The sequence below is a fragment of the Aythya ferina genome, assembly GCF_964211825.1.
Source record: "Aythya ferina genome assembly, chromosome: 20".
NCBI lineage: Eukaryota > Metazoa > Chordata > Aves > Anseriformes > Anatidae > Aythya > Aythya ferina.
The window spans coordinates 2,441,173-2,721,457 of NC_140318.1; the positions used below are offsets into that span (position 1 = coordinate 2,441,173).

Genomic DNA, 280,285 nt, shown 5'->3' on the forward strand with positions numbered 1-280,285 from the left:
AACGATTCAAAACCAGACCCTTTAAAGCAAATCTGTATTGCCTCTTAGCTCATCTGACAAATGATGACAGTTTTATATAAAATGCATGTGAGAGTAAATCACTGAAATTTGAGTTTCAGATGAAAAAATACGATCTTGGTTAGATAACGGCTTCTAATCTTCTTTGTTGCGAATAAGAAATAACAATAATTATATTCCAAAACTGTTTTTCATTCTGTTCAGGATTAAAGTATGTTCTCCACAACCCGGTCCTCAGATTAAAGTGATTTGGAGAGTTGTTGCCTTAATCCTGAAGACATGCCTGTGGCACTGGAGAGGAGTAGTGCTTGCACTGTTAGTCACAGAGGAGGTGCAATGCCCTCCTGCTTTAGGCAAGCAGTTCTGAACCGGGTGATGGTGTTGCTCAGCCCTACAGGAAAGCCCAGGGCACTCTGTGGTAACTTCATGCACTTTTGATGTCTGCAGAGTGAAAAGGGCCAGGACTGCTTGGAGTTTTCACCGGAAAAGAAGATAGAAGGCAAGGCAGCTCCTCGTACCCTTTGCAGGCTGTGAAAGCTGTCATCCTTCCCAGGGCATCACCGATAACACTACATGTCATGACTTGCATCTCGTGAAAACATGAAAGCCAACACTGTTCAACTAACTACCAAGATGAAACGTTAAATAAAAACTGTGGATTTTTGTGTGGTATTTTAAACAGTCATAATTTTAAAACCTGTTAAGGAAATGTTATTGTCTGTGTTAATAATATTGGGGAAAATGCCAAACGCTTAAAGGAATTTACTTTTTTTTTTTTTTTAACAGAAAAACAGGCTGTAACTGGGTCAAAACCATCAGATCATTTTCCGTTTAAAGACTCCCTCTTGTGGAAATCATTCTTACTGACCCATTTTGACCTATTTTTCTAGTAAAAGTCACTCCATGTAAGGTACTGCAAACCTTTAAAATGGCTCTGTTGCACGGTGCTGCCTATTTAAAAGTTAAGACCTTGATACTAACAGCTGTGAAAAAAAAGTTAACTGTCAGTAGTCATACAATAGTCATATACTGCCAGCAGATTTTATATGTTTCTATTGAGATCTTTTTTAGTATCATTATTCATAGTTGTTTTTTTTTTTTTTCTTGTACATATAATGGAAAAAAAAAAAAACTAGTTGTTTTTCGTGCATGTTTTTTACCCTGGTAAGAGCCTTCTGCCCAGATGATGTGGAACTGAGAATCCCGTGCCTCCCCAGTAGGAGCTGAGTAATGTGTCAGGGAAGGGGTGATTCATAGAAAGCAGTCACTTCACAAAACAGGGAATTCCCTCTACGTTGCTATGTTGAGAAAATGGGATTAGTAAAGGAGATGGAAAATACCCATTCTGGAAAGATATTTCCATGGGAAAGTTGATAGCAGCAGCACGCTGCTTTATGTGAAGGTGCAATTTGAATCTTGGACACGGAGACACAGCAGAGGTTGATGTTTTCCATAATGTGAGACTGAAATCAAACCCTTATTATCCTCTAGTCATCTGTTAGGGGAGGAGATTACATTATTTAGATTCAGTGTCAAATATGTATGTGGGCAAGAAACACTATTAGCTCTCTTCAGTCACACTTAAGCCTTAATTAACTTTCAGTTCTAAAGTTAGTAGAATCCCTCTGCTCGCTGTAATTGCATCTGCTTGCTTTTGTGCCCTGAAGCTGAGGAGGCATCCTGCTCTGCCTCAGCGCGGCCAGTGCTGCGTGGCTGCCCGCTAGCAGCCCCTGCAGGAATTTCTCTGCAGAGCTGTAACTGCCTTTGGCAGGTTTAGTAGGCCCTAAGGCTTTCCAAAGACAATCTTGTAGGAGTTTCAATTAAATGCTATGTAGAGAAAAAGTGAGAATCTGAAAATCAGTCTGGAACGTTATTCGGCTTAATTTCAAACATCTGAATTCATTTAACATTAGTTGTTTCTACAATTTCTGTGTTTGTGCGCTGAAAGTCTGTGAACTGAGCTGAGCATCTGGGTAAGTTTATGGAATTGGAGATTCACAGAGCCCTTTGTAATGATACTTTTACTGCATTTCTTCATCTCCTGAGACACAGCACTTTTAATCCCACAAGCTGCGAGATTTGCACAGCATCTTATATTTTTAGTTCTTTAGCATTGCCTGCACTGAGTGCTTAAAGAGCACATTTAAAAATGCAAAGCTAAAATTAACAAGCTGGTTAAAGTGTTCCAGGGGATGTTATAGAAGAAATGAGACAGGATATGGATTTTACAGGAATGGGAAACCAGAAAAAGTGCTTTCTCAGTTCCTGCACTATTCTGTGTTTCGGTGCCTGGGTGCTGTGTGTCCCTGTATCTCTGCAGCTGCCGCTGCCCAGCTCGTCCTGACCAACACCGGGGCTGTGGGGACCTCACCAGCGGGGCCGGTGTGTGGGAACTGTGACCGGACAGGAGACGTGGGCTTTGCAGCTAACGTGTGACCTACCTCGGGGTCTTTTTCTTTACAATTCATTGATTTTGGGTCTCGGAGACGTTATCTAAGGACAGAAATTGGAAAATAACCGTGAGGTGTGCTGTCAGCCCGTGAGCGCTGAGGCGGGCACGCTCCCGGCCCGCAGCCTGCCGCCATTTTCTGCCTGCCGGGGGCTGCCCGGGACCGCGTCTTTTCCCCTCAAAAACCCCACAAATTCCCCTCATTCCTTGTGCGGGCTTCACACACGACCCCAACCGAGCAAGACGCTGCCCTGCCGGCGAGCCCCGCGTCCCTCTCATTAATTTTTCCCCTCATTAACTCGCCGCACCCGGGGGGCTCCCGGCCCCTCCCCCTCTCCTCACCTGAGGCGGCGGCGGCGCAGCCTGAGGCGAGGCCCCGCCCCCCGCCCCGCCCGGCCCCGCCCCTCGGCGCGCTCCCGGCGCAGGGCAGGGACTGAGGCGCAGGCGCGGGCACGGGCGCGCGGCCGCCTCGCGCCTTTCCCGCCCCGCCCCCGGCGCGCTCCGCCATTGGCTGGGCCGCGGCCTCTCGCGCCCCGCTTTGTGCAGCCCGTCGAGAGTGGGAGGGGAAACCCCGTGCGCGCCGCGCCGCCATCTTGGGCCCGGGCGGGGATGGGGGCGCAGCGGAGCCGCCGGAGCTGAGCCTGAGGCAGCGGCGGCCGCAGGCGGGGACCCGCGGGGAGCCACAGCCGCACGGAGCCGCGCCGAGCAGGGCCGAGCCGGGCCGCCCGCCGCCCCACAGCCCGAAGCCGAGCGCCTCAGCGCCCAGCGGGAGGGGGGCTCCGCGGCCAGGTACTGAGGGGTCGGGGGGGGGCCGCGCCGCCGCCGCCCGTGCGAGGCTCCGTGAGGTGGCGGCGAGGCCCTGAAGGCCGCGAAGGGGCGGCGGCGCCTCCTGCTCCTCCTCCTCCTCCTCCTCCTTCTCCCTCTCCTCACGCACCGGGGTAGGCCCCGAGAGGCCGTCAGGGCCCCGCGGGGTGAGGCCGGCCCGGCAGGAGCAGGCCGCTGCTGGGCACCGCCTGCGGGCCTCGGCCGTGAGGGGCCCCGGCCCTGGGGTTTGGTGGAAAAACAGCGGCGGGGGGGTGGGAGCCGCGCTGCTGCCTTCCGAGGGGTGACAGGAGCGTTCCCTGCTCGGCCTCCGTTTCCTTTTGTCAGCGCTGCTCCTGCCCAGGCAAGTTACTTTGTCACCTGGGTGCCCGGTGCCCGCTTGCACCGCATCCTTGAGGGTTCAGTGACATCTCCGCACGGTTTTGGCTTGAATTAAAATTATTCTGTGTTCTCCTTGCAGTAAAGCCAGGGAAAATGAAGTGTTTGCTTTGGGGATTTTTCAGGCCACGGCTGTATTGCTTTGGGGGAGGTTACATGGTGTGAGCTCTCTAGGCCTTTGAAGCATTGTGGCTCTTGGTTTTCAAATATAAAACCGTGCCTTGGTGCATAATGTAGGTGCTTTGTATCCCACATCACTTCAAACCCCACGAAGGAAGTCTTAGCTCCTAGAGTTACTGGATGTTGTGATATGGGATGTGTGCTGTGGGGTCTTTCTGTTGTGGTTTGGATCGAGGGCCTCTTGTGCTGGGGCATTGCTCGGGAATGGGAAGAAGATCCCCGCCCTGGGGGACTTATTAAGCCCCATGGTGTTTAGGTACTATGATTTAACGAGGAATTTAGTGGTTTTCTGTAGGGATTTAAACAAGTCATAAATCTGAGCTGAAGGAAGAATTTCCTGTTTTTACTTTTTTTTTTTTTTAAAGAAAAAGTTACTGTAAAGAACAGTAGTCTGAAAGCAAACCTGTTCTACTGGAGGTACCAGGATTCAAAATGTAAATTGGACCTTTAAAGTCACTTGCTCACCTTATGCATCCAATGGAACCTAATTATGATTCTTTCTCATTTTTTTGCTGTATCTTACTGGAACAAAGGAGGTACACCTTAATTTTGTTCTAAAACCTTATTTTATTTTTCCCCCTAAGGTGATGACTCCAAACAGTTGCATGTTGTTCTGATTTCTGAGACTGAGAACAGAACTCTTCTGGTTTTTGTGTATACAGTCCCTAAGCTTATCTGATATCTCTGGAACTTCGTTCCTCTGCTGCCAGGACAGACACGTGGTACAGGTTAGACTCTTATAGGAAGAGGAAACTAGGATAAATGAAGACATACAAATGGATAAACAACCATGGCTAAGAGAATGGACATCGGAGAAAGTGCTCTTACTGATGAGGACAGGTATGCAATATTTAATTTAGCTGCAGTGCTAGGGTGTGGTTAGCAAGAAATGATGTGTGCGCATGTGAATGCAGGAAGCGTAGGAAATAAAATGGCAGAACTTGATAGGGTGTGAAACCATTTAGAGGATAACCAACACGGTCTGTGTGCAGCCGGACAGCTGCTGAGCAATGAGTGAAGATGGCGTGAAAACTTGACTTTATTGTAAATCAAGGCTGAGGCTCTCTAAAAAGGAAGAATGTAAAACCTGTGAATTCTTTAGAAGTACTCGCTAGACCTCAGGCTGAGTTAGCGTGTTTAACATGATGAAAGAATATAGCAAATACATTTATTCCAAAAACAGCTTGAAAGAAGGCTCTGCATAGCAGCAAGCTCATTAGTCTGAGCCCCGAACATGCAGGCCTTGTGCACTTTCAAAAAGAACTGGACATGGAAGTAATAAGGAAGTACAAAGTGATTTTCAAAAGCAGTTCATAAGACGCTTGCTGGGCTGCTTTCACTGGAGATCAGTTCAGCCAGATTTACTTGTGCTTGGCTTTATCAGATGCTTGCTGAAGTCCAATCAGGGTAACTAGAGAGGATGACTCTGGAAGAACTGAAGAACGAGTAAGAAACTGGCCAGCAGGAAGTAATCCTGTGAAAGAGAAAGTGTTGGGCTGCTAACAGCCTGCTCACAGGACTCCTTGGGCATCAGTCTCAGAAGAAGGTGGGCTTTTCAGTAACAAGCATACTAAAACCCCAGTAGAGGAGGGGGTGGAAAACAACAGAGTTGCTGGGGGGGCATTCTCTTAAAGTGGGCTGAGATGTTTATATGTTTAGGAAGACCTAAATCTCCTTGGTGCATGGAGGTCATAGAACTGCAATGAAATGTTAACAGTACCTTGGAGCTTGCTATGGACTCACGAGGAATTCACCAATTGGGTGTATTTGATAACAAAACTGTTATTACTTTGCAGTGTGGTGTGTCGTTACAGGAGATGACAATTGATGCTATTATAGACTGTATTTCCAGCAGCCCTCTAAAGGTACCAGTTAGACTGCGTTGTTTGGTGTATTTGACAAAAGTCTTTATCGGGAACAGTAAAATAATGAGTTGAAACAATTCTGCCTCTCACTAGATTTCCCTCGCTCCCCTCTGCCCACTTGTATCGATCTCTTCTCAGTGTTCATTGTGAATTAATGTCAGAGTAAACATGCAGGGAAAAGAAGGGAGATTATGCACTGGGGAAGCTCATGACTACCTGTTAGTTTTGTGTAGAGATCTAGAATCTGTTGTAAATGATAGTGGTTGTACACAGTTCCCCTTATGACTAATATTTTTTCCAAATGTAAAAAGATGATAGCTTTTTTTTTTTAAGTCGTTTCTGTTTTTGGATATGATACAGTGGCATCCTCTTTTATAGAGGGAAACTGGACTGCCCTCTGAGTTTCTCTTCTGTCGTGTATCCCTGAGGAATGACCAAAAGAACACCTGGATGGCCAGATGATATTAAAAAACCCCACAAAACTTCAGACTAACTAAACTGTGGTCATCTGGCTGCAGGGCGGTATGTTCTGAAGGAGAACCTGTAATACTCAGACTGTCCTGAGCTGGAAGCTGACACCTCTGCAGACAGCTATCGCTTCTGTGTGGGTTGACCAGCTAATGGATTCAGCACATGCAGCGTCTAATAAAACCTGTGATTACAGGTTCTCGTCTCTTCTAATAACACACTGTTTCTTGCTCAGCATAATGCTATGAAAATTCTCCATGCAAATGACATCCAGTGAAGACTTGAAATGGGCTATGTCCTTGAGCTAAGCTCTGAGGAACCGCATGGCTCTCATGGAAGCTGCTGTGGCTGTAATTAGCAGCAGCTGGGTGCATCTGAGATTGGTGGTAGTGCACCTAGAAGTACCTTGTTTCAGTTTGTATGGGTGGGTGCTTGTACTTAGAGTAAGGCATTAGTGAGATGGCAAAATGCTGGTGTAGTGCTTGGTTAGAGGAAGAAATACAAATGTTGCTAGCATCTTAGTAAGGTCACCTTCCCTTGTTTTTAAACAAAAAAAGATACAGAAAATGGATTGTGGTGACACTGTTTTAAAAAATAAATCTATTCCTAACTGCAATGCAGAAATTAATTGGAGAGGTTTTGAAGCTAGCAAAACTGTGTGTAGAGTAAAACGTGATCCTCTGGCTTGTTGCTGTTCTGGAATAATGCTCTGAGCTCTGGGGAAGCTTCACCTCTGAAAAGCAGCCAGGGCTTGGTCTGAGTTGGCAGACTTTCTTGGAAGAAAGATGGTAGGCAGACCAACCCTCCAGCCCCAACCTCTGCTTTCTGGTACAAGTAAGCCTGGGGTTGGTTAACCCTGGTACCGTGCTGTGTAACAGCAGCAGTGGCTGCAGGTAAGTTGGGTGCCAGTCCCGTGGCTCTTCCTACCAGCACGGCCGCTCCCTGCTCCCACCCCTCAGAGGACAGCTCCAAACCCCTGTATTGGGAACGGAGAGATTGCGAGCGTCTGGAGGGCTGTGAAGTGGGAGTGGAGCACCAGTTCCTACAGATGGCTGAAGCAATCAACAATATTAATTAACCCTTAGTATTAATATGTAGCTAATGTTCTGTAGTTACAGAATTCTGTTGTGCACCAACCTTGTCTGGGCTTCCTTCTCCATCTGTGGGAAATGCTGAGCTTGTAAACTTTAAGGCTGAATTTTTCATGCGTCTTCTGTGTGTTGTCACACTTCAGCCCCTTCATCAGAGAACATTTCAGGTCCACCTTCATTTTTAGACCTTGAATATGTTACAGCAGGGGTTGTTGCGCGTGTCTACCTAGTGAAGTAACGGGGTGATGTAAAATCGTGAAAAGCTTGAAATGTGTTACTACTAGCAAGGTTCTGTCCCGTTAAGGAGATTAAAATGCTGTTAGCTGCAAGGTGGAATAGTTTAATCCCAGATGATTTACTTAATGTCTATAACTCTCGCTTAATATTTTCATTTCTGCTGCATGATTCATCTTTAAACAGAGGGGAAAAAAGGGATGTCAATTTTATTCCATGATTTCAGTGTAGTTTGGATTCCAGCTTATCCTCATTGGAATTTGAATGTTAAAAGCCTTTTTAAAGAGGCCATCTGTTCCTCGGGAAAGATTCCTGACCTTAGTATTAATTTGGAGCATTTCAGCATCTTTTCTGTAGCATGACCCTTGGAATAGATTTACCAAAGCATTGCTTTATTGCTCAGTTTAACTCCAGAAACTGTTTAAACTTCGTATCCATCTCTGCAAGCTTTCAATACATCTGTCATACACAGCAACTTCTCCCTGAACTATGGGGGACTTGAGAGAACCTCCAGGCTCATGGCTTCAGTGCATCTCAGTATTGCTGCTGATCTCTTTAAGCTGCGGAAACAGCAGGTTAGCTCAGCACCCAGTGGGGTCTGTGGTGCATCTCCCCTCCACAAGGAGCCTAACATCACTCTAAGAAGGAGGATAAAGTTCTTGCAGTGAATGTGGCTTGAAGTCAGCTAGGAAATGGGTGGGAAGGGGTAACTGACTTTGTTGCCAAGCACAGAATTCGGTTTTCTAGCTTTCACTTTGAAGTGGGAACTGATTTTGATGCATATGTTGCAAAGCAGTGACAGTTTCTTTTATACAGAAATAGCTTAGTTACAGAATTCGTTACTTAAAGACCGTAACAAAAACTGACACACCTCAGCAAGCAAAGAGTCCAGTAAACAGAAGTGTTGTGATATAGCTTGCACAGGGGTCCTGGTTTGTCCACTCTTTTTTTTTTTTTTTTAAAAAAAAAGTCTTCCCCCACCTTGCAGCAGTGCCTTTTGAAAGCTTGGGTAGTGAGACGTGTGCCCTTCACTTGCTACGTACTGCCTTATTGTGAAGTCAGGTGTTTAAAAACATTAACCTTGGAGTATTCCTGAGTACTTAGCATTCCTTAGCCAACTGGGATTGTGAGGGAAGAGGGGGCAATGGTGTTTCTGCAGGACAAGTTTAATCCCTGCATGAGCAGCTCTCTACCTTGAAACGCGCAGCACTGCACTACTGAAGCCCTGTAAGTCAGCAGATGCTACCACCTGTACGCCTCCCGTAGCTACTGCCCAGAACAACACCGCCCTTCCGATGGGATGTGTGTTAGTGCTTCTGAGCTCTTCAGCTTTCTTGCTGTGCTGTGGCTGCAGCACCTGCTTGCTTTGAAAAACAGTGTAGTTCACACTGTCCTCCTGAAGGGCTTGCACATATGAATTGGTCTATTTAAGCTTTTTTGTACTTCACGGACATACCTCCTAGTTCAGCTCTCTGCCTAAGAAATGGATCAAGACGTGAACTGAGCCCTGCCAGCTGTACTTAGAAAGCAGGCGGCCAGTTAAAAGGACCTGCAGGAACGAGTGCACTGGATCAGAAGCTGCTTGTGGGCTGAAGGCTGTTGCTGCTGGGACATCTTGGAGAAGAGGAGGAACACGTGGAGATGGACTCAGAAATCTTGAAGTACAGTTTGTTTCAGCAGTGTCACAGTAACTTGGATTCTAACCAGCAGTTACTTGTCAGCATTTGCCAGAGTTGGAAATAACCGGTGCCTCTGCTGAAGCTCTTACTGTAACTCTGGATCTTTCACTTCCAGGAGATATAGCACTGCAGTTTCTGCCTTGCTCCAGAGCGGACAAAGGGCAGCACGTTGTCAGTTGTGGGTGTGAATCCTTACCCAGGAGAGCAGTAAAAGCGCTCTGAGCAGCTGCTGCTCAGATTGAGACCCGGGGGTGGTGGCTGTGTGGGCCGGCTGCACGCGGCTTCCCCTTGCTGCCGTGGAGGAACTTCCTCTGAAACTCGCTCGATGGAAACGACCGGTCTTGAAACCAGTGCGGCGCTTCCTCTGGAATTGTTTTTGCCAACATGGACAAGAATTACCCCCCAAAACAGTCTTGTGTTTGCTATTAGGCTTGGTTTAATAGGATAGAGTGTGCGTGCGTTGAGGGCTGAGTGTCAATGCTTTGGTTATGGCTTGGGAGAGAAGGCCTTGAATTCCCAGATCTTGAGCAAAGCACGGAGGAAAGGTGCAGATAGTACAAACCCTTCCTACCTACCTGCTGCAGCCGTCCCTCCTCCAAGGTCTCGATAGGAGTGTTTGCTTTAAACCTCAGCCGGGCGACGCAGCGGCTGTTGGCTGTGTGCTGCAAATGAGATTTCTTGTCAGTCACCTTTCTTGTGGCTGCAGGTCGGTGCTGGGGGTTAATCTTGGCTGAGGAAACACCAGTTTGCTTTTGAAAAAGGTACAGGCTCGTAAGCTTTCCTGTGTTTTCAATTCTTTGCAATACTGCTTCAATTTGTCATGTGGATGATACATGGCTGAATAGAAACCTTCCTAGGCTGAAGCCATGTTCTGTATTACAAGTACTGCTGTGCTGCTGGCCGGCTGCCATGCAGGAACAGGAAAGGAAATGGTGAATTCCTAGCAGAAATCTTCGTTTGCTGAACTGATCACCCCTATAACTCTTAACTTAAAACCTGGGACAAAAGCGGGTGTTTCTCTGCAAAATGACAAAGGTGAATCTGGGCAGTACAGACTCGCAGTTGTGCTAGCTGATGTTAGCTGGCGAGTCCGTTCATGTGGCTGCAGCCAGTTCCAGTTCCTTCTACACAGGAAAATTCTGGAATATTGAAAGTACGTAACCCAAGTCTAACGTCAGTGCTGTCATATCCACTGTGGAACATAGACTACTGAGTAAATCTTACAGGACTGGTAAGCTATACTATTAAAAAAAAAAAAAAAAAGCTGCTAAGCCTTGCTGTAATGCAGTGCTGCTGTGCTAACCAAGCCGCAGCTGTGTGACTAACTTCCTGAACATCTGACTTGTGGCTTCTGCTGCTTTTCGGACCTGGGCATGTAGAAGTCCAGCGAAGGCTGCTGCAGCATTCCTGTGCTGTCTTAATTAGTGATTCTTACCTGTTGGAGGCAAACTGCACTGTTTCCTTTGCTTCTGCTACAAGTCTCAAGTGTGGTACTAGTTCCAAATTGCTGGTTTTGTTAATCCTCTGCAGGCTTTTCTTTTGGAGTCGGACTTTATTTTCAGTTCCCATCAGCTATTTGGTTGGTGAGTGCTGGTTTACTCAGTGACTGTGTGCAAATCAAGAAGCTCCTGGAGCTTTTCAACAGCTTGAAGTTTTTCCTGATAAAGCTGAATGAGTACTAAGAGCGTGTTTCTGTTGAGAGTTCTGGCTGATAGAGGTTCAGAGCAAATGATACGGGAGTCTGGCTGGAATGGCTCTGGCACTGACTCAGTGATTGGGGAAGTACAACAACACTTGAATGTGAAAGATAGTTGGGGGAGGGAGAGGAAGGGTGTTTTTCTTTGCTTGTATAAGCTAAATCGGGTGATTTGGGCTGAGTTTAGTGAATAAGTAGCAGTTCTGATCTTTTTTTTTTTTTTTTTTTTTTTTTTAGTGCCACAATGGCAACTGCACCTTACAACTATTCCTACATCTTTAAGTACATCATTATTGGTAAGTATGAAGTGGACACATGCCTGTCGGTGCTTGTATCTGTGATCCTGCCTACAAACCCTGTGCCTGACTGTTGTTGACTTCTGTTGCATGTTATCTGCTGTAGCATTAATTCTTCCAGTCCAACTTGTCCAACCTCAGTCCCTCACAGATTGCCATGCTTGCCCTGAAACTGCAGCCACTGACAACGTAAAGGCAAATATTTTGTGTGCTGGTACAACTGGTGCCAAGCAGACTGGGGCAGGTACCAAAGAATACTCTGTAGAGTTCACTTTATTGCTGAGGTCCTCAGCAAATCGCTGCTCTTCTTGACATATTTCAGTGTTCTTGAACATCTTCCCTGCTAGGGCTGTGGCACTTAGCCCCTTGCACAGCACTAGAGGAAAAAAGGGTTCTAAAAACTTGTGCGTGTTGTCCCTGAATCAGGCTTACATTTAGGAGAATCTATAAATGCCCTGGAAATGGGAAGAGCTTCTGTGATGGCTTCTCAGATACGTGGGTTCAGGTTCGCTATAGCACTGTTACTGCCTCAAAGGTCTTAAATATTTTTGGAGACAACCCAAGTGCCAACTAAAATCCCTTGCTTTAGGCTTATAAGCTCTGTTAGGCTATATTTGTGTGTTGGAAAGGTGGCTTTCACCTGCAGCTTCCTTGGTATTTAGAGCCAGCAACTTGATTGCGTTTATTACTCTGCTGGAAGAACTGGTATTGCTGTTAATTGTTTAATTCTTAATGATCTTGCGTATGTGGCAGTGATGTGCAATCTTGTAAAGGTGTGTGAGTCGGGGTGCTGTGACAGCGTCAGCCAGTGGAAAAGTGGTACTAAAGATCTTGCTGTCTCTCACTGTGGGTGTTGTGTAAGGGGATCAGTGGAAGTGAGGCAATTTCTTGGTGTGTTCTGGTTGCCTGTCAGCATTTTCGATGTGCTTACCAGCAGCTGGAGGTGACAGGAGGAGGGCAAGCACTTGAAATGTGTGTTGCACTTCTACTTCTTGCAGGTCAGCTTGCAACCTGCTGAAACAGTTGTGAAGTCAGTAATGCAGGCGGTCTCTGTGTGCTTCTGTTCCGCCCTCGCTTGCAAACCTGCACCTGTAACCAAAATTGCAGTGTGAAAGTTGATAACTTTTAAGGGCTGTAGCCAGGCATAGGATGCTGCGTACCAGAGCTGAGGGAGGACTGGCTGCCTGTGTCTGTGCTCTTGTTGTGTGCAGTGAACAAAATGGACTTCTTGTGACAAAGATGTGGTGTCAGCCTTAACTGTTCTTTCTGTAACAGGGGACATGGGTGTAGGAAAGTCCTGTTTGCTTCACCAGTTCACAGAAAAGAAATGTGAGTATAAATTCACAATATTTATTCAAACTGGTGTACTTTGTCCCTCTTTCCTGCCTTTCTGCTTCTGTCATGCATGAGCTTGATGCATTATCTTTCTGAACCTAGGTTCGTTTCTAACCATATGATTGTATGCTACTTGCTCAGATTTGTTTGTTTCTGACTCCTGCAAATATGGAACAAAATGCTGATGTAGTAATAGCAAGAGCACTGCTTCAGTCCTAACTGAGTGGTGGGAAGACCGCGTCCATTTTCATAGCTCTTCCAGGGAACTGTGATATGAAACAAAGTGAGATTTATTGTCTGAAATGTGCCTGCATTTAATATTGGTATAGCTTGAACACGGAGTTGTCGTTTTTAAACATGAATGAATTAAAGGGGGGGGACAGTTTATTTTTCTTTGTTTGCAGGCTTAAGTAGCATTATTCTCTGTAGTTGCTGTGACTCATGACACTGGGACTGCCCTGCGTGATGGTGATTAAGGCTTACTGCGTTCCATCTCCACTGTAATGTTTCCTCATGTATGATATCACAGCAAATTAACAATTATCTTCAATTCTTCTCACCACTGTGCATTGCATCAGAGTGTGCAGTAGCTCTTGAACTCTTGACTTTCCTGTAGCTCACACTCAGTGGATAAGTCTGTAGTTATCTGTTAATACAACGTTGGTCTTTATCCTGCACCACTCCAGATGTGGCAATGTGTGTACAAGCTGTGCTTTAAATATTCTTATTTTCCAGTAGAAAGTGGGCTCTTTTAATTAAAATTCCAGATGACCCAGTTGTTTAGATGCTACTTTGCATATAGTTAAATTTATGAACGGGTGGTTCCGTGTTTTTTTAATTCTTGAAAAATATCAGCATTGAGTAGAACTTGTACAACCAAACTAACGTGTCAAACACCTGTACTGCAGGACTCACTCTAGACAGCTTGAATGTGTGTTTGTCCTTTCTCAACTTTCTTGATCTCTTTAAAGAATTGAGGATTAATTTTTCTTTAAAAAATAAAAAGTGAAATTCTAATTAGAAGCCACTTTTTTTGGTTTTGATTTACCACATGATAGCTACTTGTGAAACTGGCTTTTTCCTGTGGACAGTCGTGCTGTTACTCTATCTGAAACAACTTTGTTTTTCAAGTGTTACAGGCTTTTAACTGTATCTGGGTAGTTCTTTAAAGCTATCTTTTCCTACTGGATTAAAATAGCTAACCGTTTCTGTGAGGATGGGACAGAGAATCAACTGGTTAGGTATCTTCCCATGTATACAGCTAAATGGTATCAGCAATAAGATCAATTAGAGAATACTTCTTTTTTAACTTCTAAAAGCTAAGAACAATTCAGGAAATCACTTTATTCCTGGTTAAGCAATACGGTTTAGTTACTGTAGCTGTGAAAAGTCTCTCAGAGACTGAAAGTGTAGTCAGCATAACCAAACTGATGGCAGTAAGATCTCTGCAACAAGGAGACCTCATGCTGGAAGGATCTGATCTTCCCTCTTACTTTTCATGACAGTTATGGCGGACTGCCCCCACACAATTGGTGTTGAATTTGGCACAAGAATAATTGAAGTTAGTGGCCAAAAAATTAAACTACAGATCTGGGATACAGCAGGACAAGAGCGATTCAGGGCTGTCACACGAAGCTACTACAGAGGAGCAGCTGGAGCTCTCATGGTCTATGACATTACCAGGTAAGATGCTGCTGACACTTGTATCTGTGTGCTTCAGAAGCTATTTGGGTGTTGCAGCCTTCTACTTACTGTCTTCTCTGACCTCTTGACTTCATTTAAAGGACTCTGGGATGTCGTGCATGAAGCTTATTACATTTCTTATATGAATACTTTTTAAGCATTTAAAAAGCTGAAAATGAAACATAGGGAACGAAGTGAACTGCTTTTCTTGGAAAACTTCACTGCCGACAAGACCTAAGGGTCTTGCAATTTCAGGTCTTGGCTGCTTGTGTTGAAGTTGGCTAAAGAACTGGCTTTCCCCTTGGAATTACCCCTCAGTGTATGGATTTTTATCTTTCTGGTGATGGAGGGAGGCAGAGGATTCCTGCTGCTTGCCTGGCAGGAGTGTTCTTAGAGTAGGCATAGGACAGAATATATTACTTCTACTGCAGTGGGCTGTGTAAACATGCTCAGTGTTCTCTCAGTACATAGGAATTGGAGGACGAGCCTGCGGAGAGGCCCCGGAGTCAGACTTCAATAAAAGGAGACCATATAGAAACTATCCCATTCTCCTTTCACAAATGACAATGAAAGATACTACTAAAAGAATAATTAGATGTGCAACATGAAGTACTTCTGCCTTCGCATCTCCCATCTTCCTTTGAGGCTGTTCTTGATATTCTGCAAGCACCTCTTGTTTTCACGTATAGGTGTATCGCCTGTTTGCTTAAATCTCAAGTAAAAAGCAAATTACCTCATGTACTGTCTGTTACCAGAGCTCCCTACTACTCTACAGGGCTCTGAAAGAGTATCTGACAGGAAATCCTTTAGTGTTTTATACAACAGTGTGAGTGGTGTCCTTGTGAAGAGCGTAGTACTGCTATGTACTGGAAGTGGGAATTGGCCTGTCTGTCTGTCTGCTGTTTGTGTTGCAAGAGTTGTTCTGTAGCTTGTTGAAATCTTGGTGCAAGTCCAAACAAGATGCTGCTGTTTCTTTGTTCTTGAGGTGGGGAGAGGATTAGGTATGATGTGTTAGTGTGGGTAATGGATGCTAACTGTACTGTTGACTCTGAAGTATTTTAAAAATTCTGTAGCTAAAACCTGTGCTCACTTGATTCTTTGCAGAAGAAGTACGTATAATCACTTAAGCAGCTGGCTGACAGATGCAAGGAATCTCACCAATCCAAATACTGTAAGTTGGACTCTACTTAGCTTGAAATCAAGGTTGATTATCTCAAAACGAGAGTTAGAAGGCTTGTGCCAAAGCATCTGGAGTGGTCACGGTGTTCTTTAGAAGAAGCTGCCTGTGCTTCTCAGCTACTTAGTTCCGAGTTACCCTCATGTCCCCACCCTGCAATACACTGGTAACTCTTCCCTTACTGTAATCGCTACAAAAGCGTGGGCTCCTGTGTAGGAAAATGATGATGGTTTCTTCCAAGAATCTTGCTCTGCTTTACTTGCTTTTTGGGGCCTATTTTCAGCAGTTGGAGACCAAAATTATGGTCACTTCTGAACAATCCTTAACTTCTCTTACTATTTCACCTTGCCTTGGTGGTGGTAATGAAGTGAATTCACACTTGTCTTAGACTGGAATGTAAATTAAACCTCAAAAAAAGCTGTCCAGGTTTCTGGAGGGGTGGGGAGGGAAGAAGGTTCTTCTGTGTCTGTTTGACTAAACAATGAAGTTGTCCTTCAGTCTTTTGTGAATAACTCTGAAATACTTTATAACCAAGCTCATGGGAAGACTCTTACTGTGGTGAAAGAACTGCTAAAGATTCTGGCTAGACTAGCAGGTGACTAAACAAAAGCAAGAGGCGTGGTTTGGAGTACAACTTTTCATGCATAAAGAGTAGGAGTACTGCTTTTTCTTATGACTACCTCATGAGAACAGATTAAAGAATTTGAAAGTGGCAGCAGGGCACTAAGCCTGACTGCATAGAAGGGGGCACTGCTAGAACAGTGTCTTCCTGAAGATGCACGGGTATTGTAGCAGCACTTTTCTGAACACTTCATTTTTCTTCTTTTCATCTTGTAATAAAGGGGTTACTGGGGAAAAAGATAATAAGCCTTTTCTCAGACTAATTTTCTCTCTTCTGAACTAGGTGATAATCCTCATAGGAAATAAAGCAGATCTGGAAGCACAGAGAGATGTTACGTATGAAGAAGCCAAACAATTTGCTGAAGAAAATGGTGTGTCTCTTTTCTCTTGATGTTACATTTCCTACAAGATAGCGATGTTAAAGTGAATCCTCACCCTTGATAGATGCAAGCTTTCACTTCCAAAGTAACGTAGTTATATGTACAAACTTCTACTGTGCCTACTTCTACTGTGCCTCAAATAGCCTAGATTAATTCTAACTGTGCTTGGTTTTAGAAATCAGCTTGTGTATTGATGCCTTAACTTAGTACTAAATGATCTTTTATGACTAAAGTAGTCCCTTGCATGCAATCTGAAAGTCATAGAAGGTGACTGACTGGAGGCTATTTGAAGTGTATTATGCATTGACAGTTAAACTTCTGTTTCTGAACAGGTTTATTGTTCCTTGAAGCAAGTGCAAAAACGTAAGTTACTTCTGTCTAGAGTATCAGATGTGATCTGTTTAGTTATAACCTCTATATTCCTCTTAAATATAGCCGTAAGGTTTTACAAGTGGAAGCACTTTTAAATTGTCTTAGTGTAAGGTAAGGGTAGCCTGACAGAACACAAGGAATAGCATCTCCAGACGTGCTAATAAATATGGTTCTGAGTGGCACGTGTTTTAATGGAACCTTTTAAACAAAAAGGTTTGACTAATTGACTAACAATCACTCCACTGTGTTGTACCCTCTTTGAAACTCGTTGTGTACATGTGGCTCAGTGCCTTAGCTTATTTTTGATATCCTATGTTTTGGGATGGAGTGGTGTTCAGGGCTACTCCAAGCAGATTTACAGGCTAGGGAATGAATTACCATATCAGAAATTGTCCTGCAGATGAACCATTAAACTTCACGCATGTGCTTTAAGTACCATAAGCTTTTCTTTCTTGAGAAAAGAGGAGCAGGGTAGCAACAGCTTTCACTTGGTGACCTGTCAAATCCCAGCAAGGGTGTCTAGCCAGCTGCCTCCATAGCCTGCTTTGCTGTGCTGAAGTGTAACCTAAATAACTCCCGCTGCTCTCTTCGTAGTGGAGAGAATGTTGAAGATGCATTCCTGGAGGCTGCCAAGAAAATCTACCAGAATATCCAAGATGGAAGCCTGGATCTGAATGCTGCAGAATCGGGTGTACAGCACAAACCATCGGCTCCGCAGGGGGGGCGACTAACCAGTGAACCCCAGCCCCAGAGAGAAGGCTGTGGCTGCTAGTGACCTCTGTTTCATGGCTTCATTTCTGACCTTTCACCTGTCTGTTGGGAGCAGTGCTTTTGATTGCTTCCCTGTCTTCTGTACATCTTATTGGGTTTAATTAAAACTGAAACAAGTTTAACACAATACTAAACTGCTAAACAACTTTAGATGTAATCAGGTTATCAAAGGCAAGTAGAGTAATAAAACCTCTCCTGCATGGTAAATCTAGAAGTTTTTTTTCCTTGATTGTCCTTGTGATAGTGTCACAGATACGTAATTTAAACTGAGCACTGATGCTGGACTCATGATTTTACACTTTCGCAGGGCTTTGTCTTGTACGGTTTAATTTTATGGTTCTTCAGCCTTTCTTCCCCACCTCTAACTGTGTAGAGCTGTCCATAGTAAAGGATAAGTTTTTTGCTGTGAAATGACTTCTGATGGTAGAAAGGGGCTCTGTAACGATGTGCTTGTTGAAAGAATTCCCTGTGGTGTGCATGTGGGGGGCAGGGGTGGGCTGGCACAGGAGTGTACAACTTGCACAGGGAAACAAACCATTCATTCTTGTGCTCATAGCTTTACATCATTTTTTGCCACTTTTATCCTTTACATTTGTTAACAGAACGTAAATATGTATAAAATTTGAAGGAACTGAGCTAACAGTTAAATACATCCTGTGTATATGATTTTAATGAAGAAAATGATTACTGGCATTAGAACAGTATATAAGAAAGTATCAGTTTGTACAGTATGACCTATATGTGGCCACATGCCCCCTCCGTACAGATATAGGTGTAACTGCAGTTCACTAACATAGGCTTAACTCCTCGGTGTTGACAGTGGACATTGTGCTGGGGGAACTCTAATCCCAATGCAGAAATTAACACTAGTGGAATCTGTCGTTCATCTTTGCACTGTGGTATATCTATGCCATTTTATTAATCCTGTTCTGTGCAATCAGCAGTGTGCTAACCTGCTTTCTTCTTCTGTAAGCATTTTGCATTATTGGGCTTCATTACCTGCCTTGCAATGTATACAAAGGCTGGTTCTCTTGCACACCTTATGCTTTTATACCTTTAACTTTTTCAATGGTCAGATACTGAACTGGACAGTCAAAACAACGTGCTCTCCAGGGATTTTTAGCTACTGTTGTATTTTAACAGTACCAAGTGAGGGTTCCTTTTAAGACTTGGGCTTCTTCAGAAAGAGAGTACATGCTTAACAGGGTGATACAACCCATATTTATAAAGGGGAGACGTCAAGTGGTGACCATGCACATGTGGATTTTGTAGAACTGCATGTGGGGTTTACTATGTTGTCAGAATTAAATGTGTTGCTCTCTATGCAGTACTGTATTTTACATGCAGCTTCACTTGGAAAACATCAAATATGACTTCAAAATGGAAGGGGGTAAGTGTTTAACTGATCAAATGTCCGACCTCTAGTCTTACTGCAGTGTTTAAAATACAAAGTAGTCCTAAAATCTCTCTCTAGACACTAAAACTATACAATGTTCAGACTTGTAAGTCAACAGTGGTACCAGAGTATTGTACAGTCAATGTTAAATAAAAAGCCAAAACTGGAATGTGCAAACCATAGGATTTGGGTAACTTGTGCACTGTCCCTTTGTTTTGTCTGGTAGTCTTTTTTTTCTTAAACTAATATTCTTAAATAGATGGCTATGTTCAAATCTACAGCTAAAGTGTCCTGCTTAAACCAAGGTTGCACCACAAAGGGTTTGCCCAGGGACCATGACCTGCTGCTGATAAGAAGTTTGGAAGTAAATGTTCTAATGACTACAGCTTGTTGAGGTGCAATACCTGTATTCCCAGAATAAGTTACAGTAGGTCTTATTGTTTCTGTCACAGAAAGGATTTGTTTGGACTGCTGTACTCCTCATTTGATGTAACAATGCTATTAATCTAAATATTTGTAAATAAAGTACCTGTATCTAGATAAACCAGAGTGGTTTGTGTTACTTGCTCTGGCTCTCTCTGCTTCTGAGTGCTAATGTTCCTTGGGAGCTGGTTAATAGGAATTTAATAGGAAAGGAGCCCCACAGCAGTCCCTCTAGCACTGCAGCTGGCTTGCTGAAGCTGGTACCAGGCAGCTCTGCTCATGTGCAGTCAGGTCTTTGCTTTTTGAGAAGTCCCTTACTGAATTGTTGGAAGGGGGCAATTATGCAAGGTGCCCTTGCAGTGATGGCAATTGTGCTTTAATTGGTTTGTGTTAACTTAGGAGAGGCCTTCATGGTAAGAACTCTACAGGTTTAGTTTTCTGGTAGTATAAGACTGGCAAAAAAAAAACAGGCCAGTGCTGAGTGTGTCACAGGGTACATTCCTAGTTGAAATGTGACACTTGCTGCATTAAAAAAAGGTTACATATCAATAATGCAGATAAGAGGGCAAGTCTGAGAACAACTTCAAAGCCCCTCTCAATCAAAAAGAGGGCAGTAGCTCTGGAAGGTCCTTTATACAACTGTTTCCTCAGGCTGTGTGAATGTGACAGGCCTGCTTTGCACAGAGGTGGATGTGGCTTGCTCACCTGGAGGAAGTTTGCCTGCATCTCCTAGTGCCTTGTTGCTACTGTGCTAAGGCTGTCTTCATTTACAAGGTTTTTTAGTTATGGTCATATTGCTTGCAAATTTGTGCAGAATTAAAAACCATATCCCCATGGTTCAGAAAAGCAATACGCATCACTGTTCAGAGAAGAAAGTGCAGTAATATTCATAAAGTGTAGCCAGTAACTTCCTACCTCAATATCCCTGTTCAACAAGGTTGGCTGCCTGCAACTAGGAGAGAGGAGCTCAGGGCTTGTTTCTGCTATCCTCATCCAAGATTGAGGAACTACCACTGCTACAGCATACATACTAAGAAACAGTATTTAGGAGAGAAAAGGATGAAGGCAAGCACTAGACACAAATTTAAGAAAGTACTCAAAAATAGCTTTATTTGCAATATTCATGCATTTGACAACATGTAAATAACAACTGTCCTTGTTAAAAAAATTTCTTTGAAATGTAAACTGACATACCTACACTTAAATAAATGTTTTGGATATCCTTAAACCCATCTTTAAAGTTTTTTTTAAAAAACATATATACAGAAAGCTCCCTTAGTCATACAAAAACTTCACAGTACAGAGGAAGGCCTGCAGTCAGCTGTTACTGCTGGCAAATGCATTTCCTACAAAGGCTCGCAAAATAGTGAGGTAGAAGTCTTCAGGAGTGGTACAGTTCCAAGGAGCACAGCTGTGTATCTAGAATGCAAGTGACAGGAGGGGGTTTGCACATCAGTAATAAGAGGTGGCGGTGTATGACCAGCTCTGGCTGCGGCACAACACTGGCTTGGACAGCACAGGCCCTGGCTACAGGTGCACAGATGCTTTGCATGTCTTGAGACTTAACTCCTGCTGTGCGGCAGGATACTAGAAGTAGCTGTAGGTGTGCTTAAAGCTTTTCTTCTCTCTACTGAGCACTGATGTATGGCAGCTCTTGAATTATTTTTTATTTAAATCATTACCACAGAATCATTAGAAGCAGAATAGGAATGCTTTTGTTTAGCTAAAGACAACATGGTCTGTGAGCAGTACTGTGCCTCCCCCTTCCTTGATCACCTCATAAGCCCCAAAATTCAAGACACAAACAAGTATTAAGTGCAAACTAAGCTGAAGCAATCTCTCTTACCTCTGGACTTCACTGAGAAATTTCTCATGAGCAGGAATGCCATGGGTGAGACGCCACTGGAACACCTTCTGGCCTGCCAGGGACTTGTGCAAGTCTTGTCAGAGCACCCTAGAGAAAGCAGAAGTATGAGCAATAAATTAATCTCTTTACTACTTAAAGACTATTTTTTTTAAATAAAAAAATGATTAAAAAATAAAAGGAAATGAAGCAAGTAAGTATAAAACCGCTCTTTGAAGAAGGTAGGCTTTCTCTAACAAGTTAGCTACTGGTGAAGCAACCAAGCATACAGTGTGGTTGCCCCACCTACAGAAAACCCCTGCAGTGCCTCCAGATGGTAAGCATATGGGTGTAACACTACCAGAGAGAGAAACATTTTAAAAGAATCAGAATTCTTGTACGCACTAGAGCATTACCTGTGTTTTTGTTAAACTCAGAGCATCATGGAGAGATGCTAGACTTGAGCTTTGGGCTAGAAACAGCGAGTCTGAAGAAGTGCTGCTGACCAAGTCATCCAGGGCATCAACCTGTCGCTTCAGGCTGTGAAGGGTGCCTTCGGTTTGTTGTTTCCCTCTGATCAGTACTTCTACTTGCTTGGACATGCACTGCCGGAGCTGAGCCTAAATAAATCATTAGTCCTAATTATATGCGGTTAGTATAATTAGGAAGACTGTACTTAAATAGTCTGATGACCTGAAGTCAAACCACTGAGGATATGATGTTAAGAGTCTCTTGAATCACAAGCAGCTGGCAATAGCTTTGCAAATAAAGAGGTAAACTATTTAAAAATAAGTTTAAGTCAGAAATAAGCTGTATTCATCTGACATTTATCATTAGCTGCTTGAAGGGGCAACTCTAAATGAAATTGGCCATCACATCTGCCTAAAATGGTCACGGGTGCCCCTGAACTGTAGATTTTCATGTTGCTAACATACCACAGTATAATGTAAGTGACAGAAACATTTTGGAATATTCAAAAATCCAACTACAATTAACTTATTGAATATTATTCATCTTGATATAACACAGTTGCTAGGCCTTGTTTTACTATTCGCACCTAACAAAAGACACCCAAAGGTATTTTGCATAAGCTGGAGAAGGATCTCCCATGCTCCTGTTGTTTAAATTACTTTTGGAAGGGACCTAACAGATGTATTAGTGCGATGGGGAAGAGATGCACCACCTTCAACCGATCTTCATGATGCTGCAGTTTCTCTCGGAGAGCCTCTCCACGCCATTGTTCATCCTTTTGGAAACAAAAGCACATTCAGCAACTGAGCACTACAGCTAGAAGGACCAACACAGACATGCTCAGCTGTAACATGAGTAAGGGCTACTCCCTGAAAGCATTTTACCATTAGGAGGACTTTTGAAAAATCCAACTTTTCTTCCAATGAGAACAGTCTTTTGTCGGCAGCAGCAAATGGAAGAGTCTCCTCTAAGTTACCAAGTTCACAATGCAGACTTTTTATTGCAGAAGATGCTCCCAGATCTTCCAATGGTTCTGAGGATAGGCTTGAAGATTTAAACCCTATCTTAATTTCATCTTCAACCTCCAATTTAAGCAGTGCTACTGTATTCTGTATTTCCCTCTGTCTCTCTTCCAGGTCTTCTCGAGTCTTAACCTACAACATAAAACAGTCTTGCTATGTTGCTGGCACATTACAAGTGCATCAATCCAGAGTGATTTCCTGTGCAACTGAGCAAGTCTCATCTCTGAAGTGTTTATGCTTTGACTATTAAAATCAGAAGTCATAAAATCTCTGAGCAGATACAGCCTTAATTCTGAAATTCAAGTTAATTGCTTACGAAGCCCCTCTGACTGGAGAGGGAAGTAAAGTTACCAAGACACAAGCCATTAATTTAAACCTATTCGTACTCTGATCTAGCACAGCCTTCCTCAAATGCTTTGTAGTCACTAAAAACATTCTTCTCTAAAGAATCAGATTTATAAAGGACTTACAAACAATTTATAAACAGCTTAAAGGTGAGACAATGTGGAATCAACTTTTAAATTTAAGCAAGTAATTGAAGAAGAAAATGCCGGTCCAGGCTGGCACTACCAAGTTAAGTCTCCAGTGAGTAGCTTTGAACTGTGATAACATTTAGTGATTTACATAAATTATGACTTCAGTTATGCCAGCTTCCTATGACCAAACCATAATGCAAACAAGAGCCACAGTCCTGGTTCTTGATTGAGACATTACATAAATTAAGCTGAGAGCAAATGAAACAGTACAGTTACCACTTACCTTTGTAACATCCAAATTCAATTATTCTAAGGAATACTAGGACTCCCCACCACCTTCCTCAGCTCATCCCCAAACAACATGGTCTCTGTTTCAGGCACCACTTCAGTGGGCGAGAGGAACCAACCCATTTGAAGTAGCCTAATCAGAGCCTGTAATTCTCTACTGTGTGATGCGAAGGTAACCCATAGCTGTGCCACTCTGCCTCAACCCCCAAGATCTGAAGAATTGCTTTAGAGCTTGGCAGCCTTAGACTGAAAAGTCAGCACCCGACTGACTGGCTGGAGTTGGTCTGTTTGTTTTTAAACCAGGATTACTGAGCTGTCCTACTGAGTGTTAACAAAGCGTTACTTTTCAGATTTGAAGAAAAATAAATAAATAAATAAATGCATAGCAGTTTTAAGAAGGTCTATGTCTGTTAGCATCAGTCTGCTTCACAGGAGGAGATTCAAAACCAATACAATATCACCCTGTCTAGAAGGCACAGCTTTCCCTCCGACCTGCCTGGACTTGCCTATGCAGTTATACCTGGTTCTGGAGATCCGTATAGTCCTGCTGGATCTGGCCAAGCTCTTTAATAAGACGCTTGGCTTGTTCCCGGTTATGGTGCGCTACTTGTTCCACAGTTGCTATATCACTCTGCAAACACTTATTTTCATGCTTTTGTTCCTAGGAAAATGCAGAAAGATTGCCTTTACCATGAGCACTCACTTCAGAAAAAATGGATAAAGAGAACCCACACATGACAATTTCTTCAAGTTAAAAGGTAAAAACAGCATGAAGTAAGTGACTAGAGAGGTATGCTGCAGCACAGTCTAGAAATACCAGAAATTGTTTGCCTCAACTTCTGTCTAGTCACGAAGTTATAATGCATGACTTCTGTTCTTCCTGCAATAAAAGGGTTTTTTTTTTAAATCATTTTGCCAAAAATCACCAAAAATTTCCAGTATTCCCCCCATCCAATCAGGGCTTACACGCAGTTCTCTTTCAAGCTGTGTCTTCTGCCTTTTCATGGCTTCTTTCAGACTCAAGATTTGTTTTTCTGTTTTTTTCCTCTCTGATGCCAGCTGACCTTGGAGGTGGTTTAGCTCAGACCTGGAGAGTTCCAGTTCTTTTTGAAGAGACTGAATTTCTTTATTTTTTTGTTGTAATTGCAGTTCTTTCTCTGAGATCTGATGTTCTGTAATCAACATTTAAAATAAACACTGATTAGCAAAAGTGTAAATACCGTAATATATTTCAAACACATTAGTTATTTTCAAACATTTTTCTGCTGAACAGTTTGAAAAAACACTGGTACAAGGTGGGAGGGAACAGAAAGTCAGTTGGTTTTAAAAATTCAGTTCTTTCAACAAATCAATTTAACGATCAAGAGTCAATCCAGGCTCTGAATTAAAATCCAAGCAACTTATTTGTACAATAGGTCTTACTGTATTTTCTGATAGTTTCTTCAAGTGCTGCAAATCGGGATGCTTCATTTTCCAGCTTCCTGTTGTTTTCTTCTGTCAGCCTTATTTTTGCTATTGCCTGCTCCAGTTTCTTTTGCTGATCTGTTAGTTCCTTTTCCAATAGTAGTTTCTGGTCTTTCAGTTTAGCAGTACTTTCTTCCAGTTTTTTTCCTTCACACTCTGAATTTTGCTTGAGCTGATGAAGAATCTGGCAAAAACAAACAAACAAGAGATCCCATCAATTCAAACTTTAACTGGCAGCAACTAAGAAAGAGCAAATACCATCACCAAAAGACATCAGTTAAATCATCAGAAATCTGGAAGAATAAATGTAGTATAGTACTTAATCCAAACATAATTCACCTTTTTTCCTCTTTTTCTTTTCCAGGACATTTTCAGTTTTTATTTTGGCTAACGCTTTGTTGAAGCTTTTCAGCCAACATACGTTAATTTTACTACAGGAATATACAATTAAGCCCTAGTTTTCATTAAGGGCTGATGGCTTTGCATAGAAATACAGCAGAACAGAAGAACAAAAACCAGCTACAAACATTAATCCACTCAAAATCAAACTTCTGGAATAGAGGACCCTGAACCTTTTGATGCTTAGTTTTTGAATTCTAGAAAAAAGACAGACTTAAGTTTTGATTAGTTTCACTTGAAATACATTTTTAGCAGCTGACAAAACAGAAAGTATAGAGAATTATCTGTAGTAGTCCATTTCCTCACCCATACCAGTAACACAACAGCAGCCCACATACAGCATTGTACAGTGCCTGCCACTACACTAGCCCTTCATGCACTCAGCGGTCATTGCTGATTTTATTGGTTGTTATCAGTTCAGTATACAATGACCTTGCCAAGAAGGAACAGTCCTTAGTGAAAGCTACTGCGTCCCAACAAAGACATAGCTGAATTTTGAAGCTTTGTGTTCATTGCTATTCCTTTAGAAATGAGGCTTCCTGTTTCTTGCACTGAAAGCTTTTCTTTCTCCATTATTTTTAGAGGCCAGGCAAAAGTTAGACACATTATCAGGCTCATTACCGCTTCTTGTTTGGCTAGTTCTGTTTCTCTCTCTTTGATCTCTTTCTGGAGCTTCTGCAAATGGTTCTCCCTCCTCTTCTGTCTCTCTTGGCAATTGTTACATTTCTTTAAACTTTCTAGGATATCTTCTTTCAAGGTCGCCTGCTCTCTAAGCAGCTCTTCCTGATGCCTTTTATTATTTTTCAAATCCTGTAATATAAACAGAAAAACAAGTGACATATCTAGCTGGTAAAAGTAACACGTATCTGGCTAAATTTGGCTTGCATTTGAAAGAAAGTAACTGATCACCCCTAAACACATTGGAAGACTACCTTCTTTTTAAACCAGGCACTGAGTGAATAAATGCAACAAGAACCACAGATGCCTAAGTTTCAAGATGCCAGAGTAAAGGCTGTACTGCATTTTAAAACAAAACAAACAAATTGTCTTTGCTAAAGATGAAAACAAAACAAAAACCAACATAACACACAAAACCAAATGGTAAAACAGGTTGATTTTGCCTCCATACCTGAATTGTTTTCAAGAAAGATCAATGTAAACAACAACAAAACCCACCAAACTGCCACCACCACGCCCACACACTCCCGTTAGGTACATTTGGTAATAACAGCCTGACTGGGAGCCTCACCATAGTTGCCACTTCCCTTCATGTTTAAAAATGGAAAGCAAAATAGAAATCATCTGGTTAGGTACTTATAGTCCAAATCACTCCAAACTCAGCAAGACCAAAGAAACTAGACATTGTTTATTAGCTCTGCAAAGCGTCTGATTTCAAGATAATGTGCTTACACGAAGAAACAGGCAATGGACTATCAATGGTGATAAAAAAAAATGTCCCTTGTTTCTGTGCAACCTACTCACTATGTAAGAACAAGCATAAATTTGACCAAGACTAACCTGTTCCACCAGATGAAGACGCTGCCTGGAGTCATTGAGTTCTTCTTTCAGCATTTCTAGTTCTTCCTTTTTTTCTAGGAAAACATTTGATGAAAGACAATTTCAATCAGCAATCCACAAAGTAACCAGACATATAAAATTTCTCTTCTTGTAAATGAATAAAAAAAGTTTCCATCTTTTTAAGATATTAAATACTTTCTGCCTGTAGATATTTGAGCATAACAGATCATTTATCATACAGTACAGTTACACATACTGTGCCTTTTAATGCCATTCTTTTAAACTACACTACAGCTTAAAAACAAAATTTGATCTTTACCTTGAAGATCTTTTTGTACAACAGTTATGTCTCCATTCAGTGACTTTTTTTGTTTGTTCAGTAGATCTATCTCCTGCTGCAGGCTTTTAACATCCAATTCCATTTTTTCTATGTTGGACAATGCAGTTCTGCTGCTATCTTCAGTAGCTGTCAAGTCTCTGTAAAATGCGAATGTATGTTCTTGGTTTGTTGCAAGTACATGGTGAGGACTCTAAAAGCAGTTGCATTTCAGTAGTTTTTTCGGCTCAAGGGCATGCTATTCAGTAGTCATAAGAACAAGACAGAAGTCTCGTTTTAAGACTTAACCTTTTGCTTTTCCTAACATCCTCATTGCATTGCCAGGATGTAACAAATGCTGCTGCATTCAGCAGCTATAATTGCTGCTTATCTTCTGTATGTCTGCTACAGACATTCTACAGACGTATTTAAAATAAAGCCTCCACAGGGTGTAAAAAATGACATTCTATAGGATTCTATAAAATGGATGCCCATGTTCTGTAGGGAACCTCAGACTTCCTGCAATGTTTTTAACCAGGATAAATTGACATTCAAGACACTTCCCATCACTTCCGATCTTCGCAGACATATCCCCCCCTCACACCTTCTGGTTTGTGACAACTTCTTTTCCAAACTCTGACAGTCTTCTTCAAGCTTTTGCTTTTCTTTATTCAAAGACTCGATGTTACTTTGCAGAGTGCGCATTTGAGAAACCAGATGTTCATTTTCCTTACGGTCTTTCTCAAGTAGTTGTTCCTGCCAATCTACTTCCCCTTGCTGACACTGAAATAATCTCTGAATATTCTCCAATTTCAACTTCTCCTAAGAAAGAAAATATTGTGAACAACACATATGGTGAAAAAGAACACGTTAACATCTTTATCTGCAGCAGTTTAAAAACCTTTCATTCACAGATCACGTGCAGGCAGATACAGTACTCTCTAACTACTGCATTAGAAGAGGGAGGAACTGCTTAAAGTGCCAGATTGATTTGAGTGTGTTTATGATAAAGGTTAGCGTGAATATTAGGATGACAACTGGAAGATGGGGGTGCAAGTCTTCATTCCTTCATAGCTTAATCACTATTGCTTTCTCCCAGCCATAAGATGAGTAGCAAATCCCTTCATCACAGGGATTTTGAGAGAATGACCACTTTAAGAGCTAGAGTTGACACATCTAAGTAAAGAAGTATTATCCTGGGCTCTGACCTAACAATCCTGTAGCTACTGCAAGGCTGCCAAATGGATGCCACTGATCTTCCTGCAAGCTTGTGGCAAAGTTGAATGTCGGTCTGCATTCATCAAAATAGGAAGAGACTAGCTGAGCTGAAATACCTTTACAATTACAGAAAGCACCATCCAGCTGAGTTAGTACGCGGTCTTCCATACAACTTTGCGAGTGAAGGCATAGGTAGAATTTGGATAAAAGAATCTGGAAAGTAATGCTAAGAAAATTGTATTCATCATTCTGCAGATAACAGAAGAGATTTCTTTTAGCCTTTTTCACCTTCCTTCCCTTATATGCACCAAAAAATTCCCATCAGTTTAAAGTGCTCAAGCAAGCTTTCCTATGATAAGCTGAAATCAGACTAGTGACTCAGATTTAAAAGCACACGGACTCTGTCACCCAGATCTTAATAGAACCACAGAACATGCAGGTCTCTTCTTCCAGTTACCGTACTAGCTATAAAAGAAATACTCACTTCTAGAACTGCAACTTGAGTCTTTTCTAGTTCGTTGATCTTTTGGTCATGTTGTAGTTTCAAACCTTGAAGTTCATTATTTTCAATCTCCAGCATTTCCAGGACATGTTTCAGTTCTAATAAGATGAAAAAAATAAAAGGTTATTGACACACACATTAAATTAATTCTATTACTTAAAAAGACAACAAGAAAAAAAAAAAAAAAAAAAAAGGACAATGCTGATATCAGCCCTGTAAAAACTACATGTTAATTTGCTGTGGCAGACACAGCAAGTGTTCTATCTGATGCTGTTCCACTGGAATGTCACAGGTCCTTCAGTCTCCTGTTTTTCCCATTTTCTGGGGAGTTATTCTGGGACAAGTACCTGACAGACAATGAAGTAATTTTTTTTTCAGAAAGTACAAGATTTGCAAGCTAATGCTGATTGTATTTCCCACAATCTGACAGGATGTAACTGTCTGGAAGGGTAATCCTCCATTTCCCTTTTCACCCAGATGTTTAATTCTTCTGTCAGCGTGTCACAAGTGGCTGGTACCTCCCAAGTATGTAACACTAGAATGCAAACTTATCCAGTTGGTCCTGATGGTAGATTTATTTACATTTCTCACTGGAACGAAGAACTCCAGTCCCAAAACCAAAGCAGCACTAAGCACAGCCTCAACTTAAGCATAGAGAAACGGTCAGCTCTGTACTGTGTACTGGAGATTCAGTCTCCAACTACAACAATTACACAGAACTCCTTCTGTCTAGGACAATATTTAAAAAGAGTGAAGAAAATATGACTGCACAGATGTACGACTAGCAGCTTAGAGTAAATTTCTATTAAAAATGTAGAGATTAATACCTACCTATCTTATGTTTAGTAATTTGCCCAAGTATTCCTTGAAGATTTTCTTCCTCTTCTCCAATATCCTTCTTTATGAATGAAAGCTGTGTTCTTCTCTCATTTATTTGGACATCCAGTTCTTGCCTCTCAACAGTAAGCTCCTTCAGAAGCAGCTTTATTTCCTGTGGAAATGTATCAGTGTTAAAATGACTGTCAATATTTGCCATTTGATTTTTTTTATTTAAATAATTAGTAAATATTTAAGAATATATTTTAAATGTCTACTGTCAACTATAATCTGGACAGTTTAATTGCAGAATTTATAGTTACAATTAATTAATATAACTATAGTTATAGTTGACTATTTAAAGCATTAGTCTTGTGAAGATTTTTACCTAGAAATCTCACCATTAACAGCATAATTCAAGTGAACACTAGGTAGGCCTTAAAACTGGAAACCAGAAAAAACATCCCCCCCTAAAAAAAAGGTAATTTTGATCCTTTGTTTTTATTTCAGTGCTAAGAGTACGAATCTAGTAAAGTCTTTCTTCCACAAGAAAGTACAGATGCCCTTCTGAGCAAGCAAATGGGAAGGAAGGAGACAGACAGCTGACTTATGCCAGCTTTGTTAAATTTTATGCACACTAATCAGATTGATTTGCTTTAGCTGATTGCCTCAGCAACAGTAAGTCATTTAGAGACTTCTATTCAATATAGTTTCATTCTCAAGGGACCAATCTGTAAGTATTAACAAAATTAGAAGAGTTCTAATTCTTATCTGTGCACCTGGTCTTAAGCACACAAAACTGTAAACTTGCTTGTCCTATTTTTTCAGTGGGTTTGGGGAGGATATAGAAAGCAGAGCTAGTTTTGTGGAAGTTCTGTGATGTTTTTGATACTTTATTCTTTCACTCTTCTTCAAAGATACAATAAATTGAAAATTCAGAGTTACTCTTATTTGGCGTTGTTTTTCATTTGCCTCAGTCTCCCCATCTCGAAGAGCTTCTTTGAGGTCACCTTTCTTTTGACAAATACAGTCTTGAAGGACATGGAGCTGCTCTTTTCTTTGACTTAACTGTTGCTCCAGAAACAACAACTCTTGTCGCTGAGCAGTAACCTATAATGTGGAAATTCAGAAGTTTAACAGAACAAGCATCTGAAGGCTTTTGAAGCTACACAAATATACAAAACTAAATGCAATGCACTGTTCCAAGACAGATTTATTTGAATTCCATAGCACATAAGGATTCCATCAGAGTAGTGAGCCAGACCCATGTTACAAGGCCAATGCCAGAGACTAAGTTCTGATCCACACAAGCACAGTCCTGTATCTCAGGTGTTCTTAAGTACAATAAGAACATAGAGAACTCTGCAAAAATATTTACTATGCAGAAATACCACCAAGACTGGGGTCATGCTTATCACAAGTCAAAAAAAAAAATAAATTACCAATAGTAACACAAAATTATAAATTGAATTCTTCAGACAAGGTAGTCTGGAACATAAGATTCCCCCCAGTTACATTAAAAACAGTAAAACTGATGGTCCACAGTTAACCAGATACGCGTTACCTGATCTTTCAGTCTTTCCAGTTCAGTTTTCTTGCCCTGAAGAATGTTTTCTGCTTCTCTAAGGATTTGGAGGTGATGTTCTTCATTGCCTTCTGCAACTTGAATATCTCCTTGAAGCTTCTGAAGACTGATTGTGAGAATAAAAGTATGGTTCCGAACAAACAAGAATATAATTAGGCAGTAACTTATCGGAAAAGGTCGTCATTAGTGTATCTAATATTGTTTAAGGTAAATTTAAGATTAACTCACCTTTCAGTCAGCATTTCTATCTTCTGGTTTAAGGACTGGAACTCAGAGTCTCTTGCAGACACCATTTTGTTGATTTCCTTCAAAATACCTTCTTGTTCCATCTTATGCTGTTCTAAATCCCTTGTATCTGCCTGTAATAATCTGAAGAAGCATTTATGCCTTTTCATATTAACATTTTAACAGCTCTCCCTCTCCAAAAGCATTATCTTGATATTTGAATCTTGTTCTTCTCCACATTTAATACAAATTCATAAGAACAGCATACCTTAATTGTTGATCTGCTTTCACAAGTTTAATGGCCATTTCCTGAGCCCTTCGCTCCAGCTCCTCTGCCTCAGTTTCAGTACGGGACAAGTGCTGTTTGGCATGATTGTACTTTTGAATAGTGTCTTTAGTCTAGAGCAAAAATTGAAGATTGAGACAACACAATCCCATCTTACCCTTTGCACACCTATAATCTGCAGGTTAGCTGTCCAAAAACGACCTCCTCCTGGTTTGAATATTCTACTGTACCCTCTCCTTCTGTATACCATGAAGTGGAAACTTTTCTCTCCCCTTCCCCCAGAAAAAAGAAGAAAGCATCCTCTTTTTGGCAAGGACCAAAATATTTTTCTTTCAGCACACGTTATCCAAGGGCTTATTTTAAAACAGAAGCATTTTTAAAAGGCTGCATGTTATCCAAGTAAAAATAAATGGCTTAGACAAAAAGCAGACATTCTCCACCTAAAACAATCTTAACACACAAATTCTTCTGCCCTTAGTTATGGGTTTACATACCTTTCCCCGTGTGCTCTCAAGTTCCACTTCAGCTTCTGAAAGTAGCCTATCTGCCTCTCTAAGCTCTGCTCGTCGTTTCAGAAGCGTCCTCTCTATACATTCAATTTCATCTGCGATATCTTCCTGACGCTTAAGAGATTTTTCTAAATGTAATTCTGCCATTAGGTTTTCAGTATACCCTTCAATGAAGTCCCTAAATACCAGGAAGAAAAACATTGCATTAAAATACAAAGATGTCAGAGGCCCGGAAGCCTCTTGTAGTTACTCCATTTTATGTACCCTACAGACAAGCACATTAACTGTAAAGATGTCAAAATTGAGTTTTAGGTATTTCCACAGGCTGACTTTATACATCTTCTAGTGCAATATTCTTACTTGCGTTTGTTATATCTTTGAGCTGCTCTTCGCAGCTCTGCTACTTCACATTCCAGCTCTTCTTTTTCGTGCAGAAGATCGTCTATGTTTTGATGTAATTTTTCCATCTCATTCTTGCATTTATGTTCAGCTGTCCCTGACCGTTTATCTCTGGATTTCCAAGACTTTAAATGATGCACAGTATCTTCTAACCTTGAGACTTCGTTCTCCTACACAGGAAAAACAGGAAAATAAGTCTTAATTTTCCTATTTCAGCCCTCCAAAGCAAGGTTTTGAGACACAGGAACACCTACAGATAACAGACACCAGACTACATACAGAAGACAGAGCATTCTTATTAGCAAGCTCTCTCAGATCCAGGATCTTGCTAAAAAAGATTTTTAAAACTGAACTTTTAAATTGGTAGAAGCCAGATACTATTTTTTTCCCTCATTTAAGAGGGCATATTGTAAAGATGCTCTTAATCCATTCACAAGTCAATTGCCTACAGCTAAACCTGCAGCCTACAGCTCTGTATCTTACCAAATCATGATGTTCAGGCACATTGCAGTGAAGTACTCCAACAGGAATGAGTGGGACAGTAAAGTTTGGAGGAAGAGGGCCATAAACAACATGGGCCCCCACAGGAGGAGGGCCGTAGATAACAGATCCAGGAGCAATTGAGCCTCCATTTGCAGCTGCAGGAGGAGGGCCATACACCACAGTTCCTTGAGGTACAGGGACTCCATTTGGAAGGGCTGTGTAAATAACTGTACCAGGTGGTGGTACAAAGGCTGGGTCTTCATGAACACGAGCTTCCTCATTTCCTTTGTTATCTTCTTTTATTTTTCTAGCTTTATGTACAGAAAAAAAGTTTCTTAATCACTTTTTAAATGAAACACATTTTTCAAATGTACACTTCAAAGTAATGCACAGTATATATACAGAAATAATAAACACTGTTTAAACTAAATAATGAGTTCAGCAGTGAATTTGTAATTCACTCACGCATATCAAAAGCATTCATTATAAACTCTAAGCAAATCCATGCTTAGTATGCTCCTGAACATTTTGAGGCCATGAGACTGACTTACCTTTATCAGGATTCATTTTGTACGACCTACTTCTGACTGGTGAATACATCCAACATCCCCCTGGATTCGGGGAGTCTTCCTTTCTGATTTGACCACACCTTCTCCTGGGTGGGGATGTGCCAGGACACAGTAAACCAACTCCAGAATCTTTTGTGCTGTGGGAAGCAGGAGTTGAGGCCTAAAGAAAAAAAAGTGTGTTAATATGAGATACCCCACATTCTAGATAATAAAGGTAAAACAATTTATTAGCTGTAGACAGTCTAAAACATTTTTTTTTTTCAAGAACATGCTATACATAATTGTCTTTCCTTATCTCCAAACATTTTGCTGCTTTAAAGAGATGAAATATATTTTCCTGTATCATCAAGCAAGTGATATACTTAGTAATGTTTTTATAAAAATTGTCCTGTGCTACAGGGGGAAAAAAAAGTCTGAGAACTCTCACTATACACGGCTGTCCTCAACCTATTACCAATATAACAATAGAAAGTGACCAAAGGAAAAATGAATAAATGAAAATCCAGATTTGTATATCTACAGCTTTGCTGGAAACCAACAACAAATATACGTACTGCTTCCCTTTTAAACCTTTACGTAAATGAGTTTACAGTACTGCATTAAGGGTGGCCTCCAAATCACGTGTTTAGATTTCTATCCCTAAATAGCTCTGCAAAGACTTTGCCAGCAGACCTGTTTGTTTACATGTTGTTTCTGTATTTCTTGTCCATGTCTGTCAATGTTTTTCTTAAGCTCTCCCTAGACCTGGAAAGATTATAATGGACTTTCCCCATATCATATTAATCACCACATAATAGGATTTGAATTTCTGACCTGTGATGATGGCACGTAATACCAATATCCCCTTCTTTTCAGTGGATCTGCAATACTGGCGATGTAATCGTTCTGGTATGAAAGCACGTTTCTGAGTGCTGCAATTTCATCTTGTAAATTGTCAATTTCATCCTTGTTACCTGTAAATTAATCACATGGTTTTAAAAGCACGTAAGGCTAATAATAAAGCCAGAAATATTCAGAATTTAATTAAATTTACCAGAGGTCACAGAGCACGTAAACTGACAAAACTAGAAACCAAGAAGTGCTAGGACTGTGGCTGATCCTTAGCTATCCATTTCTTCCATTCTAGATATTCAAAGAAGCAAAGACCCATGCACTTTACATAGCCGTACTTTGTACATCTCAAATGCACTGTAAAATACTGTATGTTGGAAATGTTAGGTCTTAATGTTCTTTTCATATACGCAGATACAGAGAATCCATTGAAGCAGAGTGATTTAGCAACTGAATGTATGTGACAGTGTATGAACTGTACAGAAACATATCCTGAACAGTTTCTTCTACAATAAAATTACAGAATTCTGAACTGCTTCCCACAAACAGTAAGAAATACGGAGAAGAAAATCAGTTCTTCTGCATCTGTGCTTAACTGAAAGAAATGGAGATAAGCAAGATTACCTGCCCCACTGTTATCCAACAACCATCTCAAATGGTCAATTTCTGCTTTCTGTTGCTCCACGGTGTCATTTAGTTGATCTATTTCAAACTTTTGAGAGCTTGATGCAACATTCTTCTCACCAACTTTCTCCATTTCATGCTGTAACTATTTTAAATGAGTTAAAATCAAAGCAAAGCACTTCAGTTTAAAGTAGACTACACTAAAGCTTTCAAATAGGCTTACATTTTCCTACAGAAATGGCCATTGGGCACAATGCACATACTACTTTGATACAACAAAATTGTTCTTCCCATCCTCTTACGATTGAGGCTTAAATATCTTTATGTGGCTGTGCATGTTAAGTAAACTTGTCACCTGTTCGCTAAGTCAGATAACCTACTCAGCAAGGTTTTCACTTTGTTCTTTGGCAGGTGTAAAGGGAGGGAAGAACACTGTGACCTGGAGAAACTTGAAGAAAAAGGCTATGGCAGACAACTGAATACGGCAGTTTCAGAAAGTTGCTGAACCACTTTTACCCTCCTCATATAATATAGAGGAAATATAGCTCCAACTTACTTGTTCTTCCTTCTGTTTTAGAAGTTGTTGTAACAATTCTATTTCTGCTTCCGCTCGGGCAAGATCCCGAGCTGCACGAGCTGCTTCAACACAGAACTCTTCAGCTTCCTCAAATTCCTAAAATTAAAGTTTTATTTTAGCTTTAGTTTGAAAGAATGCTTCACAAATTTGCAGACATATGAAAATTTGTGAAATGCAAAATAATGAGAAACATCATCACTTATCTGTTCCAGATGAACACTTAAGTTTATGTAAAATATTTTCTCCTTTAACTTCAGTGTTTCTACAAAGTAGATGTTCATACGTAGCCAAAATTAATTTCCAGTTTTAAAAGCCTGACTTCTAAGAACTAAATTCCGTATTTGCTTCTCTTTTCTTTGTCTTATGTAACAATGTACTATTTATCATTTGATTTTCAATTGCTAGAAGATCAAACTTGCCTCTCCCTCACATTCCACCATGCAGGAACATAGCCCGTCCAAACCCAAGTTTTCTCAGACATTCATCTATTTTATTTCAAGATGAGACTGCCCAAAGCAACATGTGGCAGGCCAATTCAAAATAAAGATTTGAACTTGAATTTAAAAGCAACACCAGGACTGCTACCATTACTGTGGCATTAGAAAGCACTGCTTAATTATAACTAGCAATTAATTATCAACTTACCTCAGCTCGTTCCTGATTAATTCTGAGAACAGTTCCATGAAGAGCCTTCAGCTGATTTTTAGCAATGGACAGTTCAGCAGCTGCCAGTTTGTCTGAAGTGATGATTGCTCTCTTTAATTCCTTCAGTTCTTTATCTAGACTGGCAAATTGCATTTGTGCCCTGGCATCTTCTAACTTTTTCTGAAACCAAGAAAATAGGATTTGTGATAATTTTCAAATAGAAAGCAGCATGGAAGAAAAGACTTCCCCACACATCCTATTTTGTATTGTATGTAGAGAAGTATCAGAAAAATACAAAAATAAGAGTGACCAATAAAATTTAAGGAAAAGAGAAAGGTTAAATGTAACTGCCACGTTTCTTCCTGCATTCAATCTATGTCTTAAAATGCAAAATACAAAAGTTTTTTTAATTTTATTTTCCTGGGACATCAAATGCAGTGCATGGATGTGTCCATACTCATTCTTACCCTTTTCTCTAAATCTTCCAGTTGAGCAAGAATAGTCTCTTTTTCTTCATCTGCCTCTTGGAGCTGTTGATCAGCAAGGCCCTGAATTTCTTCCATGCTCTTTATTTTTTCAAGTAAATGTCGAATTTCATTCTCTAACTGACGGACCTTATTCTTATTCTGCTTGTTTTCAGATTTAACCTGTAAGGGAAACAAATTAGAATAAGTAGAATAACTTTTGAGAAGGTTACTAGCTATATTTTTCTCCCTGTAGTTAAACTCTCTATTGCTTGAGAGACATAACATTCAGTCCAAATTTTAACTCACCAAAAAAAATGAGACAAAACTCGTGAGCCTATTAATGACTCCATTGTTACATGAACACCAAAAAGCAGGTCTCTCCTCATTATCTTACAGGTCAAATTAGAGATTGCTTGTGGAAGTTTAAAGGCATGTCAAATCCTTCTCTTCCAAGCAAGATTTTTTCAAGCTTTATAAAACATAAACTAACAAAAAATTGCACAGGAGCACGTCATATCTATCAAATATCTGATTTAAAGCAGTCTAAAGTATAAGCATACTTTTCGTATTGGTGGGGGTTTTTTTGGTGCCTTAAAAATACTTTCAGCTTTATTGCTGTCTTCACAGGGTTCTTATGAAAACAATGTGAGAACAGACACTGTATTTCTCTACTTTAAACAGAACTTTATGATATACACTGCATGGAAGTGGTCAATTATTTGTTCTCCTCCTTCTTCAGAAGTTCTTGCCTGCTTATACCGTTTTTTAAATAGCAGGAATTATGACTGGACATACACTCGTGTACACAAGGAAAAAAAAACACAACTCTAGTAATGGTTGGTATTCCTGTGGGAATCATGGGTAACAGGTGTCCTGCTCTGATGGGAGCTGCTGAATTTGCTTCTGACAAGCACCTGTGTTCAATTTACCTACTCTTAGTGGAAATTATACTTCTCTGAAAGATGGAGGGAAACAAAGATACACCCACAGTGAAGCTCAATTCTTCAGCTGCAAGTTACGTATTTTAAAAAAGCTGAAGTTTTCTTACTCTTGCTTTTGTAGTTTTGATACATGCCTGTCTATATTTTTCCTGTACATCATCCAGTTTTTCCTGCTGGGATGCAATTTCTTCCTGCAATTGTCTCTGTCTAATCCATGCTTTCTCTTTTTCCCTCTGCGCATCAGCAAGGATGTTATTAAATTCTTTCTGCAGATTTGCAAGGCTTTTCCCCAAAACATCATCTGAATTCCAACATCTGAAAGACAAATAAGCCAGACAGAAAACAGTGACTTTAAATTGCAATACCAGATATTGAAACAGTGAAACCTAGTATAATAGTACAAGTTGAAGACATCCAATGTAAATGAATTCAGGTGTAGTACTGAACAGGTTACACTGCATAAGACAGACCTCCATCCCCAGCTCTGATTATTCTGTTCTGTCTTTGTTTATTCCCATTCTCTGTTGCTAGGGGAAAAGGGGGAAAAAAAAAAAAAAGAGAAAAAAATTTGTTCTACCTCTCACAGTGAAACCCAAGAGGAATGCGTATTTCCCTCAGTAGTACAATTATTGAGCTCAGGTGATGCTATCTTAATTAACCACAGGGTGCTAAATCACGTTTGAACTGCCCACATTGTACTCAGCAGGATGCAGCAGACACACCTTGTTGCTCTCATGTACTTACCAATTTAATGTGCACAAATCTAACACTGTTTGTACTTTTATTGTACTCACTTTATCTCTCCTGCTCCTGTCCGAAGCTTTTCCTTGAGTTCATTTATACGAGCTAGGACTTCCTCGGGATGAATCAAGTTGCCAACTGCATGGCTTAGCTGATTCTGAAGATCTTTAAGCTGTTGTTTCAGAAGATTATTGTCTCCCTTAAAAAAACAAAAAACATCCACACAAACATAACAAAAGAAATACATAAATTATTAATGCTTATTATTATTATAAAATTTGAATACCTAACTCTGTTTCTTTCTAAACAAGGAATCCAACATATTTTTTTTTTCCAATGTGAGCTGAACCAATATCAACAAAATGAGAACAAGCAGAAGTTACAATCCTCACCAGATATTAGCACTGTTTATAAACTGGTGTTCACTGTATCCTCTGAGGAGCATGTGAGATGGGAAAATGGGATCAGCTGGATACAAAGAAGAACTGAACCCAGACTTCCCACAATGAAGAAAACTGCTCTAATTGCACAGCTTTTTTTTTTTTTCCTTAATATTAAAAATTAAGCAGGCTCCTTTGCCAGATATATTTTGATAATCTTGAACTCAGTGTTCTACTCTTGCTTAAGAAAATCCTGTTGACTGAGCCTTTCAGCAGCTTCAGGGAGAAGCACGCTTAGTTTCTAATCCCAGTTAAGATGAGGCACTGATCTGTGACACTCCTTTACAGAGGTGTTTCTGAACATCAGTGAATTCATGAAGTGCCTAGAAATTCAACAATCACAAGCTGCGTTGCCTATTGTACTTGGATGCCATTACTGTTTTGTGGCAACTGAATAAGCCTCCTCAGGATCACAGCTTTAAACAGATGAAATAAGTTCTGCTTTAAGTATTGGAACAGTTTTTCTACTGCACACAAAAAGTTACTGATGCATACTGAATGAGGCTTATGGGAAATAAAGATATATTTAAACAATTTATCAATTCCCTTGCAATATAATAGAGCAGCTCTGAAATAATTTCAGAAGTCCACAAAAGATAAAAGACTATGGTGTAGGGTCTCCAGACAAGAAAATTAAAGGCAGGAAGAGTCATAAGTACTACCGAACTTCAAAACAAAATTTATAAGGAACCCCATAATTATTATTATTTTTTTAATCACTTTCCCGTAGTGGCAGTGGAAAAGTAGACTGCATATCAGGTAATCTGTTAAGGCAAAGTACCTTACCTGCAATTGTTTGAACTGAGAGAGCAGCTTGTAATTTTCTTGTTCCTTCTCTTCTACTAGTTGTGCTTTGGTCAGAGCATTCTCTAATGCTTGCCTTTCTTTTTCAAGTTCAGCTTGCAGAGCTGACAGTTCCATCTACAAACACAGAAAACCTTCAGATTAACAGCCCCACTCCCAGCCTGTCACACAAATATGTAACAGCTGCATTTCTAAAAGAATAACAGTCTGACAACAGCCCCTAAGAAAACAACCATCCCAAATTAAACCATTGCCATTTAACAGCTAGTATTTCTTAAAACATCATCATCGTGAATAGTAGAGCAAATTCTAATATAGACCTAATATGAGCATATCACGCCCATTAGGAAACTGACAGAATTATATTTGGCAGGGTTCTACAGACAGCTTCCAAGTGAAACATCAAAACTAAAAGACTTGGAGGGGTTGGAGACAGAAGCGCTTTGTGTTGCATTTTCATGTCCTCCTGTCATCTGTAACCTGCAGGTGGAATAAATCTTTCAAGAAGGTAAGAAGCCACCACCACAAAAAAAAGTAAATTTCTGATGAATGGAAACTGAACCAAGATGGTAGTCATCATCCATCACTGTGTGAATGCAAGTGAGGATCCCCAAACAGGAAGATAAAACAGAAATGTACAAATTAAAGCATATACTGGTTCTCCCTACAGAAAGATATTACTTTATGTTTAAAAAAAAAAAGCTATAAAACTCAATTTCTACTAGAAAAAGCAACAGTGGCCTATTTCTCCTGCTACATTTCACAGTACTGCTTCAGTATTATTTCTCTGACATGTGTGTATCTCTTTCCAAAAAGATACTGATAATTATTTTCCTTTGAATATCGTGAATTAAGTCTACTGAGGCTGCAAATACTTTGTACCTCGCTTCAAGGCAAGGTTACAAATCCTGGTGAACTGGTGATAACTTCCATTTCAGGACACATCTAAACCAACAATTCCTTGCAAAGGAATCAAAGTTGGAGACAAGGTAAGGAGGAAAGGTTCCCCCCACACCACCAGCCCAGCCGATTATCACCTTGGCAGCAGCAGAGCTCTGTTCTTACCTGGCTAAGTTGTTTCAGTCTTTCCAATTCTGCCTTTTGCTGATTGGCTTCAATGTCTCTGTCTCTTAGCTGGGCTTCCAGTTCAGCCTCATAGGCACTGACATCCCCTTGTGCATCTCTAAGTGATTCATTTATTTCTCGCTGCTCTTGAAGTGCACCTTCTAGCATTGCTATTTCCTGGAATTTTACATTAATTTCAGAAATAGATACTCAGGAGAGACAAGACTTCTTCAGAGTACATCACCTCTCTTCCTCAGGAACTCAAAATTAAAGTAGCTGCTGTAAAGTCAAAGTAGAGCCACCAACTCTAATCACCATTTAAAATTTAATCATAAGTAGCACTGCTCTATATCAAGGTCAGGTCAATGATGCTGCTGTGACAGACTTTGCATGAAGTCTACACACAAGTTGAAAAGGTGTAGCCTAAAGTGAAACGTGCCTCTGGTATTAAGGTTTACATAACACTTACCAGGATACAAAGACAGATCTTTAAGTAGCTGGATGATAAGACTGATGTAAGGTACTAATGCACAGATCTGCTGGGCTAGTGTCCAGTTTTCACTAATGCAATTCACTGTGACAGTGACTGCAAATACATTTTCAGTAATGTTTGAAAGGCAGAGCCTGCATTTCTAGGAGATCTTCTAAAAAGTACGGATTTACTGTCTGCCTCTTGCTACTGGCTTTAAAGGTTCTGTTCTTAATGTGCACAGGCACATCTGACTGAAGTTACGCTACCAGAATGTAAATTTGTCCAGAGAAGTATGTTTTGACATTTCTTATTTGATTGTTTGCTTAGTTTTAAGTTTACTCTTAGTAATCTGAACTTGGGGAGAAACATAGTACCGAGCCTTACTTTTTTCATATTTTCTGCATCCATGGCAACTACTTCCAGGTTATTTCTTTCCTCCTGTAGGTCTGTCAGTCTTTGCAGCAAAGATTCTTTATCTTTCTGCAACTCCTTACATTCATCATTGGCCTGTTTTGCTTGGCATTTAACACTTTCCAGGTATTCCTGTAATCCAATGATAATGCTTTCTAAATCCCTTTTCAGTGCTTCATTTGTTGCTATTTGACCTGCAGAAATGCAAAATGAATTCAAAATAGCAAAGTCGTCATGCTTACTTACAAAATACACATAACTGTCTTTCCTAAACTTAAACTGTTCACATACTGGAATACGAGATAAGAAGCAGTTAGAAATCAAGCAGAAAATGCCTGCATTGTGTTTTAAAGGCTGAGAGTTCCACTATTACTGTACTAACCTGGCCATTGGAAGAGCTGAAAAGAACCTACATCCCACCCCAGCTTCCTTCTAAAATGGCATTTTTTACCTTTCTAAAAGATTTTTTTTTTTTACTCTTATTCTTTTCAGGGACATTTACTTTCACATAGATTATTATGTACACAGAATTGCACATGAGGAGGATATATTTAGTAATCAACAAACCACTCAGCTCAGACTTGATCAAGGGCCTTCCTGCCTCAACATTTTGATCCTGAACCCCTGAGCAACAAAGCACTCAGTCAATCAAAGCAGATGTTTGCCCCTCCCACCTTCCAAGGGAAAAAAAAAAAAAAAAAAGAAAGAAAAACAAACACAAACACATTACCTAGATCAGCTTGGAATAGTTTTTAAACCTCTTCCAACAAACTCTGTATTTCTTTGAAGCAAAGAAAGGCAGAACTGATTCCTCAATTCAATTACCATCTTAGCCTAAATACAAGAAATGCTATAAGATAAGGGAAAAATTACCATCGGTGAGCTGCTGCTCCAAGTCCTTGATTTCCTCAGTTTCCTTAGCAATCCTAGAAAGCATGTCATCCAGGCGACTCTCAAGCTGTTTGTAATGTTTGTTCATCACATCCAGCTGCTGTTCTTTACTTGCTTTTTGAGCTTTCATGTGAGCCTGTAAATGAATTGGAAAGGTCAAGTGGGTCAATGTCAGCATCAATTCAAGAAGTCAACTCTCTATGTTACTCAGTTCTGCAGTGTCTCACTACCATTAGTGAAAGTCACAAGCACAATGTATCTTCTGGAGTTCGGTTTTATTTGCTTGTGTTCCTCTTTACTTCCTTACAAAGAATCCCGAATAGGCAAGTAATGTGTGACAAACTGCATGATTAGGTACAGTGTCCCCTCTTGCCCAGGCATGATGAATCAGACATGCATTTACAAGTCAGTATTCATAGCTGCTAGCGCTATACTATTTCCTGTTTCATTCAAAAACTGACATGACTTTCCCCAAAAGCTTTCTCCTGTCATCCTGCACTGCCTTTGTGGTAGTCATGCGTCAGAACATGTCAGGTCACCACCTGAAGGAAAACACTGAACAACCAGCAAGTCATGCCAACTTTGTAGCTAAGGTTTACATAAAGCAAAATTGCTTTTGTTTTTCTGGGAAATACACCAATTCCACATATCACACAGACTTTGATCAGGAATTCACATATTTAGGATAAGCTTAACTGATTATTTCAGTTGTATACAAAGATAGACTATTGACATGATATAGTGCTATATGTTTCTCACTAAATTAAGTTACCAACAACTTAAATAACAAAAAACTTGGAAAAGCATGTAATTTATGCTGTCATGGTAGCCAGCACCTTTCCTCTTACTACTCAAAAAGAAATAGAGCTCACAGTAGGAATTTTAAAAAGATACTCTTGGACAAATCACTTCTGGAAGTAACTTTATAACAAAGCACTTGGTAAAAATATGCAGTTTTCCGAATTTTAACGTACTAAAATATGAACATTAGACGCAGCTTATCGAATTAATACAGCTCAACCTACCACCTGTTAAAAACAAACTAACGTTCAGCTTTCAAAAAGCGAGATTTCAGCGAGTAAAACGGGCGGCGAGGCGCCGCTGCTGAGTCACTTGGCCGCAGCCACAGCCCGCCCCGCGAGCCCCGTTTAAAAAACAACAAGCACAACAGGCACTTACAGCTCGCCCTTTGTCTGCTGCCTCCGCGGCCGGAACACGACGGCGCACCCCGGGCCGGGCGGCTCCGAACGGCCCCGAGCACGGCGGGGCTGAGCCCGCAGCGCCCTCAGCGCGGGGCGGCCCGGGGGGGGCCGGGCGAGCCCCGCCGCCGCGGAGCCGATTGGGCGGCCGCGGCCCCCGCGCCCCGGCTGGAAGCGGGCGGCGGCCACGGGGACCGGGCGGTTCCCGGGGAGGGCCGGGCCGAGGGGCCCGCAGCACGGGGCCGCCCCCCTCCCGTTAGCTTCCCGTTAGGGTTTTTGAAAGCTGGAGACGGGAGCCGAGCCTCGGAGGTTTTTTTTGCATGCTTAAAAACCTCAAGCTGGCTGGGAAAGGCTCTCACTTTAAAAGAGAAGCGCTTTTCAAAAAACTCTATTAAAATTAATTTGAATTTAGTAGTTTCGTGTTTACTGTGTCAGAACACAGTAAATGGCTCAGAAATCCAGAGTTGTGCTTCCATAGAAATGGAAAAAGAAGCTAGAGCTCTAGGCACCCCCGTGTGACCTTGAGACCTTGTTGAATCCATCAGTAACAACAAGCACCTACAGCAGCTGAGGAACTGCTAAAAAAAAAAAAAAAAAAAAAAAAGCTAAATAGCAAAATAACGTCTATTTCATGAATCATATAACTGAATGGTAATCAGTTAAAATAGTGTTTACTACATTTCTCAGTACATGAATATATGTAGTAGATAAAAATTAAAGATTTTGATTTTACTCACGTGTCTTGGATCTTTATGATTTACAGAAGCAAGAGAACTCTGCAAGTCTTCAAGCTCTTTCTGCTTTTTCCCTATTTCTCGTTTCTGTTTCTCCATTTGTTTTTCCAGTTCTAAAGCTTCATTGCGTAGCTGATGCAGGATTTGTATCTTTTTACTCAACTGCTGCTCCAGATCTTCCTTGTTGGCCTGTGAGATCTGGAAACAGCGTTAGGAGGTTGGGTAAAACAAACTGGAAATATGACTTCTTAAAATGTTGTCAATTAGTTAAATCAGACTGGTAGTTTAGCTTAACAGGTTGTCTAAATATAACCTACTCATTATTTTGAATCCTCACTGTACACTCATACATGCCCCATTTGAGAAAGAATGGCGAGAAAAACACTGCTGTCTATATAAACACAGTTTCAAACACTTTCAAATGCTAATCACTTAGCAAGTCCTTTGTGTACCTTTTTCTGAGCCAGAGCATCCTCCAATTGTCTCAGTTCCCCTGTTACTTTCAGAACTTGTTGCTCTGCATTTCCTATTGCACCTTGCAGTTCTTCTAATCTTTTCTGTGCTGTAACCCAAAAAAAAGTATTACTATTCCATACAACAGTGATACACATTTTCTATTAACATGTTAATCAGGAAAAAAATCCTTAAAACAGGGATAAAGCTGATATACTATAATTTCTCAAAGAAAAAAAAAGTCTGACAAGTTTTTAACGTGACTGATAAAATTAAATTGATGCAACAGATATGAGATGTGTCCAACATTCTCTTTTCTATAATAATTAATTATGAAAAGATTAAATTTTATCTTAAAATAATAGCAAAAAATTGTTACGATTTTGACCCAAAAGACAAAGGACATGGCTGAGAGGTTACAGCAATTACAGCCTTTGACACTGTTATTATTCTCATGTCAAATCTGTGCCAAAAGTTTCATCAGTGTAATAAACCTTGCTATATGTATTTTATTTTTATTTCATAAAAAATAAAGCTTTTACCTGAATTAATCTTCTTCTCTTTATCCTCCAATTGTTCATCTAGAGTTTGAAACTGCAGTTTCTGCTGAGATTTCTTACACAAATCATCTTCGTCTAGTTGCATTTTTCCACACTCTATCTGCTGAGCTTTGTTAGCAATATAGCCTTCTCTTATGAACATATTTCTTTTATATCTGGCCTTACCAATGTATGGGCTTTCACCAGGTACATTATCAAGTTCAATATCCTGAAACATATAGATTAGTTACATGTAAATGTTACGTCATTTATACACCTATCTCAGAAACATCTCAGACTCCCCTCATTCAGGCATCTTTACAAAGATCATTTTAATTTTGCAAGTGACTAATAATATTCAACACATTAAATAACACAGTTTAGATCAAATCACATAACATGATTTTAAAATATTTTTTATATTTTACAACTAATAACTCTTTACAGAGCAGAATATATTAGAATTATAGAAAAGCTATAAAGTTTGATATCTTCCGAACAATTGAAAAACAAGAGAAAAAGGAATGAAGAAACCCATTATTTTAAATTATTACCTCTGATGGAAAGTAACTTAATGGCTCAAATTTTGCATCAATCTTATAAAATGCCAGTTCCTGCTCCAATTCATACTGCTTCTGGCAAGCTCGGGTTAGCTCCATTGTTTTCTGCTTTAGCTAATAAATCAGTGAGCAAAGTAAGTTGATTTCAATCAAGTGTCATCATTATCACGTACATTTCAATTCAGAATAGAGGATGGCAAAGACATCAACTTCAAAACAAAGCTCACATTAGAGAAAGCTAAGATGGTATATTTAGGGTCAAGAATATCATAAAGTGTAACTTCATTACAAAATACAACATGACGACTAAGATTAGACGAGAATCCCACAACAAAGCACAAATGATCACATGAAAGGCCTCTTAAGTTTACATGTACAGGTTTGAAAGTAAATTTTTCACTAACTTTGGAAAAAAATTTGGGTACAATTCTTTTGTAAAAATCTATGCCACATACTGAATATATTTACTGCTACAAATGAGCAATGAGAACTCATTCCTAGCATCCTTCGTAAGAGGAAAAAGACCAAATAGCTATCTCAATTGTCAAGTGTACAAACTCCATTCTTAAACTTGTGTTAGTTGGGTGTTTTTTGGTTTTTGTTTGTTTTTAAAAAAGGTCCATCATGTGATTCCTTTTTAAATCAACTTCTGGTGCTGAATACCTGAGGGAGAACATGCAGCAAGGCTCCAATACACAGTGGAAAGCAAAACTAATGGAGGAAAAGAAATAGAATAGACTGGAATAAAGGAAAGGGTTAAAGAGAGATTTTTAAAAAAACAATATATGTCATGCAAAAAATAACTGCTTAAGAAGAAAAATACTGTATCCAAAAACAGTGAATGCAGTGTCACTGGAGCATTTTATGTGATGTTCCAACTTTATTAACATGCAATAAGTTCTAGAAATGAAAATAACCATGCAACTCAGGAGCACAGAGGGCTACCTTCAGTGAGGAATAAAGGCTCTGCGGAAAGGGAACTGTGACAAACCAATACACCAGCTAAAGGAAGAAAGAAGTGAGCAAAGTTTGTCATCCAGAGGGTAAGAGTGGGTTAAGCTGCAAACTATCTGCTGCTAAATCTCACTATACGGAAAACTACATTTTGGAAGTAGGCTGCTGGTTAGTGTGTTCACAAAAGAAACAGCTCAATAAATATTAGCAATAAAGAATCTGAAGGAGAAAATTGTAGAGGCTAAGTTTAACAAGTAAGATTAAAAACCAAATACTAGGTTCCCAGGAAGTCATTCACAACTGAGCACACTTAAATCAACAGGACTTTTTCCAGGGCCACTGTACGAGCCTTGCATTTTATACCTACCAATGAAAGACATTTATTATACTTAAGATTTTGGGATGATGTAAAGAAAGTACAAGCAAACTAATGGGCATTACCTGAAATAATAATCATCAAGTGGTTATTACTGGCATGCAATGTATATGCCTGATACCTTGTTCTTATAAAAGTATTTTATCTTTTTCCCTTATTACAGCAGCATTTTGAAGTCTGAACAACACAGGCGATTTAGTACATTGACAATTTAGCAGCTGGAGGATGCTTAACCTTTCATCAATTGAAAAAAAAAAAAAAAAAAAAAAAGACTACAGGCAAAAAAAAAGTTACTGTCAACTATAAATTATGAGACTGATACTGCTTGTTCAATATACTTACTTTTTCCACAAAAACAATATCGAAGACATTCTATAAAAAGTTGAAGGGTCATAATTTTTGTCCTCCAAAATACTAACTTCTCTTGATCTTTAACATAAATCTACAGTCATTTGAACTTTCCCACTGACATCTATTTCTGACAACAAAACTATTCCAAATATATACTTAGTGCAGGTGATTTACCTTACCAGTTCATTTTTGGTGTCCACATCCCTTTGTAGATCTTCATAGCTTCGCTTCTGCTGCAAAGTTTTTTCTTTCAATGATTTGTTGACTTCATCTTGATGGTGAAGTTGTTCAAGAACTTTGGACTGGTTAAGCTTAAGGTTCTCCATCTCCTTTACTGTGTTTTCCAACTCTCTTTCTAATTTTTCTATCTCTTCTGAAAAACAGAGCAAAAAAAATTACAATAGAAAACTTCTCCAGCTAAACTTGTTTCGTGTCATTAAATACACTTCTAACATATCATTATTACCTAAATTAAACCTCGTTAAAGCTTCCTGCCTGTCATTATTTGTCACTGTCTGTCCATCCAACTTTTCCAGCGCTCTCAAGTGGAATATGGTGTACAAGCGGTAGTGAGGCAGACTTGCAACTGGATTATCAGCAAGGCATAGAGAAGTCAGATCTTGTAGAGGCTTTAGTTTAGCTATATCATGAAGCTAAATCAAAGACAAATGGTACAATGATTAGACATCCTTCCAAGAACAATTAAACTGAATTAACTGAATTTCTGATTGTATTATATGTTATATGTTAGATCCATATAATCCATTTTGATGTTTATGATAAACTGGAAACTCTAAAAACCTACCAAAATACATAGTATTATGACTAAAGCAAGTTCCTAAAAATCAAATTTCTTCCTCCATGAAAAAAAAAAAAAAAATCACTGCAAAGAGAACAAATGTCATCAAGTTTGACCTTGGAATGTCAAAGATCACAGGGTCTGTGGATATACCCAACCTTCCATTCTCCCAGACTAGTTCATGAGGCAAGTTAACTTCTATCGTGTGGAATACTCAAAGCTGGTTTCTTTCTCCTCCTAAATACCATGACTCCTTTAGAAACTGTATTATTAAGTACATTCATTTCAGATACCCTCTTGTAGACGCAAAACATGGAAACTAAGTCACTTACTGATGATACTTTATTCTGTTTCAAATTAAGGATGCGCAGGGATCTCAGTTTCTTTCCTAACCATACAGGAATATGTTCAATTTCATTCCCTTCAAGGTTCATCTTTTGTAGATTATGCAGATGTTCTATGCCTTCAATCTTACTGAAAATAAGAAGAAAAACATAACTCATCATGAAGCATACCAAATTTACAGTGCAATTGAGGCATTACAGACAAACTACTGCAAAAGCTTTCTCAATTAATTACCTTCAAAGAATAGTAAAAAACAGTTGTTTGCTGCAATGGTCTGACAAATTAAATGAAATTACACCAGCTTACTTTCAAGTGAAAGGCAAAAAAAAAAAAAAATAAAAGGCAAGAATTTGTTGGTGGCAAAACCTTAATTTTTATACCTCTTCATTACAACATTAAAAACATTAAAATGGTACTGTCCCACATTTAATATACAAGCCTTGCTCTTTTTCTCCGGAGAATGCTACTGCACACTTATGCAACACAGCTGAACCAAAATAAAAGTTTTTTTTTTTTTTTTTTCCTCCAGGCAAAAGTAAGGATCAACTGTAAAGGTACAGTGTACAGAACTACATTTTTTAGTGTTTTCATTAAAACACTTAACCACTAACAAGGAAAATATTCTGAGTTTTTATTTCCTTGGGTGTTGATCTAAAGATAAATATCATAACAAATTAGGGTTGAACATGCTCTTGTTGCTCTATTAGTTTTTGAGTAGAAACCAATTGTACGTAATTAAAATCTCAAAACATACAGTGGTAGCTAAAAGCTGTCATGACCTTTTTAATTCCTGTTAAGTGAGGAAGTTGTGTGAATGCAGTGCGTAGAAACCCTAGTGTCTTGCTTATTTAATATTGTTAACTTCTCTACTGAAATTGCAACTTCTCTACTGCAAAATCAGACATGTAAAGATCATAATTCACTAATAAAAAAAAAATACAGGAAACAAAGATGTTTGCTATTGCTTGAACCATGACTTCTGTGGTTTTTTTTATGCTATTCAGAAAAGATACTAGACTCTTGAAACAATGAAAAGTGAAAAAACAATTTAGTGAGTTTACAGCATGCCTGATCAGGTCCATTCAGCTTCCTCTTCTAAAGAGAAATTTCCTATACTATGGGTAACAATTTGCAGTACAAGTTTAATTAAGTTGGGATATTGTATGCTCTTCATTATGGTACCTGAAAGCTTGTATTTCTTGCTTGGTTTCCCAGGAAAACATTTTTAACTGAAGCCTTGGTAAATCAACAGCACTTCCCAGAACTATTTCTTCTTCAAATACCTTTCTGAGGATTTTTCACAGAAACTTGTGATTTTTAGTAAGAGCTCAAAGCATTATGGTCTTGCCTTCCAACTGATGGGAAATTCAGTTTAACTTTTCACACTTCAGAGATCTCATTTAAACAGTAAGAGAATGACAGCTTTAATAGTTTTGGTAAGATATGTTAAGATGAAATAAGTGTTTCTGCTTACCTGATTTTGTTGCAAGACAAATTGAGTTCACGCAACTTCAACAGTTTATCCAACTTTTCAATCTTCTCTATTTGGTTGTTACTAAGATTTAGTGTCTCTAGCTTAGAGCACTTTTCCAAATTTTCTATGTACTAAAGAATAGAAGATGTGTGACATAGCATTGCACTTTATTTCTTTAAATGAGAAAGGCAGATTTCCAGTTTTAACAAATACATTCATAAAAAAATGCAAAGTATTTCCAACATATTATTAATCACTTTCATTGTTGCATTCATTGTTGCACCCTCTTTCCCTCTTTTAACTAACAGCCTTCTATAGTGCTGGAGGAGTAAAACTAGATTCTAAGTTTTCAGTGGGTCAATCTACACGAAAGGGAATTTGCTATAAAGAACCCTGACTAAAATAACAGCACAATCCAAAAAATAAGAAGTTTACACAGTGTTCTCAACTTTATTCAAATTGATCCATGGTTTCTTCTTTTCAACAAGTCTCCACTGACATTCTCTCTCTATATATATATATATTTTTTTTTTTTCCAGAAGCTTCTACAGAACTAGGCTAAAATAATTAGAATATAAAGGTCTTTTTTTTTTTTTAAAGTGGATATAAAGTTATTTTATATATTTTTTTATATATACACACACATATATATGAAAATGTACTTTGGTTTTATTAACAGTTATTTTCAATAACTTACCTTAAATTTCTTGTCCCCATCCTTTGGGGATGAAAGATTGAGTGAGCTTATACATGCCAAATTTTCCTGTTTTGACAGGACTTTTATGAGGGATTCTGTAATGTACTTAACTCCTGGACTAACACCATTTTCATCTGAAATTAAACAAAGAAACTACCTTCAGTGGTGAAACAATTGGTGACCTTTACATTCATCATCTACTTCACTCTGTATACAGGGAAGGCATTGAAAATTATTCTCCCCCATATGGGATGAGAAGAAACAGCACACCAGATGCATTTACAGGAAATGATGTGTTAGCATAAACGGGTATATTCTTTCAAAAAAAAGCACAGTATGTTCCTCCCTTTTTTAGTATTCTCTGCCGGTGCGTTATTCTATACAGCTTTCACTGCTGTCATTTACACATTTGAGAACCAAGAGTTGAAAGCAAATTTCTCATATTTCTTTCCAGCAGATCATAGATCTTTAATCATAGAGTTGACAGAACATTGGCCTTCTGTGGTTTTAGCGTGTACTTTTATACCAGCAGTTTTTTTACACGTTACCTTCATGAAACTTATATTCAAGAGGAGCTTCTACATTTTTTGCTGTAATATCAAGTTGCTGATTCCTCTGTTCCCTGCTTTTGTGAGCAGATGGAGACGTCTGTTGGCTACGAGGAGATGGTGATCTGGTGCTTGAACCAACAGAAGACATTGGACTAGGTGTCCGAGAAGATGGCATCCGTGTTTTTCCACATAATGCTTTTTTTATGTAGCTTTTCTTCATTGCCGAAAATACAGAATATCATATGACCAATATCTGTAAGGAAAAAAAAATAAACCTAATTCTCTATATAAGCCCACACTCTTGATTGTTTGCTTTCCAAGAAAGTTGCTAAAAAAGTACGTTGTTGAAGGACTTTAGCTGCTTGTTGTCTAAGTATCTGTGCCTAATGGCACCAGTTATTGCTTTAGATGATACACAGTTTGAGACATCATAGAGGTGATAGCTGAAAAATTGTCTTTTTAGTTTAAGAAATATTTCCAGCAATAATAGGGTGCCAAAAATATATTTAAACCAATTCTCCAGCGGGTGACAGCTTCCATTTTTCATGGGCCAATGCATATCTGGAGGAATGCTATAGCTGTACACTTCTACACTGTACACTGTGCCATTCTAAAGCACAACGCCAGGAACTGTGCTGAACTGCTTTCTGTTTTGCAGCTCGTCTTGGTAACTGTCCTGTGATTTATGGCTCACGCCAAGTCTGGAGACACAACTCAGACTAACATAGTTGGCAGAGGACAGAAAGATAGGACGAGGATCCCAAGTGCTTTCACCAAGGCTAGAAATCATCCACTTCATACCTCAAAGAGCAGTTAGAAGCAAAAGGGAAGAAAAAAAAAAAAAAGGAAAAAAAAAAAAGGAAGTAAAAATAAATAAATAAGTATCTGTCTAACCCTGGCAGTGTCCCCTTTCTGCAACAAATTATTCTGTGACTGAGTGGGAAGTTCCAGAGAATTGTTAATGGCAGCTTCCACTGATGACGAATGTGGTTTCCCTAAGGGTAAGCGCAGACAGAGCCATGCTCATTGTGTGTGTGGAAGCCCTCGTAGTAAACATCTCCAGGGGATGGAGTTTTACCAAAACTGAGACCCTGTAAGCAGAAACACATTCTAAGATGTTCTTTAAGATAAAAGCATGTGCTTTTAGGGGAACTTAGACACAATGCAATCACTCATATAGCTTAACGTTGAGAAAGCTTTTTTTCATTACGATGCAATTTTCAATGAATCTTTAAAGACAAAAAAAAAGAATGGAAGTAAAAGCCACTCTCTTGTAAGCCGGCATGAAGAGACACAACTCATTCAGGGCCGGGAAAGTGAGCTCTGAAGGGGCAGAAGAGCCGTAAGACGGCGGTGAGCAAGTGAAAAGCTACCACGGAAAGCATCATCATTTTAAAGAAAAGCAATTACCTTAACGCTTAGATTTTATAGAAACAAACAAACAAAAAAATAGTGTTCTGGCAACGAAAACCCCAACAAACCTCCCGTGCTCAAAAGGGCGGGAGGGGGGGAGCACCGAGCGGTGCCCCCTGAGGCGAACCTGAGGGGAGCCTGAGGGGAACCCGAGGGGCCCGGGTGCCGCCAGCCGGCCTCACGATGGGCGCTGACAGGACGCCCAGCCCGCAGCGAGGCGGCCGGGAGCGCGGAGCCCGCCGAGAGGGACGCGGAGCCCGCTGAGGGCGATCCCCTCGGGCCGCCGCTGTGCTTACCTGCGTTGACATGGTAACGCCGCTTCGCCGTTCGCCGGGGCGGGCAGGGTGGCCTCCCACAGCCTCCCGCAGCACCCAGCGTGAGGGAGAAGATCCCCAGCGCCCCCCCCGCCCGCCACCTGCCTTCCTCCGCCGCGCGGTCCTCGCCCGCCTCAGCCGCCACGCCCGCGGGTACGCGGCTCCTTTAAGGACCCGGCGCCAGCGGCCGGCCCGCCGCCATTTTGTTTGGTCGCTGGGCGCCGACGGGCGAGCGGGCTGGGAGGCGGGGCCTCCTGGAGCCACGCCCCTCCGCGCCCCTGTCCCCGCCCGCCGCTTTCCCTCCCGCGGTGTGCCCTCAGGCGCGTGCGCTGCCCCGTTCCCGCCGCGGGGCCAACGGGCGCCTCGCCTCAGGCTGTGCCCGCTGCTGAGGGGATTTGTCCTGTGGGGTTTTGTCCTGACTGAAGCGCCAGTGACCCTATAAAGTGACCCTATATAAAAGCCTATTCCCTTGTGATGCTATTGGGGATTTAAGCTCATGCTTTATATGTCTGTGTCCATGAAGTTTGAGCCTACACACGTAAGCTTATCCTTAGATGGGTTTTACTCCTGAACTCAGTGGAGTAGGCCTAAATATAACTGTTTTCACAGCAATATTTAAATAAAGCCTTTTTAACAGTTTGGTGTTGTGTTTTTGGAGCCTACCCGCTTTCGAGGTGTGAAATGTGCGGCAAGTAGAAAAAATAGTAAACCAAATCTGACAAAGAATGTAAGGAAGACGTAACTATTAAGAGTTTATAACCAATATAAGCTGAAAAGCATCCAAAATGTTGTTAGACCTTTAAAGTGTTTTCCAACATTCTTTACTGGTTACACATTTTTATTTACATATCACCCACAGGAACATTCTTGTGGTTTTATATTGATAGTTATTTGGACGTGTTTTTTTTTTTTTTTTAATAACAATCATTACATTTTGTATTAATATTTTATATTTTATTGTTTTTTTATTCTAATATTAATATATTATTTTATACTTTGTTGCTTCCCTTGTAGTTTGTAACTTCAGTTTCTGAAGGCCCTATTGGTCTTATTGAATTTTAATTTTACATTGATCAGAAATAGTTTTGTAAATAGTTTTCCCGTAAAGGCTGACTCCAATGTTTATTTAAGCTTGAGAAGTCTTACACAACTTTAGTTTAACTTTCTATAATCCTGTCTGCTTAGGTCCTTTGCTTAAATACTAAGTATGCAGAATTTTTATTAGTTTCTTTTTGCAAATGCTATTTACAGTAGTACATGTGCTGAGTGTATTGTGCCCTAATATTTTCATATTCTAATGTAGGTACTCAGAAAGCTGGCATAATCAGGAATACAAACAGCTAAAAAAAAAAGTTGCAAGCAAAGAGTTAGTTCAAAACAAAACAAAACAAAAATAAAAAGGAAACCTGATCTAAAAATATCAGGACAATTTGGTCAATATAATTGAAATGCTTTTTTCTTCAGAAGCAAATTTAAAATCATATCATGGATTTAAATAAAAAATATTTTCTGAAGGGCTAGCTGAATCTGATTTTTCGTGGTTTTGTTTTGCTTTATTTTTTTTTTGTGGCTGTCAAACAGGGAGAATGTTAGGTTTGACAGAATTGTTCCACATATTAAAAAAAAAAAAAGAAAGAAAAAGAAATCCTAAGTTTAGCTGTTTCGGATTCTTTGTGAGTTAAAGAATTTGGAAGGGGCAATAACATTTTAGTAAAACAAGATCTGCAATTAATTATTAACTGTGGGTGATACGTATTGGTGGTATTTCTGTTCATCTACAGCAGAAGCCAGATAGGGTTGAATCCAGATTTGTTAGCATTGTTGGTGTGTTTTTTGTGATGCTATGGCTATTTTAATATTTTGTTTTCTTTTGTTATTTTCTGGAACAGCTTTTAGTCAAGATAAAACGTAAGTAAAACAAATATAATATTTACTGGAAATGATGCTTTATAATTGACCGCTATTTTAAGTGAATAGATACAGGATTTCAGTAGAGCTGGTGCAGAAGACACTACTCAAACTGATGTGTCTTCACAAGCAAAATTCTTACTAATGGATGTGGACTAACCTTAGAAAAAGGACTGCCGCTCCTGGAATTACTCAATTTGCTGCCAAAGAAAGAGGTAGAATCAGTCCGTTATGTTCCATAAATTCTGGACATAACGAAAAGATAAATATGCAAAAAAGTTAAGTAAAGTTTGGCGCTTGATACTGTTTCTATAGTGCCTGAAGACATACTATGCTATGGGTTTCATAAAAGCTCTTATTTATAGCAATTGATCTAAGTGCTATTACCATTTCAGAAAAAGGTGCACGTATATTGAATGTGCAGCAGCACTTCACATATATGTATTTACATTAGGTATATTATGTGTTCAGGTATTAAAGCCTGGTTTGTGGTTTTGTGGAATAATGCATACTTCATTTTATACAGCAATGAGGAAATTAGGGTAATCCTGCAAAAATTTACTCACATTTGTCTTTATTGTAAGTTGCCCGTTCATTTCAATAAGAACATTGCTGCTGGGAAAACTATACAAATATGCTACTTGAAGTATCACCATTTCAGGTGTTCATTTGGCAAAACAAGTAATCATTTTTACATAAATACCCTGTCATAGTAGGCACGCTTTTCTGTGTCTGCAGAATCGAATCCATAAATATTGCCTAAGCTGTTATTTGGTTACATTACATTACAGTTTTCATCAAAATGATTCTAACTGGGGCTATGCTGTTTTTAACTACTGTATGAGAATAACTTCACCTGATCTTTAGCTCATTTGCTTTATCAGTGTCTATGTAAATGAGTTAGAAACGGAAGTAAGAAATATGAAAGTATAGTTCCAATACCCTTTGATTATTTCATGTTTCGTATACAGCTATGTCCTTACAGCATCAAAGGTTTTCCGAGTTGGGACATCTGAGAAAGTTGTGGTTCAAGCTTTTGGTTATGAGAAGGAATTTGCAGTCAACGTTGCCTTAAGAAGCTTTCCAGATAAGCTTGTTTCTTACTCGTCTGGCCGCATTTCTTTAACTCCAGACAACAAATTCCAAGATGCTGTAACTTTAACTGTAAGGAATTTGGACTTTTATTGTCATGTTTTTATTGTTGCATTTAGTCGTTAGTGTTAGAAAAACAAGATTGTGGTAAGCTTACATTTGCTTAAACTGGGAGGAAAAGCCTCGGGCCCTGACTTGTCAGTTTGCTGGGTGTAGTTTATGTCATTTTAGTATGTCTGAAATTGAAAATATATTGGATAAAATGAGTGTAAAGGAGTGATGTCAAAGCTAAACATAAGATCATATTATTTTAGAAACATTATCTTGTTTGCATAACATTCCAAAAAGAAAAAGGAAGGGATGGAGAAGCGTTCAGCGTGGACAAGATACCTCAAATGAGTATTCAGAGTAAGCCAAAATGGCAACTGAAACTGAAACTCAAGCTATTTCACCAAACTATCAACCACAACAGCAACGTTGGTGTGGCTGAGATTCGCTATGTATATAAATGGAAGTCTGGTAAATTATAATGTCATAACTTCGTAACTTGTGTTTTATCTTTGCTATTTCAGTTCTTGAAATAAATACAAAATTGAAAATACTTCTTTGTAGTTTAATATTTCAGACTGTTATCAATGATGTAAGCAAGAATAACCCCTTTCCGTGGGTGTTGATGTTTTTGTTTCATAATAATTAACAACAGAATATTAATTGCTATTCAGAACTTATTCTCAACAAGAAATGCTGTAGAAAAAATACTTGAAAAATACTCTAATATTCTTTAACAATATCTCATCTCCCCCAGCTTCAACCAGCAGATTTAGCAAGGACAGAGGATTCAGTCAAGTATGTGTATTTGGAAGCTGTTTCCCCACATTTTACCAGATTGAAAAAAATTCCTGTTTCCTATGAGAATGGCTTTCTTTTTATTCACACAGACAAACCAGTTTATACTCCCGATCAGTCAGGTAAATAATGTTTATTTCTCTTAGTTTTCACTTAGTTTTTACAAGCTGATGATATTGACAGGGAACAAGGATTTAAATGTACTTTAAGCTCTTGTTCATAGTGAGTTATCATCAGTCACTATTTATTTTCTTAATCATCAAAAGAATATTTTGAAATATTTGATCATCCTGTAGAAATTAATCATTTCTCCCGGTATCCTCTCCTCTGAGTCCCTGCCCTCTACACCTTACATGATTAATCTGTGGCACAAACAGTGGAGAAATTGTACAGGGAATATGTATTAAAAAAATTGTCAAGAAATAGTGATGACTGAATCATTGGTTTTGTGTAGGTTGAGCTGATTTACTACAGAAGTGATATATTGCTATTTTGATGGTAAAAAATAGTCTCGCATTGTGATTTGAGTGCAAAATAAAAGATAAAAAAGTGTTGGTGCTGGATCTGTTGTTGCTAGCATGAATACTGTTTGGATAGCATACTGACAAAAGCTCAAAGTCATTCTATAAGTACTAAAGAAATTAGTAGAGAAAAAGGTTGTTTTTGTTTTTTAATATTGATAACAGTATGACTTTGAGATCTATTGTAATGTTTCTTACAGTGAAAGTCAGAGTTTATTCTCTCAATGAAGATCTGCAGCCAGCTCGGCGAGAAACTGTCCTAACTTTTGTGGTATGTTGTTACTGAATTTAATTTTAATATTTTGTGGGTCACAAAAGCAATAAACCTCGTTACACAGTAAATCAGCATTGCAATGGATATATAATAACATTGTCAGATAAATATTTTTGTAATAATAAAACTGTTAGATAAATATTTTTGCAGGTAGCCAGACATCTTTTAAAAGATCTAAAACAGACTGCACACTTAGATCTTTTTTTAACTAGGGAAAGGATTTTTTTTATCTAGGGAAAGGATTTGTGAGAAAATTTTGATAATATATTGTTTTCGTATTGTTCTTTATTTAAGATAGAAAAAAAATCAGTAGCTCCTGTGCTATGTGTTTTTTAGCCATAACTATAGTTCTTGTTATTACAGTAACCTAGCAATATTAAGTATTGTGAAGTAACAACTTTTAATTGTTGGAAACTCAGTAAAATGTTTTATCAGAATTTCAGAACCTGAATTTCTTTTAAAAACATTTGCATTTTGGTGCTATGAAATTGGCAAAACTCTTAGAAGCGTACATTGTGGGCAGGGTCCCACTAAAATCCCCAAATGAAGATTTTTCTTTCAGTAAGACTGATCTAACTGCTGTTTTTTACTGTTATTTTTCAAAGGATCCCGATGGAGTAAAAGTGGATATCATAGAAGAAAAAGACTTTACTGGAATAGTTTCTTTTCCTGACTTCAAAATTCCTCCTAATCCTAAGTAGGTATAATTAATGCTCGTTGAGAATTATTAGCATAACACTGCCTTTTCTTTTTTCAAAAGACTATCAGAGTGTCTGATACACAGAGTGCCCCGATTTAAAACTTGGAGATTAGTATCATTTCACGTAATCTGTAACAATGGTATAGATGAAGAACTTGTGACAAAGTGTTCTTCTTTTTAGCTAACTTCCAAATGAACTTTTGCCTCCTAAAGCAAAATGGGAAGCTTACTGCCTGTATTTCCAAATATATGGAATATCCTCACTGTAATGAGAGAAAGTGAGGACATGCAATAAGTGAAAATACTGGTGATAAAACTGAGATAAGAGAGCAGTTGGTGGTGGGTTCGTCATGCTCAATTTAAAAATAAAATAAAATTAAATTTTCTATTGTAGAAATAGAAACACTGTCAAAAACATATAGATTTCAATAAAGGGAAGTGTATTTCATACATATATTCATAGAAACCACCATCATTTTTCCAGTAACACCAACATACAGTAGATGTGCCTCTACAGTTCTCCCTTTAGTCTTGAGAGGGTGCTGAAGATACACTGAGTTGGCAGAAGGATGCTTAGCAGGCACTTGAAAAAATGTTTTCTGTCAAATTTACTGCACCTTAGTGGAGGGCTACAAAGATTATCAGAGAGCTGGAGCACCCCTCCTATGGAGAAAGGCTGAGAGAGGTTTGTTTGTTATAGCCTAGAGAAGGGAGGACTCGGGAGCCTTCTAATACATAAAACTGGCCTACAAGAAAGATGGGAAGAGGCTCTTTACCAGCACATAGTGATAGGATAGGAAGTAACAGTTTTAAACTGAAAGGGAGTAGATTTAGGTTAGAAGAAATTCTTTATTGTAAGGTGGGTTAGATACTGGAATAGGTTGCCCAGAGAAGTTGTGGATGCCCTGGAAGCATTCATGGTCAAGCTGAATGGGACCTTAAGCAACCTGCTCTAGTAAAGGTGTTCCCTGCCCATGGCAGGGGGGTTGGAACAAATGATGTTAAAAAGTCCCTTCCAACTCGAGCCATCATATGATTCTATGAAATTTCTTTGAATAGTAAAACAGGAAGACAAATGCAGTTAAATACGATCTGCACCTAGACATTTTGTGGGCTTAAGGAAAGCAACTTGAAATGAAACAAATGCCTTTTGAGTGCTTCTAGTTGCAGGAAAAAATCATCCAGGTTATGGTAAATCAGATAGGTGATGCACAGTAATCCTGCTGACTACACTGAAACAGAGCTGGAGAGCCACAAACAGGCAGTTGTCTAATCTAAGGAGTGATAATTGGCAAGTGGAAGATGGCAGCAAATAGTGCTTTAATGACTCCAGTTACATTTGCAGTCTTCCAAATATGTCTCTGCTTTTTGTAACTGTATGACAAAAAATTCTGACAGTAGTCAGAACATAAATAATGGTATATTCTTTTCAAATATGTATCAATCCTTCAAAATAAGTTTCAAGTAATTTTATTCAAAATATCAGAGTAGCCGAATCTTCTCAAAGAGGTATCATACACGTGCAAAAAACTCAGTGCCTGACTTTTCTAATTATTAATATTTTCACTTTTAACAATAATTTTCATTTTAAAAAATAACGATTGTTGTTATTGTAGGTATGGAATTTGGAAGATTGAAGCCAAGTACAAAAAGGATTTCATAACCTCTGCTGTTGCAAAATTTGAAGTTAAGGAATATGGTAAGGTGTTCATGTACACGTGAATCTTCATTTTACATGCCTCTTTTGCATGAAATTCATGTAGGGCAGCTATACAACACAGAGGAACAAAACACAGAAATGCTTGAAGTAACATTGGCCTGCTTAATACAGCAATGGGATGCAGTATAGTGCCAAGTGGCAATATCAGTTCAAGCTAATGTCTCATATCAGTATAAGATATATGATGACATATTTCTAAGTATCTGTGGTTTGATGTTTAAAAACGCATCAAAGTGGCTTCATTTTCTACTCATTTTTTTCAGCGCTGCCAAGCTTTTCCATCGTCATACAGCCAGAACGTAACTTTATTAGTTCTGATAAATTTGAGAACTTCAGGATTGCTGTGAAAGCTAGGTAAGGAAATTAGGCTTTGATTTCTAGATGTGTGCCGCATCTTTACCTTAAGAATGATTGTCCTGTGTTGAGAAGCTTCCTCTTTCTCAAGGAGCCCTATCATCACAATCATTTCTGCTACGTGAGAGAGCTAGGTGAACCTTTTTAAAATTCTCACAGAGTGATTATTTTTCAACAGAAGTGTTTGTAAAGCTACATAGGCATTTGTTTTCTATTTCTTGCTTAGGAAATGACTCTCCTCAAAAATGAATGCTTTGTTGCAGCCATTACAATCTTAAAAACATTTCTATCATTGTTTTATTCTCAGCTATTTTTATAATAAAAGGCTTCCAAGTGCTGATGTTTTTCTTCGTTTTGGAATAATTGAAGGAACTGGAAAAAGAATGATGCCTCGTGCAATGCATGTAACTAGGGTAAGAAAAAACAAGCCTAAATTGCTTAGTTCAGGACTGATCTAATTCCATTTAAGTTGGAGAGAATATCTTCCAACTCCATTTGCATCGACAGCTATTGAGTGTCAACTTTACCTTTGTAATCCTGTCACCGGGGGCATAGAAAATTACTTTATAATGAAACTCAGAGGCAGCATCTCAGACAGAATGGAACTTCAGTCTCATTCAGTTGCTTCCTTGAGTAAACTGCATTTGAAGTTTCTGTGAAACAACATTTTTGTTATCTATTTATAGAATAAACAAAAAGAAATCAAACATAGGATCAATGTAATAATACCAAATCAGGATTGGAGACAGACAAATCAAAATTCTATCAATGTATTATGGGGAGACTGTTCTCCACCAGTTCCCCTTCCCTTACCTAGTCAGGTCTTTTTGTTTTATTCATTGCAGAATGATAAAAGACATTATTTTCCCTGAATGAGCAGGGATATATCTGTGTTATTCGTAGAATCATAGAATGGTTTGGGTTGGAAGGGACCTTAAAGATCATCTAGGAATCACCTACCTCTTGTTTGGTCTGCATGCAGACTTCATAGCATGTACTATGGGTTGATTAATTGCTAATAATTATATAGGTAAAAAAGAATTCTTAATCATGAAATTCTACATTAAAATGTCTCCATCTTTGATTTCCCCTAAAACAGACAGAGCAGAAATGTGCTGAAAAGAATTTACTCATAGTTTACCATATATTATTTCTAAGTTATTGACTGTAAAGGAATACTTTTTATTCAATTTCCAGCTTGAAAATGGTGTTGCTGAAATCAGTTTTAACAGTAAGAAAGAAGTGAGTTATTTAGGATTTCAAAGTCTAGAAGAATTGGATGGGTCATATTTATATATTGCAGCATCAGTGATGGAATCTACGGGTAAGTTGCTTTCAAGTGATTTCTTCAAACACATCTGCAAATGTAAACAGAACAAAAAAAAATTATACGGCTAACTTTGTTAGTATCAGACTTTCTTTGGTACTCAGGAATCCTTCAGCCAGAAGCTTATAAAGAACAGCCTGTCCATCAGTGTAAAAATGGGGTTAAACTTTTTTTTTTATTGCTATTTGTTTTCACAGTGCTAAGTGTTTAATTTTTAGGTGAAAGGACTTCACCATCAGAGACAGATTGTGCTGCCCTTTGAAGGCATGTGCCCTAGGATGTGCTTATTAAAAGCGGCATATTTTTTAGGTGGCCTCAGTGGTGAAGTAGAATATACTGGTGTCAGATACGTTGTATCTCCTTACAAATTGAACTTGATTGCCACTCCTCTCTTTGTAAAGCCTGGACTTCCATTCTTCGTAAAGGTTAGTTAAAAGAAGTATTGTTGCACATTACAACGTAAAATCCATAATGCAGAAGCCTTACTGTTTTGTTAATATCTGTAGGTCTTAACACACTTGTCATTTCCTTTGACTGTTTAATTTTTTTCTCTTTTTTTTTCATTTGCTACTGTAGAAGGTTAGCAGCTTGTTTTCTGCTTGAAAAATGTTGTTCATATAAGAAATGTTACCTCTTCTAATGAATAGGTGCAGGTGAAAGATACAGTAGATCACTTTGTTGGAAACATCCCTGTAACTCTCACTGCAAAATCATTCACTGAACAAATGGATGAGACTGAGTTGATATCAGAGGGTTCAGAATCTGGGAGAAGACAAACAAGCATCAATGATGGAACTGCTTTATTTGTTATTAATATCCCATCTGATAGCACGCTACTGGAGTTTCAAGTGAGTTAAATTCTCCCATTAACTTATTTCTTAGAAGATTTAATTCTGTACTTTTGCCAGTGTACAGCACCTGTGGTAAGACTTTGCTCTTAAAAGTTAGTAGTTTATAAACTTCGAGATTGTTCCCAACAATCAGTTATGAAACATAAGTGCTATAATGAAACATTACTTCTATATTAAATTGTATTTGCATTTATTCTGAAACAAAATATCCCAATTTGTCATATATTTATTTAATAATAGTTGTTAAATAAAACATCTGAATGAATTACGGGAGAACAAATCTCTGAGAGTGATTCTCTTGTTAGATAGGAAGACGGATTATTGACCTTTTCTGATCTACTTTTTTATGGACATGCTTCTATACCGCCATTTTAATTTGATTTGGTATTTATATTTTTTTTTATTAAAGAAAACAGGGAAGTCTTGAGTTGGCTTATTTTATTACCGTGATTGTTTATTTTCTGAAGTGTAACTTCATACTTAAACTGTTCAGAAGTCAGGACATGCAGCTTTTGTTTCCTCCTTTGCTACAAAAATTTTTGGACATGTTATTATCTTTACAGATAAAAACTGTTGATCCACATCTTTCAGATGAAAACCAAGCAACCAAAACCTATGAGGCAAGAGCTTATTCATCATTAAGTCGGAGTTATCTATACATTGACTGGGCTTCAAACCACAAAATACTTCAAGTAGGGGATTTCATCAATATTAATGTATATCCACATAGTCGGTATATTCATAAAATACATCACTACAGCTATTTGGTAAGTAACTGATGTTTCCACATGAAATCTTGAATTGAGATATGATCCTTAATGAAGAACATCAGCAGTCAGGATCTGTCACCAACACAGAATGCGTGCTGCTCAGAAAACTGTTCGGAACATGTACTCTGCCTTTGCCTATAAAATGTGTCCGTTCTATAGTTATAATTTGTTACCAGTCGCATGTTTAAATCATATATTAAGGCTGTATTGTTTTGAATTCTCACCCAATGTAGACTGGAGTTAAAAAGTAGTGCCAATCTGAGAGGTGTTTCAGGAGCTGAATCATCTAAGGAAGACAAAGATGCACAGAGACAGCAGTTCTTTTTACAGGGAGGGAGCTACCCTCCCTCGAACTAGACACGCCAGTCTCAAATGCATTTCTGTGTGTGGTGGATTATATCTAAATGCAAAATAACTTTCACATGTGTGAGACATGTAATTTAAAATTTGACTTCTTTATTCTCCATCATCTGTCTACTATAGATCATGTCAAAAGGGAAGATAGTAAGCTTTGGAACTCAGAAAAGAATTAAAGATTTGGAATATGAACACCTAAGTTTTCAGATAACCCAAGAAATGGTTCCTTCAGCACGTCTTATTGTTTACTACATCGTCATGGGAGAAGAAACTGCTGAGTTAGTAGCTGATTCAGTGTGGCTGAACGTGGAACAGAAGTGTGGGAATAGTCTTGATGTGAGTAGTAAAATAGTCACTGAAATTTGTGGGTGTGCGTTCATTTTATGGTCAGGTTTTAACTTGGTATTACACAAGTTCTTTAACAGTTCCTTAACATAATAAAGTGTCTGCCTCCAGATGCATTTATTTTGGATCAATGTACTTTAAAAACAACTAACATTTGTTTTTGATTTGTAGATTAAGGTGCTACCAAGCAAAAAGACACACAGACCAGCAGAAGTCTTATCGCTTTACATGAAAACACAGTTCAGTTCCTTTGTTGCTTTGTCATCTATTGACAAGGCAGTATATGGAGTTATTGGAAGAGGAAGGAGAGCAATGGAAAAAGTTAAGTCGTAGCCAAAAAAGAAAAATAAGTTGCTGTTTGTTTCAGATTCATACTCAGATTGCTGTTACGGTTTTTGCCTTCAATAAACTTGAAAGTACACAGAAGAGCTTCAACACAAAATAAAATGCGTGGGTTCTAAATTATAAAAATAATTCATTTATTATGTTTTGATTTCCAGTAAAAGTAAATGGTGGTTTTAAAGCCCAATCTGAAGTGTCTCAACAGAAATCTTCAGACTTGGACAAAAATAGGCTGCAATGTGAGAGAGCTCTGTGGTCCGAGAAGCATAGAGACTACATTCTCCCTTATTCTTCCTAAAATCTTTTTAGGTTCTGTTTTTTTAGGGCATACTGTTAGAATAATATGGCAGATGCTATTATGTTCGTTGGATTATAGAGGTTTTCAATCCTTGTAGAATTCTAGATATGTGTGTATGTAAGTAAACATGCGTGTCATCACTGAGATAATTCCATTCCTGTGATAAAACATGGCAGTTCTTTAATACCTCAGAACAGTTAGATACAAGATAGGTAGAAGATGAACAGGAGAATACTTTTGCACCAACCTTGAATTATTTGATCTGTTTTCTAGTACTGTTGAATGCTGGGTAAAAATACTTGATTTGGTTTTCAACAAGCTAGATGGAGTATCAGAACTGTTACAAATGTTAGTGAAGCGTTCTGCCTCTGTTCTGAGTAACTTGTTAGCTCAGACGTGCTACAAGAGCATGATTGTGTTGGTTCTGGTGCTTGAATTAGTTCAAATATCGTGAAATTGTACTCTTCGGTGTATTGTGAAGACATCTTCTAGACTAAAGTGGCCTTTCTGCATGTATAATTCTCTTATCTGTCATATGATATATATGATATTCCCCACCTTTTAGTTAGCTGATGATATGCTTATTCCTCAGGTAATGCAAGATTTGGAAAAGAGTGACCTTGGATGTGGTGCTGGAGGAGGACGGAATAACGTTGATGTATTCCGAATGGCTGGGCTTACATTTTTAACTAATGCAAATGCTGATGATTCAAATGAAGCAGGTATATTTCTTAGTTTTAAACGTGAAACTGTGGACTTTCTCTTTTGAAGTTTTCTATTGTGACTCACAGTTATTATATTGGAACCTAATAAAATTAGTAGGGCATGCATATACTAAGAAATACAGTTTTGAGGGAGGAAAGCATTGTAGTTTGTGTGTCATTTTCTGTAATTTAAATTATAGATTTTTTTTATTTTTTTTTATTTTTTATTTTTTGTAATTCATATAATAGATATTATATCTCTACCAAATCTGGAATGTAATTTTTTGGATTGAAGTGGGCTGTGTTATGACCAAGAAACTCCTGTCTTTCATAGTTTTTGTGTTTGTTTTTATTTTTAACAGATGAAACTTGCAATGAAATTGTAAGAACCAAACGGTCTGACTTTGAGGAACGAATACACAAGGAAGGTGATAAAAAAAATATTTTAAAATATATAAGTATGGAAAAGGTCATGTCTATTAGAAATCGAGAATCTGAGGGTTTGCATAGTACTTTTGATTGTTGTTATCCACTTCATGTAGTAGAGAGATGCACAAATATGGAATATGATAATTTAGAGGACCCCATTTATAAAGCTCCTCATCCATATGCTCAGTTTGAAATCTATAAGATTAAGTATCCACTGAAAATACAGCGTATCTGTAAGATTTCTTTTTCCTACTCGGAAAGGACATATTCTGAAAACTCACAGTACTACCATATGGTAGTCTTTCCAAGTGACCACCTGTCAGTGACCAAGCCTGACAGAAGACCTTCTGTCCGTTAGATCTTAGTGTAATAAAACGCCTCTAATTTATATTTTAAATTCAGTATTGTAGTATAAAGTGTGTGTCTCTAACATTTAAACATTTACATGTTTATGCTCAATCTTGAATCTATACCTTCATTGAAATTTTGCAAGTTTTAAAAACACATTTAGTATACAAGTTAAAATGCGTTTGAAAATAAAAACATCATCTCAAGGAAGGGATTTTTGTTGTTGTTATTATTTCAGCATCCAAATATAAACATCCAGCAATTAAAAACTGCTGTATGGCTGGTGTAAAAGCATATCCAGTCAGTGAGACTTGCAGTGATAGAGCTCGGCGAATTCGGAGTAATGAAAAGTGCATTTCAGCGTTCAGGGATTGCTGTGAATTTGCCAACAGACTGCGGGAAGAAGAGCCTAATAAGCTGCTAATATTGGCAAGAATGCGTAAGTACAAGAACTTTGACTGTTGTGTGGATATTTTTAATAGATTATGGATAAATACAGAGGTGATAGCTTTGTTAATCTGGTAACTCTCTCCAATTACCTGAGAGGGTTATTCGAGCAGATACTGTAGTCTCCATATACCTTGGTTGTATACCCCTGAAGAGGGGTAGGAGAGCGATTCTTTATTCTGTTAGGACTGTGCTGGAGAGCTGTGTTCTATTCATCCATGTTTAGAACAGGCAGCCATGCAAAATGGGAGTATTGTTGCCTGTGAAGGTAATGCTAAACTTGAATGCTCAACTGGAATCATTTGCCCAGGCCTAAAACAGCCAATGGGTAACACGTCAGCACAGATCAGTGGGAGTGTGAAATCTTCTGTCTCCCATTCTCTCCTTATAATCTCTATTTAACAGGTTTGTTTGTTTGAATGTTGGACAGGTATCCACATTTATAAATAGTTTATTATAAGTAAATAAACTTTTGATGAGGTTATTCAGGTATCATTTTTTCTTGTATCAGAACTAACTTGGGGCAAATAGAGTTACAGTAACACAAAAGGAAAATACAATGATTTTCAGGCCTTTGGTGGAAGGCTGCTGGCAAGGGTTTTCTTTGTTTGTTTGTTTGTTTACTTGATTTATGCATCTTCTACAGATTTTGAGGCTATCTTGGAACTGGATGAGGCAGAAGTTCGTAGCTATTTTCCTGAAAGCTGGTTATGGGAAGTTCACCAAGTTTCCTCTAGGTACTACTTTTCTCAAAGAAATTACTAACGTTTGACTTAATCATCAGTTTAATAGAAATTAATGCTAAAATTTTGACATAACCTGAGTAACTAGTCATACCCTAGATGTGTACTAAAATGCAGTTTTATATGAACACATTTCTCCTGTCATGTTGTTCTAAATGCAGGATATACTGTCTGGTGCCCACATTGTTGAATCACTTTTCCTTTCACTTTCAACTTTGTTAAACACCAGCTTCTTTCAAGTCAGATAAAAACAAGCTTATTCAAACAAAACTCCTCTGTTCCCTAAGTATGTTCCCATTTCTTGTCCTGTCTGAGTCTGTCTTAGATACAGGAATTGCTCTGGGCAGATAGTTTTTATGTTGATTAGCTGTTGTTAACAAATGGCTAATAATAATGTATGAATGTGTTAAATGTAAAAGAATAACACTTCTAATTGCAGATCAAAGTCTCTTTCTATCACTCTGCCTGATTCACTGACTACCTGGGAAGTGCAAGGTGTTGGCATTTCTGATAAAGGTAGGTACTGCAACCTAACTAGGTTTTAGCCAAACAATTACGTAGCGTTTCTGTTTGGATTTTGTAGAGACTCTCATTTTAGTTGCCACATATGTTCTTTAATGTTCATTTTCTGGTTGTTAAAGAGGAAAACATCAAAATTAAAAAAAAAAAAGTTTAAAGTTTAAAAAAGTTTAAGGAACAATAATCATTGCCTTTCTTGCTGTGAACATAAAAATGCCAGGGCAAGACAAAAGTCTGTGTAACATAGTATCTTGTATTTGACAGTGGCCCATGATAAATGACGAAGGAAGAATAACATCACAAATAGTCAGTGACTCTTCCTTGGCACAACTGTAGCATCCAGCTATCAATAGCTTAGGGACTTGAGGAAAGGGAGAAACAGATTTTCCGATAGATACAATAGTCCATACAGAAGGTTTGCTTCTAGCTTTGGGAAGGGGTTGGAGCCCAAAGGACTGCTGTGTCAGCAAGTATGCAAAAGAAATGTATGTGAAAGTGAGTTTGTAAATGAAAACATACATGAGAAGAACAGGAAGCAAGAGCCGGTCATTTTTGAAAAAGCTGGACAAATTCAAAGTACATTTTGAAAAATGGTAAGATATCGATAAAGGTGGCAAGGATGTGGTTTATCAGAAGGGTGTTTTTGTGTTTGATTTTCTTAGGTATATGTGTTACTGCACCATTGGAAGTGCAAGTTGTAAAAGACATCTTCCTTAATGTTTATGTTCCTTATTCTGTGGTGCGAGGAGAACAAATTGAGTTAAAAGGATCAGTTTATAACCACAGACCTTCTTCAATTAAGGTAATTTGTGGCCTTCATGAGTTCTGTTGAAATAGTGACAAAATAAACTGAATAAGCATTTCCTCTGCTAGTATCTAATATAAACACATCGCGGTATCAGATTTCTCCAACCCTTCAAGAGGTGTTATATATGCTCTGCATAACTATGTAATGATAAAATCCAGTCATTACTCATTTAATTTCCAGCCATTCTGATTACAGTGTTGTCATGCTCTTACATAGCAAATTGCCTCACAGAAGTTCAAATCCATTTTTCTATTCCAAATGTTAGGATAAAACGTCAAGTAACTAATGGGATTTTTAGAATAACTTGCTCCAGAGATGACAGATTACTTTGTCTAGAGTTTTTACATAAATGGACTATTTTTAATGAAATGCATTTAAACAGAAATGCAGAATTATTGAAAAGTATGCAAAGGTATTTTTGGTTCCAGGATGTTGAAAAGGAACATCTGTTAGTGTGTCTCTAATGCAAATAGTAGTAATTCCACAGTTAGTAACACTAATAGCACTTGTTCATGGTAAACAGAAAGCAAGTATTATGGTTTAAAAAAAAAAAAAAGTTCAGTATAGTATTTCAATTGCTTTAATATTTCTCTGGTGCTGTACCTGTCATGGAGGTGAACATTAAAAATCTTTCCACTTTTCAGTTCTGTGTTAAAATAGCAGTTGGAGATGGAATCTGTTCTTTCGGAGGTTCTGCAACTACTGGAGCAAGGATACAAGGTTGTAATCTTAAGTATCTAGGTGGCAGTTCTTCATCGCCATTTATGTTCAGAATACTGCCTTTGGAATTAGGTCTTCACACTATCAACTTTACACTGCTGACAGACGGAAACAGTGAAACTGTAGTTAAAACATTACGCGTAATGGTAAGAAAAAAAATTAAAATGTTTAGAGTGTTTTTGAATTTCGTATCGATTCAGTCTCAAGAAGTACAAAATATATGAAATCAATATATAAATATTGATTTATTTTAATGTTATCATACTCACAGATATCATGTAGTATCATTGAATTCACTGTATGCACTGCAAAAATACATGACCAAGTATTTGCATATGTACATTTTTAAACTTTGCATATAAAAATTGTCAGGACGATGCATACAGATTTAACATAATAAGCAAGAAGGATATTGTATTCTAAGTCACTTTGTTCAGATTTTCAAGTGCTTAAGCATACTACATTGACAGATACTTTTTTCGGTAATTTTTTACTTTCCAAAGCTTTTATTTAAACCTTTTGTTAAATTTTCTCAAAAATTTTGGGAGATAGACTACTAGCTTAGGTATAGAATAGATGCAGAACAACAATGTTTTTGGTTTACAAAAGTAAAACTCAGCTACACAGAAGGGTGTAGACGGCAAAGATACTAAGGTTTTAAACTGTTGCTTCAGCTAATGTATGTGATTAAACAAAAATATTTTCATTTTCTACTTTTTTCCTCGTAATGATTACAGCCAGAAGGCATTAAAAAAGAACTTCATGCAGGTTTCACTTTGGATCCACAGGGTGTTTATGGTATGAGAATATATGCCTTCATCTTCTTTCTTTATTTTTTCATTTTCTTAATTCACATAGTTATGATGATCAGTTTTTCCATAATGTGAAAAGTTGGTGCTTTTCCTTCTTGACATATTCTTCATATGACACTTTCAAGGATTTCTTGTTCTTTCATTGACAAATCCATCTCAGAATAGCTAGTCTTTCAAAAAAAAAAAAGTGTTTTTTTTTCTTAAAGTAACATTTTTATCTTTTAAAATAATATAATACTAAGCTTTTCTCAGTGTGCTTGAAAATTGATTAGCATTTGCTTTAGTAATGAAAGTAGCATATTTTCTCCTTTAACCAGAGGTGACTCTGAAAAAAGAAAAATTAGGTCAAGATTAGATCTTCTCTTAACACTAATGTCAAAAGAAAGATTAATGTGTTTGCATCTGTAATTTTTCAACAGTCAATATTGTTTGTATGTACATTTGGGGATAGTTGTAGTTTTCATGTTGTTTCTTTTGTTGTTGTTGCTGACTTCTCAATAGTTGAAATCTTTAAATGTCTATTACATCTAAATCCTCTATTGAATTAGATTTTGCAGTATATTATATATTCAATATTGAACCTTTTCAATTATAGGTGCAGTCAAGAGACGCCAAGAATTTCGTTATAAAATACCACTAAATCTGGTCCCTAAAACAAAAATTGATAGAAGTGTCAGTGTAAAAGGTAAATTGAACTAAAGATTTTAGTCTATTACTCTTAGTACATATGTAGTGTCTCTATATATGTTCTGTGTATTTTTGTTCTGTGTTACGTCCTTTGTTTACATTTGCCTGAGTTTATTCCTAGCTTCTTCTTTTCAGTAAAGTCTTTGTAGATCACCTTTTTATGTAAAATTTTAAATACCTCATATAGAATAATTGCTTACATGTATAAGTATCAGATTCTGCCCTTGGATTCACTTCCATTATCATTCTTTTAATTTTCTATTTTTTTTTAATTTCCACAGGACATCTTATGGGTGAAGTGATTGCCACAGTCCTTAATCCTAGTGGTCTTAGTATTCTTACTAGTCTTCCAAAGGGCAGCGCAGAGGCAGAGCTCATGAGTATTGCCCCTCTTTTTTATGTGTTTCACTACTTGGAAGCATCAGATAACTGGCAAATACTGGGTTCCAAAACCTTAACTTCCAGAACTGAAATGAGGAGGAAGATGAAAGAAGGTAGAAAAATAAAGCTGTTTCTCTTGCTTCAGAGCTGTAGAAGTGCATAAATTTTGCTGAATAAGAAAGATTGTGTATCTGAGTAAGCAAACACAATTTTAATATAAATCTCTTCTCATAACTTTCTTTCTCCCTAATATTCCCTTAGGAATTGTAAGTGTTTTGTCATTCAGAAATGCTGACTTCTCATATAGCATGTGGAAGAATGGGCAAGCTAGCACATGGTAAGTTAAAAAAATCTTTTGATTAGTATGAACGGGAAAAGCTTCATTCAGCTTTTTGCTTTCATATAGGACAAGTGAGCTTAATGGTAGATTTAAATGATGCTTATAGCTCTGAATACTATCTTTTCATTTCTTGTTTTCTTGTGATATATATTTTTTGTGTGTCCATAGTTCACACCATTACAAGCAAGTTGGACCTTGGGGTCCATACATACCTGACATACCTGAGATAGTTTCTAACTCTTCTTTGGGCTTGGAATTTTACCAGAAGACTATGTAGAGCTTGGTTTCCTGCTCAAGCAAAGGTTGCACTCCAAGTTTGAAGAAGGAAAGCTAGGTACAGGGAGGGGCAAAGGAAAAAAGGTGATACCCCTTGTTCACAGAAATATGATACTTAAAAGATATCAAACAAAAGGGGGTAATACTGTCTATGGAAAATAGAGTCTACCATTGCGAATTAGGCAAAATACATAGTCACTGTCTTTCCTTTCATGACGGCAAATGCAACTGGCTTATAGAAAGAAAGAAGTAAGATGCTTCAGAAGCATCTTCCTTAAGTTCTGATGAAAGAAAAAAATGTTTTGGACATGTATAGAGTAATGAGTTTATATTCTGAACCATGGGATTTGGTCCTAGTTATAAAATTATTTATGGCTAATTATTGCCTGTTTGTTAAAAATTAAAATTCATTTGCTATATTCTTTGAACTGTGTGAGTGGATAGCATATCTAAAACATAAATAATGCAGATTTTTCTAATCTCTAACAATGTGATAGTATCTAATAATCAAACAAATATAATCTGTTTGGTTTCTTTGGCAGGTTGACAGCTTTTGCTTTAAGAATTCTTGGACAAGTTAATCAATATATAGATCTTGATCAAATTTCTGTTTGTAATTCACTTCTGTGGTTGATTGATAACTGTCAAATGCCAGATGGGTCATTCACTGAATTTTCAGATTATCAACCAGTGAAACTACAGGTATGAAAACCAAACATTTTGTGTGTGTACGTACAATAAAAGATAAAGATGCAGGAGGTGCAAGATATTTACGGCTGCATTTCAACCAGAAAATCTAGTCAAAACAATTTTGCTAAATTTGCCTCTTTCTGAACTCATTTAAAGAAAGCACAGTATTAAAACTTTTCTGTCTTGCCAGTAAAAGTAGCTGTGTGACACTCCTTAATATTTAGAAAGAAAAAAAGTGTAGGTTGATTTTTACAATTTAATAGCCCAGCTTTGTAGTAACTTTTTATATTTTGGTCTTTTTTTTTTTTTTCTTTTTTTTTTCAATAACCTATTGCATTCAAAAGAGTTGATGTATATTCAGGTAAGACCAAATTATTATTTCTTACCAGAATTTCTACTTGTTTCCTCGCATAAACTGTAAAAAGTTATATTTATCTAAATTAACTCTTATTTCCGTTTATTTATGTGATTATATTTGATTTTATAGGGTACATTACCTAGAGAAGCTAAAGAAAAATCTTTGTATCTCACAGCATTTTCTATTATCGGAATTGAAAAGTCAATGAAGATATGTCCTACTCAGGTAAATACTGTTTTTATTTCTGCCAGCAGTCGTATGCTGGGATTCTCATTTCTTGCATCTTCTTTAACATTTGTTCAAAGAAATCAACACTTTTTTTTTTTTTTTTAGATTTAGTTGCTTTCAAAATCAGTAAAAGAACAACAAAATTATGGATCAGTTTGTTTTAAGATATATTGTAGAAAATACTATATATCTCTATATTATCTTTTTTGTGTTTCTTTAAAAATACGTCTATTACTAAGCTGTAGTCTGTTCATCTTTTCAGAAAATCCATGATGCTAAAAATAAGGCAGGAGATTATTTAATGAAAAATGCAGAGTCTGCACAAAGCCCCTTTACTATGGCAATAATTTCATATGCGTTAGCTCTTGTGGATTTGAACCATCAGTCTGCACGATTGTTGTTCTCTGCGCTGAAGAAGGAGGCATCTGTCATAGGTATTGCTTATTAAGTTCTCTCAAAGTATGTATTGTAGTTGTTTCTCAGGTGGATTGTTCTTTCCTTTTTAAAAAAAGTCTCTAATGGGCTTCTACTTGGATCATGATTTTCAATGGTGCTTGCTCTGGCATATATGAATTTTTGGTCTTGTGTTACCTAGTATTTTTGCAAGGTTTTATCCTGCTTTTGGCTTTTCAGCAGTGCAATTTCATAAGCAGTGTGCAAGTTGTTTAGACATTTGTCATTCCTCAGCATATCACAATGTTTGTTCTGTCTGCTTTCTTTTTTATGCAAGTGTCCATAGGGGGTTACTTTTGTCTGCCTGCTCATCCTTGTGATGTGACTACATTCTTCTTTACCTCAGACTGGAGTTTCTCACAGTATCTGCCAGCACCCTCACTTTTGCTTTTGAGGGGGTTTCCTCTTAATTTCTCACTGGCTGATGAGGGACTTTGTAATCTCTCACAAATGCTGTTTATTTTTAGTGCTTTTTGTTAAAGGCAAGAGACTCAGTCTGTTCTCCTAGAATAGAAAAGTTTTGCCCTGCATGTAGAAATTGACATGAAAAAAAAAAGAAAAAAGTCAGTATTCTATTTATCTGGCCACTCTGTCACTGTTCAGGACCAGTAATTATTTGGATGTGATTCAGATGCTTTGCATCAGGTCTGTTTATCATCAGTTTCTAGAATAAATGTCAGATTTATAAACATAAAAGCATATCTTCATCTCCTGTTAAATGTAGAGAGAATTCCTCCTTTTCTCTTTGACCTGAGTAGGCAACCTGAAACCTGGCTTTTGTATTTTTGTAGGCGAGCCTCCTATTTATCGTTTTTGGAAAGATAGTTTAAAAATATCAGACCACCCCGCTCCCAATTCTGTTACCGCACAAATGGTTGAAACTACAGCATATGCATTGCTTACTGCACTGCTAAGAGGGGACAAGAACTATGCTAATCCAATCATCAAATGGTTGTCTGAAGAGCAAAGGTATGGTGGAGGATTTTATTCAACTCAGGTGAGCTTTAAAATACTTTGTTCCCATTCCTCAAATACCAAAATCTAAGAAGCCTTATGAGGGTAATATCATTAGATGACACCTTTGACAATTTCAGCATCCTTTCTGTGGTACTAGTATCAAATTGCTCTGATACTATGATTTTCTTTCTTTCTGGGAATTATGACTTCTTTTTCAGAAATGCATAATAAATAGAAATTTGCAAGCTGGTAAATATCTTACAAGTGTGTTAAGTGTATTGCTGAGATGCTGCTAAGCTGTTTATCTGGTAATGGTTACTGTTATGTGTCATCCCATTTAGGTAGCAGAAAATGAATTACTTTGTAAAAAATGTTTACTTTTTAATTTTAGAAAGTAAATCTTTATAATTGATTTCTGACAGGACACTATTAATGCTCTTGAGGCCTTGACTGAATATTCCCTTCTTGTCAAACGGCTTAATTTGGACATGAGTGTTAAGGTAGCATACAAAAATTATGGAGATCTTCATCTATTTAAACTGACAGAAGAAAATTTTGTGGGAAGAACTTTGACAGTGAGTGAATGGCTTCTCTTTTGAAAAGTTAAAGCAAAATTCCCAGTAACCTGTTAAATAGTTCTTTAACTTTTGAAATCTGTACTAAACTAGCTTTTTCTTTTAATAAAATGGTATTAAAATGACATAGCAAATGTTTAAGAAATTTGCTTATCTGCTACATTTAATCATTTTTTAATATGTAATTCATTTAAATTTAGCATTTCTGCTTGTTTCTATGATTTTTTTGTAGAAGCTGTTTGTAGCCTTAATTGTATTTAAGACGTAGGAAAGACAAGTAGATCAGATCTGAATTACGTTCTTGTTAGCATAGTCATTATTATTTTTCTTATTACCTTATAACTATTTATATTTAACATCAATCCTTTAGGTACCTTTGGAAGACGACATATATGTAAGCACTGGCAGCAGCACTGGCATAGCTACAGTAAATGTAAGTATGGAACCTTTTTTTTTTTTTTAGTAGTGTCTCTGGTTTGTTAATGTGAACATTGAAAAAGAAAGTGATTTTTTCATAAGGTATTCCAAAAATGTATAGGTATACACAGGTATTCTAAAATGTAAATATTCTAATGTAGTAGCGTCTATGTTCATAAAAATAATCAGGATAATTTTTAGTCTTTGAAATACAATCAGCAAGAGTGGTGTAGTTTTGCTCAAGAATTTTATGTCTCATCAAAACTAAGCATGCTAAGCATGCTGTTTGTTTTTACTTGTATTGTATTCCTCTAACTCCAAATTCTGAATTTTCACTTTTTTTTTTTTTTTGCCATATTTGAGGATTGTTTACTGTTTTTATTTTGTCTAATTTATTTGTATGTTTGTAGGTGAGGACAGTATACAACCTAATCGGTACTTCTGAAGAGTCATGTAACTTTGAATTGAAGATTGTTCCAAAGCGAGATGATGGTAAAGGGTTAATCCGGTTTTAAATATTAGTACCCGGATCACTGCAGGAGAAAAAAAAAAAAAAAGGGAAGCTTATTTAACAATGTGCTTTTTATTAAGAATTAAACTAAAAAAATCTTACATTTTTTCAGTGGAATGCAAAACTGGAAAAGAAATTGCTAGAAGCCTTCTTAGCCCTTCTTGAAACTATTGTCTTTTTGTGAATAGAATTAATCTTTAATGTATTTCTGTTAGTTGCATTTTTACTCATTTATGGAAGTGTTATTACAATTGGGGCAGTGAGGAATACAAAATTCTAGCAGAAGAAAGAAATATAGTAGGACTAGGAGGGTGGTTTGGGGTTCTACAAGGTAAGAAAAAGTTCTTAGAAGGTAAGTTCTACAAAGTACTGAAAGTTGTAGTCCAGTTACAGCAGGGTGTACAAACGCATTTTGAGCTTTTGCCATGAAGTAGTTTTAATAACATAAGTGTGTGATAAATAATACTAAGCATTAGAGCTGACATTTTACCTGAATTATAAAAGACTTTAGTGTTGTTTGTAGCTACATGTACATAATGAGTTCCTAGGAAAAATTGCTACCAAAATTATTTAAAAAATTCTCTTTCAATTATGAAAACACTTTACAAGAATTTTGGGGTTGCTGTTCCTGAGGAGTTTTAAGATCACTTATTTGACTCTACTTGATATGAAAAGGTTACAGAATAGAAGATGGTGGGCCACTTGGGCGCATAGAGGCTTGTGCAAAGTAAGTACAGCTGGTGGGGTTTTACTTGGGTAGTTTGTCTCAATTACTGTGGAAATAATAACAAGCTTTTACTTTTAAAGGTTTCATTTAAACTTAATGCTGGTTCTAAATGTCCTCAGTTTCCTAAGTTTCAACACTCCTACTTACAAAGGTGGAATTCCCAGCTGATGTATTAAGGAATTGGAGCACTGCAAATGAAATGCACTGTGGCTCTACGGATGCATAATGACAGTACTCTAAGAATGTTACAAAGACTTTTTGGTCTTACATTTTTTCTTAGTTATTGTTTTAATATTACATTAGCTGACATTAGCATTATATTCACATATACATTATCATTATATTCAATTTCTTTTATTTTTTTAAGAGATTGAAATGTTTTTATTTGCTAGTCCTCCCTTATTAATAATTGCATCTGGTCTTCTGATCTTGTTTTCTTCATTTTTCTTCCCTTTTATGCATGTGTGTAAACAGAATTGGAGATTAAGATCGTTACTTTTTTGGGAGAGTATTTTTTGTTGATTTATATCTGGGTTCTTCGAGAACATAAGTATTAAGAAAAGTTCATATCCATGATATTGACAAAAATCTGAAATGATTCATCTGGAATATTTTGCTTCATTATGATGTTCTAAATGTTGGTAGAATTTTCCTCATGATTTTCTGGGATTACACATTGAAGTTTACTTTCTGTTTCAGTTATGTTTAACTAATTTTATTTTTAATCTGTTTTAGGTACAAGCCCAGCAAGAGAGAGCCACAGTCAGGGTCTGCTCATGCTGTGATGGACATAGGTTTGGTTAGTGGATTGGAAGCAAATATAGAAGACTTAAATACTGTAAGAATTAGAAAAACTTTATTTCTTTTACTGAAGTGTTGCTCTTTTTTGACAGAACTATGATATTTACTGTTCAATTGTAATTGTTGTTCAACATGTCAATATCAGTTTAAGGCAACCCGAGTTATACTTATACTTACAGGATTTAAATAGGATACTAAATGTGGACTCAAGTATCCCTTTAAGGATAATTAGCTTTGCAATTCTTTGTTATTTTCATGCAATGAAGATAAAAAGGATAATTTCCTTAAAAAATAAAAATAGTTTAAACATTATAAGAAGCAACACTGAAATAAGTTTTTTGAATCTCAGAATTATGTAAAAGCTAGTGATAAGTAAACCTTCATGATCATCCAAAAACCTTTAACTGTTGCATAATTTTTTTCTCTGTTTTTTTTTTTCCCTACAGCTTGCAAGTGGAGTGGATCAATTGATAGCTGATTATGAGATAATAGATGGGCATGTTGTTATTCAGATAGACTCTGTATGTTACCCCTTTCATAACTTTAAGAACAACTTTAACTCTTTGGAATCACTGTTTCCTTTATAGAACTCCTTAATTCATGTGTCTTTCCAATAGGTTCCAGCTGATAGTTTCCTCTGTGTTGGGTTCCGAATAAGTGAGCTTTTCCATGTTGGAATGCGAAATCCTGCTACATTCACTGTATATGAGTATCATGCACCAGGTATGTATTCCATGTCTTCAAATTCATGTGTGTTCTTTTCAAATGTTTATTCCTTCTTGAAGACTACATTTTTCCTTCTGCCACAGCTTTATAATCCTTGTTACTTTAAGCTCAGGTAACTTCTGACTCACAAAGTTTCAGTGCTGACTTGAATTTTCTATATTTATTTATTACAATTTTTTGTATCTTCTAGATAAAAGATGCACTATATTTTATAACCCATATGGAGATGAAAAACTTGTGAGGTTGTGTGAAGGAAATGAATGCAAGTGCATGGAAGGTAAATTTTTTTTTAAGATATTTTGCCATTTCATTTGGTGGGAAAATGCAGTTTAATGCTTTGGACAAAAACATATTAACACAAGGAAAAATCCTTGTAAGAACACAGCTGTTGTCCTCTAAAATTGTACATTAAAAAAAATAAATAAATGTGTGCACTATAATCATGGTTGTCCAACTGGATTAAGTTCAGGCAAGTAAGGATACTTTTTCCTTTTTCAGCATTCATTATTCCACCATGCACTCCCATAATTACACTGTTTTTCAGTTACAGCAGATTATTCGAGCAGGTAGAGATCCATCGTGTTTTATCTGAAGACATGCAATGACATTGTCCTAACGCTGTTTTTTTTTTGTTTTTTTTTTTTCTCCTCTCAATGTAGCTGAGTGTAGTAGAATACAAGAAAGACTGGATCAGTCAATAACTGCTGATATCAGGAGAGAAGCTGCATGCCAGAATGATATTGCATATGGTAGTATTTGAATTGTCTTTACCTATTTCTCATGCTCTTACTCAGTCACTTCTTTACTACTGCTGCAGAACATTTTGTTCCAATTAGATCTTTAATGATCAAAATTCAGCAGGCATACACTGTTTGAAGGTAACATGTCAGAGCAGAGACAAGTAAGTTCTGCCCATACCCTTTGCTGAACAAAACTCATGTAACAAGGCTTATTGCCCCAGGAAACCTGGTCTGATGAATTCTGCTGTTTTTTCTCTTGGTGTCATTCTAACATGATCATGTAGATTGATGGGCCAAGTCCAGATGCATGACATTAAAAAAAGCTAAGTTCTGGATTCCTGCTCTTGGAGCAAAACAACCTGGTGCAGTGGCATAGGTTTGGGGAAGAGTGGCTGGAAAGTTGCCCAGCAGAAAAGGACCTGGGGGTGCTAGTCAACAACCAACTGAATGTAAGCCAACAGAAATAGTGTGGCCAGCAGGATTAGGGAAGCTCTTGTCCCCTTTTGCGTAGCACCAGTGAGACTGCATCTTGAATACCGTGTTCAGTTTTGGGCCCCTCTCTAGGAGAAGGATATTGAATTGGTCAAACTTGTGCAGAGAAGAGCAACAAGGCTGTTGCAGCAAGAAGGATGTCAGTTTCTTTTCTCAGGTAACAAGTCATAGTACACGAGGAAGCAGTCTCCTATTGCACCAGGGGAGGTTTAGATTGGATATTAGGAAGAATTTATTCACAGAGAGGGTGGTCAAGCACTGGAATGGACTGCCTATGGAAGTGGTAGAGTCCCCGTCCCTGGAAGTATTGAAGAGACATGGATTTGACACTAAGGAACATGGTTTAGTAATGGAACTTGTTAGGTCTGGCTGACAGTTGGACTTAATGGTCTTGAAGGTTTTTTCCCATCTATATGATTCTATGATTCTGTGTAGCTTTGAGGTCAGGGGAAGTTGCAGGCCATCAGATGAGAACCATACAGTGTATAGCTGTAGCCATGATTTTCCCAGAAGTTAAGGGACATTATATTCTCTACCTGAGCATCAGTAAGGCATTTAGAATATATTGCAGGAAAAAAAAAAAAAAAAAAAAAAAAAAAAGGAATAACAAAAACTTTGTTATGTGTTGTTTTGCAGTTTATAAAGTGAACATCTTGTCTCGTCGTGAAGAAGGTCATTTTGTAAAGTATTCTGCAACTATTCTAGATCTCTATAAAAGAGGTGTGTGTCCTATTTTTAATCCATTTAACTATTTCACTTAGAGCAATATCTGTCTTGTTGAGACCAATGAAGCAGTTGACAAAAAACAAGAATCAAATCTAGTCATTTCATGAAAGTAGAAAACCTTACTCTCAAATACAGCCTTTGAGCATTCTTTTATGCCCTAAGAAAGGCACTGTATAATGTTTTTAAACAGCTTTTCTCTATTATAGCTGTTGTTAACAAACCTAAACTGTAATCAGTTAAACATCTCTTGTGTGACAAAACAAGTTGAACATATTCCACAATCAATTAATACAGTTGTGAGTTGTTTAGATATATTTAACATTCCATTTAATTTAAAAAATCTTCTGCAGGAAACATGTTTTATATTATCAAATTTTCTTGTTTTATAACAAGTGTCAAATGGCTCACTTGAGTATACTGTGCTGTAGAACATGTTAGTGTTTTCTGTTTCATGCACATGTAACTAAAAATTCTCTTTGTGAAATTTTCTAATTCTTGACATATTCAGGGCATGCTTTCGCTGAAAAAAATAATGAAATTACCTTTGTTAAAAAGAAGACCTGTACTGATGTTGAACTGAGCCCAGGAGAGCAGTATTTGATCATGGGCAAAGAAGCCCTAAAGATAAGCATTGGTTACAGTTTCAGGTAAGTAATTTAACATCAGAATGTGCTAATCTTAAAGTATGTTGTCAAGTGGCAAGTGTTTGTATGTAATAATTCTCATGTAATATATAATTTATTTTTAAAGTATCAGTTGACCAATGGTAACCCAGTGTGTTTTCAGATGTGTAAATTTAAAACAGGATTATGAACACAAACCAATCTATTTCATATTGTAATGCTTTTCCTGTTAGGCAATTCCCTCTCCAAATCTTAGGAGCAAATGTGCATTTTCTGTTGTCTTTTTAGATTCCAGTACCCTTTGGACTCCAGCACTTGGATTGAGTGGTGGCCTTCAAACACAGCATGTACATTTTGTCAGGAGTTTTTAAACAGAATGGAAGATTTTGTTGAAGATCTCATCATCAGTGGCTGTTGATTTATGTGGATAATTTTTTAATTAAAAATACAGATTAAAAAAAAATCACAAAAAAAAATCCTCAGCTGTTCAGTAATTATTTTCAGAACTTAACATTCGTGACTAGTTCATCTTGGAAAACACTCTTAGCTTGTATTTCAAAGCCACTTTCTTATAACCTGGTAATTTTCAAAGTATGTTTTTTAAGCTTGGATGGAAGAATAAAGCAGAATACTGCAAAGACATTTGAAGTGAGATGAAGTGAAATGGAATGACCGTAAATATGGAAAATGCTGTCTTTTGCCAGAATAACCCTCAGAAGCACTGAAATCCAATGTCTTATTAAAACATAACCCTTACTTCAGAAAAAAAAATTAAAAAATAAAAAAGAATTGTTTTATCAAATAATTTTGTTCCAACTTTAATTGGAAAAAAAAGACATAGCCTGGCACAATTGTATCCAAGTAGTTAGGACAAAAGCCTTCCTGAAGCCCTTGTTACTTTATAGTACCTATTTTAAATGTTAATTTTCCAACCACAGGAAAGTACTGTAGCGTAAGAATAGTACAAGACAAATCCTAAAGCTATTTCGTTTACACTACGAGTGTAAAGCCAGATACTGCTGTATTGGTGACCCTTTTTTGCTTCTTTAGTTTTCTCATCCTCATTGTTTTGTACCTTAGACCTGCAGATGACAGATTCTTGCTTTTTTTATTTTTAACCTAAGCTGGTATCCAGGTGTTTACATAAACATTTTTCATTCAACTTGTGGTTGGAGCAACAAATTTTTAAACTAAATGATCCTGAAGATTTACTAAGTTAAGAAATTTTAGTTTCTTCATGTTTGAAATGCAAAAATTTATTTTAACAGTGCATTGAAATACTGCAGTGCAACTCAAACAACTCCCACTCCCTGCAATGGAAAGAAAACATACTGGAAACATGCAGTTCATATTCAGTTACAGGCAACTCTTCACTTTTTATAACTAAACAAACTGAAAAATCTTCACCATACCTGGCAGCATTTCATTTTTGAAGTGATACTTACATTCATTGAAGATTCTGTCATTTGTAAAGCATTTTGGCATGTAAAATTCTCTGAATAAGCAAAACATTTAATTAGAAGCTTTTTAAAATCTCATTTGTATATGAAAGGGAGAACTTCCAAGTCTGTTGAATCTGCACAGCAGTTATGATTAATTTGTGAAGTGTCAGTGGTGTATTCAGAGGAATTAATAGTTTTCTAAGGATTTTTTTTTAGAAGAGCCGTTGGAGTGATTTGAACATGCCACGATGGTTTGTCTGATGAGAAAAAAACATTTTTCTTAAGTGCTGTGTAGGTGTGCTGCAAGAACAAACTTTTTTTATAAAACCCTTAATATTTCTGAGTAATAAGCTCACAGAGGACCTTTAAAATAAGGCAAACATTGTTAGTCTCATGATTATAAGACAGCAGTGTTAAATCAAGATGAAAAAGAAAATAGTCATGTTACTACAATGAAAAACCAAGCATATGATACAGGGGAACCCCACTCTGAGAGAGATCAAATCTAGTGTTTCCCCTTGCTGATGGTGTTGAATCGTGCATAAAAGCTTATTTTCCAGATAGATAGTGCAGTTTGTACTTGATTTTTTCACTATGCTTCTTTATTTTTGAAAATATTTTGCCAGAAGAAATTGCTCCCCTTTATAATTTAGGCATCATGTCTTATACAAAGGAATATACACAGCTTTTGAAACACTCCCAGGTTGCCACTCTGACAGAAACAGTAGAGGGAGCGCAAGAACACAGTTTTCATGTAGGTCCTATAAACATTAGTATGTTACTCCCTCATGTCCTAAAAAGAACTTCTGAAAGACATTTTTCAAATGTTCAATTACTGAAAATGCCTAGTGAATGAAAAAAAAAAGAAGTGCCTTACTGTATAGTGCCACAATGTTGATTTCCTGACTGCTAGCAGAAAAAAAATAATCTCACCCAAACTCTTAGTGAAGTTCACCTGCAAGACAGGAGCCACCCCATAATCTCTCAGATTCTTGGCCAAATTTTAGATTTGATGGAGATGGTTTTGTATTCAGGACTGTGTGATAAAGAGGGTGCAAAGTATCCTCTGACCAGCACAGAGTTGTGAGCATGAGTGTCTGCAAGCAGCGATACAGCCAGTTGGTCAGGATGCTGCACGCATTTTAAGGATAGCAAAATTACTCCCCATGGAGAAATGCAGTATGTGAGAACTGAGAATAGGAAATGTACTTCAGTGCTGCTTCCTGCCTTTTAGAGAGATAATCAAATAAATGCAGTTTAAAACCACAAAAATAAGGAAATTCAGAATTCAGCCTGAGAAAGTCCTCCTTTCCCCGAACTAACTTGGGCATTGTCTAGCAAGTGCATGTACATGGTAGCATGTACTGAGTGAAACTTAAGCTACAAATTAAAACATTTGTATCAAGCAGGAGATTTCTTCATATTAGAATTTCCTAGATTCTGTGATTTTAGCATATACACTTTGTGATATTTCAACAGACTAGGCTACACTGCGGTTTAATTTTATAAGGTCACCTCACTTCAAAAGGTTCTTACCACTGGGTATATTGTACTGATAATGGCACTGTGAATTTCTCAGAATTGTTAGCCTTCCACTAAAAGAAATTGATGTAAAAGTACAAGTAGGGATGCCTAAAGTAATTCTTTTGCATGAAGAAATCTTGCAATGCTAAAAAATACTGGAAGCAAATATGTGCGGTAGCAGACCAGGGAAGCAGCATGTAAACTAATATAACCTGTATGAAGTAGATATGGGGAACAAAAATTAGGGAAATGAAAAATAATAAAACAAAAAGCCATAAAAGGGCAGCCTGTTTCTAAACCAGTAGGAGTTCAGCATATCAAGTCTTTGTAATGCTTTCATTTTACTCTTACCCTCCATCAGCCTGTCTCTTCAGTCTTGAAATCTCTAATTCTGCTGTAAACCTGGAGCACTGGAGGATTTACATGAACAAGATTCTGAGGCAGCTCCCCTGAGACTGTATTTTTGGGGGAAACCCAAAGTTTTCTGTTTATCTTCATAAGAGAACATGCTACAACACCTCTGTGTTTGGAAGATCTGGTGCGTAAGTGCCTAAGGATTAGTGCCATGGAAAATTAGTGCCAGTTTCCATTAGCCATGGAAAAGGATAGGAATAATGCTTCTTCTAACATATACATTTATCCTCTGTGCAAAATGTTTCTGCAGAATCCAGCACAGGTACCATGTGGGCACAGTTACTGTCTGTTCCGTGTCATCTTGTTATTAAGGTAACTCTGTATTCATAGGGTACACATCAGCCACTGCAAACAAAACTGCACTGACTTTAGATGGGATGTTTACACAATATTTGCAAAACCTGCACTGTTCAAATGGCTCTATCCTTGCAGCTAGTGGCTATTGCACACTGCAGTGGTCGCCTTCTTCTCTGTCCCAGCGGACAAGTCAGAGGTTGCATATGTGTGGAGAATGTCTTGCTCTTCTGCTGTGGATAATCTTTGTCTGCTGTTATGAAATTATGTTTGTATGACTTTGCAAATAAAAGCAGCCAGTTCATCTATTGTCTGTGCAGAAAAAAAAAAAAAAAAAAAAAAAGTTTTATTCCTTAGGTTTTCCTTTTTTACACTTTTCTCTGGAATACCTCTTTGTGGGTGTTCCATTGTCTTTTCCTGCTGTTAACTAGTGTTATATTTATACTCTCTATGTTCTTGTCCAAAATAATAAAAAAAAAGTTCCCAAATAATATTTGTGCCATTCATTTGTATTTTAAAACATAGCAGACTGAACCAATGTCTACTGCAACATAGGTAGATTGGTAGATTTACAACAAATGCTATTTTGGCACTTGATGACTGAATTGGACAGTTAAAAAGCCTGCCTTGTCTCCAGGAAAGTGGCAGATGAAGGGCCAAATTACATTACATTCTCACAGCTGCTGGCACAAATCAGCTTAGTTCCCAGTAAAACTGAGAAAATAATTTGATACAAAGTACAGTTGCACATATTTGTATTTTTATTGACTAGTTGCCCAAAAGCAGCATGGCCAAGAACTTCAAAATCACAGTTTTTCCTCTCTCTTAGGAATATCTTCAGTCCAGAGTGATTAATATGTGGAAAGAAGAAGGTCACAGATGCACTTTTTAATTTTGGCTCTGTGAGTACTTTTTTAATCTTCTAAACTTTTCTAAGAAGCATAAGATAACACTATCCAAAAATATCTGGATATAAACTGAAACTGCAGAGTGAAGTACACTTAAATGCTCAGTGAGGTTGTCTAGGCAGTCCACCTGTAAGCATTTCTACTTCTGAACTGTACTTTACATAAAAGCTTTACACGACAAGGAGCATGTCTTGTTTTCAGACGTGACTTGTGAAATTTCAGTTCTATTGATTATTTCAGTGAGACAGACCCCAAAGAGTTTGTATTGCTCCTGAAGATCTAGCAAACTAATTTTAAAATACTGTATAAAAATGCTACACTTATTTTTTTTTAAACTGACTTGATAATTATCTTTAGTCTTATTTGTTGTTGCTGCTTCTATCCAGTATTATCTATCCATTAGATGGAGATCATTACAAGATTGACAAAATATTTTAAATGTGTATTTTATGTGTGTGTATATTTAGACATTTAACCATGTGCAGTATGGAGGTTTGTGTACATATGTACATACTGATGTTGAAAGATTTATCTTTCTCATGTGGCATTGCCTTGCTTTCATACGAAAACCATGGGGGAAAGGTACATCTATTTCTTCATCTATTTGACACGGGAAAATTCCATTGGATCTAATCAGTAAGACAGGAAAAAATGGAAGTAGCACGGGATTGATTTCAGAATCTACTGCCATGCTAATCTTAGTGATTTGCAGTCAGAGAGCCCTGAGGTACGCAGCAACTCACAGGATTAATCTCAGAAAAAAAATAGAAATTCCTGGAAAAATCACTGCTTAGATGACTCATCTGTATTATGAAATGGAAATTATTTCAAAACACATTCTGTACTTACTGGGGATTCTGGACATCAGAAAGGCCCTTTTATATCTGAATTGTACACAGTGTTTTTCTATTCCTTGGTTGTTTATATACATGGTGTGCAAGTCTCCAAATGTTCCAGGCTTTGAGTCATAGGCTAATAGCTTTAGTGGTTCTAGAGAAACATGCGTTTGGCTACTATACTTTTGTATTCTATCCCGAGTCCAGTGTCCCTATGTGAGCTTACTGGTCTGCCTCCATATTAATGCACTTGTCCAGAGAGCTATGTACTCCATCCAAATTTATTCTCACTTTTCTTAGAACAGTGATGGCTAACCTGGAGTCTGTCAATTCTGGCAAGATGCCAAGGGCCGTGTGTAAACAGGCTTTTTCTAAAATTCATTTATTGGCATAATAGTATGTTACAGTTGAAGTAGTCTCCAGAACGAACTTCAGAGTTGCTTCTAGTGATGTGCACAGATAATCTCTAAAAGCAGGGCCCACTGAAGTCAGTGAAATGAGTTTGGTCATTATACTTTTGTTCCTTTTTAATACATTTCCCAGATCAGTCTCTGAATAAGAAAATTCACCAGATGGCATTCTAACGTGATTCTCCTTGAATACTCTTGGCAGATATGTAAGACATGAATTAGATGAATTCCAGAGATAACAACTGTAAGGGTTATTACTAAATAAGCCTTTTAGTTATTTATTTAAGTATTTTTCCATAAGTTTCCATTTCTATTTCATTGATTTTTCTAGATAGATGAGTGCAACAAAATGATTTCCCTCTTCATTGCAACCAGAAATTTGTCTAATTGATCCAAGCTAATAAATGATTGAACAGACCAATTCCACCCTATTATGCACAGTGACACGTGAAACATTCACTTTTTAGGTCTGGTCATGAAAGCTGCTGTGCTGCATCTAACTACTGTGACTAATTTAGGAAGAGAGCCAAATGGTGCCATTCTCTGGCTGTTGCTTTACTAGCAGTGCAGAAATGATCTGTGAATACAACTTTCTGGGTATATCAGAAAGCCTAAGTAGCCTGAGCCAGATCAGTGCTCTGTCAGAACTCTTTTGAGTTAAGAATACCCTACAGTTTTAGGAGAGGAATGCTAAGTCCCTGTATAAAGCTGTCACTTTTTATATTTAAGTGATTGTCATCATTCTTTCTTGGCTGACTTTAAAACATATCATGTTAAATACCAGGTGAAAAACAGAATTGCTTATGTGAGCCAGTAAGATTCAAGTCCAAGTTATCACATCATTTTTATTTTGTTATGACAATACACACAATCTGAAATCATCTGGAAGAGGAGAAATATTCATTTCATCGTGCTGAGGTGTTTCCTCAGTGTATTTGGGCAAAGTAAAGCCAGGATATTGCACTGAAATTAATTTATCTCTCTTTATAGCAATAAAAGTGTTCAATATAGGCACAGCCTCTTTTCAGAGTCTGTAGGTGGGATCCTGCACTGGATGGAGAAATAAAAAACCCTGGGATCTAATCCTTAGTAAGACTTCAAGTTCAAAAATCTCTTTCCATAAGTAATCTCAAACTTTCCACAAACATCCCTGTCAGTAGATTCATTTATAGTATGGGTGTAGAAATGAACAGAAGAGATGAGTGAACACATACTAGGGAAATCATTTTTTTCATTTGAGTGAATATTATTTTGTAATTTAAAAAATCATTCTCTTTCTGAGGGCTGCCAACTTGGTGTTCATCCATTGCGAGTTCTCATTTGACCCTACCTACAGAGCCTTATTTACAGTCTATGTAAATGTTAGTGTTTACGCATGTCTCCTAGCAAAATGTGTTCTTAATCTCCCGCTGAATTCTTACACGAGAACACACTGAAATTTGGCATGGCCATCAGTTATTTTCCAGTAAAAAAACCACCTTATAGGAGCTACATATGCTTTCAATTTTTAAGATATTTAATAATGTTTTCACCTCTAATTAGGAGAAATATCTGGGTTTGGCTCTTTCATTCTCCTGGGAACCAAGAGTTTGGTTTTGCCAATTGCTGGGTCATTACAAAATTCCATTGCTCGTGTTAAATTTTGCTTTTCAAATTCTGAATGAACTTGGAATTTGGATACGTGTTTAAGCAGCAACTGATTTCCTGGAAAACGCTGTACGGAATTAAACCCCACAACTTTCATAAAAAGAACATTCAAGTTTAGAAAACAATAGCAGAGAAATCTTGATTAAAGGTTTCTGTATTCAGCCCTTTCTTTTCTATCCCAGGAAGTATCTGTTACACACAGGTGGTTATTCATAAAATAGTTGTATGTACCCGTGCTAGAAGCCATGAAATGCAGATTATCCCTCAGGTGCTGTGGTTCAGACTATGCTTCCTTTATGTGCTACTTGATAACTAAGCTGTCAATTTCTATCTTAAGGAAAGCAATCAAAATTTATATTTGATGCACTTTAAAAACAGCTGAGACAACGACAAAAATTGGGGTTTACAATGGAAAATCAGTTTTCTCTTAATGACAGCAGCCCCGCTGGCGCCGGTAAAAAGTTCTCCAAAAGAAACAGAGAGAGGCTTAGAGTTTGGATGTAGTACACTGCAAGCTGGTTTCAAGGAGCCCTGTCATGGACTTGTATTGTCTAATTTGGCTTTACAAGAGTAACCTCAACAGCGCATTCTTTCCACTGGCTATTATATGTTCTCTGCAATTTATACTGTGAGGCTATAGAGCACATCCTTGGCTAACGCAAATCAGTGTTACAATTATTTTGGAGAAGCTATACTTTTTATACTTGATATCCAGTTCTGTAGATGTAGTATTTCTTTTACCAATTCACAAAAAAAAAAAAAAAATCAAAGAGAAAATATTCTATAAACATCTCACCCCCACACACATAGAGATTCACATTTCTCTATGCCAGTTTATACCTGCTGAAAGGTGATTTACAATGTATAGACATAAATGTTAGTTCTGCTGACAGACTGGGCATAAACTGCAGCTGTAACTGAAGAGTTGCACTTACTACGTGCCTGTATTGTCTGTCTCTGCCAGAGTCTGATTAGCCAGTTTTCCTTCATTATTTATAAAAAGCAATATGCCATAAAAATGTCATTTTCACTGCCCAAATCATAAAATTTTCCACAAAAGCTTACTGCTGCAGGGTCCTAGCAAATATTCAGACACATGCGCTGACAGCTAGGTAGGAATAGGTATTCGTTTCCACCATTCCTGTAATTCCCAAAGTTTGGAGCCACCAGTCTTTGTGATATTGAAAGGTATTTTGTTTCTAGCTCCAGTTAGTTTTGTTATATTAGAACAGTACATACTGAGGAATTGTTTTAAGTAGCATTTGTAGTTTCTTTCAGTGCAAATGTGGGTTGACCTCTAGATAAATACTTATGAAAGGGAACTGAAAGTCAGGAGGTCCATTTTGGTCCTGAATTTCACTAAACTTTCACCAAACATGCATCACGCCATGTGCAGCAACAGTTTTAGAGTAATATCTGAGGTAATAATTACTCTAGACTTTAGACTCTCTGAAGAATTGACTCTGTGGACCCACTTTTCACAGGTGTTGAACATCTACACTTCTACTTCAATTTAGGGTACAAATTCTCAGCCCTCGTGAACACCAAGTTGTGCATGCCTTTAACTGAGCACCCGAGCCTGTACACCGAGTACGAGAAGTTATTTTGAAGCCTGTGGACTTTCAGCCTTCTTCTGTGTCTCCTTTTTCTGTGCTACATGGAAACATACCTTGGCAGGGGTACCATTTGTTAATATTTGCAAAGTGCTTTGGGATCTTTGGGTGGAAGTCAGCTAGTGAAAGTGCTGCTCTTGCTCACAGCAGGGGCAGGAGGGGCAGGGAAGGACGTACTGACCGCTGCCACCTTGGGAGGGCTCATTTTGAGCTGCCCAGGGTGCTCAGGCTCTTGTACAAGCATTTACTCCCATTGACAAGAGAAATCTGGAGATATATTTGTGGCAAAGATTTCAGCTCCTGGGATGAACCTCTTTGTGTACATAGTGACTGAAAAGGCAGTGCCTGTTTTCCTCTGCACCAAGTACATGCAGACAGAGATATATTTTCAATGTTTTCAATATTTTCAGTATTTCAAACTTCGGTGTCCATGAACCTCACCGAGCTTGTGGTTATGTAAAACTGTTCAACCCAGGCTGATGGGGGAATCTTCTTTATGTCCCTAGTGTCACTTGTGGCTTCCTATCAAAGCTAATAACTTCAGCATTTCACAGTGTCTGTATGGCACTGAAGAAGCCTGGCAGGATCAGCCAAGCTTCTGTTTTGGTCAGGAATCTCAAAACTGAGCTAGGATCAAAAACTTCCCATGGAAACTTGAGGGGTCAAATTAATCTCTGATGCAATTTAAAGGAGTAAAATGGATTAATACCAGAAACTTGGGAAGGTTCCTAAACCCATGTGAATTTAAAGCAAGTTCTTAGAAACCTATGCTACTGTGCACCACTTCATTGTGTCTGTTGGCCATTTGCCCCGGGTAAGCAATGCCCCAGCTGATTTTGGTGTCCAGTTCTGAACAGAACTGCTCTGGGGCAAGGCAGAGGGCAGTCCAGCTCATGGCTCTGCCGGCCAGGCCTGGGCTTTGAAGCAAAAAAAAAAAAAAAAAAAAAATCATGGTAAGGGAAAATTTTAGATGTGATTTTAGATAACCAGATTAAAAAATGCTGAATTTCCATCCTGTATGTATCTTGTCACAAAGAAAATTCAACTTCAGCTTGTGAAAACTTTCACAATTCTGAACCACTGCACTATGAAACCAATCTGCAATTTCTTCCAGGATGACCCATTGTTACTGAGCGTGAACAGATGGGAGCATTCATTTCCTAATCACTTTGTGCCCCATTCACTTGCTGTGGGGTTTCAACATCCAATTTGTGATGCATATATTCAACAGAGAGTTTCAAGGTTTGTTTTCTTGGCTGAATTCCAAGGACGCTGCTGGGAACTTGTATGTGATGATGTGATTTTGGAGTCCCATCTCTGGCAAAGCTGCCAAGATACTTGGCTTCATGAGAGGACTCTTTCTATTCCAGAATTTAAGCGCTAAGCCTGCTTGCCTCTGTCTGTTCAGAATATAGACCTGTCTTTCTCTTAGCCGGCTTTCTCCCACTTCCAACTTTACTCTTTCATTCAGGCGTCTCCTCTGTTTACAATATAATTTTCTTTCTCTTTTAGATTTCTCTTTAAAGACATTTTGTTTTGTGAACGCTCAGGAGTTTTCTTTCTGCAGCAGTGTTTTGATGGGAGGTTTGCTTCTCTGCAGAATACCATTTTCCTAGTGTGAAACCTTGGATAAAGCTTGGAAATTCTGTGTTCCCCAGGTTTCTTGCCTATAAAATACAGGCACAAATAGACATTGTAAGTGGTGGTATAGAAATTATTCAGGTTTATGAACCATGCTGAAAAATGCTATTGCAAAAATAAGCCTTGTGCTGTTAGTCACTTTCCAACAGCAAAGTTAATTATGGTCTCAGTGGAAGAGAAATGCAAATTAGTGGACAGTAAGTCTCTTTCTGCTTCTATCACGTGTATAAAGATAATCTTCTATACATCTTTTAGGATGAAGGTGCTCTTATTAACAAAATGAGTAACTTTTGGCAGGGTTACGGAAGATTTACCGTAGTCTCCAATATTCCCTCTATTCCTCTCATTAATGCAAATTAATGAAGACATTATTAAAGAAATCTCTTCTTTAACAAGAAAGAAAAAAAAAAAAACACGTTTTTTTTTCCACTAATTAGTCCCACTCGAATATACCACATTTTCTGATAATTATATAGTTTCTGTAACACACTGTACAAGTGAACTGAGCTATCAATAGCGTATCCACATTTTGCCAGCTGCTTTATAGTCAAAAGATGTTGAATCTTAGCTTGTTTTTTCATGTTACATCCAGAGCATTGGAAGAGTGTTTTGGCAGGCTTCCCGCTGGGCACAGCTCCCATTCCCAGAGTTCTCTCCAAAGCAGTAAGAATGGAAATAAGCAGCTAAGAATTTTCCAGTTTAGATCAGACTCTGTGTATGTTAAGAGAAACAGAAGCAAAACCACAAGTACCAGCATAAGCCCTTGATGTAGACAGGCTGCAACAGAAAGCAGAGCTTAATCTAATGAAACTGTCATAAACTGTTCCATGTCAGCTTCACACATCTATACCCGCTGTCTGTCCCGCTGCAGAAACGTAGTGACTGAGACAGGTATACCACCATGAAGCTTCGTAATGTAAAAGAGGCCTGCATAATTAGGTTGCCTAATATCAGGCTCAGTAATCTTTTCATGATGTTTTTATGCTGAAGTAGTATTGCTTACAGGAAACTATCAAGGACACGAAGAGAAACATTTTTTTTCTATCCTTTTCTGTTCAATGGGATTCCTTGGCTTGTATAATGCCCAATTTTATGGGTGGTTCTTTTTTTTTTCTTTTTTTTTCTTTTTTTTTTTTCTGACAAATGCTGAAGAGTTATTCCAGAACATCTATTGTTTGGAGAGAGGAAAAAAAAAAGTACTAGAACTACTAGGAAGCCGATGATAATACTATGCTATAAAGAATATGATCTGGAAAAATTTTGAGGCAGAGTGGGGATAAAGGAAAAAAAAAAAAAAAAAGATTCCCAATGTCTCTTTGAGGATTACAGTCCAGCTTTTATGGAATTTAATGGGAAACTTTCCATCCATGTAATATGAGTTGGACTAGGTCCTCAGGATATCACCATAATGAAGCAGAGCTTAAACTGGTAGTGGGCTCAGGCAGATACAAGAAAAACATTTAAAATCTTTTATTGTAGACAAGACTGAATTGTGGCAAAGCTGTCAAGTTTGCTGAGAATAACAATAAATCAAATTTCACGATTCTTCATGGTTTTTTTTTGAAAGTATTGAAGATAAATTGATGAAATTTTACAACTTTGTTGTACTCCTACTGCATGGGTTGCTAAAGTCTGGAAAGAATTAATAGCATAGAAGATAAAGAACAAACTAGTATCAGTGTTATGGACAGCCAGGGATCTTGACTTGGAGCACTCAGCTCCAGTTCCTGGAAGTACTGCATCTCACGGGGGCTGGATCTTCTTTATTAACAAGTTTTCACTCCCGTGCTTTACCAGTTTTTCAGGGTTCCTAGAATACATACACATTTCCAGATCATTTATACTAACTGAAAATTGTGTTTTCACCGAGTGAGACATCCCTATCTCCAGCATTTTTTTTTCTGTCTGAAATGAGATTCTCAGCCCTGAAAATACTGCTTGCACTTCAACTACAGCCCGTAAATCAGATAGCATCTGAGCCTAAATTCCATTTGTAAATACACTAATAACTGTTTAATTAAAAAGTTCAAGCTCAGGGATGTCTTCAAAAGGAAAATACTGAAATCAAATATAGTCCCTCATGATCTTTTTTTGTTTTCTGGGATGTGTAAGTGATCATTCACCTTAAATAGTAACACAGTGCTCTGCAATGCTAGCATTGGTGAAATGGCTCTACAATGAAGTTAAGCTTCAAATTTTGGTCTCTCTCAGAGCCACATCCTGTTTTTGGTTAACTGATCTCATATGGGGGAAATTTACCAGAGGAAATATCTCTAGTTTGGAAAGTACCAAAAACTTATCTTTAGTTTCTTTCTGTAATTCAGCACCTTTTAAGATAGAGGTGTAATACTTTTGAGAACTCTCAAGGCTGAAGTGAAGGAGTGAGCTAACTGCACAGAAAGGAGGCCTTGTAGGTTAGTGGCACATGGTGCCCCTTCATCCCGAAACAGAAACTGTCCCATGGGTGTAACATCAGTCTTTCTGAAATGATTAACTTGCACCTCTCTGTATTCTGAAAGCTTAAAAATGCCACATCCAGAGCTATTTTTAAAACTTCTTGAAAGATTAGCTCACATCCTGGTAGAAACTGTCTGTGCCAGATTAACTTGCCATGACTTTTAGCAGCCCTAATTATAAAGCAATGAAAGCAAATATTTCAAGCCCTACAAACTAAGCCAGATCACACTTTCCACACAGACTCGTTAGTTAATACAGGCCCTTGATGACTCTGCATTCAGAGCATCTACAAATACATTTGCAGCATAGAGAAGTAAAGAGAAGGAAGTGGAAATGAAAAGACATTACATGTGATTCTGAAAGTATTAATAGGGCAAGTCTTCCTACTCACATAAGTGGATCTTGATATTTAAATTGGAAGTCTTAAAAATAACTTTAATAGAACTGACATCATGTTCCTCTTCCACAATCTTATTGCCAAATCTTATTAACATCCTAGCTGTTAAAGAGGTTACACGTGCAGGTACCATGGCGGATACACAAGTAATTGTACACTCACACTGCTAAACGAGCCATTTTCTTGTGCTGTGACAGCATTACTAAACTGCACGTGATGCTTTTCATCTGGTGAGATCTAAGTGGTTTACAAAAGGAAACAAATGTTGCTCCCTCTTTGCAGATTGGAAGGTGGAAGCATTCACTTGGCTAGTGGTTTATCCAACGACACTTCAGTAATGTGTGGCAATAAGCCAGAAGGATACTCTAAAACAAACTCATGGCAATTGGCTCCATCAGACCTATGTTTTCTTCTCTCTAATGACAATTTCCTTTGCATCATCATATTTAAACCATTAAAACCTTAAACAATAACAATAATTAAAAAGTCACTTTTTTGACAAAGTGAAGGATCAGATTATTTTCTTGGAAACAGTCTTGCATCCTGATTCCAGTGAGGCTACAGGGTGGAACTGAAAATAGTATTTGGCCCACAAATGATTTTTTTAAATAAAACAGGGTGAAAGAAATCGTGAACATAAACATAGGAAACTTCTTAGATAATGCTTCCAAGAATGGGACTTCTATTATTAAAAATGCTAGGCATCAGAAGATGGTCGTTCTCTGTCTCCAAGTCCCATGAATGTGCTAGTATACAGCTGTGAAAAGATTCTGCCCGTGCAGCAAATGAGCTGAAGTATGCTGTGTTACAGACAGCAGAGCCTGAAATGGTAAAGAAAACTGAGCAGCTATCTGCCCTTCATAGGGATGCCGTGTACATCTCTTGTGCTCTGAGTATATCTTTAATACTTCCTGTTATTTTCAATTAACCACAAAGATGATTGAAAATAAAATTTGCTATCTCAATCATTTTGTACTTTTTTTTTTTTTTTTTCTTGGTAACAGGTTTTGTTAGCCTCTGTTCTGCAAATAGTGACAGGCTTGGTGCTTATAGTATCCTCACAGTACTGCATAGTTATAAGATTATTTTTTTCCTGTGTGCATATACATATCTGGTATATCAGCCCTATAAAGGATAAATATATATCCTAGCCCTGGACCTGGCCATCTTTTTAGAGTAATTTTCTTGGACGTATATATTTTTTAAAATTAAGTTGCCATTCTGAAGTCTCAAAAAATGCTTTGTTTATTCCTCTTTTGCTTGACATTGTCCTTTTGAGACAAAAATGTAGAAGTTTAATGGAATTCTTTGCTGGGAAATCTTCACTAAACCCAGCATGCGCGCAGTAACGGAACACATGGAAATGAATACATGTTGCTATATCAGCCAGGCAAACAAGCTGAGTCACACACAGCTGTGTGAGCAGAGCTGATGAATATTCCTTTTTTCTTTGTGAAAACACATGAATATTGTTATGAATATGTATTCATAACAATGTGAGGAGAAAAAAAAAAAAAAAAAGTTCGGGAATTAATTCCAATGTTTCTTCTAGCAGTGCAACAAAGCACTACAGCGTTCACTTACATAATGAGGGCTCTCCCTGGTTCCCAGAATATCCCCACTTTCCAAGCTATTATTTAATACAGCTCTGGTTAGTTTTGTATTTGGTAATCTGCAATTATGTGGGGGAGACAATCACCCAGGGCAGCTATTCCACATGTGGCACTAACGGAGGTATCAGAGCTCAGTTGGACACTCACTGATAAATAAACTTGCAGGCTGGCATAAGCTACCTGGATGCAAGCGCTGCTCTAAGTGCTGCAGCGCAGCAAACCAAGCGAAGCATCTAGAGCACCAGCTCCTCTTTTTGCGTTTAGTTGTCAGCTAGGAGTCCCCCCCAGTGGTATTTCCCAAATTTCTTTCGCAGGGAAGAACTAAGAGATTTGCATCTGAAAGTCTCTTCTGACTGAATCATAGTCCATGTGGTTGCAGCATGTGATTTCGGTGTAAACTTGCCTTATCCTGATAGTGAAACTTCCTTTTGTAGAAATCTTCCCTGCGCTATGAGCATCTGAGAAGGATTTGCATACCTTGGTTAACTGGCTTTGCGTTAGCTTGTTACGAATATCAACTGCATTTGAGAATAGCTGGAGGGCAGAGGCACGGGGAGGATCCCCAGGAGGAAATTCAGGCACCCAGCTTTACTCTGAGCACTCGGATTTCCCCCGAGCAGAGCAGACGGAGGTGCTCGGGGTGCAGCTTTCACTCCAGCCCTGCACTCTCTGAGTTACAGGGCAGGTCGCGGTGTCACCCAGCCACAACAGCACCGCTTTCAGGACCCACCACCACCACCACACCTAACGCACTCCATCTTTTAGCTGTCCTGAGGGGACTTTGATCCCTTGGGGCCTTTCCACGCTCACTCCCTCAGCTCCTCGCTGGGGACAGGCCCGGAGCTGCCCCCCCACACACTCCGGGGCTCCCCGGGCCGCCTCCACGCCCGCTTCAGCCGCCCCCGGCGGGCAGGGCCCGGCCTCGCCACCGCCCCCACCGGGGCGGCCCGAGGCGCCTCACGCCGCTCCCCGCCCGGCCCCGCGGCTCTCCCCGCTGCGTGCCGAGGGGCCCGGCCCCGGCCCCGGCCCCGCGGGCTCAGGTAAGGGGAGCGGGAGGGAACGAAGGAAGAAGGGAGGGCCCCGGCCCCGCCTCAGGCCGCCCCGGCCCCGCTGAGGGGACGCCCGCTGCCCCTCGGCATCCTCGGGCCTGGCGGGTGGAGTGGTGAGGAGGAGGAGGAGGAGGAGGAGGAGGAAGGAGGAGGAGACCGGCCCTGCAAAGCCTGTGGGTGGTTGGCAGCGTCCTCCTCTGTGCCTGCTGTCACCGGGTGCCCATCAGTTACGCCTGTAACAGAGCTTCATTAGCTAGCGGTGCGGTTTCTGTCACATTTAGCATTGCAGGCTTTCATTTTTTGGGTTCTTGAGAGGTTTGGCAGTGCTGTGTTTGTTGCTCGCCTCCCTTCTGAGTGCCTAGAGAGGCCAAGTGAATTGCCTGAACCAGAAAAAAAAATGCTGTTCAAGGAAGTATTTAAAATCCTGGGGATGCCCTGTGTGCTGGGTGTCACAGTCACACCGCTGTCTCTGTGCCTTGCCTGGCCCAAAGGTCTGGCTGTTCGTCCCCACAGAGCAAACAGCTTACACGGGAGGTGTGGAAAGTGCCCGCATTGCTGCAGCGGTGAAGGGAAGGTGGGAGATGTCAGTCTGAGTCTCCAGACACAGGGGACGGAGCTGAATTTGGGTCTCCCATCGTTACGGTTTTCTCTACCAGGTGGCAGCTGCACTCACTTCCATCCCAGCCTCTCGCTGTGTGCTGACGCAGTGCAGGGGGCTGCAGGGTGCCCCAGAACCACAGTGTGGACATGTAGGCAAGGCAAGTCTGCTTAGGGAAACCTGGCACCCACAGAGCACAAACCTCAAGTCCAGTCAACTTAAATATTGATTCCATTGCTTTCACACTTGGTAGTGTTACTTTTAATAAAGTCAAAGTTGGTACTAAGATACTAAGATAAGTTATTTTGTGTCAGTACTGTCAAGGGAAAAAAAAAATAAAGTCTTCAATAGATTCATGTTCCAAATGTGCCAGGCCCCTGGGTAAAAACCTGTCTTGAACTTTCCAAGCAACTGTGGAGACCACCAGAATCACTTCTGGTTGCATATCCAAAAGTATTCAACTGCACACCTCTTGTTAACCAAAACCCGTGCTGAACATGCTTTATACCTTTTCATGTGTGGCTTTAGGTGTTTCTGGTTAGAGCACAGGTGTTAAACTTTTTGTGGACTTGAGATTTCCTTTTTTATTTTGCCACTAGTGTAAGGACTTAAGAAAAGTCATTAAAGACATATCAGTTGCTCAATTTCTGCATCTATACAGTATAATCTCAAATTTTGGCTGCTGGAAATTGAATGTTGTTGGGGATTTACTCTACAGGAAATTCTTTTGTGTGTCATGGACAGATGGGATCAAGATGATGGGACTGTTTACTTCATCTTTCTACAAACTGAAAAACTGTGGGAAGAAAACCCTGGACTTCTGTTTAATGTATTGTCCATTTTCATATTGTGTTTCAGGGAAATTTTAAATCTGTACAGTAATTTCCTGCTGGTACCTCGTCAAACCCCGCTGTGACATTTAGTCACGCATGTCAGCTACAGAGTCAATTAAACAGATCACTAGACTACTACACAGATTTGGAGCTGCTTTGAGGACTTTGATGCCTGATGTGTTCTCTCACATCAAAGTGAGCGTGTGTCTCCTCGTTTCAGCACCTTTTATTTTTTCCTCATCTTTGACAGTAGTTTACTTCAAATGGCTGAGAAATCAAGCAGAGGCCCGCAGGATGTCCCCAGCTCTTCTCCTGATGAAAATGAATTTCCTTTTGGATATCCCACTAACATCTGTGAAGATGCACCTGATCAGAAGTACCTGTGCAGCAACTGCAATAATATTCTGAAGAAAGCCCTGCAAACGCTCTGTGGGCATAGATACTGCTCAGCCTGCCTGTCGTGGATTGTACGGTAGGTCCTTGCTACAAAGGGTCACACTGCTGTGACCCGTTCTGTGGCTGCAAGTACCCTGTGCAGTGCCACTGTGCTCAGTAGGTGAGAGTCTGTGGCTGCCTGGCCCACAGGTCTGAAGACACTGTACAGTCTGGAAGTACTTACCTCCAGGGAACACGGGGTGGTCTCTGCCTCCTTCCTTGTTTCCAGTGTGGATGTCTATGGGGTGGGAAAGGCTGGATTACAGAGTTTGAAAGGTGTCAGTTTTCCTGTGTGTAATTGCAACATAACAGTACTGGTTTAACTTTGAACAATTAGTGCAAGGCTGACTTAATACTATCATAGGAGTTTACAGTCCTTTGGTAAGTGATGGGATGGGATTTTAATAAACATTATCTTAGAGTTTGAAATGTAATAACTCAGCTAGATCACTACATATTAAGGTGCTGTTGCCATTAATGACAAACAATGACAGCCATTATCCTGAAACCAGGAGCTAGGTGGGTATTTGTTATGATTAAATACGTGCTTCTGTCCTCCCTTTTCTTTCAAGAATTACACCTTGATTCAGAGCCTTTGGAAAAGTTCTTGTCTGCCCTACAGGTGGGAGGTGAAATTGCAGTACATGTCTGTGTATATGAGCTGACTTGAGCTTTGATGTTTTGGAAAACAGAAGCAGTCAAGATACGGTGACAGGGTTGCAGTCCTGGCTAAATAGGTTCCCAGCTTTATTGTTTTTCATGATCCAAGCTGCTGCTGCTTTGGTGAAATACAGATAAAATGTACGGGCCTGGTTCTGATCTCGAGGAATGGAATAGCAGGGGTTTTGTTTGTTTGTTTACCTCAGTGTGTTTAAAAATCGGCCCTTTAATGAACAAAGGTTATGGATTCTGAGTAGAAATTACTTCCACATTTTAATTTATTTCAGTGTGTATACAAAGACATCCTAAACTACAGTTAACTAATTGATTGTTTATTCTTTTTGCCAGAAACAATAAAAATCCAATTTGCCAGAAATGTAAAGAGGAGGATCCCAGTACTTTAAGTGAAGGAAGCCTATTGGCAGAAGAAAGGGTAAGTCGTAGTTACCAGTTCATTAATTTATCATTAATCACTGCCTGTAGTCAACATTAATCACTTCCTCTGTAGTCAACATTAAAATATAATTTAGGAGAGAATGTTAACTTGTGCTTCAGTCATTTGAGTTTCCCAAAGTTTTTGTTTTTAAAAGGTGTAATGGCATCCTTAGGACTTTTCAATTCTGTTCAGTTCTGCAGTGTAAAATTCCCCACTGTTCTGTATAATTAACCTTTATTGCCTTCCGTTAACCTGGGCTTTCCTACTTGTAATAATGTCTTAGCTGTTACTTACTATCCTTAATAAGTATCGTAGTGGCTTTCCCACTTGGGGGTGGCAAGTTTCTCTGCACCCTTCAGACATGTTACCGAACTTTCAGGTTAGAGCTGTCTCTCAGAGAAGAAGCTGGAGTATAGGCTAGCCAGCTGAATTGCCTGGAGAGTGCTTTGACAGCCGGGATATCTGGAGAAAAGAGTGGAAAACTTAGAGCTGAACATAATCATTGATAAAAATTATGCACTGGCTTGCATAATTTTCATCTGTAATGTAATGCTGCAGATCTCTTCTGCTGTTATGTGATTTTCCAGGCATGTCACTGCGCTATCCTTTATCCTGAATACAAACACAGGGCTCAGTACCAGCTCATCTTCTTCCTTCCTTTCCAATTCCAGGCAGGAATACCAAGAGATACACATTCTGTCTGAATTTGTTAGGAAAGAATGAAACCCAAGAGTCAGCTGGCAGTGAAGTAAAAGGCAAAATATAGTAACTGACTGCAGCAAAATAATGAATCTGCAGTTAACACTGAAGTCAGTAAAATCTCAGAAAAAATCCTCAATTCTGCAGTAAATTTCCCGGTAACAGAATTTCATGCACCATAGAACCACAGATAGATAGAGCTAAACCCTTATGAAATTCTTATTCTATGTCGACTGTTAATTTTTTATAACTTTCAGATTTCTCTTGTGCAGGATTCTCCCTAAGTCTTTCGGGACTTTCTGCAAAATCTGTGGGTGGGTTACAGTAAACAGGGCCCCACTCTTGCAAACTGATCTGTCTGGGCAGATTCTTATGCCTGTTGAGAGTCCACATGAAGTCAGTCACCACAAAAGCACGAGGATCTGCCTGTACAGATCAATTTACAACAAATGATCCACGGTTTGTGAACAACATGAGTAATAAAGACTGTATAGCAGGTTTGTTCTTTGCTCCATATCTTATCCTGGTTAATCTCTGCTTTACCTTTACTGTGGTTTTGCTTAATGTTTATTCCCTATGCTATCTGTTTATATGTTTATATTTTAAATAAGATACTTACACAAGAGGAAATAAAAGGGCCTATCAAGAGGTGTATCTGCTTTATCTTATCCCATGATCTTCCATACCTTCCCTATCATATTCTTAATTTATGAACTGTTGGCATACTACATGTACTTCAAGCCTTGCCCTGGTGCTCTTCAGGATCAGTTGGTGTGCATCTGCCACTGAAGTCAGTCAGAGGAGTGGGGGGCATCCGCCTACAACTCTGCTCACACCCTATCTGCTGTCATTCATGAAGCTCGCTTAGGGGGCAATTCTCTACTCTGCACTGAGCTCAAACCCCTTTGTGGCTCTCCCTTCCTCGCTGTGTTAGAGCAGTGGAAGATCCTGGTTCAGCTGCAGCGAGCTCTGGGACAGACAGAACCAGGCGTCTGTGGTGTCCCACAACAGCCACTGGCAGCACCTGCACCAACATCTTCCTTTGAAATGGCTAAAACGAGAGGGAGACGTCCAACTGCAATATAGCAAATCAGAGAGAAATAGTTTCTGTTTCCTTTTGTTTGACCCAGAACACTTTACTGTCAGTGAGAGTCATCTCATTTACAGTACGAGGGTCTGACTCAGGCCCCTAACAAAGTTCCGTGCAAGCTTATGTTCCCAGATAGGAGGGCAAGAAGTTCTGCGGGTATTTCAAAGCAGTGACCTGTGCGGATAAAAGAAGAGAGGAGGATTTTCTGCCTTGTTTTTTAACAGATCTGTGTCCAGAGTGATTTACCAACTCCAAATGTGAAACAAAAAGCACAGGGAATGCACACAGCAGTAAGAAACCCTGGCACTGCTGGGACTGTCCCTGTAGTTAAATATATTTTAAAAGATCTATTTAGTAATGTCAGGAAATTCCTTGAGCTTTTTTCTTATGACATGGGGAAAAAAGCCACCATGTGCTTGATAACTTGAATTTCATTGATTTGTTCATGAATTAGACCAGAATATTTTAGAGGCTGGGGCTGGTATGCTTTCACTAATTGCTGGCTTACTACATAATATCTTCCATACATGCAGATGGAGCCACACGTGTTTGTACAGCCTATTAGTTTTTTTTTTTTGTGTGTGTGTGTGTGGTTTTTTTTTTGTGTTTTTTTAATTTCTTATTTGTGGAGTTGTTTGTGATCTGTGTGCAGAAATTCTTCAGAGGTAGACTTTGTTTACAGGTTGAGAAGAGGAAAGGAGTTTCTATTAGACTCTGCATATATAAATTTATTTCCTTGTTACCATTCATAGAGCTGGTAGTGCTTCTTTTACATGATTTAATAGGACGAATGTAGATGACTACAAACATTTGTGTCTAGATTAAAAGACAAACAGCAATGTTGATTCTGATAATTTTATTTGCTAACTTTTCTAACTCATTGTGTAGAATTTCAGTAACCTCACTGAAGTGTAGACATCATTTATAAATGTTTTTTCCCCCTTTATATGTAGAGACCCCCTCCCCGGCCCCCAATTCCTGACTTGCTCTTCGTTAGGTTACATAGGAAATCTGTTGTCCTCTTACTGTGCACTTACCACTGTCTTGTTCTTGTGTCACTGTACCTATTTTGATTGTGCAAGAGGTAATATTAAAAATGTGAAGTATTTTATCATTTGCTGAATAATTTCACAATTCTTCACAGCGTAAGAAAAAAAAAAAAACAGCTAAGTAGTAATAAATAAATAAATAATAAAAAATCTCACATGTGGTTTACATTTCTTTAGTACACAGTGCCATACTAAATGGAAACAGCCTGGTCTGAGAAATGTAGTCTCACTGCAGAACAGACTCAAGTCCTCTCTACAGCACTTTAGGAGGTGTTAATGACCCCAATAATGAAATGCATTCATTAGAGTCGCACATGGCAGCACCCTATAGTTAGGATCACATCAGCACATTCATTGCACGTGATGTATTTCAGGCTTCTGTGAAAAGGAACTTGAAATAAAAGCTATAGTTGGCCATGCATTTTTCAATAAATTTATAATGCATCAAATAATTTATTTTAGAATCATAACAAAGAAATTATAATTATTTGCCTCTACTAACATCAGAATACTTGCTAAATAGGAAAGTGTTATGGTAGTAGAGTAAATAAAACAAAAAAAAAGAAGGGATTTATCAAGATCTGAAGTCTCGATAATTCCTACCACAAAAATGCATGCTGGAGTACTTTCTGCCCAGTGATTTTTCCTTACTGTGTTTACTTTCCAGGCTTTTGGTGATGCTGCCATTAATAAAGAGATTTCTGAACTCAAAGTACACTGTGTGACCCCTGGATGCAGTTGGTCTGGTATCATGAAAAATTTTGAAGTACGTTTAAAGGCAATTTCTTTAAATTAAAATGTGTTTTTACTTGAATGTGGACAGAAGAAGAATGAAACTAGTTTCTCAGCAAACACAGATTAGTGCAAATTCACAAGAATCAACAAAGATATCGTGATTCATACCAACAGAGTATCTCAAAACATCTCATTACTTTAACAGAGCTTTGATCAAATCCAGAACATCCTGAATGATTGTGAAATTAACGTTGCTCAAATGTGTCAGCTATGGTTTTTTATTATATTTATTTTCTGTAGAGTTTACTTATTATTTAAATTCAAAGATGCTACAAGCAGTAGCATGAAAATACTTCAATTTCCAGGACATTGTTATGAGCAATATCTTCAGTATTTTTTTAAATAGAAATAATTTCATCCTGTGCATATGATTCCAATTGATTGAATGCATTCATCATTCTTTTCAGGCAGATGTGAAATGCCCCAGATAAAAAATTTAGATGGACAGGGTTTGTGAATCCGACATGCAAAACAGAATCATGAAAAAATGCAGATAAATCTCATGATGCTAAAGCAGCTTTATTTTGGACCACTGCTGTAGGAACAGGGTGCCTTTCTGTATTTATAACAGGGAGTCTGCCATGTACCATGGATGCCTGTGAATGCGATAAGCATCTGAGGTGCTGCTGCCTTTTCTTGTCTTCACTAATTTTGCACGAGTTTTCTATTTGAGTGCATTCCTCTTTAAGGAAAAAAAGTCTGCCCAGTTTTCTCAGCTTCATAGTTTTGAAAACTGGAGCCCCTCTCAGCACGAATACATGGCAAAATGAATTTGAAAGTTGAGCGTGTGATTGAAATTGGCATGTCTGAGCCAGTTCTGTAGGGGACAGCCATCTCCCTCTAAAGACAAAATCAGTTGTGACACAGTGCCAAATATTCAGTAGAAGAGGCCAGAATAAATATTTTATGTTGGAATACTGTGTTTTTAAGAATGAAAGTGAACCTGTTGGATGTAGTCATGAAAGAAGATGCTGACGGTTTTCTTGTTGAGATGAGAAGATGCAAATAATGAAAAGTTTTAGAAGTTATTTAAAATATAGATGAGAGTTGTATCCTAACTGTTGCATAGGTGTCAGATGACCATTCTTTTATGCTACATAGAAATGTCAGCAGGCTAACCACATTCATCCTGTCAGTCAGAGCAGTTCCAGAGAGAGCTCATGTTTGAATCTATCAAAAGTTTTTTTTTAAATATATTATTATGATTATTATGATTATTATATATTTTTTTAAGTTACAAATTATCAAAAAAGCCCCAGTAAAGATGGTGGATTTTTCAACACTAATCTTGGTAATGCTATAGAGTGGGACTTTACCCGAGCTTAGAAGAAATGTAAAGCAAAGCTGGCAGAATGCAAGCTATTTATGTTTCTCCACAGTTAACATTTTGGTTTGCAACTTTTAACTTCCAGGAGCATCAGAGTTTATGTGAATATGCTTTAATCCCTTGTCACACTGGCTGTGGACACATGGTAATGAGAAAGAATCTTGCAGATCATTTGGAAGACGGATGTGTCAATAATGTGACAGTGTGTCAGAAGTGCAAGCGGAGCCTATCCAGTAGTGAATACCAAGTGAGAACATTTATTTGTTTCAAATAATGGTTTTATATTAATGGCTTTAATAATCTATCATGACATTTTTCATCCTGATTTCATGAATGCTGCTGCATGTAGAGAAAATTTAATTCTTCTGAGTTTGCTATTTTTTCCATGTATGTATTCAAGTGAAAAATGATGTGTATTTGATAGTCTGCTTGTGATGTTACAGCAGGGAGGGGGAAATACCTGTGTGCTCAGCCAGGGCTCGGGTAGTCCCCATTTTAGCTCCAGTGTCAAAGTGTCTCTTCCAGTATGAGGTAGATATGATAAAGAACCACAGACAGTTACAGGGAAGAGATCTTGAAAAGAGTCTTGTTTTTTTATTCAAATTAAAATTGCCTTTTTCTTTTTTTTCCTTTCATCAGATAGTATTTCTATTAGGTATTATGAAAGCAGGGCAGCAACCTGCATTGGTACTTGCAGATTTTAAGTGACTTCGTGTGCTCATTTTAACATTTTTAAAGATGCTCTTCATTTTTCCCCAGTTTTTGAAGGTGCAAAGCGGTACAAGTTCTGGGGGTGGTCTGAGGGCATCAAAGGAGCTAACAGAAACTGCTCTGTATTGCTGAAGAAGGAAATGGTATGGTGGGGCAGGTGAAAAATGTTAGAAAATTAGCTGCTATACGAGATTGCCAAAGATACAGCATCAGTTGCACGTTTCTCAGCCTCATGGTGGAAGTGCAGCACCTTCTGTTTAGGGCATTTTGTGCTTTAAAAACTCCTGGGACAAAGCAATAGCAGGTTGAACAAGAGAGACCCACCCTTGCTAACACCACTACATGCGTTTCAATTTGAAACCTCTGAAAGCTTTCTCATCCCAGCCCCACCTAGCTCGTGACCCTGTGGGTTCTCGTCTGGGAAGGTGTTGCTGGGACAGCACACTTCTGGGGTAGAGCAGGATGAATGCTGAGCCCTCCAGATAATGCAGAGAGAATAGTTGCCAGTCCTGGAGTTTTGTCCTGGAGTGGGGGCATAGTGATGTTAAGACCTACATAGCAGGAGCGTTGTGAGTATCTCAGAAGTGTAGCCTGATGAGAATAGCAGTGGCTGGCTTTATATGCCATTACTGTCACAGATGTAAGCCTTTCCAAATACTGGGCCATGAGATACACCCAACATATGGGGGTAGCAGTCCTTCATGGAGTATGAAGAAGGCACTCGTTCTAAAACAAGCTTAAGAAGCTTTTGCATGCGCTCTTCATATCTCAGCAACTCTTGTGGAGAGAGAAGAGTATCTGGACCCAGGCACATTTTACCAGTGGTAAATCCAGTGTCTGTTTCAGAGAGACTGCAGATACCAGGAGGTGGCAACACTTAATCCCTTGCAACCTTCTGAAAGTGCAGCAGGCAAGCAGGAAAGTGAAACTTGAGCTGTGAGTCTGTTCCTTGAGCACCTTTCTTTTTCCTGAGCTCTGTGGCACTGCAGATCTACCTCAGCAAGCTTCATTTTCCTGCAGTGACAAACTGTTTTCCTCCCCCTCGTTCTGGTTAGCTGTCATCTTACTAATTTTTAGTTAAGAAGCTTGGCAGGGGATTTGCCTTGAAATGTTGATCTTCCACTGCCTGCCTTAGCTAACATTCATAAAACTGGAATTCCACTGGTTACGTGATCTGCCTTATTAAATTTATAATTATGTGGCATATGAATTTTGCTTGTTTGTGTGTATATCCCCAGTACTCTGGGAGCACGGGAAGTTTGGGGCACTGCTCTCACTCTCTCCATCTTAGCTAATCAGTTGTTGGTCTCATGACTTTTGCAGTCCCATATTTAAAACAAACTTCCCACCAGCCTCTCTCCCCTTCAGGAAGTCGGGGATCTGAAGGAGTGAAAGAGCAGCAAGTAAGGAGTAAAGACACACGCTGTGCAATACCTAAGATACAGAGTATGCAAAAATAAATTAAAGAGTGGAAAAAAGACCTGTCTATTTCTGGGGATCAAAAGAGAAACCTCCGGACTCTTTGCAGAGGAAGGACTTGAGGGCTGCCGAAATGGCTTTATCAACAAAAAATTCCAGACTATAGGAAATGTACTGGCATGCAAAGGCATTTATAAAGATTAAAGGTAACCCCCTTGTGTAGTTTGGGTTGAAAGCTGACAGTTGCTGTGTTAAATACACAAGTTACAGTTGTAGTTTGAACCAATGGCAGGAGGATTACTTTCCCCTCCTTGAAGCCAGGAAAGGCAGGAAGTCTCATGTTAGCACTAATGCATTTTGCATTACTACATCATGATGGAAAATTTGGATCCCTGCCTTCAAAATGTTAATAAGCAGAACCTGAGAAGGGTCTGCACACTGAGCGAACTATGTGAAGCCAATGGAAGTTGAGTTTATATTTGGTTTTCCCATGTATTTGCTTTCTGTTCCATAATCCACCTGCATGCCACTGGGTGTACATATGTGTGAACATACACATGCGTGTGTGATTGTACATGCTATGGTTTGAACTGGGCAAGACTTGTACGTTGCCAACCTTGTATCAGATTTCCCAGGATGACCTTGGAAGGCATCTGTAAGTAATTTCTGAGAACTCAGGGCCTCATAAGTAACAGATCACACGTTGTGCTTTCATTTAATGGGTGTTGCATCTGGAGATGTGTCACTGAACATACCTGCTGAGCTGAGCTGCCTGATCAGATGAGAAGCTGAGCTTAAGAAACCACTGAATCCGTCCCCTGTGCAACCAACTCCTTGCAGAGGGGACAACAGCACCCACTTTTAACAGATGTGCTTTAGTCCCACGTTTCTGAAGGTTATTCTGCCTGAAAAGAAGCCTGAAAACACTGCAGTCTATTGAGCAGTGAGGTCAAGAGTGGTCACTGTCTGAACAGGGGTACAGGGTTTTGTACCATGTGTTGCAGAGCTCATAGTGCTCCTATGGAAGTTTTTCTCCTTTCTTTTTCTCTTCTTTAAATCCACACCTTCCAGGAAGGAAGCAAGAAACTTCTTGCAAACTCTTCCATAGCACAGAATTTCTTGTAGAAAAGCCCCTCTGACCTTCATTTTCTGTGAAATGGGAGTAGCATTCCCAAACAGAAGCAACGTTTCAAAGACTCCTAAGTAAAGATGCTCAGCGATTTTAATAATGTGCTCAATTCCTTTCTTCTTGTTTTAATGACAGAAACATTCCTGTGAAGGCAGTTTATGTAGGGAACAGAAACGTGTGCAAACAGAAACATCATCAAAGGAAAAGGTAGGTAAAAGATGAGTGAAAACAGTACAACTTTATTTCAATTCATGGAAGTATCACTTGTTCATGTAGATTAATTGATCATCTGAGAACATCTTCAGACATGGCAGTTATATCTGGATGCTTTTTACATCCCAGCATAGCTCTCATGTATAGCTTCTCTTTTCTGCCCCCACAGTTACCTCACTAAATTAATCTGCCAAAGCCAGGGAAGTGTTTGTTTCCTTTCAAGTATTCAGGAAGACCCATTTGACTGAAAGAAGCATATGCTGTATAACAGTGTATTTAAAGACAGGTGCTTTTGGTTGTGAAAGGAACTAAATTCTTGTGCCAGCCAGAGCATTTGGTCCAATAGATCTGTTCATTCCCAGGGCCTGCTGCAAGATGCAGCTCTTCTGTGCTTTCTCTAAGAGCAGGAAGAGTGTTAAAGTGGCTGTGTGCACGGCTGTGGTGGGACACTTTGCTTATTGCCATATTATTTATGGGAAGTTGTTACTAGGGGATCACTGTGGCTTGCTAAACTCTGTTACATCAGTATGTTAGAAAGGCACTTAACTGCCAGATTGCCTCCAAGAAACTTCCAATCCACCACACTCTTGGTTGATTTATCAATGAGTTTTCAGAACTGGTCAGACAGACACTGTAAGCTGTGGCAATGCCTTGACTTGAATTAACCTGATTTATACATGTAGCTGCCGAGGATGGGGCTGAGGTGTTTGTAGGTAGATAAAAGAATTGAAATTGGTATTTGATTATTTTCTTGCTTTTTTTTTTTTTCAACAGAACCACTCTACAGTCTTGATCAACAAGGATGGATGTCGATTTTCTGAAGTTGGCTGCTCATTTAGGGTAAGTAAAACTGCTGCCTTCAGGAAGGTTTGTTCTCTGGCCTGTACAGTGCACTGACTTCAGATAAAAATGGATGTTTATTACAATTCTGCTGGGTTATCAGATGTGCCGTCCCACTCTGTTTTGGATGTTAAGAGGTAACACCTCTTAAATCAGTAATAGGTCTTCTCTGAATTTTAGTTTGCAGCTGCTGCCTTGCCTGATCTTCTGTGGACGGTGTATGTATTAAATACTGGCTTATTTGAGAATCTTGCCAGTAATCTGCCTGGTATCCCATTTAATACATAAATCGTAGACAACTGTTTTCTTTTTATGTAACACAAACACACATATGAACACGTACCCTAAACTGATCATTAGGAGGCTTGTTGGTTTTCCACTCTCCATGTCTCTGAAGAGAGTCTGCTTCTGTAGCTGGGCCTGTATCTTGCAGTCCTCCCATCCCTGTCTCTCCCGAGAAGCTAGAGGGAACATGGCTTGATTTGGCCAGTTACAGTAGCTGTGTAGAGAGTATTAATCATGTCTTCTTACAGGGAAGCAAAGAGAAGATGAAGGAGCATGAAAAAACTGCAGTTGGGGCCCACATGCTGCTTCTGCTGCAGCACATAAAGCAACTGAAGGCAAGCTTGTGCACTGTTTCCAAAGCTGCAAATGGTTTCATCCCACCATCACAGCTGAACATGAATGTTACAGAAAAAAGCATCCCTGATCTGCAGATCCCAGGCAGTCTGGAAATCAATGGGGATCTGGAAATAGACTGTTTTCCTGGATCTTCTGTTCCTGAAGATGATTCCATTCTGCAACACCTTGTGAGGGAGAAAGTGATTTCTGAGCTAGAAAATAAGCTACATGTGTTTGAGAATATTGTGTCAGTGCTCAATAAGGAAGTGGAAACCTCTAACTTGGAAATCACAGCCTTTCGGAGACAGAGTGAACTTGATCAAAATATAATACGGGGCCTTGAACTGAAGGTAAATATTTATGATAAACATTGCCTGTGTGCTTGCTGTGTAGATGACATACTTAACACATGTCAGAGGGAGATGATGTAGAGACGGGGATAGAAATGAGCACAGGAATTGAAGCTGTGAAGTGTTAAGTTCTAGACACATCTACAAGATCCTTTTCTTGTTTTGGATAAATTTTCAAATGGGGATCTCTAATATTTTTTTTATCTAAATTTGTGTTTAGGCAGTTCTTTCTCTGGCTATTCCTGAGAGTTGTGAATGTTAACAATTTGCCAAAAGAACTCAGAGGAGACCCTTCAGAAAATGAGGACATTTGCACAATTCTGCTGCTATTGCAGCACATCAGCCTGGGCAGTGGGGTTAATTGAGAACTGTGTGTTTTTTTTCTAGATTGCAGAGTTGCACCGGTGCCTGACCCAGAAGGACGCAGGCCTCAGCAATCTTCATAAGAGTCTTCTGTTCTCTGAGCAAGCATCCTACGACGGGGTCTTTCTGTGGAAAATAACAGACGTTGGCCGGAAGTTACAGGACTCTGTGACGGGAAGAACAGTCAGTTTGTACTCACCAGGTAAAACATGACCTATACGTGTGTTAACAAAGCTTGGTCCTGTAGAAAACCCACTGATTTCTCTAGAACGACGCTCCTTTCTCCTCAGGGGCAGGAAGTGCTTTAAAATAACTCCAGGGAGCTATTAAGGAGAGCTCCTAAGATGCTGTTTGTGTGAAGACCTCATGCTCTCCTGCTTGGTATTCAGGGCGGCTGTGATGTACTCTGCCACAGAGCTGTGTTCTGTTCTGGGCTTTCATTTTGCAATTTGCCCTCCGCTGCAGCTACTTGCAGTGACATCTGCTGGATCTCTGTTGTCTAATCCACAGCCTTGGTGCCTGATGGTACTGAATGGTCTTCTGCTGCAGTTACCTCCCGTGTGAGAAGTAATTTGGTTAGGTAATTTATCCTTCTGTGGCTAATACCAGAGAATTTTCACCAAGGTATGGGTCATTTAAAGGATTCCAGCCACTGGATTTTCATTGCTTATTAGCTGTACTGATTTGTATGTTTTCCTCATCTCTATAATACCAAAACATGACACAAATCTTTTTCCATATGCTAAAACAGTCATTTTGTCTTATTTTCAGAGGAGGTTTTTACTAATGAAGAGTTCTTTTTTTCAGCTTTCTACACTGCAAAGTATGGCTACAAGGTTTGTCTGCGGATTTATCTGAATGGGGATGGGACAGGAAAAGGAACCCATGTGTCGCTGTTCTTTGTTGTTATGAAAGGAGACTATGATGCTCTGCTCCCTTGGCCTTTCAGACACAAGGTAAGAAGGGCAACTTTTTCATATCTGATCCTAGCATAAACCCACTACTTCCCCCAGTGAACTCAGGAGAACTTTCTCTCTTGACTTTAGTGGAAGTTGGAGTGTTTTCCCATTTTCTTCTCTGATGGCTTATAAGCCGCACTTTAATTTTGAGTGGTAATTTGGCACTGAATGGAGCGATTTGCGCTCAAGGAAAGCTGCTCCTACTGAGATTCAATACTTGCCTTGAAGGATTTTCAAACACCAGAATACTGAAATAACTGCACTTTCAAGGCTATTGTATCCCAACCTGTGTCCACCTGGGATAAACCAGGAGACACAATGTTTCCTGGCTCTTGCTATACATATATAATATCAATTTATAAGAAAATTGTCATTTGCTGCTGAAACACAGGTGTTACAAATGTGAGGTTAGAGTTACACTTATAAATGTGCTGTAGATGTCTTACCTTAGCCTGATCTTTTCTTTCTTTTGTTTTCTTTTTTTTTTTCCTTCTCATTTTCTCAGTGGAATCTGATAAGGGCAACAATGGTTAGAGAGACAGTGGAAATATGCACAGGGTTCTGATCTCTTCTAGCATTTGCCTTTGTATGGTAATAATTCTGGAAGCCTTTCATATAAATAGCCTTCCTACCATCTAGCAGTTAAAAAAATAGAAATCAAAGTTCTCAATCCTCATTGTATTAAAAAAGTATTATATGTATTTTACATTTCCAACTAAAGAACAGTGAATTAATAAAAGTGGTAATTAAATGTTGAGAGCCTATACTAATATTTAGGTTGTCTTCTACATATTTGCATACAAACAACAGAGCTGTTTCTTTTGATTCCAAACAACAGCACTGGAATTAATGTAATGACTGGAACCAAACCTGGGGTTGTTTAAATTGTCAGGAGAGAGAGAGAAAAAAAGTATTTGCATTGTAGAATTCTCTACCAGGAAATAATTACTTACTTTATTTCATTTTATTTTATGGATGGCAAAGTTTTAAATATTTAATTTGGGAACTGTTACAATCTCCCTTGTTCCCATTAATTGGCCTTGTAGCTTGTGAAACATTCATTATAGTTTGCACTTAATTATCAATAGAACATCCAGCTGTTTTTGCAGCATGCTTGTGTGTTTGTCTCTGATATTTTCTGGTTCGTTTTTCAGTTCAATAACTCATCATTGCTGCATTCTGTTTTTCAGGTTACATTTATGCTGCTTGACCAAAATAATAGGGAACATATTATTGATGCATTTCGCCCAGACTTGACTTCTGCTTCATTTCAGAGACCAGTGAATGATATGAATGTTGCAAGTGGCTGTCCCATGTTCCTCCCTTTGACCAAATTGCAGTCACCTAAGTATGCCTATGTGAAAGAAGACACACTTTTCCTTAAATGCATTATAGAAACAAATTCCTAAATCTTGAAATATGGGTGTCTGGTAAATTGACCACTGAAATTCATTAGTTTACGAGAAAAAAACAAACAAACATCAGCTTGAGACATAGTGTTAGTTTTCATGTGCACTCAAAATCCAGAGTCTGAGCCTGTGCTGCATTGAGTTAATTCAGATCAACTGGATCTGCCCGCTAGCGACAGTTACTGCTGAGCATGCTGAGTGCTTTGCCCAGTGCCACATGGAGTGTGCTATTGCAAATGAGAACTGTGATTATTTCACAAAACAGCTGATACTCCTGCCTTAGATGTAGATTGCAGTCGCACCCCTGCAGATTCACATGTAGACAGAGGGGCTGCTCCTTCCCACGCCTGCCCAGGTGCGGGTGTCACTCTGGCAGAGAGCGCAGCCCAAGCTCCCATCTGGCAGCCTTGGCTTGAGAGGTTGCAGGGTTGCAAGAGATGAGGCTGAGCTTTCCACATCCTCCAGTAGCACCGAGGCATGCGGCTCCCTTTTCCAGGAGCTTCCATGCACCTCTCAGCTGCCCTGGCTGCAGCTCTGGGGTGGAATTTCGGCTGTTCCCTGCCAGGGACAAGGGCTGATTCCTTCCCCTGAGGCTCCGTATGGGTGTCTTTGTGCTTTTTGGTAACCCTGAAAGCAGTGAGTTGTGGATAGCATTTGTAGCTTGAAATCCTTCTACTGGACAATTTCTTTCTTGCTATTTATTTTAGTCCTATATTTATGTGCTCTGTAAAAAAAATGCACTGTTGCATCAGCAATGTGACCAGATGACACTGTGCCTGGGGGAAATCACCTCTACTGTTTCTGAAAGGAGTAGTTTGACTTTTCACTTCAAATGTGGAGCTCTGAGGGTTAACCCCAGGGGAGTCCAGAGCTGCTGAGTCAAGCAGTGGTAAGGACCCTTCAGTAGCTTTGTTTTAAAGTGTTCAGTCCCTTCTGAAACTGCAAGGCAAGTGACTTATTAGGAAGCACTGATCTTTTTCCTGCTTATTTATTTTTCCGTGTATCTACTAGAAATGTTTTTATCCTTTTTTTTTTTTTTTTTTTTTTCAAATAGAGGCAAGGAACGAATAGAGACTATTTTTACAATCAAGTCAAGCTTGCAAATGTATGAAGTTCAAATGCTAAACCTTATCCTCCAAAACAGCAAGCGTCATGCTCTTTATTCCCTGCTTAACAACTGATTGGCAGGATCACTGGAGTCAGGTTTTGGTGCAGCAGTTTCTGAACTCCCAGCAGACTCATGCCAGCAGCACAGCTTGCTCGTCCAGGACTGCAAGGCATTCTCCAGGGCTGGTGGGACTGTAGTGCACAAACCCAAGGCCTGATCTTGCAGACAGAGGCAAGTGTGTATTTATGAGTGAAGGGCTTTTATGCAACCATATTCATTTTTCCTCTGCAGTATTCCCCAGGTCTCACTTGAGAACTCAAAACTGAGAGACAATATTGTGCCCACTGCATGAGAAGGGAAAGGAGAAACTGTTTGCCCACTGCTATTTTGCAAACCATGGAAACAGCAGCTGTCTGGTAGAGCTGGTGAAATGTCATGTGCTGTAACTAACCTCCAGCCTGACTGCTGACTTACCAACAGATTTTTCAATCTCTCATTTCTATCTCGGGAGCATCCTTTTAAATAATTAGTTGTGATGAAGTATCAGATTTCAGAAAACAAAAAAAAAATCATAAACAAATGTCTGTCAAAGGTTGTTTGGGAAGGAACTGGACGTTCTTTGCCCCCCCTGTAGTTTTTTTTCTCTTCCATGTTTGAAATGTTCTTTCAGGCACAGAAAGATATTTTTCCAGTTATGTGCCAGACCCTCTAACCACACTGGAGTAATATGCCTAAAAATATTACGCTTTTCATAGCTGTGCAATTTTGACAAGTGCTGTATTTATTACAATCATTCATATTTTCTTAACATTTTATTTATTTCCTAAATAAAGCTCGCTAACGTAAAAAAGGCTTGTGTATTATTTTAGCTGTGAAATTGGGAATTGGCTCCGAAAACCCGGAGGTATGATGACAGCAGCTTGCTGCAGGAACAGCTGAGCCACGCTGCAAACCTCCCTCAGTCCTGCAGTAGCACCAGGCAGGTTTATTTGCACAGCACGGGGCCAGCTGTGTTGCCGCTGCCCGGTGACCCGGTGACAACCAGCCCTGCTCTGCAGACCCCAGGATGCCAACAGACCACTGAGAGGCACGGCGATGAAGTGGCTCGCCTGCAGTCCTGTAGGGAATCTGTGGAAACTTTGGGAACAAACCCTAAAGTCTCTGCTCTGGAAGTTGGTGTGTTTGTATGGAAGGAGTGGCACCCAGCAGATGGGCTTCTGACTTGCTGGAAAATTGAACAAAGGGTTGTGAGGACCTCCAGGAGGGAGCTGTGTCTTCAGCGTTGACCCATTTAAATGCTACTCCTCCCCAGGAAAGGAGATGGCTCAGACAAATCCCCAGCATCGCCCCAGCCATGCAGAGAGGGGCCGGGAGGCTGCTGCCCCCCTCCTGCCTGTCCAGCCCTTGCCCAGCACGGCTCAAGGCCTCCAGCCTCCAGCATCGCCCCCATCCCCGGCTGGAGCAGGGCCCTGAGCAGAGCTGGATCTGTCACGGGGAGGTGCACGAGTGGCACCATCAGCCCCGCTGCTCTCAGAGCCTCTGCACCCAGAGCAGAGCAGAGGGAGGAGGCCGCTGATCTCCAGATCGCTGCAGATTAAGATAGTGGCCGCTCTGCCTCGTTGCCAGGAGAGTGGGAGCTGTTCCATACCTGGGGGAGCTTTCCTCAGCCCTCGCTGCCTCTCCCGTGGGGATTCACTTGGCGGGGGGACGGCTGCCTCTGTGCTCCGCTCCCACTGGTTTTGTGAAAAGCTTCCCCACAGAGCGGTTTTCACCCGAAAGTAGTCAGGAGGGTTTTCCTCGGGTGTGACAGACAGAGGGGGGAAACGGTGAAACCGTAGGTGGCTGAGAGCTGGGGAAAGAGAAAGTGCGTGGGAGAGGAGACAGCACGTGTGTGCGGGACAGAAGGCAGCACGTGTGTGCAGGAGAGGAGCTGTGCTTGCAGGGAGGAATTAAAAATGTGCGTGCACGTGCAGGTGGAGGGCTGCAGCCTCCCGAGGGACCCAAAGCCTCCATGCCTTTGCCTAGCTTGATCCTACCATTAACAGCTCCACCGATTTTGTTCAAATCCTGCAAGCAGCCAGTATTTCACTGACTGTGGGGCCCCCGGTGCCACTCCAGCCAGGAGATCAGAGCCAACGGGAGCAGTGCAGGAAGGCAGAGGCCTCCCAGCTGGCCGGACAAATACCCTGGGGAAAGGGCAGGATGCTCCAGGGCCCGTCCCAGCGCAGCACGGCCCGGAGCCAGCTCTGGGGATGGTGCAGGCCTGGGTGGCAAAGGCCTGTAAAGGCAGGGAGCCAGTGCCTGGTGCCACTTGGTGCTGTGCAGCGTCCTGCGGACACGACACAGACGAAGCTTTGCTCGTTTGCAGCAGGTAGGAGCCAGCCTTGCAGGAGGCAGAGGCAAGCTGAGCTGTGAGAGCGGCACGTTTATTGCTCTGTGTGCACACAGCCACCAGTACACCCAGGTCTTCACTCCTTTTCATGTTGTCCCTGGAATAAAATGGGCTTTTGTCTCTCTTTTTTTTTTTTTTTTTTTCTTTTTTTGGGGGGTGGGAGTGGTATTTTCTGAGCTGAGTTCAGGAACTGCAGACGTGTACATAACGTATCTGTGTCAAAATTACATAACGGCTCCATTAATATAAACCTTGCACAGCTGTAAGAACACTTACAAGCCCTTCACGTCTTATGCAATTGCATGGAAGCACGCAAAGAAAGTTAAGCCGAAAAAAAAGGATACGGATTAAATTCATGCTAAATAAACAATAAAAAGACATGAAACCCGACGCCTAAATGCTCTTCCTTTTAAAGGCACAGCTGGCATAAAGCAGCTGAACGTCGGATTTAGCTACCCTCCTTCTAATTACAACCATACCTTTGTTTCAGCGTGCCCTTTGGTAGATCGCTTTGCTCGGAGAGGGCTCGAGCGAGCACCGACTCCCCCTGCGCCGCAGCGCGCGAAGCACGGCCGAGCATTACCGTGTCCGTGTGGAATGCGCCGAGCTGCGGCGCCTTCCAAGCACGGGGCTCCGCGGCAGGCTCTGGCGTTCCTGGAACAGCCTCCGGTCCTCAGCTCCAGGAACAGCCTCCAGTCCTCAGCTCCGAGGCCGTCAGCCACGCGGCCTTCTCGATAAGGAAGCGGATTCCCTGTTCTGGGACAGCAACTGGAATGGGAGAAATATCAGGAGTTTGCTAGTCCAACGGATCGCTCCTGCTGGGCAAATTGTCAGCTGATTTTTTTGGTCCTCAAATGATGAAACAAACAAACAAACAAAAGAGTTCTAATAAGCTAAATTAGCATGGTTTGCTCCATGTTTAATGGTAAGGCTGGCAAAGAGTAGTAGTGCTTGCATAGCTGTGAGGGTCTAAAATAATCAAGGACAAGGTTTGTAGGGAAAGATAGTATTTTTTGAATCAACTAATACCAAAAAATATAATAATTAAAAAGACCCACTTTAGCCCTTCTTCAGGACAGAAGCAGAACTTGCAACCTCACACATGGCTGCTTCAAGCTTACTTAGCTTGATTGTGTTGGCCAAGGAGATATTTTGGAGCAAAGGCAGCGGAGACCTGGGGAGTAGAGGAAAGTGTTGGCCAAGGCTAATTAAGTCAATAGCCTCAAATTATGTTTTTTGTGGCTACTTCTATTTAGCATGAATGTGCAGTATTTTATCAGCTGAACCTCCAGATGGAAACGGCACCTGGGAATTGTTTTGGGGAGCGAACGAGAGCCAGGCTGGGTCTTGAGGTCTCCATGTGCTGCAGCCCCGCGCTGCTCGGCTGCAGGAGGCTCCTGGGCAGCTGCAGGCAGCGCACGTCGTTTCTGCAGATCCTATCTCAAAATCAGGCCCGGAGTTCATAGGCAGCTTCGTGTTTGGGTTTCCATTCAATATTCCTCGGCTTCGGTTTCCAAGACTACAAGCCAACATACAACCCCTCCTCCCACTCCTGTTTTCAAAGAAAGAAAAACACTGTGAAAAGAAGCCACCCGATTTCTGGGCAGTTTTCAAAGCGCCCTTGGAAGAAAGGCAGAGCTGGGAGCTGGGAGCTGGGAGCTGCTCGCCCCACGCTGCCCCTGTAAACTCCCAGCCGGGACGTGGCTGCAGGAGCCCCTCGGCCCCGGGGGTTTCACCCAAGCGCCTTCCCTGCCTTTGGAAGCACGGGGTACGATGAAAGGGTTCTGGGGACAAAACGAGGGGGGGGGGGGAGTAATTAACCACCAAGGCTTAATTCAAACCACTCTGCAAATGCTGTTTTTGTTTGGAGATCCAATGGCAGGGAAGGAGCCGCAGCGACCTGCCATGGCGTGAGCCCGGCTCGTCTGAGGGAGGCGGAGGGCTGCTGGGGCTCTGCGTGAGCCCGGGCTGTGCTCCCACCTCGGGGCCTCCATTTCTGCAATTTTGCTCCCAGAATGGCCCCGGCCCGCTGCTGCTGCTGCTGCTTTGCCTTAACCAGTGCCTTCCTCACCTGCACAGCAGCTCAGCATCCGCTGGGGTTGGCGTGCCCCGGTGCTGAGGGCTCTGCAGCTGGGCTGTGAGGGTGGCACAGAAATGTGTCAGGTCCCTCTGCAGTGGAGTGGGTCCAGCATCGTCCCACCAAGGTCCCCACAGCCCCAACGGTGCAAAAGCGGCCTCTCAGCTGTGTCCAAGCCCTGAATTGGGCTCAATGGGGGCAGCACAGAAGAGGCCCCCATGGACAAACCAGGAGAGATGCTCACATGTGGCTGGATTGGTGTTTGGAAATAGAGCATCCACCTCAGGTTCCTCTTTCATTCCTGTTCTTTGGGACTTTTGTTCCCAGGCAATGTTAACGTGCTCTTTCCACTGGCAAGCCCTGGGCTTGGGGTGCCCTCTCCCAGGATGAAGGGAGCTGCTGCATGCTGGAGGGGGCTCGGTGACATTGTCCCCACTTATTAACGGGGTGAGTGTGACCCAGGGCTTGATGCAGCTGTCACACCGCCCGCATTTCCAGGACACTGTGAGCATAAACCACGATGGTTGAGGAGCTCATGAGAGGATCCCTGCCCGAGCACCACCAGGAGAGCAGCTGGCAGCACGGCACTGCCCCCCTGTCCCACACCAGCCAATTTTGATCCAAACCAGCCCCAGGCACTGCCAGGAGGTGAGCAGCGGTGTTTGTCCGTGAGCAGGGTTATGGTGCAGGAGTTATTTTAATCCTGCTGTGACTCACGGCGAGCACACCATGACTCACCGCGGAGTTTGGTCGTTGGGCTGTTCTGAAGATGCGTCAGGTTCCCTGTGAAGGCACAGGATGGTGTTTCATGCAGGGAGAATGAGCTGCCAGTTTTTTTGGCTGCCTAAAGCTCTGCAAACATGGGCCCAGCCTTGGGCAATTGGGAGTAGGCACGGCATGGCACGGCACAGCACGGCCGGCACGGCACAGCACATGGTGCCGCGTGGTTCCTGGCCCCCAGGAGGACAATCCAGGACTATTCGGACTATTTCTGCATTTCTTGGGAAACCCTGACCAGGGTCCCAGGTGCACTGCAGAAGTCGTGTTAGCCACTGCACCCATGTCCAGGAGCTTTAAAACGAACGTGGGCTTCATCTTGCCCCGCGCTCTGACATTGCTCACCGCCTGGGCACTTGGGGGCCTGCAGCACTGCAGGCAGGATATTTACTTGGGAGCCAACACGGGTTTACTGCTCAAACTTTGGAAATCAGCCACCAGCACTCCTGCAGTGCCCCACATGTGGCGGAACCCCTCAGGTTCGCACAGGCGGTGCTGCCTGCCTGCTGGGCCAGGTGCTCGCAGCGCGATGCCGGTGGTTTGTGGGGAAGTTTGAGCTGCAGAAAACCAGCTCTAAGATGACAGAATTGTGCAGAGACCTTCAGGAGGCATCTTAGCACCGTGTGTGACGCGTAGGGGAGCAGCTCATGTGCAGGGGGAGCTTTTGGCAGGTGTGCAATGAGCCCCGGCGTGGGGAAGCCGCCCTGCGGCACTGCGCGGAGCTCATTGATTACAGCAATAAAATTCGGATCCACTCCGCTCGCGCTTGGCTCCGACCCTAAATCGGGAATCAGCTTCTCTGCTGTCTGAGCAGGCCTGAAAACATTTCTGTTTTGGCAGCGCTCTCCGGCAAATAGCAAATCCTTCAGCCTCCTTCTTGGCACCGGCCGAAGCATTTTTGCAGTGATGGATTTTCTCTGCTGAGATTCAGAGAAAAGCGACCCCCGGTTCCGGGAATCCCGGCAGCACGGGTCGTTCCCTGGCGCGGGCAGAGCAGTGCGGGGGGCACCCCTGGCCACCCCTTGCCCGGGGGGCTCTGGGGGTGCCCCAGGGCCCCCCAGGCGGGTGGGTGCCAGCAAGAGGGGCCCCGGTTAGGGGCAGGGGGAGTGGGGACACGATAGGGGTGGCACCTGCGTGGGGCAGCTGCAGGCACCCCACGGGCTGTGCGTGCACTGGGGGGGCTGCCTGCAGCGGGGGGGGGCGCCGTGCCATGCTATAGTGTGCCGTGCTATAGTGTGCCGTGCTATATAGTGTGCCGTGCCATGCTGTGCCGTGCCATGCTGTGCAATGCCATAGTGTGCCGTGCTATAGTGTGCTGTGCCATGGTGTGCTGAGCCGTGCCATGCTGTGCAATGCCAGTGTGCCGTGCTATAGCGTGCTGTGCCGTGCTGTGCTGAGCCGTGCCATGCTGTGCCGTGCTATAGTGTGCCGTGCCGTGCCGTGCCACGCTGTGCCGTGCTATGGCGTGCCGTGCCGACCCTCCCGTGCTGAACCGTGCCAGCCCGAGCCGTGCCGTGCCACGCTGCGCTGTGCCATAGCGTGCCGGGCTACGATGCCCAGTGCCACCCCGCGCCGTGCCGAGCCGTGCCAGGCCGAGCCGAGCCCTGGGAGGCGGTGGCGGCGGAGGCGGCCCCGCGCTAATTGCATAATTGGGACGTCAATGCCCGCGGGAAGCGCGGGAAGATGGCGCCCCGCGCCCTGCCCCCGCCGCACGCCGCCGCTCCCCGTTGCGGCCCCGGCGGCCCCCGGGCGGGCGGGCGCTGACCCGGCCCGGCCCGGCCCGACGGCAGAGGGGCGGCGCGGCACCGAGCGGTAAGGGCACGGCTCGGCACGGCTGCGGAATAAAGTGGGGAGGGTGGGGGAGAGAGAGCAGCCCACGGCGGGGAGGGAAGGCGACGGGGCGGTGGGAGCGGGAGGGATCCGGGGGGAGCGGGAGGGATGCGACGGGACGGGAGCGGGAGGGACGGGACGGGGCTGGGAGGGACGGGACGGGGCTGGACGGGACGCGACGGCGCCGCAGCGCCTTTGAATGAGCCAATGGCGGCTCCTCGCCGCCGCCCGCCGCTCCCCGCCGCCGCCCGGCAGGTGCCGCCGGGGCTGGGGGAGCCCGACGGGGAGAGGGGGGGGGGGGGGACCGGACGGGGCGGCCCCGAAAACGGCCCCGCGTTGGGTTGGAGCTGGGGCTGGGGGCGCAGCTCGGGACCCCCCCGGTTGGGCGCTGACACGCGGCGGCGGCGGCGGGCGGGCGGGGGCAGCTCCGGCCCCCGGGGGGGTCCCCGCGGCTCGGCCGCTGCCGGCGCTGAACGGGTGGCACCGGGACCGCACCCCCGGGGAAGGGAGGGAGGGAAAGGGGGGGGGGAAGAGGCTTGGGGCTGGTTTAGGGGTGGCTCAGAGCGGTGCGAGGGGAGCTGCAGGGAGGCGCTGCCGCCGGGCGCAGCCTCTTTGCCTCTTTTTTTTTTTTTTTGCTCCAAATCTTTGCGGGGAGCGAAGCCCGGCCGCTGGGTTTCACTCGCAGGTTGGGGCTCCCGGCTCCCCCCCCTCCTCCGGCTTGGGGAGCTTGTAAAACTGCAAGGCGACCGTCAAGTAAAAATTCACGTTAAGTTTAAAGCTGCAGATCCCCCAAAGGCACCCTCTGCAGGACGGGCTGCGCTCACGGAGCAGCTCGGGGCTGAGGGCGGTCGGGGTCCCTTTACCCCTGCTGGGCAGTGGCGAGGACTGAGGCTGCTCCGGCTGATTTCACAGAAATTACCCGTGGCTGAGCCCAGCTCATCCCCGTTGGCTCTGTGGGCTCCGAGCACTCACTGCAGGGGCTGAGCTATCCACAGGCTCGGTGCCCACGGGCAGAGCCCCCCGTGGGGCCGAGCACCTTGCCCAGCCGGTGGGTTTCTCGCATGACGGCGCGGTGACGAGCGGCTGCGTCCCCCCCCCCCCAGGCTCTGCTCATGGAGAACAGCAAGCTGAACCCCATCATCCGCGATGTCTACGCGGCCGCTGGCCGTGTCCAGCAAGCGCCGGCCGCCACCTCCGCGCGGAGGGGGGGCAGCTGCAGGGAGCTCATGGTCAAGCTGACGGAGGGGCAGTACGTGCTGTGCCGCTGGACCGATGGGCTCTACTACCTCGGAAAGATCAAAAGGGTAAAAGGGGGTCATCAGAAGGGGAAAGCGGGTGCCCAGGAGGGAAAGTGGGCATCCAAAGAGTAGCTGGTGCAAGCGCCGTGCCCTGGGGTGGCTTGCATGGGTGCTGGCCTGTGCTGCACTGTGTCTTTGGTCATTGGGGATTTTTGGGTTGACGTCCCCTGGGTATCACCACCAAAACCTGCCTTCCTGCAGCTCTCAGTCAGGGCAGTCAGTGGGAAAAACAGGAAAGTGCTGGAAATGGGAGTGGAGGCTCACCGATTCTCCCCACTCTGTTCCCACAGGTGAGCGGCTCCAAGCAGAGCTGCCTCGTGACGTTTGAGGACAACTCCAAGTACTGGGTCCTCTGGAAGGACATCCAGCATGGTGAGTGCCGCCCCGTCCTCCCCTGCTGCCGGCATCCCCTTCCCTGCACCCCCAGCCAGTTTTGGAGCAATGTGGGGCGCAGGAGCCTGAGTGCCACGGGCAGTTGTGCAGGGATGTGGCTGTGCCCTGCATCTCTCTGACGCTGCCATCCTTATTCCACAGCCGGCGTCCCCGGGGAGGAGCCCAAGTGCAACGTCTGCCTGGGGAAGACTTCAGGGCCTAGGAACGAAATCCTCATCTGCGGGAAGTGCGGGCTGGGTGAGTGCGGGCACATCACCCTGCTTCTGCTGCATCCCATGCACCGTTGGTCCGGCCAGCCCGGCGGTGCTGATGCTGAGCCCTCCCGTAGGTTATCACCAGCAGTGCCACGTCCCGGTGGCGAGCGGCGGCGAGGGCCCGCTGGGGACGCCGTGGTTCTGTCGCCGCTGTATATTTGCCCTGGCCGTGCGGGTGAGTGGGGCTGCCGGGGGTGCCGGCTGCATGTGCTGCCCGCTCTCAGTGTGGCAATGCAGGATGCAGCCCCCCCGAGTGGCCGTGCTGACCCCCATCCCGCTCGGTCCTGCAGAAGGGGGGTGCCCTGAAGAAGGGAGCCATCGCCAAGACGCTGCAAGCCGTCAAGATGGTGCTGTCCTACAACCCCGACCTGCTGGAGTGGGACTCCCCGCACCGGACCAACCAGCAGCAGTGCTACTGCTACTGCGGGGGCCCCGGCGAGTAAGCACCCTGCCTGCCGGGAGGGCTGTCCCACAAAGTTTAATGTGCAGAAACATTTGCGACACCCAGATGGGGTCAGGGTGGGGATTTTTCCTCTGAGAGAGAAGTCCCCAGCTGGGGGACCATTCCCTGAGGCTGCCCACCCTGTGTCTGTGATCAGGAGGCACCGTTTGCCTCCACTGCTCTGGCTGCAGACAATGCCAGCCAGGGCCAGACTTCATCTCCCTGGCTGGGGACGCCGGGGTGGTGGCTGCCACTTGTGCTGCCCTCGCTGTCACCCGGCTCCTCTCCCTCCCCAGGTGGTACCTGAAGATGCTGCAGTGCTACCGCTGCCGGCAGTGGTTCCACGAAGCCTGCACCCAGTGCCTCAGCGACCCCATGATGTTCGGAGACCGGTACGTCCTGGGGTCCCGGGGTCCCATCTGCATCTCCCCCAGACGGTTGCGGCACTAAGGCGGGTGCTGCTGCAGCCCCATGCTGGGGCGGGGGGAGAAGGGGTGGCCCCAGCCCTCAAGTCCTGTTCCTCCTGGTCACAGTCACCCTCAGCACCCAGCACCACCCATCCCTAGGCCCCCATCCGTGCGGGGACGATGCCACCGCTCCTTACGTGCTCCATCCCTGCTGTTTTCCAGGTTCTATGTGTTTTTCTGCTCGGTGTGCAACCAGGGACCTGAATACATCAAGCGCCTGCCCTTGAGATGGTAAAGAACAGCCCCGGCTTCTTTGTGATGCTCTGAGGTCCCTTCTATGGGGTGGCTGTGGGGCACAGGGCTCACTGGTGCCCTATGCTGCCAAACCCTCACCTTGGGGCCAGCCCCAATGCCGGGTTTCAGCAGTGCGAGGTCATGGAGCATCTCCCACACAGCGTGCTCCAAACCTGCTGTGTTGTCTGGGAGCCAAAGCACACGTTTGCCAGAAGATAATTGCAAAAAGCAATTAGGGGACGCGTCATCAAATTTTGTGATTAAATACCAAGCTCATATGGTACCTTATGGTGCACCTTGGTGGTCCAAAAGCGCTTTATAAAAAGTACTGATGGTGCCAGCAGCCCAGCTTTTCCTTGCGGATGTGTTGGTGGTGTGAACGGGCTGTGGGGATGCTGCAGGGAGCGATGCAGGGGAGCAGGCTAGGTGAGGGATAAGGGAAATCCTCCAGGATATATTGCTTGGCTTTCATTTTTGGAGACGCAAGTGTAAAGTCCCACAGGGGAGGCGGTTTTGTAAACAGTCTGTCTTCATGTGAGTGAGAGCCATCCTGCTCCTGTACTTAACGGCAGCAAGAGTGCGTGGCTGGAGCTTATTAAAACACCAAAAATTTGGGTGTTTGTCCTGGGAGCAGCACGTCCTTGAGCTCCTGGCCTCAGGGAACGTGCTTGGGAATGTCCTCATCCCTGAGGCACAGGGGTACTGTGCTCTGGGCCATCACGCTTCCCACAACTGTGGTCCCGTAACATCGGGAGTGGGCTGCTGACCCCTGGCCTCGGTTGCTCCCGCAGGGTGGATGTCGTCCATCTCGCCCTCTACAACCTGGGTGTGCAAAGCAAGAAGAAGTACTTCGACTTTGAGGAGATCCTGGCCTTCGTGAACCACCACTGGGACCCTCTGCAGCTCGGAAAGGTAAATGCCCGTGCTTGGGCCGGGCTGGGGGGCAGCAACACAAGGGAGAGCCGCTGATGGGGCGGAAAGTCAGGGCTGGCTGTCCCCAAAGTCATGGTCAGGGGAACGGGGCCTTCCCTGTGGTGGCTGGGCTCGTGAGGCTGAGGCATGTTGGCTGGCAGGTGACGGGTGACCAAGGGATGGAAAAGGACATGTCCATGTGTCAGTGAGGCCGTGGTGCTGGCGGTCCTGCCCTGATAAGCGTGGGCATCTCTGCAAAAACCTGTCTCATGGCACGGACCTGAAGGAGCCCGCAGCCCTGCTCATCCCCACAGCACTCGGTGTGGGGAGCTCATGCTCCAAGCTCACTTAATCGACTTTGCGATGGGATTTTCCTGTTTGTGATGTACCTGACAAGCTTCCCAGTCAGGGCTGGAGCTGGGAGCTGTGATAAAAGCGAGGCATGTTGGACTCTGTTACGCCGCCGGCGTGGGTTTGCTTCCCTCGCTTTCTGCAGAGGCAGCCGGCGTGCGGGTTCCCCCGTCTGTTCGTTTTTTGCATAACGGCTGCAAAAACGCTGAGCCCGGCCTCTCCTCTGCCCCCACAGCTCACCGGCACCCCCGTGTCCGAGCGAGGCCCCCACCTTCTCAACGCCCTCAACAGCTACAAGAGCAGGTGAGCCCTGGGCATGGCCTGGGGGGAACAGGGCCCGGGGGGGATGCAGGATGCTCCTCTGCACCCTGTCGCAGCCCCCACTCGGGCTGAGGGCTGTCTCCTCCCCAGGTTTCTCTGCGGGAAAGAAATCAAAAAGAAGAAATGCATCTTTCGCCTGCGAATCCGTGTCCCGCCGAACCCCCCCAGCAAGGTGCTGCCGGAGAAAGCCCCGGGCGCGAGCGAGAGCGGCTCCTGCGAGCTGAAGAAGAAAGGAAAGGGCAAATACGTCCACAAAGAGAGGTGAGCGATGAAAGGCGCCCGGGACCCCCAGCGTCACGGTCCCACAGCCTCACCCCCCTCTTGCCTTGCAGCCTGCTGCCGCGGCAGCTCCAGCAGCAGAAGCGGCGAGCGGCGCGGCGGAAGCGGGCCAAGTTCCTGCTGGAGGACGCCATCCCCAGCGTGAGTCCTGCGATGCCTGTCCCTGGGTGGGGAGAGCCCCTGTCCCTCATCCTGGGGCTGTGTGAAGCCCACCGGGTGCTGTAGGGCTGTGGGAGGGGATGTGCTAGAGGCTGGGCAGAGGGTGCTGAGCCTGGGTCCTAGGCCATATCGAGGGTGCTTGTTTTCACGGTACAGAGTGACTTCACCTCTGCCTGGAGCACGAACCATCACCTGGCCAGCATCTTTGACTTCACACTGGATGAAATTCAGAGCCTGAAGAGGTGAGTGCTGCCGAGCCAGGCTTGAAGCCCGGGCATGGAGACCCCAGCTGGGTCCCCTGCAGGAGCCTTCCCCTCTGTGGGGTCGGTGCTGGGGCCGACGCTGCCTCCCCTCCCCAGCGCCAGCTCGGGACAGACCTTCCTTTCGGATGTGGACTCCACGGATGCCGCCAGCACCTCAGGCTCTGCCACCACCAGCCTCTCCTACGAGTCCAGGTGAGGGCTGTGCCCGCTTCACCCCCTTTCCAGAAGAGTCCCAGTGGCACAGCTAGGGAGAGAGGGGAGTGAGGGGCTGTTATCTCTCCCCTGAAGCACCCTGACACCCTCATCCCCTGCCCTGTGCCCCTCTCTTGCAGCCGGAGGACAGTGGGCAGCCGCAAACGCAAGCTGGCCGTGCCAGCCTACGCCTCGGCGGGGGCGAAGCGTCGAGGAGGGGAAGCAGGCGGGCGCCCAACCGGGGGCACCCCCGAGGGCAGCGAGGCGGCCTGCGGCCCCGAGCGGCCAGACGACGGCATCGACAGCCACACCTTCGAGAGCATCAGCGAGGACGACTCCTCGCTCTCGCACCTCAAGTCGTCCATCAGCAGCTACTTTGGGGCGGCGGGCCGGCTGGTCTGCGGCGAGAAGTACCAGGTGCTGGCGCGGCGGGTGACGCTGGAGGGCAAGGTCCAGTACCTGGTGGAATGGGAAGGCACGACCCCCTACTGAGCCCCCCGGCCCCGATTCCACTCCCGGAGTGAACATTGGATGTTTGGGGCATGGTGAAACCCCTGGTGCACTGCAGAGGAGGCGGCACTGGCACCACCATGGCCGGGGTGGGCTCAGAGCCCCCCGTGTTTGGGGTCCCGGCTGCCTGGAGCCATGAGGGGTGCAGGCAGCGTCCAAACCTGCCCCCATGCTGTGGGGTGAAACCTGCAGCCTTATTATTGTATTTCACTGACAATTTTTACTTTATTGGCCGTTTATACGCGAAGAGAGACGCTTTCCTGCTTCAGCCTCTGGCCAAGCCAGAGGCACCGCTGCAGCGGCGGGGGAGCGGTGAGCAGCTCTGGTCTTTCCTGGCACAGGGGTGCTGCCCTGGGGCTGTCTGTCATGCAGGCAGGCTTCTTGGGCCTCCCAGTGCATCCCAGTGTTGCCACATCCATGCCTTAAACAGCAGCTTTGAGGGGGTCTGGGTGCCAAGCACCAACCACCTCCACTGTCATGCTGAGGAGCCCGACGGCCTGTCTCTGCGCCCCCGGGAAATGGTGGGCGACTCTCGTGGCAGCTGTTGCTTGGGGTTTTCCTTCTCATCGTGAATCCATTCGTTTGAGGAATGCGGTTTGTTCTAAGCGAGGGGAAGGTGCCTTGTGTCTGCAGACATGCGTGGCGGCCCTCATTCTGCGGCTTGCACCCTGCATGGCACTGCGGCTGCTGCGTTTCCCTGGCCTGACAATCACGTCTTGGAACTGATCAGCCAAAACACATGCACTTGCCTTAAACCACAGCGGGCACTGCCCGGACTGGAGCCTGAGGCCTTTATTGCTGCAGGAAACCCTGTCCTGCAGGTGCCAAACCAGCAGCCAAACCAAAAAGGCAGAAGAGAAGAGGAGGGGAGGCAGCACCGGGGCACTCCCCCCACACACTGTTACTGGTGTGGGGTCGGTTCTTGCAACGTGGGTCTCTACTGACAGAGAATGAGCACCCCCTTCTTGTCTAAAGCAATACTGTCATGTTCAGGAGCAAACTGTTGTCTTTTTTTAAAAAAAAAAAATCTAATATCAGACATACCTGTTAGATTTTTTTCTAAGATATTTTTATGTGTATTTAATGTTGCTCTCCTCTCTCCCCCTCCACCACTGTGTCTGCCCCACGGTGTGGGTGAGCTGTGTGGTCCTGCTCTGTCTGCACGCCCTGTCCTTGTAGCATCATTGTTTGTATGTGTGCTTTTGTGATCTACCAGCCGGAGGATGAATCGAAAAGGTTGTTTTATTGAAGAAGTGTTACCTAAACTGCTCACCATGTGTCCGGGTGGTGCACTGTAAAGATGCAGAGTGAGGTGAGGCATGGGGCGCGAGGTGTCCTGCTGCTTCACCTCCAGTAAAGGTGAATATCCACGGTTGTGACCAGCACTGGAGAGCAGGTGATGTTTGCAAACCAGAGGCCAAAGCATAGTCCTGGAAAATAGACTGTTGCTTCAGCTACTGCCACAGCAAGGTGGTACGGGAGGCCGGCGGTTGGATGGGGAGGTGCCTGCATGTCTCAGGCCGGGTGTGAGCTGCTTCAGCAGCTGTGCTCTGAGCCTGAATACTCAGCACAGCAAGTAAAAGCCTTTTAATTCCCTTCTGATGAGTTACCTGGCATTCTGCTTGGTAGAGAAGCTGCTGGTGCAGCGTGTGGCTGGGAGACGAGGCTCTGCCCAGCTCCAGCCACGGGACGGTTTGAGCCGAGCAGGGTCAGGTGAGCTTTGGGAGATGATGCTGGCACCATCGAGGTCTGCATCCCAGCTCTCTGGGCTGGGATATGCTTCTGGGGAGCCCCTCGTCTTGAGAGGCATCACTGCTAAGCCCCTCATGCCTGGCAGGGACAGTGCAGCTCAGCCAGGTCCCTCCCTATCCTGCCAGCGTTGGTTGCCGGAGGAGCACTTACAGTATTTCCCTTTCACGAGTGCCTATGAAGCCCTTATTATTGTCCGAGTTGCTGCCCTGGGGAGGGGCTGGGGGCTGCCAAGAGCCATCCCAAGGCCAAGCAGGTTTATTCCCATGGGATGTGCCAAGGGGACATTGCACACATGGGTGCATCCATGCTGTGGTGGCCCCAGCTCAGCAGCTCCTCCTCTCCCTCTCTTCTCGCAGAGAACTGAATGTGGAGCCTTTAAAAATATTTTTGTTCCAGAATATATTTTGCATTAGTTGTAATAGATATTATAATGACTCTGTGCACCTTCTAAAGATTTATGATTTCAGGTTGCTGCTTGTAATAACCAACTCTTGTTATATCCAAGTTGTAATTAATATGTCTGATGTACAATTAAAAAGTCTTTTTTTTAACATCACTGGTTCTTTGTGGTACCAGGATTACTGACTTAGGGCAGCTGGGGGCTGGGGGTCAGTGCTGCTGCTTTCTTCATGTGCTCTGCTCTTTTTTTGCCAGACAAAGTACCCAGCTGGGATCCTGCCACTCCTGACTTAGCACTGGGAAGTTTCCAGCTCTCAGAGCTCAGACCATTTTCCCTGTCAACTTCTTTCCTGCACCTGCTACCCCGATAGCTGATGGGGCCATGCAAACCTGTGGCCCAACACCTGCAAGGCTCCCTGTACTGCTTCTCCACCACCCGAGATGAGCAGGTCAGAGCCAGCAGAGCATCACCTGGCATCAGGCTGCAGGGAATTGCTGCAGAGCCCCAAGGGACCCTCCTGCCCTGCTCACTGTGGATGCTGCACCCGCAAACTGCAACAACTCATGCATCTGTGCAGGTAGGAACACTCCCGTTTATTCCTTTCGCTGTCACATAACTGACTTGGTATTGGTTGTTAAGTTACATCCAATTACGCTACGTGAGCATCTTTTTACAAGGCTGAACTTGGCCTGGGTGGAAAGCAACCATCCAGGCACAGGTGGGGGATGCAGCCCCTGCAGCTGGGCAATGCCCTGCTCCAGCTGGCACCCGGGTTCCCTGATCTGGCAGCGGCTCAGCCCAGCTCAGCAGGAAGGGCACTGTCAGTGTGTGCGCTCACTGGGGCTCCTGGCAAGTGCCTGCAGCCTCTGCTCAAGTTTGCTCTTTGCTTGGATTTTGTCAGATGAGCCAGCAGGCTGGATGACAGCAGGAGAGGGTGTGAGCCAGTGCCTTGCGGGGTGCCTGGCCACATCCTGCTGCCTGCGGGCTGGGGAAGCGGGAGGCTGAGCGGTGCAGATGCTGTGACAGCTGCTGCAACAGAGCCAGGAAAGGGTCTCAGGCGCCGGCTGCAGGACGCCTGGGGAGTGCCAGGCCACGGCCACCACCTGGCTGCTGGGGGCCTGAAATATCCCCGGGTGCCGTGGGGACTTGATGTGAGCACCTCTGGGTATCCGTGGCTGCAATGCTGCAGCCCCTTGGTGCCCTTCCCTGCTGCCTCCAGGCTCGATGCTCCCTGCAGCACAGTGTCAGGCCAAGGAGGGGACATTTCAAGTGCAAATAAAACTCCCAGTCCCAAGCTTCTGTGCCGTAGCAAACCCACAGGGATACAAGCTGCCTCCCTGCGTGTGCCTGCACAGGGACACCAGTGGGACAAAGCACATTTTGTCGCGTCTCCCCGAAAGCAGGCTGGTTTCTACACTCTTTAATCCCGTGGGACGTTTTCTTCTATCCATTTGAGGTAGAGAGGGTTTCCTTGGTCAATAGGCAGACTGATGACTTCGGGAATTTCAAAGGGATGGATGGATCTGAAGTGGAACCAGATGCAGAGAACAGAGTCACGGACCCATCCCCGCGGCAGGAACAGCCCCGCGCCGGCTCGCAGGCGCAGGAAGCAGAGGTCTCTGCTCGCAGCGGCGCGTGTCAGCCGTGCCCCACGCGCCCCACCAACTTCAAAGCACTCGCCTCTCCTTTTTGCCATGTGAGAATTTTGCTTTGAGTTTGGGGTTTACCACAGCCAACAGCTGACTGCCAGGGGCCATGGCTGTGCTCAGCGCTTGGCGCTGGGGAGGGCAGGAAGCCTGCCGGGAGGCAGCCGGGCAGTGACCTACGTGAGCAGAAGCTTGGTTGGAGCCCAGTAGCTGATACTCCTGCAAACCCGTTCTGAGCTGATGCAGTGTCTGGGTTTTTAGGGCTCACAGGGTACATCCTGCAGCACTTGAAACCCTTCTAGGTAGGACCTGGCTCAGGGAGCCTGAATCCTAAACCCCAAACATGAGCTGGCAGTGTACCTTGGATGGAAACCGTGTGCTCCCCTCAGCCAGAGCCTCACCTGATGTAGTTGGACAATTCACCTATTTTGGATGTCCTTGTTTTCACTAACTGCAGAGAATAAGAGAAAAAAAAATTAAAAGGGAGAAATAAAGGGAGGGAGCAATTGCACATATACAGCCTCACTGTATCTGGCCAGCTCTGGCAGTGGGACAGGAGCAACCCTGGTCTCTGCCCTGGGTCTGCCCCTGTGCACCACGCCAAGGGGCTGACCCAAGCTGCTTCCCCTTGCCATACCCACAGTGGGGTGATTGGGATCCCTAAGAGCAATCCCAAATCTCAGGCAGATTGGTGCCACCCTCCCCAAAACACCCTGTAGCTCTTTTTGGCTTTTGGCTTGGGCTCTCTAGGATGTTTATTGTTGTTGTTGTTTTTTATGAGATAAGGAATTGTCACTTACCAGCAGTATTTCTGTGGATTCTTCCAGTTCCCCTTTCCAGAAATACCTGTATTTAAAAGAGAAGAATAATCAGTGAATACAGCTATAGGTGCAGCCATGCTGATCCCCCTGGGGGGTTCAGTTTCCCTGCTTGGTGCTATCTGCACATATCCCCTAAAAATCTGCTGTCCTTGTGACTGAGCCACCCTTGCTGTGCCAGGTTAAGGTTGCTGGGGGCAGCAGGACAAGGCAAGGTGAGGGGCTGGGACTGGAGCCAGGGACTGCGATGTGGGCATCTGGCTCCCTTTGTCCAGCAGGGCCAGATCAAGAGTGCTCCTACTGGCTGTTTTGGGGCTTTGCTCCTTAACCTCTCTAAAACAAGGGCAATCCCTTTGCACGGATGGCTGGGGATACCTACGGTGCCTGGCTGGCTTTATTTTGAGGTAAAAGATACGTTCTTCCTTCCTGAAGGTGCTGCTTAATATCGCAAAAGCCTTTACGGTCCCTATCCTAGCTTCTTTTTAGGTTGTCTACAAACAGGAGCTGCGTCCTCGGGACCACAAATCACCCTGCTAGATCTCTGTAGCTAAGTAACCAAGAAATAAATGGTCCCTGATGGTAGTCAGAGCATCTGTGCTCCTTAATAAGCTCAGTGCACTCTGCACGGGTGAGTATCATCTCAGCCACCCCCAACAACCACCAGAACATGTGCTTCCATGCCCTGGGAGCCTCAGGGGCCCTCCTCTTCTTCCTCCTCCCCAGCAGCCCAGGGTTGCCTCCTCCTTTGGGAATCCCCAGCCCAACTTACAAGGCTGAGCTCTTCGGCAGGATGTTCACGTAGGCAGCCAGTCTCTTGTCCATGATGCCCCTGGGTGAAACAGGAGGGAGTCAGTGCCTGCCCCCGGCCGTGACAGCCAGGGCTGGGATGGAAGCTGAGGGGTTTGTCTCCCAGCCATGTATATATATCAAGCTGTGCTTCTTCCTCGCAGAGCAAACTAAATGTGGAACTTGTTAATTTAACAACATCAAGGGTTTTCTACCCAAAATGTCCTAGAAATCCGAAGCCTAAATAAACTCCTTCCCCCGTGCTTCCTCCTTTAGTTGTGGGCTGATTTGTTATTGCAGAGCTGCTTGGTCTGCCAGCAGAAGTGGTATTTGGGTGATTAAATAGTATTGAAGCAAACTCAGGGTGGAATTTTGGAAGAACTAGGTCAAACGTTGTATTTGCTGACCACAACAATGTCTGGGCCCTTCTGTCAGTGGTGGCAGCCTCGTCCCTCCTGCAGGCGCCTCTTACAGGCTCTGTGCTGGTGCCTTCACCTTTCTTTAACACTGGCCTTGCTGGGAACTGTTCTGTACAGAGGGCTTGAACAGTGCAAACGCTGAACTATTGAATGATCTTGAAGTGCAGAGAAGATGACAGTTATTAGATATGGGAAGGCTTGATTCAACACCCTGCAAAAATTAACCCTTAGTGAGCTAAAGAATCGAACCCATTCTGTTTAAGTGCTGCTTCAATCCTTACACCCAGGTTATGATACAGGCTGAAGGTGATGGCAAAATAAAGTATAAGAAATCTTAGCTTTCAAAAAGACAGCCTGAACTGTAATTACCCCTTGGATTTAATGTCAAAGCTCGGCAAGGCGGCGGAGCTGGGTGTCCCTCTACCAAGGGGCTGCAGAGGAGGACAGCTGTCCCCGCAGGCCCAGGCTGTTTGCTCTAACCACGTGTAGCCAGCACGAGTCATTTAATGCTTGTAAAGCATCTTGAGTTAATCTGTGGACCAACAAACTGCAGCAGCACACAGGGAGATATCCCCGCTGCGCTTATCATGTCAGACACATGGCGCAAATCACTTTGTTTTGCCATCTGCAACTTCCAAGCCACTTGAGCGCAGGAGCCTTTTCGATTTGGGTGAGTGCCTCCTAATTACTTCTGCTTTGCCCCAATAAATGGTGATCTTAACCGATATCTTGAACTTTGTTCCAGCAAGCTGAGCGGAAACGAGCAGCCACCATGGTAACGGGAAACATTATAAGAAGCTGAACGTGGTCTGTGGAAAACGTCTGCATAATAGACGGTATCTTTGGGTTGGGTACTTAATGCGTGTTTCTTTGTCCCTGCCTGACTAAACTATGGGCTCTGAAATGAGACAGATGAAATATTAATAAGCAGAAAAGCCAAGAAAAAAGATACACACAAGTCTGAGGCAGAGCCAGAGGCTCACAGGCTGCTCAGGTGTTAGATGAGCTACGTGAGATGCAAGAGGCTGCACCATCCAGCCCAGAGGGGCCAACTTCTCATAGCAGGCACAGGGGAGAGGCTGGATCTCCTGGGTGGGCTAGGGCTCTCTTCTGAGGATTTTAAGTTATCTCATCCAGATAGACTGGGTTAGAGATGGTGCAAATGAACAAGCCGGGTGCTGAATTTTACCAATAGTTAGTCTGTTTTCACAAACCCTGAACTTTTCCTTAAAACCAGCAGACAATTTCCTTGCAGTCTGATCCTTCAAAGTAATTGCTCCTCCACTGAGCAACATGAAAGAAGAATAGACATGACAGTACCAGGAAACAGGTGGGTGGGAAAATGAGTGTAGAAGCCCTGTGTCATCCTTTACAAATGTTACTCATTCCTACAAATTCCAGAACAAAAGAAAAATTACTCCACCAGTAAAAATGCAACCAGAGTACATAAATCTCAGCAATGGGGTGTGATTTATTTCCTCTCCCTTCCCTGCAGGATAATGATCAAAGAGTGGAAAACTTTTGCAGAAGAGTTAAGATTAAACATTTTCAGGAACTGAGGGATCTTTTCAGCAGTCACGTACAGTTACTCGTTTTTCAGAAGACATCCAGCAGTACAAATATAATTCTAGTTGAATTTCTTAATACAGTTAAAGTATTTAAGGTGACACAAAATCCCTTTCAGTAGCCGGTCAGCTCCTGAACGGCTGCTTGGGAACGGTCAGCTATTACAGAAGACGGGGAGAGTTTTTGGCAAGCAGGAGCGCAGCAGGAAAAACAGCTCACAGGAGGTGTTGCAGGAAACTTAATGGTCCATCATAAACATTTCCCCAGTCAACACAGTTTCAGTAATTTGAACAAACCATCTATTGAGTCAGGGACTGACGGCTATGTGGAAAAACTGCATGCAAAACATCGTGCAATGCATGTGATACATTGAAAGAGGGAAAAAAAAATCAAGGTAAAGCCCTCATTCCTTGAAGTTTGTTTGGTGAGCAGCATGCAGGCTTTCAGGTGGTATCTCACAAGTGCCTGCTCTGTGTTTTCTGTGGACCACTTCTGCTTTTATTTATTTTTATGTTAGTGCACAGTGCTTTATGCACTCCATAAACACTTATTCTGGAATTTGTTAACTGTGTTGTTCAGAGAAGAAGGAAGATTATAGCACATCAGAGAACATGGGGCTGGGGCTTCATCCAAGGACCCAGAGATTTAGGGACATGGTTTTAAAACTGATCTTGAAAACGAAAGGCAATGGAATAAATTAAGAATTAGCTTGATGTGTTACTTAGCACTGACTTCAGAGGTAATTATCAGCTTGCTTTTAGAAAGCACAGCTCTTGTTAAGTGGATATGTGATACAGAGAGAGAAAATGAAAGGGAGTATAGGAGAAAAGGAGCACTTTTCAGGCAGAAATGTGAAACCCCTAAACCAGCAGAGAAGTGCAGCTCCTCTCAAGGGACAAGGAAAAGCTTTTTTCCACAAAAAGCTACTTTCGAATAATTCAAGCAGACAAGCAGGGGAAATTTCTCTGTACCTTGCAATATCCTTGGCAATCTGCTCGTTGAGACAGTTGATGAAGGCAATGGAGTGGGTCCCAGAGATGTAGCTGCCAGTGATGGCAGCATGCATCTGGAGAGCAAGACTTCTCAGCACTGGATACATCAGTAAAGACAGAGTCATCACCTAAAATGCAAAATATGAGTGCTGGTGTAAAGTAAATTGTTGCATTTCCTAAAAAATAAGCATTTACCTTACTTCTGGCTCAAAAGAAGCCTCCAATCTTCTTTCTTTCAACATTACAGTAATGCTTATTGAAATTTAAGTGAAAACATACTCACAGAGAGATTTATTCCCCTACAATGGGGCCAATCTAATACTGTGCCACGCTGCCTCTGTTAAACTGTGGTTCTGTTTCAAAAAGGAGTGAGAAGGGAACCACACGAGGCTTGGCTCCCACACCAGGCTCATCTACTTTCCTGCTCAGGACACATCCCGCAGCCATCTGCTTGCTGTACGTCCAGGGTGAAGCACATTGGGTCCTCTGGGAAAGAGGGGGGACAGAACCTCGGCCTTGCTGGGGATGTGGAAGGAGGAAAGCAGTATTTCCAGGAGAGGTGGGAGTCTGGATAATACATTCTGTGCAGGCCCTGGAGAGCTTTAGTCCTTTCCTGCAAACCCAGAACAATTACTGCATTCTGCTGACAGATGCTTCACAGTCCACCCAGGCTATCATGCAGCCCTCGCATAGCAGGCAAGGGAGGGCAGGACTTAAACGTAGGTTTAAAGTTCATTTCATCTTAATTAACAGATAAGAATAGTACAGTCAAATTCAATCCTTTCAGGCACAGAAATCCTAATTGACACAGCCAGAGCCTGTAGGGCTGCAGAAACAGTACTGCTCTTTCTGTATACTGCCAGTACAGGGGCAACAAGTTGTTTTGCTGTACATCACATCCCATTCCTGGCAAGCCCCTTGGCTGCTCTTTCTACTCACATGCCACAGACACAGTCACATAGAGATGTAATACATAAATTATCTTGGCCAGGGCATTGCTGAAATAGCAAGGTTAATTTGGTGTGCTGAGTAACAGCAAAAGGATGGGTGCCTGCGCCCTGGGTTGCAGCACTCGCTGTCGCTGCACAGCTGCTCTTCTCTTTGTCTCTTGTCTTGTTTTTTAAATAAACAGCATCTGGCCCCTAGTCAACAACAATGATGAAAAGGTTTTGATCAGACTAAGAAGACACTTTTTTTTTTCTTCCCCTTATTTCCACCCTCTGAAAAAACTCGCATTACAGGGCTAATGTCAGAGATTTTTTTCTTTCAAGATTGAATTAAAAAAAAAAAAATCTCTCTTGTCACCACAAAGACAGGAAGTCTTTTCTGTTTGCAAAATGACCGATGCTCTTTATTAGTTGTCTCCTCTTTGTCAATCCATTTAAGGCAATACTCTTTATTATCACAAGGTTTCTCATAATAATTTTTAGAGCTTCTTTTGTGTTCTTTTTTTACACTAAGCCATTTTACAAGTACTGCGCAACAAATCCCAGAACCCACTCAGAGAGTCACAAGCCAGACAGAGATATGCTGGTGTATCTACTTTTCCAGATTAGGATGTAATCATGTTCTCTGCTTAGGAAAAAAATCTGACCCGTTCAGCATGGCAATCAGTAATCTTCTTGGAAAGATGTGTGTGCATGTGACGAGGAAATCCCCTTGAACATTTGCATTGAATAGAAGTATAACAGTGAGCACCCGCTTGTTTTTTTGTTTGTTGGTGTTTTGTTGTTATTTGTTTTCTGAAAAGAAAGATTACAGCACTATTTGACTTTTTTTTTCTCAGAATAGTTGTATTTGTCAAGGGATGGTGCAAAAGTGAAGGGTGGAAACTTCAGGATTCCCACCTGATTAAACCAGATAGACTCATGACTGCCAAGAGGTTAAAGCGAATAAAGCTGACAAATCCACCGTGAGATTGTATTGCACTGAAAAGCACTGATTGGCACAATGACAGCCGAGTTTACAGAGACGAAGATTTTTGCAAGATTTATTTGTTTTGGCTTTGGCGAACCACAAACAGCTCCGGGGACCAAAACCACCAGGTTAGGGCTTTCCCTAAACGCCTCTAGCTTGGACGAGACACTGTACAAAAAAAAAAATATGTAAAAAAAGAAAAGAAAAACCAAACCAAACCAAACCCGACCCAAACAACACCGCAGCTGGTGGCAGCCTCCAGACTCCCTCAGCACGAGTGGAAACAACCCCAAAAACTCGCTTTGAGTCAACGCCTTCGCCCTTTCCCCTCCGTGCACCCCCGGGCTCCGGCTGCCCCCGCTCCCCGCCCGGGCTCCCACTTACCAGCAGCACCGTGCCGCGGCCCGGCCGGGGGCAGCCCTGGGCGGCGGGCAGGGGGCAGCGCTGGCTCAGAGCCTCCATCGGCCCGGCCGGGAGGGAGCCGCGGCCCCGCCGAGCCTCCTCCACCTGCTCTGCCCGGCCCGGGGCCGCTGCCCGGAGGGGGGGAGCCCGGCCATGGCTCCTCCTCCGCGGCCGGCGGGCGGCTGCTGCCCGGCGGGGCTGGGGCACGGAGCGGCCACCCCCCTACACCCCCCCCTCGCCTTCATCCTGCTGGCCCCGGGGGGGGTTTTGTGATTCTGGGGTTGTTTGCTTGGGGTTTGGGGTTGTGGTTTTTTTTTTTTTGGGTTGTTGGCTTTGGGTTTTGCTTCATTTTTTTTTTTTTTTTTTTTTTTGGGGGGGGTTGCTTTTTGGGTTGTTTGCTTTGGGTTTTGCTTGATGTTTTTTTGGGGGGGTTGGCTTTTGGGGTTTTGTTTTGTTTTCCCTCAAACTTTTTTTGTTTATTTGTTTATTTATTTATTTATTTTTGAGACTTAACACTCTCGGCGCTTTGCATCCTTTGGGCATGAAACTGTTTTGGCGTTTTATTTTGTTTTCCCTCAAACTTATTTCGTTTATTTTATTTATTTATTTATTTATTTATTTATTTTTGAGACTTAACGCTCTCGGCGCTTTTGCATCCTTTGGGCATGAAACCCGACAGAAAGCCGGGACCTTATCCCGCCCTGACACCTTGAACACCGCTCCCGCCAGCCAGCCAGCGAGCAGCAGCGGCGGGTGGGCTGCCATCTACCCCCGTACATTACCCCCTGTCCCCCCGGGTGGGTCCCTACTCTCCTCCTCAATCCCCCGAGGGGGGTCCCAGCGCTACCCCCCGGCAGCACCGAGCCCCCCACACCCGGGGCCGGGCCGGGCCGGGCCCCGCCGTCTCCTAGCAACGCCCCCCGCGCAGCCGCCCAATGGCCGCGGGGCGGGTGGCGGCCGCCATTTTGTTTCCGGCGGCGGCGGACGCGAGAGAAGCCCTTAGCAACGGCGCGCGGTTGCTAGGGGAGGCGGCTGTGGCGGGCCCCGGGGCGGCGCGGCCAAGATGGCGGAGGCGGTGGCGGAGCTGCTGGAGCGGGCGGCGAGGCGGGGGGCGCCTCTGGAGGAGCTGAGAGCCCTCCGTTTGGCCCTGCAGGCCGTGCCGCCCGCCGCCCTGCGCGCCCGCCTCAGCGACGACCACCTGGGAGCGCTCTTCGGCCTCCTCAGCGTCAATGATCGGTGAGCGGCCCGGCCTAGGCCTGTTGCTGTCATGCCTTGCTGCCTCCCCTGTCCCCCCTTCCCCTGCTCCCTCAGCGCCTCTTGCTGCCCGCTGTCCCCTTCCCTGGCCTCCTCCGCGGTGGCACGGACGAGGAGGTGGTGCTGAAGGCCTCGTGGCTCTCTCTGTCCCGCCCAGGGAGCAGGTTTCTACGTGTGTTTCCATCCTGGAGAGGCTCCTGCAGGCCCTGGACCCGCTCTATGTGATCCAGAACCTGAAAGAAGAGCTGCAGAAAGGGCTTTTCCACCCCGACGACTCCGTGAAAATTCTCACCATATCTCAGGTACAGGTTTTGCTCCAGGGTGGGACAGAGTGGCATCGTGGGCCAGGCTAGGTTTGTCCCAATCTGTTACTGGTATTTTGTGGCCTAAATTGTGACTAAAACACTACGTCGTGTGTTGTCTGGGGGCTTGTGCTCTTATACATGGTTTTGGATAGTTACTGTGCATTATGTCAGTATATAATTCTTCATGGTATATCTATTAAACATAATATTTGAAGCTATATCTTGACAGAAGTAACTTGTAACTGAATCTTCTGTTTGTTGTGGGCTGTCATGTGTTCTGGGTTACGCATTCTAAGCAGGTGCTGTAGGAACTAAATGTAGCAACGTTTTAATATTCAGGATGCTTGGAACAGCATCAGAAAACACTGGGGAGGAAGGGAGGAAAAGGCTTAACTGAGTTCATATTTGTTGTGTTGTGTTGTGTTGAAAGAGCAGAAGTGTGTAACCGTGTGGTTTGGGATGGAGCTCTAATGGTTTCAGGTCCAGCCCTCAGCTTACAGCAGGCTGCTCAGGGTGTTGTCCAGCTGAGTTCTGGGTGTTTCCAAAAATGGTGATTCCATCTGACCGGGTAGCTATTCTAGTGCTGGCATGTCTGTGTGGAAAAACTTTGTTTTGGTATAATTCAACATCGTTGCTTAATATTGCCCTTAGATTGGGAGGATTGTTGAAAATTCGGATGCTGTTAGAGAAATTCTCAACAGTCCTGAGCTGTTACGGCAAATAATAAATTGCATTGGTGGAGAGAAAATAGCAGTGGCTAAAGAGGTAAGCATTGCTTTCTTTTTTTTTTTTCTTCCTTTACAAATGAATGTAGACAGGGCATAGGATGCTTTTTCTACTGTTATTGAAGTAGCAGCCTTTGCTCTCCTTTAAAAGGAGAGATCATGTGGCTTGAAAGATGTTGTAATCATGTGGGTGGCTTAAGCCCAGGAGTTTCTTAAATGTGATTTAAAAAACTTTACTCAATCCTGTTATCTTCCAGTAGCTGTTGAACTTACAGGTCTGCATCTGATGCCAGAGGCTTGTATCACAGTTACCATAACTAGCCCTTGTCAGCAATACGATAACTTTCATTGAAAAGTGAATGAAAACTAAAATTGTAGATGTTTAACATGATTTAGTATCTTCAAAAGAACACTTAAACTGTCTGATCATTCTGGATTTTCTTCCCTTTGTGTTATTCTTATAGTAAGCTACTGTTTTTGTTTACAGGCCATCAAATCTCTCTCAAGAATAGCGCAGACACAAGAGGGCTTAGAGGCTTTATTTGTGAGCAGTTTGTTGAGCGACTTGAAAAATGTCATGGCAACGAATGATGTTGTTCGATACAGAGTGTATGAGGTAGGAATGAGATCGACGTTGTCCTTTTGAATGAAGTTGTCATTCAAAAAAGTTCTCTTTGACTGTGGTTCTGAATTAGTCTGGCTTTCACAACATGCTTTTAACTTAGCATTCATCACTTTTTAACTGCATCACAAAGTTTTCTTCACGTTTGTGCTTTGTCGAGACTAGAAGGGAGCAGGAAGGGTAATGCACTGTTGGTCCTCAAGTAATGTCAGAACTTCTCTTTCTCAGTTTATGGTAGGAGGGTGTGAAGAACTGTTTACATCTTTTATTTTGTAACTTGTAGTGCTTAGAACATCGGAGGGGCGACACAGAATGACTAACGATGCAATTAAATGCTTGCTTCTCTGAAAGTGAGGGTAAAATACCATCTGTGATCTCATTACCAGTGGAGGTGAAGAGCTGTTGAAAGCTCAGAAGGGGGAAGAGACAAGATACTAAGCGTGTTGATCTAGATATGTATGACAAAAGAGAAATAATACAGTTCAGCTGTTCTAGAGCTTAATGAACATAGCAGTGACGATCCCTTGAAGACAGTTTGAATAGAATCAAATGTCAACTCGGAATGCTGTATGAGCCTGTTTCAGACAAACATTTAGATAAGGAATTTCATTTTTTCATAATTTAGTATTTAAATAATTTGTGTTATAAGATGTATTTGTTCGTTATTGTGAATTGTTACCATTACAATGTTTTTATAAACCAGTCTTTTTTTCCCCCCTGTGCTTTTATTTAGTTAATTGTTGAGATTTCTTCAGTGTCAGCAGACTCACTCAGTTACTGTGCAAACAGTGGATTGATATCAGACTTAATTGGAGAGCTGACTGGAGATGATGTACTGGTCAGGTATGTTACAGCGAGTTTGATATTTCCCTAATTGCTAAACAGCGATGTTTGGTCTTATTTTAAATAACTCTCTTTAAACACAGTTGTGTTCGTTTCTCATTAGACCCTTTAAGTTTGAGAACCAGGATGAAATTTCTGTGATATGCTGTGGTAGTTGTAATGTTGGGTTGCAATGTAAATACTCCTGGAAGGTTGTCTGTCTTCAGGTATATCATCAGAAAGCAGAGAGAGCTTGGACGAGTACTTAACAGCTGTGGTTTTGTTTTTGTTCTTTGGTTGGTTGTTTTTTCATAAGGGTAGAAAAACTTCGTATGTTTTCTTAATCTCTCTGTACTTCAAAAATCTGTCTGAAGGAGGCCAAATGAATTTTTTGTCTGTTTCAGAGCTACGTGCATAGAGATGGTGACCTCGCTGGCCCATACTCCGCATGGACGTCAGTACCTTGCTCAACAAGGAGTTATTGATAAAATTTCAAACATCATCATCGGTGCAGAGTCTGATCCTTTCTCAAGCTTCTACTTACCAGGTTACATCATGCATTTCTTATGTCCATTGGTTATTGCTTGTATTCATTAGTATGTTAAACGGGGAGGACTACCAAGCCTGTTCTGGAGGCTCATGAATGTTTGAGTAGTAGAACACATGTTGGGCATGCACAGCGTGCTGAAGGACAGTCTAATACATGAATCATTCATTTAGAGTGGGTAGCAAAGATAAGATCTGGAGAGACTGTACCAGAGGTTTGAGGTTTGTTTTCTTGTAGAAGTTTTTTAAGAAGACAGAAGTTGCATCATGAATTTAGTAGCTGTTAAAAGATGAATACATCTTGTCATAGAAAAACTGTACTCACCTGGACTGTGCAAAGACTATGTCCAAGTTGTGATGCTGTCTTTTGTAGTCTTAAGCTTGTTCTTAGTTCTGTGCCTTGCAGTGTTAATAGCATTTAATAAGAGATATAATAGTGAATAATTTCACAGTGTTAATAGCATTTACTAGTGAATCGATTAACAATTAAATACAATTACAAGTGAGTAAGTCTTATGTTCATGTATTGTAAATTTTGACGTTCTTACGTTTTTGTTACTCCACTCTGAAGACTGTTTTCTCTTGTTCTATCAGGTTTCGTTAAATTTTTTGGGAATCTGGCTGTTGTAGATAGCCCACAGCAGATCTGCGAACGATACCCTGTCTTTATGGAAAAAGTCTTTGAAATGGCAGAGAGTCACGATCCAACCATGATTGGAGTGGCTGTGGACACATTGGGAATCCTGGGATCAACTGTAGAAGGCAAACAGGTTTTACAGAAAACTAGTTAGTATGATTTTTTATTTTTTTTTTTTAACAAAATAGTCTCAGTATATCATACAAGAATAAGCTGATAATGGTGTAATAGAGAAAAGAACTGAAAAACATTTGTCTAATAATCAAGGGGGTCTCTTCAGATAGCTGTGGTGTAGCAGATAAGATGTCTTCTAATAGTCTTGCCAGGCATGGCAGTCTTCATGCCTAGCAGGGAGAATTCTGGTATCACAAGTGCGATTCAAGTTACTCCTTTCCAGTGAAGTGCATCGTATGAATCATCAGTAGTCTTGTAATTTTAGCTTCCTTTGTTTCTACTTTTGGCATGGCCTTTTCACAGGGTTAGAAATGTAATGGCACATTCCTTACAGGCTGCATTTATTTTCTTAATATAAAATGGTTCAGAGGACTCAAAGTAGGTGATTTTTTTTTGTTGTTGTTTGGTTTTTCTGATTGTCCAAAGTGAAAAACTTTTAAGTGAAAATGTGTGAGCATATAACTATTGCAGCTTTGCAGAATGGGATTGGACATATGTAATCACAAATATACTAGGGTGTGTACTTCCCAAGATGACTCAATTATCTGTGACAAATAACTCCCTTTCTGACGGTCTTTGGATAGTCTAGAGAATGACCATAAAGCTTTGTATTCATCTACTGTAGGTCTGTATGAAGTAAAGAGAATCTTAATCTTTTTATTGTAGTGGATCAAAAGCAATCCTTTCTCAGGTTTTATGTACAACCTTTATATACTCTTTCTACCAGTTAATGTAGTATAGAGTGACTGATATAATGTACTTTTTTCTAAAGTATATCTGAGTTACTTAGAACTGTTTTGTTTATTTTTTCTTTTCCCCAAAGGAAGCAGATTTCAAAATTTGTTAAACAAAATAGGGCACCAGGCAAAGAATGCCCCTACAGAGCTACGACTTCGATGTTTGGATGCCATTTCATCTCTTCTTTACTTGCCTGTATGTTTGTTTTTGTTTGTTTTTTTGTTTTTAAAATCTGTAAGAATAAAAGAATTGTGTATCTCATTAACCGTGTGAAAGCTTTCTGCAGCATTTAGCTTAGGTAGTAGTGGCAGCTTTCTAATACTGTGAGTCACTAACTTCACTGTCTTGAAGTTCCCTGGTTTGTTTGTTTGCCTAAAGTTTGACTTTGTAAGAGACCACATGTTATGAAATATATTTATAAAACTTGAGGTCAAGACATTGTTAGCAAAGTAATGAGAGTAAATAGCTTAATATTCTTGTGCTTTAAAGGCAGACTGCTCTGACTGTTCTTTAGATTCAGTGACCTAGCTTTAATAATGCAGCTCTAAGTGAGCAGTTTTTATCTTACATTACTGTACTCCAGCACAGCACTTCTCTCATGTATTAAAATCAATTAATTTAATTCTGTCATCCAAGCTAAATGAAATGTAGATAGCTATTTCTTCATTCATGAAAATATGTTGAAAACATAAAGTATTTCAGTTTATTTTGATGGTGGTTTGTTTTAAATAACTTCTTAAACCTTTGGGCATATACTCAAAACTTGAAATTTGTTTGTAATCCTAACCAAACTCTTCCTTTTCTGTACATTTTTCTGATCTATGCAGCCAGAGCAGCAGACAGAAGACCTTCTAAGAATGACTGAATCATGGTTCACATCCTTGTCTAGCCAGCCACTGGAACTCTTCAGGAGTATCAGTACTCAGCCGTTCCCTGATCTCCACTGTGGGGCTTTAAGAGTATTTACTGTAAGTTTCTTTGCTTTTAAGGATCAGATAGTGAATTGTATTGTACTCAGCCTCGCATTTTTCAGTGGCGGTCACATGTTGTGTATTTTTTTGTTTGTTTGTTGTGTTTTGTTTGGTCTTTTTGAAGTCCCGAAGCAGCCAGAAATAATGTCATTTGCATTCACCATTTAAATAATGGGTCATGTGTGCAGTGCTTATTTTCTTATAAACTTTAATAAGTGCTATACTGTAGGTCACTGCTTTGATAATTTACTTAAAACATTAAAGAGAAACACTGCACTGTGCTTGGTTTCCAGTGATAAATACTGCAGAATTACTGTGTAGAATGAATATCCCACTTCATTTTTTTTCTGTTCTTTGACTTTTAGCTTAACAGCCTTCTGTGTAACAGGTTTTTGGGTGTTTTCTAAAATGAGGTGTTCTTCCCCCTCTTTTTGTCTTTGCATATAGGCTATTGCAAATCAACCATGGGCGCAGAAGTTGATGCTGAACAGTCCAGGGTTTGTGGAATACATCGTAGACAGATCTGTGGAACCTGATAAAGCTTCGAAGGATGCCAAGTATGAACTGGTTAAGGCCCTTGTAAACTCCAAAACAATTGCGGAAATCTTTGGAAATCAGAATTACTTGAGGCTTAGGGCTTACTTGCGTGAAGGCCCCTATTATGCTAAGGCAGTTTCTACTACAGCTGTGGAAGGAGCAGAATAATATCACTGATGTCTTGGTTCCCCTTCTTACAAACCATGTTACTGAAATCGATGTTAAGATGTAAGGTGTAAAGGCTCTCCACACGGGAGTCATCTTAGATTGTCTCTTTAAAGGAACACGAAGCACTTTGACTCTGTTTGAAATGAGAGTCATGAGAGCAAATCAAAACCTGTAGGGCACAGTGTAATTTTCCACAGAATCTCATGGCAGAAATTCTCTGTGTACTGTCCTGAGACAAGTAAACAAGGCAAGCATTCTATCAACTGCTGGCTGTTTTATTTTGCAGAAATTATCAGTGTTTACTTAAAAACTGTTATTGGGTTTGGAGTTCCTATCATGTTTTCTCAGTAGATCACAGTTGAATTAAAAAAAAAAAAAAAAAAAGCCGAAAAACCTTGAGGTTTGTAACCTCCAATGCTGCCATGGTTTCTCTTTTTTAAAAATTTTATTATTACTTTTTTCTATCTGCTGAAGTTGGTCCTTGCATAGAAAACACTTTAGCTAGATTTAGGTCTGCCAGAAGCTCAGGTGGTAAGAAAAAGCTAGTAATATTCTGTCCACATGAGGGAGTACAAACTGGCTTCTCTTCTCTCATCAACTTGCTGGATTTAAGTCTTGTTTGAATAAGTCCTAAATATTGTTTACATTTTATACTGAGGATTACAAAAAAACAAACAAACAGAAAAAACACTTAGCCCTTTTAAAAACAAGTGAAAGCAAACTCTAGTGTATAAAACCAAATTGGGAGCTTTGTGTCATTAGCTGTCACTTTTCAGCAAGTAAACTGAGCTGCCAAAGGAGCACGAGCTACAAATCTACTTCAGAACCAAATCTTAAACAGTTTGCACTTTTTTATCAAAGATGATTTTTTAATTTAAGTGTTATATAAAAAAAAAAAAAAGTACCAATTTTATTTACCTGAGTTGGAATAAAAGGGGTAAGAACATTAAAGCTGTCATGTTTAAAGGCACGAACTGAATTAGGAGGCTATAAATGTAGTACCTCATGAGGCTTTGTCTTCTCTGAAGATGCTCAGCTAGCACGTGGGTGAGGTACAGGACTAGCTGGACCACTGGTCACTTTACTGACCTGTGATGTGCTGGTCTGTAAACAAAGACCACAGTGTACTTTATACAAAAGGTTTATATTGTTTTTGCTGAGAATGTAAGACACAAATCTGGGGATAAGTTGCAGGGAGCATAATAAAACATGAATTCACTACTTTGGGGCTTGCTTTAGTAGTGTGTTAAGTCGGGTATGCCTCTATGGGAAGTACTTGCCCTGTGTCCCTGCTCTGCCAAGTGAAATGGGATGATCTAGCCATGCAGTGACCCCTTTATTGCTTGTAGTAGCTTTGGGATGCAGCAGAGGTGATAGCATTGCCCACAAAAAAATTGCTGGCAAGGAATTGAAGTGGGCTCAGAGAAGCAGGGTAGTTGGAGAAAATCTGTTGATGTTTAATAAACTATCTGAATGCAGGTGATCTGCTTTGTTGCTTGTGACCTAATATGTACAAAAAGTTGTCATCCAACGTTATACCGCTGCTCACACTTTCATTCTAAATGTGCATAATAAACATCTGCTAGTGGAAAAGGCAGTATGCAGTGTCTCGTTTGTGAACTAAGGGAGCAGAGAAATTCAATGAATCTCAGCATCCAGAAAAACTTGAAAGTGCTAAAAAGGAAATGGAAAGGATATAGAAATCCTTGGTTTGCACTTTTATTGAGCAGTTCAGCTTGGTTATTTTTGGGTGGCTTTGTGTGCAGGTAGCTCTGTATGAGCTGTATGCTAAAATCTCAGCAAAAGAAACCAATATAAGCCTTTTCTGCAGTTCATGAGTCTCTTCTGTGCGTGTTTTCAGTAGTTGCTTACGAAAGCTACTGTGTGCCAAGTCTTTAACATCTGTTTTGCATGGTACATGTGCCAAATAAAATATTTTAAAATACACAGAGGTGCCAAACAAGGGGATTTTTATGGATGCACGTGCACTTTTTGTTGAGCTCAGACTCTTACCCCTTGTTATCCACGTGTATTCATTATATGTGAATACATTCCGTCCATAGCCATATGGTTTATGTGGTGTCAGTGGTGTATCTTGTACACAAAGGAAAACTCAATTGCATGTCCCTCTGCGTAACACGATGGGGGGGATAATTAAGGCAAAAGCAGAAATGGAATGATGGAGAATGAGGATTGAGGTAATGTGGTAAACTGGGTGAATTTGATTTAAAATCAAACAAAAAAACACCACCAACAACAAAAAATCCACTAATCAGTTGACCCTGGTTAACAAGCAGCATAACTTGATACTTAAGAACCGTGGAGTTTTGGGGCCCACCTCTGATTCTTTCTGTCACACCAGAAAGAGCAGATGGGATCCTCAAAGGTAAGTGTGTGCCTCTTTCCGTGTGTCTGTCACAATTCTAGCACATCTGTCCAGCTAATCTTCTGGCTTCTGAAGGAGCTGCTATAGAAGAGTTAATCTGGAGGATGCAGGCATGGGTGGGGTTGTGCTCTCTGACTTGTTCCTAATTTAGGGAGTTTTTACATTTTTAATGAGCGCGGTGTCACCAGCCCACTGGTGGATTTGTTCTGACTTCGTGGCTGACCCCATTCTCCAGCACAACTTCACAGCATGGAGATGGTTGTGCCAGTGTCTTTCTGATGCTGGGTGTGACAAGTACAGCATTGAATTCACAGGTAAGTCAGATTTCTGGTCCGGAACCTCCCCAGGCTGTTTACCTTAGCAATTCCCATGACAATTCAATGTCTGTTGTCTATCTAAGATGTTCTGTGGTGTCACTGGTACTGCGAAATGAGCTGTCCAGAAATAGCTCCCTTACCTTGGGTGAAGAAATTCCCCTTTGTTACAAAATAGTGCGGAAACAGGTGATGCTTAACTCGCTTGAATCTGATCAAAATACAGGAAAAGTTGTGGGTTCAAGTAGAGACCTTCAAATATCTGGAAAACACACTACAGACCACATTTCTTGGAATACTCTTTACTTACATGCATGCACTGATATGTACAGGTGTAAGTAGAAAACAAACAATTCTGCTACTGTAACATTACAGCATTTGAGAACTCATTTGCTGTTGAAGAGAAAAAAGCTAGCTTGAAGAGGAAATTATTACTGACTATGTACAGGGAAAAATGGCTGGTGGAAGAAAATGCAGGCCTCCTTCACAAAAGTTAAATTTTAATCAGCGAAGTGAAGAGCCTCATTTTTTATTCTATCCAAGTTAAACTGTTTGAATTTATCAATATAGGTCAAAACCTTGCAGGACACCAGGCTGTAGTATGTTTCCAGTAGCGAGCAATCTTCCCCATCGTTTGTTTCCTTCCAGTCTTTAAATAACTCATCCTCTTTCACATTGGAAGAGGTAAAAATGAATTTATAGCAGCATCGATTGTAGCTGATGTGCTTTTCCCCAGAAAAGCGAGAGCTGTGAATGGGAGTGATGCCAGCTTTCTTAGCGCAGATTCCGACAAAGATATCAGGGGGCAGTGAAACCGGCACCTCCTTGGCGGCCACGTACACCTTCCGAACGACGTCCTGGGACATGACAAATGCTCTCCTGTCGCAGTAATCTGGGTAAAACTCCTCTGAGTATCGATGGATGGGAACAAAGCCAGGGCTTTGAGGCGCTCTGTCAGGCACTCTTTGATGAATGACCCTCCCGGTGTAGACATCCTCCAGCTGCGTTAAGCTGAGCAGGTATCCAGCCAGACTTGGAATACCGACAAACATTTCTGCGTCTGTTTTAAGAATATACCTCGCGTGAGGGCAGAAAGTTACTGTCCACTCCACAATCATCAACATCTTCTGCGTCTGTGCCTCGGGTGAGTCGATGAAGCTGCCTTCAATAATGTCTCTGTGCTTTTGAGACTCTTCATCGATCTCCAGCTGGGCTGCTACTGAAGCCGGCTTTCCTAAAGCAAACAAGGTAAGGACAGCGTAACCTCTGGTGTCTGTCACGTTGCCCCACGTCTGCCTGATCACGTTGCGCCTTGTCCTGTTTTCTGGGCCGCTGCAGACAAGAACCAGCAAAAATATTTCTTGGTCTGAGCATGCTGCTGCGCTGCTGATGGTGTAGGATTTGGAGAGATTGGCCTTCAGAGGGTCCATATCCAGCTTCCTGGCTTTCTCCCTGATTTCGAGAGTCTTTGCATCAGTGTAAGAGAGAGGTAATGACCGCAGGAAGTATTCCTCCAGTAAATCTGCTCCGAAAAGCAGCATGTGGAAAAGCAAGACATTAAACAGAATGAAGCACCACTGGTGAGTCCGGAGCCTGCAGAGAGTCAGCTGGGGAAGAAAAGACACAGGCACTGAATGCTCTTGCTGCTAGACTGGAAAGGCTTTTATTTTATAACACCGTTAGAATACATTTTATAGTACATTGAGGCAAAATGGAACCGTGACATTTGGATTTGTACATGTACTAAGTGTAAGGCTTTTTACCTCCTAAAAACCCGACCAGCCCTACTTATGGTGCAGTGAGATCTCAAGCTGAGAACATTAACATGCTGTAGCTTAAATGGCTCATCTCTGCACATCCACCTGGGGAAATACCAAGGAGTAACTGACTGCTCTAATGCTTTCTGGGTGGTTTTAGCCTGTTACTGAAGGCCTGAGCTCCTAGTGAGGACCTGTAAGGACAGTATACATCCTCAGATGAGAGCCTTGGTGCTTGGTCTGACAGCACCTTGTGAGACCTGGCAGGGCAAGAGGGGAAAGGGGAAGCTGTGGCCCCGTAGTGATGGAGCAGGACTGAGCCCATCTCTGCCCAGGACCGACCCCCGACCCTCCTGCTCCTTGGGTGCTGCTGGTTCAGCTGAGCCCCCTCTCACCGACCCCAAGGAGGGGTTTTGCTGAGACCCCTGCACCGCCAGGCTCCAGCTCAGCCTCGTGCCATCATGCACAGCCACATAGGCACAAGGACAGGATTGTGTTTTTGCTGCTCCCCTTCCCCTAATACAAACAGCAGCTGCGAGCCCAACCTCATGTAGAGGAGGGAGCCCAGAGCAGGCACCCAGTAGATGCCTTGCAGCGAGGCTGTGCCCAAGCCCCAGCACTCACCTGCATGGCCACGGGGAGCCCTGCGTGCGGTGGGCTCCGCGTTCCTCTCGGAGGCAGCTTCTCCTCGGCAGCAGCGCGTATCTGGGGCTGCAGGATTGAGTTACCGCCCGAACCCGCACACGGCGGCTTCCACCTCGCCTGCCTGCGGGGAGGAAAGATGATCCTGGGGGCGATCGTGTTGCAGCTGCATGAAGCACAAAGCAAGCGAAGCCCGAGCTGTTGCCTTTATTAACTCCCAGCCTTTAAGTGGGGCTTGCGGTAAAGTCTGAGGAGTAACAAACTGAAGCCACTGCTGGGGCCACCTTGGTAAAAACAAGTCCCTTGGCTGCGTAGAGCTGCGTTAGGTCTGGCAGTTGGTTGCTGTTTGCCTGGGTTTTTGTTTTTCACAGCTGGGCTGTGTTCCTGTTGGTTCCTCACCCCCGTGCTGGGTGCTCTGCCCCTCCCCAGGCAGAGGTTTGGCACACAAAGCTGCTGTAGGATGAGGTCGGTCTATCCTGGAGCTGGGAGCACCCTGTTGGTGGTGGGGTGACCGTGCAGGCATCTGGAAGGGCTCCCTGTGGGCATAGGGGATGCCCTGGGCACTTTGGGGTTTGGGTGCTGCTGGGCCAGGCTCTGCAGTGTCCTGGGGGCAGGCTGAGAGGGGTGGGGGAAAGGGATTTTCCCTGTGCTGGGGTTCTTGTGAGTCAGGGAAAAGCAGGGCATCATTTGATGCCAGCGTTTTTCAGTGGGTCCCATGGAGCAAGGCACGAAGCAGGAGCTGTGCACGAGGAGCTGATGGTTTGCAGCTGGGGATGCGTCTTGGGGGGCCCATGGCTTGCAGACTGGGGATGTTTTGGTGTCCCCCACCCTCCTGCCTCCTCCAGCACCCATTTACCAGAGTGGGAGCGTGAACCCTAGCAAGATGACTGCGCCGTCTGGTCCTTTGCTCTCTGCCCACCCATATTTCACCCTGGTTCACTTGACTAAAGGTATTTGTGCTCTGGTGGTGGCTGCACATCCCAGTACAGAGCTGCGATGACCACCCCCAGAGGGACCTCGGGTGGTGGCCTCGGCCGTGCCGCAGCCTCTGTGTGTTGACGTTGGCTCGGCCACGGCCTTCACTGGGGCTTACTGGGCTGGGGAGCGGCGGGGGACTGGAAGTGATGGTGTGGGAGGTGCCAAAGACACCACAAACAGGACGGAGGTGTCAGCGGGGGGAGCTGATTTTGGCAGCAGCTCCGCGAGGCCTAACGCCTGCAGAGCACTGAGGGGTGCAAGGGGCGGGAGGGTCCCAGCAGCTGCGTGGGGAGGGCTGGGGGGGGAGCAGGCAGGTGGCAGCCTCTTTCTGGAGTGGAAAGATCATTATTTTTTAATTTTAAAGAGATTTCGCACAGGCAAGGGTGTGTTTCTGTTTGTGAATCCCAGGTTGAAGGGGTGGAAGGAGGGTGTGCTGCTGCTGTGGTTGTCTGCGGCCATGTGCTTTGCGATACCCAGGGTGTGCTGCTCTGACCTTCACACCATCCCTAAAACATCCCTGGGGGAGCCAGCACCAGCTGAATGTCCCCAGGAGAGGGAGAAGAGCTTGGACTTCTTGCTTGGGTGACCCCTCCACCCCTCCAGCTACTCCTGGCAGCAAAATTTTCTCTCTGTGGGCAAGGAAAATCTCGTCTTCTTGGGCAGCTGATGCAGCCATAGCAGGGAGGTGCACCGTGCCCCTCTGAAGAACAGCCCAAACGCAGCACGTGTGCCCCAACCAGAGCTTTAGGATCTCCAAAAACTGGGAAACCTCCTTTCATGTAGGCTGTGTGTCAGCTGGGCTACAGCTTTGTCTGGACGAGCCTCGAAATCACGGCAGTCCTCTGAGAAGTTGTGCTTTGAAGCTTGGCAAGCTGTCAGCAGGGGAAGTGTCAGTTAAATGTGTTCTCTGAAATAAAAAGCTAATAAGGAAATATTTTTCATGTATAATAATATAGCACTGTAGCCCCAGATACACATTCTGAGAAAAAAAAAATCCTCCTTTGAAGATGCTCTGTCTCCACCTAAACTGTTTAATAAGTAAATAATACTAGTATTTGAAACCGCTTCCATGAAAAATATTGGCCTTCCCAATTGTGCGTTTCTAAAATAACAATGAGGCCCACATGTGTATCAGCCCTGTTGCAATTTCACGCAGCGTGATGCTTGCAGTACATCTGAAGTCATTGCTTTTGCATGGCTTTGTGGTGGCAGCAGTAATTTCACATAGTCACGTTCTCATATGCATACAAAATATATGCATACAAAATAAACATGTATTTACATTATCCAACCAAAGCTGTTCCATGAGGTTCAGCTGATAAATTTTATCCACAGAGCCTGGTGGGGTCACACTGGGAGAGGTCTGAGGACCAGTGGTGATCTCTGGGGGTCCCATAACTGGTCTGGGTGCCACGAGAGCTGTCAGCTTTGCAGGGTTTGCTGGGGAAAAATCAACACGCCTTTAGAAACTCAGGGTTTGGGCAAGTGTAACATATGGTGTTTTAATACGCAGTGGTTTCTTTATCAGCCTATCTTGCTTTCCAGGTTTCTGAAGTCAAACATGTTCAGGGAAAACCTTGCTCCCTGTGAGATTCATGATCTTGCAGAAGAAGTGGGAATTCAGGATCCCTGCAGGGGCTGAGCTCAGGTTGGTTTGGGTAAAATGTTTTGTTCCTGCATCTTCACTTAAACCCTAGGAAATCTTGTGGGTGTAAATTAGGGAAATGACCAGAAAAATGGGTTTTCCTGAGGCACGAGGTTGTAGCTTGTTTCTTGTAAGAGATTTTCACATTTTCCTTATTTTATATCCAAAGGAACCTCATAACAGGAGCAGGGATGCGCTGACAGCACTGTAGACAACTTCACCTATCTGAATGGCAAGCGTTTAGAGCAAAGGATGGCTGGGATTTGGGTTTGATGTTTGAGAGGACAGGACCACGGGCTCCCGAAACACGGGAGGTCAGAGCCCAGCGCGTGCCCGTCCCTTGTCCCACTGCAGGGCACCCAGTGTGATGTGCTGCAGGGAGCAGCCGTGCCCACAGATTCCTGAAACGCCTTTCTGAGTCTCCTGGCTTCCCTCCTGGTGCTCGAACATTTGGGAAGGGGGAGCAAAGCCCGTTTTGCTGCTTCTCTGCCTGAGTCTGCTTCTTGAGCATGCGAAGGCTTTGAATGACGCACAGTTCTCGAGTGATGGTGCAGGCGAGGGAGGGCAGACAGAGATTTTTTGGGGGAAAATCAATGAAAACTGGATTTCAGACACGTATTTGTTCAAATATGAGAACCCAGGCTCTATCTGTCACATGTCCTCATGTAGTCACTCTGTGCCATGTGCTGCCCTTCCCTGCAGAGCCATCATCCCGCCTGCCATCCACCCAAAACCGTCCCAAAAACCAATTTGATTCATACAGGCAGGCTTTAAGCCCTCCGTTCGGCTGATCTGGCTCCAGAGGCATGCCAGATCCTGTGTGTGTGAGCCATGTGTAGGCAGGCTGTTCTTTCCAGCCTCCTTCCACAATTTCACAGGCAACCAGAAGTTTCTGCCCTGTCTTCCCCCTGCTCTGGTGCAGGGGAGAAGGGACAAGGATGTCTGTGCCTGGAGGGGCTGCCAGGAGCCACCTGAGCCTGTCCTCTGCTTGCTGCTGAGCCAGGGTTTCCTTCTGCTTTCTGGCACCCAGGTTAACATCCCATGTGCTGCAGGTGGCATCAGTTCCTCTTGGACTAAAATTAATAGAATAAAGGGGGAAAAATACAAAGCTTCCATGTGTAATGCAAAAAGGAGCTGGGAGCGTGTGTGTTTGTGGCAAGGAGAGAGAAGGATGCAGCCCTTGCTCAGGGTGATGCTGAGCTCCCAGAGACAGCAGTTTGGGGTACTCGTGGCAGGACACGTTCCCCTTGCTGGGGCCATTCCCCTGAGCTGGTGCCCAGCCAGATTTTTTTGTCTTTTGCTGTGTTTCACCAGTGCACGCAGAGCAGATAACGCAAGGGGCTGGAAAGGGACATGTCTGGTTTCTAATAACAGCATCAGTTGCAATAAATAACAGAAGACAATTGTTTTGGTCTTAGTCACCTAATAGCAATGTTTTTGCTTAAAGATATGATTCAGATCCTGCAAGCAATGCTTTACCTTAAATTCTCCATGAAGCTTGGGAGGTGATGGAAGAGAAGGTTTATAGAAATACTCTTAGCGTGCATTTCATTTGTTTTTTGATATTTAATGTTCCTTAGGGTGTTAAATGGAGGTAGAAAACTTAAAAACAAAACAACAAACCAGAGTGCTGACATATTAGACAAATAGATCGGCCGCTCCTGGCGTACAAATGAGGGTGTCTTTTTTCCTATGCAATGGCTCAGTTGTCTGCATTAAAAACATGTTTTATAGCCAAGTTCCTAGCATTCATTCTTTCTTTGCATACATCAGTCTTGGAATTACAGAGCTCCATCTTTTTGTATGTGTATGTTTGATTATTACTTTTCGAGTTTAATGACAGCTTTGACAGCCAGCTACCACTATATTCTTTGATAAAGACAGCTCAAAACCCTCTGTGCATTCTCTAAGTGCTACAGTCGGCATCAGAAACACGGAGCTAAATGTAAGCTGGATCGAGAGAGCATTAGCTTATGAAAAATGTCGAGCTGGGGGCTGCAGGGCTCCCAGCCCCTTGGCTGTGCTGGTTGTCTTTCTGCCAAGATGTCAACTTGTCAGAAAAGTCACCTATTTTGCTGTAGACCAGAAGTTTTCCACTTGTTGCTGATTTTCACAGCACGCCAAGCAAGTTACACCTTCCCCTTCCATTCCCTGAAGTCAGAGACGTGCTGAATTCGTCCCTGGCGAATCCAGGTTTCATGTGAAATTTGTATGAGATGTGAAACATCTGAAACATTTGGAGCCTTGAATGAAGCTTGGCTTTGACTGAGTTCGGCCCACGCTCTGACAGTGTTTGCAGTGAGGAACAAGCTGGGCTACGTGGTCCATGTCTGCGCGGGTGCTCTGCAGCTGCAGCGGTGCTGGCAGCGTCGGGGTCTTCCTTCATTCCATGTGCCGTACCCAAAAATGCAAAGTGAGGGGGCTGAATGCAGGCTCCTGGCGCTCAGGCCATGCCCCCGTGCTTCCTTTTCATATCCTGCAGTGCCTGCATGGTGCTGGACGGTGCCTGCTGTGTGGAAATGGGGGTGCCCCAGGGATGGGGATGGAGCTACAGCCCCCCAGCCGTGGCCAAGTGCCCTCCAGGTGGGGGTTATCAGGGAGTTTGGGCACATCAGGACACCCTCTGACAAGATATTTATTTGGCTCCGGAGCACCGAGGCATGCCGGACTTCGTTAATTCATTCTTCAGAAAATGACTTTCTCTCCTTCGTGCCTCTGACTCATCCCCGCCGCCGCCTCCCACAGACTTATTTATTGCTCCTCCAGACACAAAGCGCCAGAGCCGGGCCCCTCCCTGGGCAGCCAGACCGGGGGGCTGTGCCCCCCTGTGCCCCCCTGTGCTTTGGGGAGGGGATGCCGTGGAGGGGCCTTTAATGAGCAGTGGTGGCGTTACCCACGGCTGCTGGGAAGGTGCAAGCTTGATCCCAGGGCACTGCGAGCTGGGAGCTGAACGCGTTTCCAAAGATAAGTGAATCTTACTGCCATTAACCTCAGAGAAGTGCTGGTGGAGGGGAAGGGCAGCATCTGTGTGGCACTGCTGAGAACTGGGGAGCAGAGAGCCAAAAAACACGGAGAGCAAAGGGGTCCCTGTGCCCACTGGGCTGGGGTTTCCATGCAGTGGCCGCAGCATCCCCAAGCCCAGGAGCACGGGTTGGGGGCAGCTGGTGCCTGTTTGTTGGGACGGCTGCCGTTCGTTGTGCCGACTGTAATTAAAACGTCCAGGCAAATTGGGGAAACCTTAGAGCTGAAAGCAATCCGTGCCTGAGCAAGGAGAGCTTCCTGCTAGCTGTTTGCTTACTCTGTGTGCCCAGACACCGCCGAGATGTGACTCCTGGAGCTCACAGACAGCTTCAGGCCAGGGCAGGATGTCCTCTTCCACTCCCACCACCAGCCTGGCTGTCCCTGCTGCCCACATCTCGTTCAGACATCCTGTGCTCAGCACCCAGGCTGCTGCCTCTGCCTTGGCTCAGGCTGGAAGCACGAAGTCCTTCTCTCCCCCTCTCCTTTCAGGCTGTGCAGGTGGGTGCTTGGTGCTGACCGGATGAGCTCCCAGAAGGGTTTTCTTCCTTTAAACTCCCGATTTGGAAACAATGGGGACAGTATTTTGGTTTTATTCCTTTAACTCCAGGCTGAGAAATGATTTGTTCCGGAGGCTCCCCTTTCACCCTGTCAGCATGAGGAGCCCGGAGTGGCGGTGCTGGGGCCAGGGGCACCCCAAGCAGCCAGGTGCCCCCCAGGGACAGGCGGTAGTGGCAGTGGTGTCCCTGCAGCACGTGGCCTCCACTCATGGACACAGCTCCTTGCAGACGTGGCTCTGGACCTGCCTTGCTGCTTGGGCTGCAGCACTCAGGTGGGGATGGGTTTCCTCTTCTGGCTCTTTCTCGTTCATTTTTTTCCACTTCTTTTCCCTTACAATCCCCACCCCCACCGTAACGTTTTAAATAATTCCTCCTCCACGCCTGTGTTATCACCTCGCATGTCAATACGCCGCTGTGCCACCCGCCCCCTCTCCTCGCAGAGCTGCACGTTAACATTTTGCACCCGATAATGCGAGGCAATTAGTGAATGAAGAATAACTTTCCTTCTTAAAAGCATGATGGGCCGGGAAGCATCACATGGAAGGATCGCACAGGCAGCATTAATTGCTTTTCTCTCAAATGCCTCCTAGTGTAGGAGAGCCCATATGGAGCGAGAGGAGGAGGAAGGCATGCTGCAAGAGAAACAAAGTCTCCGGGCCTGGCGAGATGTGTAAACCCCGAAGCATCTGAGCGGGCTCACCTGGAGCTGGGGGCTGCAGCGTGGGGGCTCCGTGTGCTGCCACATCACCAGCTGGTGGCTGCCACCCCTCGGGGCACAGCGTGCTCCTGGCTGGTGTCACCCTCCCCTGGGTGTGATCTATCTGGCTGTTGGCATTTGGGGTGAGTGAGGGAAGAGGAGCATGGAGAGAGAAGGAGTTTTTCTTTGCGAGGGTTTATTTTGGAATAAAAGATGCTTGGTTTTGGGCACCTGGTCACCTTCGCAGGTTGGTTGGTCCCACAGCGAGCACCCCAACACCTGCACTACATCATGGACCCTGGGAGAGGAATAAAGCAAGAAACCAACACAGCTGAGTGTGCCTGGGCTGGGGCAGAGCTGCTCCCCTGCCCACGGGGGCTGGCTCAGCCATGGCACGGTGCGTGGCACCGCATCACGCGTGGCACAGAATCACACAGGACTGAGCACCCAAGGGACAGAAGGCTCTCCGGGCTCCCTTTAACCCTTTCCCGGTGGCTCCCGGCTCGTTTCCAGGCCCTTCTCGGCCCGGGGGCGGCTCCGTGTTATTGCAGCGGGGCCCCCCCGTGGAGATCAGTGCCCGGCCGCTCAGCACGGCTCAGCACGGCTCGGCCGTTCCGCAGCGGGCCGGGGCCGGCCGCGTGCTTCCAGCGCGCAGCACAAATATTGACGCGGCTCTCGGGGCCAAAATAATAAAAAAGACAACGAACCATAAAAAAAAAAAATAAAATAAAATAAAAAAAAAAATCACACAGCCCCCAAACACCCCCCGGGCGCGGCCGGCAGGTGGCGGCGCGGTGCAGCCGTGCCGAGCCGTGCTGAGCCGTGCCATAGCCAGCCTCGGCGGGCAGCACCGGGGGAGGCGTGCCGAGCCGAGCCGAGCCGTGCCAAAGCAGAACCGAGCTGATCCGTGCCGAGCAGAGCAGAGCAGTGCCAAACCGATCCGTGCCGTGCCGAGCCGAGCCCCCACGCTTCAAACAAGCCCCCCCCCGGGCCGCTCCCGCCCCCCGGCCGCCTCCTCCTTTTTTTTTTTTTTTTTTTTTTTTTCTCCCTCCCTCCCATCCCTCCCGGCCCCGAAGCCCCCGGGCCGAGATGCGGAGCTCCCGCGGGCTGCGGCGGCGGCGGGGATCGCCGTGATGGGCGGCGGGCACCGGGAGCGGCACCGGGAGCGGCACCGGGAGCGGCACCGGGAGCGGCACCGGGAGCGCGCCGGTGCCTGCGGCCGTGCCGTGGGCAGCGCGGGGCGCCCATGCCCTGCTCCGAGCCGCTGCGCCCATGCCGCTCGCGGGAGAGGAGCGGAGCCTGCCCGGCAGCTACCGGCCGGCCGAGGGGAGGGCGGCCGGAGGGGCTGCGGGGTGCTCCGAGTGCTACACCAACAGCACCTTCCTCTACGACGATGGCAGCGCCCACAGGTGGGGCCGGGGGCGGCGGGGTCGGGAGGGGATGGGGAAGGGACGGGACGGGACGGGACAGGGGAAAGGGAAGGGAAGGGGAAGGGAAATGGGAAGAGAAAGGGAAAATGAAGGGGAAGAGAAAGGAAAAAGGAAGGGGAAGAGAAAGAGAATGGAGAGCAGAAGGAATAAGGAGAAGGGGAAAGGAAGGGGTAGAAAAAGGGAAGGGAGAGGGGAAGGAAAAGGGGAAGGGAAAGAGAAGGGGGCACCGCCGGGACCCCTCAGGGCTCCAGCAGGCCCCCTCCCCACTGTGATCCCATGAAAGTTTGTGCAGGATGCTTTCAGCTCCCCCTATGCCACCCCGCATCCCCCCTCTGGGTGCCGTCACACCAGGAATGGGGCAGTGGGAAGCCTGGAGCCCCCTGTTGCTGCTGCCCTGCATGGAGGGGCCCCAAGGTGCTGCAGGCTGGGCACAGATTTGGGGAAGCAGCCTCAGCTAAACCCTGAACTGAGCCTGGGCCAATGCCTGCAGAAGGGTCACATCCTGGCCATGCTCTTGCCCCGTGTGGTCCTTGGCCAAGTTACAGGGTGCAGGACCCCCCAGTGTGCCCTGGAGGAGCCTGTCTTGTGCCCAGGCAGGGGCAGACACTTGTCTTACAAGGGGACGTGTGCTTGTTGCTGGAGTCTCCCAGCTTTTCCCAATAACTCCGTTATTCTCATCAGTCTGATTGCATTTACTGGTGCGGCTCTTCTGACTGTCACGCTCAGCCAATGTCAGCTTCCCCGAGCAAATCAAGTGTGTGCATCAGTTTGCTCTTGGCAGACAAGGACCTTGGCTGGGTTTGTGCCCAGGGCTGGATGACTCTGGTGTTGTTTTTTTGTTTGTTTGTTTTGTTTTAATGTTGACATCTTCTCAATCTGATTTGGGCAGACCATCTTTTATTCCTGAAGGACTAGACAGAAACAGACGGAGCAAGGTAGTCAGTGAACTCTCTAACTTCAGAACATTGCCGCTGGCTGGGTAATCGGCAAAGTCCTTGAGTTGCTGGGGGTGAGTCCCCCAACACTTCTCCCCCTGCCGTCCTCTCTGCAGAGGTGTCCGATGCAGCCCAGACACTGCAGAGCCTCAGGACTGGGACCACCCAACTCCCCAAAGCGCTGCTTGGATGTCCGTCTGTCTGTCTGCTGGGGGCCTTGGGCGTGCCGGGGCAGCCACGGGGCCGTGGTACCTTCACCTAAACCTGTTTCTTCATTTTGCACCTGTACTCAGTGTGTTTGCAGACGTGATGTGCTCGATGAGGTTCCCGAAGGTGTCCGTGGGTGCGCAGAGAGCAGTCAGGGGAGGCGGCTGCTGGGGGCCAACGACCCGGGACAGCCACGAGCTCAGACAGCAGAGCTGTTGCTCCTTTCTACTTGTTCTGCAATACTGCTTGGTGGAATTTATCCTCATCTAACACAACAAAATCCTTGTCCAAAGGTCCTCCCCTCTGCCTTTTTCAAGCTGAATAGAAGAGCTCGGGTTTTTAATTATGATTACGCAGCTCCATGTGTTTCTAACCCCCTCTGGCTCTGAAGAGGTTGAAATGCCATTGCTTTCCGCGGCTCCTCTCGCCTTCTTGCTGGGCACGGCCCTTTGCTGCCCTTCCAGAGGTACCAAACGAGCTGCCTCGAGCCCGCAGGACTCGGTAGTTTCCTGCAGCTGCCCGTTTCCCAGGCTCGGTGCAGTCTGGATCTCTAACGTAGGCTTTCAGTGCTGAAGGAGAAAGAAACCTTCCCTGTAAACAGTGCAAAGAGAAATGTGCTGGAGCAACAAGCACCATCCCGCCCGCTGGGTGGTCCGGGGGCCCGCTGGCTGCTCTGCTGCTTGGCTTCCCCCTGGGGCTGGGGGCTCGCATCGCTGCGCTGGGTGATCGCCTGTGCTGGAGACCTTCCTCCTCGCCTCCTGGGGCTTCTCTGTCCAGCTGAGGCTACACACTAGGACCCCTGTATGGGTTCCTGGCCCCGCTCTGTGTGGCTGTGGGGTGGTGGCAGACGAGCAGACCCGGCACCAGAGGTGTGTGCAAGGGATGTGATGTGAGAGCTGGGTAGAGCTGAGAGACAAAGATGTGTAGCACGTTAAATGTGCCTTCTGCCTAACGTTCGTGTTCAAGGGGATGTCAGCTGGGCTGGCCCCATTAAAATGGGTTGACACCTCTGTTGTCCCCTTGCTCTGCAAATCTAGGGGTGACTTGGGAGCTGGAGGAGAGAAACTCCATCTTCTCGGTCACCGGAGTGTGCAGGTGTGGGTGTAAGTGCCCGTGGGCTCTCTGCTGGTCCTCGTTGGAAGGGGACAATCGTCCTGGAAGCTGTCGGAAAGCAAGGGGTTAACCATAAAAGCACTTAAAGGACTGTTTGGAGAACAAATACACATTTCTGGCACTTAGGGTACACATAGCCTAAATTTTACTTTCCTACCTCATGGGAAACATGGGTAAATGTTTGTACAAGGAGCTAGGCTGTCACTTAGGGGAATACAGGATTTCCTCCTGGCCAGAAGCTCTGCTTCCTCCGCCTTGCCCATGTAAGGGCACTCTGGCAAGGAGCAGTGATGGATGAGAGGCCATATGGAAGGGCTCACGCGAAAATACCCTGCACAAGCGAGGGGGCCTGCGAGCGAAGCAGACGTGCAAGAGCAGACGCGGCTTTTCCACCCGCTGCCTCCCATCACCATGGCTTATTTCAGAAGAAAAAGGCAAATGGAGAAGACACGTGTGGCGGTACCTGGAGAAGCTGTTTAGGAGCATCGCGGCCGTGCCTCAGACGTACGTGGCTTTTCTCATGTCTGGTTTTGCAGCCTCCTCCAGGAGTGCTGTCTGTGCGCCGCCCGTCCCGTGCCGGCTGGGCACCTCGCCACAGCCTTGGGATCTGATCCCAACGGGATCTGCGGGGCACAGAGGCACCGGTGCGAGCCCTGGAGAGGCTGAAGCTGGGGGCTGGAGAGCTGCAGATGGGGGGGGGCATTTGTGTCACTGGTGTGGCACCGTGGGACCTGTCCCTGCACCACGGGGTGTGCTTCACTGCTGGGTTTGTTTGCTCTGAAGGCTTCTCAGGGGCTGTGGTGGCTGCCTCTGTTATGGGGCAGCGTGTCGATCCTTTATGCATCCACTGTGCCCCTCTGCTTGCTGCTGCCCTGGCTCCTGGGTGTCCTGGGTGGAGAGAGGCAGCCGCTCTCTGCTCTGTGCTTATGGAGGGGGCTTGGTCTCAACGGGGGCTGTGCTGCAGCGGGGTCTGCCCCCAGTCCCACTGCACTGGCAGCCAGGATCGTGCTCGCTGTCCTGGCAGTCACAGCCAGGCTGAAAGCAAAAACAAAGCGGCAGCAGAAACCGCCTGGAGGCATCGCCTGCCTCTCTGGCAAGAGCCTCTGCTGGGGCCAGGCCAGCCGGGTGCCCGCTGTCCTTGGCTCTCCAGGGCTTTGTCTCGATGCGAGGGCTGGTCTGAGTCCATGAAGGATGTGAATGCAACAGAAAGACATCGACTAAAACTGGGTTCGGGCTCAATGTGCACACTCCTCCGGGCACAGGATGGCTCTCCCATGGCTTTTTCTGCTCCATGCTGGGTCTGTCGAGTGACCTGGCTCGGTTCAGCGGAGGAGTGGTGCCCGTAGCAGGCAGCCTGTAGCTCTCTTTCCACTTCCTGGAAATGAGTGGCAAGATGCTTCCTTGGCAGGGCTCGCGCTGAACCAGACTCTGTAGCTAATTAATGACCAGCTCTGCCAGGCTAGATTACCAGCTTAGACATTTATCAGCTTCCAAAAAGCCAACCTCGTGGATTGCAACAACAGTTGTGGCTGTGGGGATCTTGGCCTCCCTGTTCCAGGAGAAATTGCAATAGGGAGCCATAAAACTCCAGGGCCAAACACCACGTATTTTCAGTGTTTATCTAGCAGAGATAAGAAGGAATTCTGCTCTTGTTTTCCTCAGCTGCCTAGGACGGGGCAGCACGCAGGAGCCTGAAGTCCAGGGCTGGGCACATCTGTCAGCAGGTGGTGCTGCTAAAACCATCCTGCAGCACCCGACCATTATTGGAGAAGGGTTTCTGAAATGTCCTTGCTATTGCATTTAATTAGAAAATGCCATTGGGGTCTAGCATGGCTGTGTCACCCTTCGCTGGAGGGCAGCAAAGTAGGTCATTGCCTGTGTTCAAGGGTTTTTCTGCTCTGCAGAAATATGTGCAGCATCTATTTGGATCCTCCCAACTCTCCAACGGAGACCTCTTCCTGACCTCCACACATGGTTCCCAAGTGCCGCACTCAATTTATTTTGGAGCCTTGTTAATATTTCTCTTGCGTCCGTGCCAAACTGTGCCGGACTGTGGAACAGCTCATTCATTCTTCTTGTGAATAAAAACAGACAAGTGGCCGTGCTAGGGTGAACCCAGGTGCCTCTGGCCCTGTGGCTGGTGGCAGGCGCTCGGGGCAGGCACAGCACAGCCCCCGGTTGTGCTTCTGGGGCTGGGACCGTGTCCCACGGCTGTGCTGAGCCACAGGGATGGATAAGTCCCTGGGGACCTGCCTGGTCCCTCTTAAACCTATTACTTTCTGCCTCCACCAGAGGATGTAGCTTCTCTGAAGCGGTTGGTCTGTGAAAGCACACTGCTTTCTGCTTGAGCCCTGCTGCCCTGTAATTGCCCAGGGCTCCTGCAGCTCCAGTGATGTGCTCCTTGGTCGCTCTGTCTGATCTCACCTCCCTTTCATCGCGTCTCTTTCCAGGCTTAAGGCTCCTCCTGATCTATTTAGTTTCTCCTTGTACAAATTGCTTTACATCCCCGTAGTCAGCTCTGTTGCCCTTCTCTGTGCCACAGCATCTCTGAGGAGGGGAACCAGAACCGTGCACGGCTCAGTGCGGGTTTGCCTGCAGCCTAACAGCCTCTGCTTGGGTTCTGCTCCTCTTCTCCGACCACCACTGACAGGCAGCTGCTGACTCCGTGGCATTCTCTGCAGTGACTTTGGTCTTTTCTGGCTGCTAATTTGCAGACCTTTTAGTGCCTGTGCAGGAATATGTTACCCCCCTTCCTCCCCATTTGGGATTAGTTGGCATTTACTGATGCTAATTTTCGTTGTTATTTTATCATCAGGTCACACAGTACTGTAAGATCCTCCTGCAGCTCTTCACAGTCAGGTCCAGGCTTGGCCATACTGGATAATTTGGATTCCTCACCATCACTTCCGAATTCACGGAATAGCAGCGAGCCTTGTGGGACCCCACAAACAACGTTTGCTTCATGTTGCCCTCCTGTTTGTTTCCCGTCTCCTAATCCGGGAGATATCCCCCCCTTCGCCCCATCACAGCCCTGGTCTGGCAGGCAGGTTGACAAGCCTGCCTCTCGGGGTTTATTCCTGTAAGCCTTTGTATCCCTGAGCGATGTGCAAAGACTCTTCCTCCTCCCACGCCTCTATTATTTTCTGCTCTCAGTAGAAGGGAGCATTCTGCAGGGGTCTGGAGTGCCGAGAAGTTTCTTCTTTGTGCTTTGTTCCTGGCTGCTTAGAGCAGAGGGGAGGATTTTCCCAGCAGATCATTAGCAAGAATTAGCGGTGTCCTGATTTTGCAGCCTTTTTTTTTTTTTTTTTTTTTTTTTTTTTAATATGAGCCTGAAAAGTATTGGGCACTGGCAGATTTCGGAGAGCATGTAAGAGCTGGGAGCAGAAGGGTGAGTGAGAGGATCCTGTGCTGTGGGATACCAGGTGTGCCGTCCATTCCTGGGTATAACGATGCTGGGGATTAATGAGCTCGGCCTGGAGGGGCTCTCCTTGCTCATCCTGATGGCAGCTGGGAGCAGGTAGCTTTCTCCTGCCTGCAGCCAGGCGTCTACAGAGATGAGGCTTTTGGCTGGCTCCCAAGGTGGGGTGGATGAAATCAGTCCCAGGTAAGCTCCGCGTGGGGAAGGGAAGCCCCAGGAAAAAATAAATAAATAAATAAATAAAAGATTGGGGCAACAGCACGAGGGCAAAGGAATGTCAAGGCTCAGTTTAGCTGGAGGAAAGCTTTTCTGCACCCCAGGCTGGAGGGAGGAGGTCTGCCTGCGTCTGCAAAGGGGTGTGCTGGCAGGATGGAGCCTGCGATGGAGCAGTAGGGTCTGTGGGGGGATGAGGAGTGTTTGCATGGGAGAGCTGAGACCCACTCGGCCTTCTGGCCTTCCTCGCGGTGTCAGCAGCTGGAGCAGGGTCCCCAGGGACAGCTGCTGGGTGATGTGGGAAGGGTGACACGGGAAGGGACACAGCACAGCGAGGCTGGGTGGCTGAGGAGCACTCAGGCTGCAGAGCCTGGGCCAGGAGCGTGCGTGCAGCCAGAAGGGTTTTCAGGGCATCCGAAAAGACCTGAAACCTTGGAAAAAGGGGGACAGAGACCTGTGGGCGAGGTTCCTTGTGGCATCTCCAGCTCGTGGACAGATGGGCTGCCCCGGGGCTGGGCAGTGAGCGTGGCTGCATTGAGAAAAGCGACAGCTAAAGGAGGTGAGCAGAGGAGTCGCTGAGGTGTGGGGGCTTGTGGTGGTGTCGGTAGGAATTATATCCCCTCCTTACACAGGGAATAGCAGAGGGTCAGCTAGTGGCTCCAGGAACAGAGCTGGGCGCTGTGACGAGTGCATTGCTGTCTTTTTAGTTTAATAATCTGTTTCAGTTTAATTTTTTGTGGTTTGGCAGGAATTGTGAGCCTGTTGTCCCTGCCCGTGGCAGCACCCTGTCACTGAAGGCCTGGTGATTTCAGGGAGCCCAGTGTGCAGAGCTCAGAAATCCCCCCAGCGACACTGAGGGGCCTCGTGGCATGGGATCGTGAGGGAGGGATTGCTTCTTACTCCCAGCAGCATCTGTCCTTGTTGCTTGGCTTCTTGAACTCTGGGAGCAATTCTGCTTTTAAGTGAGCTTGCACGTGCTTCCAGGCCACCTTGCAGACCCAACATCATGATAAGGACAAAGGCTGCAGTCCTTGCTGGGAAGGGCTGAACTCGGGGAATCCTGCTCTTCAGCAGCAGTGTGTGAGGGGAAAATCCAGTCTAATGGCGAAATCCATAAATAGCCCCAGAGATCACCGGGTCAGCAGCTTCCCGGCAGGGTTAGCGACCTCAGTTCACAGGCTGGGAGCATTTTGGGTTTGTCCTTCCCGCACAGGCTGCCCATGGCTGCGGTGCCGGGAAGGGCTGGGCAGGACAGGTGGCCATGGGCTGGGACTGTCCTGGCCTAGGCCGTTTGAGTCTGGGGGGCTTCATCCCCCCAGAGATTAGCTGTAACTAAATGCATGTCACAATTTGGAACCTGTTTCTGTGCCTCGGTCTTGCACCACTGGTGTGGCAGCCCCAGGCCAGGCTGGTGGAGGAGGGAGCTGGTCTGTGCCCAGGGCATGCAGCCTCTGCTCCCCTCCTCCTTTCCCCCGACATTATTTTGGCTCCTGGGGCATCAGCCCAATGTGTTTACCTCTGCCAGGAGCAATCACTGCTGGTGCAAGGGCTGGGCCAGGGGAGCTTGATGCCGGTGTGTTTCTGCTGGGACAGGGGGGTGACAAGCCTCCTCGGCGGGGCTTCGGCTGCGGGGAGTTTTACCCTGCGGTACAAACTGTACATGTGCATCAGGCCAGAAGGGAATGGGGATATGTGGCACTGAATTGCTAATACGGGGTTGTCTAATAAGAAAAACGACTCTGGACCTGGAAGGTACAATTTATACTTTTATCTTCTAGAAAATAGCATTGCCAGCGGGGAGAACGCTTGCGGAGTTGTGCACTGACTCACGCTTCCTGTTAGTTTTCAAAGTGAAATACACAAAATGCTAAATTTTCTGCAAGGCCTGTGGAGCTAAATTGCCTCCGCTTGTTGAAAGCGAAGCAATAGATGGATTCGTCAGAGGTCTGAGCGGTTTTATGTAGAAGTTTTGAGCAACTACAGCCCCTGCCATGGACAGTGTGGCTGTTCAGGGAGATGCAAATGTGGATGCAGGAGTTAAATTTGGGGACCGAGCACTTCACATCTTGCATGTGTGTGTAGGGATGTTCTGCACCTGCTGTACCCACTGCGCATGGCCTGGGACAAGGCTGCCAAAAGCAGCTGGAACAGTGGCATGGACATTATGAGGGGCCTCTTCTTTAAGTGCTGCCTTTGGAGCACTTAACAGTCTTTTTGAATCATGAAGTGTGACCATCCTACAAGCAACAAGAAGCTGATAAAAATCACATGATGTGGAAGGTGTTTGCTTGTAGACACAGAAATGTTTATGAACCAAATGGTCTTATTGAGGCACAGTTCCCCTCTCATCTTCTCCTGATTCCCTATCTCTGTGGCAAGCTGAGGGCTGTAGTGCCTGGGTCTTCAGTCGTTTGAGCTCTTTTTCATGTGTGGTCATGGAGTAGCACTGCAAGCTCACCAGTTCATCATTGCTGCCCCCACGCTTGGTCTGTGGGGTTGCCCTTAATGAATTCTCCTTTGGAGTGGTGTTTCACAAGGCTGTGCTGGGGCAGGCTCCATTTGTGCATCCTGCAGCACTTTTGCTCCTCGTGGATTATTTTTAAGGTTGGGAGGCATTCTGATTGCAGTCGCTTACCTCTTGGTTATGAGACTTGTGCTTAGAAGATAGAAGAGATGTTTAAAATGTTTTTTTGTTGTTTTTTTTTTTTTGGGGGGAAAAACCACATGTCGTGTGTGTGCTCTTCCCCAGCATGGCCCCTTGCAGAAGGGCACTCAGCTCCTGGCCAAGAGAGCAGTGCCCACGCGTGCAGCAGCCACGCAGCCCAGCTCCGGAGGCTGTGCCTGCTCCCCACGCACTCGGCCATTAGGAGACCCCACAGGGATGTCACTCAGAAGGAAAAAAAAATAGAAGAGAAAAGAAGGGGTAATGACAACTGTAACCCGGTAACCATAAGAGCTGTGGGAGGAGAAGCAAATAAATGATGATTATATATATTTTAATAAATATAGAAAACGAAAGGGCAGAATTTCCTGCAGGGCTCTGTTCGCAGGCAGCAGCTGATGGGATCAGGGCTGGGCGTGGGCCAGGAGCTTGGAGACCCACATGCTCTTGTGGGACCTCACTCTTCTTGCTGCAGGGGAAGAGAAGGGGATGGGACTCACCTTCTGGAGGGGGAGCTCAGGGCCCAGAGAGCTCCTGCTCCGAGGGTGAGAGATGGCACGGGCTGGCTGCCAAGCATGTCCTGCGCAGCATGCAAGGAAGCATCAGAGGAACTTGGGTTGTGTCCATCCTCATCATTGACGTATACACTCAAAAATAGTGGTAAAATCCTAAAATGCACTGCAACAAGCTACCAGCCTGTGGGGTGTCCTCTGAGGCAAGGCTGTCTCTGGGTGATAAGGACCAGAACCGTGTCTGATGAGCTCTGCAGGGCAGGCGCTGACGCTGAGCACCCGCAGCTGGGTGCAGGTGGGTGCCTGGGCTGTTGCTGCTCTCCTGCGTGTGCCTTCAGTTTCTGGGGACCACGCTGCCATCAGAAAAGCTTTCCTGTATGCCCTCTGGGGAAATAAAGCAAGGGAAGAAGGAAAGAGGTCATTACAAGCCCATGCATGAGGATGCTTACCAAAGAAAACCAAGGCTGGTGCAGCTCTGTGACCTGGTGGAGCATGCTGCAAGGGGCAGTTGTGCTTGCTGAAATGGCCCTGTGACTGCGTCAGGCTGCAGTTCAGTGGTAGAAGAGAGCGACGGCGAGGTTTCAGGTGGATCACGCTCAGCTTGATCCCAGCTTCTGTGTTCCCAAGGCGCAGAGCAGGAGGGTGTCCCCCTCGCAGCACACTGCTTGCTGCGGGGAGCCGGCCAAGCTGGGGGAGAGACGGTGTCGTAGCAATGAAGTGGAATAGTGTTGAGGTTTCCATATGCTGATTACAGCGTGCATTTTTAGTTGTACGTGGCTCTGGAGGAAGGAAGGAAAGGCAAGATAAAAATAAAGCTGCAGTCCTGTATTTAGCTATAAACCACTTTGGGATTTTTTATTTTTTTTCCAGTAGTATTTGAAGACTATGCAATAAGCAAGCTTGTTCATGAATTTTTTATTTTATACCACTATTGCTTGGAAGAACTGTCTGTGTTGCTGTGGCATTTCTATAGCTCAGAATCCCAATGTTTGGGCGGAGAGGAGGGTTGCAAATTCTCTGTACCGATGTAAGGAAATCTGGGTGCACTGCAGTAGCACTTTTTTTCATGAAGCATTGATTTGCAACACATCTTAAAGTCAGTGTGTAGGAAAGATGTCTTTATCAAATAGGTGCATGTGATATTTGTCTTACCAAACCTCCATCTGAAGCCAGAATAAAGAAATGTGCCAAACTGTAAAAATTCTGAATGATTCTATATGTGAGAATAAAAAAGGAATGTATGCAAAATGTAGGTGTTACTGTGGATGTGAGAACAAACTCCGATGCAAATACATAGCAGAAACTGTGTTTCCAAAGATACTGTATCGCTGGATTTTATTACAATTTCTTAGAAGCAATAAAGTACATTGGCAAATATTTGCTTTGCTTCATGAATTTGATGCATGGTCTGAGGCCAAAAGGGATGGATTAATTTGGTTTAAAAGGAGTGATGTTAGAGAAACAATCAAACAAAGGCTTGACATTTGAAGAGGATGGCCGTGCATAGATAAGGGTGCCCTTAGCTTCCAGTGGGTGCAGGGTCACGGCAGCCCTGCCTACCCTCACCCTACCCACACCAGGAAGGATGCGATGGCAGCGCTGCGTAAAGGTGCCCTTTCCACATGGCAGTCGGTGTGTCCAGAGCTGAGCAGCCTTAGCTTTGTGTCTGTCCTCGGGGAAAGGAAGCAACATCCTCACTCCTTTAAACAGGCACCTAATAACCAAAGGCGATTGCTGTGTGTAACAATCCACTTCAGATGCAAATACAATTGCCCACAACTGGAGTCAGCACCTGGCTCCCCATTTTAAAGCATGCAGGATAATAAGTATAAAAGTATACGAGTATAATGATGACTTTTCTTATTTATTCTTTTTTTTTCCTCTCCTTGAAAGTGCAAGTTTAGGTTGCTGTCCTGGCCTCACAGCAACAAGTCTCAGCTGGACCTGTGCTTTGCTGGGGGTGGCCTGGTGAAAGTAGGCTTTTGGCATAACTATGGATGAGCTCTAAGAGGAAAGACTTAATTGTGGCTTTGTGATTAGATTAGCGTTAGATCCTCTTTTGCAGCGTGAGCTAGAGATGGACAGCTACCTTCTGTGCTTATATCAATTGATCCAGAGGGAGTCCTTGAGTTGACAGGAATTTGGTCTGATTTCTCTTATAGACCAAGTTTCGGATCAATTTTTATCTTAGAATAACCTCCATGAAGCCCAAGGCCCTGCACGGATGCATTACTCAGCACCGAGCCTCGGCTGCAGTGTGCATATGGTAGCTAAAAGGAACTGAAAAGCTCTGGGGGTGTAGAATTAAGTAGCAAAAAACCTAGTGAAAATCATCTGAAGTGCTGGGAGCGAGCTGCACTGTCTTCTGGGGCTGTGTTCAGCAGAAATATTGCATGCTGGTTGCTCTTCCAGAAAGTTACAACCAGCAGCTGCTCAGCACTTTGGAACCTCGTCAGCTGGGGAGTTATGTATGGGGTTGAGTTGTTAGAGGTAGGAGAAGATCTGGGGAGTTTCAGATCTCTGCAGCCTGCAGTAAGAAGTTAGATGTCTGCTTGTTGATAATCTGTCAAGCTATTTGAAGCTTTTTTTTTTTTTTTTTTTTTCTCCCCTGTATGAGCTTGTACGCTATGTGCTGGAGGCCAAGGGAAGGTGGTAGGAGTGAGTCTTGGAGAGGCTTGGGGTGAGCCCCTTGGAAGTGTCCCTGGCAGGAGTTGGACCCTTCCAGCTGTTTGCATACCTCTCACTTCAAGCTTATGTGTGAGGGCAAAGAATTGTCTTGCTGCAGATGTGCCACATTCCTTCTTCTGAGCTCTCCCCCTCCATCCTGCTTTCCACAAAGGGCCTGTGAAACTGGAGTGACTCTCATGGTGCAGATTAATTTGAAATTGAAGTCAGGACCCGGATGCTCGGGACCAGGGATCTTGCTTTGTGTGCCTGCACGTTGGCTCTCCAGGATTCAATGGCTTTGTTGCCTTGTGAAATGAGCTTAACTCCCATCAGCTCTAATTGGCAGCTCTAGATGGCATGGGGAGTGGTGTAGTACCCATGTTTGGTGAGTGTGGTTTGACAAAGGAGAGCAAAGACGCGCCCTTAGCATCTCGAATGCCAGTCTGCAAGCTGGCTGAGCTTCACCTCTCTGCTGTGTGGCAGGAACAGGCTGCGTGTAGGTGACCGTACAAAGCCCTCTTTGTCTGAACCACCGCTTTGGATCTCTCCCAGGCTCCGCGATCCCCCGCACCTCTGATCAGAGGCGTGAGCACGCCGAGGGACGGGTGATATATCCTCTCGGCCATGACACTTGGCGGCTGGACAGATGACTGAGTCATCAGCCTTCGCGGTTTCTCATTTAATACTGGGACTGTCCGGATGATTTAAGTGCCGGCAGTCTGGGGAGGAGGTTGTGCTTCTGCTCCGGGCACAGCCGGGGAGCCGTCTCCTTGTCTCTCCACCATCCTTACTTTTTTTTCCTTGGGTGGTGGGGAGGGGGTTGAGCGGAGGGGGAGGATCCGGCTTTGGCTCTCAGCTGTAGAGCTCCCCTGCGAGCTGTTTGATTTTCCCCTTGCCATTTCCAGGGGCTCCTCTCCTTGCGCAGCGAGCAGAGCCGAGCCGGGTGGCGGGGGGGGGAGGCCCGAGCTCTGCCCCCTCCCCACTCCCGAAGCCGGCGGAGCCCCACGGGCGCCCCCATGCCCCCGGGGGGGGCGCTCTGCCGGGGGGGCGCCGCCGCCGGCCCCGCAATGTAAATGCACGGGCGGTGCGTGCGGGGCTGCGGGGGGGTGGGAGGAGGTACCGGGAGGGGGGGGGGGACGGGCAGGGCAGGGCCGGGCAGGGCAGGGCAGGGCAGGGAGCCCCCCACCCCCCCCCAAACCCAATCTCACCGCCGCTGCCCCCTCGTCTCCCGCAGGCTCTCGTCGCCCGGCGGCTGCGGGGGCCGCAGGAGCGGGCTGATCCTGGACATCGCCGCCCTGAAGATGACGGAGCTGGAGTCCGAGGTGCTGCCCCTGCCGCCCCGCTACCGCTTCCGCGACCTGCTGCTGGGCGACCAGTCCTTCCAGAGCGACGACAGGTTCGGGGGGCTCGGCCACGGACCGGGGGGGGGACACGGATTTGGGGTGGGGAGAGACACGGACCCGGAGGGGACGCGTGTACCGGGTGGAGGACGAGTACCCGGAGGGGGACGCACGTACCCGAGGGGGACAAGAGCACCCCGGAGGGAGGACACACATACCTGGGGGGGTCACATGCCACTGGGGGGGGGACGACCCAGGTACCCGGGTGGGGACACACGATCCTGGGGCCAGGGGTCGCACCCCGGGCCCCGCAGAGCTCTCCGCGGTGCTGAGCGCGCCGGGTGCGGAGCTCTCCGCGGTGCTGGGCGCGGGGCTCTCCGCGGTGCTGGTGGTGGCCGGGGGTGGGTGCTGGGTGGCGTTGGGTACATCGGGGTGCTGGGGTGGGTTTGGAGGAGCCGGGGGGCAGGAGGAGGAGGAGGGTTGGCCTGTGGGCTCGTCCCGGGAAGCTGGCGCTGCGGTGTACGTGGGCACGGCTCGGGTGGGGGGCACGGGGAGCGCGGGGGCATGTTGGGCACTGGGAGTTGTGGGGGTACTGGGGAAGCAGATGTGGAGACTTGAGGGTCTGCCAGGCACTCTGCTGTCCCTGGGAGTCCTGATAAGGGATGGCGAGGATGAAAGGGGTTGCTCTCTGGGAGGTGGATAGCGTACAGATGGCGAGGTGAGGGGCTGGTGAAACTCCCCGTTAAGCCGTGCGCATGAGTGCGTACATTTATTTCAGAAGTAAAGCTCAGCCAGCCTGTTCTCAGAGGCTGTCTTTGCGGCAGGGAATGCCGATAGGAGCAGATTGACTTGAAAGAGCTGCTGTGGATGTGGCACAACTCTCCCTTTCTTGGGCTGTCTAGGGAAATGGGCTTTGTGGCTTGAGCACCAAGCCTGCTGTTCCTTCCTGGCTGGCAGGGACTTATTACTGGGTTGACTGAGCTAAAGCGAGAGGAGGAATGTCATGAGAGACAAGTGAATTCCATAAGAGGAGCAATTACATGGAGAACAAGAAGAATAACTGTCCTTTCAAGTCTGTTCATATGATAAAATTCAAGGAGCTACACTGCCAGTGGGGAATCAAAAAGATTGTCATCTTTTTCCATCAACTGATTGCACGATGTGACCAGGGAGAGCTGTTGAAAATCCCCCTTCCACTGCTGCTGAGTTAGCTTTTGGATAGCTGCTGTGTATTTGGTAGACCTGAAACAAAGCTTTTGTGCGTCTGTGTTAAAAGGTAGTCTCATTAGTTCATGCATAAATGTCAGACAAAATATATATATGAATTTGGGTTTGAGAATGTGGGATTTACAAATGTTCTAGATAAGCATTCCTAACTTTTATAGCTGCATAAAAATCGGTCTTTCTCAAAAATGAGTCTGTGATCCTTATGTTTTTAAAGCCCAAATTTCCCTACCAGGCATTTAAACATTAATGTAGTCTTCTGGTATCAAGTGACAGGTTGTTTGGAAATTCTTGCTGTAGAAAATATCTGAATTTCAGAATGGTTATGATACGGATCATTAGAATAAGTTTGAAGTTCAGCATTTTGGTAGTTTTCATATGTAAGTATTTTAATGGAACAGAAGTGCAGAAAATAGCAATTATAGATTGTGTTTCTTCAGTGTTTCACTGTCATAACCCCTACTTTTCCTTTTCATCTAGATTTCAATGTTTCCGATTCAGAATCTCTTTAATTTTATTGTGGAGATACTCTGGGTTATTTTGGCAAATTCATTAGCCTTGTTTCTCAAGGTGTCTTTGTTTCACCGCCTTTGTGGGCTGTTATGTTTAGCTGTTTGGCTTTCCTTTCATTTAGAAAATAACTTCACAACGTGTTTGGGAGTGCAAATTTAGGAGCACATCTCTGCTGTTTGCATGTGGGCTTCTTGACCCCACTGGGAGTCTGGGGAGCCTCTGCTGAGGGTTTTTGGCAGTGTCACTGCCCGGCCTCCGTTTCTGTCCAAGTCCATAGTGGTTCTGGGCCTTAGAGGTGAAGCAAAGTCTCCAGAGTAGCTGTCACTATTAGGTTAATCTGTTCCAAACCAACTGAATCAGTAGCTGATTTAGGCCAGCAGAAGAAAAGCAGACAGCCTTTTAGGCTATGCTGTGCTTATAAATACTGAGCAGCTCGGAGATGTGCTTTGAAGTGCTTTGCTACAGCACTGAGATGACTGTGGTATATTTATTAATCCATCCTCATCAGAGAGGATGCTGAGGAGACACCAACCCTGATCCGAGGTAAAAGAATGAGGTAATGCTGGAGCTTGATGAGAGCTTGCTGGAACAAGTGGGCAATTAGAGAGATGTGGTGTGGCAGGAGGAGAGATCGTGTCCAGCCAACCCACAGAACCGAAAGAACTAATCAGTGAATAGGCAGGTGGAAAACATGGTGCCTATTTTACTTCTATTTTTTTGACTGTGAAAGGTGAAGATAGTCAATCTAACCAAGTAAGATTTATCCTTTGGCAGGTAGACCGATTGACGTGAAAATTAAAATAATACTTTAAGCGTTGTGTGGAGGATGTTAATAAATCAGCCAGGAAACAAATAGGAAAAGACCATCTAGAAGAGCAGTGGGGGAGGTAAGTGGATTTGTGCAATGGGGAGTGAAAAGCCTAACGACAAGCAAATCTAGAGTTATCAAATGGAAATGCTCCTTCCAACGTCGTCTTATTCGTGTTTGGAACTCGCTGCCATGAGGCATCTGGAAGACTTGGGGCTTAGCTGTGTTTAAATGCAGTGCAGCTGTATTTAAATGCTGCGCTTGGCATTTTTGCAAGGCAGGTCATTTAGTTTATAGAAACAGGATTAACTGCCATTCAGTTCTACGTTTCCAGAGGATACAAACTGCTGTCTCAAGGCAGAAATCTGACTAATGGGGACTGGGAGGTATTTTCTCTGGGGAGACTTCTCTTTGGGAATACAGGAGTTGCCTCACTCGCCTTTTCCAAGTCCTGTCTAGTTCAGAAGTTTCTTTCTTTCGTTTTGGAAGGTTCTGTCAATGTTAAAGATAAAGAGATTGGTTCTCCTCTGGGATGGCAGTGCTGCATGTCTTATCTCACTCGTGTTTTGCTGTCGTGAAAGTTATTCAGAGCCACTGGAATAGAGCAGTAAAGGCAGAGCTTGCGGTGTCGGGCCTGTAACAAAACGAAGGTGAAGAACCAGGGGAACAAATCCTGCTTTTACCTGGCTACCCTTTCACCCACTTGGCACACAACTCTTTGGATTATGGGAATCCTCTGTGCTGTGGAAACCCTCTGTGTGTAGGGGCAAGGCCAAGGGCTGCTGGTGGAAGGGAGAAGGAGCTGAAGGTAGGATCCAACTGGTGCTGCAAGGAGGGCTTCTGTTCCGAGGTGATCCTGGTGTTTGCTGATTAAAGGCAGCTGAGAAAGCACATCTGCTGAATTGATAAATATTGTTTCATACTGCAAGCTGTGGCATCCCTTTGATCTTTGCTGCCCTGACTACAGCAGTTTTTGATCTCTTGTGTTCTCTTTTCTTGGGCAGTGTTGACAACTGGGTTGGGGCATGCTTAAAAAAAAAAAAAAAAGCCCATAAATAAAATTAAACTATCTCAGAGCAGCACCATTAGGAACTTATTGTTGCCTAATTTAAATAGTCTGAATACTTTCCAGAAAATCGTCATCATCACAAGCCACAGTCCTATTTACAGTAGCAAGAATTAATGGATATCACTTTGATTAAGTGCATTTTCTGAGACTAATTATCAGCAAAGAACCATTTTCATGGGTGAGGAAGCTTGGAAGAGCTGCTTGTGCAGAAGAATTCAGCAACATCTCTATAAAATTTTTAACATCTCTTTTTCAAATCAAAGATTTTTCATATGTTGCATAACCAGAAAAAGAGAAGGTTTTAGCAACTAGGGTGAATTCTTTTAAATTTCTGCTTCCAAGTTAGATAGATTTTGAAAGCTTCTCCCTCTGTTAAGAGGTGGCAGGTTGGATTATACATGGCAAAAGCAAGCAGTAGTGCTGAAATATCAGACTTGTAGGATATTATACTTGTAGTTTCATGCTAACATGCCCAAAGTGACATCCTCATCGGATGCATCATTACATTAATGAAAATGAGCCCAGTTCGGTGTCTTTCTGTCAGGTCTCCTGAATATATCTGCAGCTGAATCCTCACTTCATTGCCATTTGATTTAATGGGTAATTTCTCTCATTTTATTTGGAAGATGTGGATCGTAATTGAAAAATCTCCATGTGCGTCCAAAAGCTAAAGACATTTATTTCTGTGATGGTGAGGTAATGGTCAATATTTTAGGTTTTGGCCTGCAGTGTCAGCTCAGGCTGTACTGGCTGTACTAAGTGGTAAAGCTTTGTGCTTGGATTTAGGAGATCCAGCTCTGCTGCCCCTCTCTGACACAAAACTCCTCTGGCTGAGGCTCTCCGTTTGCCAGAATTTTGGTCGCTTGCTTGAGAAAGAAAGATTTATTGCCTAGTAGCCAGGTCCACCAATAAGTCACTGTTAAGACCCTATTTTCCACCAGCCCTGTGTGCAGAATCTCACCAGGGGTGACTCAGTCTCACTTGTGACGCCCGAGCCCTGCTCCAAATTGAGTAATAAATAACTGGGGAAGATGCTGGGATCCAAAACCAAAATGTACAAGTGCCTGCGTGACCACTCGGATTGAATTGCATCTTCTCTGCTTTTGCCACCTGGCAAAGCAAAATCAAAACCTGTATTAATGGGATTAAGCTGTTTTCCTTAGTCAATGCTTTGTCAGAAAGCCTTGGCCTGGTGCTACTCAGGAAAGTACGGGCTCCTGGAAGCTCAGGCAGCCTGTGGCCCTAACACCCCTCCCCGAGCCAGCCCCTAGTGCCTTCCCAGAAAAGGCTGGGCGGGTGGTGAAGCTCTTTCCAGAGAAAATGCCAGTGTGCCATCATGCCTGCAGTTCTGCTGTGCCATCCAGGGCTGTGGATAAGACCAAGTTCAGTCCCCAGGTGCTGCCTGAGCTGTCGGGGGACTGGACACACTGCATGCAGGGCCCACAGACGCATCACAGGCAGGGCTGCAGCGGCTCCTGGCCCTTCACACATGCAACACCGAAGTGCATTGCCATGGGGTCCTCAGCCCGGCTGCTGGTGGGCTGTGTGGGAGGGCAGAGTGTGTTTGGAGCCTGGGGCGGCTTTATAAAACAGATATGGCTTTCCCTCTGTTTGTAGATTATTGTTTTTTTAATGATGTATGTCTTTCTTAATTGTGGTTTGCTTTTTCAGTTGTTCTGAAAGGCTGTAGTGATGGTTACTAATGGGGTGTCTTAACTGATGTGGTGCTCAGGGTTTTTTTGAACTGAGGTTTCCTTGTACCTATTGATGTGCTGTTGAGTATTCATCTTAAGGCAAGAACCCCTGGACGTCAGCAGGAATATTAGTAAAGTTATGAAAGTAATAGAGGAAGAGAAGAAATGCACTTCTCTTACAATTATATCTATTATTTTATAAACAAAATGTCATTACTCTTTTCAGGGATATTGCTTTTACTGTCAGCAGCAGGCCCTTGCTGGCAATAAAAGCGAGTGCACATAGCAGCCTCGTGGAATGAGCGGAGGTGTCCCAGGGGTGATGCAGTACGTACAGCTGTGCCGTGATGAAAGGGAAGCACAACATTGATTTTCAGTTATTTAGCACAACTTAACACTAAGGGCTCCAATTTCCATCCCTCCCTGGTGTATTTTCTCCGGCTTATTTACTTTCAGCTTGGTTTCCATTCAATTTGTTGGGAGCGTGGGGAGCAGAGCGCCCTGGGGGCGGCTGGGCTGGGTGTTGTGGCACGGTGCGGGCAGTGTCACCCCGGCTGAGGAGCCATCCCCCAGCTCCCACTGTGTGCTGGAGCAGAGGGGAAGAGCAGGGACCTGGGCACGCAGTCAGGGGAGCACCAGGCTCCCCGCAGGATAAAGAACCACGCTGACAAAAGGAGGATTTTTTGCTCCTTTTGATGAGTTTTTAGGGCAGAATTGCCTTTCTGCTTGCTGCTCCCGGGAGCTCCTGGGCATGGCTTGGCAGCCACTTGAGCGTGCTGGTACAGAGCAGAAATCACACAGAAGCCAGTGAAAGAAGCTTGGCTGTGTGTAAGATCTCGGCACAGATCTACATGGGACCTGGCTCACTTTTTGCACCGGGGAAGCATCAAGAATATGAGTCTGTGCCCATGGATCTGGCCAAGCAATGATGATATTTGTCGTTGCAGCAAACCCTCTGCCTGCAGGAATTAACAGGAGGGCTGCGCCGGCTTTGGGGAGGTTGGGAGGTCAGAGCAAGACCGTGGCTGTCACATCTGCTGCAATGACAGCACGAGAAACAGCTTGGCAGCTCTAGCTGTAATTGCAGAGAATGCATTACGTTTTTTTCTGCTATGTTTTCCCACCACTTGAAGTCACAGTTGCATCCTTGTTCCCGAGGGAAACAATTCACTGCCATTCTGAAGGTGGTGCTCGTTCCTTTTCCTCTGCACCGCCTGCTCGGGGAGATGGGTGCTGGAGCCGCGGCCTGCTGAAGCCAGCCCGGCCCCTCTCGCAGACCTCTGCGTGGTCACAGTGAAACGACCACAAGCAGATCCTAAATAAATCGGTCAGAAAATCCCTGTGTAAGGCGCAGCATCTCAGAAACCTCATTTTGCGCAGCACACAGGTTTAGAGAGAAATAAGGGACCGCAGTTTGAACTCTCTCTTTCCGAGACGTTCCACTCAGGGTTAATTTTATAGTCTACTATTTTCAGCTCTGCTTATCAACAGGGAAGTGAACACATTGCCTGCCGAAACCCTGCAGCTAGTGCAGATTTCCTTGCCATGCTGCATTTGCCTCTGCTCCGTTGGCACCAGCTTGGATCTGTAGCAAAAACTACGGGTATTAATGTGCAAAGAAAATGCTTCACGTTCCTCGTTCCTGGCAGCTCAGTTAATGGGTTGTGCAGGCACCGTACAAATGTGTCACCAGGTACTTGTGAAGCTGTGCTGGCTGCAGTTGGCACAGGAGGGCTTGGCAGTGCTGAGCAATTTGAGGCTGAGCAGCACCAGCCCAGGAGCCACTGGAACCAGAGGTTTCTTCTGGCATCGTTTTGTTACCAGCTGGATTACGTTGGTAGGAGATAACTTATCTCACATTCCTTCTCATCTGTCAGAGGGTTTGGAGTTAAGGATATGCAGGTGCCTCTCACTTTGTATAAAACATGATGTTGAGCTTCGTGTGCTGTCATTATCTTCCTTCCTTTCTTTTTGGGAGCATTTAGCTGCTGTTACAGCGAGCACAGCTGCCTGTGTTACCACAGGGGGCTGATCAGAGCCCAGCCGGCAAGAGAACACTGCTCCTGTGGGGCTGACGGTCCCTGGGGAGGCAGCATCTCGGTGTCCCCATCCCAGCACCTTGCTTCGTGTCCTCACATCTCCCCTGTACAGCTGGGGGAGGAGGCTCCCTGGGCTGCAGGTCCCCTGGGTGCATTTCAGCATCACCCCCTCAGTGTTTCTAGGTGATAAATACTTGGTAATGAAGGAGTTGGTGGTGACAGAGTTGAAATACGGGGCTTAAGTGTTGGGAGGGCAGATAGGTTGTGAACCTGAGTGCTTGACTAGAGGATTAAAGTAAAAAAAGGGCATGATCTCCAAGTCTCTGACTCAGAAAACCTATCCTTCAAGCAGGTAGCCTGTGATATAGGATCAAGAAATGCTCTGCACCGGTTACGTTAGCTTTCAAGCATCCTGAAGCATTATTTTCTGTTCTAAAGATTACCTCAGACCATTCATTGTGGGTGACAGATGTGCCCTACAAGGGCCATCTGCAACTTTCTGGAAGAGCTGCAGGAGCTCCGAGTCACTTTGCTCCCTCGGGCTTGCTGGGGGGCCTGTGGTGCACGGTCAGTGCTTGTGTCCTGCAGGAAGGCAGACCAGACTGCACGGCTCCCCTTCCATCAGCTTGCTTTGGGAGGTGTCCTGGGGCCGTGGGGCTTCATGGACAAACAGGACACAGAGCTGGTGTTTTATGGACAGCAGCTTCAGGATCGTGCCACCTTCCAAAACAACTGCTAAGTGTTTAGTCCCAAAAAGCCCACGAGTTTGGGAACTGAAGTCTCTGCAGTCAGGTAGATTTTTGCTGGGCACCTGGGTGTAGAAAAACCCAGCGGAAACCTGCCTGGACTTTTTCCCATTGAACAGGCTCCGTCTTGAGACAGAGCACAGCTCATTCTCGCCCTCTCCCCAAGCAGATGCCGTCACTGCTTTTCCTTGCCTGTTTTTTGCAGCCGTTGTGTGGGTGTGCAAGTGTGCGCCCGTGGTGTGCAAGAGCCGTGGCTCAGAGAGCTCAGGGCCAGGCCAGGGCACAGCTGCAGGGAGGAGAAGTGGTGCAGGAGGCTGGGGTCAGCAGGGAGCAGGGTACCAAAGAAGTGATTTGCTTCAAGGGTGAAAGATTTAAGTGTGGTGAGAGAGCACGCAGCTGGTTGTCGACTCAGCGAGGCAGAAAAGGGAGGAAGCTGCTTTGGGTGGCAGGGGGGCTCCCCTGGGGAGCCCCCAGAGGGCTCGTGGGGCACGCGTGTGCCGGGCCCTAGGTCGTGTCTGCTCGTGTCAACGCTTTCTGTGTCACAAATGACTTTTGCTGCTGTTCTTTCATAACACCGTGGCAGAGCCCTCTTGAGGACAGCGCAAACACGACTCCTGTCGGACCGAGCTCCCCGGGCCCCCTGGTAAAACTGTGATTTTTGTTATTCTCTCCGGAACGCCTCACTGTCATCTGTCTTCTAGCTTCTGGCTGTGGCTTGGCACACAGCTGGCAGCAGTGGGTTGAATTCGCTGTCTGTGGCGTGCAGGGGGAGCCTGGTGCTGGTGTCGTCCTGGCTGTGGTTGCTGAAGCTCTTGGAGTTAAGTGTGGAAGTGGAGCTTGTGCTCCCCCTTCCTCCTGAGCCTCCTACTTTCCTTCACGCGTTGGGTATTTGTTCTAGACGGCTGTGATGGGAGCCCTGGTGCTGTCCCTGTAACACTGATAACTGATGCTGCCTGTCACAACAGTAGGAGTTTAAAAAAAAAAAAATCATTTTTAGGTTGGGTTAAACCCTCCCATCTTCTGCGACTGAAGATCCTGGGAATTCAAAGAAAGACTGAAGCCGCTGGGAATTCAGTCGCGTTGGATTTTGTTAAGCAGATGCTTTTTGAGTGAGGATTTCACCCGTGTGCGTGCATCCACGCTCTGCTGGCACTGCTGCCATGTGTGGCTGTCACCCGCAGTGCCACATGTCGACGGCCCCAGCTTTGAGGTGCCCTGGGGCAGGGATCTGCGGGGGTGTGCAGGGAGCGACTGCGCTCCAGCGGCTGTGCTTGGATCAGTGACTGCGCCTCCTGCAACCCACGCAGGCTCGAGCAGGAGCAGGATTATTGCTTGGCGAACGTAGCAGCTACCTTCAGGCAGGGAGTGATTGCTGTCTGGGCTGCGAGTTTCCCTTCTGGGCCGCGGGTAGGTTGGTTGCAGAGCTGTTCTGCGTGTCTCACGGCCGTCCCCGGGCTCTGGTGGTGGCTGTTAGAAAAGTCATTGCTTTTATCAGTCCTTGCTGTACTCTGTTCCTGACCTCGGGTTGATGCAGGAGGGGTTGATTCGGGAGCAGGGCTTCTTGATGCTGTGCTGCTGCTATGGCCGTGCTGGCCCTCTGCGAGCCATTGCTTGCCAAGCACGAGGTGCAGCTCCCCGGTGGCAGGAGCTGCCGAGGAGAACGTCTCCCCTGTCGAGGAGAGGAGCGTTTCTGGGGAGCAGGTGGTGAAGATGCTCAGCAAATGTCAGCTTGAGACCTTGCCATTCTGTGGGCAGGAGTGACATCGCTGAGAAATGTGCTATCCTGTCATAAAGCAGCAAAAAAATAAAAAATAATTAAAAAAAAAAATCAAACAGCTCAATGTTTACGAGGAAGGGAGGCCTTTGCCAAAAGCGGCTGTTTTTCCACCCCTGGGACTGGTGGAGCGAGTGCTTCACGTGGGAGCCCTGCTCCAGCAGGCAGCGGGCAGGTGGCAGTGGCACAGCCAGGACGCAGCATATCAGTGGCCACACCAGGCACCAGCCCCTCGCCATGGGGACAGCTCCTCTCTTTGTTTTTTCTTGCTCCCAGCTTCATCCAGCTCTGTCCTTGGTTCAGGAGGCAGCTGAGGCTCGAGTGGTGCTGCCGCTGGTGGCTGGCACCAACGTGAGCTCTGTGGCTTCCCGTGGGGCAGCCGGTGGCTCGCGCCTTCAAGGAAGGCTCTCGGCACGAGATCTTTGGCTGTTAGGACATCAGCATCGGGCCAAGATGTGCTGTCGTACTTTTGAATGCCATAATAAATCACCATGAGCTATTTAATTGGAAATTAGCCCTCTTGCTGCACATAGCATGCTACTCGGTGTGTGTGTCAAAAATCTTAAACAGAAAGCTCTCCTGTGGACAGATGCTAAATGCATTTTTTCAAAGCTAAAATGCTTTCTACACCGTCTAAAACTTTTCCTTTCAGGCCGGCTCTGGGTGTGATTGCAGGACTGGGGCAGGGGAGAGCTGCACAGCCCTAAGGAAACTCATCCACCCAGTGTCCACGTGTCAAAGTGTGAAGTGTGTAATTGCCTCTGGGCTAATAGCTCCGTATGGGAGTATTGCTTGAAAAATTTCTAATTTAATAAAATGGGTAGTAATTGGTTATTAGAAGAGAGCTTAATTGAAATAATTGCAATGCATGCTAGTGTACTAATTTAGCTTGGTATTTATAATGCACAGTCACATTGTTTGTTCAGGGCTAGAGGAAAGGGTATTAGGAGGTGCTCATATTTCTCAGCAAGAAGTTACAGCTGGTCCCTGGAAAGACATTTATTCGGTGAAGCTATTTAGTCACTGTTCCCAGGCTTGGATTCTGAAGACGGGCTCGCTTCATTACAGTTTGATGCAATTACGCCCACGCTGTTGGGAGTGGAGGCCTTCTCTGACACTTCAGTTCCCACTTCGGATGACTTTGGATTGGTCTTTCTAGTCATCCGGAGCAGCGCCGCCTCTCCGGCGCGGTGACATACGCTTCCTGACACGCTCACGCACACAGGCGTGCATGAGTGTGCTCGCCCACCAGCCGGCATGCAAGCAGGAAAGGGGCCGCTTGCCTTTGCTGTGCACCTTCTCACCCCCTCTTGCCTCAGGTTTGTCACTGCCTACATATGTGCCTTCGGTTCCAGTTCGCTAAATTGGCACCGCGAGGTTTCCCCGTGCAGAGAAAGGATTCAGAGAATCCCTCTGGGCTGGGCTGATCCCTCGTGCTGCTGTCACTGAGCTGTTGTGCGGGTGTTTCTGTGAGCTGGAAAGCTCTGCTGCGGGAGCTGACGGCCTGCTGGGTCACCAAGAGTGCTGCGTGGTGGAGGGATGGTGGCACAAAGAGCTGTGAGGTCTCACGAGCCTCCGCCACAGCTGGCATCCAGCGATTGCTCCTCTTTGTCTTTCTCCAAAGTGCTTTTAACGCTCAATATTGTCACTTCGCTCGAACTTCCCACAGCATCTGCACTTAGAACGGCCCAGTGCTGATGGAGAGGTTTATTGCCAGCAGCCATTGGGCTAAAATTGAGAGGAAAAACAATTTCTGGCCTGCTCTTGTTATGGTCTCTAATGGGAGATATTTCTTTCTTACTAGGAACTTTGCTTGTAAATGCATTTTAATGCCGGATGCAATGCTTTGTGGCTATGAAACGTTCAGAGCTGCCTTCCAGGGTCCAAAGTGGTGGTACAAAGATTTCTGCTCATGGACGTGCGCAGAGCACATTGCGTATGTATGAAGGACAGACGCTTCCTGATGGCGTGTGATAAAAACAGAAAAACAAAAAGCTGTGAAAAAGAGCAAAGCCCAGCTATCAAATCCTTGAGAAAACTGAACCCAGCGGGTTGGATTTGATACCCAGGGCCATTCCAATGGCTCGTGGCAGGGATGACAGGTGTGGAGCTGAGGTGTGCAGGCTGCAGCAGCAGGACGGTGCAAGGGATGCTCATGCTGTCCATGCTGGGGCTGCAGAGCTGGTGCTCAGCTTTGGGATGAGGCAGAAATCCATCCTGGCATTTGCACCGTGCCCCATGGGGTTGGTTAGGTGCATCCAGGGAGATCCTTTGCACAGAGAGGCTGTTCCGCCTCTGTGCTGTACAGGGAAGTGTCGTTGTCTCCTGTGATGTGCGTTTTTTTTTCCAGAGCTGGGGATATGCTGTGCTGCAGGCAGGCATTCCAGCTTAGGATTTAAGGCACAAATTGTGTTCAGCGTGTAACTTTGCTGAAGCAAATGGCACCGTGCCATGCAAGGATCTGTCCTGCCAAATACTGCTGCTCCCATCCCCACGGGCCGCTTTGCTGCCTGGTTCTGTGCGCGGCTGAGATCACAGGGACCGTCCTCCGGAGCCAGCGGAGTGGAACATGGCCCCGCCGGGCTTTTGGGGAGGGAGGAGGCAAAGGAGGGCCCTTCCTCTCTGCTGCAGGGGAATCTTTGGAATGAGGGTAGAATGAGATGAAACGCATGTTTGGATGAGTCCCATGCCCTTTTCCGGCACCGCGGGTGCTTTTTGGTGTGCCCATGCTCGCTTCTAATGATGTAAGAGAGCACAGCGGGTGCTGCTGCTGGTCGGATGCGTTAGTGAGCGTGGGAGGGCACAGAAATCGGCTTTGGGACCTGGTGGCTGCTTTCCTTGAGCAACTTTTAGGAGTTTTAACTATTAAGACACCTTCTAAAGCCTTTTTCCTCGCTAAGCTGCTCTGTTTCTCACTGCCAGGTCTTAGGGAGAGAGGGGAGAACAACTGAACTGGCTGGTTCAGATATTAACAAATTCATGGTATAATTTAATCTTGATCACATTAAACAAACTTAATGATCAGAGAGTTTCTCACTTGCTTTAATGGACTCATTTTCAGATGATGAGACTGCGAGATCAGAGACGTATGTTGTAGATGTCTGTTTATTAAACAGCCTTTCTTCCTGAAAGCTTCTGCCTGGCGAGAACGAGTGTAAGTGGAGGGACGCTGAGGAATAACAGTTTGCAGCTCTCTGTGGAGACACTGTTTAAAAAATGGGGGTCTGTTGCTTTTTATTGATGTGTGTCCTTATACGAGATATGAGAATAGGCCAAGAATTTTATATTTTACGTGTGCTTTTCACTGTAAATGTAGACAGCGAGGACGAGGTGTCTGTGAGGCAGCACCTGCTGTCAGACCGGCTCTGAGCAGGGACGTCCCTGTCCCCATCCCTGTCCCTGTGCAGGACTTGGTTATGGGGCTGAGCAGAAGCTGCTGGCAGACGAGCAGCAGCCTGGAGCCTCCTGGCTGGCTGCTGCCCACGGCTGTCGCTCAGCTCTCACTCCTCGGCAGAAGGCAGCACAGAGCTCTCCTGTACAGCAGCACTCAGCTCCTCGGGGAGAACTTCAGGGGTCATGCAGAGGGGTCTCTGGGGGCCCCTCACATCAGGCACATGGTGCTTCATGCAGTGCTCTGCCTGTTTTACTCCATTTTCGCCAGTGTATATCAAATGCAGGGAGACCAAAGACCATCTCCATCCCATGAATGCTGCGTTTAAGGATTTAGGAACTCTGCGTGTTTTCCCTGGTGGTTCTTATGGCCAAGCAGCACACAGGGAATGTTTCTTCTCCTTTGCATGTCCTGGTGCTGATCCCTTCTTTAGGCTGTGGGTGTGAATAGAGAGTGCCTGTTTGTGCCCCCAGTGGTACCTGGGCACAGCACGAGCCTTGACATTGCACATTGCCTGGGCGTTGAGTGATGCCTGGCTCATGGCAGAGCTCAGCTACAGCACTGTTTGGTGGGAAGCAGAACTTCCTCGCTGAATTTAAAATAAGAAATGTACTTGGAGGTCAATGGTCTGGTACAAACCCTGTTCTTGTCCTTCCCACACAGCCCGATGAGGCTGTCAGAAACTCCACCGAGTTCATGCCTCATTTCTGCAGCGCATCCTGAATCTGTTTTCGTAGGGACTTGCAGTTTTCTCTATCTTATGTAATGTATTAGAAAAATGAGCGGTGACAGATACTGGAAATGTATGGCGAATGGTATGTCAAATGATCCAGTGGCCCTGAGGACAGAGGAAGTTTTTATTACCGTGAGACACAGTTGGCAGAGCTGATGGAGAGTCCTAAGGCCTAAGTTTCTCCTTTGAAGATTCATCTTTTAAAAAAGAAAAAAAAAAAAAATTAAGGAAGGCTTCTAGGTGCTAAAATTCTCCGCATTTTAAGCAGAACCTTGGAGCCATTTCCTCAGTAAATACTGTTTTGCAGTTTAAAGGTCATTTCACTAGAATTTTAATAGTTTAATTACAAAGTTTCTGGGGAAGAAAAAAAAAAAAACTCATGCAGAAAAGGCTCAGAGTCCTTTAAAATTGCAAATTAGGAACGACTTTGTCATTTTGAAAGTCTCTGTGGTGCGTGTTAGCAGCTCCCTGTCCTGCAAGCCCACCCCACGCCATGCACCCACCCTGGCCACAGGGACGTCTGCGTCCCCGCTGCACCGCGGGCATGGCCGGCTGCACTGAGCAGTGTTTGTGAGGCATCCTCTGCTTCATGGGGAAAAGGCACCACATTAATTCTTGGGGTAACAAACACCAGCAGTGCAAAGTTCGTTACGGTGGCAGGCAACGGGTTGCAGCTAATGGCAGGCAGTGCAGGGGGAGCGGGTCTGCAGCCGCCGTGCCGCCCGTGCCATGCGGGGATCGCTCACCACGAGCACCGCCGTGGAGCCCCGATGGTGTCAGCTCCATCACTGTTCCCATTAAACCCTGAGAGGTTGGCAGCAGCCTTGTTACGTGCTCTCCTGGAAAAGGAACTCAGCCGTGCCGGGTTGCTCTGCACTAGCTGGAGAGTTTTCATGCTTTGCTTGCAGATATATATTTAGATTTTACCCCAGGGCTTTTAATTTCCTCACTGACTCCAGCAGCTGTGACGAGTATACAGATACGTGCCCCTTTTCCCCTGGCCGTTTTAACCTGGCATCAGCTTTGTCAAGAAAATTGGGAAGAGATCACGAGTCCCTGTCAGGCTCCGGGGCCTCATTGCTCCGCTCCCGAACATGTAAAATGCACCAAGAAACACGAACCCGGTGCCAGAGGCACCACGGCTCAGTAGGGATATTTATTCAGCATCTCTTCATGTCTGCTCTATTTCTTCCTCCGAAAGGCTTCGCCGAGCAGTCCCGAGTTAACATGCTGGTTTTGCAGCTTTCATGCTCGTCGCTGACGAGCCACACTTAGGGAGGTAAAAATGGGTTTGTAAAGGCTGCGATGACAGTTTTGGGATTCGGCACACACAGCGCTCACGTCCCTGCTGTTACGTAAGCCCTGGCTCTGCGGGCACCACAGCCAGAGGCACCAGGGACCCCCAGCCCCTGGCACGGAGCCGCGGAGCCTGGCTGCACGGTGCTGGGCCCTGCCGGAGCCCTGGGCACCTAAAGGAGATGCTCTCCCCTGTTGGACCCGTGGCCATTTGTTAACGTTGGAAATGTTAATGTGGAGAAGTGAGGAAGAGAAGTGAAATCAAAGGCTCTTCTGCAATCAGACACACCGTCCCCATCTGGGCTTGCAGCCTGCCTGCCAGCCCTGCGCGCGTTTTCTTGCTGTACGTAATTTTCCCATCCATATCCAGCAGCCAGGCTCTTCAAAGGCTTCCTTCTATTTCCAGCCCTCTTGCTGCTGCTAAATATGCTTCCCTCCATTTTTGAAGTGTTATTCCCTGAAACCGCAGCGCTCCAGTTTATCCCAGAAGTCTCCCAGCTTTGCTGAGCAGACCCTACCAGGCGGAGAGTCCCTGCTTGAAGCTGCTCCCGGGGCTCTGCAATCGCCTTGGCTGGTTGCTTTGCCAGGATTAAATGGGGAGAGAGAGCAAGAAAAGAGCATCCTGCACAGTCACACAAATCTCCTGTGCTTCTGTGAGTGTCCGGTGTCTGCTGCGGTACCGAAGGCTCGGGCAGCTGCCAGGGGATGTGGTGGACAGTGGCACGCTGCTGCTCTGGGCTCTCTGGTCGGGCTCTTTTGGGTACCCCCTTACCAAATCCCAGTCCCAGTGGGGGCTGATCCCCTGGCACAGCATGGGTAAGGGGCTTACAGCTTATCCTGGCACTGTCCATTCTGCCCCAGGAGAGGCTGCTGAAGGCAGCGGGGTCTTGTCGCATGGCTGGCACTTTTGGCAATATCCACCGAGCTGAGCTGCCCTCCCGGCAGCCGCTGCGACGCCCGAAATCCCTGCGGTTTTATGAACTTCTCCTGAAATGCTTTTAATGACAGTTTAATAATAACACTTAGCGCTCTGAACAGAGCTTCTCAGGCTGGGTACTTAAACGCTTTGCTGAGAAGGGTAAGGACCATTATCCCCCATACTCGCAGAGGGGGGAATAGCTGGATTTTATTTGTGAGAATAATTATAACAAGTGGAAGTAATCAACTTTTCATATGAACGGCGTTGCTTTTAAAAAGACAAACGTCAGGAAAGAGTCCTGGATACAAAGGAGAGCTCGCAGTGGTGTAGATCCGTCCAGCTGCTTCTCGGGGAACTTCTCGGGGTCCTGTTGTGCACAGGAATTAACCCTGCCAAGGTGGTGCCTGGAGGGACCAGAAGCTGGTGGAGATGGCTGCGAGACTGGGCACACCCCGTTTGCTTGCTTGTGCTTTAGGGGTTGGTGTGCACATGCTGCAGACAGAGCTGCTTTGCCCCAGTCCCTGTGAGCATTGCTGCCCTGCACCTTGTCTCTCCGGTTGCTCCAAGCCCAGCTTGAAGTCCCTGGCACTGAATGTCCTTGTGTGGGGAGCCGTGACACTGAACTAATTGCTGGCTTCTTAGCTGGAGGGCTCAAAAAGGCCAAAATCTCTGAGCAAGCTCCTGGGAAGGGGGTTTTTTCCCCCTTCTCTGTCCTGCCCTGCATCCCACCCCAGCCCGGGTCAGAGTTCAGGCTTGCAGGGGCCTGGCTTGCTGCTCTGTGCTTGTGCCGAACCCAGGAGAGCTGAGGCTTGTTTTGGCTGGGACCTCTCGGTGTGACAGTAATGCAAATGGAGAATAATAATGCCTCTGTGCACAGAGAACACGGGGAGAGTCATTGAAATGCTTTCTCCTGCTGCGTGCAGCCCATTGCTGGATCTCTTTATGAGGCTGCCAAGACACGGGGTCACTGCAAAGAAAGGCAAAGTCCTGGGAAACCCCCCCAGAACCTCTGGCAATCTGCTGCTCGGGAAGAGAGGGAGGGTTGGGAGCTGCCGTGTGCCAGGTGCGGGGCTTCACACGTGCTTAGCTGCAAACCACATCCCAGGTGCATTGAATTGCCAAATGCTGTGGTGGCCTCGTCCCCAGCACCCCTTTGGCATCCCTGGGTGCTGGCTCAGAGCCTCCAGCCGTCCCCTGGCTTTTCCCCAACCCCTGCAGAGAGGGTTGGGTTGTTTCTCTTCTGAACCCAGTGCTCGTGGTGTGCTCCTCGCCCAGAAGGACCTGCTGGCTCCCCACAGCAGCCGGGTGCTGGACTCCTGCTCCCATGGTGTGCCGGGCGGGCTTCCTCACCTCACTGATGGAAGGGAAGTGGAGAGAGGTTTTCAGGTCGATCCAGGATCAATATAGGCTTTATTTTCTAAGCCTGGTTATCAATAGACGAGCACATCCTCGCTGTTCAGGGAAGATTCCCAAGTATCTCCTGCATATTTTAATCTCTCTGCAATTCTGAAGCAATCAATGTATCGATATCGCATTTTCAACTGTAAAAGGAACCGAGGCTCTTTGGCTTCAGCCCTGTCATTAACCGCAACTCCACCTACTGTTGGATGGTCAAAAATATGGGCAGGAGGATCTGGCATGGTTGGAAAAGAATTACTTGGGCCAGTGCTGCAGGTGGTGAGCAGCTCAGGTGCTCCCGGGGAGCCTCTGGGCTCGCTGCCTGCAGCGCGGCGCTGGGAGGATGAGAAGCGCTGGCACCCCACGGAGATGGAAGGGATGCATCCCACGCAGAGAAAGAAAAGGGAGCATCAACACTTTTTTTTTTTTTCTTTTTGACAAATTTGTTGTTTTAACTGAAACGAATGTCAGAGGAAAAAGATATTCTAGTGAGGAAGCCAAACCTCAGTCTTCTGCAATTTTAATTTCCCTTTGGAAAAGAGAAAAAAAAAAAAAAGCTAAATAAAAAAAAAATCTTTAAGTCTCCTGAAAAATACTGACATTTTCAGCCAGCTCAGTTGGAGAGAGGTGCCTCTGCCGGTGTTTAGCAGCTCTTCTTTGTGCCTCTCAATGCCAGGCTGGCTGCAGGAGCCTCGTGGAGCCGCTGGCTTTGCAGGGCTGTGCACTAACCTTGGCAACCTTGAGGCATTGGCAGGTTTTGAAATGCTGTTTGCAAAATGCATTGTGGAAATGTAGGGCATTCCCCGGTGACTAACGGGCAGATCCGGCCCGGGTTCGCTTCTTGAAAAACACTTCAGCAAAAGGCTTGGCCAGGAAAATCTGTAACGTTTGTCAAGTATTAGCGGTGCTCTGAAGTTTACCAAAATGCTAATGTCATGCTGTTAAACTTGTAGGGCCCTTGAAATTTAGGTAGCGCTGCATCTACTGAAGATGTTGTGGTGGTTAAAATTGCGTGGGACCTTGCCTTTCCTCGGGGTTGTGGCACGAAGTGGTGACAGCTGCCCTGCAAGGGCAGGATGTGGCCCGGTGCAGAGCTGGGCAGCCTGGGCCAGCAGTGATGGTCCTGGGGCAGCTCCCAGAGCTCCCCAGAACTTGGGGGTTTGCTAGTGATCTCATAACGAACCTTAATGAGTCTTTATTTCCCTGTAGTCCTGTTAGCACAGCAGCCCCTTGCATGGGGTGATGGGTGCTGGCGTCTCTCCGGTGCGGTGCTGCTGCAACGCTGAGCACAGGGGTTTTGTAGCAAAATGTGCACCCCTACATGAGCGAGTTACTTCGTGTGGTTTTCTGAAGTCTTCCTGCATGGAGTCTATGCCTCTCAGGGCAAATTCTCAAGGTTTTTAAAGGTATTAAATTGGCTTTTCTTACAGAAAGCTGTCACGCTAACACTTTGGGGTTCTGTCTCAGCATAATGGGTTTATTTGCCAGAAGAATTTGCAAAAAAAAAAAAAAAAAAAAAAGTACCACCTTCTCATTTCATCAGCTCCTTACAATAAGCTAGATCATGCTTTATTATTAATACGTTGAACCAGTGTGTAAAAGGAGTTTTGGCAGTTGGGACTGAAAGCTACCTAGATAAAAGGGAAATATCTAATGAGACAGTTGCTGTGGATTCAATTAAGACTAAGGAAAAATCTGCTGCTTTTTTTTTTTTTTTTTAAATCCTATCTTAAGAAATATTATTATGACTGCAACTGCTGCTGAGCAATTCTGAGCCATTTCCCTAGACCCTGGCACAGCAGTGGGCTCTGCATAATGCAGGCCCCGGAATGAGAGCTCAGCAGTTTGTAATGGGTTCTCAAACTAAAATGAAACGCTGGCTTCCTGGCTTGCAGCCGGATATTTGGCACTCGTTTAGCCGGGCAAATATTTCCAGGGGAATTCTGGTTCGGCCCGTGAAGTTGTGGGGCTGTGTTTCGGTGGCTTCCCTTCACCGTGGTCCCATGCTTGGGGGTGTCCTTTGCCTTCTCGTACCGTGTGCTTTGGGCTACGTCTTACAGCCATTGCTCTTTCTAGGAACATGCAACTTCCCAGCAAGAACAGGCATTCTGGACACCGCTCATTATATATTGAGTGCTGCCTTTTGGCTGTTGCATTGCCCGAATTCTGGGTAAGCATCCATCAGCCATAAACTGGCATCAGCAGCACAGGGGACCTGCAATTAGTCTTCAACATCTTTTGCTGAGTAACAGACCTTCGCTTTCCGAGCTGCAGCACTCAGTGCGAGCCCTTCCCCTCTTACAGACAGCATCGTGCTCCACCAGCGACCTGGCAGTCGAGTGCTTCTTTGCTTTTTTCCCCTTGCCAGCAGCTTCGTGTGCTGCAGCCTGAAGAACAGCACACAGCCCTGACCCTCTCTGGAGGACCTGGCAGCCTCCGGGAGGTTTCCTCGGCTTTGGACAGCCTCTTTCCTGCCTCAGAAGGGAAGAAGCCGGTCAGAACAGCAGCCCCGTGTCCTGTTTCTTGTGACCCTGCCTTGGATCGCTCCTCTCTCTCCTGTTTTTTGTGCCTTGGCTCGTGTTAAGTGCCTAATGGAAGAGGTGTCTTCGGGTAGAGGCTCCCACAGGCAGGAGCTGAGTTTCTCAAGGGGCTCGGCTGCGTGCTTTTTGTCACCTCCTGTACAACAGAAGTGTGACAGGAGGGCTTCAATTTTCTGCTAAAATTCCCCAAGCCTTTCCCTAATAATACCTCTTTATCCCCAGTGCCACTGCTTGATGGCATTAGCGCCGGGGTTAGAATTTCAGCATAAGCCACTTTTCCCATCAAACCTCGATGCTGAATGTCTTATTCCTCTGGAGCTGGGGACACCACGCAGAGCAGAGCCAACAGGTAGTTGCCTGTAGGACAAGAGTTGTCCCACAGCCCCAGCCCCTGGCCCTTTTTGGCCGGGGGGCACGAAGCAGAGGACACAGTGTGGGCTGGGGCAGGGGCTGGGGGGCTGAAGCAAGCCCCGAGGCAGGCAGGAGCAGCTCGGTGAGGACCCAGGCGCATTGATCTGATGAATCATTTTGAGGCAAAAGGAGAAATTAAATGTGTGCTGAAAGCTGGCACATCAGTAAATGGGTTGCGGTTTTTTATCCATTTTACATTTCAAAATGCTGAAATAAAACACATCGTACGGAGAAATCCCATTAAGAAATTACTCGCTGAGTAGGCAAACGTGGGTTTTGTTAACAGGAGGCAGGGACCTGGTTTCTCTTCCCCACCAGCCTGGGACTGCCTCTGTGTCCCGGGACGAGGCCCCTCGAGGCACTGACAGCAGGGAGGAGAGCTGCCAGCAGAGCCTGGGCTCGATGGGCCCCTGGCACAGCAGAGGAAGGAGGTGGTTGGATGGTTTTGGGATGCTCCGTGGGGTGGTTTTGAGGCTCTCCATGGGCGGTGTTGGGGTGCTTCTGTCCGTGGTGCTGTGGCACTGTCCCCATGAGCTCTGACACTACTGAGGCCAGCTGGAAGATGCTCCCATAGCAGGAGCAGCTATGGGCTGGTGGCACCCCCAGAAAGAGGACGAGATGCAGCCCCACATGGGGGGACCTGATGGATTTATCCCCTGCCTGGGGCTCCCCTGGCCATGAAGATTTCCCTGCTCTGCTTGATGTCTTGAGAAATGGATGCTGAGCGAGTTCAAGGAGCAGCAGCTGGGGCTTTCATCTGGGGAGGGAAAGCCAGGCTGTCATGGCACAGCACCCTTCTGGGGTCTACTTGAACACCTCCAGGTGGGCTTGTTGTGTGCCCACTGCCTGCTCAGAGGGAAGCAGCAGTGGGTTCCCACCTCTCAGCTCACCACGGGTATGTTTAGGAGGAACCTTGCTCTGCTGCTTGGTGTCTGTGAGCCAAGCACACTGCGTCTGTTCCCTGGCACCCCGTCCACACTGCTCTTTACACAGAGGGATAAGATAAAATAGCTTCCTCCCCCTCATGTCGCTACTGAAAAAACAGGAATGGGGAAAAAATAATCCCTTGTCCCCTGCCCTGCTGGTGGTGATAAGAGTAAAGCAATCATCTGTTTTTTAAAGGAGGCTGCCAAGGCAATTGCATTATTTACCGAACAAAGCCATTTCAGAGCTTTCTGCATTGTGAGCGTTTCCCCGGTCCTTTTGCACCGAATTGGTTGCAGCAGCAAGGCCGGAGAGTTTGCCTGGACTCCCCTCACTACCAAAATAAATGCACAGGGCAGGATTGTTCCACTGGGCTGCTGCGAGTGGGGAGAGGGAAGGAGGAAGGAGATGGTACGTGCCGCCGGCTCTGAACTGAATGCGGTGAGGATTGCGATGTACAGGAGAGTTCAGGGGGGAAAGAGGAGGGAGTCTCGGAGCAGCCGAGGCTCGCAGGATGGCGAGAGCCAAGCTGAAGAATTCCCCTTCCGAGAGCAACTCGCACGTGAAAACCGTCCCACCGGCAACCACCGAGGATGTCCACGGGGTGAGCCCCTTGTTACCGGCTCGGAGGATGGGATCCCTGGGGAGCGATGTCGGACAAAGGTATTGCAGGACTGCAGTGGTGCGTGGGTTTTTTCTTTTTTTGGAGGGGGGGGGGAGGCAGCAGGGTTCATCTTTTGAATAAAGGGAAAAAAGGATTAGTGCTACCAGGGGCTGGAGGGGTGGCAGATGAAATCCTTCTGCGAGAGATGTTAAAGAGCCACAGGGGCTCTGAAGTTGGATTATGAAATGGGTAGCTGGGGCAGAGGAAAGCCAGTTCCTTTACATTTTTTATAAGTGTTCCATGTTTTTTTAATATGCCATAAGCATGTGTGAATGGCAGCCCCAAGACTGTAGGGTTGCTACATGACACTGTTAACTTGTACTGCACCTTCTCTGTGCGCTACAAGGCTGAAGCTTATTTACACTGCCTACAGCACAGCACGCACTGTGCAGAAGCACCATGTTTGCAGTTGGGAGAAAAGATGCTCGATCCCCCTTCCGAGGAATAATTTATTTACAACTGGGAAAAAAAAAAAAAAAAAAAAGCTACCGTAGAAAATGCTGCAGCCTCTTTCTGCAAGCACACATCTGATATGTACAGGCAGAAACGTGCTATTTTTTAGGAGGATAAAAACGATGCACATTGCACAGTGTTTCAGAAGAAGCTGGGTCCCCTCGTTATAACGAGGATGCATATATCAGCAATTCAGTTCTCGTTCTGTTTATTTTTATTTTTTATTTTTATTTTTTTTTTCCCATCTCTCCAGCATTTCAGCCCATCCATGCTCTCTTCCCTCTCAGCAAAAATCGCCTCACCTGTGGTTGTGTGCTGTGTATCTCCCAGGATGTGATTTCGGTGCTGTTTCTAGCTCTGGTTTCCAGTGCAAATTAGCACAGTAGGAAGGCTCCTGCTCACGGTGGATTTTACTTGCTTGGCATTAGGCTGGAAGGAATTAACTGCCTGGGCTGCAGCATCCTCCCGTAGCCCCGTGGTGGGCTGGCAGAGGTAGCAGCAAGCAAGGATTAGGAGGTGCAACCCCTCAGGAGGGGGCACGGGTAGGGTTGGCGGCGTGTCCAACCCCCTGGTGCCGTGCTGGGCCCAGTGCCTGATTTGGCACTGGGCCTGGGAAGCAGAGTCCTGCTGTGCCCACAGTGCTCCGAGTGCAGGTCTCTGCCTGGACGTGATGTGCCAGCTCTCCAGATGGCACCGGCGCTGATTTTTGGGTGGGTTTGTTGCCTTCTGACTTCGTGAGGCTGGGGCTGGCGCATCCAAAAGCTGCAATCGTAAGGGAGGCTGCAGCTGGGTGTCGTGCGGGTACACGGGAAGCACGTCCCTGATTTTGGGGGGTGTCATCGTGCTTCGACAGGCAATCTCCATCTGTGCTCCCAGGGGTGCCTTCTCTGGTTTTGTGCCTTCCTTCCAAATGGCAGACAGCTCACCCACCCGGCTTGGAGCCATGCTGCTGGCACCACGTGCTCCTGGCACCCCTGCAGGCGCTGCGATGTGCCCCTCAGCACGGTGCCAGGCCTCTCAAACCCAGATGTGCCAGGGCTGGGACAAGGCTCATTCCTGCAGCTGGGGGACTTGTATGAAATCATCCCAACCCCTGCTAATCAGCTGCAGTTAAACATGGGGATTCCTGCCCAGGGCTTCATAAAGACCCAGCGTTGACCCCAGAGTCCTGGGTTTCCCTGGAAGTCACGGGTTTTGCTGCAGTCCTGTTGCAAGGAGCTGGTGGTGGTGCTGGGGACAGTCCTGGCAAGAGGTTTAGAAGTTGATGGCAACACTTCTGCGCTCCTCTGGCAGCCGGCTGAGCCCGAATTCCTTGACTGCTGAGCTCTCCTGCGCTGCTCCTTGGTAATCAAGTTGGCTGTTATGAGCGAGGTTTGTGCACTCGTATGGCACTGCGTCTGCAGGCAACAAAGGGAAGAAGATTGCTTCTGAAATTATGAATACGTCTGAGACGCTTCGTCTCCTCCAAAGCCAGACAGAAGCAGCGTTACCGAGTTAGCAGGAATTGTTGCTGGGAGTGAAATTGCACGGTGGCGGTGGGAGAAGATGTGGGTTACAGGATGTTCCCAGGGATGCAGAGCAGCTCTCCAGACAGCTGAAGCCAGGGAATTTTATTCTCACCTACTTTATTTGCCTCTTGCTCTGTCTCTTAGTCGCTGCAGCGCCTCAAAGCTTTTAGGGGTTCTTGGTCACAACGAGAGAAAAGAATTTGGGAAGGGATCGGGGAGCAGAGAGCTCCATGGCCCCACACATTGCGCACGGTGAGGCCACCAAAGGGCACACGGGGCTGGCCCAGGGGGGACCAGTGCGAGCGGGCTGGGGCTGGCCAGGCAGCTCTGGGAGAGGTGGCTTCATTCCCAAATGAGATGGGGCTGGTGCTGGGGGGGACTTGGAGAGGGTGGGACAAAATCACAGGGAAGCCAAATTCTCCGCTGTGCTCTCCGTAGAGCGCTGCTGCGGTGCTGCAAGCTCAGGGCTCTGTCTCTGGGAGGCAGCTGCTGGCAGGCGTGAGGATATGTAAATCTCCGTGCTCAGATCTCATTCCGTGGGCTGTTGATCTCTTTGTATCACCGGACATGTGGACTTTTTTTAAAAAAAAAACAAAAAACATTTTTACAAGATAATTGTGTCCTGTTTATGCAGCTCTGCTGGGAAGTAGGGGAAATTCTGGCCATTATGCATCCCGGGGCAAACTGATATTCTTAAGGGACTGTAAGCATACCCGTAACGGCTCCGGGTTTGAAGATCTGCCCAAAAAGCTGGGAGGGCCAGGGGCTGGCAGTGGTCCTGCTGTCCTGGATGGCATGGAGGTTGGGCACGGAGCTCCACAGAGCTTTGGTGTGCCCCAGGGCGAGCTCTCCGGGCACTCCGAGCATTGCAGGAGCACGCTGCAGGAGTCCTGAACTCAGGCTGCAGGACCACGATGTGCTGTTGTTTGAAACCGAATGAAGATGCTAAGGTTTGGGGAAGAAAATGAGAGCTGTAGACTAGTTCAGGTTGGAAGGGGTGGCAGGAGGTCTGTGCCTGCTGTCAGGGGATGAAGGTTGAGGTTGGATCAGGTTGCTCAGGACCGATCCAGCCAAGTTTTGGAACCCTCCCAGGACGGAGCTTTCTCAGCCTCCCTGCCCGCCTATCACAGTGCTTGATCACTCCGCGGGTGAATATTTTTTCTTTATATCTAGTCAGAATTTCCCTTGCTGCGTCTTGTGACTGCTCCCTCCCGTCCTTTCAGCACGCGGAGAGGAGTCTGGCTGCCTCTCGCCCCGCCGGGTAGCTGAAGGCAGCAATTAGCTCCTTCCCTCACCTCTCCTCTGCAGGCTCTGCGGTCCCACCGCCCCCAGCCTCTCCTCGTCTGGCGGTTGTGGTATTTTTGGCACCGAGAAGTGGGGCTTCGCTTCAGCCATGGTACAGGGAACTGAGCAGCAGCCCGGCGAGGAATAGCAGCACGCTGGTGGGAGAGTTTAACCAAGGCTTCTTGGATGCAGAGCGAGAAAACCTCCCAGACATGTTTGAAAATGTAATTCCTGAGCAATCGATGCGTGGTCTCCCGGGGGGCCGCCAGGCGTTGACAAACAGCTCGTGCTGGGTGTGTGTTTGTCGCCTGATGCCCAGACACAAGCAGAGGAGTGGAAGGGCCCGGTCGGGCTGCTGGGACCATGAAAACCTCTCCGTTTAACAGCCGGGTTGCTCGGCAATGGTCTCCATGGCAGGTCTTGGGAACAAGCGCCGGGTGCAAGTTCCACCTGCAGCTTTTGTGTTGCCAGGCTGAACCCCCCTGGGGGAGGGCAAGAAGCCAAAAGCGATATTTTTCCAAATTTCTTTTGGCTTTGCTTTAATAAAAGCCTGTGTTGTTTGTGCACCAGCTTCAGGTGAGGCGATTCTGGGGAGAGCTGGCTGCAGGGGGGATGGAGAGTCCTTCCCGGGGCTTGCCCACCTCCATGGTCCCTCCTTGGTTCATCTGCTGGTGCTCTTTTGGATTTGGCCCCCAGAAAGGAGCTCTCAGGGGGCTGTGCTGGCAGGTCTGTGTGTCTGTCTGTCTGCCTATGTCTGGCTGTTTGAGCACTGCCTTTGCCATGGCAAAAATCTGCCCCCCACCAGCCCCAGCTCTCCGCTACCAGGGCTGAGCCCCACTTCTCAGAACCTTCTACCAGAAACGGAGCAGTGCTGGGGCAGGAGGCACCCAGACGGTGTGCTCAGCAGAGTGTTTTTGCATCTGTGCTGGGCACAGCTCCTGCCCTGCTCCTCTGGGGGCTGGGACCGGCGGTGCCAGGCGGTGCGGGCGGCGCTGAGATGTGCCCCCGCAGCGCTGGGTGCGCAGAAAGCCGGAGTGCTGCGGGCTGTGCTGCTGCGAGCTGTCACGGAGGCGACCTGAAAAAAGAGCCTGGCTGGCTCCCTAGGGTTTTGCCTGGGAATCTGGGAGGGATTTGCCCTAAATGGGAGTGGTGGGGATGTCCCACACGGCTGAGCATGGGGCATCTCCGCAGCCTGCCCCAGCACAGCGAGCGCACTGGAGGTGTTCTCCATCTGGGGTCTGTCTTGTGGTCAGCATCCCAGGAATCCCCCAGCACCTCTTCATGCTCGGGTTGTTCTCCTGTGCACCGCTGGGATGCTCTGCTGGGGGTTGTGCATGGCAAAGCAGGGCAAGGGGCTGGGATGTGCCCAGCATAGGGACTGGAGGGGCTCGTTGTGGGCCCCCCTCTCCACCTTGGAGACTGTTGTTGGAAGGAGCTGGTGTGTTTTGCTTGAGCATCTCCTTCCTCCACGGGGCAGGTGATTGCTCTGCCACCCCAGCGGCGTGGCACTGAATGGGCTCCAGCAGAAATGGGTGAGGTGCCTGATACCTTAGATCCTGAGCAGCACCAGGCTGTGAGCACGCTGTTGGTCCTGGAGGAGAGGCAGCAGCCCCGGGTCCCAGCTGGTGGCACAGGGAGCTGCCAGCAGTCGTGCCGAGCAGAGGAGCTGTAAACACAGCCTGCGACTGTTGCTGGCTCGAGCCAGGTGCGTTTGGGGCTGCCTGGTTCCTGCCCTCACCCCAGAGATGCTCCGTGGTGGTGCTTGTCATCCCTGTTTGGTCCCCAAGTCCTCATGTCCTGCCCAGGGCTTAGCTCCCGGCTCCCTCCTGCAGGGTTTGGACGTGTTTCAGTCTGTGTCTGTGCTCCCCATCCCTGCAGGTCCTGCTGGGTTCCTCGTTCCCGTCACGCTCCTCCTGCACAGCGCCGTGCCCTATATAGGCACCGAGATGTGGATGCAGTGCCAAGCCTAAGGACGCCCACGCTCGAAACGTGCGCTTGGGTTTTTGCCCTGTTTATTTTTGGTCCCTTGTCCCCCATCAGGGCCCGGCGGGGCGTTGGGGCAGAGCATTGCTGTGGAGGAGGAGGCTGAGCTGCTTGGTGTGGTGCGAGCAAGCAGGACAGACCCTGAGCCTCACCAGGGGAGCATCCCTGCGGGTGGCACAAGCTGTCCCCACTGCCAGCCCCACTGCAGGTGGCACAGGGCTGCAGCAAGCAGGGACCCATGGAGCTGGGGTGCAGCACTGCCTCCCCAGGGCTCAGCAGGGCCACAGGGAACCACTCAGCCCATCAAGGAAGGCAGGGAGACGTGCATTAAGAGCCGCCTCTGCCTCTCAGTGCTGCTTTGCCCAGTGGGCTTGGCACACGGGCGAGCCAAGCGTTTCTGCAAGGTCAGGGCTGGCAGCACCAGCAGATGCTGGGCACCATCTGCAAGTGGCTCGTAATGCAGTCCCCATCCCAGTCCCCGGGCTCTGAGCACGCTGTGAGCCACGGATCCACCAGGGCTGCTCCGTCCCATCCCGCACGTGTTGGTGGCCAGACGTGTGCCTGCTCCGCTCGCTTCTCCCTTCCTCTTTCTCACTCTTTCTCCCCCTCTTTGCTTTCCTTTTTCGTCTCCTCCCATCTGTCCTTCTCACATTGGGCTATTTTTGTGGATTAGTTTCTCATTGTCAGTATGGTAAGAACCGTGGTGCATCTCCTGTCTCAGAGCATGCACGGCGCTTTGGGAAGCCTTCCCCAGCGGTTACCTCGTGTGGTTCACTTTAGTCCCTCTGCCTTGCCCTGTCCCCTCCCCATGAGGACAGACCTGTCCAGGCTGGGAGTTTCCTTAGCTCCTGACCTCGAGATGCCTCCGAGCCTGGCAGGTGATAACTGAGCAGCCTGGAGCTGAGCGCGGTGCTGGCGGGCGATCACTGGTGCCCTGGGGTCATCCAGGTCCCCCTAGTCGAGGCAGGGACTCTTTGCTTGGCAATGATGGGAAATTCACAACCAGAAGTGAACTGCAATACCCATCATTTACCAAAACACCTCCCAGAAAACTGCAAGATGGCAGAGGATGTGCTGGGAACTGGCTGGGGGGAAGAGACCTAAGCGAGCTGAGCGCAGGCACCGTGTGCGCCCGGCAAAGCTGCGCCTTTCCCCCATCTCCTCCATCTTCAAACACCGTACACACAACGTAGGTATTTATCCCCAAATTACCTGCATGGGGCCGGGGACCCGAATGCCTCCATGTTCCCTCGAGGTGCCGCAGCCTCGGGTGTGCAGCTGGAGCAGGACAGTGCCGAGCAGCTGTGGTGTGGTGTGGGCGGGTGGGTGCCTGCTCGCTCCTGTACACAAGCAAGGTTCCTCGCTTGCCTTTTGTTCTAATAATAAACGTGCCGTTGTCTCTTCCCCTCCCAGTAAAGCCCTGCCCTCTGCGAGGGGCTGCAGCTCCAGGAGCAGATGACAGAGCTGTCTGCGGCAGCGAAGTTCCTTTCTTTGCTCTGCCTCTGCTCTCTGCTGGCACTGCAGGGAGCCGGGGCTGAGCACCCTGCTAGCCCGGCCAGGGCTTGTCAGGTTACGGGCAGGAGGGGTGCAGCGATGCTCAGGAAGGCTGATCTGGAGAAAATAAACAGGTGAACTTAAAGCAGGCTGTTTAAAACCCATTAAAACCCATTAAAACACAGCCTGTGGAAGCAGTGCTGTGCCCTGTGGGTCCCTCTGTCCATCCTCCCTGCAGAAAGTGGGCCCGGCCCTCCTGCAGTAAGCCAACTTTTCGTTAAGTTTTTGGTGTCTGGAAAACAACCCTTGTTCAGGTGGGAATTGGAGTGGGGTTTAGTTTTCCTTAGAAATTATTGTACGTATTTTCTCAGCAATTAGATGGGTTTTGTGAATTCAGGTGCCTAGGGGGAAGAGGGAAAGTTTCAGCACAACACCTCGGGGTTGCCTCCTCCCTCTGTGAGCTGGGCAGGTGCTGCTCGGGAGCCTTTGTCCCCCGCCATGGGGAGCGGGGTCTGGAGCAACCCCCCCTTTGTGCCAGCTTCTCACCATCCAGCTGCCAGCTGCTGGTGAAAGGAGAATTAGGAGAAAATCAATTAATTTGCTGTTTCTTACCCACAATGTGGCTGCGAGGCATGGACACGTCCTGTGCAAAACCCAGCGTGTGCCGGGGGGCTGGGGCAGCCCCTGCTGCTGTGTTAATCCGATTTTATGCGAGGGGAGCGGTGCTGGCTGGGCGCCTTCCTGCGCTCTCCTTGCCTCCGCTCTGCAGCTGGAGGAGCTCGGGGATGTTTGTCCCCAAACCTGGGGTCCATCAGTGCTGGGATGGGTGTGGGTGCGAAGCTGCAGGGCAGGGAGTGGGGCTGTGCAGGGCAAGGTCTGCATCCCAGGGGTATGGGGGGGGCTGCTCTGCTCTTGCTGTGCCTGGTGAGGGAGGGCTCCAGCCTCACACCTCGGCTTCTCGCTGTGCCTGCTCGGACATCCTCGAGCCCTCTCGGGGCAGCGGTCACACAGATAACAACAGAGGCAGAACAGCAAATTCAATATATGGCAGGGAGGCTTCTCCGTTAGCTGGATAGCTGGGGAGTGAATTCGCTTTCTGTTGGGCTCGCATTTTAATTGAAATGAGGATTTATTGCTTTTATATTGTTTGGACTATACTAGGGCGCTGTGGGCTCATAAAGCGTGAGGTGAAATGAAAGAAATCCTTCCCAGGCTGGATCTGCCCCTTTTTTTTTGGTGGTATCGCCTACTTGCCCAGATCAGGTTAAACAAGGCTGCCTCCCCCAAAAGGCAGGAGGGCACTGGCTGTGCGGGGGCTCCCATGGGGTCGCATCCATCCCCTATTGAAAGGGGATCATTTTGGCACAGGGGATTCTTTCCTTCGCAGCTGTATTGCCCAGCACCGTGCTGCTGTGTGTTATTTCGGTCCAGGGAAGGGTTATTGCCATGGATGGCAGCGGGGCAGTGCTGTGTGGGGCTGTGGGGCTGCTCCCCAGCTTGTGGGGGAATTTCCTTCAGCTGGGGTGGGCTCTGCTGGGACCCTCAGGGACATTGCACAGCATGAAGCTGGAACCTTCTGCAGCGCCCCATGCTCCTGCCCATCTTTATGCTCTCTCCCACCACACCATCGACACCCCATGTCACCGTCATCTTTCCTTTGTGTTCTTTTATTTTTGTTTATTTTCCTTTTTATCATCACCAACCGTGAGCACAAGCTCAGCTCTCTGAAGGTGCACAGGGATCCCATGGTGCCAGGCGCCCGGCAGCACCCCGAGCGGCACCTTCCCGAATGTAAAATCTCTGCACAAAGTGTGAAATTGATTCGAGGCAGAGCAGAGGCTCATCAAAGAAAACCCAAAGAGCACAAGTAAAGGTTTTTATTTGCGGAGCTGAGCCCGTAGAAGAGCCGGGCACTCACAAAGCCACCTGACCATGCCTGGGTGCCCAACGCAGGACCCTGGGGTGTCCCCGAGTGGTCCAGGGCTCGGTGCCAGCTTTCCCTGGTGCTGCCTGCCCACCGTGCCATTTGTTGGACACTGACCTCGCCCCTTGTGATGCTCTCGCCCCGTAGGCCCCACGCCGAGGATTTCAGCGTGGATTCCTCCTTCTCACAGTAAGTGCCGTGCATGCCTGCATGTCGTGTCGGGAGCGGTGCGAGCAGGACGTGCTGCCACGAGCGGTGCTTGGGGTGCTCCGGGCTGCCCCAGCTCCTTCCTTGGCTGCTCTTGGCACCGAGGGTCGTGGGCAGTGCCTGCAGAGCTTCCTGAAACCAAAATGGGTCCCACCACGGGGAGCAATATCTGCTCGGCTCCTTCCTGGGGAAGGAGTGATATCTTGGCAGCAAACTGGTGATTGCCCATTAGCGATGAGCTCCGTGCGCAGACTCTAATTAAACAATCCAGATTCATCAGCAGAAGCAATTATCGGAGCAGATTCCTGAGTGTCAATCTCCAATGTTGCAAAACAAATAGGGCAAACAAAGCGCAGCATGTTATTCTGTTGCATCTTCTCTTTCTGGATTTTCATCTTTTTATTTATTATTGAGAGCAACGGTGCGGCTGCGGGGCCGGGTTCCCCGTGTGGTCGATGCAGGGATGAGTGTGTCCCTGCCTGGGCTCGTGCTGCCCACGTGTGAGGAGGAAAATCCCTTCCTCACCACCCGCAGCTATCACACCTCGAGGCTGCAAACTCGGCCTGAGGCTGAGCGCCACAGGTGCTGAATGGAGCTGGAGAGGAACCGCAGCATCCTTCAGGGCACGACGAGCCGGTCAGCTCTTGCAGCACAAAGCTCCCACTTTCCCCAGCAGCCTCCCCAGTGAACGACAGGGAGGAAAATAATTTCAGCAGCAGATTTCTGCTCTATTGGTACAGATTTTCCTGCAGCATGGGCAGGGCCTGAGCCATTCTGCCTGGTGGCACGGAGACATTTGTGGAGCTGGTGAATGGGGCCGTGATGGGTGGCTGGGAGGACCAGCCTCACGAGGTGCAGCTGCCCTTGCTGGTGGGCAGCCCCTTTCCAAAAGCAGCTGCTTGGAGCCTGCTTTTTACCTGAATCTTAACAAATCCGTAGTGTTCCCTGTTGGAGCCAGGGTGGCATTACCCGAGCCCAGCTGCGTTTAATTTGCTGCAGAGAGGTTGGCAATATCGCCTCATTCCCTTGGGCACAAGGCACAAATCTCCTGTAATAAAACAGGAGATACCTTGTTGTTTTTTTTCCTCAGTTTATTCCCATGGTAAACGGAGGAAATTCTGAGGAAGCCACTGAGCAATAGAGCTCACAGGGCTCCGTTTCGAAGCCGCTGCCTTGCCTGCTCCCGGGGCTGAGCCGTGCGGGCGGTGCGGAGCCGCGACACCCCCTCCTCCGAGCAATTGTTCAATTAGTGCTGACGGAGCGCGGGGGCAGCCTGCGGCGCGCGTCTCGCTCTGGCAGGCGCCCAGGTGCTGTAATTGCACCTGATGCATGCACCCGACGTGCACGCAGACATGCGCCCATCTCCCCTGCACTGTCCCCAGCAGCTCCCTGTGGTGGCTCCCGGTGTCCCCATGTGTGCTGGTCACCTCCTCCCTCGTCCTGAGACACTCCCTGGGTGAGAATGGTGCTCCCCAGCCAGCTGCAGTGTAGGAGCAGGGACTGGAGATGCTGAGAGCTGCTGATACCTCTTCCTCTCTTTCAAGAGCCGTGTTTATTCCATGACACATTTATCACAGCAAAATATTTTCATCCTCGTGAAACAGAGCCAAAGCATCCCATGCACGTAAACCCCTCCTCGGGGAGCAGCGGCCAGATTTTGGGCAGCATCCAGGCGGTGCTGGGCGCTGGGTCCCTGCTGGGTGCTGCTCCCGGAGCCGTCTCAGTTTTCAGGCAGCTGTCAGCCACGGGGCCGGAGAGGAGCCGCTGTGCCCACCGTGCCCCCCGGGCCTCATGGGGACGAGGAGCTCGGGGTACGGCCGCGGCCCCCCAGGGTGAGCCCCGGCGTGGAGCCGTGCTTGTCGCCGTCACGGGTGGGTTGGTGGTGGGGTAGGGGGTGCGTGAGGCCTGGGGGGGGGTGTGGGTGGGGGCTGGCAGCTGGCCGGGCTCCTCCTCGCCTGTTGCAGTGCCATTGAGCAGGGCTGTGCCCATTTCGGTCTCGTACCCTGCGCTTTTCAGAAGAAATTATTGTGTCTTTTTTTCGGGAGCTCATCGCCTTAGAACAAATTGTCTCTAATCTTAGACTAATAAAGCACAGTAAATAACCGGGCGAAGAAAATGAAATTGCTCAGGCATTATGGAGTGCATAATAGCAGTAATTACACTGCCAAGCAAGGGCTTGTAACCAAACTTGTACCTCGATGCTTATCGGGGCGGCTGGCGGGGCTGAGCTGCTGCCGCCCCCCCAGGGCATGGCCCCGCAGAGCTGTCGGGTGCTGGGAGGGCACGATCTGGTGCAAACCCTGCAGATGAGGGTCCTGGGGGGCTGGGGCTCCTCACTGGGTGCTGTGGGCATGGGGGCTCTGGGGAGAGTGTCTTGGGTGAGCCAGGCAGTTGGGACGCTGAATTGGGGCTGCAAGCGGCGTGGTAGCGCAGCCGGGGTGTGCCATGGGCACGCTGATTTTTATTTTAAGCTGAATTCTTGATAGTGAAATTAGAGGATGTGCTCTAAAAGATCCGATCTATTAGGTCCCCATCTGGAAGCAGGATCTGTTGTGCTTTCCTGTGACTGCTGCCCAGTAAAGGCACCACTCGCTCGCCAAGGGTGGGACTCAGCCAGTGCCCAGCCCAGCCCCACGCTGCTCACACTGGGGCTGCCCCGTGGCAGCAGCCAGCACCCGCCTCCCCCCAGGGCCATTTCAGCTGCTTTCCCAGTACTCCTTCTCCCCATTGCATTGCCATTCTTACTGGAGGTGTACGGCTACTTCACCATCAAAAGCAGATCTCTCCTAATCATTCACTTCTTTTATCCACCAGCATTTATATTCACAGTCCTGCGGTGGGCTGCAGGGCTACAGAGCAGCTAACCAGCTGGCTGCCCCCAGGGATTTGTGCTGGTCATGGCAGGGAGATGAGTGGTGTCCCCGAGGTCCCTCCGTGCTGGGCATTTTGGGGTTTTTAACACGGAGAAGGAGCAATTACCTTGTGTGGGTGGCATTGTGAGCTGCCTGATTTATGCCCTGGCACAGCTGAATTATTTGCAAAGTCTGGCTTTGGAAAAGGTTAATGTTAACGTGTTCGAGCTGTGCTTGCAAAGTTCCTCATCCCTCCCCGCCAGCCCCTGAGGTTCTGCTGCTGTCCTGGCCGTGCGGGGTGCAGGCGTTGGGGTTTGCATTGCTTCGGGGCCAGAGGGACACATTTGGCAACTGAAAGTTTGATAACTCTTATAAAATATTATCCCAACTATCTTGCCTGAGGCGATGGTTTTCTCTCCATGTGCTTGCTTTTTGTACCTAAGAAGCTTGTAAAGTACAAGCCTGCCTCTCCAACCTGACGAGCAGCTCTCGAAGGGATGCCACGTTCCTGCGGGCACAGCCAGCTGCTAAATGCTGGCATCACAGCACAGGGTCCAAACACTGGGGGCTCCTGAGCCTTCCCCAGCTCCCTGCCCGCCCAGCTCGGTGTTCACACATGGTGAAGGTTTGTTTTCCCGTCTACCACATGAGCCTGGCAGCTGCTGCCCCATAAATCACGTCCTCAGGGCCGTGTTTGGCTGCAGCCCGTGCCACGTGGGCACAGGGACTGCGGAGGTGGAAGGCACGGGGCGGGGGACTCGGGGTCTGACACCGTGGTTTGGTGCCCGTGATCTGTGCCTCGCCTGGCAATGCGCCTTGGTGACCTCCAAGCAGTTAAAAAATAGTAATTACAGCAGTGTTTCAGGGGCTTAGCAAATAGAGTGAGAGAGGGGAAATTGCTAAATCTTGGCACTTGACCCCGTTATTAGTGGTGGCACTGAAGAGTGGGCCCTGTCCTGCCGGGAACCTAAAGCAGAGCGTCGGGCTGCACTGAGCAGGCAGTGTGCCTTACAGCCCTGCCCACGGGAATGGTTTGGGGCTGGATTCTGGTTTTGGGTGTGCAAGACGGAGCTGAAGGGGTGGATGTGTCTGGGATGGGAGCGGCCATGCTCAGCGGGGCTGGGACGAGCGGGGTTGGCTTGGTCCCTCGTTCCTCCTGGCTCCGACCCTGTCTGGGAGAAGCCCCCGGTGGTGGCTGTCCCTCGCCTCACCCCAGTGCCACCAGCCACCGAGGGATGCTCAGGGCTGGCTGGCAGCTCCTGGCTTCTTCTGGAACGGCCAAATGCGGTTTCTTAGCAACACGGGGAATTTTCCTCCTTTTCGATCAGATTTGGTTCTTAACAGCTTCGCTGCCGAGTGTTGCTCCAGCACGGGTAAGGCCGGGGTGTGGGACATGGCCCTGGCTGGCTGCAGCCCTGCGAGCGGGCAGGGGGACGGAGCTGGGGGGATACAGCCAGGGGGAGAGCAGCATCCCAGGGGGTGCAGAGAGCTGCATGGTGCACGTTAGGGGAGGTGTTTGCCCCCCAGGCTCCAGCTTGGTGTACCTGAATGAGAGCAGAGCCCTTCACCCAAGCTGGAGCCATGCCGTGGGGCACTGGGATGCCACCAGTGGGTGCTGGGTTGCCCTGGGGGCAATGGGGCTGCCGGGGATGGCTCGGGGGAGACTCAGCTTGCAGGGGCCAGGGCTGGGTGCTGGGGTCCTGCCCATGCCTCCCGCACTGACCGTCCCCATGGGTGCTGTCCCCGCAGGGTGCAGGTGGAGTTCTACGTGAATGAGAACACCTTCAAGGAGCGCCTGAAGCTCTTCTTCATCAAAAACCAGCGGTCGAGTGAGTGATCCCTGCTCGTGTGGCAGTGGGGATGAGAAACCATTGCCATCTGCTGGCAGCCAGCCCCATCCAGCCCTGGTGCTGAGCCAGGATGTGGTGCCCAGCCTGGGGCTGCCGCCACCCCCTGCCCTGTCCCCAGCTGGAGTTGGGCACCCCCATGGCCCCTCAAAACCCCTCACCCTCCCTTCGGCCCCACAGATGAGCTGCCCCTTGACTAATGCTGTTGGAAGCTGTTTTCTCATCAGCTGTCCGGAGGGAGCCCGCTCGTTAATTCATAAGCCCACATTTTCCTTTCCTCCCTGCATCCTGCCAGCTCGTTAAAATGCTGGAGCGTGGCACAACAGGGTGCCCACAGGGAAGTTTTTAATGAAAATGTGATAAATTCCTCACTTGCACTTTGAGTAATAACCCGATCAACTGGCTGGGGAGGGAGAGCGGATGGAGAGGCTTTGCTCGGCGCCCCTCCTGCACGTTGCCCGCAGCCCTGCGAGGGGGCTCTGCCCATCCCGTGCTCTTCTGTGTCTGCTCCTTCTCTGCCCCCGCTGTGCCATGGGGCAGTGCCATGGGGCTGTGCCATGGGGCTGTGCCGTGGGACCCTGCCTTGCTCACACCGTGCCCCCTCCACCGCAGGTCTGAGGATTCGCCTCTTCAATTTCTCACTGAAGCTGCTCACCTGCCTGCTCTACATCGTCCGCGTCCTGCTCGACAACCCGGAGGAGGGCATAGGCTGGTGAGTGCCACCCCACCTGTGGCCAGGGCTCTGAAAGCTGGGGGGCACAGCCCAGGCACACGCTCAGTGCATTGCCAGGCAGGTGTTTTCTGGATGCCGACGCCCTTGAAGACACACACGTCTGCTAAATGCCATTTAAGTGTTAGGGAATGAAATGCGTTTTGCCATTCAGATCCCCGAGGTGACAGATGATTCCATCTAGCAGCTCTGCTCTGGGTTTCGGCAGAGCCCTGTTTTTAATATGCCCTTGCTTTGTTTATCTCACATGCAGATTTTTATTTTTATTTTTTTTTCAGAGGGCTAGGGCGCTCTATGAGAATTAGCAGTTTGATTTTCTCTGTGTAAAGGTTGCAGACAGCCAAGGACATTTGCACTGCCCAAAAGTGGTTGCGACTCCATGAGAATTAAGAGCGACATGGGCAGGCAGCCTTGTGAGGTTTAATGCAGCTGCAATTTGGGGACACCCCACCATTAGCTGGGGGACATCAGCCCCTTTGGGTGTGCACATGGTAAAGCAGATGCTCGCCTGTGGGAGCGCATCCCTTGCCAGCAGGCAGGGTGACTGAAGTGTTTAATACTGCTGGGGTGAGTTAGGGTCTTGTAGAAACCACCAGGATGGGCACCAGCATGAGCCTGACCCCATAGGATGTTGTCCAAGGGCCTCTCCCAGTGTCAGGACAGATTGGAGATGGCATCCCCTGAGCTGGGGAGCCAAAGCTTGCACCCCTTGTCCGTCCTTCTGTCCCTCCACCATCCCACTGACTGCTCTCCCTGGGTTTCTGTTTCTGTTCCAGCTGGGAATGTGAAAAGCAGAACTACACAGTCTTCAACCAGTCCACGAAGATAAACTGGTGAGCTGTGGGATGCTCATGGCGCTGGGTCTGGCTCTGCTGTGACAGCGGGGACACAGCGGTGGGCACGGAGCCTCCCAGTGAGGAGGGGGCTGGAATGGGCTGGGGTCACTGGTGGGTCAGGAGCTGTGCTGGGTGGGCTCACAGGAGCTCGGGGACTGTCAGACCCGGCTTCAGGCTCTGCATGGAGCAATGCCAGCAACGAGCCTGCCTTGGATGAAGTCAGAGATGGCCTCGGGCTGGCAGGCAGTGAGGAGTAAAGGCAGCACTGCTAATTAGGCTACGGTTCGGATCCATCTGCTGTGTTCTTTGCAGGTCACATATCTTCTGGGTGGATAGAAAGCTGCCGCTGTGGGCTGTTCAGGTGAGTTCCTGGCCACGTGGAGGTAACGGTGCTGGGTGCCCACCGACGCACCAGACGGGTGCAGGAAAACCGAGCGGGGAGGCTGAGGCTGAGGTGTGCAGCAGCTGCTGCTGGGGGCGGCTGCAAGAGCACACCCCGAGCAGTGCCTGCTGTCTGTCTCCGCAGGTCAGCATAGCTCTGATCAGCTTCCTGGAGACCATGCTGCTCATCTATCTCAGCTACAAGGTGAGCACCATGCCAGGAGGCTGTGGTCACTGTGGCCACTTGTCCTCCGTGTGTCTGTCCCACTGTTGCCAGCGGGCACTGCCCCAGGGGATGGGGGTGTGCTGGCTCCCTGAGCTGGCCAAGGGCAGGAACCTTAGCAAATGGCATCTCCTCACAGTCCTCGGGAGGGTTTTTGGATGTTTTGTGTGGCTGGTGGATATATTTCTCTGGCTCGGGCCCATCGGTGGCTGATTCCCGTCCCTGGGGGCAGAAAAGGCTCAACCCCAACATCCCCCACATCATTTGAGTCAGAGGTTTGTGTTCATTGCTGCCTCAGTCCTTACACAAAGCATTGCTGTCCCCAGCTTTTGTCAGGGACGGCCACCGACAGAGGTGCCACCCATCTGGGAAAAAAACAGGTGTTTTGGGAAGTTTTGTCTGGCACCAGTACTACAACTGCCAGGCAAAGCACGGCATCATCCTGCCTGCGCTAGCATCCTTCACACGTCTAGCAGGGGCCGGGGCACTGGGAGCATCTTAATTGGCCTTTGGCATACTTTCAAGCTTTTTAATTAATTGTTGTTACTTTTAATTCCTCAGGGGAACATCTGGGAACAGATTTTCCGCATTTCGTTCATCCTGGAGATGATCAACACAGTGCCCTTCATTATCACGGTGTGTATTCCCCGGGGTCACTTAAAGCAACTTTAAGTTTAACACGTACTGTGGTTTTGGTGGTGAAATATAGAAAAGCAGGTGTCTGGCCAAGCAGTTTTTACAGCTGGCAGTTATTTTTGGTAAAGAACTCCATTGCTCTGAGTCCTTTGCAAGTCAGCTTGTGAGAAACTCTTGCTTTTCTAGATATTCTGGCCTCCTCTGCGGAATTTGTTCATCCCCGTTTTTCTGAACTGCTGGCTTGCCAAGTACGCCCTGGAAAACATGATAGTAAGTGACCAGACATCCCTCCCGGGCATCCCACCTCCTCTGCCATAGGAACTAAAAGGATGCTGTGCCACAACCTGGCACTGAGGTGCCTGAGGGCAGATTTTGGGCAGGTTTTCAGGTGCTGGGATGAAGTTTGTGGGGTTGAGGCTTGGCTGGCCACCTCCTGGTGAGGCTGGGCTGCGGGTTGGGTCCCTTCGGTGTGTGAGCAGGGGATGCCCACCCGCTCCACGTGCCCCCAGTCCCATGGCACAGCTCAGCCCTGGGCTGACCATCGCGGCTCTGTGCAGAAATGCCCGACCCTGCCAAGGGTTTCACATTTCTGGAGCCTGCAGGCAGCTGCAGGGGCTGTGGCTGTGCTGCTGCTGAGGCTCCTGTCCCGTCCCCAGAACGACCTGCACCGAGCCATCCAGCGGACCCAGTCAGCGATGTTCAACCAAGTGCTCATCCTGATCTGCACCCTGCTCTGTCTCGTTTTCACGGGGTGAGTGTCACTGAACCCCCACCGACATGCCTCTGAGCTCATTTGTAGGCCCAGCTAATTAACAGGGCCCTTACCCTGTGCTCGGCCAAGAGCAGGGGCAGGTTTCCAAAAGGAGCCCTGCTCTGGGTGGGTGCTTAGATCTAAATCAGGCTTCTGGGGCTTTCCTCCCATCCCTTTGGTCTGGATTTGAAGCATATAATACCAATTCAGTTGCTGAGAGGACAGGAAATGAAGCTTTGGGGCTCGTGAGTCCCTGTCAGCGAAGGCAATCTTCTCAGATGAGTGCTCGAGGGCCCTGTGCTTTCCCCCTGCAGCACCTGCGGCATCCAGCATTTGGAAAGAGCAGGTGAGAAGCTCTCTCTCTTCAAGTCCTTCTACTTCTGCATCGTCACCTTTTCCACGGTGGGCTACGGAGACGTGACACCAAAGATCTGGCCTTCCCAGCTCCTCGTCGTCATCATGATCTGCGTCGCCCTGGTCGTGCTGCCACTGCAGGTCAGAGCCAGGGCCGGGGAGGCAGGACAGAGACCCTGGGCTGGACACGGGGATGTTCCCCACGTCCCCAGGGTCCCTCCAGCTGCCTGCTGCCATCAGCCACCCCACAGACCGTGTCTGGGAGGCAGCAAAGCACTGCGGCCTGCCTCCCTGCCCTGCTGCTGGGACATCAGCCCCCTGCTTTTGCTTGCAGTTCGAGGAGCTCGTCTACCTGTGGATGGAGCGGCAGAAGTCGGGAGGCAACTACAGCCGTCACCGGGCCCAGACGGAGAAGCACGTTGTGCTGTGCGTCAGCTCCCTCAAGATCGACCTCCTCATGGATTTCCTCAACGAGTTCTACGCCCACCCGCGCCTGCAGGTCAGGGCCAGGCCCGTGCCCACGCTCACGGCTTCTGTGTTTTGCCCATGCTGGGTTTCAGTGGTTTTGGGCATGGCCAGGCCACACCAACTGAGCCTGGCTCTTGTTTTGCCTGATCTGCCCTGATTTTGTGGCCAGACCCCGTACAGCTCTGTGTGGGGAAGCCTGGGTGGACTTCTGTAAGGATGTCTCCAGTGGATGGAGTCTGACACGGGAGCAGAATGTGTAACTGCAAAACCACAGGGGCTTTACCTGACTGGAATATCCCCACTTAATTAGCGATCTTCTAGCAAATGACTGCGCCTTTCTGTTTTCACGGGGCGCCAGCACTACGGAGCTGCTTCAGATTGGCATTTCCTTGCAAAGCTCACCTACACTTCATTACCAATGCTCAGCCTTCATTCCATACACCCAGTTTTAAAAATCCTGCTCACTTCTGTCTGCAGGCATGCGGGACGCCAGCCCACAACAAGCCTCTCTCTTTCAGGACTACTACGTGGTGATACTGTGCCCCACGGAGATGGATATCCAGGTGCGGAGGGTCCTGCAGATCCCGCTGTGGTCGCAGCGGGTCATCTACCTCCAGGGCTCTGCGCTGAAGGACCAGGACCTCATGAGAGCCAAGTGAGCAGCAGGACGGGGGGATTGCAGGCAGCCACTGGGGGGTACAGGGCTGGGGCCAAAACGCTGCTGCTGGGGATGCTCGGCTGCTGCCTGTGCTGCCCACTAATCCCTAAACATGAAATATTCCTCGGGGGGATGCAGGACGGCTGCAAGCACGGTGTAATTCAGCCACACGTGTCCCCAGCGCAGTGTCACTGGCTGGGTGACGATGGCCACGCTGACATCTCTGCGGGCGCCCCGGGTGGTGCCTGCAGGCTCCCGGCGTGGCCGGGCTGGGTGGTGCACGGGCGCTGCTCTCTGTTTGCAGGATGGACAACGGGGAAGCCTGCTTCATCCTCAGCAGCCGGAACGAGGTGGACCGCACGGCGGCGGTAAGCTGCTTTGTGGTTTGTCCTAGCCATGGAAGAGTTGGGGGAAATAAGCAGCCAGGAGCTAGCCCGTGCTTTGCTCTTCTATTAGGACCACCAGACCATCCTGAGAGCCTGGGCTGTGAAAGATTTTGCTCCAAACTGCCCTCTCTATGTTCAGATCTTAAAGCCGGAGAACAAGTTTCATGTAAAGTTTGCCGGTGAGTCTGCGGGGCTGTCCTCCACAAGCTGGATCTTTTTGGGAGCAGTTGATGTTTCCAGGGGTGATCCCATGTCTTCAGAGCCCATGAGGGGTGGGTTTGCAGATCAGGGGTTCAGAGTAGAGGAGGGAGGGAGGTGTATGTAGGGAGGGCCGTGGGTCCCCATCCTGTCTTGGAGGGCCAGCATGTTCCCCTGTCCCCCTCCACCACCACAGTGTGCTCTCCAGACCCCGACACCTCTCTGCCCTCCTTGACATGTCCCAGGGCAGCACGAGCTGCTTGGGTTTGCCACCCCAAAATCTCCAGGCAACACAAGCAGAGGCACCCGGTGCCCTAGCCCTAACCCCCTAACCCTAACCCTCTAACCCTAGCCCTAACCCTCGCCCTACCCCTTCCCATACCCCTACCCCTACCCCTAAACTCTTCTTCCTTGTAGATCACGTTGTCTGCGAGGAGGAGTGCAAGTACGCCATGCTGGCTCTCAACTGTGTCTGCCCCGCCACCTCCACGCTCATCACGCTGCTGGTGCACACCTCCCGCGGCCAGTGAGTGCTGCCCACGTAGGGTGGGGGAACTGGGCACCCATGGCACAGGCAGCACCCTGTCTGCACCCCCGGTGCTCCTGTCCTGGCAAAACACCACCTGAGTTGCAGCCCGGAGTCTTTTCCTTCCAGCCAGCAATTACTGGTGGGAGGTACTGGGGGCACTGCCTTTGGTGGCAGCCCGGGGCACACAGCCTGGTTGTTCCTGTGCACATTGCCTTGCTGGAGGCCAGGAATAAAACATCTTGTTTGTACCGAGCTGCTCCCGCTGGCAGGAAGCTTGATTTACCAACCGCGAGGCTGGAGCCTGCGGGTTGTTCTGTGGGACTGCACAAAGTGCAGCTGGAAGCAGCTAGGTGGGCCCTGGCGCGGGCCCCTTGCCCCTTAGCAGAGCCAGGACTTGCTGTGCTTTGTTAAAGTGAAATCAAAGCGTTCCAAAACATCCTTCCCAGAGCTTCTCGCCCCATGCTCTGAGCTGTTTGCCAACACTGGCTCTCAGCCCTGCCTCCGCCGCTCCCCTGGGAGCCCTCATTAAATAAAAAGGCACTTAAAGTCGGAAATCTAAATGAGCTCAGCCTCGGCCTGGAAGCGCTGACAGCTCATCGCCGCCACCTCCCCGCTGTTGGACCGGGTGGCAGCCTCAGCACCCCTGGGTGCTCTGGCTGTGGCCCTGTCCCGGCACACGGCTCTGTGCTTGCAGGGAGGGCCAGGAGTCCCCAGAGCAGTGGCAGAGGATGTACGGGCGCTGCTCAGGCAATGAGGTCTACCACATCCGCATGGGCGACAGCAAGTTCTTCATGGAGTACGAGGGGAAGAGCTTCACCTACGCCGCCTTCCACGCACACAAGAAGTGAGGACCAGGGGGCAGCGGGCAGAGCTGGGGTCAGGGACAAGGTGCTGGGAGCAGCACTGGGGCTGGAGGGTGCTTTGAGGTCCCTTCTGCAGGGACGAGGCCCTTTGAAGGGATGTTTCTCTGGCTTTGAACGCCCGCACCACGCTCCCATCGCAGGTACGGTGTCTGCCTGATCGGCATCCGGAGGGAGGAGAACAAGAGCATCCTGCTGAACCCCGGCCCGCGGCACATCATGGCCGCGTCCGACACCTGCTTCTACATCAACATCACCAAGGAGGAGAACTCTGCCTTCATCTTCAAGCAGGAGGAGAAGCAGAAGAAGAAGGGCTTTGCGGGCAGGGGCACCTACGACGGCCCGTCCCGCCTGCCCGTGCACAGCATCATCGCCAGCATGGGTGAGTCCACGGGGCCCCCTTCTCCACCCCCTCCCAGATCACCCCATCAGCAAAACACACACAGGTCCCTGCTCCTCGTGTCCTGGGTGCTCTCAGCAAGCCCAAAAGTCACCATTAGAGCTCGTGATATCCATTCCCATTAAGGATATTTGCAGAAATCCCCCGCGTCCTGGCTGGAAGAATGAATGCTGTTGGCCTCCTCCTAAATCATGTTTATGATTCACAACCAGCGTGGTTTGCTCTGCAGCGAGTGGTGCAGTTTCCCAAATAAAAAACGCCATGAGTCATTGCTCCCAGCCTGCAGCTGGGAAGACCAAGTTGTGGGGTTGTCCGGAGAGGCTGCGCTGCAGTAGCACATTGTACTTCAGGCAAATAATTCATGCATTTATATTCATGAGCAGCAATTTGCATGATTATCCCACAGCAAGCCGCAGAGCACTTTGCTGAGCAGCGCTCGTCAATGTTCTCATTAGGTGGCTTGTTTGGCTTGTTCGCAGAGGGACTTTTTCAGAAAGTGCAATGAGAGAGAAATTGCCCAAGGGCGAGCGGGTCCAGCCCCACGGCTGCGGGGGGAGGAGGGCACCCAGCCCCGTGCTTGGCTTGCTGTGGAGCTCCCGGCTTTCACACCCATCTGAAAGTAACTATTTGGTGAAGATTTAGAAGACAGCCTTGGCTGGGGTTTCCAACTGAGGCCAAAACCTTGATGGCTGTGATTAATACTCCATAAATACGTCTGGTTTTTAGGAGGTGCTGGAGCATGGGGTCATCCAGCTTCTCTGGTCCATGTTGAAGGTCTTGGGCGGGTGCGGTGCGTGGTCCCCCCAGGGCTGACGGGCTGCATGCTGTGCTGTCTCAGCTCCCTTCCCCTCCTCATAGAGCGCGCTGTGCTTCCCTCCCCGCCGCGTCCAGGTACAGTGGCCATGGACCTGCAGAACACCGAGTGCCGCCCCGCCAACAGCAGCAAGCTGGCGCTGCCGGCGGAGAACGGCTCAGGCACCCGGCGGCCCAGCATCGCGCCCGTCCTCGAGCTGGCCGACACCTCGTCCCTGCTGCCCTGCGACCTGCTCAGCGACCAGTCGGAGGACGAGATGACGCAGTCGGACGAGGAGGGCTCGGCGGTGGTGGAGTGAGTTGCCCGCGTTCGGTCGCGCCGTCCCTCATTGCAGAGAGGCACGGACGCTTTTTAATTCGTGCCCATCTTTAAGTGAAAATTGCTGCTTCTGGTTAATCAGAAATGCACATTACGATTTCTTAAGAGCTGTTAACCAAAACCAAAGCTAAAGCTGGGCCTTGAGGTCCTTGCTTCCTTGTACGGCTTAGCGTCCCCCTCTTCTCCTGTAGTTCACTGTCCTGTCTCCCTTGAGCCAGGCTCCTACTTGCTGTGTTCTCTGCCAGTGCTGGGAACATTGCTTATTTGCAATCTCAGGACCCTTTGCATAACAAAAATCATTCCTAAGTACGTGTTTTTTTGGACATTTCTGATACAGGAGAGTTTTGCAAAACATTTGCCACTGATGTGTTCGAGTCCTGGGTCTGTGACTCTAAACGTTTTTCCAAAGGTCTGAGTGCTGTATACGCAGAAACTCTCCCCGTGTCCTTATAGTTCTGCAATTTCTGTTGCAGGTACGTGAAAGGCTACCCACCAAACTCCCCCTACATCGGGAGCTCGCCGACCCTGTGCCACCTTTTACCCGAGAAGGCCCCGTTCTGCTGCCTGAGGCTGGACAAGGTGAGCGGCAGCGCTGGGGCCGAGGCGGGTGACGGCCGGGGGCTGCCACGGGTCCCCGAGCTGCCTCCCCTCCCCGCAGGGCTGCAAGCACAACAGCTTCGAAGACGCCAAGGCCTATGGGTTTAAGAACAAGCTGATCATCGTGTCGGCAGAGACCGCCGGGAACGGGCTGTATAACTTCATCGTCCCCCTTCGTGCGTACTACCGGTCCCGCAAAGAGTTAAACCCGATTGTGTTGCTTCTGGACAACAAGCAAGTACTTCTCCGCAGATGCTTTCCATTGCACCGAGCCCTTCCCTGTATTACTGGGGGCATTTCACAGCATGTGGGGACAGAGCAGTGGGGCAGGGAAGGCAGCGGCACTGCCAGGGTGCCCCTTGGACAGTGGTGGGGACGCGGCTGTGTGCAGCTCCATGGAGCTGCTGACCCCTTTGCTTTCTGTTGCTCTCCCTGCAGGCCAGAGCACCACTTTCTGGAAGCCATCTGCTGTTTCCCCATGGTTTACTACATGGAAGGCACGATCGATAAGTAGGTGTTTCTGCCCGTGGCCGTTGTTAATTGCGTTGCTGTCTAACGGCACCGCGATTACCCAGTCCTGACACCCGCATGCCAGGGGGGGAGATGTCCCCCCAGCCCCTCACCCTCCCATCCCGTGGGTCGGCTGCCACAGAGCTGACCCCGCTGTGGGCTTTTTGGGTTGTGGAGTGAGGCTGGTAGCTGGGTGCTGGTGGCGAGGAGGCGGCTGGGTGCGCGTCGCAGCGCGCTGCCTCCCTGTGTCCTTCCCAAGGGCTGACCCCGCGCTCTTCTCTTTGGGGACTGCCCAGCCTGGACAGCTTGCTGCAGTGCGGCATCATCTACGCCGACAACCTGGTGGTGGTGGACAAGGAGAGCACGATGAGCGCGGAGGAGGACTACATGGCCGATGCCAAGACGATCGTCAACGTCCAGACCATGTTCAGGTGGGGTGGGCAGCCACGGCCAAGCCCAGGGGTTGCAGGTGCTGCAGGGAGAGGTCACAGCAGCACTGGGAAAATACAAATCTATCCCACTAGGTCTGATCTCAGGAGGGCACGGGGGAGGTTTGGGTTTTCCTTGGGCTGTGCACACACGCAGTCCCTCGCTTCTGAGGCGACCGCTGGACCACAGGTCTCTTCCCATCGCAGGCTCTTCCCCAGCCTCAGCATCATCACGGAGCTGACCCACCCGTCCAACATGAGGTTCATGCAGTTCAGAGCGAAGGACAGTTATTCCTTAGCCCTTTCCAAGCTAGAAAAGGTAAGGGAAAGCTTTTGCTTCCAGGGAAGGCAGTGCTGGGCGCAGTGACACTGAGCAGTGGCCTCTGGGCTCCTCCTTCAGCTCAGTGACTGTGCCGAGGGCTTCTGGCAAGGGGGAAATTCCCCTAAGCCGCACCCTGAGGCACCTGAAAGCACCACATCCAGCCTGTGTCCAAAAAAAACAAACCGTTGATGATGTCTCACACGTTTCCATGGAGAAAATCCCTCTTTCACCCAGCATGAGGGATGCTTCCCCGCCTCCCTGCTGGCAACCCCAGAGCCACTCATCTGGTGCCTTCCCATTCGCACCACACATGGGGGAGGCCGCGGGGTTTTGCTTTGCTTAATACCCCAGGAGGATGGGAATAAAATCCCACCAAGGGTGCTCCCCAGACCCTTTCTGCTTCCAGAAAGAGCGCGAGAACGGCTCCAACCTGGCCTTCATGTTCCGCCTGCCCTTTGCAGCCGGCCGGGTCTTCAGCATCAGCATGCTGGACACGCTGCTCTACCAGGTGAGCGCCGCGGGAGCTCGGCGGCGGGGGACAGCGCGTCCCTCAAAGTGCCCCTGCAAACCTTTTCCCCGTCTTCCTGCCCAAATGTCTCCCTGCAGTCGTTCGTGAAGGACTACATGATCACCATCACCAGGCTGCTGCTGGGCCTCGACACCACGCCGGGCTCCGGATACCTCTGCGCGGTAGGCACCAAGGCTGTGTGTGTGGGCATGTGGGGGGTCCCCTTGTGGGGGAGCAGGGAGAGAGGCAAAATTGAGCAGAATGGGGCAGAATGGGGCAGCTCATCACTCCTGGCATCATGTGTGGGCAATCTCAGGGCTCCCAGAGCCCCAAAATCATACAACCAGAGGATCGTTTAGGTTGGAATAGACCCGTAAGAGCCCCAAGTCCAACCACCTCCTAACACGGCCATGTCCACCTCTGAGCCGTGTCCCAAGCCCCACAGCCGTACGTCCTCCTTTCGGACGGGAGCTGCCTCTGATGTTTTTGGGGCTTCCTTTCGGGTCTGGCTTCCTTCAGGGGAAGCCCAGAGGTGGCCCCAGGTGCTGATGGTGGTCGATGTTTGTGCTCTGCTGCTCAGATGAAGATCACGGAGGACGACCTGTGGATCCGGACGTACGGCCGCCTCTTCCAGAAGCTCTGCTCCTCCAGCGCGGAGATTCCCATCGGCATCTACCGCACGGAGTCACACATGTTCGCCACCTCCGAGGCAAGGGGCAGTGGACGCAGGAAGGGGCTGGGGGTGTTCCCGGCCCCATCCACAACTCGGGGGCATTTCCTGGCTCCTGGGGCCAGCTCGGTGCAAATGCTCATAGCTGGGAGAGAAGCATCTCAAAGAGGTGCCTGCAGGCGAGCAGGGATTGCTTTATCAGCAATCCAGCGTGTTATGTCATTAAATTCCCAGGGGCCAGGGGATGCTGCACAGCAGGGCTGCCCATTTCCTGTGCTGACCCATCTTTCCCCTCTTTTTTCCCCAATTGCAGCCCCATGACATCAGAGCGCAGGTGAGTACCATTTGCTCCCAGTCTTCGGGCACTAGGTCGGTGGTGGGGAATTCCCTTGGGATTATCAGCTCTGCCAGGCTCCCCACAACACGGGCACTGCTCCGTGGGCGGTTTTGGGGCTGGTTTGTGTGCACCTGGAGCCCTCCCTCGCTTTGAGCCCCTCCTGCAGCTCCGGCACGGCCCCGGCAGCCAGGAGGTGTAATTACGCAGCACGGGGAGCAGGAGCGAGCCTGGCCCCGCTGTGAATACCTTTGGTTTTGAGCTTTGTAGAAGCAGCTGCAGGGAGCTGAACGTTGACATTTAATTAAATGCGATCCTGTTCGTTCTTAGAGGTGCTTTAATCCACTTTATTCGAAAATTAGTGCTTACCAGCGGGGCTTTCTGTGTCAGACGTGGCAGTGCATCTGCTGCAAGATGTCAGAGAGGAAGACGAGGGCAATTCTGCCACTTGGGCAGCCAAGGGAGAATTGTGCTAGCAGATACCAGGGGCTCGTTATGCCTCATGGCCGATGGTGCTCTGGAGAGCTTACCCCAAACCTGCTGCCCAGGCAGCTTTAGCAGCACGGAGATGATGTGCTGGAGGAGCATGGAGGTGGGATCCCAGCCCACCGGAGATGTCCTACCCTGTCGGAGACAGGACTGGCTCTTTTTACATGGCCAGGGTGCTACAAAGCAGCCGTTCCCAAGGCAGGCTCCGTCCCGAGGACGGGTCCCGTGGTGCGGGGTGGGCCGGGAGGCAGCAGCCCCCACATGTGCCCCTGGGTGCTCCGTCACCCTGCTCCCCCCGTCACCTGCCGGGCTTCCAGTCACAGATCTCCATCAATGTTGAGGACTGCGAGGACACGAAGGACGTGAAGGAGCACTGGGGCATCAAGACGAGCCACCACAGGAACTCGTGCTCCAGCGACCAGTCCGAGCACCCGCTGCTGCGGCGCAAGAGCATGCAGTGGGCGCGCCGGCTGAGCAGGAAGGGCAACAAACACTCCAGCAAGACGGCCGAGTGGATCAGCCAGCAGCGCCTCAGCCTGTACCGGCGCTCGGAGAGGCAGGAGCTGTCGGAGCTCGTCAAAAACCGCATGAAGCACCTGGGCCTGCCCACCACCGGGTACGGTAAGTGCTGCTCGGTCGCGCTTCCCCGCAGCGGCGTGCCCCGTGGGCTCTGCAGGTAATCCAACGTGCCCAAGCCCTTTGGATGGGACTGGGGCCATCTCCATTTGCAGTCCCGTCCCTTGGGGTGGGCGAGCACGCAGTGACGCAGTGCTCCAGGCAGTGACCACCATTCCTGGGACAGTCCCAGTTGGGATCTGAGTCACTGGATGGATGGGGGGGCACCGGGCAGCCTGTAACGCAGAGCCCAGGTTGGCTCAGCGTTAGGCCTGGTAGAAATGGTGTTAAGGACACCAAACCCACTGCCCTCAGTTCAGCAAAACCCGAGGGTCCCACCCCGTAGCACTTCAGGGAGAGGCGACCCCCCCGTGGGCTGGTGCAAGGCCCCCGGTGTGGGTGTGAGCTCGGCCTCCTTCACCAAATATCCTCAGCGGGGGTTTCGGTAGCAGCAGGGCCGAAGGCTTTGCTTCATTGCGTGTGACCGCAGTGTGTGTCTGTCGCTGTGCGTGCGGCTTCGTGGTGTCGTCAGCACGCAGGGTCCCTCTGTGCAGCCGCCTTCCTCGTGGGGTCTGCTCCCCAGCACCGCTGCTGGAGCCTGTCTGCCTCCCCGGGAGGGGGGAAATCCCCGGCCCCCGGTCCCGACGAAGCCCTCACCCCGCAGCTTTCTTGGTTCGTTTCGTCCTCTCTTTTCCTTTGAGACCATCCTGTGCTGCTGCCTGTCTGCTCCATGCTGGACGAGCTTCCATCGCCACGGCCAGGCCCCCGCGCACGGCGCCGAGCCGGGGCCAAACCTTGGGGTTTTGCTGCTGGCTGATCCTCGCAGCCCGCAGGCCGTGAGGGTGGGGAGAGGCAACGTGAACGACTGCGGGGCTCTGCAGTGCTGGGTGCTGGGCACTGGGTGCTGGGCACTGGGTGCTGAGCGCTGGGTGCTGAGCGCTGGGTGCCTCCCCGCCCCGGGGGAGCAGTGGGGACAGGTGGGTGCAGCTCGCAGCGCAGCATTCGCCTCTTTTTGTCCCCAGCTGGTCCCCGAAAGCTCCCGCGGCTCATCCCGGGAGCCTCCCAGCTCCCTTCAGGGCTCTGCTTCAGGGCCTGCAGCACAGCTGATGGCACTCGCTGCCCGAAACGCTGCCCCGCAGCCCCGGCCCTGCAGAAAGCACGGCAGGGAAGGGCCGATGGTGGGGATGGAAAGCTCCCCGGCCGCCCCGGGACAGCGCAGGGACACGGCGTGTCGCCTGCCAGCCTGGACGCCGTGGCGTTTTGGAAGAACACCTTGCTGTGCCTGCTCTCCCCTGCCTTGGTCTTTTTGCTCATTTAATTGCTGAAGTGCAGGAGCTCGTCTCTAATATTTGCCGAATCATGGCTTGCTGACCTCTCTCTCTCTCTCTGTTTATGTCTGTGCCTTTCCCTGTATGTTCTGTAGAGGATGTAGCAAATTTAACAGCCAGTGATGTGATGAATCGGGTAAACCTGGGATATTTGCAAGGTAATGCTCTTTCCCTGGGAGTCACGCGTGACTCACGGCGTACAGCGTCCAACAAGATCATGCCAGCTAAGCCCAATCCACACCCTTGCCGTTTTTCACCTTAGATATTCGAGCCTTTCACACACTCAGTTGTTGGGTGGAGGTGGAAAACCAGAGACCGTCCTGCAGCTTGCGGGGTGGACGCAAGGCTCTGTGCAGTCAGGAGACAAACAGCACAACTTCCCTAGCCCAATTCATGCAAGGAACCACAGCCCGCTGCTGTCTCTAACAGCCACCTCCTCGCAGTGCTCTGCGAGTTGGTGTTGATCAGTAAAACCAGAGACAATTCTAGGAGGGGATTTTGGGATCCTGGTGGGCAAACCAGCGCCACGCGCGCTGGGGATGGAGGGGGATGGCAGAGTGTGGCCGCTCGCCTCCGTGCTGCCTACATCTCACTGCGAGCTCCATGGCTCTGTAGGGTTTGGAAAGCCCTGCTTCATCCCAGGTTTGTGTTTGGGAGAACGCCAAGTTTGGCAGCCCGTAGGTCCCAGCAGTTGCCCCGGGCTCAGCTCGGGGCTGGGAGGGAAGGGTCGTGGGGCAGCCGTGTGGTCCCAGCCCTGCCGCGGGCGGCTCGGCGCTGCGGGGCTCGTGCTCGGCACACGGCTTCACACAGCGGGGCTCAGGAGAGCCTAGAGGTCAGCCACAGCCCAATTGATCCATGTTTTAGGCTTCGCTAGCCCATGCTTAAGGTGAAAAGTTGGCATTTTCCTATCAACCGTGTCCATCACCAGAGAACCAGCCCAGCCGTGGCTCATGGAAGCCCCGCGCCAACTCGGTATATTGCCAGCTGCTCTGCGGAGCTCAGACCTCGCTGCTTTTTCCCCCCTCCCTCGGCAGCGTTTTGGCTCCGTGAGCCACGCTGCGGGGTCCTGGCACTGGGAGCCCCACCCGGGAGCCACCCCCACCAGCACCCGTCTGCAGCGGGCGCGTCGCTAGAGTGGGAGCAGGAGCTGCAGACCCCCCCCCCTCCCCAAAATCCTACCTGAGGGTGCCGATGGGCTGAGCCCTGCCTGGGTGCAGGGGACACTGTGGCAATATACGTGGTGGGTTTGGCAGCGCTGCATGGGGGTGGGGGGGGGGGGCAGGAAAAGGTGCTTCCATGGTGCAGGAGAACCTGCGGTGCCCTGGGGACCCCCGTCACGGCGCACCCCGCGGGTCCCGCGCTCTGTGTGCGCCCCAGCGTCGCCATTCCCCATCCCTGCCTCGCTGTAAGGCTGAGCACTGGGACGGCCGAGGGCTCTCAGCGCTGGTGGGACCGGTGAGAGCAGCAAAAGTGGCCCCTGGGGAGGGGGTGAGCAGCAAAAAACAGAAGGGGGGGGTCCATGAAGGGGAACCCTTCCCATTTCCCCTGCCCGCCCCGTGCTGGAGGTTTCAGCCTGGGCTCAATCTGCTCCTTGCCCACCGTGCACCACCAAGCAGGTGCCCCGTGGAGCTCGATGTGTCCCATTGCCCCCCCAGTGCTGCTCAGGGAGGGGGGGGTCATGCAGAGCCACCCGTGCCGGCATCCCGGTGAGCAGCCTTGCAGCGAGCCCGTGTCCCGCCGCGCTCATCCCGCCTCCCCAGCACCCGTCTGTCCCCTGCCATCCCCTTCGTCCTGTCCATCGCACGCCCTCGCTGTGCTCCCGCTGCTACTTGTGTCCCCTGCCCCTCCCTGGTGCCTGCTCCCCCCCCTCCCCATGATCTTGTTTGGTAGTGAAGGGCCCCGCGTGCTCGGGCTGGCGTCGCGGCGGCTCCGTGCCTTAGGGCTGTCCCCAAAGGAGGGGACACACGGCGGCCGTGTCCCCCGGGCAGGAGCAGGGAGCGATGGCTGAGCTTAGTGCTGTTGCTGGAGGGTGACAAATTCAGCAGTTCAGCGAGGGAAGGAGGTGGCAAACCGTTGTCGTGGCCCTGGGGTGGGGTGGGGGGTGCTTGGAGGTGACCCCCGTGGGCAGGTGCTTGGAGGCATCGCGCTGTACCTAACGCGGCAGAACTAACGTCTTTCCTTTCTTTGCACTAAAACAAGGTAAGACACCTTTATTTATTTCTCCTGGGGCGGGATTTTTAAGTGAAGAGTCTGCGAGTCCCCTGGCTGGGGAGTGGCTGTGGGGCACGGGAGGAGGTGGTGGCAGTGCTCCCGGTGCTCGCCCTGCTGCGGTGGCACGGCCCTGCAAAGGGACCGGCGTGCTGTCCTGGGGACTGGCTGCGACCCCGCTGAGCTGGGGATGCTGCAGGGGGCTGTGGGGGCTGCCAGATTGTTCTCTGGGTGTCCATTGGGATGTCCATTGGGGCATCCATTGGGACATCTATTGGGGCGTCCACTGAAGCATCCATTGGGGCATCCATCGGGGTGCCCGTTGGCACATCCACCAGGGCACGGTGCCGGCCCCGCTCACCCTCACCATCCCCTTCCCTCTCCTGGCAGACGAGATGAACGACCACCAGAACACCTTGTCCTACGTCCTGATCAATCCGCCCCCGGACACGCGGCTGGAGCTCAACGACATCGTGTAGGTACCCCCCACCGACCCCAGTCCAACCCCAAACTGGGGTCTCCATGCGCGGGGCTGGGGTGCAGCCCTGCAGCGTGCCCGGTTTCTGCCCCGCAGGTACCTGATCCGCTCGGACCCGCTGGCGCACGTGGCCAACGATGGGCACAGCCGCAAGAGCAGCTGCAGCAACAAGCTGGGCCCCTGCAACCCCGAGACGCGGGACGAGACCCAGCTCTGAGCACACCCCCGGGGCCGGGGGCGAAGGGAAAGGAAGAGAAGGGAAGGAAAGAAGGAAGGAAGGAAGGAAGGCTGCTGCCCCGTGCTGGGGCCAGGCGATGCCCAGCCTGGCTGTGAAATGCCCTGGAGGGACGGGACAGACAGACAGCCGGCAGTCACCCACGTGGGTGTTTTTAACATTTTCTATGAATACCGCAACTAGTGAGAACGTCTTCGCTGGTGCTGGCGGGATGTGTCCGAAACTACAACTGAGGCTGCTCAGCAGGAGGATGCAGGTCGTTTGCAATTTCTGGGGCACCGCTGATACAAGAGAAGCCACGCTGCTGTGCTCATCCTGCTCCTCTTTTGCCTGACATCCCCGAGGGATACCCAAAATGTGGCTCTTTCACCCCAGTTTTCCCCGTCAGCTTGCTGGGTGCTGCCGGGAGCTGCGCGGAGGCACTGGGGAGGACGGGGCAGGACGGTGCAGCCCCCTGCAGCGCCCTGGCGGCACCTCCAGAAATCAAACCACACCAAAAAGACAAAAACAGACCCAAAGCCATGCCAGACGTCTGCCACGGGCCTTGTCGCATGTGCCCAGGCGTAGCCAAACCCTGGCTCCAGCAGCTGCCACGCCGGGTGTCGTGGTGGCTCTGGGCAGGGCGCACAGGGACGCGGCGCTGGCATCGGCCACCGCTCCTGGGGCTCAGCACCAAAGGCACCGAGGGCAGGGACGTGTCCCCATGCTGCCCCTTCCCCTCGCCCCCTTCCCAGCTCCTCGCAGTGCTGTTTGGACCCAGCCCAGACCCCGTGTGCCAGCGGCTCCTGCCCGTGGTGGCGGTGCGTGGACGCACAGCCCGGCCTCACCGCCCGCCCTGGCTGAGCAGCACAGACCTCTGCAGCAGAACAGGAGATGTATTTTCCATCTATTTTTGCACACTTTACAATGTTGACGTGTAAAGTTTTTCTTTGACTGCCAAGTAAATAACCGAGTTGGTAACTTTATATACTTCTACATTCATATGTTAAAACTTAAATGTGATTTTTATTTTGTTTTATTTTATTTTTTTTGGCTGAGAAGCCTGTAAAGCACAATGTGGCCGTGCCATCCCGGCAGCACCCCAGACGCTGCCAGGCAGGTGGGATTTTTCTGTTACCATCTGCCAGTCCTTCTCCATGACACACAATCAAAGTTGTTTACAAAAACCTGTTTAAAAACTGCGGCACCTCACCAAGTGGGTTGAGACAGGACAGACCTTTGTGGTACCTGAAGCAGGAGGAAAAGTCCAGTCCCATGGAAGCTCTTGGAGGCCTTTGGGAGGAAAAAAAGGCCAGCTGGTAGTCTGTACAGCTTCTGCAGGCTGATGGTTGGACGGGCTCTGGGCTTGGTCTTTTTGTAATCCTAATTTTTTGCTGGTTTGCTGACCAGGAGACCCTGCACGACCTGCAGCCAGGCAGTCCTGCCCCTTCCCCTGCGCTTAGACGTGGGCACAGACAGAACCATTTCTGATGCTTTTTACATTTTTTTGTTTGTTCATTTGTTTTTAACTATTTTTGATCTTGTTGGCTCCGGCAGACACGTTTTATTTATTTGCATTTGTACCTTGTCATGCCAAAAAAATCTGAAAAGTTTTGGCAGGCTGAAGGGGGAGAGCAGCTGGGGGGACAGCAGCACGAGGGGGCTGCACCACGCGAGCCTCGCGATGCTCTGCTACCACCACTCCACGTGCTAGTGTGGTTGGGTGAGCCTGGGGAAGAGCCCGGAGAGTTTCCAGCCCTGCTTAGCCATGGGGACAGCGGCGCAAAGCAGAGCTCCAGAACCAAAACACGGCATGGGCGATGTGATGCTCCACGTGCTGGCCCCCTCAAAGGGCCCGTCCCGGCCCCACTGCGGTGTGTGCAGGGCCAAACGTCCCCGGTCAGCTCAGCAGAGCTGCGTGGGGCACCCACAGCCCCATGGCCCCAGGCTCAGCCACATCAACCCTCCTTAAACCCTCCTAGCACGGCGGGGGAGGCTGCAGGGGCTTCGTGAGCGTGCCGAGACAGCCGCCCTCGCTGTGCCTGTGCGCCGCCGATGATGCTTCTGTTTAATGTATAAATACGTGTATTTAATGAGAAAAAGCTGCGTGTATAAATCCTACTCATTTTGCATACATTATTTCTATGGTGTAAATTTATAGCTGACATTCTAATGGGATGTTTAAAAAAAAAAAATCCTGTAGATACTTACCTGTGGTCGATGCAAGTCTGAGAACAAATGTTTAATTTTTTTCTAATTCTTTAGACTCGGTTACAATACTAATGTAAAAACAAGAATATTTATTTTTGTAACGGTCCTGGAAACACTGATGCATCAAAACGAGTTGTTTCTGCTTATAAAAGGGCTGTCGTAGAGGGGCAAGCACTGATGAATTCCCACCCTTCAGTGGGGTTTGTGTGCTCTGGTGCTGCACAAGAAGCACTAAGGAGGTAGGGTGCATGGTGTGATGGCATGCCAGTTTTGCTTAAACCCAGTGGCTAAGCCATAACTCACCACAATACAGATATATATATATACATTATATATATATATGTCTAAATCAGGAGGATATTCTCATTTTTTTCCAGTTTACCTCGTGAAAAAATGGGTTAACTATTGATGATGTTCCGAGGGATCAGCCTGGGAACAGCTCAGCCCAGTCCCTGCAGGTTGTCACAGGTGGCACAGCTTTGGAGAAAGACCAGCTGGAAATGATAACCAAACGCAGAGCACACGCTGTGGTTGGCTGCAGATGTGGGGCTTTACCCCACCTGGGGTGTCAGAAAGCAATCCTAAATCCTGGGGCCACCTGGGGTCCCACGAGAGCTGCAGGCACCCCCAAGGCAGCTCGTCCCTGCTGCAGCTTCTGTGGGAGAGGAAATGCCCTGTTATTGCTCCCAGTGCTAGGGAAAAAACTTAGAAAAATGAAACTTTCTGAAGGAAATATTTGTGCTTTGATGCAGACACAAAAAGGCCCTGGGGAGACAGGACTAGGCAGGAGCCGGGTGGGTGCGATATTTTGGGTTTACTGGCAAATGACCCCGTTGCATGTTACACGTCCACTAACAGCTTCATCCTCCAAATATGGACTAAATCCATATATCATGCATTAAAGCAAAACCAAGTATTCAAACAACTGTTAGGATATATTTATCTCCCGTTAACCCCCCTTTTTTACTTCAGCCTATCTAAACACGTTTTCATTTCCCGAGTGAGGGACCTGTCATCTCTCAAGGTCAGCTCGTGCATGGGTTTTTATCAGCCATGGCAGATAAAAATCACCTCTTTCCCTCTCTGAGACCTAATTTTGTGACATGTTCTTCTGGGATGCACTGTAGACAGCCAACTGGAGATGTTTTTGTACAATTATTGTGAAGATGCTTCACATTTCTGTAAAGACAAATTGAAATAAAAGAGCTGCATGCAGCAACAATGGAAACTGCTGTCCTGGCTGGTGGCTTTGGATTTATTTTTGTAAGACATTCTAGAAAAATACTGCAAAAATTACAATATATTTATTTACCGCTGTAGAGAAGGACACAATATGGAAGATAATTTGAGGATTAACAAACACATATGAAGGAGAAATTCGGCGACACCATCAAATCACTGTTGTAAGCTCTTCCTCACCAAGGAGGAGAGCAGGACTGCAGCTCCCTGTTAAAATTACATCTTAATTGGTGACATTGGCTTCCAGTACAGCTGCACTGCGATGGTTACAACCAGCAGAGGAGCCGGTGCCTGGAGTTGTTTCCACCAGCACCAAAGCAGCCCAGGCTGCTCTGGAAACCCAGTGAGCAATCCCATGGGGGTGGCGTCCAGGTGGTGCCCGCTTTGCTCCCCCGTTGTCCCAGCTGGGAAGCAACAGCAGGCAGGCAGAGCTGCATTTTGAAGGACTCCAGATCATGCAGAAGCTTCAAACTTCATTGCTTCTGCCCTTTCCAGCAGGGGGTGGGAGCTCTCCTGAGCACCGCGCTCCTCAGCCTGCCCGGAGCTCTCGTCTCAGCAATTCCTCGTCTCGCTTCACGTCCCACAGCAACAGGCACAGGAGGAGAAGAGGAGGAAACAATACTGCCAAGTTAACCAACATTAATTTTAAAACTTTGCCATAGTTGAGAAAAACTAGTTTGACACTGAAAACTTTCAGACAAGAAAGATCTAGAGTGCTAAAATAGACATCAGAAAGAAAAAATAATGGTATGTTATCGAGAAGCAAAAAGCAAACTAAAACCATGAAAGATTTTTCACTTTAGTGTAAATTCAGTTTTAATAGCGTTATTCCCTGAAAGACACACATCCAAAGGAAATAAGTTCTTTCTTCAGTAAGATTTTCGTGTAATGCTGTGGTAATTCTGGGGTTTTTCTAAGCTTCAAACCATTCTTTCAAGGGGCTCATTTGAATTTAACAAATGCAATATTTTGAATCTTTAATCATCCCTGCTGCATACATCAGGTTAAGAAGCTTTCCCCAGAGGTTTTGTTCCCCCATTATAATAAATGATATTTCTGAACAAGTTCAGAGACTTTATTAGACGTTACCGTATAAGCCGGTATTTCAGCACCAAGACGTAATTTGAAAGTTGATTTATTTTAGAACAAGCAAGGGATGGTCTCTGAGTGGTGATCTAAAGAAAACAGCAAACTTTCAGCTGCAGCACGTGCAAGGTACTCACGTTTTATTACATGTACGTTCCTCTGGCAACTCACAAAAAACAAGTCCTGTTCTCACTGCACTTCTGGTGTATTTGCCCTGAGAGTTTGCCTGAGCTAAAGCCTGGATGTCATGCGCTTCTGTCAGACAGCAAGTCGAGGCTCACTGCTTTCATCCCGGAGTTTCTGAAGGCCACGACAGAGGCGGATTAAATTGGGATTAAATTACCTCCATGTTGTGAGCGCTGACGGCTGCCTGGGGAGAACCTCGCAGGATCTGGCACATCCGCGCTCCTGGGTGCTGCAAGAACGTGTTAAAACTGAAGCCAGGGTCAGAATCGCCATCCATAGAAAATTTGGGTCTTGTAACAAATGTGTAACACAAGGAAAAACTAAAGGTGAGATGAATTCAACTCTTTTCTCCCATTTTTAATGCTCATTCTTCATAAATATATAAATAACTATATATGTGATTCAACAAAAGAACATCTGATGGATGGAGGCGAGAACAAGGATTCGGTTCTTTTGGCTTTAACGTACTGAAGATGCATTTTTAGACATCTAAAAAACATACTCATCAACCACAGGAACATCTCAAATTATTTCAAAGCGTCCTGAAGAGCGTTATATAAAAGTTTTTAGACGCACACACACAACACCTCCCCCACAAAACACCTCCCAGATTTCTCAGTCCTGCACGTGTAACACCGCAGTAAAATGGGTACGAAACCAGTCCCCAAAACCCTCTTTGCACCTCGCTGTTGGGTGGTGCCCTTTGAGTTCCCCAGAACAGCAGCTTCGTCTCAGCTCCTGGAGTTCAGCTGCTGCCTGCCACCTCGCCCACTACATCCCCTGCAGATATTTAGTGCCATTTAGTACCTGGCAGCTTCTCCCCACCATCACCGCCTTTAATCACACCAGGAGACCCCAACCACCTGCATCTCACTGAACTGCTAAAAATGAATGTAAAACTCTAAATAACAGAGCTGCTTAATTAGGAAAGCGTAGCATGAATAGCAGCTTCATATGTAAGCATAACAAGAGATTGGCTATTCTAATTTAAGAGTGAAGAAGTAAAAGCCTGGCTGTCATCCTGCTGTCAGGAAGGACGCTGGATACCCAACCCCAAAGAGAGCAGGGTCCAAGGGAAGGCACCATATCTCGTGTGCCGTGTTTAAGTGGTGCTGGTAGGGGATTGTTGGAGGTTTTGTACTGCCTCTTGTGTCAGACTTGAAGAAATTCAGAAATTCAGGTCCTGAGAACTCATTCACATTTCTCTGCCCTTCCTCTATCCCCGAAGCATCGGTCGCAGTGACAACTCCCAAGGGAGGAGCAGTTCGGGTACTCCTACCTTCCCAGGGTAACAGGGAAGAAAGGCAGGTTTATTTTTCTGTGCACTCAACCTTCCTACAAGACCAGTGTTGAACTGTATGAAGGCTTTCAAGATGAGTAACTATTTTCAAAGCTTGGATTATTCTTGGTTGAAGGAGGGAGCATGATGAAGATGAGACACAGACACATCAACCACAAAAGCAGAACAGCACCCGTAAATAAATACACAATACACTGAAGTATGAAAGTTTGAAAAAAAGAAGTTGCACTTAAAAGCACTTTAAAGATGTACATTCTTGTATTTATTATTAAAAAACAAGTAAGAAACTGAGACGTCAAAAGGCAGATTCACGTTGTTACTGCTCTCTGTGCTGAGCTGAGAGGCAACGCAGCCAGCGAGCTGCAGCCCCCTTCCAGGGAGCGCTACAGAAGTCTCTGAAGGTTCAGGGAAACAAAACACTTGTTTTCAGAAAGCTGGTGAAATTTATTTCCTTTCTCCTGTCAGGAGGCACAAGTTGGTACCGCAGCTGAATCCCAGCTCCCATCCTCCCCTCCTGACAAAACTCTTGGGAAGGAGCTCAGTCATTTAAAGTGATTTCACTAGAAACAATGAGAAACACGATATATCCAGAATTTGGGAAAGTTAACATTAAAAACACTAACAAAGATAGTCATGGTCCTGCACTCACATTTTATCTCAGCCTGACACTGAGCACATTTGACATTCATAGCAACAGATTGTGCAAAACATTTTGAAGTCTATGAATTATTCTCCCTTCTACAAAGCTCGGCCTGTTTGCCTACACAAAGCTCTGCTCACACCCCCACCAAGTCAAGGTTATATCCTTCACGAACAAGCTGCCTGCCTCTTGGACTGAATTAATGCACCACGTTCCTTACCAAGCTACTAAGGATTAACACTTTTTGGTAACTGTGCTCTGCAGACTACGTATGTGTCAGACCATTTAATCTCTTCTCTCCTTCCCCTGTGATCCTCGGAACTCGATGCTGCCTACAGATGAAGGGCTCCCAGCTCCTCTCCTCTCCAAGCAGATGTTGCCTCCTGTTGCTCCCAGCAGTAAACGGAACCACATTGCAGCAGGGGGAGTAAGGACATGACCTAGCACAAGACCCAGGACACTGAAGGTGCCATAACCTTTTTTAGTCCTCTTTCTATGGGCAGCAAGATTTCAGTCTGCATGAAATACAGAAGACTAAAAAAATCATGTTACAATTTTTTTTCTAAAAACTACAAGAACTATTTTTCAATGAAAAAAAGTCAGTTACAGAAAATTATTTCTGAAAGCCTCTTGGTCAAATTCTTGCACATTTCAATCAAGGTCAGGAGAACGAAGCTCTTGTTTAGGGCAAGTTATTGGAGCTACTTGCAGGTGAAGCTTTGTAAGAGCGTAACTAAACACAGAATAGCACATCTTTAAAGCATGTTAGTTCTTTGACGGGATGAAGTGTCACAACAACAAAAGGTACACATGAAATAAAAAGGAAATCAGTTAATGAATTTTATTAAATTTCAGTGCTTTCATAAAATAAATATGGTATATAATATCAAACAGTGAGAAATAAAGCACAAGCATGAAAAGCATGGTAACAAAAGTTACACACACGATGGTGTTTAATACTTAGCACTTTAGAAACCATAAAGCCTTTAATTATTTACAAGCAGCAAACTATCTAACATAATTTACAAAGTTGCAGCAGCCTAGTCAAGAAGTACTGGGAGGGGAAAAAATGGAGAGACCGCAATGGAAGACCTTCACTTTGCTCTACCTAGTTAGTTAGCACTTTATTACGTACCCTATTTTCTCCTTATGTACATAACTCGTTGCAACTTCCATTACTCTCTAGGTTCAATAATTACACTGTATTGTATTTTAGAGCTCAGTTCATCTCTAGGATTGGTGTAGTGCCTTCTGCACCGAGCAGGTATTTTCAAGTAACACTTCAAATAAAAGTAAACATGTGCAAACCAAGGTTACGAACCTCCATGACCCTCAGGTAGCAGTGTCCAACCGGATGGAGCAGTCGCACGTTAGCAGATTAAGTTATGCAATAGCTACAGAAAGCTACTCAGAAGTCCAGCCCGGGCAAAAAATGGAAATGAGATTGTTTTCTTTTTTAAATGGAACTGAACTGCAAGTATACCCTGTTACCACAGACAAAAATTTAATCTGCTGAAACACAAAGATGTTTAAGGTCATAACTCAAGATTTAATATTTCAACATGAAAAGAAATCCAAGCCATTCGACTTATTTGGGCTTTTGAAACAAATGCAAATGTCTCTGTTTAAAAATTGCTTTTAAATGAGAAAAACAAATCAATAATATATTAATATATCACCCAAAATAAAAAACATACACACTCTTCATTTTAGAGCATGCTGCTCATTCAGAAGAAAGACAGGACAAAGAAAGTAGAATTACATTTCATGATGTAATAAAAACATTAAAATTTGTGATCATTAAGTGCACCATCGTACAGGATTAGCGTGCTCAGAGTGGAAATGTTCTATACCTACCAGGATCCATTTTTATTAAAGCAAACAAATCTTTAGGACACTACCTGAAACTGAAATCGATAACAACTCTGCTCCATTCAGCTTGCCTCAAGTTTCAGTCAGGCATGTTCCAGCCAGTAGCACCTGTATGCCTCTTCATGATTGTATTCCAGAAATCTTTAAATTTGCGAACAATTATTTTTTTTTTTTTTTATTTTTAAAAAAAGACTGGCTTTTGCAATCCTTGCAATGCTTATCCTAAACAGATACTGCAAGTAAAACTGTTCTGAGCAGCACAAGTTGGGGCATTTTTCAGAAATCTGAGAGCTGGACTTACGTTGGCAGTAGATACAGTACAACAATTTGATGTATTAAACAGTTCCTCAAAAGGGTCTGAAAGGAAGATTTCCCTAAAGACTGTTTAAAAAACCAAACCAAACCCAAAACACTTCACCCAAGATCTGTTCAATCTTCTACTGAAGTTCAGAGCTTGCCAACTTTAAGAATGACAGGAAGGAGGAGGGAATGAGGCGGAGAGGAAACAGAACTAAATTCCCAATTTGTACCGATGAAAAGCTTCAAGTAAAAGGAAATCCACTTGTTAAAGATCTTGCTACATGCACAGTCCCTCATCAGTTGAAAGCCACAGTAGTTAGCATTGGGTGTAACAGCAGATTTATCATTTGTAAAAAACACCGACAATGTTCCTTCATTCTTAATAACTTGCATCCATGGTTTCTGTTTAGAAGCTTCTTAAAAAATGTTTATGGTTCTGCACATTTCATACCAAACTGTAGGGAAATGTCTTCATTTGCTGCAAATCCACTCAGCAATCTTCTCCCCAAGAGCTCAGTGTCATTTGCGAGTCTGAGTCTTCTTTGGCACTGCAGGTCGCTTGGCTTGCCACAAGTGGTTATGAATAGTAAGAGCATCCACACTGACAGACATGGTTTTGGCTGGAATTACATTAAACTGTTTTCTATCTGAACTGTACTTATAAAGTTTGTCAATCATTTTCTTGGTGATGCTCTTTGGCCCTGTTCCAGTCAGCTTGTAGATTTCTTCAGTGTCAGGATAGTAGCAATAAAGTGCTCTGAACTGGCAGCCAGCATCACGGAACAAAATGATGTAGTGGTTGGCATCGCATTTTTCAAGTTCCTGCATTAAAAATAAATAAGCAAACATACACACAAGATTGTTCAGTGAAAAATCTCACCTTATGCCCTGCTTTCAACTTTCACATACAGATAAATAAGTGTTAAACTTGTTTTGAAACACCAGACAGTTACTGACAACATTCCTCATTTCACAGGTACATTTTGGGAAATGGTATTCACTGCAGTGCATCAGTAGGATTACGAAGGGAGTACTGCAGACAAAATTACTGTGAGTGCATTGATGATTTTATATTTTATTGCTTACCTCTAATATTGAATTCTTATGTGGCTCGTTCACTTTTCCAGCAAGACAGCAATGAGATATAGCATTGTGAATAATCGGTTTGTTTGATTTGCTGCTGGGTTCCTTAAATAACTTTGGACCTAAAGGAAGATAGATCAGTAACCTTCATTTGCCCAACGCTTATGAACGTTAAGATTTTCTTTCATCAGAGGTATATAAAAGGTAAAAGGTATTGGTTTTTCTCCAATAACTTACTTTTAGATATTAAACAGAACAAATTAGGCTTGACAACTTCCCAGAAGTTACAAATCACACCAAACATATCAGAACTTTTTATGGCCTGCTATTTGTAACCAACACTCAAATAGTCACCTGTGTATTCTGCCACTGAAGCAATGGAAGATGCCGTTGAAGCGTTCTCCCAGTCTCTTTCTGTGTTTCTGCTAGGATTTCTGCTCAGTATTGGTAAGGACTCCATCGATTCAACTCTGTTGGGGAGTAACAGGGAAAATAATTATGATACGCCAAGTGCCAACCCCCTGTCAAATCTGCCCTGAATGAACAGATTATTGTCCCTCTTCCTCCTCAGAATTGTCAGACTGTCCCTGTCAGATTATAGAGGCAAAATTTTATTATTCGTTTAGGAAAAAGCAAAACAAAACGTCAAGTTCGAAACAGACCATCAAACTTGGCAGCCACATGAAATAGAACATGAATTCACCTAATTATTGTTGTGCCTCTGTGATGGCAAACTGAAGTAAACAACAGTGAATCCCAACACTATTTAATAACAGAGGCTTAACCTTCATTTATTTTCAAATATCTTTACCTCTGGGATGGCGTGCCACCAGAATGTACGCTTTCAGGTTCGGTTGTTGCTGCTGAGGCCAAAGACAGACTGGAACCAGACTGAGCACTACTTAAATTATCAGCTGCAAAACAAAAGATAAAATGTGAAACACATTCTGTTAAAGCAGATTTGCAGACTCATTGAGAACAAACAACTCAAAATTCTTACGGGTAGAAGAGCACTTTGTCCCTGAATCACTGTAAGATTCCTCACGATGGACCGACTTTGGCCTGGGTTTCTTGGGCTTTGATTTGGGCTTTCCAAGTCCCTGCTCCTCCAAGATTTGTTGCTGTTTTTTCCTTAGATATTCTTGCTTGATCAGTTCTCTACGAGCCTTCTCTTCTTCTTTGCGTATTCGGTCCTCTTCAGCTTTGCGACTGAAAAACAAACACAACGTTTAACATATAAAAATTTTCCTCATCTTAAAGAGGAGAAAAAGTATCCCTTCCCACATTATTACCGAGCTTCATCTCTTTTTTGCTCAACTTCAGCTTCCAGCTGCTGTTTCCGAATCCGAGCCTCCTCAGCTTTGCGCTGCTGTTTTAAAAGGAACGCTGCACGTTTTTTTGCCAACTCATCTTCTGCTTTCTGTTCGTCCTGCAAGATTCATAAGGATAGAAAGCTTTAAAGAATACAAGAAAATACATTGAACTGGACATCACAGAATTGCTGAGGATTCCAGAAAGATTTTTAGGAAAACATAAGCTAATGCTTTTGGAAATCCTTAGTTTTAGGATTGACAAGCGTAAGTCAGAAAAACAACCTTGAATTTTTTAGTGCTTAGGAGAACTTTGACGTGAAGCTTTCCTTTAACTCCATGAGAAGAAAATATGGTCGCATCTTACTCTGACTTGTTTTAATTACGCTTACCCAGCAGAAAACCTCATTAAACTGCAAAGTATTACGGAACTACAAAGTTGCCTAGGATAGAGTATAAATAACCCCAGCATAAATGACAACCTTTAAGTCATTCAATATGAATCACACTACACAAGATTAGAAGCCAAATTTATCGAGGTTGACGCTGCCAACCTGAACTTTTTTGAATCAGAAATTCAAAAAAAGAAAGTCCCGTCATGTCAGCACATCATAGATATTTATAGTAATCACTGCTAAGCACAAATAAAGACACTAAATGTTTTGATACTGGTGCTGGACTAGAACAGCAGTGATATTTAAAAAACATCCAACCCAATATTATACGGAATACCACCAGACTCTAAAAACAAAAGCTGAACAAGCCTTTTCCCAAGCCAGAGTTGGGTGTGAAATGAGATAAATTACTTAAATTTAACACATTTTTATCATGACATCTACACTCCACCATCACAAGACAAAAACAAGAACTGCACGAAAGATGACAATTTCTTCCAACATTGCCTTTGAGCATCTGATTTGTTGCTTTTACCTACAGTCACCCAACTAAGTTCCCCATTAAAGCCCTTGACTTTTTAGGCTGCTAGCCCACTCAAAAACCAGAGAAGCTCAGTTGCAAATGAACAAAAACCCCAATTCAGATGTTCAGCTTCCAGATAAGTTTTAAAAATTTCTGAAAGAACGTGGGCAGGTTTTCTTTCAGTTGCTGCAGGTTCACAGAATGCTCGGATTTCAAAACGGTAAATTCTTCTCATTACATTCAGTGATTTTTTTTGTGCTAAGTATTAATAAAATATTTGCATGTTTGTCTATGTACGTTTGTCTGTTACTCACATAGAAAAAAATTAAGGGAAAGAAGAAAAGCAAGGTTAGTCCCAGTTCCTAGTGAGGTTAACAGGAGATTGCTCTCAATTTCAGGAGACTGATTTCATAGATTGTCAATTTTTTTTTCCTCTGCAAGCAACTCTTTTCAAATGCACTTTTTTAAAGTAATAGTGTTGCAACCAAAACATTCAGAAGATGCAAGAATGAAGTGGGAAAAAATTCTAATGCTGGACAAACACGTACAAATAACAAAACATACAAAGGTAACATATTTACCTTGAAGAAAAATCCCACACCAGCCTTCTGATCACCTTCACTAATTATATCTGTAGAGCTATCCTGGTTCTCGAGTTCTCCTTCATCTGGAGCTTTTAAGTCAGACAAATCTACTTCAATGAGATTAGCCTTGCTTCTCAGTGGCTCATCCACTGGGACGTTTTCTTTTCCTGAGCCATCAGAAGAATTCAACCCTGTTTCTTTGAAGCTGTTATTCACCTCCTTGCTCATTTCCGAAATGATATTTTCATCTTTGGAGGTGGAGAGAACAAGTGCCCGTTGATTACTCTCATCGTGAAGTCTATAGGTATCAAAGAAACACTTTTCTTGAGAAATGCTTCCCTGATCAGGACTATTTTCCAAGCTTATTTCTGTTGGTGTCTTTGACAAGCTATTGGATGAGAACGGTCTTAAATGTGGTAATGTTTCTAGGCTTTGTGTTGGAGTTTTAACACGTGCTGAGTTTTGTTGTCTGTCTTTAGGGACTTTCAAATCAGATGGTCTTCCCGATCGAGGATTCCTTCCTTGACCAAATCGAGGTGGTTTACGAAGATTGTTCATTCCAGTTGGTGAGAGGGGCTCAACAAAATGAATCGATGGTTTTACCTTTTGGTCCTGAGTATTACTTCTGGTTCCTGGCGATGGCACTGTTGGAGATTTCATAAGTAGTTCCTGTTGCTGAGAGATCTTTAATATAGCCTGCTGGAGTGTGCTGATTGTTTCATTTAGTTTTTCAATAGAAAGATCACATTCATTAATATCTACTTCTGTAACACTGTCTTCTAGGAGGGCAGCAGAAATAATTTTACTTTTTTCCAATTCATGGATAGCAGCAGAGTCTTTAGGTTTATGTTGCTCAACAAAAGCTAAGCTTTCTTGCATTTTTACTTTTGCCACTTCTTGAGCATCGTTCAGCATTTCTTCCCTCTCCTCCTCCTTCACAAAAAACTCCTCAGACTTGGAACTCAAAGAGACTTCATCCAAATCTTCACCATTGTGCCGAGGATATTCTTTTGGAAAATGTTCTGGTTTAAGTGGTTGCGGAACATCAGGAGATTTCCCTTTCTTAACAACATGCAAGAAAGCTGCCTTGCCCAATTTTAGTCGCTGCCTGGCTGATAAGGCTTCCATCTTCTTCTTCTGAGCTTCTATTGCTCTTCGTTTCTCTTCCAACTGCATATGAAGCTGCACCAATTCGGAAGCTAAAAGATTAACATTATCTTTATTTTGCCTGCTGGGGCTTTGTTCTCGCTTCTGTTTCCACGTGGTCAGCGGTGCTGGACAGCTTTCTGACCCGTCCGGCGTGGTCTTTTGCGAACTACTTGTGCTGGACTTTGTTTCATAGCTATTAAGCCTCTGAAGCTTTCGTTCTGCGAAATTGGTCATTCGGACACTCCCACTAGCCATTGACACACTGCTAACTTGAGAAATTGTGCTCAGACATGGGCTGGAACGTCCACTTGCATCGTCCTTATCTTCATGTTCTTTTACCTTCATATCTTCCTGCAATTTTGCAGATTCTTCCTCACCTATGTATTTAGCGACTATAGGATGGTCATCTATGACTACCAAGTCCTGTTCAGTGTCTTCTATGTCTAAGAGATCTGAATCAGAGTCCTGTCTCACCATAGTCCATGTAGTATCTGGAACATGCGAATTAAGACTTTTCACGTAACTTACGTTGACTTTACTTGCTATGTCATCATCAGATTTAGCAGCGTGAAGAAAAAATCCTCCAGTAGGTTGATCCTGAATAGAAGGATCTAAACTGCTACTAGCCAAAGGTCTGGAAGCTTCTAACCCTGCCTCCAGCAGTGCTACTGAGTCTGCAGTACCAGAGTCCGCAACTGAAGTGAAATCCGAACTAGAAATTGGAGTAAAAGTCCTATTGAGATCATGGTCACCATGACTGCTGCTTGTTTTCTTGCGGATCAGAGGCAAGTGTCCCTCATTTAATCTCTTTGTTATAAAACTCCTTTGTTTCCCCTCCCCACATTCATCCTCTTTATTGATTATCTGCTTTTCCTTTGCTGGTTTTAGAACTGCAGGCATTAAGGGCTCCAAGTAAAAACTGTCTGGTTTGCTTTCTAAAGTCTCACTATTTATTTTTGGAGACCATGCTGTTGCAACAATGCTGGGTACCCTGGCTGACGCATTCTGCAATTCAAGATCACCACGGTTTGGCCTTTCTTCAGATTTGATTATTGCAATAAGCTCTTCGTCTTCATCCTCAATTTCAACATTGTTCAGCAAGCTCTTCCCGTTAGTTTTCATTGACGGAGGATGGGGCTGGTTTTTGGGAGTTACATTAACAATATTTGAAGCAAGACTGTCTTTGCTGATTGATCTAGCCAGACTAATGCTATCACCAGATCCAGGGTCCACATCAGTACTGGCAGAATGATGAAGAGCAAATGGTGTTGGCTGAGACAGAGGCCTAGAAAAGAAAAGAACATGATGCTTATGTACAAGAAGTTACAAATTGTTGAATTAAGGACTGTAATAAACACAGCTAAAATTTTTGCTCCACTTAAGAAACGTAACCAGCAGAAGAAGGTGACCAGCAATGGTAAGCAACTTCCGATACTTAAATTTTTAACAGTGCCTAATGAAAATCATGTTTAAAGTATTTTCAGTTCAAACCCTAAATCCAGGCATCTGTGAAAATGCCTTTTTTTTTTTTTTTTTTAAAGAAAAAAAAGTCTTAGGCCAGGAATTGATACCATATTACTACAATGAAATTGTCACAGTATTGAGTATCCTTCCATTAAACAGCATTGTAGTACTTAAAAGCACCCATTACCTGGGTTTCTTCTCCGGCCATGCAAGAACTGAACCTCGTGGCTGCCCATCAACACGGGTCAGAGAATTAGAACGATGTCGATGACCTGAAATATTTTTAAACAGTTAATGTTTTAGAAACCGTCTTTCAAATAGGAGTTTCATTTTCTTTTATAGCAAACCAAACACGTTGCTCCACCAAGAGATGGCAGCAGAAAACAGATTTGCTGGAATATTCAAAGAAAATAAAAGCCTAACACAATGAAAAGTGACACTGAATGTGTGTGCATATATACACACACACACCATAATATATATAGATTTTTTATACACATACAACTTTTGGGTTTCCAAGCGTGGAAGCGTTTAATTTGCTAAAATTCAAATCACACAGAAAAAAAAAAAAAAAAAACAACACAGAAAACGATACACAAATTATAACTGTTTCTGTATAAAGACTACCAAAAATGAATGTTATTCTCTTTATTTGGAAAATATTTTTTTCCCTTCGTTACTATACTGACAGGAATGGTCATTGTCTGTTGAAATGTAAATTCAAGGTAGACTTACCAGGGCTGTCTTCTCCCTGTAAAGATTTTTGTTGTTTTTGTCTCAAAGGGAGCAGTGGATGGGAAGGACTAAAGGCAGGGCTTCCTCCTTTGCCACTAATTCAGAAAAGCAACAACTTGTTAGTACAAGATTTTTTTTCTATAACAAGAGAAGAAAGCAATACAGTAGGGGAAGATACACGGGTAATAGGTAACCCTTTTCCTCCCCTAAAACACAAGATCATGTCATTAACTCTAATGTTAAAGAAATTACCTAAAGAGAAATAAAGGTTTTCACATGTAACAACAGAAAAGTACACTATTACCTGAAACCAAAGTGTTCTTACATTTTTAAATAGTGACTTTAACGTACTGTTATACAAGCTACATTTTAGAGACAAAGTAAAGGCTGAAATAACTTACTAGTTCCCCTCAAACTTACTTCAGCTGAAAAGCTTTGTGAGTGACCTGCTTGTACATTAGACCAGCGGGGTTTTTTTGTTTGTTTGTTTGTTTTTAAACCAGCACTTAGAGAATATGGCCAGTGAAGATGAGATGCTTGGACAATTTTCACATTTCACATTTTCTTCAAAACAAAAATAATTATTTCTTCTATAACAGTTGCGACATTTAGTGGTGAGGCTTACTGGAATTTGCTAAAGATTGAACATAACAGTGCCAGGTATTTCTTTGAGCTTGAGAATATTTTACAAATTGAATAAATTCAAATTATGTGCAGAAAATTTGTAGCAAAATTGGAACATTTAGCAGCAAAAATTCCTATGTTACCCAAATGGAAGCATAAATTAGAAGATTAATCTAAACAACATGAAAGCAAACTTACAGGTAGTCAGGTTCTTCAGGGTGTAGGTAGTATCTGCTGCAAGCTTCAGAGCCTGTCTGAGCTGTGGGATGCAAGTCTGCTGGAGTTGTACTAGCAGGGCTAGCCATGAAACTTCGCTTGGTTGCATTGGAAATAGGAACAGGTGGACGACTGCTCTTCTGCTGCAACACTGTTTTAACTGTGCATATATTTATAACATTAACACAACTTCTACTAACCATTGAAATAACAAAAAAGAAAAGGAATTTTTCAGATTTCACTCAAATGTACTGAAAACTTTACAATACAAAACTAAAATGAATCCTGAAATAATAACCTGCATTTAAAATATATATCTTACAGCGACCTTAATGGAAATGAAGTAAATAATTAATGGATTCAGAGAAAAAAAAAAAAAAAAATCTATTCTGCCTATCTCATTCCAAAATTTAGAACTCAAACCACAAGTGGATCTAGACTAACCTTGCTTCCCTTCTTACTGCTTTCAAAGAACCCCCAGCCTGCAGAAGGCTCAAGTAGAAACAAAACTATAAAGGAAACATCTCTGTGCAACAGTTTCACTATAACGTAAATGTTTTTAAATAACATGCTAATATTTATGAAACATTAAAAACTTACCATCTTTTATTTCCTGAATATCTCTTGGTTGTACAAAGTCTGGTTTGACATTCTCAAACCACCAGAAGAGTTCCGCAATGAATACCATGACATTAGGCTAGAAAAAAAGAAAAAAAGAACATGTCACAATAATACATGTATATACTAATGACTTACCTTTGTTTTATTTAAAAGTATATCCTTTGCTATGTTTCTTACCTTTAAAACCAAAGGAGCATACAGCATGTCCTCCAATGTGAGATAAAAGCATTTGTTTAGATACTCATTTGAGAATTCTCTCAAAAGTTGAATATTATATAGGCTGTCTGCAATTGATGTGACCTCCTTCAAACAAATATCTAGAAAGGTGAGAAAAAAAAATTTTGACACTATTCCAGTGAATTAACCCTCCATCCACCACTAATAGAAATACTGTGTACAGGAACTTCAGAGTGCTTATATACCATTCAGTATTTATTGGCTAGCAGTGACATCTCTACCTGTTAAGTACCAGAGGGACAGGAAAAGGATGGGGGGAAGAAAAGTACACAACACATTACCAATTTTGCATTCATTTTAGAATCCATATATGATTCTATCACAGTCACAGAAAAGGTAAACAGGCTACAGAAAACAAACATAATAACAAACTAAAATATAAAAAAAATAGTAGAACCTATTTTCAATCTAGATTCAATTCTAGCTTTCAATTCTAGATCAGAAATCAAGAAGGTGTTTGTATTTTAATCCACTGATTTTATGCAGATCTCATATATAACCTGACTAATTTGGTACAGATCACCACCTAATAGATGTGCTGCTTTTTTATCTGATAATGCATTTCCAGTTCAACTTTCAAAGACTTCAGAATATTTATTTAAGAAACCTTTATTACATACCATCCAGTTTCATTTGCTCTGGACAATAATAGTGTATCACAGCTAAAAGAGCAGCACCATCGCTACCATCCTTCATCAAGTCTTCAAGCAAAGGGAAGTAAGGTAATTGCCTGCTTGAAAGATGGTCTCTTCGGTAACGCACCTAAAAAAGAAAACTAGTGTTCATGTGATGCCTAGGAAAACAGGAATTCTTGTACTGTAAACTCTTTATGGTGGATCCGTTACAGCATTTTGCTTTATCTAAGTCAAGAACAGCGTACAAGGTTATATTACACTCTTCTCTCAATGGAAGCCAATTCAGAAGAATACGGTGCTTCCTCTTTAAACATTCTCCTCATATCTGGAAGCAATCCATGCTACTGAATTCTTAGCTTCATACACACGTTTTAATTTATTACAAGCAATTTCTGTCAAAACCCTTCCACACAGATGCATGAATGCAGCAGATCCAAAGAAAGAGACACAGATAACTACACGTAAACACTTAAAGCTTTGGGGAAAAGAAATTAAGATGAGCTAGCAATTTCTCACGTTACCCACATCCAGACTTGCCATCACGTCCACAGAGAGCAAAGTTTTCTTGGAGAGATGCAGAATATCTGGCAAGCCAGTATGCAATACTAACGTGCAAAGCAAAAAAAGTGGCTTCTTCCAAGAATGCTCTGCAGGAAGGCCTTTTAAAAATCAATGGCAAAACTCTCCTCGATTTCACTCTAGATTAACATCAAGTTCTTCTGCCATCTAGCCCCTGCCCCTCACGCACCATTGAGCATACCTGATGAGTATCTAAAGCCAACCAGCTAAGGAGCAAATTTTGGCTTGCTTCTTGCAATTTTTGCAAGAAAAATGTTAATGTTGATATTTAATGAAGGATCTATGTGCTAGACTAGAAGGCTGTATCCAAGTCCCAGCAGCAAAATGATGTGGCAAGCAAAAGAACAATGTACTACATAGCCTAGAGAAACGACTTCCAGTGTTGGATAACACTCCTTTTACACCGTAGGGCATTAACAACACTTAACATCTACTATGCTACATAGCTGTACGTTTGGCCAGTGCAGTAGCCAATACGGAGTGTGTATTTAACGATCAAAACAAAATTTGATTTTTACCAATGGTATTATACACTTTCCAAGACAACCTGGGGGAGCTCTCTGCACACACACACACACTCTCATATGCGTCAATTGAGGATGGCACAGGCTGAGAAAAAAATCTATTCCAAAGAATGAAGATCACTTATAATCAGAGCAGTAAGAACCTGTTTCACTTATTTACTTTCCACATCCATAAACATGTTATGTTAAGTTTCCCTGGCAAGTATCTCTAAAAGCTATATCTATATGCTAATGCTCTTTTTGCTCTCCTTTTACCAGGTGCAAATTATCTTTTTCCCCAGCCTAGAGCACTCCACAAATATGTAATGGAATGTGAATCATACTGTACCACACGAGCATATTCCACTGGTTCCAGCATGCAGTGCGATATGGCATGCATCAGATCAGGCTTACACAAAAAGAAATAGTGAGATACACGATGGCAGTTATTCAAACACAAAACAAATCAAATGCATTAGCAACATCCATTATGCACTGGAAAAGCCGTCATTAAGTCTAGTGAAGTAAGTATGCACACTAAGGTGATCTGGTTAGCTTAAAAGGTTCATCATTTATCCACTTCGTCAAAGCAAGCAAATTAAAAGACAAACTTCAGAATTTTTTTTAAATGTTAGTTGCTCCTGTATTTAAAGTAGAAACATATTTCCTTTCCAATAGGTTTAAATGGAATTTAAACCAACCACAGTCAATACTGAGATATTAAATGTAAAATCTGTAGAGTACCTCTTCTTTATTTAAGCTTTGGTGAAAACACACAATATCAAGGTGTTTTTTTAAATTATTTAATTATTTTTTTTGCCCTACTAAATTCTCTGAACCATTCAGTCTTTTACAATGACAATTCTAAATTATTCTGTATATTCTGAGGTTTGAGATTTATTTATTTATTAAATAAATGGCATTTGTATGCATTGAAGTACAAAAACAAGTGCTACTGAACTAAAAAGAGATAACTATATATGCTAAAAAAAAAATCACAGAAGAAAGAAAAAACAGGGGAGAGGTGGCACAGCATAAGAACTACTAAAGAGACTGAAAAATCATCAGTAAATCAGGATAATCTAAGGGATACTGAACTAGCAGTGAGATTATTTCTATTTATTCCTTCCTTTACCACCAGCTTGCCCAATGGTATCGTGCAAGTCAATTCCACTCCTGTAGCTACTTCTTCTACTCTCACCCAGTTGTCTCTTGAAACAAAACATCCTCCATGAAACTTAGAATTGCTATCAGGTGTAGGCCTCCAATACAGATGTGATCTTTGGGCACACACAAAGTGATAAGCACTAGGGCAACACTTCATTACACTGTCACGAGTCATTAAATGAGGCTGGAAGACAGGGTTCTCGTGCGGGTTTAATTAGCCAACAGGTCCCCACGCACACTTCCTTTATTTCAGATATTTAAAGTTTTTACTGTGGGCCATAGATTCAGTTAAACAAGTACTAGATTGTGAGCCAGAAGGGCGAGACTGAGCTCCCTGAGGAAAGGCAGAGATTGTGACTTCCAGATCATGCCTGCCTTTTACAATAGTGCTGCTCTTTGGAATTTACAACTGAGACAACAGCTCTCATCTTCCCAGACAGAAGATGAAATGCACCACATCCAGCAAGTGGAGGAGGAAAGGTATCGAGGAAAAGCACCAAAACAAAGAATAATCTCTGCAAGTTCAATCAAAACCAGGAAGCTCAGCCAAAAGCAAGCAGGCTTGTATACTACAGCATCAATCCCACAATATATATATTTTAAACTTTTGTTTTCACCCTTCATCAAAAAGAAAATATTTTGTTTTGATATGTAAAATGTTAACTTTCCTCCCATAATGTCAGCGTCAGTTTCCTTACTTCGCCATACAATTCCTGTAATTGTATTCCATACAATTGGCTGTAGTAATAGGCCCAAACTGGATTCTCAAATCTTCTAACCTCATCTCAAGGAATAACGGTGCTCTGGTTTGGACAGATTTAACAACCCTGGGAGCACAAGTACAAAATGAACTAATGCAAACACCTACGCATCTTAATTATAGATTGAAAGATCAAGCAACCATTTAAACCGACCAGCTTTTATATCACCTTAGTGCTGCGATCAATTACCTACTTGCGACAAAAATAGTAAATACAGAAATTTCAGCCATTGTTAATTTCCTAGTTTTTGGCTTGCACTTCATATTCGTCACTCCTGCACCATGGAAACAATTCTGAAGTGCTGTGAAGTGATTATGCTATATGCTGTACAGTATGCAAAAGTCATGTTATGAAAATTAAGCCTGATGAGCCAGAAGCTTACACAGAGCGTGTTTGTTTTATTTTTTTTAAGACTGTTTAAGAAGCATTGTGAATGGAAGCAAACAATCTGAAGGAATTTTAAAAAGCCATGATTTTGTGGATGACAACTGGTGTAAAAGTAGTTCACTTACAGGTACTAATTTCCAATACCATTTGGAAGGAGACTGCTCAGGAAGCAAGGAGAGGAATGTAGGAATAGGAAAGGAACATCAGCAATGCAAGTTATAAGCAGCAGTACTTAAATGCACTTGAGCAATAAACACTTTCATATTTTAGAGGGGCTGTAGCCTAGAAGCTTAATTTAAAAACATTAAAATGAGACCCAAAAGTCAGTAGAAGGTCAAATAGTTAAAGGGATCCTTCGGACCACACAGCAACTTGTAAATTAAACAGCTCTTAAGTCCCTTATCATTGAAGGATATGCTGCTATATAAAGTACATAAAAATCTTTGCCACTGACATTAAAGTTAAATAATTGTGCCTTGTTCACATGCTAAAATTTTATCCTCTTTGCACAGCAATGCCAACTAGAGGAAAGAGCATAGCAGAGCTTTTCTAAAGGTTTTATTAAATCATGAATTGGGAGCACAGATAGCTGGCATATGTTACATTTTAGAAAAATATTAATTTAAATTCTCCAGAAATGAAAGTGTTCTTTGTTTTTGCAGTGTTAGTGCATTGTGATATAACTTCAAGAGAGAAAGGGGAGGGGGTGGGATCGCAAACACACACCTCTAACAGCTGAATGCTAGGAGTATGCTTACTAGATACAACCTGAATAAGCCTCTGAATTTACGTTAGACAATAAATTCATGTAAACCGAATATGCCCCAAAAGCTTTCAAAATATATGTTATATATTTTGTGCTTTGAAAGCTGAGCGAAGTTTTCTAAAAACAGTAAACTGAAGCAAGTTATTTTAGTCGAACTAAAACTTGAAAGAAAGTCTAAAGATACTAGGGGGACTGAAAGGTAAGGAAGGGCTCTGATGGTACACACGGAACAGACTGCATGCACGAAATCTCAGGGTTTTCAAGGACTGGATGCCTCATGTTTTCTGACAAAGAAAATGCTGACATGTTTATATTTAAATCCAGTAATCACTAATACAAAAAATTATGACTGAAGATAAATTTGTTTTACCTTTTGATGCCCCGGACTTTCCATTAATTGCTGTTTTAACTTTATCTCTTTCTCTGTTATTTCTCTCATTTTAAGGTTCACCTAAAAGGGAACAGAATAGAAAGGATATATTCAGATGCATTTTAATGTTTCCTGAAGTTGTTGATTTTTTTTTCCTTCCCTCTATTTAATGGTCACTCCATTCTAAAAATACAGAAAGCTTACAGAATAATTTATTACAAAGATGATAGAAAAGCACAGGTAAGAGAGACAATCATCAGAACTTTTGGAAAAATTTGAAAATTGCCCATAAGGAACAGACACACATCTTGAAGTAAATTCTACCTTGTTAATCCAGAAAACCATTGCGTCCTCCAAATCGTAGGGCAGTTCTTTTGAGGCACTGAATGTAGAGAAACGCTTGACACTAGCGACCACCTTTTCAATGCTGATCATTTCTACAGTATAGGCCATCATGAGAGCATCAATCATTGCCATATGAGAACTCTAGAAGAAGAATGCAAAAAGCATTGAAAAACTAAATCCTTTAGGAAAGAACTTTGTATATTCTAACTGTATTTACAATGAAAAAAATCATGAGGTTAGTGACCTAGAAATTAAAAGCTCTTCATTCCCTTAACTGTTTAAAATGGTGTTAAATAAAAAGATCATTAGGTGGATTTAATTAAGCTAACCATTTTGATTGGTGCACAGCCCAGGTCGGATTCAGACACAGGTGTATCATCGCTCTCCATGACGTAAATCCCTTTTCGAGACAGAGCCTGGATCACTGACTGGTGTCCCTGCAGAGCAGCCACCTGATCCCCCTTCAGGATGAGGCTGCAGACACGACAGTACAGCTCGCTGGACAGCAGCAGCTTGATGACGGGTGGTTTAATGTGTTCTTGCTCATATTGATCTATGTAAAACGGGTCCTTCAGCTCCTCCGGGACATTGTCTGAAACAAAGAAGAAAGTTTCACTGAGTGACATCAGTAAGTGGCACCAGGTACGGACTGAAGTAAGAAGTTCTTCCTTTTGTTCATATGAGAGAAGAAAATCAAGCACTGAAGATACTGAATGCAGTAGGCCTGCAGCTCCATATCACAAACGGTTTTCCATAGGTCTTTTTGCCTCATTTTGACTACATAAAGCACACACATAGTTCAGAAAAAATCCTACACATTACCAGGGAACTTTCCTAAATAACTAGAGCCCCATTTCACAGAATGAAGTGTCAAATCAGTCCATTGCCCTCTATGCATCTCTAGGTGTTCCTTGGGAAAGACCCAGCTCAATCACAACAATGCACCAATTACTCTACCAATTACTGTATACAACTGGCATTTTATTTTTTTCCGGCATTTTAAGTTATTTACTCAGATCACAGGCTAGCAGGCTGAAAAAAGTTCTTGTGATACTTCCTTGTTATCAGTGGAAGGGCATAAAACAAGTTATAATTAGGTAAATCCTGAAATAAACACTTCTATTCATATTCAATAATCAGAATGGAAGCTATGCAACTTGTAAAAGCCCAGCAGTGAGTACAGGAGTCTTCACCTCCAGGAAACATACTTGCCAGCCTTGAGTGCACTGTTATAATAGAAGGCAGACATTTCATCATTTTCAAAGATGAATTTGGATCCTATGTCATCCAATCACCGTGAAGATCTTCCCCTGAAGTCACCTCAATAGTTCATTTCAGTAAGTACATCTACAGTTAAAAGAATTACTAATTTGGCAATGTTTTGATTTTCAGCTCATTTCCAGCATAAATTAATTTTTCAGTTGAACACATTCCTACCCAAAGCATATCTTTGAACCGCAAAACAAGCCACGCAGTATTGGCGTGCTGCGGAGCACCTGGTGTTCATAAAGATGAGAAACTGAGCCAGAACGCTATCAGTTACGGGAGCTAGAAGTACTCTCACTTAAATAAAACTGGGTAGTAAACCACTGTTGTCGTAACAGCCCTATCTGGGACTTAGAGTTACTCATACAATACGGCCCCTATTTTGAAAAATTGAAAGCTTTTTCAAGTTTTTAGAAAAGAACATTTTTCCCTTAAGTGACACTGAATGCTGTGCTATACAGACGAAGATGGCAGGAAATACAATAACACCTCACAGGCACCACATAAGCAGTATGTTAACAAGGTTGTCCACTTCTTAGTGAAATAGATAGTAAACGCAAATATTTTTAATCTCCTTAACATTAGTCAACCTGACCTAAAAATCAAAGGCTGTTGAAAGGTAATTCCATTTAATGGCTGCTGCCATTTCCAGGAGAAGAGGAGCTTCCATTTCTAATGACCGGGGAAGAATCCACAGCCCAAAATGTAAAGCAGCTCGTATTATTCAACATTCAAGCTTCATTACAAGCAGATGCACCTTCAGCTATCTAAGACGTATTGCTTTTCAGTAACATTATTTGTAAAAGGGAATAATAGAATGCCAGCTCACAGAACACCTATGATGAAGTACGTTCTGGTAAGAGCATTAGCATCGCTCCAAGTTTTAAAGGATTAAAAACATAAAAAATTGAAACCTATGCAAGTTCAAAACGCCTGAAACATGCAGTATGTGTTCGCCGTGGTGGTTTTAGTAGGAAGGTGTGTCCCCCAGTTCCTTGGAGCACCTCGAGCTGGGAACTGAGGTGGCAGCCTGAAGCTGCTGCCTGGAGCTGCGCGCCCAGTTGCTGCTGGACCCAGGAATCCCATCCCTGAGCCAAGGCCCAGGACTTCAACTACCTGGGCATCCACAGCACGAGCAGCAAACAGCTCACTTCAGCTTTTCTGCAGGTTCCTTCTCCACAAGGCAGGTGCTTGCTTTATGGAATACAACAAAATAAGTCACTGTTTCCATTGTAGCAGCAGACAGAGGCGTTATTGGTTGGTGTTCCGATTGTGGTAGCGTAATTCCACATTTGCCAATAGTACACACAGATTCTATTTATCTTTTTCCTACTGTGGCATTTAGTTACACTGCTGTTCAGGAAGAACTGTGGGTGCAGTCTTTGACATAATGCAAAATCCAGACCACATCCATCTATAAAAGGTGTCAGCAGCACACATCTGCACGTCAATCTGCATAGTGTGCTGCCCTCTCTCGTGGAGCCGACGGTTTTCAGTTTGGTGCTAGTTTAAATCAAATTAGCCTAAGGACTCAACAACCCAGAACATGTAAAATAGAATTCAGAAGAATAGTAGGAAGACAAAAATTAGGATTTGCACAATTTAAAAAAGGCTTTTAAAAGGCCAGTTGAGCACAATATACAACGGTCCAAGTCTAACTTGCATCATAAAAGCTGCTGCCAAGACCTCTCCCTCAAGACATTCAACTGATGAACTTCAAAGAGAAGGAAAAACAAACCAAACAGAACAAAAAACCACAAATGTTGGGAAAAGGATCCTATTTACTACCTTTTAAAGGGTGACACAATGTGAGGCATCTCTATTTGCACAGTTGCTAACGAAGGCAAAAAGCTTTCTCTCCACCACTAACATACAACAGGCACAACCCATCGGGGTGGGATTTTTCCACCCTTATCAAAACAGAAGACACCACTGGAACGTGCTGCTCTGCTTCCTGCCTAACAAAGGCAGCAAAATCCCCCACACTAATTCTTGTTTAAACTAGCAACATTTGTGAAGATTTTTAAAATTCTTGTCTAGCAATGAATTGACCCAGTTCTTAGCAATGAGATTCCATGTCTCACAGACATAAAAACACTCATGATTCTTGCTTAAATACAAGATACGTCTTGTATCTTGGCTACTGTTCTTTATTCTGAACTTCTAGACAAGAGATCCAAAATTATTCTATACTGAAGAACCCTCTTGCTTCATGTCCCCAACTCCTGTAACTGCTGACTGACCGAATGGATTATAACATGACCAGGATTGAAGATACAGGGGAGAAAAAAACAACTTCTAGTAGCAGGACTAATTATTTAAATAGGATCATTTGAAGTTATTCATAAACATTAATTGCCAATACTTGCAACTTACTTCACCATAAACACTTGCCAAGCTTTATTTCCTACATTCTTGGTGTATTCAACACTTCTAGCTATGTTTGGAGACCAATGCCTAACTGTTACAGCAGGGAACAGCACTGCAAATACTGTGATATCCCAACTAGAGGCCACACTGAAAAATTCAGTTATAAATACTTCAGTGCTGAAGAGCGGAATTATTAGCTTTGCTATTTAATTCAGATTTACTTCATACTCTCCTCGTGGACATAAAAACATTACCCACACAGCAGGCACAGATGAGAAATAAATGGCAGAAAAAGCTGTAATGCAAAAAGGATGCTACAGAGCAACTCTGCATTGAGAAACTTCCACTCATCGCAGCTGCAGATGCTCTGTCCTCCACGCAGTCAGTTCAAGCTAGGGATAACATGGCCTTCCTAGTCAGGAGCGTCCAACAAAAAGTGATTTAATTGATTTAATTGCAAGATCTATCTTCAAAATCTGAAATCTGCACCTAAAAGTGCAACGCAGGAGACCTGCCTTTCACATTGCTGCTAATGACTCTTATCTCTAGCACAATGCCACATGAAACAATCGGTTGCAGCATCCAGGTGTGCTCATTCTCCCCTTACAAGTGCCAAGATTCCCAACTGTCAAAGCCTCAGAAACACGCTGTCAGTTTCAGGACAATTCAACACCAACAAGAATTAACCTAAAGCTGATTTCACCTCCAGCAGCATGCACGGATACACAGGTAGCCACAGACACCCCGAAAGATTGCCCAACCCCTACCGTGGGGAGTAACGCCGTCTCCAAACACACCACACGCTTTTTGCTTGCCTCACTGCTGAATGTGTCAACGCTCCTTTTGAAGAAAATGTCCCAGCCTTCAAGTCCCAGTTTCCATAAGCGTCTTTTTCAACACCTTACTTTCATGACCTATAACTGTACTTAAATGTGAGAGCAACTGTGTGTTCATCACAACTTGTGCTTCTATGCATTTGTGCTTTGGAATTCTCAAAATCTACTGGAAAAAATTAATTTTGAGCAAATAATGCCTGAGGCATAGCTACAAGACGTTCAGCTTGAGCAAAGTTTAACAAATTCTACCAAAGCAAAACAAAACTAAATAACTAAACCGAGTCCTTTCCTTGCTTATGTTGTGGTCTCCAATACCATGCTAGTTCCAAGAGGAAGTTACTTCTGCGTGTTACCAAAAAGCTTGCAACCCTTCTGCTTTTCCTAACCTGCTCTCTCAGTTGTTACCTCTAGAAAAATGTTAGCATCGACTCCAATGCAAGCTTTACAACAGCTTTTTCAAGCTTTTTAAAAGACATAAAACAAAGCCTACTAGTGTTTCTATAGCAACTTCAAAACGAGATGGCGTGCAAGCTGATCATCAGATCTGTCAAAGTGCATACGTAATAATTCAGTTTGTCCTAAGTTTTTGTTAAGAATTGTCAAAGAATTCACCATGTTACATTCAGTACCTGAGCTGACTGGACACTGACTTTATGCAAATGTTGTACCACGTTAGTTGCTGCGTGCAGCTGACTCACAGAGCAAGGATGTCCAGTTTTGCTATCTCCAACACCTATAAAAACAAGATAACATTTCTCCAAATTTCAGCAGCAAAAACTCTTAAGTCTTCCTGTCCCCTTGAGTCTAGTGCAGAGATATCTGTGCTGGCTATTTTTACAAGAGATGAAGCACTCAAAAATAAGCCAGCATAACTTCTCATTAAGCGATCCTTTTGGTATCCTGTCGGTGAATTCTAATCTCTCAAAAAAACCTGTCAGTTCCAAGTATTAATCATTCTGCATACAAGGTAGTTTACAGGATTACAAAAATAACTTCACGTGTAACAACAGCAAGAAAGACAATTATTTCCAGGCTCTACCCTCCTTGCTTTAGGGTAGGGACCATTTCTTTACCATCTCACTTACAAACACCCGTTCAGAGACGATTAGCTGATTACAATTTGATAAAGAAAAATAAAGCAATCCTGAACAAATTTGTCTCATCCCTTCAACTGAAGAAGTGGATGCCAGCCAGATCTGACTTTACCTCGAGAAGCATGAAGAACTGGTTTCACATGGAAAGAGAGCCAAGGCATCACGGTAAACAGAACGAAGCTTATTCAAATTGTGAGTAAGATTTCATTAGTATCAGTATCTGTTCACAGAATTATTTAGTGCTGCATGAAGTCCTCTAAGCTGCAGAACAAAGCAGAAGCTACACTTTCTCAGCAGCTCAGACCACGTACGTTATAACAAAAACATTCTTTGTTGGTTCTCATTACAGAACTCTATTATAAACTCCAGAAGTGATCTCTAATATTACACACAAAAATTTATGGAAAATGGGTAGGAAAAAAAAAACAAGCTAAAGGCTTTGTATACTGCTGGTGAGAGTGACTGCACTTTTATTATCCTATCTTTTGATCAGGCAGAAAGCCACAAATCTGGCTAAACAGAAGAAACAAAAGAATTATGGAATTCTTCACCTTGTAAACTTCACACAAGTAAGAAGTGTTTATGAAACAGGCCTTATTAGAGAAACAAAACGTTTAACTACTGGAATATTTGCAAAACACAACAGCTTTCATAAAAATATTTTTATTACAGAACAGAGAAGAAAGCTGGCAGAATAGGAACTGGGAACACAGGGGTTTACTCAGGCAAGTTTAGCCCAGGAAACGTTTTCTCAGTGCCCCTACCAGCTGGCAACTGTGTGTAGCTCTTACAGTACTGTAAAACCTTATTTAACAGGTAAGTATTAAGTACTTCAAAGACAAGAAAAGCCACAACTTGCATTTCCTCTACAATGGATTACATTAGCACTTGGCTCTGCTGCCTGGATCTCGCTAAATGTCTCGGGCTGCTGTTAGCAGTAAGCCTGGAGCCCACATAAACATGCTAGGCCATGGAAAGGTGTAAATAAGCAAAGCCCACCAGGTTCATTCGGAACAACCTGGATTTTACAAGCTGTGATGAAGCAGCAGCAACGTTTCTTATGGAAATGCTGCGAACAGCACACTTGCTCACAGCAAACTGCAACACAAGACAGACAACACTTTCATACGCTCCTTACCTATAGAAGTTTATCATAACCATGATGATGGAAATCAATTTCTGTGCATAAATTAATGCTGGCCTAGCTCAATCCACCAAAAAATCAAAGTTCTCCACTGCCACTGCCTATTTTTCCAAGGTGCAGCTCAAGAAATCAGCACAGGGCTCAGCTGCTGCTTCGCAACCTGCTTCATCCAACCAACTGGGGAAGAGCGATTGCTCCCGAGGACGGCTTGCCAAGCTGCTCGAAGCCTCCTACTCTCCCTTCTGCAAGGTCAGAGCAAAGTTTTCAAAGGGACTGAAGCACCCTGTGAACTCAGGTACCGCAGAAACCCACTGGCACCCGTGCTCCTAGGCCACTTAAGAGTTGTGCTTTCACACTGCTGCTAGAATTCTTAAAGCAGACATTTGGTTCTCATCAAAGATTGCTGATGGAAAAGATTATTCTAATCAATTTCCCTCCCCTCCAACTACTGTCTCAGCTGAATGGACTTCATTATAATCTTTCAGGTGTGCAGAAGGTTTCCAGATCCTTGTCCATAAATTTTTACAGAGATCCAGGACATGCTCCCAGAGTTATTTGGGGAAAAGGAAGGAGGTGACAGCAAATGGGAGAACGCCTTCCTTCACAGCTCCACTGACTTCTCTTTTCTAGAATTTGGGCAAACAGTTGTAAAACCCATCCACGGAATCCATCTGTGACAACCAGGCAGCCACCAGAGACAGGCAGGAGGAGCCACGTGCTGCCAGAAACAAAGCATTCAGCTCCGTTCCTATTCAAAAAGGGGAGTTCTCACTCCAGCCGTATTTTGTACTGAGGAGGGAAGGTCGCTGTGCGCAGCTGTTTGGCTACCAAAATTCTCATTTCACGGGCAGAAGAGAAAAAAGAAAGGATGCATCATCAAAGGAAACAAATCCCAAACTAAGACCTTAAATCCAAATTATGTAAGGTATGCCATCAGTAATTTGTCCTTGAAAAAAAAAAAAACACTAAGGATGAATTTTTTTTCTGCTTAGATAGGGAAAATTTAAATACCCTGCAACGGTAAATAGAAAATACAGCTTTGGGTAAAATCTACAGTGAAGAATGATTATTAGCAACCGTCCACACTAGAACCTAATTCCTGTTCTTGACCATTTCCATACTGAAGCATGAGCTTAGCCCTGTTCAGGTGAAAATGAAATCCAGGATATGCGCCAGCATTTGCAAGATGAAGGCACAAAATTAAGTCAACTCATAATGGCAACTCCAAATCTAACATTTCAGAAAAACACTCTTTACTCAGCCACTTGAAGACAGCTATGGAAACCCTATCAGACAAGAATTACTTCAGAACATAAAAGAGTGCTTTAATATGATAAACAGAGAGCCTTTCTTTTTTTTTTTCCACCAAACTTACTAGAACTAAGCCTAATGTAACAAAAAGCCCCTCTGAAAAATACCTGCATAGTGAGATTTTAGACTTAAAAAAAAAATGGAATCACAATTGCTTGGTAGCTGCCCGAGACTCCCTGAACATCCAACGTTACAACAATAAAAAAAAAAAAACAAAACAGAGATGACAAGTAACGTATTAAGTTCAAATATTACTCAAAATGGTAATCATGTAGAAAGCTTCCTTAAACCCATCTCTCTATGAATTAAAGAGGCTTATAAATTTCTAAGTATTCTGCAATGCCATGCTAGAAGCTACGGTTACTATGTGACGATTGCAGAAGCCATTTCAAAAATCAACCAAATTTCCATGGGCCGTGGTTCTGAAAAGATATCCACACACACAAAAACCAAAACGTATGCACTGGAGCTAACCAAGGATGCAACACCAAGAGACCCAGCAAAAGTATTTGCTGAAGTCATTTTATACATTAATAGAAATTATCTGAACAAGCCTAAATACAAACAGAAATCCTGGCAAATGCTGCTGCAGCCCTCTGCACACTAGAGCCATGCCACTGCCATCATGACAGGTGGGTTTTCCAAAATTCTTTGTCAAAGGAAAGCTAAGTACTTACTCAATGCAAGTCCGCGCTGTCAAGTGCACAAACAGAGCTGTTCCCACCATACTGATCTGAGACCTGTAGTCACAACCCTGAGCCCCAGAAGTCACCACCAATAAACACGAGGCCACAGTTTTCTCTGCAGCACACAACCTGTGCCAGTCAAACCTAAATCAGGATTAGCTTCCTCCTGAAACAAAGTCGTAATATAAATGGTGCATCTTCCTGGCCTGAATATCCATTTTCTCTCTGACCAATAACATCACAAACAAATCCAGCGACTGCAAAATACGAGAAGAAACACCTGTTTACTCCTCCAAAGTTATCAACATTTCCTCAACACCCTCCCTGAATCCCCACATTTTTAAACTTCATCTGATAAAAGTATTTTTTGTCTCTTGGTGCTTGTATTAAAATACCTTCACTAATTTTAAATGTCACAAAAGCTCAATTTTCTTTCTATTTCCCCCGCTGTCATTCATGTGGCCAGACCACTGACAGAGCTGGTAATATTGAAGGAAAAATAATTTAGAAATTATTTCCAAAAGGGTAATATTTAACTGCAGGAATGCACTGCTTTTCTCCAGCCTTGTCACAAAGTAAGCTAGTGCTAATCCATTAAGCATATTATGAGTTCGTTGAATTAGACTTAGATTAACAGGGCTACCTCATTTTCCAAAACAAGATTCTGTAGATGCTTTTATTATATGTTTTGGATAAACAAGTGCTCCAGCATATTCCTTCATAATGAAGCTACTTAAACACAAGAGGCACCCAGCAGCAATAACCCCAAAATAGACAGGTAGATCAAGATCCAAACAAAAAAGCAAATTTCAACAGATGCCAGGAAGATACTGTGCAAATGTGACTCCAGAACTCTTTCTTTTTCCATGTTTGGCTGTAATGGTTTAGACCAACATCTGGGAAGGAAGAACTCCTCCTCCATCACCCACACCTCGCTGCTTGATGTCACAGAACACAAACTGTATCTGCTCACGCAACATTTCTTTCACAGAAACGACTTTTTCCAATCATAAATGCTTTGGTTTTTAGGGCATTCTGAACCCAATAACGCAGCCTGGCAGAACAAAACAGGAACCACCTATGCGAGCATACAAAGAGCATCGAGCTCTTCGCATCTGTTGGCCGAGATGACCAGACAAGGAAGCACTCCACAGCCTGATGGGCTTCGAGGCCTGCAAGTACTGAGAGTCTACCTGGCTAAAATGAGGATTTGAACGTTGCAAGACATGCGTTTTTTTGTAATAAATAACAATGATAATAACAATAACCATAGTGAACGTTATCAGTGAGCATTTGCTGCCTGGTTTGCCGATTCGGAGCGGCTCACACGGTTCCATTATCCCCGGTGGGGGTACCAGGAACCACGTAATGTTAAAAGCCAACGATCTGTCACGTTATTGATATCTAAAACAAAGGCGATCGGGGCTCGATTCGCTCCCTCCTGCCAGGGATGGGAGCGGAGGCGGCGAGCACCCCCCCCCCCCCCACAGCGCACACCCTCCTGACAGCGGCGGCCTCACCTATTCCGTAGGCTTTCGCGCAGATCCACTGCAGATTAGCGGCTATTTTCGCTCGGGCTGAGTCGTAGAGCTCCAAGGGGACGATCTCCAGGGCGCTCTCCGCCAGGGCATCCATTTTTCGCCTGGCGCCGTCGCCGCCCGCGCCGCCCTCAGCATCCACCATCTGCAAGGACAACAAAAGAGCGCGGGCCTGACGGGGGGGGCGGCCAGGGGGAGCTCGGCGGCCCCCCCGGCGGCTCCTCACCCCCGGGGGCAGCACCTGAGGCTCCGACGACCCCCGCCGGGCCCGGGAGAGGCAGCACAGCTCCCTCACGCCCATGCTCCGGGAGGACGAGGAGCAGCAGGAGGAGGAGGAGGAGGAGGAGAGGAGGAGGAGGAGGAGGAAGGCAGGGGACCAGCAGCTCCCCCTCCCCTCCCCGCCGCGGCCCTGCCCGCCTCCCCGCCCCCACCCTGAGGAGGAGGAGGAGGAAGGGGGGGAGATAGGAAGGGAGGAAGGCAGCAGCCCCCCCCCCCACAGGCCCCGCCGCCCTCACCTTGCTACCGCCGCCTCATCCCCGGGCACGGCGGCCGCCGCCTCAGCCCGCAGAGCCCCGGCGGCGCCTCGGGGGGGGCGGCGGCTGACGGGGAAGGAGGAGGAGGAGGAGAGGAGGAGGAGGAGGAAGGCTGGGCCCGGGGAGGAGGAGGAGGAGGAGGAGGAGGAGGAGGAGGAAGAAGAGGAGGAGGGGGGGGGAGGAAGGCTGCAGCCGCCGCCGCCGCCGCCGGGCCGGGGCTGGCAACGCTCGGGACCGCGCGCGCGCGCATGCGCAAGCCCCGCGCGCGCTCCCGTGCCCCCCCGCGCTCGCCCGCTCGCTGCCGGCCCGGGGATGGCGTGCGCGCGCGCTCGCGCTCGGCGGGCGGCCACTGCGCAGGCGCCGCCGCCCCGCCGGTTCTGCCGCCCGCGGCCCTCGCTTGGCAACCGTCGCCATGGCGACCGCGAGCACAGGCCGCGGCCTGCGCCCGGCCCCCCTCCCTCACATATACACCCGGGGTTTTCACCTCACGGGCTCGTTGTCCCGGGGTGATGTGCGCGGAAAAGCGCTCGGTGTTAAATAAAAAAAAAAAGAGTTTGCACACCACGGAGAGCATAAAGAAAGGCCCCGGGCCTGCCCCAGCCCCCGAGGGTTCCCCCTCGTGACATGGGCTCCAGCCGCCACCCGGCTGCTGACGCAGCGGTTGTTGAGGTCTCCTGGGCATCACTGTGGATCCTGAGCAGCTGGGTGCTGTGTGGTGGAGATGGGGTGGTCCCTGAGGTGGTCCCTGAGATAGACCCAGGATGGTCCCCAAGATGGTCCCTGAAACTGTTCCTGAGATAGTCCCGAGATGGCCCCCAAAATGGTCCCTGAGCTGGTCCCCGAGCTGAGCCTTTTAGATGAAAACTTCAATGATGGCCATAGCAGCCCGGGCCCCTTCCCCTCCCTGTTTGCACAGTAGCCATGTCAGAAGGCCCCATCCCGCCACCCTGCGATCCTACAGGGCACGCAGGGCTTGCACAGGCCGAGGGATCCACGTTACCAGACAAAAGTGCAGAATCGGAGGTTTTGCGGTGACTCACGTCGGGCTCGAGGCCTGCCACAGGCAGCCCATTGTTTGCGTGTTTGCTCTGACAGCCGTGTTGTGCGCGGTGCTGTCTCACCACGTTTTGCAGTTGTCATTTGGGCCTCCTTTATCATGCAGGGAGACATATAAATGCCCAAGAATTTCTGTCTTGTGATTGTAAATCATTAACCAGGAAACCCTTTGGGTACACAACAACTTCCACAGTAGTAAAATCAGACATTTGCTTCATGCTATCTTTCCTGCTGGGCAGCCAACCACACTTGACAAAACATCAGAACTGCCAGTGTTTGATCATCAGCAATACTTTTCTCCAGGTTATTACAACCAATTTCCCCCAAGACTTGACCTGTTAATATCTGCTTACAATCAAAGGATGCCAAAGGCAGTTTCCATGCAGAAGACCGGCTTATATATCCTGTGTATTACAAAGCAAATGGAGAATTTGATCACCTGGTTTATGTTGTGATATATAGAAAGCAGCACGTAATGCTTGACAAGTATAAAAAGGTGTGCTTGTTTATCTTTTTGGGTGCAGGTAGACTATCCCAATTACCTTAGAGTTCTTTTGCTGCTGGTGGTCTACCAGCCACCACCTGAAGGCCCACAGGCTCATAGGTGCTGCTGGAACCAGCAAGGGCATCCCTGTGCAGTGTGTGTTGGGTTCATGATCAAAACAAGATCCTGCAAGTTGACAGACTTGAAAAGTTTCATTACTGGAAGCAGGGCTCATCTCCAAAGTTATGTGATGAAGAGAACTGAGCCTTTAATGCACACACTGGATCAATAAATTACCCTAATATCCTTCTTATGAAAAAGTAATTATAAGCTTAGCCACACAACAATAATAGCAGACTGGCCTTATTCTACCTAATTTTATTTGTTATGATTCTCATAAATTATTTTTTGCTACATATAACTGGTAGACTGTATAAATGTTTCAAAAATTTTTAAAGATTAATGTAGGTCTGTTTTAAGATACATTTATTTCCCTATATCTTTTCGTAATGCAAACGCAGGGCAATCTGTTTCATGTCATCAGGATATGATCTGGTGTTCAAAGGTTATCCCAGCCTACTTAATTGCAAGATTGTATGCAATTAAAGTAGATGTCCCTTGCAAATAACTTGCTAGTTGTTTTATAATCTCTGAAGAGTTTGGTTCTCAATAGTTTTTTACAGGCTGTTGATTTGTGACGTTATCATTATAACAAGCTGCTTTTGTTTTTAGCTTAAGGCCCAATCCAAATCCCCTTAAACTCAGGAAGAATGTTTTCATTTACGTAGTGGATTGGGCATTAAACGTGCTACTGAAACAGAATGGTCCTTTGACTCTTAGAGCAGGTGACCTGTATCCGAGGGCAAAGGTGCACACTGGAAGAAAATTGTCCTACTTTTTTCTCTGATATATTTTTGCTATAGATAAAGAACGGATCTAGTTGTTCAACTTATCAGAATGACTTAGAAACAAAATATGTTTTAAGAGGGTGGCAGACTACCTCAGCAAAGCAAAGCCAGTATTACCAATGCCCCTGAAACTCCCAGGATAAAAAAGTAGAAACATTTGGCTTAAGAAAATGAACACTGAGGAGAAAAAGCATAACGGGAAGTCCAGTGGTAAAGAGAATGCCATTCTTTTACAGGCTGATGTTGAACTAAAGACCCCAATTTAGTATACCTTTTTTTTTCCCCTTTTAATTTATGTTGTGTTATCCTCTGGATTTGCATTTATTTATCACTATTTTCCAGTCCCAGTGTGAAACATGCTGTGACTTCTTCCTCTATGGTAATATCCTGTAACTGTTACTTCAGGCATTTGGGTGTCCTTAAGCAAAAACTCAAATTGATGTTTTGGGAAACTTTGCAGTTGATAATGAAGTGGTTTGGCCAGAGCTCAGCACCACCAACATCAGCACCCTCAAAATTGTCCTGCAGGTAAAAAGCTTACATTTCAAATAGGAGGATCACCAGTAGATTGCTAAATGTGTTTCCTTTTCATGAGAAAATAAACCTCTTCTATATTCAGTAGCAGCAAATTCATCTTTAATTTGCATACCACTTGTTTCTTTCTTGCACTCCATACAAAACATACTTAATGGCTTTTCTTCTGGAAAAAAAAAAAATAATAATAATACAATGGTTTTCTATACAAAATAATTTTCCTATTAGAGAATTCTCCTGGATTCCTTAACCATTCAGAGTGGGCGTACACGTGAACTGACAAATACTGCACGACCTGTCTTACAGCAGAACTGTGAGATTAATTACTAGGAGGTAATACCTTTGACAAATTACCATATTCAAGTGTGACACCTATTACCTGCAACAAAGCTAAACCCACGTGCTTGTTTTCAGCCTTACTGGAGGAATGCCTGGGATTTCAGTTTCTTCCACCATGTTTCATTTATCAATATGGGAGACAATGTGTAAAATAAGAATATTAGTTCTTTGTGATCCTGAGGACATCAGATCCAAGCTTATACTGTAGAATAATATATAGCCTGTAGAAATACAAATGTGCTGTGCACTGGGAACTTATAGGGCAGGCATACATGTACTTCCTGGGTATGGAGAGACAGCAAGAGCTGACCCATCAGTGGCACTAATTAGCACCCTCTGGTTAGAAAGGCCATCAGTGAATTGGGATTCTTCCTCAGCATTACAAAAAGCACCTTCAGAAGAAGGAAAACGTGCATCTGCAGGAGGCTGCACAGAAAGCCTATGCTTCACTGTCTCCCTGGAGCTATTTATGGAGAGGGAAGACTCCATCCAATGTTGCTACCAGTCAGATAATGCTCTGAGAGTTAAAATCAGCAAAAAAAGAAGCAGGGTAAGGGACTATGACTTGGGAATTTTGGCATACTGGGTAGCTCGTTTGAGAAACCACGCTGGCCGCGTTTGTGCTGCGCGCTCTCTCCCCTCCAGCTGGTTTATAACCCGCATCACCCAGGGACTGAGCTCCTGCTGCCACCGCGGCTCATTAGCATCGCTGGGGGAGCTGATCCACCCCTGCTCTGCCATGGTGTCGAGGTGGGTGGCTGCAGCTGGGAAGAGCTTCAGCTGCTTGCTTGCCATCTCAGGAGAAGCGAGAGAAGAGGACGGAAGAAATCAACAGTTTTTTTTCCCCGTTATCCTTGCAAATTCCAGACGGCCCCCAGCTCTGTTCTTAGGGCTCTATTTTCAGCCATGAATGCTGCTGTATCTGCTTCCCTGTGCTTAGTTCTGCAGGGCCTCGTTTGCCCTGGTGCTGAGCGCTTAATATGCCCTGCTGGAATCGACTTAGAGCCGGGCTGCTTCTGGAGGTCACTGCTGGGCTCGGGGCCGCACCTCGACTGCTGGCTGTGAGCTGTCTTCTCCATCTCCCCTCAAACCTGGCAGTCCCAAGGGTTTGTTTTTTTTAAAATGAAAGTTGTGTCTTACTCAACATTCACTAAGTAAAAAGAGATGTGGTCAAAAAGGCATCTCGAGTGTCCCATGAATGAATGGATGAAGCCAGGGTAAAGTAACGTGAGGATGAGATGAGGGAAGGGGCAGGCTCCTAACTCAGCCGCTGCTCTACCAGCTTCAGAATGCTTGTCCCTGTTACGAAATAGTTCCCCATGACAGTTCATCATGTATTCAACCTTTAGAAAGAGGGAGCTGAGTATTATTCTTAGCAATGGAACAGTCACTTCAGTGTAATTACCAACAACACGGGAGCAGTTTCCATAGCATACTGCAGCTATCAGTAATCATTACATTCAGTCCTGCAACTCGCGAAGAACGTGCACCACAACAGCCGTGTGCATTGGGGAACCACACGCAACGAGCGATATTTTTCATGTAAATAAAGAAACCCAACTAAGCACAGACAGCAGCACCCTATTTCCTTCGTTCCCTTGTATTATTCTGAAGGTAACATGCACGTCGTGGAGCTGTGTTGCTGATGGGGTGCAATACTAATTTTTCTTTCTTTCTGCTCTCTTTTTGGAAAACGCCCGATGTGCTTCAAGCGATGGCAGGGCCATATCAAACCTCTCAGAGGTTTCCTCCTGCTGTGCCCACCGAGACCCAGGGACCAGGGACAGACGAGGCGGGGGTGCCGGTGGTGCTGCTCCCAGCGGCCAGGGCCTCTCCTCCTGCCTGAATTTAAAATGATACTTGGACTTAGCGCCTCTCCTCGCAGCGCTGAACAAACACTAATTAATGACTCTTTATTGCCGGGGGAGACAAGCCCTTGCCCGTGTGTCTCTGGAGGCCGCAGTGCCCGCTGCCAGCTGCCAGGCGTGCGGGGCTCCCTCGCCCAGCTCGCCGCTATCGGCAGCACGTCCTGCTCGAGCAGCGAGGGCAGGGGGGGGGTTAGGTGCCTGCTTTAATAATAATAGGTATGTTAAAACATAAATCATGTTAGAGATAAAGTCCCAGGACTAGTTTTAGGAGGAGGATGGGAAAACGGCATTTACAGCCCACCAGGTTTTCCAGACAGACTTCGATAAGCAGAGACCTGGTGCCATATTCATTAAATCCTTATTAGCAGTTGTGTTTGGGCAGCATTCAGACAGCAATCAGTTTTGATGGGAACTGTTGATTTGCTTTACCCAGATGATTTATTTTAAAACACTTTTTTTTTTTTTTTTTCTCCAGGACACTTTGGAAAGTAAAACTCCATTTACTGCAAATGTGTAACTGCGCAAAGAGAGACAGACTTATCCCCAGCTTTTTCACCACTGTTTAAGCATTCCTGGAAAGCAAGGAACAACCGAAAGGCAGGAAAAATGATTGGGTTTGTTTTCACCAGTGGTGCCGCATCACCAGCAGCCTGCTCATCCTCAAACCCTGCCATCATCAGCACCCAGAAGCAACCACAACGCTGGACTCCCAACGCCTGGCATCCACCCGGGGCCACGCCAGCCCTGACACAAGCCCTGGCGTTCCTCCCCAGCTCCCAGCACGGCCGAGCTGTGCCCCCCAACCAAGGCAGCGCACTCGAGGCACCGCCAAAGAGCCATGTCCCCTCTTTTGGGGATGAACAATTTTGTCCAGGCTGCTGCCATGCCACAGCCATGAGGTCAGGGCACGCCTGGAGGCTGACACAACGGTGACAACGCCGCCTACGCTCACAACGCAGCACTGGGGGCTTCCCAGTACGTTTTGAGTCATTCTGCCTTAGTATTTTTAACTTCTGCTGTTTTGACAGGACGCTGCTCCTGGTTTGCTGCCAGTTTGCAGAGCCCCTTCCCGCGGCCAGCACCTCGCTCCCGGTCCCATACCGCAGCCGAGCTCCTCACCTGGCAGCCCCGGCCCCTCTCATCCCGCCTCGAGGCGTGCCAAAACAAACACGAAATCGCCTCACGCCCTTGGGTCCCCGCCAGCTTGCACATGTTGCACTTTAATGCTCTTAAATCTGTAGCCAGAGAGCTACGTTAATGTGTGAACCAGTCACCGCGACTGGAACGTCTCAATCCTGCTTATCCAGGTCCTATCTGCAACGAAAAACTTTACGACTGTGAAACTCCAGCACCGAGCAGGAAACAAAGCCGGGGCAGCAGAGCTGAGGCCAGCACCGCTGGGCAGGGGCTGGGGGCCCCGCAGGGTGCACATCCCGTCCCTCCCCGTTGCCTGGCCTGGCACGCAGGGGAGACACCCGGAGCAAGGTGGTGCCTTTGATCACGTACAGAGGATTTAGCACACGCCAGGGGTTATGGAGACGCTTCCTACCAGGCGCAGCGCGGCTCTGAGCAGGCAGGGGTGTAAGCATGGGGTTTGTGACCCCGCTGTCCCACTGCACGGTGCCCTGACCCCGGCCATCAGGCACTGGTGACACCCCCACGGTCCCCATGCAGACCCCAGCCCCGCTCCGTGCCTCTCTGCTCCCCCCGAGAGCAACCTATACCCCCCCAGCCCTGGGGATTTGGGGCACGAGACCCCTGGGGCTGCCAGGAGCACGCAGAAGGACACCCCACGTTCCTGGGGTGCATGCATGCAGCTGCCCACCCCACCAGGAAAGCCACGTGGAAGCTGTACGACCCCACCAGAAGCCCCCCAGACAGCTAAATCCCGGGCAGCGCTGACTTACCGGGGGCGTTTGCCAGCATCCTCACAGCCCTGGGGGTTTTGGGGGGCTCTGGGCGGCAGCCGGCGGCGTGGGAGCCCATGGTGGGGCCGAGGGCTCAGCACCGGGGGGCTCAGCCCCCTCTGCTCCCCGAGCAGGGCAGGGGCAGGGGCAGCGTGGACGCGCTCCCCAGCATCACCCCGCTCCCCAGCATCGCTGCCGTTGCCACAGAAACCGGGGGATGACTCAGGAGCTGTGCTGCTGACATCAGAGGCGACGAGGAGGGGGCCAGGGAGGGGGGGGAGATGTTCCTTGCTTGGTTTTGCTCATTAAAGCCGGAACGCTTTGTCCAACGAAGACATTCAGCCCCCCTGTGGGGTATCCTGGGGAATATCTGGTCCCTCGGGGTGCGGGGTTTGGTGATTTCCAGGAGATTGGTGTAATGGGGGGAGGCCCGGAGCCCCCCGTGTGTGGGCTTTGCTCTGCTGAATGCTGCCTGGCCCCAAAGCCCCAGGGCAGGGGCTGGCACTGAGCAGCCCCCGGGCATCAGAAAATAACCCACCTAGAAGTGGTTTCGCCTGGTGTCAGAGCGCAGGGCAGGTATTTGGGAGCCAGGGGCAGGGGGACAGGGCTCCAAATGACGCCCCAACCCTGCCGTGGTGAACGGTGCTGAGCACTGCCCTGGGGGGCAAAGCCCAGCAAGCGGAGCAGGACATCATCTGTGCCACCCGGCCCCATCACAGCCCAGCCTGCAAGAGGCAGTTTCAGCCTCTTTTTTTGTATATTTTTTGCCTATTTTCTTGCGGTGGCTTAAATAACCACAGAGCAAAATGACTTAAAGCCGGGGGGCTCGGGGCCACCCCCCTGCTGCACCCCAAGCACTGTTTCACCCCGCAGTGGCCGTGCCCGGGACAAGGACACAGAGGAGGCAGCAGAGCGTGATCAGCTGCTCCTCGATGTTCATAGGACAGAGCTATTTTTGAAAAGCAGTAAATTAAAGCACTTTTCCACTTTGTGCTTGAGCGCAGTGCTGAGACGTCCCAGTTGGGTACCAAACCCGTGTGCTGAGTGCTGGCCAGCCAGGTTAGAAACTAGTTAAACTTCACCAGTAACTGGGAAATTAGTTAAAATCAGGGAGAGATATTACCTGTGCACAGACACAGGGGAGTTTAGGCATCACCCCAGGCAAATCTGGACAGAAACGTGAGCGTTTTGGTAGTGCCGTGCAGGGATTTGTTACGCAATGAAGCGCTGCCGCTTCCTTATCTCCCGCTTACAGGCGTTGGTAGATCGAGCCCACGATGACACACTGAAATATTTTTAGCGAGATGAGAGTCCCGCAAGAGATTCCCTGGTCAGTGAGAGTAGCGACCGATCCCAGAAATGCCACAGCCCCATGAAACTCCCCAGTCACTGCGCAAGCAGTCCCGGGGCCAGCGCTGAGCCCCCAGCCGCCTCCCGGGGGGCTCCACGTGGCCCTGGCACAAGCCCAGGATCAGGGAACTGAACGCCCAGGGCTTTTATTTTTAGCACAGCAAGCTATAAATAGAGCCCGCGGTAACCCACGGAGAGGCGATGGACTTGGGATCAGGAAGTGACGGCACCGGGGAACCCCGGAGCTGCGGGACGGGGAGCACCGTGTCCAGCTGGGCTGGAGGGAAACCACCAGGCACAAACAGCCCCAAACCACGCAGGGGCTCGGTCCTGCTGCAAACGGGGCAAGAGAGCACCTCTGTGCCAAGCAGGGACGTGGTGGGATTGTGCAGAGCACAGATTTCATAGGGTTTTGTGCTTTTTTCCCCTCCCTTTGGAGGGTGTCTGCGTGTGGGAGCGGGGAGGAAGCCGAGCGCTGCCGTGCGCCGAGGTAAATGCGGCGAGCAGCCCGTGATTCATCGCCTGCAGCCTGGCAACAAGCTTGAATATAGGGGAAAACACAGATGGAAGGGGCCTGCTGTGACAGAGCCAGCAGCTTGGAAACTGGTGGCCTCCTAAGGATAAGGTAGAAGGGCCCAAACTATTTTCCTTTTCCTGCACATTGCACAGAGAGGCCGTGCGGGGCCGGCAGCCAGCCTGGCTGCTGCCCCTCTGCCAGGACCATGCAGAAGGGAGCAAAAATCAGACCCTCGATGCTAAGAAATCCAGGGAGAGGTCCAAGGAGATGTCCCAAATGCTCACGGCCCTCGTGCAAGGTGGACAGAGGGAGGAGGCTGCACGCTGGCACATCACAGCCAGCAGCTACAGCGCGGCACCGCGGGCTGTACTCTTCCAAGGGCTGCTGCGTGGCACAGCGACGAGCAGGAGCTGAATAATTCAACCAAACCCTGGGTGTGTGGGAGCTGCCGTGGGCACGAGACTGCCAGGCCCGCATTCCCTGCAGAGCAGCCCTTCGGCAGAGGGCACACGGAGGCTGGCTTTAACACGAGTGTGGTTTATGCCAGGCTACAGCTCATAAAAGCCACGTAACTGCACCATGAATAAGTGCCACAAGTCTTCCATGAATAATTTCTTCAGGACACCCTGCTCACAGCCGTGCAGCACCATTGGGACTGGGAAGGGATCAAACCAAGCACAAGGTTCGAAGCCTGCAGCAGGTACGGAGCCCTTGCCTTGAACCAGCTCGACCAGCTCCCACGTGCTGCGTCCCAACGTGCTCCTTGTGCAACCACCGGTGGCATCAGCAGCCCGGCTGCATTTCACAAACCCTGTTGGAGATCACAGCTCTTCCCCGTGACAGCCCCAGGAAGCGGCAGTACAGCGCCCTGGGTGCAGGATCCATGCAGGACCCCAGCCAGAGCCACTGAACCCAGGTCTGTCGCCTGGGCACCGCTCCCCAGCTGCGCGTCTAAGCTTACACCCTGGGCGTGAGGGTGCTGGCCACCTCTCCAGGTTTATTTTGGTGCAGGACATCTCGAGTTACTGGCCTCCCTCCCCCACCTCCACAAGTGACAGATTCCCGGTGACACGGGACACCCAGGGCTGGCACTGCACTCTCAGGTCACCCCCCAGCAGCCTTACACCAACACTGCTGTCGTGCACACACGCACGCCAAAGCCCTGCCTGTTTCAAGCCATTTTCCAGGACCACACTGCAGAAGCAGCGTTCAGCTCACGAGTGCAAGGCTTGCATTCCAAGTTCAGGTTTTGAGTAATGAGAACAGAAGAGGAAAAAAAGAATTAGCTCCATTTATTCCACCCCAAACCTACCACCATGTAGCAAGACATCCTCGGCAGCTTCCACAGCTGCAGCTTCTTTTGGGAGACTCTCCCTTTCCGGGAAGATCACTACAAAATATCAGGATCAAGCGCAGAACAAGTTACCAGATTGCTGCACCCTGTACAGAGGGGGCTGCAGCCCTGATCTGACCACGATGGGCTGCCAGGCTGTCAGAGCTCACACGGGCAGCAGCTGCTGCTTCCTTCTGTTCCTGCTGGAAGCCAGAGCAGGCAGGTAGGTTGGAGGAGCCAGCTAGGTAGTTTTACGCCGTTCTGCTCCTTCCTGCAGACCTTCAGTTCATGGGAGAATAGCGTGTGCATGGAAGGGAAAGCCAGGACACTGAACAGCTTGCTTTGCTGGGAGAAGCTACGGTAACCAACCCCTGAGGAAACTGGAACAACTCTTGCCACACCGATTCTGTTGGTGCTGGCAAGGTGAGACATTACTAACGAGCTGGATCTCCACAGCCAGGTGCAGCCTGTACTCACCTTCCCTTTGCAGTGCAGGCTGAGGCTTTGATGGGAGCTGGAGGTAACGCTCGGGCCACGGCAGCAGGAGCGTTCCCTTTATCACTGCTCAGGAATGCAGGTGACACCTCTCCGTGCTGAAGGCAGGCAGCTCATCTCCTGCAAACACCGTGCCAATTACAGCCCGTCTTGTCGCTGAGATAGCAGGCACTTTTTAATTTTGCAAGGTGTGGATTTCTGCCTAGACCTGCTGCACCAGTTTCGGTACACAAGTACCATTATCTAATGATATACCACAGGCTGCTCGCAGAGGTTTATTTGCTTTTGTTTTAATTTAAATCAGTGGAGAGAGGGACCCTGAAGTGTCCTGGAGCCTGCTGCTAATTTGTGCACTGAAGGCAAATTAAGTCAGTGGCCACCTGGCACCAACAGAATACCTGCATTTAATAACACTGCATTCAAAGCCTGCACCGAATAGCAAGGGCTTGGATGCCTCATGCTCCACTCCTCCATCTTTCACAGGATATAATGAAAAGATATAATGAAAATTATTCTGAGCTCCTCACAAGTGGCTGGAACATGTGCTAAACAAACAGGCTGCTGGCAGGTGCTCTCCCTTGCCCTGAACATTGTGTAAAAATGCTAATAACCCCACCTTAGTCTTTAGAGAAAAAACCTCACGCATTTACACTCTTAATCAGTTGCCTCCAAGGCAACCACAAACACGTGGGCAAAGCTCAGAGGAGCTTCAGAGTTCATTGCCAGAGAGCAGCAGCAGCACTGGTGCCACATAAGCGAGAACAGCGTTTTGGGACAGTCGTGTGCAAGTTGCTGCATCCCAGCAGTGCCAGCTGCTGTTTGCTCAAACTATTCTCCTTAATGAGAGCTCCCTTATTGAGAAAGCAAATTCCAATTTATCAGCCAATGCGTTTGAGACAAATCCTTCTTAAATAGCATCAGTCCACCACAGGGGATCACTAAAATCTCGTTTCACGTCGCCCTTGTGATGAATCCTACCAATGCAACTTTGTTCTGGGAAATAGAGAAATAGTTTCCAGGTGCAGAACCAGTTATCGAACCAGGATTTGCTCCTCAAGTTCTGTTATAGCTGATAAATAACCCTACAAAATACCTTATTTCTTGAGAAACAACTCCAGCAGTCTCCAGGTGCAAGGAACCCAACTCTAAATTGTTCACAAACCTCCGCTACTTCTGAAAATGACGTTTCGGAACACCTTGTAATAAATCAAAAAAACTTTATTTTTGAGATATATTATAAATTTACAGCATACAACATCAGTGTCTTTAGTGTGTATGTGTGAGCAGGCTTAAGGACTCAGCATTCATTCTAGTCTCGCTTGTGGGTGTGCTTTCTCCACCTGCTAAAGGTACGTAACAGTTCCAATCTGAATGGGTCTGGCTTTGCTAACGACCTCAATAACTTCTAGGGGCATGTTTCAGTAGACAACAGTGACTGTTTAGAAGGATAACAAATCGGTAGCACTTCTTACTTGCTGCCTGGAGGGCTCCTGTATCAAAGCAAAGCCTGCTGGTCTCCCTGGCCAAGGAGAAGTCATCGATCCGCACGAACGTGTCCAGAATGAATGCTGAATTCACAGGCTCAGTGATGTCCGCCCTAGTTAAGCTTCATAAAAGTAACATTACATCTTAGAAACAGCTGTGCATGCCACACATCAGTGTCAGCTCCATATAAAAATTATCGTATGCTGTACCTAATTGTTTTATACACAGGTGAAATGAAAAACGTTACGTCAGTACCTTGCAATATAATTTTACCGGTGCTACCTTGTGGTAAGTGCTGGATAGCAAATCATTCTTGTACAGTTCATTAATTATGATAAAAATATGCAAATTAAAAATCTCTACAGGCCCCTGTTACCTGCTGTAACAAAGACACTGTTTTGTGGGGCTTTGTTTAAAACATGATCCGATTTCTTCCCTCTCCCCAGAGCATGATACAAAACTATATCCAAATTCAGAAAGAATTTAATACATTTATTGAAGTTCACATGCTGCAAACAGGATCTGCATTGAAGATCTTTAAATCTAGGGCAAGAGGTCTTTAAAAAAATTTTGCAGTTATACCCAGATGTTTGGATGAAGATGAGCACAACCACCACGACAACACATTCATGGAGACATAAAGTACACTGCTTGCTTCTTCCTCTGCAGGAACATTGGGGTTGCAACCCATGCTAGGCTCACCAACCAGCCTAACTCCAATGAGGGCCAAGACAAATGCTTCAGAAAAATAACCGGCCCCAGAGAGGACAGTCAGTGGCTTGCTTATGCCTCAAAGCATAACAAGTTACAATTGAATGGAAATACCCAGCTGCAAGTGCTGCTCTTCTGCCAGTTAATAAAAATGCTACTTATTACAAGTAGAAAAATGAGCTATTACCTTGGATGAAACACTCACTATCCTGCGCACAATACTTTAGGAAAATTACTGCTGAAGTTGAGATCCCTGGGAACCTCTCCTCTCTCTTCTACAGGCAACATTTGCTGACAGTGTCACAATACATTCATTTGGTGCAATGCTTATTTAAACGACTTTCAAAATACATTAAAGATCCTCAGCCCGTGAATCATTACGTGGAAAAAAAACAGTCCCAACTAAAAAGGATTTCAATAACCACTTAAGCATTTCTTGGATATGAAGATCAATCTCCAAAAGACAAGCTTGGTTCCAGGACAGTGAGGAACGAAATAGGGGTCAAGGTTCTGGGACACATCTGTGACAACGGCTGCGAGCAGCCGAGCAGCAGCAATTAGCTGCAGGTTTCAGAGTTCTTGCAGGAACAAACCTCACACTTCCCCAGAAGAGCAGAAGTGCACTGGCTGATTTTGAAACAGTGCAAGTTAATTTTCCAGCTGCATGGAGAACAGAAGCGTCCTTGAAACGGTGTAAAGATCAGCGAACTGTGAAGGGGCTGGGTAATCTTGTGTGACCACCTCCATGTGATGATGCAGCAACCTTAAAGGAAGACTCGTGCCACTGCTCGCGTGGAGAGAAAAGAATGGCAGATTCTTTGGACTGTACCTAACACAAGAGGTTTAGCAGGAGCGTTACGCTAGCTTGGTCTCACAGGTCAAGACCAACCAAGGTCCGAGCTGCAAAGTGGCCACTGGCATTTTTTCCAAATACATCCTTTTAAATGCATCCCCCTACAGAGTATAAACATGAAGCCCTGAGAACAAACTTCCATATAGTACATTTCTATTAAAAATATCAGTGTTTTGATGACAAAATTATAAATTACATATATTTAAATAAATAGCTAGCTTTCAAGAGTCATGTAATATCAAAAGGCAGAAGATTGTCTTTACTAATGTATGGGGCAAAGAGCTAAAACTATGAGAAACAGACACTGCACTGTAAGAGCCTCCTAGCACCCCACTTCCTTGATTCCTTACTTTTCCTTGATTTCACAGGCTTCCAAATATTCCCTTGACCATGTTGTAAGACACTTAAGCACGACATGTCTTTGCTAGTTTTAACTTGAACACCAGAAAGACAAGCACAGGACCTGAACCTGTAAATCCTTATTCCTCACAAAATGAGTTTTAATATTTATTTTTAACAAAAACTTGATTTCCAAATTGCTTAGGGACCTCTCACTGGTTTGCAGACCAGATCCACCAGTCCTCTAGCCTTCAGCCTCAGAACAGGACAGTTTGCACCCCTGGCAGCACTCCTATGACATACACCGTGCCTGGAGACCTGCCTGTGCACACTGACTAAATAGCAGTGACCCTTCAGTATTTTGCAGGTTTTGTAAAAAATTGCTACAGTCGATACTTTTGCAAGCACAATGCACTTAGCTTCCCTCAACCCACCTTTAACTGACGAAGCAGCATGAACACACCCACGTGTTGCAAGGACACAGCTCCCTAAGCCCACTACTAATTCATACCCATAGCACAACACTGATGCCTTGATCAATTCCTCAGAGGGTTTGTTTAACCTAAAGGGTAGTTTTTTCTAGATCAACTCTTACGCCTTGCTGTGAACACACCACACCTCGTAAGTTTTGGCCTCTTTCAGAGACTGCCCAGTGGGAGCTAAAGTTCTCACGAGACAAGCAGCCATACCAAGCAACAAGCTGGTTTGGCAGATTAGAAGAACACACTCACCAACACTTCAGCTGGGTAATTGCCAAGCTCTGAAATGAGAAAAGCCAGAAACAACCACATTCTCAAGCCTTCGAGCATTTTAAAGATGCAGTATTCCTTTATCTGTACAGTTTCTAACTGTTGCTACAACATTAGGTCATGTTGAAGCTGGGTATCCTTACTTTTGTCTCTTACGTGTGTGCACCTCATTTTACTCATGCTTTTTTCCTTATACGATGGTCAGTGGCACTGATCCTGTTCTGACATACCAAGGGAGGCAGCTCTGATGGCCTTTATCACCTCAACCAAACTGAGGGTGAAAGAACCCGCTCAGCAGCAGCTCCTGGCAGTACCACGCTGCAGAAATGCACAAGCAGCGAACTTCTACCCTTACAAGCGGCCACTCTGCTCCTCTGAAGGAGGTCAGACAGCAAATCAGGAACATGTTCAGTTTCATCCACCTAAAAATTAGACAGCTGGTTCAAATTCATCCTCCACATTGCCACGTCAGAGCCAACAGACAGTCCCAGGGGCAGCTCCTCCCGTGCCAGTGCAGGCAATGTGGGTTGTGTGCTCCTGCCACGTGGCCGCTCACCCAGGCTTTGCTAGCAAACCAGAGGCCAAGGGTTTGGAAGGACTTAAAGCTGACAGGTGATTCTCACCTGGTCTGTCTGGAAGCTCTGCAGCCACTCAGAGTCTGATCACGTATTACTGAAACCAAAAGCAGCCATATAAATGGTCTTTTAACAAGCCTTTAAGCTCTTCCAAGAGCAAGAGACAGCTTCCCAAGTATCTACTCAGTAATTCTGAACCTCTACTTACTCATTCAGAAGCCAAATCCCACCAAAAACTACAGGATAGTCTTTTCCCAGCTTTGTCTTTTAAAAACTCATCTTTCATAACGCTACAACCTTCAGTCACAACTAGCCACGAGTATTTGTGCTGAACTTACTGGGTTGCAGAATCCGGTTCGTTGCTTTTAGTACTGCAAGACAAAGTTACAACTTAACATCATGCTGCCAAATCTGTTCTTAGAAGAATCCAGGAAAACATTTTTACTGTCCAATTTGAACAAACATCTCTAAATCTTAGAATTTCTAAATGTAAGAGTAACTATTTCAGCTGTCATGAACTGTAAAGCTTCACATGAATTTACAGATAACAAATTAAAAAATCCTGGGATAGTAAGCTGAGATAAAATCTCATGCTGTTTTGGTTTCCCCACCCTTCATACTAATTATGTGAAATTGGCAACTTCAGTGCCTTGACTGCATAATAGCACAGATTAGATGCCAAGTTCAGGCCAAAACTTGTTATAAAGGTTTCGGGTTGCATCTTGTTACATTTTTGTTTTTTAAAAAAAAAAAATAGCTGCACAAAAACAGCTGTAAAATAAAGGTGACTAGCAGAGTTATTTAGGATCTCTCTATTTGACAGACACCTCTGTGCTATTTAAGGATAAGGTCTCCTTCTGATTAAACTGCACTTTGGAGAAGCAGGTCTCGCCTGTCCTGCCTTTCCAACACAAGACACAGCAGGGATTATGACAGACATCAACCAGGTTTCACTAACTTGAAAACATTTTTGTTCAGCCTGTATAAAAAAGTAACACCTGCATGGCCCAATCATGATGACTAGATGGCAATTCACCGGTGAGTTCTTTCCTTAATAAGCCTACAACCACTGTCTGAAACCTTAAGTCAATCTTCTGACAAAACTAGGGAAGACACAGCCTGACTTTCTTGGTATTTCCAAGGTGAAAGGGTCAAGAAGAAACACTTCCATCTCAAAGTAGATAATTTAAAGCGTGCTTTTAAATACGGTAAACAAGATAAAAGCCTAAGTGTTTCTGCGTCTTTGCAGATCGCCATTCACTGAAAACCCATGCAAATTAGTAGCTTTTTTTTGCAAACCGTTTGAAACAAAGTCACAAGTCCCCCCTTCCAAAACCGTGCACACAGAAATGGAAAAAATTCAAGGTGAAGATATCCTCTTTGCACTACGATATGGCATAGTGTAAACTGATGAACTGCAGCCTACTTGAGAATCCAAGGGTCGGTGGAGTAAGTTCTGTTGCGAAAGAGATACTGCATCTTTAACGTAGCTGGCAGAGAACCTCCTGCAAGTGTAACTGCTGCGGGACTGGAACGACACTAACGCAGAAAATAAATAGGAAAAAGTAATGCTATTTATTAAAAGAATTCCATCTGTGAATTACTCTGTTTAAATTATAATGCAAGACAGACAAGTTTGGATAGAAATGTGCTTGCTCTCCCAATATTTGGACTTTTAAAAAACGTTTCCTAAGAATCAATTTTAAAAAGCATTTTATAATTTGATATAGCCATAAATTAATACTGCATGGAGATGATTAATATCCTATGCTAGTGGTCAGTGACCTTTTGTAAACATTAGCCAGACGCTAGTAAAACTGGCTAGAAAACTACTGTCACAGGCCTTTTTGACAAGCAATATCGTATTTCTTTCCAACAGATCCTTAATTGTTTTCACAAAACCTTTTCCTATTTTTGATATACTTTATTTTTAACCTAATACCTGAAAAACATAAACAAGTCTTCAAACCTCTTCCACTAACACTAAATCCACAAGGCAATTAACTGCAGTTGGCCGTTAACTACATACCCCGTGCGAGACACCCCCTCGGCCAGCATCTGCCCCCTCCTGCCCCTTCCACCCCCCACCCCTCCCAACAACCCATGCACCCCCCCCCGTGAGGAGAAGGTGACACGAGGGACAGTAGGAAGTGGCACAGTGGACTGGCATCCCCCTCTACGTGCGATTCAGTGTCTGGAAGATTCGGGAGATCTGTAGCATGACAGGCCCCGTTTCGGGATCATTCATCCACTGAGTGCTGTTCAGGGGGTTTTCAAGCATATCCTCGAAGGCTGCCAAGAGATGGAAAGCACAAGGCGTTTAGGCTTGTGGTCAGCAGATGCTTCCACGTTTGGGATGCTTCAACGAAAGAAAAGTTAAAAATAGCTACAAGTTACCTAACGCAGCAGGCAAGCATTCCCCCCACGGTGAGAACACATCACACACTTACCATTTGTACTCCCAAATCTCCACAGAGCAGGATGCTACAGGCTGTTACACTTCCCTCATTCCTCAGCATTCAATTCATTGTGGGCAGAGGCTGATTAAATACTCAGCCTGGATTATAAACCATTCTACAAAGCCTCAAGGACACGGGCTTGAAGAGCTAAACACTTCACAAACATTTACTCTGGTTACTCTTAGAACATCTCAGAAGGGGAAACTAAGCCAGCAAAATAAGAGGTAGGTAGGGAAAAGGCTGGCTAGGAATGAGCAGCAGAGCCAGCCCCCAGATCTCAGGGCTCTGTCTTTTCACAGAGGCCCCTGGAGCCAGAAGGGAAGCAGCATCTTCCCTCTGAACAGTGTATGCTCTCCTTCCTGCCATCCGGAGGGCTGAGGACAACAGGGAACATGTCAGGGGAAAGGAGGAGCAGCCAGGTCTACCTGCCTAGACACAGGAGAAAGGCTGTCTATGCAGAACTACCACCTCTATTTTTGAACAGTGATGAAGATCCAAATTCTTAAGAGCAATTTTTATTCTTTCTATATGTAGCTGTCTTTACACTAAGGTGTTTTTTTTTTTTTGCATGCCAATTTTCACTCTTCTACTTATTTTGAAGGAACCAGGCACCTAATGCAAGAGCTAAGTCACAACTTTGGCAAGAGAACGATCCATGAAGTAATTTATAACCTTTATGACAGCCCCTGCACTGGACCACTGGACATTTGGAGCAGTGATTACGGAACAGGACTAAAAAAGCAGTTGCACATCTGATCTACTCAAGAGTCACCAAAAGGTCAGTGTTACAGGAGTCTGGCAGACCAGCATGAGGGGCAGCGTCTTCGCTTTCCCAGGAACATACAAAGCGTTAGTCTACAAAGCTCTAACGACATTAGTGCGAGCCATAAGCACCAAGCACCTCTGAAAGGCTCATCATTAATACCTCGCTCAAGGTCACGCACCGTGCCTACTGCAAAGCCCAGAATAACGTACAGATCTCACCTTTCACCGCTCCAACTGTATTCTTTTACACAGACTCAAGAGCTGAAACCTAAAGATTTATCTACATTCTTTAAATATCTAATTAAATGCAAACATTGTTAAAATCTGTGACATAAGCAATCTGCAGATGTATCCTTCTCTGATGTTCATCCAAGCCTTACAAGCACATATAATGGCATTTCGTTTTCTATTTATATTCTGAGCTGCAGTGTGGAACCCTCTTTGGAAATGAAGAGACCATTTGCTCAGAAATGAGGGTGGGAAGGTTCTGCTCTTGAATTATTTAAAGACTTGCAAACTCTCCTAATTACATCTAAAGAAGTATTTTTAAAAGCTCTCCTGAAAGAGCTGTGCACACATCCTTTATTTCAAGGCAAGTGTTCAAATAAATTTTGAAGCCAAACACTAAATGCAAAATTCCATGTACACAACATAGAGCCAACGTCACTCTTCTGTACTCTTGTCCAGTGTCAGACACACCAGTCCATCAAAGACTTACTTTTCACCATTGGGTTTGTCAGCCGAGTATTTGCTGTGCTCACAGCATTTTTGACCAAGAAAGCAGGCTTTACCCCGATACAGGAAAATGTATTTTCACAAACGCTATCTCAATTTTGATAAGCAAGGCCTTAGCTTTGACTTCTTGTTTGGTTACACTTTCACAAGTTATCTTCCATTCCACCGATCAGGCTGCAGCTCACAGTAAGCTGTACAGCAGGAGACAGCCTTGTGTTTTTTTTTTGTTTTTTTTTTTTTTTTTTATGAACTCATCAGGGTTCTAAACAGACATTCCATTTTTTTCTCCCATAGCCAAAGGGAACACACAAAAGGTCTCCTAAATCCACAAAAGCATTGCAGCCAGCAGCTACTGAAGTTCTGAGTTCAGCAAGTGTAAACCAGCAGCCTAGGGAATTAGTGTCATTGCTGGGACAGCCCCAAGTTCTGTTGGTGGTGTAGCTGAGTTGCAAAATGAAGCAAGCAAACAATACAGCTGCTGAAAGCGAGGAAAAGGGTACGGAGCTGCACACATCCCCCAGTGTGCTGTCATCATCCTGTCTCTGTTCTTATTTGCTAAGAAACGCAGAGACTGTATATTTATCAGAAACCCAATTTATCAGGACTTACCTAGTAGAGTTTTTGGGTTGGTTAACCCTAACTGTACCACTGGATTTTCTAAGATGGCTTGGAAGAGAGGGCTATTGGTGTCGATTCCCTTATCTAGGTCCTCTGGAGAAGGCTTTCTGTCTCCTAGCAGCCATTCACACTGAAAGAAATCACCAAACACAACACATTTCATGGTTGATTCCATTAAAATGAAAGTCTGCCAAAACATTCGGCAATGCAGCATGAGAAAATATTTTGCCTCTCACAGAAGCATTGATTTCTTTTCACTCTAGATCACTACACATTTGTGTGTTGCTCTGACAGAAATCAGCCTTTTTTTCAAGAGGACAGTAGCAATGCCTGGTATGGTAATAAAATTACCCCAGCTTTGTGTGTTTCAAAGCTCAGCAATACGCATGGTGTCGTGCAGATGCACTGCCTCATAGAAACCCCACCAGCACGGTTGCATTAGGTCAGCTGGAAGAACCATCCAGCCCAACATCCCCTCTGATAGTAGCTAGCACTGGATGCTTGCGAAGATTCCTTGACTGCCAGCTGCACCCACACCTCTCTGCTTAATATACCCACTAATCAATCTGCAAAAACCTTCTTATTTTTGGATTCCATCAATTCTGGAATGCATCGCTGCCAAACATTAGTTCATACACTGCGTGGCTTGAATCTCTTGCCTGATTAATTCCTGCCCTTTAGTCAGTTATTTATTGGGAATACCTTTTCCTTCCTCACAATAGTTCAATCTCTTTTG

General features: G+C 45.6%; 11 protein-coding genes and 1 long non-coding RNA gene across 34 annotated transcripts in view; 6 read left to right on the forward strand and 6 right to left on the reverse strand.

The window, feature by feature from the left end:
- Window positions 1-723: 723 nt before the first annotated feature.
- LOC311421659 lies at window positions 724-2,848 on the reverse strand. Its single transcript, XR_014684947.1, has 3 exons — window positions 2,810-2,848; window positions 2,460-2,511; window positions 724-1,513 (listed from the first exon to the last, which is right to left on the reverse strand). It is a non-coding gene; the product is annotated as an uncharacterized lncRNA (long non-coding RNA).
- A 214-nt stretch (window positions 2,849-3,062) lies between these two features.
- RAB14 (RAB14, member RAS oncogene family) lies at window positions 3,063-19,455 on the forward strand. 2 transcript variants are annotated; one of them, XM_084493833.1, is made up of 9 exons: window positions 3,063-3,256; window positions 4,432-4,687; window positions 11,118-11,176; window positions 12,452-12,505; window positions 14,017-14,194; window positions 15,299-15,365; window positions 16,276-16,363; window positions 16,705-16,735; window positions 17,339-19,455. In XM_084493833.1, the coding sequence occupies exons 2-9, from the start codon at window positions 4,638-4,640 to the stop codon at window positions 17,514-17,516; spliced, it is 705 nt and encodes a 234-aa protein (XP_084349959.1). In that variant the 5' UTR covers window positions 3,063-3,256; window positions 4,432-4,637; the 3' UTR covers window positions 17,517-19,455. The 2 variants fall into 2 exon arrangements, with proteins under 2 accessions (XP_084349959.1, XP_084349960.1); XM_084493834.1 differs by lacking the exon at window positions 4,432-4,687 and having other exon boundaries at window positions 3,064-3,256.
- On the reverse strand, window positions 18,979-53,559 carry CNTRL (centriolin). 5 transcript variants are annotated; one of them, XM_084493812.1, is made up of 45 exons: window positions 53,374-53,559; window positions 51,662-51,917; window positions 51,114-51,247; window positions 50,417-50,547; window positions 48,930-49,071; window positions 48,265-48,451; window positions 47,978-48,171; window positions 47,063-47,119; window positions 46,112-46,231; window positions 45,561-45,786; window positions 45,018-45,127; window positions 44,569-44,763; window positions 42,615-42,768; window positions 41,715-41,935; window positions 40,859-41,035; window positions 39,776-39,910; window positions 38,603-38,748; window positions 37,943-38,123; window positions 36,868-37,047; window positions 36,401-36,580; window positions 35,735-35,851; window positions 35,179-35,323; window positions 34,537-34,676; window positions 33,706-33,883; window positions 33,155-33,465; window positions 32,633-32,841; window positions 32,258-32,450; window positions 31,746-31,876; window positions 31,481-31,621; window positions 31,232-31,358; window positions 30,613-30,777; window positions 29,683-29,842; window positions 28,834-28,949; window positions 27,736-27,953; window positions 27,135-27,292; window positions 26,816-26,889; window positions 25,919-26,107; window positions 24,857-25,082; window positions 24,401-24,606; window positions 23,955-24,095; window positions 22,533-22,802; window positions 22,361-22,423; window positions 21,594-21,797; window positions 21,181-21,288; window positions 18,979-20,753 (listed from the first exon to the last, which is right to left on the reverse strand). In XM_084493812.1, the coding sequence occupies exons 2-44, from the start codon at window positions 51,882-51,884 to the stop codon at window positions 21,205-21,207; spliced, it is 7,059 nt and encodes a 2,352-aa protein (XP_084349938.1). In that variant the 5' UTR covers window positions 51,885-51,917; window positions 53,374-53,559; the 3' UTR covers window positions 18,979-20,753; window positions 21,181-21,204. The 5 variants fall into 5 exon arrangements, with proteins under 5 accessions (XP_084349938.1, XP_084349937.1, XP_084349940.1 ...); XM_084493811.1 differs by having other exon boundaries at window positions 37,916-38,123; XM_084493814.1 differs by lacking the exon at window positions 47,063-47,119.
- Window positions 53,560-55,093: 1,534 nt separating this feature from the next.
- On the forward strand, window positions 55,094-81,976 carry C5 (complement C5). 2 transcript variants are annotated; one of them, XM_084494605.1, is made up of 41 exons: window positions 55,094-55,299; window positions 56,271-56,463; window positions 57,197-57,359; window positions 57,959-58,029; window positions 58,638-58,729; window positions 60,349-60,431; window positions 60,716-60,806; window positions 61,114-61,219; window positions 62,004-62,130; window positions 62,443-62,558; window positions 62,781-62,981; window positions 63,548-63,751; window positions 64,238-64,447; window positions 64,628-64,777; window positions 65,689-65,818; window positions 66,163-66,228; window positions 66,816-67,016; window positions 67,671-67,761; window positions 68,207-68,283; window positions 68,949-69,088; window positions 69,739-69,960; window positions 70,552-70,612; window positions 71,222-71,311; window positions 71,595-71,807; window positions 71,956-72,031; window positions 72,853-73,012; window positions 73,488-73,583; window positions 73,849-74,020; window positions 74,831-75,036; window positions 75,419-75,571; window positions 75,942-76,004; window positions 76,399-76,480; window positions 77,175-77,226; window positions 77,962-78,064; window positions 78,474-78,548; window positions 78,645-78,750; window positions 78,944-79,030; window positions 79,413-79,502; window positions 80,622-80,705; window positions 81,220-81,358; window positions 81,623-81,976. In XM_084494605.1, the coding sequence occupies exons 1-41, from the start codon at window positions 55,235-55,237 to the stop codon at window positions 81,750-81,752; spliced, it is 5,037 nt and encodes a 1,678-aa protein (XP_084350731.1). In that variant the 5' UTR covers window positions 55,094-55,234; the 3' UTR covers window positions 81,753-81,976. The 2 variants fall into 2 exon arrangements, with proteins under 2 accessions (XP_084350731.1, XP_084350732.1); XM_084494606.1 differs by lacking the exon at window positions 55,094-55,299 and adding an exon at window positions 55,325-55,514 and having other exon boundaries at window positions 56,285-56,463.
- Window positions 81,977-85,872: 3,896 nt separating this feature from the next.
- On the forward strand, window positions 85,873-115,473 carry TRAF1 (TNF receptor associated factor 1). 5 transcript variants are annotated; one of them, XM_084493827.1, is made up of 11 exons: window positions 85,873-85,910; window positions 99,261-99,482; window positions 100,454-100,538; window positions 104,047-104,145; window positions 105,587-105,748; window positions 108,896-108,967; window positions 109,748-109,813; window positions 110,347-110,784; window positions 111,172-111,349; window positions 111,955-112,103; window positions 113,297-115,473. In XM_084493827.1, the coding sequence occupies exons 1-11, from the start codon at window positions 85,888-85,890 to the stop codon at window positions 113,513-113,515; spliced, it is 1,713 nt and encodes a 570-aa protein (XP_084349953.1). In that variant the 5' UTR covers window positions 85,873-85,887; the 3' UTR covers window positions 113,516-115,473. The 5 variants fall into 5 exon arrangements, with proteins under 5 accessions (XP_084349953.1, XP_084349954.1, XP_084349957.1 ...); XM_084493828.1 differs by having other exon boundaries at window positions 99,264-99,482; XM_084493831.1 differs by lacking the exon at window positions 85,873-85,910 and adding an exon at window positions 97,454-97,570.
- Window positions 115,474-120,844: 5,371 nt separating this feature from the next.
- Window positions 120,845-131,161, forward strand: PHF19 (PHD finger protein 19). 2 transcript variants are annotated; one of them, XM_084494122.1, is made up of 15 exons: window positions 120,845-120,934; window positions 122,803-123,003; window positions 123,288-123,369; window positions 123,532-123,627; window positions 123,719-123,819; window positions 123,935-124,083; window positions 124,383-124,478; window positions 124,716-124,784; window positions 125,579-125,699; window positions 126,286-126,353; window positions 126,462-126,632; window positions 126,704-126,791; window positions 126,966-127,051; window positions 127,169-127,264; window positions 127,405-131,161. In XM_084494122.1, the coding sequence occupies exons 2-15, from the start codon at window positions 122,812-122,814 to the stop codon at window positions 127,754-127,756; spliced, it is 1,767 nt and encodes a 588-aa protein (XP_084350248.1). In that variant the 5' UTR covers window positions 120,845-120,934; window positions 122,803-122,811; the 3' UTR covers window positions 127,757-131,161. The 2 variants fall into 2 exon arrangements, with proteins under 2 accessions (XP_084350248.1, XP_084350247.1); XM_084494121.1 differs by lacking the exon at window positions 120,845-120,934 and adding an exon at window positions 121,095-121,681.
- LOC311421793 (protein CutA homolog) lies at window positions 130,499-138,610 on the reverse strand. The gene is made up of 6 exons (XM_084494123.1): window positions 138,455-138,610; window positions 136,133-136,281; window positions 133,160-133,219; window positions 132,373-132,418; window positions 131,974-132,023; window positions 130,499-131,449 (listed from the first exon to the last, which is right to left on the reverse strand). Exons 1-6 carry the CDS (start codon window positions 138,530-138,532, stop codon window positions 131,347-131,349), a joined length of 486 nt encoding a protein of 161 aa, XP_084350249.1. The 5' UTR covers window positions 138,533-138,610; the 3' UTR covers window positions 130,499-131,346.
- An 897-nt stretch (window positions 138,611-139,507) lies between these two features.
- On the forward strand, window positions 139,508-147,568 carry PSMD5 (proteasome 26S subunit, non-ATPase 5). Its single transcript, XM_084494124.1, has 10 exons — window positions 139,508-139,708; window positions 139,884-140,028; window positions 140,683-140,796; window positions 141,244-141,372; window positions 142,112-142,221; window positions 142,605-142,747; window positions 143,341-143,532; window positions 144,381-144,490; window positions 145,123-145,263; window positions 145,714-147,568. The coding sequence occupies exons 1-10, from the start codon at window positions 139,536-139,538 to the stop codon at window positions 145,969-145,971; spliced, it is 1,515 nt and encodes a 504-aa protein (XP_084350250.1). The 5' UTR covers window positions 139,508-139,535; the 3' UTR covers window positions 145,972-147,568.
- Window positions 147,569-148,957: 1,389 nt separating this feature from the next.
- B3GALT9 (beta-1,3-galactosyltransferase 9) lies at window positions 148,958-151,487 on the reverse strand. The gene is made up of 2 exons (XM_084494587.1): window positions 151,053-151,487; window positions 148,958-150,278 (listed from the first exon to the last, which is right to left on the reverse strand). The coding sequence occupies exons 1-2, from the start codon at window positions 151,056-151,058 to the stop codon at window positions 149,172-149,174; spliced, it is 1,113 nt and encodes a 370-aa protein (XP_084350713.1). The 5' UTR covers window positions 151,059-151,487; the 3' UTR covers window positions 148,958-149,171.
- Window positions 151,488-159,057: 7,570 nt separating this feature from the next.
- On the forward strand, window positions 159,058-228,842 carry KCNT1 (potassium sodium-activated channel subfamily T member 1). 10 transcript variants are annotated; one of them, XR_014684918.1, is made up of 32 exons: window positions 159,058-159,377; window positions 172,360-172,521; window positions 208,063-208,142; window positions 208,773-208,872; window positions 209,667-209,723; window positions 210,039-210,087; window positions 210,253-210,312; window positions 210,892-210,966; window positions 211,153-211,236; window positions 211,623-211,717; window positions 212,032-212,212; window positions 212,406-212,570; window positions 213,058-213,194; window positions 213,502-213,565; window positions 213,654-213,762; window positions 214,199-214,307; window positions 215,005-215,154; window positions 215,314-215,552; window positions 216,462-216,678; window positions 217,176-217,281; window positions 217,361-217,533; window positions 217,738-217,809; window positions 218,106-218,240; window positions 218,445-218,556; window positions 218,966-219,067; window positions 219,166-219,249; window positions 219,648-219,776; window positions 220,051-220,071; window positions 220,878-221,181; window positions 222,599-224,702; window positions 225,102-225,186; window positions 225,286-225,327. XR_014684918.1 is itself a non-coding variant. In XM_084493621.1 (32 exons), exons 1-32 carry the CDS (start codon window positions 159,241-159,243, stop codon window positions 225,404-225,406), a joined length of 3,771 nt encoding a protein of 1,256 aa, XP_084349747.1. In that variant the 5' UTR covers window positions 159,058-159,240; the 3' UTR covers window positions 225,407-228,842. The 10 variants fall into 10 exon arrangements, 9 of the variants coding, with proteins under 9 accessions (XP_084349747.1, XP_084349744.1, XP_084349746.1 ...); XM_084493621.1 differs by having other exon boundaries at window positions 216,468-216,678; window positions 222,599-222,661; window positions 225,286-228,842; XM_084493618.1 differs by having other exon boundaries at window positions 159,059-159,377; window positions 222,599-222,661; window positions 225,286-228,842.
- Window positions 228,843-232,884: 4,042 nt separating this feature from the next.
- CAMSAP1 (calmodulin regulated spectrin associated protein 1) lies at window positions 232,885-266,696 on the reverse strand. Of its 3 annotated transcripts, none has more exons than XM_084493616.1 (19): window positions 266,566-266,696; window positions 258,919-259,081; window positions 249,021-249,283; window positions 248,671-248,832; window positions 248,347-248,427; window positions 247,336-247,368; window positions 243,799-243,940; window positions 243,119-243,258; window positions 242,921-243,017; window positions 242,303-242,480; window positions 241,481-241,575; window positions 240,933-241,017; window positions 238,130-240,566; window positions 236,613-236,749; window positions 236,321-236,529; window positions 236,132-236,234; window positions 235,675-235,790; window positions 235,324-235,442; window positions 232,885-235,059 (listed from the first exon to the last, which is right to left on the reverse strand). In XM_084493616.1, exons 2-19 carry the CDS (start codon window positions 259,079-259,081, stop codon window positions 234,757-234,759), a joined length of 4,863 nt encoding a protein of 1,620 aa, XP_084349742.1. In that variant the 5' UTR covers window positions 266,566-266,696; the 3' UTR covers window positions 232,885-234,756. The 3 variants fall into 3 exon arrangements, with proteins under 3 accessions (XP_084349742.1, XP_084349741.1, XP_084349743.1); XM_084493615.1 differs by lacking the exon at window positions 266,566-266,696 and adding an exon at window positions 259,452-259,631; XM_084493617.1 differs by lacking the exons at window positions 247,336-247,368; window positions 266,566-266,696 and adding an exon at window positions 259,452-259,631.
- A 10,391-nt stretch (window positions 266,697-277,087) lies between these two features.
- The window catches only part of UBAC1 (UBA domain containing 1), a 16,893-nt gene continuing 13,695 nt past the window's right edge, over window positions 277,088-280,285 (reverse strand). Inside the window, exons 9-10 of the mRNA XM_084494326.1 lie at window positions 279,541-279,679; window positions 277,088-277,264 (exon numbers count right to left, since the gene is read on the reverse strand). Of these exons, the coding sequence (XP_084350452.1) occupies window positions 277,149-277,264; window positions 279,541-279,679 (255 nt within the window). The 3' untranslated portion in view covers window positions 277,088-277,148. The remainder of the gene's footprint in view (window positions 277,265-279,540; window positions 279,680-280,285) is intronic.

What these genes read in the sequence shown, in the direction of transcription:
- CNTRL (XM_084493811.1), bottom strand. Translation starts at nt 51,884, where the DNA reads ATGAAGAAAAGCTACATAAAAAAAGCATTATGTGGAAAAACACGGATG. An exon ending in ATGCTCTGGCTCAGAAAAAG is followed by an intron (nt 44,764 to 45,017) that starts GTACACAAAGGA and finishes CGCTGTTTCCAG; the next exon opens with ATCTCACAGGCCAACAAGGA. An exon ending in ACAGGAGCAGGAGAGATAAA is followed by an intron (nt 38,124 to 38,602) that starts GTGAGTACAATA and finishes TTTGTCTTTCAG; the next exon opens with ATGTTGGAATTCAGATGATG.
- C5 (XM_084494605.1), top strand. Translation starts at nt 55,235, where the DNA reads ATGGCTATTTTAATATTTTGTTTTCTTTTGTTATTTTCTGGAACAGCT. An exon ending in ATTTGAAGTTAAGGAATATG is followed by an intron (nt 60,432 to 60,715) that starts GTAAGGTGTTCA and finishes CATTTTTTTCAG; the next exon opens with CGCTGCCAAGCTTTTCCATC. An exon ending in CGCATAGAGGCTTGTGCAAA is followed by an intron (nt 77,227 to 77,961) that starts GTAAGTACAGCT and finishes AATCTGTTTTAG; the next exon opens with GTACAAGCCCAGCAAGAGAG.
- CAMSAP1 (XM_084493616.1), bottom strand. Translation starts at nt 259,081, where the DNA reads ATGGTGGATGCTGAGGGCGGCGCGGGCGGCGACGGCGCCAGGCGAAAA. An exon ending in GCTGTGCACCAATCAAAATG is followed by an intron (nt 248,833 to 249,020) that starts GTTAGCTTAATT and finishes TTCTTCTTCTAG; the next exon opens with AGTTCTCATATGGCAATGAT. An exon ending in GGTGGCACGCCATCCCAGAG is followed by an intron (nt 235,791 to 236,131) that starts GTAAAGATATTT and finishes ACTCCCCAACAG; the next exon opens with AGTTGAATCGATGGAGTCCT.
- LOC311421793 (XM_084494123.1), bottom strand. Translation starts at nt 138,532, where the DNA reads ATGGAGGCTCTGAGCCAGCGCTGCCCCCTGCCCGCCGCCCAGGGCTGC. An exon ending in ATTGCCAAGGATATTGCAAG is followed by an intron (nt 133,220 to 136,132) that starts GTACAGAGAAAT and finishes TGTTTCACCCAG; the next exon opens with GGGCATCATGGACAAGAGAC. An exon ending in GAATTGTCCAACTACATCAG is followed by an intron (nt 131,450 to 131,973) that starts GTGAGGCTCTGG and finishes GTTCCACTTCAG; the next exon opens with ATCCATCCATCCCTTTGAAA.
- TRAF1 (XM_084493827.1), top strand. Translation starts at nt 85,888, where the DNA reads ATGCACTTTTTAATTTTGGCTCT. An exon ending in CACTTTTTAATTTTGGCTCT is followed by an intron (nt 85,911 to 99,260) that starts GTGAGTACTTTT and finishes CATCTTTGACAG; the next exon opens with TAGTTTACTTCAAATGGCTG. An exon ending in TGCCTGTCGTGGATTGTACG is followed by an intron (nt 99,483 to 100,453) that starts GTAGGTCCTTGC and finishes TCTTTTTGCCAG; the next exon opens with AAACAATAAAAATCCAATTT.
- PSMD5 (XM_084494124.1), top strand. Translation starts at nt 139,536, where the DNA reads ATGGCGGAGGCGGTGGCGGAGCTGCTGGAGCGGGCGGCGAGGCGGGGG. An exon ending in CTCCTCAGCGTCAATGATCG is followed by an intron (nt 139,709 to 139,883) that starts GTGAGCGGCCCG and finishes TGTCCCGCCCAG; the next exon opens with GGAGCAGGTTTCTACGTGTG. An exon ending in AAATTCTCACCATATCTCAG is followed by an intron (nt 140,029 to 140,682) that starts GTACAGGTTTTG and finishes TATTGCCCTTAG; the next exon opens with ATTGGGAGGATTGTTGAAAA.
- KCNT1 (XM_084493618.1), top strand. Translation starts at nt 159,241, where the DNA reads ATGCCGCTCGCGGGAGAGGAGCGGAGCCTGCCCGGCAGCTACCGGCCG. An exon ending in ACATGTTCGCCACCTCCGAG is followed by an intron (nt 219,777 to 220,050) that starts GCAAGGGGCAGT and finishes CCCCAATTGCAG; the next exon opens with CCCCATGACATCAGAGCGCA. An exon ending in CTGGAGCTCAACGACATCGT is followed by an intron (nt 225,187 to 225,285) that starts GTAGGTACCCCC and finishes TCTGCCCCGCAG; the next exon opens with GTACCTGATCCGCTCGGACC.
- PHF19 (XM_084494122.1), top strand. Translation starts at nt 122,812, where the DNA reads ATGGAGAACAGCAAGCTGAACCCCATCATCCGCGATGTCTACGCGGCC. An exon ending in TGGAGGACGCCATCCCCAGC is followed by an intron (nt 126,792 to 126,965) that starts GTGAGTCCTGCG and finishes TTCACGGTACAG; the next exon opens with AGTGACTTCACCTCTGCCTG. An exon ending in GAAATTCAGAGCCTGAAGAG is followed by an intron (nt 127,052 to 127,168) that starts GTGAGTGCTGCC and finishes TCCCCTCCCCAG; the next exon opens with CGCCAGCTCGGGACAGACCT.
- RAB14 (XM_084493833.1), top strand. Translation starts at nt 4,638, where the DNA reads ATGGCTAAGAGAATGGACATCGGAGAAAGTGCTCTTACTGATGAGGAC. An exon ending in CTTTAAGTACATCATTATTG is followed by an intron (nt 11,177 to 12,451) that starts GTAAGTATGAAG and finishes TTTCTGTAACAG; the next exon opens with GGGACATGGGTGTAGGAAAG. An exon ending in CCAGTTCACAGAAAAGAAAT is followed by an intron (nt 12,506 to 14,016) that starts GTGAGTATAAAT and finishes TTTTCATGACAG; the next exon opens with TTATGGCGGACTGCCCCCAC.